General features: G+C 27.9%; 1 protein-coding gene and 1 long non-coding RNA gene across 4 annotated transcripts; both read right to left on the bottom strand.

Annotated features, from left to right (window-relative positions):
• Positions 1 to 76385: 76385 nt before the first annotated feature.
• On the bottom strand, positions 76386 to 194684 carry dpr18 (defective proboscis extension response 18). 3 transcript variants are annotated; one of them, XM_088184263.1, is made up of 9 exons: positions 194514 to 194684; positions 183343 to 183376; positions 174564 to 174823; positions 118213 to 118434; positions 106792 to 106952; positions 106113 to 106326; positions 88088 to 88538; positions 83934 to 84037; positions 76386 to 77060 (listed from the first exon to the last, which is right to left on the bottom strand). In XM_088184263.1, the coding sequence occupies exons 3-9, from the start codon at positions 174622 to 174624 to the stop codon at positions 76918 to 76920; spliced, it is 1356 nt and encodes a 451-aa protein (XP_088040389.1). In that variant the 5' UTR covers positions 174625 to 174823; positions 183343 to 183376; positions 194514 to 194684; the 3' UTR covers positions 76386 to 76917. The 3 variants fall into 3 exon arrangements, with proteins under 3 accessions (XP_088040389.1, XP_088040390.1, XP_088040391.1); XM_088184264.1 differs by lacking the exon at positions 183343 to 183376 and having other exon boundaries at positions 194566 to 194684; XM_088184265.1 differs by lacking the exon at positions 183343 to 183376 and having other exon boundaries at positions 194514 to 194638.
• Positions 134072 to 134348, bottom strand: LOC148235692 (uncharacterized). The gene is made up of 2 exons (XR_015809300.1): positions 134213 to 134348; positions 134072 to 134132 (listed from the first exon to the last, which is right to left on the bottom strand). It is a non-coding gene; the product is annotated as an uncharacterized LOC148235692 (long non-coding RNA).
• Positions 194685 to 288358: the final 93674 nt, after the last annotated feature.

Below are 288358 nucleotides of genomic sequence, written 5' to 3'. Positions count from 1 at the left end.
AAAATCTATCTTCTTTTGTAACAATAATTTTAGAACAACATCGTTTTTATTAAAATATCGTCTTCGATTAAATTATCGATCGGTTCTGAATTCATTCCAAATTTTTATACCAGGGTCCAGAGTACCACTCGACAATTTATTCTAATAAAATATATTACTCATTATTTTTTGTGAAAAACGAGTGCATAGAAAATTGTAAATCTGTATTTTTAAAATGCGGTATATTAAAAAAAAAACATTAATATGATGGATGATTGTGATATTTTAATTTTAATTATTGAACAATTATTATTATTTTAAAAATAAAAATTAATTATTTTTGAGGTATAAAGATGATGTAATGACGTAAACACTGTATAACCCATTTAGTCCCAGACAATTTAGCATAACATATGCGACATTTTTTTTCGTTTAATTTATTTTATTTTATGTTTTTTTAACTCTTTTAGTGTACTTTAAATAATGTGAGGTAATAAAAATCAATAATATTTAATTTTTAGAACAATAAAATAAGTATGATTTTATTATTTAATTAATTTAATAAAATGCTTGTCGACGAATTTTAAATATTACTTATTTTAATTTATTCGTCTACTAGAGGCTTGGGCAAATTTTTTTGGTAAAGGGCCACATTATGAATTAAAAATGAACAACGTGCAGCCAGTGAAATATTATTATTAAATATACATTATTTATTATCATGAAAAATAAGTTTCAATATAAAAAAATAGTTTTTCTCTAAAAATCAATAATTAATGAGGCGAATGAAACTGTTTAATATCTTTAAACATTTTTTTACTTTCGGTGTTATTTTGTAGTTAAGATTCTTAAAATTGCTTGTAAATTTTTATTGATAAAACTTGATTGTGAAGAGTTTTTATTGAGATTCATGATTGAAAATATTTGTTCTCATATGTATTATAAAATAACCAAAATTTAAAGCTAAATCTTTAAGTTGCTCGAATTTGTCAGAATTAAGTATTTTAAATTGCCAGATTTCTTTATGACGCGATGATGCAATTTCCTTAAATCAGTATCACATTGTAAATCAATAATCTGAAGTTGTAGCTTCCCTGGTATACTATTAATATTTATTGAAATTGTCTAAATCTTCGTAAAAATTCGTCACTCAAAGCGTTGCTAATTTCACAATATTTTTCTGGTTTCTTCAACAACTTAATTGTTAGAATGTGGTCTATCTTTTTAATTATTAAATGTTTAAGGAACAAGTTGAGTTGTAATTGAAATCCATTTGACCATAGCATAGGCATATAAATTTTTCCCTTGTAACACAGAGTTAAAAGTATTTAAGTGTGTCACGATATCCAGAGCAAATACAAAATCACAAAGCAAGTTATTATCAGTTGATTTGGAAAATTATATATTATTATTGATTTTTTTAAATATAATAATATCATCTTTTAGATCCCATACGATTTTTTTAAATACGTTTTTTATTTATCACCAATGTTTAATAAAGCATATTTTTTGACTATTTTATTAAAAATTTGTCTAAAAGGTGATACAAATGTACAAATAGTAGAAAGAATTTCGTGTATGTAATACCTGCTTTTGTTTTCACTTCGCCAGTCATCCTTATCATAAAAAAGTTGCGGTCATTTCCATGTTACGTAACATATATACTAAGTACCGTTATATTTGGATTTTTATATTGACACGTCGCGCATACACAAACATATAGAATAAGTTAAATTTTAAAAATTTGCATCTAAATATCGGCTGGTGTGGTTTTTGGCATTTGTAGGTTGAGCACGATATTCCGGCCCTCTTGTATTAAAAATAATACTGGCGGCCCTCGACTTTCGCACATAATTGGTTCCTGAAAATGTGTGTGAATGTTGAATGTTCGAAAGTAGAGGAAAGTAAAAAAATTGAAATTGTGTGTATTTTAAAATATTTATTTATCAAGATGTTTGAGAGGCGTTTAAGAAACATGTTTAAGTGGGGTTTGTGGGTGTTTTATTTGAAAAATTATCACTATTCTTTTTCTTTTCTTCATATAGTATTTTATAACATGCTATGTATTTATTGATCGCCATATGTACTTGTGATATGCGTTCTCCATTGAGCTCACAATCTTCTATAATATTTAAAAATTTGTCAATATGCATGAAGGCTTCATTCATATTTTTCATTGTTAAAGAGTTTTCCAAAATAAACCTGTCTCATTTACATTAAATATTTGGCTAGAGCAATATTCTCCATCTTCAATAATTTTGGATAATTAGGAAATATATTATTTTGCAGCATCTTTACCCGCATCAGCCGATTCTCCAGTAAATTTATTATTATGAAAAGAATACCTCATTTTAAAATTGTAACCGTTACTTGCTTGAAAAACTGTGTTAATTTTTTTTAATCTATCCCTCAATCTTTTTGCAAACTAAGAGTTTTTGCTTGAATAATTAAAATACTCAGAGGGGCATCTTTTTAATGTTGGACATCGATCCATGATAATAAAGATTTTTCCATTTTATCTATGTTTTTTTGCCGTGTTTTTTTGGAAACATATCTTTAAAGATTGTGGAAATATACAATTTTGAACGTACTACTTAATTATATTTTTTTTTGCAGAATTGAACATATTGTATACCTGTTTGTATCATACGAACGTCCGACTGAAGCAAAAGATTCACTGCTATCAGAACGTCTAATAATTTCCATCTTTGTCTCGAATTGTGTGAGTCCTTGATTTATTTTTGTTCATATCAACACTAAAGTTTTTCCGTTTCTCACTCATGTTTATAATTAAAAAAAAAATTAAATTAAAATTAAATTAAATTAAAATTTTTTAAATGTGCGTTCGAAAGTTGAGGGCCGCCTGTAATATTATTCTACTTTAATATCGTACCTCGATAAAACTATTCAAGTTAATCCTACAATGAACTATTTTATTCTATGTTTTAGCTTTTAAAAAATATGGGCATTGTCGTTTTCGTAGTTTTGAGCTACAAAGATGTCGTTTTTAACAAATTAGATGTACGGATTTAAAAAAAAAATTTTTTTTTGGTACTACCGGTATTTTATTTTGTAATACCGGTAGTCTATCAAATGTTGTACCATTTATGATTACAGTAAAACATTGATTTACGAGTTTTTTGCGATACAAGCAATTGTTTTTTAAATTTACTTGACATATAAAAAAAGTATTGCGTAATTTAAAAGTAAATCATTAATGTAGGTAGTATGTATTTACTATTTCAATTGCCATTAATCCATTGAAGTGGATTAATGAATGGAGAAAATTGATTTACCATACAAATAATTTGAGTTACGAGCTCTGTCATGGAGTCAAGGCATCACTTTATCTGATTTTTGTATCTTTCAGTGCCAAATGTAATACAATATTCGCACGACTCCTAGCTTTTAATTACATTCAAATTGCTAAATTTTATTCGCTGCAAATTTTTACTTATAGAAACTTTGAGTTTGTTGCACTATTCAGCAGATTATTTTATAGCTAACTGTATTAAACCTAACGATATTTTAATGTTTTAGAATAAGTAACTGAAAATGTGACGATGTCGTCGCAATTGTGTTTACATAAATAAATAAAATTGTATCTTAAAAGTACGGATTGAAAAAATAATCCAATATTTAAGTAAAAACGTATTTAAATATTGAATGGCATTTAAGCAGACGGCAGATGGACTTGATACTTTTTCGTAGACATGAATAATTCAACATGAGCGGAACTCGCGAAACGTATGTTTATTCAAGCGCAAAAGTCAAAAGCAAAGAAGAGTTGAGCGAGTACTTCAAAACACTTACATTAAATATAATAAATACGATTTCACATAGATGGGCCTCTTTTAATTTTTGTTTTTCGTGTATATGTTAAGTTTATATTTAAATATTATACAATTAAGGTAATACGATTACCATGAAGGGCGCAGGCTTTTTTTTAGGATGAAGAATCGCTATATATTTAATGGCATTGTGTTCCTTGAATAATCACTGTATTCTCGAACATGCATATATTATTTTAGAATGGTTTACATAATTTATATATAAGGGTAAAAATCAGGGGCGTATATTCAGGGTGTGCTAGGTGTGTGGCGCACACCCGCAAAACCATCTAAAATATAAATTTAGAAATGTAGAAAGTCAAGGGCATAAAGCGACATCATTTTGCATACAGTAGTATGCAAAATAATAAAATTTTAATATGCAGTGTATAGTATACATTGGTATTTGTCATTCGCTCTGAACGTTTACGCGCGAGCAATCGGCTTGTAATAACACATGTGGCGCGCCGACTTTAAGAGCGGCCGCTGACTAAAGTAAATTGTTCCGAGATTTAACGGCTGAAGTCGATCTGTCGGCTGGCAGCGCTCAGTAGTAAAATTGGTCTCGAATTTGGTGCACGTACTTCAAAAACTCTTGCGTCCGTCGCTGCTTTTTTATTACATTATATCACAATAACAGGTCACTCATTTTTTATATTTTGCCGTAAAATAGTTTATTATCTTATTTACATATGATCAATATTTAACTTTCTATTCTAGATTATATTTTTTTATTTACCCCAATAATGATGAAGAATACTGTTGAAGATATTCTGAATAATCCATTTTCAAAAAGAAGTTATGAAATTAAATTGAAGATAATCAAAATTGGCAAACCACGTCCACCTCTTCCCAATTTATTTATGAAGCATAAAGACAATAAATGTGAATATACAAGATATTTTTCATTTTCATCATATGAACGAACTGAGTTGTTAACAGGCTGCGAACTTTGATCTAGATTGTTCTGTTGGCCATGTTTATTGTTTTCCAAAGAAAGAAACGTGTGGAATAAAAGTGGATTTGCTGACCTTAGTCATCTGATAACGGCACTGAAAAAACACAAAAGAGCGCAGTCACACGTTCAATCATTTTTTTCTCTCAAAATGTTTGGAAAACAACGAATTGAAGTCATGATTGACGCTCAACGTAAAGCTTATATAAGTCAACATAATGAACAAGTTAATAAAAATAGAGAAATATTAAAACTTATGATTGACGCAGTAGTATATCTTGGAAAACAAGAACAACCTTTTCGAGGCCACGATGAGTCCTGTAATTCACTAAACAAAGGAAATAACCTTGAATTTTTAAATGCACTTCGAGAATACGATTCTGTTTTGGATACTCATTTAAATACTGCAACGGTGCTTCGTGGTACTTCCCCATCCATACAGAATGACATAATTAAAGCAATTGGTGATGTTATTAAAGATCATATTAAGGAAGAAGTAAATTCAGCAAATTTTGTCGCTATTATTCTTGACGAAACTTCAGATATATTGACGAACTCACAGCTCTCAACAGTTTTGCGTTTTGTTTATGAAGGTAAAGTTTACGAGTGGTTTATTGGCTTTACAGACGTAAGCTCTGATAAAACAGCCGATGGCTTATTTTGCCACGTTGTAAATATAATTGAAGAATTTCAAATTCAAGAAAAATTAGTTGGACAGACTTATGATGGGGCGAGTGTAATGAGTGGGCATATTAATGGTTTGCAAGCCAAAGTACTCGAAGTTTATCCATTGGCCATTTTTACACACTGCTATGCTCATATGTTGAATTTAACATTACAACAAGGTCTTTCCAATATAAAAGTGTGCAAATCATTCTTTCAAACTTTAAATGGATTGTCTGCATTCTTTTCGAAATCTTCCAAACGAATAAATGCTTTACAAGAGTTTGTAGCTAGAGGACTTCCTTCTGTTACACCTACAAGATGGAATTATACATCACGGTTAAGTAACACAGTGCAAAAATACAGAAATGAATTTACGTACTTTTTTCGAGACGTCGTGAAAAATTGTGAACTATGGGACCCCGACACTGTAATAAAAGCACGAGGTTTTCTTAGCTTTTTGGAAGATTTTGAAACAAGAAAACTTCTCCACATATTTTCAAACCTTTTTGGAAAAACTGATGTGTTATACAACATTTTACAATCCAAATCTTTTGACATATTATATTGCTGTAAAAAAGTTACCGAAATTTTGCAACAACTCAGACATAAACAGGATTAATAATTATAAAACATTATGGGATTCTTTTGTAACGGAAGAAAATTATCCAAGACTGAGTAATGATTTGCTTGTTGAAGAAAAGCACGCGTTTAGCCAACTATTTAATACAATAGTTGATAATATATGTAAGCAAATTAAATACCGTTTTTCTTCAATGTCCAAATTGGAATATTTTCACCTTCTGGAGAAAGAAAAATATGAGCAATATAAAGGAAAATTTCCAAATGAATTACTTACCAAACTGCAACAATTCTATGGAACATTATTTGATTATATAAGATTAAAAAATGAGCTTGCTGTTCTTTATCATTTACCTGAATTTGCAGAGAAATCTGTTCATGAGCTTGTACAATTTATGAACACAAATAATCTTGAGTCAGGTTTTCAGGAAATAGATAAATTAGGCAAACTAATATTAACTCTTCCAAGCAGTAGTGCTTCAGCAGAACGTTCATTTTCTGCTCTGAAACGAATTAATAATTGTTATCGAAGTACCCAAGGCCAAGAAAGGCTATGTGGTCTTAGCTTGATTTCAATAGAAAAAGGGATCCTTATGGATATTAAAAAGAAGAGCACTTTTTATGACAGCGTGATAGAAAAATTTATGATCAAAAAAGAATATTAGATTTTATATATAAATAATGATAAGTTTATGTCTATTTCTTTATTTTTATTTGGGAAAAAGCTTGGCTAATAAAAATGAAAAATATAGGATTTTTTTAAATTTTTATAGCACACCCAATATTAACACCCACCGTACGCCACTGGTAAAAATATATTTTTTTCCTAATTTTTTTTAAACTTCAATTAAAATATATACTTTCGTATTTAATCGCGAAGAAGTGTCCTAGTAAGATAAAACCTTGCATCTGTTTCGATCTGCTGTGAGTGCAGGCTGAATTTACAGTGCTTTTTAAACGCTACATCTTCAGTACAATAATGTTTATCAAAATATATACACCGAGCACACCGGCACCGAAAACATTGAGAATGAAATTGTGTGACATTTCATGACACTGAAAGGCAATCGGTTATCAAAAGTCCACTGCCATAAAAAAAATGCGATCCTCTCACTGGTCGAGGGAATCCGAAATCTTATTATAAAAGAAAAGGTGCAAAAAAGGTTTATCAGATAACTGTACACGAACGAATAAAATATTATCCATTTTTATTTTCTACAAAATTCCTACAAGGTATGCTAAAATATGATTCGCTTAACTCATTTAGACGAGTATACTTGGAAAGGCACCTTTTTAATCTGCTGGTTAAAAATATTTTATTTCAAATTTCTTTCGACTTTCGATTACTTAAATAACTCGAGAATTACTGAGTAACCAACGCAACGTCCAACATTTTTATTACTAACAACCCATGACGAACGTTGTTGAAGGCTTTCGCAGAATCTGTATATACGACGTCTATTTGTATCTCTCTATTAAGAGATTTCAAGGTTACGGGTGGGACGAAATCATCTTATTGGTCCAAATGTGATTAAAGAATATCTATGGATAATTATGATTTAATTAATCACTCAGTTTCATATTAGGTTGCTAAATATGAACTGATATATTATTAATATGTAAATTAATGGAATGTGTGTGTAAAATAATGGAGCAAACTGAGAGTGAGACAAGAATCAATCTAAAGTTTATGTATGGCATCCAAGTTCTACTGTACATAAAATACACATTCACATACACAAATATTATTCTATTTTTACATACAGTTGCGTATCGGTGTAGCACTCGTAATATCCTTAAGTTAAGCGCCTCCACCATCCCCCTTGAGATTTGGAACTGAAACATGGCTGAGAATCACATGCCATAAAGCAAATGAGGGGGCGTAATGCCTATCTGGCCTCGATAAATCGCTACAGAAATGCTTGGATGAAGCACCTAGGTATAGACAATAGTCCAACAAGGCAAACGTATGCTATATCAAATGAGCTAAACCTTCTTCTCGTCTCGTCACATAAAATGCACCAGCTCTATATATATCACCCCTTCGCCTGTGATCCGCCGGGCGAAATAACTTAATATGTTAGGATCTTGCAGTCTGCATGGAAATTGAGTTATTTTGAGTCTAACATGCGAATTTAGATTGCTTCAAAGGAACTTCTTCGTACTTGCGCACAGTGGCTTAGAATATCAATCTAAGGGAAAGCGAATATTAGCTTAAAAAGTACTAATTACATTGTAAAACATTTTTTTTGTCAATTTATAAAAATATTATCTTTTTATTAAAATATTAAAATCATATTTTATTAAATTTGTATTTATGCTTATAATTATAAAAATTTATTCTTAATAAAGTTCAGAAGTACTTGACGTGATTATTAATACAAAAAATACTGTCGTGTGATTTTCGCGGAAAGCAGACTATTTGTGAATAATTTTATTCCCCGGAGATTCTTTTAAACATTAGCTGATGGGGCGATAATTAATCGTACTATAGTTTGTATATTTATGCTATTGTATACGTGAAATCATTTTTTCGTGACTGTATTATTTAGGTAGTGGCTGGACCTGAGTTTGACTTGAAGAGGGAAGCGGTTGTTTTATCGATTTAATGGGAAAAAAGTGTTTGAACCGCTTAATAAAAAAATCTCTTAACATATAGTAAGAAGATACGCGCCATAAATTAAAAAGGATTAAAATATCCGTTGCCTTGCGCTTAATAAGAGATAACCTGTGCATTTGTGCTTACCTTCAAAACAGCTGTATTGAAATCTGTTTTAGGGGCCAATGGCAATTTATTTTTCAAAAACTCATTTTTTTTTGTTATTGGACATTTCACAAAAAAGAGAATGACAAAAAAATCCTTGGACGACACAATGAATATAAATACTAGGTAACCAAAAATCACTTCCTTTCATCACTTTCTGTTTGAGGACTTCTTCTCAGATATTTTTTTTTGACACTACTGGCAATCACGATTCAAAGCATCAAATCATCAAGAGCCCTTCAACTTGATCTACAACCATGAGAAGACCATCTCAACTTCAGACCAGCGAAGATCGCGGTAGCCGCCGCTTCTCTCTTCGCATCCACTAGTCCAGCTTGACAACCAGAATCCAAAGCAAACCAACTTCGGAAATTCCGGCAGCTTGTGAATGCATCCACTGATAACGGTAACCGGATTATTTCACAAACAAAAATTTAAAAATTCCACACAGCGAAAATGATGAATATAAGTAATTGTTTAACTGGCAAATATATTTTAATTTTAATTCTAACTGCTTCATATTTTCCCTATTTTAAAGTAAAAAATTGTGTAAATATAGAAAATATAATTGTATCATATCAATGTAAAGTACTAATATTGTTGTAAAATATATTTAAAACACTGTGTGGACCACACAAAAACCCTCGTTTCTGGAATATCCTATTCTGAAACTTGCGTAAAATCTCTGACCATAAAATTAATAACACACAAGGATTCTCCGGTGCATTGTCCCGAAACGGTCCCGAGAAACAATATATCACCGGAAGACAAATAGCACCGTAAGACAATATCATTCCCGTTGCGAAATTCGACCTCGATGATCTCCATCAACTAAATGCCACTTACTAAAGGCGTATACTTATTTTGTTGTTCTAAGAAGCGAGTGAAACGATTGGCTGGACGATCGCTGCATGATTTTGTGATTGGTAAGCAAGCTTTGCAGACCTGAATACATAAGGCTGGTAACCAAGGATGATCAGGCACACACTCGAAGAGACAAGCACTGCACTGCAGCAGAGAGAGATTAACCTTCCCAATATAGTCGTTGTCACACCAATCGGAACTCCACGGAAATCATCCCTGAGCCAACTTCTTCACCACCGCTCGAAGAAAAACATCTCGCCCATCATAGTCTGTCGCAATATGTAATATAAAAAAATATATAGATGCAAATTAATAAAAATATGCAACGGAGCAACCTGTATTCGTGGTACATATTCATCAAATACAAATAATCGCGTCTCACTGTCGGTTATCGGCATCAAAACAAAATCAATCAAACGGGATCACAGATGCGTTGCCATTGTCGGATACGGCCGTGACAGATAAGTGATTTATTACCATATTAAAATATCATTTTAACCCTTAACATCCCCAAGGAATCGTTATTGTCCAACTGTTGTGTCGTATTAATCGCGCCATAGTGTCAAATGCGACACTCAGGTGCCCCCGAACCGTCATTGTATTATAACCAGGGATTATATTACGTTGAATACATATTATAACTAAAGGTTAAGTAATTAAAATTAATCCTTAATCTTTATTATTGGATAATAATAAACTCATACAATTAAAACACAGGAAACATATTTATCGAAAGGAAAATATATAAATAAACATTCATAGCATTAAATTATATTTTTACCTAAACCTTTTTTTATAAACAATTCCATGTTTGATTTTTTATAGGTATGACAAATATTTAGATAGAATTATTACCATATATGAAATTTAACATTATTATTTTAACCTACAACAACATGCATATACTAACCAAAGACAATCGTAATATGTAAATCTACGTTGAATTTCAGCATTTGATATGAGTTTCTGTAATGTTTATTCAGAACTAGCAGCGTTCATGTTAAAAATTAACTAAATAAAATAATATAATTTTTATTTTATAAGTAAAATTGCGTATTTTGTTAGATGAGAATATATAAGTATTTTTAAAAAGGTATATATTTAGGAGCTTAAGAAACAACATAGAGATACCATTAACTTATAGTTTATGTACCACATTAGGATATAGATCGATAAACTTAAAATTAATAATATTAATGTATGTTTGTATTAATTAAAATTATACAAAAAAAAAACATAAAATATTCTTATTAGGAAAAAAATTGTTAACTATGTAAAAATGTCGATCGTATACGATTCACTAATGTTTGATCAAAAATGTATACTAGTTTTCAAAGGTACGTATTTTAATCTTATTACTACCAAACTCACTGTTTAATATGTATTTTTATCTCACGTGTAAGAAGATGTAGAATTTTCTAGTCAGACTTTCATATAAAATAATTCTTTTGTTTTTTTATGATTTATTTATAAATATTTTTTGTTTTGTATTGTATCCATGTGCAACGTACAGTCGTGTGTGTAGGTCGAGTTTCAGTTAGTTAGGACGGTGTGAAAGTTTAAAGCTGAATTGTAGCAGTTAATCTGGGTCGGCATGCAGAAAATAAATGACTCGCCAATCGACCAGTTATGGAGGTTCATAGTTCGTGAATAGTATAATCAAATGTTTTTGTGTCAGACGCTCAGTTTGTAAATAAACAATCGAATGTTTAATATCAATGAAACGTTTTATACCAGCTTTATATAATACTTTTGCTTACATCATTGCATCTGATGTTCTTTGTCTTTAGTGACACATACATATTTCAACTTACAGATAATGTGTACGATTTTATTTTATATATGCTAATATATTTGGACCACAATAATAATTTACGGAGCTGTACACATCGATGGTAAAATGTTTTAAATCACAAATCCTAATCCTTCTTATTAGAAGAGCTTTTTTTATGATTAGACGCTGAATTATATTTTGGCGAATTGTCGCTCTGCAATTGGTCACCCAGCGCCTCTTAATTAGTGTACCTAATATTTTATCTGGATTATTGAACATTCTTAATTTTTTTTATATACGTTATGTGTCGTTGGTGCTGTGTTACTGTGTTGTTATAGTCTTTAAGTCGTTTTGGCGATTTTTTGCGTTTCAAGTAAAAGCATTTCATGTTGCTTAATTAAGGGCGAAACTTAAATTTATTTTAAGAAGTTATCAATTGATGACTTATACTATTAATCATAATCATAAATTCGACCAGTTCAATTTGTGTTAAAACACTTACACAAATACGTTTTTTTTAAGTCTGAAATTTTTAAAAGTATCTTTCAGCACATGCATAATTATATTACCAGAATATTTTTGATGAGTAGCACTATCTTCATTTTGAGGTTTAGAGGGCGTAGCCCTAGGGGTGGTTGACCTCGCGGCCAATGAGACTCTTCAAATTACAATATTGACTATGGACAATTACGGCGTGACGTTTCTCGCAATGAAGGTGTGCAGGTGATGATGTCTCAGGACTTTGTGGCTGCGTGAGGCGAGTGATTCGGGAGTTCCAGGAGTGATTGTTTGGGCTGTTGGTGAGGGCGCGTGGCTTTGTTCCTCTGGATGGCTGCTGGTAGATCTTGGCTTTCTGGTTGTCTGCGTCACTGGCTCTGCTCGTGCCTCAGCCGTCTCGTATCTCGGACCGTCTGCCCTCTCCTCGTCGGAGTCCGGGCTTATATCCTTTAAGGAGATGCACGCTAGCTGGCCAATCAAGATTGTGCATCGATCTTCTAGCCAATCGCTGCAGTGGCTTCTTAGAATTCGAGAAATCGGATGTGTATTTCGAAAGACAGTTTTTTGCTTGGCTCCAGACTTTAGAATTCTTTGGAAAGGGTTTGCATTGTGGTGATTGATTGCGTCCGTGTCGTTTTGTCACAAAAGGGATTCTCGTGTGTGGTCAAAAGAAATCCCTATTGTGCCCTAATGTTTGTCTCATTGTTAATGAATAAACGTTTTTGTTCACGGGTATTAATAATGAGACAATCGCCCTTCTAAATGTGCCTATATGTGTGGTCGCCACAGAGGCGACCACACATATAATTGTTAATTTATAAAAAAATATATTGATTTTAAAAAACATATGTAAAATACGCAATGAATATATATGACAAGTTGTAGCGGCAAACAACTTCTTGGAACCAGATTAAAACTACTTTTTACGAGAAAGTCAGTTAATTAAATAATACACCGTACCTTTAGCTCACTTATTTTATTGTCTAATTTAAATAGAATAAATATCTTACTATTCATTAAACCGTATTTCGTTTATATTCATCACCATTACCCTCGGCTAGAACTTTACGCGTCATTTGCCTAAATTCTCAGCGATTTTTCCTCTCTCAATTTTCTCGGTTAACGCTTTTGGCCAGTGAGAGCCTTTCGAATTATTTTTCGATATGGGATCGCATCTCTTCAGTTTTCATTAAAGCGCAAGTTTCCCAAGTGGGACGTTAACGATTCCTTCGGGGCCGTTACGCGTCCAATACACTGATTACACGCCACGGACACGTGCCTCAGCCATTTTGAAAACATATTAATTGCCCATATTCACCTCTTCGAATATGCCTTAAAATGTCTTCTTTGTTCGACGACGCCAAATCCCAAATAGCTCGATAAATTATTTTGCCCTTGGTTCCAATTAATACGGCCAGCGTTTACCAAGCGATATTATTATATTAAAATATACAGAGTGGCGCAAACGACTTACTTATTTCTCAAGTTGATATTATGTTGTGCACATGCGTTGTGATCTCTTGGATTTATCTCAGTTACTCTCAACTCACTGAAATGGCGAAACTTAAGTTTTAAAATAATTATGTTTCTTACAAATGATTTCTTAAGACTATGCTTTACATAGATCGTTGATTTAACAATCGTACACTAACTGATCATAACAAGTATTGATCTGTAGTAGATATGCAGATGTCAAAGCAGCTCAAATACAATTCACAGTTCTCAATTCTATTATAAAAAAATACGCTAGAAGATGAACTTCTGCTTTGGATTTAATTGACATATATTTCAATATTTATTACTGTCCAGTTTATTAGTATTTAGTTTGTCTATATATATTCTTGTTTTATCTTTGTATATAAATATAATCTATTTTTCAGGGCCGGTACGAGGATGAGGCGAGCGAGCACGAGGAGCGATGGAAAGGACGCCGAATTGTGAAGGTCAGTGAATTAAAAAATTTTGTATTGGCTATCTTTTGTGACTGTGCTTAGCGGCATGTTTGAGAAGCAGGTTACAAAAGGCGTCAAGTATCTTTTGCGATCTGCATTTAAGAGTATCGCAAATTTTAAAACAACGGCTTTGAACCCATCCGCCTTTTTCCGTGAATCCAACGGAAACCCTACTTTTTCACTTGAAAGTTATTTGAATACACATATAATTTAAAATCATCCCTTTCCACACTAATTCAAATAACAAAAAGGTTGCAAAATTTTATTTACTTTCCTTTTGACACCCTCACTGATCGGTGGTTCGCGTAACAGGAGTATCAAGTGTATATATTAAACTGAGGTGTATATTTCGTCAAGTTTATATTATTTTATTTTTCGAGCAAAATAATTAATTTACATAATCAATTGCTAGTCCACATAATGGATGTAACACAGCGATTCTCAACCTGTGGGGCGCGCGCCCCTTGGGGGGGCGCGAGTATATTTAAAAACAAAATTAAAACTTTGTTGAAGGTCAAATAAAAGAAATTGTATAATTAAAAAATGTATATATATATATATATATATATATATATATATATATATATATATATATATATATATATATATATATATATATATATATATATATATATATATATATATATATATATATATATATATATTTAAAATAAGAATACACTTTATAATTACATATTACCAATAAATAATTTATTATTTAAGTTTATTAGTATGAAACAAATACCAGTTAAATATTATATGTTATTTTATTAATTAATGACTTCCTTGAGCCTGTTTCTCATTGCAAAGTTTTTGAAATGAAGGAGTAATACCAGATATGGATACCCTTAGTTCTTTTTCTATATTTAGCTGTGATCTGTATTTTGTTTTCAACGAAACCACCGCAGAAAATCCGGTTTCGCAAAGATAAGATGTTGAAAACGGTAAAAGTATTTGGAAAGCTCTTCGTTTTAATGTCGCAAACTCGTCATCCAAACCAGCCCAAAATTCAAAAATCGATTTCTTAATAAATTGTCTTTTGATTTCACTGTTTGTTGTAAAATCAATAAAAGTTTCCTCTTCAGAAGTCGAGAGACCTTGTGGAACATTGTGATATGGGTCCCTAACCCACTCGTAACTTGCTAGAAATTTTTCTTCAGCAAAAAAGTATTTTTTTTAATTTTTTGCTAGCATGCTTAGATGTTTGTTTATAGTTAATAAAATCACGTTTATATATACTTCTTCGGTTTTGTATGTCTTTACAAATTCATTTATATTCGGAAACATTTCCAATTTCTTTTCTTTTAAATTTCTAAGCCACAAATCCAATTTTCTACAAAAAGCATTGACTTTATCATTTGTTTCCAAAATATATGTATTTGTTCCCTGAAGTTGAAGATTCAAGACATTTAACTTCTCAAACATATCGACTAAATAACCCAATTTCATAATAAATACAGTATCTCGAAACATCACGGCTTTTAGTCGATTTTCTTCTTCCAGAAAAATACAGATTTCTTCTCTTAATTCAAAAACACGTTTCAAAAACTTCCCACGTGATAACCATCTAGCTTCGCAAGAAAAAAGTAATGCTGTATGTACTGATCCCATATCTTTACAAAGTTCAGAAAACATTCTTGATTTTAAAGGTCTCGTTTTTATATAATTTACAACAGTTACAACTGTAGATAACACGATATTTAAACCAGTACTCATTTCTTTCGAAGCCAGTGCCTCTCTGTGGATCATGCAATGTGTCCAGATACACTGTGAAGATTTTTGTTTTACTAGTGTTTGCCTGCTTTGAAATCTTCCAGACATTGACCGAGCACCATCGGTGCACATTCCAACACAATTTTCCCATTCAATATTTGCCTCGTTTATAAAATTATCCAAGATGGTGAATAAAGTAGTTGATGTTGCCCTTTGCTGTATCAATTTGCAAAAAAGTAATTCTTCTACAGCTGATACACAATCACAAAAACGTACATAGGCTATCAAATTAGCATCTTTATTGTTATCAGTTGCTTCATCAAGTTGAATTGAAAACAATTTTTCACCCAATTTTGCAAAAAGCTGGTGCTGTACATCTTCAGCCATGTCACCAATACGACGAGCAACTGTATCATTGGAAAGTGGAATAGATTTAAATTTATTGAAAAATTTTCCCTGAACATGGTTTCTACAATTTCAATTGCAGCTGGCAAAATTAGCTCTTCACCATTAGTGTGAGGTTTCTTGCATCTGGCTATTTGATACGAAACTTTGTAAGAAGCAAGTAATTTTCGATAGATCAAAAAAGGGGGGGGGGGGAGCGAGAATATTTACGTTGGTAAACTGGGTCGCAATAACAGAAAGGTTGAGAAGCGCTGATGTAACAGCAATTGTACATATATCAACCGAAGTGTTTTGCTTTGACTTCTGAAGATACGTTTTCAGAAAATTATTATATGAAATATTTTATTTTATATATATATCTATTGAATGTAAAAAAATAGATCGGGGTCCCTCAGGTGACAAAATGTCTAGTCCTTAAAGATTTTAAAACATAGTAAATCAAGAAAAAAATCTATATTAAACTGCACTTTTTATTTCATAAATGTTTAGAATTATGTTTAAGATTAAAGGTTTAGTTTTGAATTAGTATAGTCGACCCCTCTGTATTACACTAAATTTAAAAATTCTAGTTATTCATGCAGATACCTTTATTATTGAACCCAATATAAATGCCCTTAAAAATAATTACATTATTCAGATAGTATACGCAAAATATTTGTCACAATATGTATTCATATAAACTTCATTTGACGATTTTTATATTTAGAAAAATTCTGGGTAGATTCAATTAAATCTTCAAGGTGATTCATCGACACCGTATTTAATTCAGAAATATTTTAATATTACACACATTCAAGGGATGATTGATCGTATAATAAATTTGTGTGGAAAAGCTTAGAAATCAATTTGTATGAAAATATATTTTAATATATTCTACATTTTGTTACAATTACTAAAAAAAAGTTGATAATAATCGATGTGAGACCCCAAAAAAATATTGTCGTTTCATTTATTATTAATAAATGTGTTGTAAAATGAGATATAATCATACAGCATATTTTCTGTTCAGTCGCTTTCTTCTTTTTGTAGCTAGTACTCTGGTATTAAATACGGCCTTGAGAAATTGAACATGTTTATTATTTATGACCTAATTTGGTTAACGATTTTATTTTGAAGGATTGCGGAATCAGTCTCGCTGTTGTTCTGAAACGTTTTTTAAATCTGATTTTTAAGATGTCATCATTTCCTGATCTTTAAAAATGCACAACAGTCACCCATATTCATATTGTAGATAAAGAAATATATACACTGGCTAAATTATTTTAATAATTGTCCCTTGAAACTTACCTAATATTTCTATAACCTAATTTTTTGTTGAAGTACATTTCATCTATCTAATTGCTTGGAAAAATCTAAGCTTAAAATTTCCCTCATGATAATGTAATGTACAATATTTAAATCAGCAATAATGTAAAACCATATTATTCTTCTTTCTATCTGATAATATAACCAATTGGTATATATAGGTAATTTATTAAAATAATCGATTTTTATGAATATGTGATTACGTGAATGTAGTAATGAAATAATAATAACGATGAGTTATGAAGCAAAACATGTGTGTTATTTAAAAAAAACACTACACGAAACGAAAAATCAGATCCTTTAAAACTACTGCTAGTTTAGATCGATTATTTTCCTTAAGAAATTTTGGGAGCTTAAATTTTTTAAACATAAAGCCAAACTTTTTGCATTTAGGCAAATTTTAAGCTCAATAAAGGTATTTTCTTTATTAAAAATTTTTGATGAAAATATATTTTATGTACATTACCCATTTATAATAAAAATTATAGTTAAACATTTCAAAGTTGTATTTATAGATATTTTTTAATAGTAAAATATAATCTCGAATGCGCATTTACAAATTAGTTATTTATATATTTTTTTAATTACTTAAAATAATTGTAATGTGTTATGCCTGCACTATACTCTCTGGAAGTTGTCCGAACTGAAGTTACAACTGAAGTCGGCCGAGATCTACGACTTCGAGTAAGCGACCACACTGTCGCAAATTCCATATGCCGTCCGGACGGCGGCTTTGTCACGTACAGCCGGCATATTTGCGCGCGATCGAAAAAAGTGCCAAATAATCGCAATTTTTAAATTGTCATATTAATAATATCATGCTACTGATATATATAAAAGTTTGTCTGGGCACTCACCAATACAACATCAATGAAAACTTTTCGGTTGTAAATATTCAGTTTACGCAAAATTTTTGTCGGCTTTTGCAAAATGCAATAAGGCATAAAAATGATACTTCAGAAAACAAGCACTACATTTGTGACTATTCTAGAATTTGTTGCCATCGATTCTAAATAAGAATTCATTATAGTGTGACATTTATATAAATCGATCTAGAAAAATACATAAGGATATTCGAAACGATTTTTTTAACAAAATGAAGTACTACTTATTATTTGATTTTATATGAAAAAAATATAATAACGATATCTGTTAGAAGAATATACTATCAAAAATATAATTAATTCCTTTTGGTGCCCTAAAATATTTAAAAATGTCAGTAAGAGTCTGTTGAAGTCCCCGACAAACATGTGGTATTATAACTTGACCACTTGACTACGATGCAGCGCTCGACATGCGTGTTAACCATAGAACGCCTACGCGCATACTAAATTTGAACCGATTTACTTGTTCTATCTCAGCTTGCAAAACACCATATCATTATCTCTTTCACTCTCGTCACTTAATACGCGATAGAGCGAAAGGGAAAGTATCCCACCACTCGCGCTCGAAAGAGCAGCTCCAATTTCGGTCCTTTTGACTCGTAAAATAATGCCGAAAATGTTCGGAAGCGCTCGAAGTTGGCCAAGTCGACTGAATAACCCCCACTTTACCTTCCGTTCTCGGTAGCCTCGGATAACTTTCGAGAGATTTTAGAGCGGGTAGAACCGAACTCGTCCGAAGTAACCCACTATATTCTTCGTCCTCGGGCAACCTTGGCTAACTTCCAGAGAGTGTAGTGCAGGCATTACAAATCATCGGTGAATTATGGTCGGTGGACATTCCTAGAACCAGTTTAAGACTAAACAAAATAATGCACTCTACAAATATGTTGCAGATTGAAATAAATGCTAAAATAAGATCATTATTTCTGATAAACACATATTGAAATTCTCTGCAAAAATACAAAATATTCCAATTTTTTTTATCACATTTTGTACATATGCATGGCACGTTGGCTTTAGCTTTTAAATCATGCACATATATTTACAAAATATATTCAAATAAATTTATTCAATTCAGAGCGCTATTCAAAGTAAAAAAAATCGAAAACCTAAACGGTCGGTTGTTATAATCTGAAACTTTTGAGCCATCGCGAAGTCTAAAATTAAAGCAATCTCCGAGACGGATTCTCGTTGAGTCTGCGTTTCGAATTTTCCATGTTAATTCGCGCATAATGGCGTCGTTGGTCCGTCGCAGACCGAATGTTTGCCGAATGGAATAAATTAATTCCAAAAAGCAAAAACAAATAAGCACGCGCGCGCGAATAAATAAACAATTACACGTGTGCTTAGAGACGTTTTGTTGTGTATTTGATTGTGCTGCGTTGTGTTCAATTAAATTTCTCATTATGTGCTAGCGGCGTATGCTAGATATACACACCCACACAATGTATACCTTATATCTGGCATTGGCAACCTACGGCCCGCGAAAATCTTTTGTCTTGCCATCGAATTATATTCATTTTCACAACAATACGAAAAGTCATATTATATTTAATATAGCAAAAAAAGCACTGAACACGATGTTAAATACACGGATTACGGAGCATATTATCCGGGAGCACAGACCCCCGGCGACGCGTCTTTTAAGAGCCGTTAATCAGCAAGGCGAATCCATCTAGTCTTTCATATAGAACTATTTTATATTTTATAAGCTTTCTCTTGTATACTTATAAATACTTTCTTAATATTCTTAATAAGGTTTTAACTTAAAAAATATATTAAATATAATATTTCAAAATAAACTTTTAATCGAAAAATAACATAGCTTCATAAAAAATCAAAATATATAATATATATTGACTGACTCAAATACTCGACCTTAAAAGGCTATTGATGCAGTGAAGCATATGATTTATATTTTTTATATATACCATTTGATCATTAGGGTATTGTTGCCATATGTTTATTAAATATAGGGAATTAAAATTAGAAAGTGAGTCTGAAAAGGTTTGCAACCTCTAGTTATATAGCTAGCTATACTATCATGCGTTGTATAGCTAACGTACACATCTTTTCCGCGTTTAAGAGCCAAACAAACATAATAAGAGTTAATAGGTTTTCAAAAACAGAGCTTTCAAAGTCGACATTAATCATAGTTTGACAAATTGTTAGCAATTGATATTTAAAGGCAGCTAAATGCTGTTTTATATTTTTTAACAACCATAACACAACATTTAAAATATGTTGAATTATAATTATTGTATTGAAGTGATGCTAAATTGTAAATTAAAAAATATGATACATTTTGTAGGAACAAACGATGCTTTTTTTAATCAAATTATGTGCAGATGTACTTGAAATGGATTAAAGTTATTTAGTTAGTTTGCTGCAAACTTTATTTTCTCCAAGCTGTCACAAAGTATTTTAATATAGTGCAGACTATTTTTCAAACATAGTGTACTGAACTCTTGTAGATGGATAGTATTATGAAAAAAAAATATGGTGTCTTATTATTAAATATAATCTTAGCGTAGCTTTAAATTGAAATACAGATATAGTAAAAAAAATACTTTCTTTATTAATTAAAAAAAATGATTTTTAACGCACGATAATTTAAAGTTATACTTACAAATTTTAAGTGAAATATTTGTAGTCGTATAATGTGCCGTAATTGTAAGATTTTAATCAGAGGTCACACAAAAAACTTGTGCCTTAGGAAACATATTTGATGCAGTGCATCTAAAATGTGCATTGGAATATATGCTCGATTTTTAGCAGAAGAATTTACAGAGATAAAAATATTATTGTATGTATGTCACATGCTATGAATTATTTGTTGATTAAATTTATTATAATACAATAGCAAGTCTTCTATGGTTCACATTTTTGTATTACGCGGTTGGTTTAAATAATCTTTAATTAACCGCACTTCACAGTTATGGGTAATGACGTGTTGATAAAACAATATAAAGGAGCGTTAATGAGGTGTGGAGCAGTAAACGTGAAATATAAATAATTTATAGTTTATAACGAAATTTTATGCAAAGTTTGATATAATGCGTTTATAATACGAATTTAATGAAAATGTAAATATTCCACTCAATTTACTCGGGCCATAGCCACTTCATGACGACGACCTCTTATATTTAATTGAGAATAAGTTTCTACTGCCCATTTCATCTCCTGTCTTGTTTACTATCGATTTGCGGAGGGTTTACGTAATTCTTCCGCCACCGTTCTACCGAAATATCCGGTTACGGAAAAAACAATTTCTTTGTAAAGCGGAGCTAATGGTGTTACTTAATTAAAAACGTACACAAATAATAGCTTTAGAGTCTATAAATATAGTTACGTTTCAATGTGGTAGACTCAATATTTTTTGTAGTGATCGGTGTTGAAATAGAGAGTAATAAAGTCGGGATTTTTAAATGGCGTTCACACAATACATTATCTTTTATAAATGCGCCTTATCCGTTTTTATACCTTAAAAATATTCTGGCTACGTTTATATTGTTTAGAGCCGGCGTAAATAAGCATGTTTATCAGCAAAGGTACATTCGAAACTACTGTACTTAGTTATAGTCAAAGATAATTTTAGAGACAACTTTTATCTCGCCCTCTAGTCTAAACAACACAGAAAGGTTATCCGAAGAGAGAGCGTGGATGCATTGTATATCTAAAAGCATTATTTTTAAATAACGCAATTTCTAAAATTAACAAAATTATTTCAGAAGGTTCAAAATCGTGTCTGTGTTGTGTAAATAGTTAAAAAGTATCGTTTTGCATTGATTTGCGTCGGAATGATAATTTGTCTAGCGTTGAGATCCCTGATTAAAGTCACTGAAATTTCATGTACAAACACAGCATCGAGATCGCAATGGGTTAATCCTGTGTAACTTTACTCTGCGACAATTAATAATATACAGTGAAATCTCAGTATAACGAAGCTCAAAGAACCGAAGAAAAAAATTCGTTGTATTGAATGTAAGGAAGATGATATATTTTTATTTTATTTTAATTACCATATTACTTTAGTATTAAAAGACTGATAGATCGTTTTTGCTGTGATGAACGCAAAAAAATTTGTAGAAAAAATGTTTTATAAAAAAAGTTGAGGGTCGGCTCAACACTTTAAATGTCACTTGTGAATTCATCCGGCACACGAACTGAATTCGGAGAAATATTGTAACGTCATTCTTAAATTCTGATCAAAATATTTCGTTATACTGAGATCAGTCTTCGTTACAATGAAAACATTTTCAGGGACAAATTGAAGATTCGTTGTACTGGGAACTTCGTTATTTTGGTATTCGTAACAAAGAGATTTTACTGTATTATTTTTATATATAATTTAGATAGTGACGGTGTTTAGGTTTATTGTGTAAATGTTTATGCGCGCTTGTTTTATTGCCTTTTTATTACAAATATTGCGATTCCTTTGTCTGATCCTTTTTGAGACAGACAAAGTAAAGGATGTGAATATTAACGTGTGGTTTTAGATAAATTTCGGCGACTACGATAATATCAAATTTGTATTAATCAATAATTTTAGCTCTCCAGTTATATCTAATTTTATGTCATTGTTTGTATTCAATTTTTACTTTTCTTATTCGTGACGTCATATGATATTTACCATTTTGATCATTCAACTAAAGTCTATTTATCTCAATTTATTTTATTACATATTTGCGGTTCATTTCTAAAACAATTATCGGCATTTGAGTAAAGATACCTTTTTATATTTTATAAATATACATTTTTTTTGATAATTCACCGTGACAATGCACCGGCTCATACCACAGAGTTAATTTTTGCAACCATTAAATATTTTTTTTAAGCATTTAAAGGTTAATAAAAGTCAATTAAAATCATCTTAAAAATAATATAATGTATTTTAAATAAAATATTGTATAGGATTAAAATATATTCATTGCTACTATTATTATTATTATTATGTTTATGTAGAATGTTGAGAAGGGATTATATCTTAATTTGGTATTCGACATTGGGACATTTTTAGAAATACCCTCGGGGCCGGTAACCATTCTCAAAATCATAAATCGGGTTTCACAGTTATGACCGCGTTAAGACCTACAATAAATAAAGGCCCTCGAGTGTATTCTGGTGAGGGGGAAAATTTTTCATGCTAAATACTCTCAGTTTGTGCTCGTTTTGCTCAGGAAAATTTAATAATTCAAGGCACTTAATAAGACCTTCACTGGTTGCGGGTTACAGTTTTCTATTGCCTCTTAATTTAATTCATAGTTTAATTATCCCTATAAACATATACTGCTCTTATATTAAAATTTAAAATTATATCACATATATATAAATTGTAATACATACTTAGCGGGTACCAATTAATTATTTTTTTACTTTTATTTAGCAAATACTGTTCTTGGAATTGTTTTTAAGGTATTTGCATCATATAAGTAATTGACTCTTTAATATTTTTAAGCCCTTTTACAATTTGGCAAAATAAATTTCTGTTTTCAGTTTTACGCCCACTTCCGCGCTTTCTCAGAATATTTTTTTCGCATCTGTATATCGAATAAAAATACATCGACATTCACAATTACTATTTTTATTTTTTGTTTATATAAAGGTACGTATTTTTTAAATGGGATTACGCGGTTTTCGGGTTCTCGATTGTAATCAAGCTCGTCAATTTAACGTCAAAGTGAGCTTGGTCCATTTTTCGCATCCGCTAAAAAACCTCGGGATATTAAAAACGTTTTCCATTATAATATTTTGCTAAAAACGCAGTATTAGGAACATAATTAAAAAAAAGGAAATTTGTTTGTAACAACCCATTTGCATGTTTAAGATTGCTTATGGCAAAATATACACAATAATAAATTTGATACAAAAGCTATCTTAGATATTGATATAAGCACATTTTATATTTAAATATAAAAGCACATATTTTATGTATGGTTTTATATTTTATTTTATTTAAATATAAATTGTGTTAGTAGTGTATACAAATAAATAAAATAGTGCTGTAAAAATACTGTTAAAAAAATTATCATCTAGGATTTTACTGTATTCGTAAAAATGGCTTCTCTTTAAAATGTCATTTTTGCGTTAATGTTTAATTTTATTAAATTATGTTTTAATATACGTATATAACATTGATCATTTTATTTATTTAGTAGAGTTTAAGATTTGACAAAATATACCATTTATGCATTACTTTAAATTTCACAATGAACGTCATATTTATGACTTAAAATTGTTTACCTTTATTAAAAGTATGATGCATTTAATTAAATATTTCCTACCTGAGAGCCATAATTTTATTATTATTTGTTTCATAAATTTAAAAGAAAATTTATAGTTCAAAATAAGTCGCATCGTAAAATACCTTGTAGAAATTCGTTTAGGTTTTGGCTAGATAAACCCTGAGCACGTGCGTTAAGCCCCAAACTTGATTTGTGTCCTTACTGTGTCATTAGGAAACTTCTGCGACTCCAGCGCATACTCACAACGATGTGTGTTACGGGAAAAACTCAATTTACAAGTGACCTGCGTCCCCTGATAAGAGACCTCTATAAAGCTAATTGACAGTAACACGCTTTAATGTTTTGTTCCTGAAATACACTTAGCAAATTTAAAAAGTATAGTGCGCTAAGTGATGACCTGAATTCGGTCATTGCTATTTTAAAATATTGAATTCTTTAATGAAGCAATTTTTTAAATAAACATTTATCATGTAAAAATTATTATTTATGTGCACAGTTTTGATATTGAATTTATATGAATATTATTTGTACACTGTTTTATATTATTTATTCAATAACAAAGTGGTAATAAATATGGTATTCGAAAAATTAATTTGATATATTTATGTGTAGGGAATCATACACGCGGCTAAACTTTCGAAAGCCGAAAAGTTTATAGTGAATTATATTTCATATACGTACCATTCCAAACGCGAAACTCAAATTTTAGTCAAACATTACTAGTGTTTATTCAAGCTTTGGTTATTTAGGTCAGCGTCCAAATTTTAACGACTGAACTATTTGCATTATTATTCAATTAAACCCCATACTGTATAATATTAAGTACAAACATTGTACATATAATTACACTGTCTATTACACCAAGACAAAAAATTATATTGGAGTACCTCATATACAATAAGTATATATTATAACAATATTTTAAAATTTAGTACAGTAGCGTATATTCAGAATTAAATTTACAAACCATATGCTGTCTGATAAGCAATTTGTAAAATGAGAGCCACTAGTTATTCTTATAACAAATTTAAATAAGAGTTGTTATTACATTAAATATTTATTCCTAATTATTAAAATTAATGATTTAGGCATCTTTCTTTTAAAGAGCACTGACACTTATTATTAATACTTAAATTAGCTTACTATTTTTATGTGCAATGCGCATTGCTATTAAGCTATAAGTTCCTGCACATATATTTACAAACAAATATATTACCAACGCAAAGTTTTCACCCAGGCTTTACCCGCATGTAACCAGAGCAAAATTATTCGAACTGGTGTTTTCGAAAATACGTACTAAGAACACCCGTGTAACAGTGTAAAAGGATGTTCGTAATATATCACGAGGAATTACTAGTAAACCCAATACATTCCGAGCGAAGCCATCTGAACAAACGTCGGGATTATCATCCGGACAACGAGAGTAGATAACCATCAATTTTCAACAGATAGAGGTCGGGAATATTTGAATACTTACCCGGGAAAATCGGGAAAGTCGTAATGCTCGGTCTGAAAGCTCATCGTTTATCTCACCTTAGACGAGATTCGATTAAATCATTTAAACCTTATTTATTATTCGCTTAGAAATGCGAGTTGTAAGTTTTAAATGAATAGTTTATAGTTTAAGAATTGTTAGCATACTGAAAAAATATGATAATCTATATTATAATTTATTAATTCGATTTAGCAGGGAATTATTTTAATAAATATCTGCATTTAAATAAATATTTTGTTTCATAAAACTGTGCATTACAATAATATAAAAATGAGCATTAAATAAATATAAATTTATTTAATTAAAAATATTAGTAAAATAGTATTCACATTATTTAAAATGTAAATTCACTCTAACAGTTGCGAAACGTCTATTTGCTGTTAAAACCAAACTTAAAACTAATATTAGTTTTTTAAAAGTGGACGGGAATGCACAGTTTATATATTTAAATGGACATATTATTTGTTTTAGGTCATTTTATATTTTTTTAAAAGTTCAAATAAAGCATCTGCTATTTAAATGATGCGCATTTTATTTTATATATTGTTTATTTAAATTGTCTTCAAAATGTATAATATAGATCCTGAAGGCATTGCGCAAAGTTTTGTTATGCAGTTTAATCAAAAATAAATGTAAGTTTATGTGTGCGATAAAAAAATACTTTTGCTTGAATATTTTATTAAAATATGATCTACATTTTTATAACTTCATATACTTTTTTTGTGGGAACTAAACAGATTACCAGTAATATAATTGTTTTAATCATGTCGCGCCGTGTCGTTAGATGGATGAATGTTATGGAACAGTGAGGGTAAGAATGCTCCGTGAATAACACGACTGTATGATCCTATAATCTTAGCGACTTTAAATATTTCGTATTTATAGTTAAAACGTAATGACATGAATAATGCGTTACACATGTATATAATAACATATAATTTGATTATTGCATTAAATGTGTATAAAGTGATAATTTAATTAATGTTTTATATGTATTTATAATGTGTTATGGTGACAAGATCTAGAGTATGATGCAATTTTTGTATAAATCAATCAATTTTGTGTCAAAAATATACATACACATTACATTTAATCAAAAAATCATGAGCGTTTCAAACCCAAAAATAAGCTAAAATATTCACAAAGATTTTCTGAAATAATTATTTAAATCGGATTTGCTTTGAAATTCGGTAATTATAATGTTGTGTACATGAAACTTAAATATTGTGTATTTTTGTCCGTTTATCTTAAAATTTTTGTCGATCGTGATTTATTGTCACTTAATAAGAAAGGAGTTTGCTAAAATTTCTCACGTTTTACGAAACGATGCAAAAAATTAATGTAAAGTAGTCAATACTTACATGTAAATAAAGCTGTAATATTTTGCATCTAACAGAAATTAATCCTGATAGTAAATATGTTTCACTGACATTATTAATATTTAAATTAAAACGCAAAATTTTTAATCTTGATTCTTGATACTGGACAATAAGACAAATATTTGTTTTAATATCAGCAGCAAAACATACCTTAAACATTACTTAACCTTCATCCGTCCCTCAAATCGACTGTACACTAAAGTCCCTCGGGTCTTTTTCGACCCAGGTAGAAATTTTTGACTTAAAAGAAACAAAATGCAAATTAATTAAATTAATTTTATTAGTAACGGTAATATTGACTGTTTACGAATAATAAAGAGCGATTTATGGGTTAATTATTTGTTTATTACATTTATTACATACATTATAGGAAAGTGCCTTACAAATAAATCTTTTACAATATTTACATTCTAATGCATGTTTATTGTCCGATTTTGGGCAAATGTGACATTTACCTTTTTTTTGAACACGTATTCTTGCTGTTGGTACTTCTAAAGGAGATGTAGTTGTGCATTTTTGTTCTAATATAAATTGTTGTCTTTTATCAATAATTTGCCCACGGTTTCAATGAAAATTCTCCTTTGATAATTTTTTTTTATATTCCAATCTGGATAAACTCATGTAAATATAATAAATGCATTTGATATAGATATATCTAATATATTGGCAAAAAAGTAATTGGTCGTCTATTTGTTTTTCTTCGAGTACTGTAATTGGCTATTTTTGCCTAAGGTATCAACTCCTCCTTTCGTTGCATTATAATCTAATATAATGTTTGGTTTATTTTCAGAACCACCTGACAATTCCTTCCTTATGTGAAGAGTGCTCTGAAGAACATCACATTTCTTTTTTTTAGGAATGTATGACACTAAAGATGTATTCTTTGTAAATGCAAATTTTGAAGTAAAAATTGCTTTGCCTTTTACTTCGAGCAATACGGGTGGAATTGACGTTTTATTTTTTTGAATAGTGCCAATCATAGTATTTTTTTTTATAAGTAACATTTGACCTTGTTCATAAGAAGTGAAAAAGTTGTCAACTGTTACATTTCTCCCATCAAGTTGTTGACACAAATCTAAAACCGCTCGCCTTCCTTGATTCCTTTCAGGTGCTTCACCAGCTACTTTTCCAGTGTATATATCTATATTCCAAACATAACTATTTTTGCTAGCACCCAAAATGTAATCCCATATTTAGCCGGCTTTTTTGGCATGTATTGTCGAAACGGAATTGTATGAAATCAATTGCTCATCGATTATTACATTTTCGCCCAGATTATAAAGGTATGGTAGTATTTCAACCCATTTATTCTAAAGTTCTCGAATTGGGGCTAATTTGTCAGTATTTCTTCTAGCAGCTCGTGTACTACGATCATCAAATCGAATGACTCGATATAATTTTGAATCGTTTTAGTGACATAGTAGCCCTGAATATATGTCGACCCTTTGTTTCGTGCCATAAATTTTCCAAATCCTCGTTATTCAATTTATATATACCAGCTAACAACAAAAGTCCAATATATGCATCCAATTTGACAATATCAATATTTTGCAATCCTCTTTATACACGATTTCTTCCAAAATGGTATTTTGAATAATAATAGTTTTTATAGAATTTGTAAACAATAATTGAAATGCAGAGTTCTGTTGATATGCGAGAAACAGCATACCTTGTGATTCCAGGGGTAGTTCTAATCATGTTTGATGATGATTGACGGCTATGTTGAAGGCTTTGATCGCCATTTAATACCTTTTTCTTTAGAAAGATATGATGTAGATCCAGGAGGTACATCATCTATGTCACTATCAGAAGTTTCAGTCAATTCTTCAATATGATCTGACGTCTCTGAGCAGGTATCATTTTCCGATGAAAATTCAAGTTTAATCACTTCAAAAGAGTATTTCTTAGAAGGTGATAAACAATAAACATCTGTTTGCGCCGGGAATTCCAATAATTTGACCTAAAATAGACTTGGGTCATTTTCGACCCGAGGGACTTGAGTGTTACTTTTTTTACAAGAGATAATCCAGGTAACATATTTATTTTTTCTTTTCAAAAATTAGTTTATTATCTTAACAAAATCAAAGTCACGAAATTACAGATATGTAGTATTAATATTTTAAGATATATTTGCAAAACAAAATCGCTTCGGGTCGAAAAAGACCCGAGGGACGGATGAAGGTTAAGGGTGAGTGTACAAAGTTATTTTCCGCTGGCCTACATACTAAATTGCTGACATTTTTATGCATAAATCAATGCATAAATTTTGCATGTTGCCGTTATTGTTATACTGGCGAAAAATTGTAAAAGTAAAAAGGCCATCAAGAAAAAAATATCTTGACGGCACTAGTCTAAAGCTCATCGTGCAAAAAGTAGAGGTGCTTTTTTTACATGGCACAGAGAGTTAGTACAGCTGAAGATTGTTATAAACGCATTTGAAGTTATGTTTTTTAATTAATTAGGCTTGATAAAAACAAAGTGTTTCTTTCTTTTCTTCTTTATGGGACTTTTTAATTGGCAGACCTAATATAGGTAGAAAAAACATAGTTAAAGTTAGCTTAATTATGTATAGAGAGTCATTCATAGCACTGATCTGCTTTTTTTTTAGAACCATAAAGAGCATGGTATGCTAAGCTACCACTTGACTCAAGTTTTTATGTCTTAGATCCTAATTTAAAAGGATAAGTTAGAAAACGAGTTTTCAAGTGTTACTAAGCCAGAGAAGTATTGATAATGCAACGATTACATGGCATTCAGGTCTCCGGTATGGGCGGAAAATAGAACTGTCCTCAATGAAATCTTAGACAAAGAAAAAGTGTTAGGTTAGGTTATGTTAGGTTGCAAGTTGCCTCCTAAAGAATGCGTTAAAGCGGATACCGAATGGCATTAGTTTCGAAAAGGGTAGGGAAAGTAGTGAACAACAATCTTACACTTATTTAAAAAAATATCATTACGTGTAAAAAATAGTTTTTGTTTTGAAACATTTTCGCCATCCTTGAACTTTGTCCCCAAAATGTACAGCCATGTACAGCTGCTTAAAAGCATATTATAAACATCACACATATCACTTTATGAATCATAAGTGTAATTTTATAAAATAATCAAGCTACTTACTTTGCTTTTATTTTTAATTTTTCCAAGTAATTTAAAATTAATTTGGCTTAAATTTAATATTAAAATTTTAATAAATAACAACGCAATCTTAAGCGTGATCAAGATTTATTATTAAGTGTAATAATTAGCATTTAAAATGCAAGGTTGCTCTTAGAGCTTAACTCAAAGTGCTTAACCTCGTCTGTAAGCTTGACTAATGATCGGAGCTTCGATCCGCGCGGTTTTCGGTTTGTCAAACTTTGACGATTTTTGTCACGGCGCCAAAATCTCGCCCCACGAACAATTAAAACATTCTGTAAGTTCGCCACGCGAAATCACTGCTTTTGACAAGATGATTAATAGTCGTCTAAATGAGAAACCCGTTGACCCCGCGAACGATTTATTTGCGCGAGAGAAAATAAATTGTCAAACTGCTGGTATAGGTGTGTGGTTTCAACAGCTTGTGTTGTAAGTGTATCGAGGTGTCTACAGGGTGGTATTAATTTGCGTGATTAAATCGAAAAACATTAAAATAAATCTAAATACATTAGTCTGAAATTTTAATTTTAACGATATATATATATAAACATAGAAAAATGTTAATTAAACATAATAACTAAAAACTGAGACGATAAAAATATATAAATTTATATGGTAATGATTTTTATCCATAATAAAAGGAAAGCGTACAATTACAAAAGTATTATGCGATAAAAAGGCCTTGGACTTATAAGGATTCAAGCAATAAAACATTGAGATTTAATTTGCTCACAATAAGATACAGAATACAAAAAAATCTTTGTTTATTACGAAAATGCCTTGCAGCCTCAACAAAAATACAAAAATGCCTCATTGAAACGTGTTTTATCTATGAGTAAAACTTGAAAAAAAATAGGATCTTGAGATTTTTAAGAATCAACCTTAATATGTGTATTATATAAATCACTGGATTAAAGCAGGAGAGAAATTATTAAAAGTATCGCAAATTTTATGAAATATTTTTATATAATCCCAGATTATATTGGAATCTTGAAAAAAATATCGAAAGAACTCAAGAACATGTCAGTTAAAGTAAATGTTTAAAAAAACAGATTAAAAATATATTTCGCAAGCCAATGATAATGAATATGGATTTAAAATAATTATATTAAGTTCTTCTTCAAACTTACGAAAATGACTTATAGTTCAAAAACATGGATCCTCAATCCAGACACAAAAGCGTACTGAATGCTTAATGACACTTTTCAAAACACATTATAAGTGTCAGTGGTAATGAATGACTAAATTAGGTAAACATGTAGCTCTAATGAATGAAAACTGGCTACGACATTGTCACAGACCTTGACCTTGGTGATAATAGGTTGAATCTTGTACAGGTGATTTTACTTAAATTAAAATGAAGAAATATCGTGAAATAAGTTAATGTTTGTAACCAATCTGTGTATCGAGTTAATTTTCAATATATCGTGACGAGTATGTCTACCAGAAGGGATTTAGTAAAAAAAAATGCTGACGCGTTTATTGGAGACCGTTTGACGTATGCCTTGCAGTGTTTGAACGAAATTGACTTTGGTTGATCAAAGTATATATTGCAGAACATAGAGGACATAAATTACTCGAACAATGATTCATCGCCATCTTTTCGGCGGATTATGCGAGCGTACGAAAAAAATACAAAATAAATGTGGAGAAAATCGGAAAAGCTGGGCTTTTTCTCTTATCGACATGATTGAAAATGTATTGCATTTTCCTTGTTGCGAGCGTATGGTTTTGCGGGTTAAATAATATATGGCTAATAAATTAACTGACTATCGTGACTAGAGAAAAAAAATATGTACATTGATAATAAGAAATATTATTTATTTTATCGAAGTAAAATTAGGTATATAGTATTTCTTACATATAAATCAGTAGTAATACATTATAGTATCACGTTGTAAAATAAATCATCAATCTAAATAATGAACACCCAAGCCAAAGAGCCACTTTCATAAATATATAATATCTAAACGATACACGGCATGCTAGTTTCAGATTATTCATATAAACGAAAGCTTTTATCATAATTAAAGTTATTTATGTATACTACAGGTTGTTAGTAAAAAGATCCTTACATAGCTCAGCAAAAAATAAAGATCTAAATATTTTAGTGCGGGCAATATTTTGAGTAAGGGTACAAGGCTAAAAAAATTAGAAGTGATATAAATGTGAGCTATACAATTATTATTTGCTTCTTTTAATATTGATACCAGTATTAAATTATTTGGTACTTAAAAATTAAATTACACTATCAGTTTTTTTTTAATTAATTTATTAAAATTTACTAAATTTGGTGTAAAAAATTAATATTTATTAGTTAGAAAGAAAAAATGTTCATTTTATAAATTTAATATGCTGATTTTGTATACCTTTTTTTTTGGTAAATATCATGCTTTGCTTTTCCCTAAGTAAACAAAAAAGATTAAATACATTTTCGCCAAGAGAGTGGGCACTTAAAGTCTTACTAGAAAGTTGCTAAATGTTTTTCGGAAATCAAACGCATGACCGCTTTCGTTTTGCTTTAAATCGATAAGCGTTTCAATTTAAAAATGTTTAGTTTAAAGACACGGTGAAAGGGTTTTATAAAGTTCTCAGTTACAAAATCGCAATTTTAAAGAGTTTTCAGTTATAAATGAACTTAATTAAATTTTTGTTTTATTATAAATAAATGGACCGTGATCTGATAAATTAACCATGAGCCAAATAAATAATAATATTAATTTTAATCTCCGTTTTTGTTAAATAAACTTTTAGTGTAATGTTGTATTTAACTCATATATTTTATTATAGAAAATACACATTAAAGATTATAACAGTATTTGTAGTAATTAAGATAAAATGTAGATACATTAAATGGACCGAATTGTTAAACATTTTGAATATGAAAGAATTACATCGTCTATTTCTGGGGACGGAAAACTTTTTGTAAAAAGGACTTGATTCTATATATTTTAATCTTAGCGAATCAGAAATCAAAATTGAAGTGAAATGCTGGCTTTGAAATTTTATTATCTATTTAAATTGTGGCGACTGTCGACCACCACGAATAGTAACGGACAAAAAAAGGGCAATTGTCTCATTGTTAATGCCCGTAACCAAGAATGTTCACTGTTAATAATGAGACAAACATCATGGCACAAGAGATATTTCTTTTGACCACACAACACGGGTCGTTAAGAGTATCCCTTTTGTGACTAAACGGTGCGGATGCAATTAATCATCACAACAGCAAACCCTTTCCGTAGAATTCGAAAGTCGGAGCAAGCAAAAACTCGCTTCCAAATATGCAACATCCGATTTCTCGAATTCTACGAAGCGACTCCAACGATTGGCTAAGAGATCGACGCACAAGCGTGATTGGCCAGCAAGGGTGCATCCCCTAAAAGAATATAAGCCCGGACTCCGACGAGGAGACGGCAGTTGATCCGCAGTTGGTACACATGACCTTGGTAGAGGGCCCAAGGACAATCCACGAGAGTGAAGCGAGAGACGAGACGCTGAAGCACGAGACAAGAGAGCGGAATCTGCGGCAGTCGAGCTACCAGCAGCCTTCCTGAGGAACCAGCCACGCGCCTCCACCTGACACTCCTGGCACCTGTCGCATGCAGCTTGAGCCATCCTGAGCATCATCAACTGCACGAACTCCGACATCACGAGAAACGTCACGCCGTATTCGTCCATTAACAAACTTGTAAATATAAAATAATAAATAGTCTAATAGGATTCGACCAGGAGTCTCATTGACCCTCAACCACCCCAAGGGTTACGCACCCTAAAAAATCTATTGTGGTTTATTATGTTATATTCTGCCATATATTGCAATTCGTTTAAAATACGTGTCTCTGTAATATCCTTTACTTATAAAAATAATGTAATTTTTTTTTTATGTAATATTTCATCAAACTAGGGTTTAAAGTTCGTTACTTCTTATAGGCGAAATTTATTATAAAATGTTGTTGCTTACCTAAAATTATTTATTTATTTTTTGGTAAATTAAAATAATAATTCTTAAGCACTAAAAGTTTCCAATTGTTCATTCAAATGGATTTTAAAAATCAAAATGTACTTGCATAAATTTAAAAAAACGCTGCTAGAACTGCAGTTTTAGAAATATATCTGCTGACAATTTTTATGAGAGTAGGGTTTTACATTTTAAACACCATGAAAAAATTATCAAGCAGACATAAATGACTTAATCAACGCCAGTTGTCAAAATAAAAAGTTTTATATACGAGCACTGTTTATCTTTGTAGTGAAAAATCATATAATATTTGCAGCAAAGGCTAATTTTCAAAGTAATTCAAAATTCCATAATATCAGATAAGGGCGGGTTTTTTCGTTAATTTTTTCTTTTAAGTTTAAAAATCTAAATAAAAGTTTACCATGACTGAGCTAATGATGTAGCTGCTGTATGGTAAAGCAACTTAGGACATTCTGTTTTCATTTCTAAGAAAAAAGTCATGGAATAGACTACGTTTAATTCACTGCTAACACAACTTGTTCAATAACACACGATCAATTGAGATAGACCTACAACTTACCTGCTGGTATTTAATGCATTAAATAATTAAAAGCTTTGAATCCCTTGCGTTTTTTTCAACTAAAGCATGGACTGTTTTGCAGATTGTACATTATAAACGTTTTTTAAACTTAATTTAAAATATTTTTGTATGTAGTTCTTCTATGCAGACTATTCATAAAAGCAAATTCTTTAGCCACACAACATAGCATTGTCTTTAAAAAAAACCAGCAGCAATTAAGCAGAATCTGTAAGGTCAGTGATTTATAAGGTGTATGCCACGGCACACTGAAGCAGCGTGACATTCTTACAAAAGCACCGCTCTTAAAAGCTTAAAATTTTTGTTTTTAATTTAATATTGAGCAAATAAATAACTAACTTAGTATCTAATTATTTGCAAAAGACTTTAAAAAATTGTTAATTTTCTTACTATTTTTACCTAGTCGTTAACTTATATATAATATTCGCTATTTTTTTCTTGTAATACTTGTTAAAAAGCGCGTTTTGGGGAAAACCTACATTTATCAAGGGCTTTGAGAGTCATAAAATTTTGGAAACCACGTTGTAAGGCCAAAAACGTTTTTTTGAAATTATTTGTTTTTGCTATTAAATTGCCTTTTGATGTTACTCACAATGTGCTCAACACTTCTAGCAAATGTTTCACCGAAAGCTTTATTTTAAATAATGATATAAAGCTGAAACAATCATATACGACTTTAATATTTTATCATGAGTAAATGGCTTTACTTAATTAGTTAATAAATAAGCTACTTATTAACAAACTTTAAAATATGTGTTTTTACTATGGGGCAAAACAACGGAAACTTTATAAAATGCAGATTATTGTCAGCTCTCGCGAACTTACAATTTAAGTATGAATGATATTTTATTACATTTTGTTTATGAATCACCTAATTGTACAGGCAAAATTTGCTCTTTTCATATTTTTAAAAGTGAAAAATATTTTGAATTACGTAATCAAATAATTTGGTCTGTGTGATTTGTAGCAAAATTGAATTGTACTTTTAAAAAAAATCTGTCAGTGGCGTAGCTAAGGTATGTGCCGCCCAGGGCGATCCTTAAAATTGTCCCCCCCCCCCATATATTTTTTGCAGGGTCATAAAATCAGCATTTCTTAAAATAATAAATTGGTTATTATTAAGCTCTTGTTATTCGTGGATTTATATATGTTTTAGTGCATTCAGGGTTAAAGAACCACACTAGACGATCCCATCGCGAATATGCCGCCCCCAAGTAAGTGCCGCCCGGGGCGGCCCGCCCCCTCCGCCCCCCCATAGCTACGCCACTGAAATCTGTTCATATCTCTTGCTAGAGAAAAATATATCGATCAATGGATAATAAGCGATCAAGGCTCTAACGATCATAAATCATTGACGGTAAATAATAACAATATACTTAAATGCCGTTATTTGTGTACAACCGTCCTCCGAGTATGACTTTTTTACCATTTTTTTTTGTTCAATGGTAAATGTTTGAGGATGCCGAAATAAAATGTATCATAAAACTTACATTGTAAATCAATACTATCGGATTTTTGAATAGGGATTTTCTGTCCCTTTTTGATACATCACTCTCACTATTTTGTATATTAAAAATTGTGTGCGATATATATGTATATCATATGGAGAAATCAAGTATTATATTAAAATTGGAATACCTGGATACCCGTCAAAAATAACAGGGTACTTGATTATTTTTAAAATGCGCGGGTAACCAAGTACCCGGTCAGAAGCCCTACTCATCTCTTAAGAGAATCTAAATCACTTTGTATGAAAAAGAAGTTCGCAATAAATCGAATTTAAGCAATTTAATTTTTTTTGTGTTTAGAATAAAGCCAGAATTTGTAACTGGCATATGTATGTCATTAATTAATAACGTGAAGAGCAGATGGCCCAGGTTGATCGCCATAGGTTACAAACTGTCTACGATCGATAATATTCTATGACATTATTTCTCACAATACATTTTCAGACACATTGGCACGTCCCTAATTTTAATTTCACTATATATTAATATTTAAATAATTCAAACCATACCTAATTATTTTTTTAGTTTATGGATGTGGTGTATCGTTATGTTATTTATAATGAAACCGCAGTCTTGCAGATTAAATAAAACGTTCGCATGACCCTAAGGATTAGGAATTATAAGGGGTTTCGCACAAGCGTATACATATCCTTATATTTATATTGGAGTAAATTATTATTTTTAATATATATATTTAAACTTTCGCTTTTGCAATTTGTCAGGATTTAGAGCTAAATGTTAATCCTCCTAGACGACGAAGTATGGGAAGTGCATATAAAGACAGAGATTAACTCTGCTACCTACGTTCTATCTTGAGATTATAATCCATCCATATACTATATGTATATCTTATAGGATATACCAGAAGAATAAAATGTGTATTTATTTAGTCTTTAGGGTTTTAAAACTGTTCTCGGCGCTACAAACTTTTAGCGCATGTGAGCCAGATTAAGAAGACCGAGTGTTCCGCTACTTCCGTTTTCTACGGACTATAGAGATTTATTAGCGGATCGCGACTGTGTAAATTGCGGCTGCAAAATCTTTCTCTCGAAAGACTCGTTATTCGTTTTTCAACACGCGAATAGGTCGTTTCGCGAATTGGTTATCGATAAAGTATTATCGCTGTCGAAATAAATATATGTTACCGTTAAAAAAGTGTGCCGTTTTTAAATCCGAAGGGATCGTTTCAAACGATCGCCTAAAGTTTGAGTTAATAGTATTTTTCATTTATTTATGTACACAGACATGGTCCAAATCGAAACTTCAAGATTTTCCCTGGGCAATATCACTTTACAAAGCTATATCTGCTTTCGCTACGATCTCGAAATCGCAAAGCTCACTTGACGTTGCTTTGCTCTACCTTCCTGTTTCTTATAAAGCTCACTGACTAATGATGCGTCACGACACGACAAGGATGATGATTTCAAACATTGAGAAGAGACATTTAAAAAAAACGATGCTTTTATTATTTATTTATTTATATTTATTATGTTACGCTAATAATGAAACAAGGTTGATTCAAGGGTAAATGCTTTCTCTCAATGCTAAGTCTTTATAATTGATTTTCCATTATCTACTTCCAAATAAACACGTCTGTTCTTTGTTTTACACAAAACAAACAATGAAACGTGTGAATTCTTCGATGGATTCGCGTGTCTTTGAAAAACTTTTCCATAATACAAGTTTTACACAAATTGTTTTAAACCGGGACAGCTTCTATTGGTTGCGACCACATTAGGGGAAACTTTTGACAAAAAGCATTGCATTGAATAAAAGAAAAATAAGAGAAAAGTATACAGTATGTTCGTGACGCAAACTGCGTGTGAAGGTTTGAATGAATAAACGTTTGCTTATTTAGGACCTGGAGAGTTTTTCTAACTTTCACACGAGACCCAAAGATGTTTTCACAGAGCTTTTCGGCGGTGGGAAAAATACCGTTTCCTGTTAAGCGGCACGAATCCATATTAGAGTTTCCAATACAAATATTTGATATTTGGATATGCTCTTTGTTTAAGTATTTACTTCGTTATCGATTAATTGATTTTTTGAATTTGTGATTTGTAATTAATCTGACAAATAGTTATTTCAATTGTCGATGTAAAACTGACAAAATTGCTGTAAATCAATTATGGCTAACTCGTTTTGCGAATCCCCTCAATAATGGAGTGTCACTTTGTATTATATACAACAATAGTGCTCAACATATTAGAATATTGATCAATAACATGAAACTCAGTACGATAAGAAAGGATACAAAAATATAGCGAAAAAAATATGTGAATTTTCCGTCTTAGTATAAGAGACTCACCTTTGGCACGAAACCAATCTTGCTTGAAGTCTATAAATATGTAATATAGTTGTTTATTATATTCTAATGCTTTCTTCATGGTTTGTTTTATGAGATATATGTGATCTATGATGGATCTATTCAGTCTAAAACCATTTTTCTTATATTTTCCTAATCTGATATATAGAAATTGGCTACATTTAAAGGGTACCCGACAAAGCCGCGCCGGACAATCCCGCGCCGACTAAGCCGCCCCGACATAGCCGCGCAAGACAATCCCGACATTGCCGCGACGATAAAGCCGCGCCGACATTGCCGCGCAAATCAAAATTATAAAATTAAATAAAATGAAAGAAAATGATTTTTTTAATTCTAATTATTTTGTTTTGTGGACAGCTCTATCACTAGTGATTCGCTTTTTAAACAGTTAGTCATAGATTGGATGATGCTGGACAGTTACAAAATATACCGAAATTAAAATAAATCAATACAATATCATTAAAAAAAGGTTAGGTTGTTTGGTTCTACAGTAAAAGTCGGCGCGAGCGGTAGCGAGACGCCTCCCTTTTCCTATATATATATTTGTAATTATTAATAAACAAAAACCATGTTATAAAATGAATTTTGTAACATGGTTTTTATTTATGTTCCAGGTGCTTTATTATTCTTCAACCTCTCAAGTGCAATTTGAATTAAATAAATGTGGTTCTTTAATTTTATCTTAAGCTGTATAGTACGTCTTCTGCATCGTGTTTTAAAAGTACCTTAAAATATTTTTTTCGCCATACCATTATTTCATTTTAAAGTTTGATCTTTTAACGCTCAATATGTTTTTTTGCGTACTTCATATATTTCATATTTTGTGCGGTTTATCCCATGACATGCTGTTATTGTTTATATATGAGCCGTTGATTTTGAAAGTGGGGCATGATACACAAAATTGATTTTGATTCTGAATTCTTGGATTGAACGCCCTTTGGAAAAAAATATATTTCTCCAAATGCCAAGACCTTGTATACATAAAGTAATTCTTTAATCAATATTTGGAAAAAGCACTTATTATAAGCATTTTATATAACGAATCAAAACATATAGGATAAGAATGATAAATAATCTAGATTCGGATTTAGTAAAACACTAGTTGTATCAATAAACTAAAACTAGTCAATGAAAAAAATAAAAAATAAATTATTTTTAATAACAAACTACAAAAAATCAACAACAGTTTGCAATCTAATAAAATTTTAGGGAAAAGTACTGTATAGGAGATAGATTCTAATATGAGAGAGAGAGAGGGAGAGCAATATCTTGAAATGCAGGTTCCACCTCCAAGTGTCAATTATACTAAACGAATTGATTTTGGATTTGATTTTATAAATGGCTAATTATTGGGTTAAATATAAATATATTTTACAATATAATATTTTATTGATTTTAGATATTGATTTATTTACCGGATTTAATATATATTTCGATAATAAATTTAACAGATTTTCGTGTACATTTGAGTTTAGTTTCTAATATGAGATATCTATTTGGATCTTAATTTCAGTATAAATTGAAAGATCTGATTTTAAGAGACCCAAATATTCAGACATTATCTGTGATATAAACAATTTTTCGTACATGGATCCTATCTTTTGGAAATAAAATGGTATGAATATTTTATGTCACTTGCTGTAAAGCTGTGAAAAAAAAGGAAATGTGATATTTAAAGGTTGAAAAAGTTTTTGGTGTTCCAAAGGGAGCAATTGAAAGAAGCGTGAAGGATTACTAAAATGCCGAAGGCTTTTTCAATTAAAAATCATATGAAACAAAGAATGTGGTTAAAAGGATTCTTCAGGAGAAATCCTAGTTTGTCTATGAGAACTTTACAAGGAATATCAGCAGAGATTTTCTCAATGGTATTTGTTTTTGCGATATTTTTGAACCAAAAATGGATAAAATTAAATGTTAAACATACAGACCACTTACCATGAATAAAACTCGATTTAATGTTGTGCAACATAAGCATAATCAAGTAAGCCTTAAGGGTAAAATACAAATCTGTATGTACCATATTTAAAGAAGGCAAATTAATAACTATTGTTACAGCAATGAATGCTTGTGGGGTTTTTATGCCTCCTCTTATTGTCTCCCAATACAAAAATATGGCAAAAGGGTTAACCTTTTAAACGCCAGCGACTTTTTAGTGCCACCTGTTATTTCTCTTCAGTATCTATTTTTTAAAGTTAATATAAAATACTTGCTTTACTTATAATTAAGCTAGTACAATAATCTTGAATACAGAAAGAAAAACTTGTTTTAAAAAATAATTTGTTTAAAAAAAATAATCAATAAGTGACTCAATGGATCGTCCTTCAGAATGAATCCAAGTATTTCATAAATCTTACTAAGCCTTCAGATCTAGTTGATTTAGTTTTGTTGATTTTAGACAGGTATTATTCGCATTCGAGAAATATAGATGGTATTGAATTATCTCGGCAATTTAGCAATAGTTTATTCGCCACTACACTCGACTTTATGTCATCTTTAAAGACAAATTATGTACAGGGCAATAAAAATTGGTTAGAAATTAACACAGGTCGTTTTTTATAAGCAACATTGTATTTAAATTACTTCGAGAAGCCTACAATAAAGCATCTAAAATGTTCTAAAATTTGCCATCGAGTGGGAGCTGCATACATTTTTTTGTATTTGTGTCTATGTCATCTAAATAAAAAGAAATAATAGTTGCAAACTATAATTGCTTTATTTAATTTAATATGATAATGTATATCTTAGACTATTAAATTACTTAACTATATAAAATAATTAATTGTTACAATGAACGTGTGGTACTAGTAAAGTTTTATTTATATTCATACAGAAAAATGTAATAAAAAAATAATTTAGATTCACTGCTCAGTATCATTAAAACTGTACTTGCTCACAAACGAATGATCTGGTATATGTATTTTCACATGATCAGAAATTCACAGTATTGTGGCTTCACATAGTTCAACATTTAAAACAAATTAAATCAAACCCAAACCTGTTCTAATGACTATAGCTAATTTTAGAGCTTTCATTTGGGTTTTAACAGCAAATGAAAGTTTCGCAATTGGTAAATTTATTTTTATAGTTATTTTAGAGAAGCTAATTGTTTCAATAGCGCTTATTTATTATATTTTTGTTAGGAAAAAATATATCTACCGGTGAAAAAAAATAAAAAAACGACATTGAAAATATAACTTAAACGGTAATACATTTTCACTGCTACAAATTCATTCCAAAGATATAGTTTAAAAAACATATGTAAATGCATAGTTGTAGCACTAAAGTAAATGCGTTTACTGATGCGTATATTTGTCGATTTATTGTCGCTTTGGAAATATTCTGATTACGCCTAAAGAGTGAGGATGAATGGATCTGAATCCTAGTCCGAAATTTCGCATGGTAAAATAGCAAATGGTTTTCTCTGAAAGGACATATATTGAAGCGTAGTAATCCACCTCGCAATTCCGAAAATAATTAAAATTAAAATGCGAATTTTTATTGTTGATAATTTTCATACAGCTTAGGTTTCATCCAGCTTCAAAAAATGTAGCTTTTCACATATTTTTATATAAATGCAATACTTCTGTAAACTTTTTTGTTGTTATTTTAAAAGAAATCATGTCTTTAAATTGATATGTAAAAATATTTTTTAAATTATGGTTACGGTAGGAAACAATCAAATATATTTTTAATTTTTGCAGAGACTGAACTCAAATTTAATATTGGGTTCCTTTTATCCTCACACATTATAAAATAATAAACACATATTTTTTTCTCTGAAGCTACAAAAATGCAATATAAACTGAAACAGGATATTATTGTGAATAAATATTATTAATAATAATATCCAAAACATTTATATATTATACACTTACATTTTAAACAATGTGCTGCGTATCCAAAGAAGGATTAATTAAATCCAACAAAGGCTTGATAAAGTATATGTTGCAAATGTTTACACGGGATAGAGCAGTTTGTTTGGAAAGTTTTCGTTTTTGATGCCGACATACATTATTATGTATCTCACTAATGAGATGGGTTTAGGTTTTAGCACAGCAGCGGCAATTTAACTAAACACCATAACGTATACATTGTTTGCTCTCGCACTATCGCGTCGGTTTAATTTAATATTTAATATTTTAATCCTAGATTCAATTTGGCACAAAACCGCAAAAGTCGTTATCGATTCGACGCACACTTTGCGCCAATGCAGTCGATTTTTTGTTGGACGATCGAGTTGTTAATTTTAAATAATTTTAAACCCATAATCAAGTTTAACCCCCCGTTAGCCGCAATGATCAGTCAACCACTGTGGGCTGTGCACCAGAGAGATCATAGCGCAATAAATAAACTAATATAAAGCAGCAAAACATTTTTTAATTTAATAAGATTAAATCAACTTATATATATGGATTTTTAGAAAGTATTTTACAAAGTTTGTCATGGGTTATTAGTAGAATAATTGCGTGACCTTGTTTGCACCTATGATTTAACTCATTTATTCTAGATTTATTTGATTGATCATTCGTAACCAATGGCAGGCAATTGTCGAATTCACTTCTTAATGGTTTAACCTGTGCTTTTTGCTCTTCACAGTATATATTCATAAAAAGGGTCCCAAATCTCATATTGACAATTACAGGCCAATAGCTTTAATCTCATCACCTGCAAAATTATTTGAAATTGTTTTGCATAAATACATTTTTAATCATTGCAGGTGTATGCTTCTCGACCAACAACATGGTTTCCGTAAATCTCGATCCACTGTCACTAATCTAATGGTTTTGTCTAACTATGTTTCAAAATCATTGGACTCTGGTGTACAAGTGGACGTCATATACACAGACTTTGAAAAAGCATTTAATAAAGTTAACCATGCTTTACTTGTAAAAAAGTTATCTAATTTTGGGTTTTCTGAAGATCTCATAAATCTATTCTCAAATTACTTGACCAATAGATATCAATTCGTCAAGTATAATAACTCTTTTTCAGAACGATATAAGACCCCTACTGGAGTACCTCAAGGATCCAATTTGGGTCCATTGTTGTTTTTATTGTTCATTAATGACATAGAAACAGCAATAGAGCATTCAGATTTTTTATTATATGCAGATGACTTGAAAATTTACAAGAAAATGCATTCGATTTCTGATTCCCTCGACCTACAGGAGGATCTCAACTCTATATGGAAATGGGCTTGCTATAACCAATTGCCTTTCAGTGTAAAGAAATGTCACACAATTTCATTTTCAAGGTCGTTAACGCCGGAAAAATATTCATACCATCTAGGTGGATATTTTCTGGAAAGGTTTTCTTCAACTAAGGATTTAGGAGTGACTTTCGAAGAACGTTGGAAATTTAGCCAGCACATTGCAGAGACTCATAGCAAATCCTTAAAAATGCTCGGTTTTATCTTGAGAAATGCGCGTTACTTTAGGAATACTTTAGTATTGCGCACTCTTTATGATACTCTAGTCCGCAGCATACTAGAAACTAGCTCCATCATTTGGATCCCAGGCGTAATGAGTCAATGTAATGAATTGAAGCTGGAAAAAGTACAACGTAAATTTCTTCGATATTTATACTTGAAGGAATACGGGTATTATCCGTTCTTGTTTCCCAGTGCTTTTATTTTGGGAGCCCTGGGATACGTTTCTTTGTCGACTCGCAGAAGTGTTTATGTAATTAAACACTTATGGAAATTGCTCAAGGGCATCGTAGACAATCCTTCAGTGCTCGAGCAGCTTCAAATGTGGGCTCCTGAAGGTGGATATAGTTCTCGGTCGCGTCCACTATTCTTGCCTGTTAAGTGTAGAACTGGAGCACTTGCCAACTCTTCTCTGGCCAAGGGCATTTATCTGCTCAATTCTGTCCATAGTAATATTGACATTTTCTCTTGCACTTATGGAGTTTTGGTTCAATTCGTATGGGACAATGCACACCTGTTGAGGTGATTTGTGTCTGTTGTTTTATCTTGTTTATATTTGTATGTATTATGATGTATTAGTACTTTTGACTATCGTGACGCATTAGGTTTGCCTGTCAGGTCACGATGGTTATAATTTTAATAAATAAATAAATATTAAAAACATAAGTATGGCCGTTACAAATTTTTTTGCGTCCTTTCTGATGCTCGTTAGAGCCGCAATAGCCGACTCGCCTATGACTGTCACCATCTGGATCCTTATTACGCTGACATTACATAACATATTTATTGTCATTTGGTCCGGTTCGTATTATTTAATTTAATATATAATGATTTTTCAGTTTCCTACTATTTTTTTTGAGATCATGAGCCTAGATTTTTAACTGTCTTGTTTACTTTGAAGAGGCAACGTTTTTTAAGTCTACTGCGGTTTCTACTCTTCGGGTTTTTTTATATCATATTTTGTTTAAATGACAATTTCTTTTAAATGTCGTTAAAAAAAATCATGTAACGTATCATTATAGGTATATTTTAAATTAAAGAATCAAATTAAAATTGCAAGCTTAACACTATTGGGCTTTTGGTAAGATAAATGTTGTACGTTTGAATTAAAAATATTGTGTGCTTTTGTACCCAATGGAAGGTTCATTTTATTGTAATGTTAATTTAAAATAATTGTCAAACACCAAAACTAAAAATGATTATAATGTTTAAACGTTGCTACCGACGAAACCGCAGTAAATTAAACCGGTAAATATGTGTTAATTCCGCACGGCGGCGAGGGATTCTGGCAAAACTCATTCATTTTCCGGTTTTAAAACCGGTGCAAAATTTATGTATCACATACATAGGCATTTTAATAGTACGCAGACGGAAATGCAGCTGGCTCGCGTGGGTTTTCATCAGAATTTAATGCTTTTTCCGCTGCAATCGACGCATTTCCCGTATTCAGATTGTTGAAATTAACGTGCGAGCACTATTAACTGACTTTCATTGCTATTGTTTGGTACTATATTTTATTATAAACATAATACTAAAAATAGGCAATATCAGGTAATCGTAATTGACTCATTCATATTCATAATCATATTTTGATTTTTAAACGATAATTTCAACTATAAAGCCAGAGAAGACCATTTAATTAAAGCCTTACATTAAGACAGATACTTTTAAACATATCTTGACAGCTATTGAGCATTTAATCTATGGTTTTAGTTTAAAGCCACAGTCATCAGATTTAAAATAATAAATCGACCGGCGACTATGGTATTAAATAAAATCAGAGAAACCAAAATTAATCTGTTTACATTATAAATACAAAGTATTTTAGTAAACGCAATATTACATTTACATTAATTTATTACTTTTAATTAAATAGTCAGAAAAAATATTATTCGAGAAAGTTTGATTGCATTTTTGAACATATTTGTATAGCGGAGATCAAAAATTATTTACTGTATTAAAAACTACTTTATTGAAGCTTGTTATGGATTCGAATAAGCATATGGATTTTTTGATTTATTAATCTTTATTAATAATGAACGAACCCATCTAATAAAGTCTCCCGGGTAACCTTTTATAATGTAAATCATTGCGGTCGTACGTCTCGAATAATTGAGTTAATATCGAGTTAATTCTAATTCAATTTTTACATATTATTATGATTTATTGCCAGCGTAAAATATAATAAAATATAAATATAAAATTTATTAGATCAATGGATTAAAAAAACATTAACTTTTTAGCTAAAATATTTTTTTCGAAATTTATGTTTTTTTAATACAAAAACATATTATTATATAATTTGTAATGATTACGTGCAACAAATTAAAAAAATAAACTAGTCGTAAATAAATCAAATGTGATGAGCATTTAAGTGTTGGATTGAAAAAGTAACATGAAAAAGGTAGCAGAGAAACTGTCCCAAATAAATTTCTTTAATTGTAAATCATACCTTTTTGTTTACATTATTCATTTAAAAATAAAACGAGTTAAAAATATTTGATATTTTACGACTTAAATAAAAGTATTTAACGCTTATGGTTCAAACGTTTTCTAACAATTTTATTTGTTTTGAAATAAAGTTGTCTCTCATATTTTTGTATGCCAAAGCATCTTTGTTCGATTGTCACTTTCTACTTAGTAAATATGTAGACACTGTATAAATGGCAAAGAAATAAGCTTATGCCTGTATAAAAGAACAGCTTATAAAATGGTAGTTCTAGAGCGATTTTATATATTAAATTAGGCTTCTAAATTAATGGTTGCTAATTGATGGTCCATCTTCTACTGATGTTATGCAGAAAAAATTGCTCTAGAACTACCATTTTATAAGCTGTATTAGATAATTAGTTGCAACTTGTTGAAATTCAAACGCAAAGGTCATATAAGTCTAGAAGACTCCACGATTCATTATTGATCGTGGCAACACAGAGTGAACGAGCATTACACCTCTCTTAGGCTGGTAATGTGTGAAAAATCAAATTAACAACAATCGTTTGAGGCTTCTGACAACATATAAATAATTTTTACTTGAGCTCAGCAATTTGAACACACGATGGTGCAAAGCAAAATAAAAAAGCAGCCGCTTCCCTCTTCACGTCAATTCTTGTCCAGCTTAACGTCTTGAATGTAGAGTTCATAGCGCTTTACAGACGACTGGATTCTTTGGACGCAGATAAAATGAGAGGACTTTGCGCATATGTTACCATATTAATACAGCTTCACGTGAAGGTTGGGAAGTTATTAGTGATATTTTAACAATATTTTTTAGCAATAAACATATTTAGATCTTTAGATATTGTGAAAGTGTAATATATGAGTAGTTTTGTTAGATTCTCAGATTGCTATTTTGAAAGTGATATTGCAGAGCAGACAAGCAAGTGCGCTTTAAAGTATTAAGTTTACTAATATTTAGATTATGTAAAATATTTAATTCTGCAGTGGTTTCATATAATATAATATCATATTTCATAACGCAATTATAAATCTCTGTTTGACATTAATCTTGGTCACGTACGGAAGTTTATTATGAAATATGGATGGTAATAATAGTTATATAAATATTTGCACTATTTTATATATATTTATAGGTAGAATATTATTATTAAAATTAAAGCTTTCTTCAAAATATGACTTTCTTGTCACTTTAACTAGGTGTGAAAAAATCTTTTTACTAAATTAATTTGACCTACAATACTCAAACATTTTTTGCGAATTAAATATTTTCACACGTTACTGTGCATCTATATATATTTATATATTTACCGTAAAAGCTAATTGCTCTACCTCATAATTTATTAAATTTTGCCTAAGGCTTTCTAATATATATAAACACTATATAAAACTGTTCATTAATCATCTTGGATAATCTGTTGTGTCGACAGCGTTGCATTGAAATAATATTACACAAATAAATCATTATGTCGAACAGGGTTAAAGTGGGATACGGTTAACAAAATTTAATTCGATAACCCTTAACTTATCCTCGTTCGAGCACGTCAGTTCCCAGTAACTAGACAAATGCGTTGTCTGGCGGTAAGTAAATTTATATTGACATAGGCCAGGTCACATTTGATTGGGGTTTAGGGTCTTAAAGTGCGAGAGAAGTTTCCGGCAATATTGATCAATTTCATTACCATGTACTGCATATATGTACATACTACCTGCTATGAACATATGCTGTTTATATTACAACATATCATATTTACATTATGTCGATAAGCCATGAATATTTGGAAGGATAAGATAGATTACTTTTACTTTTTGAATATTGCTAATGTCACTCAATGAAAAAGTCTAGAGAGTCTGTAATTATTGTTCAAAAAAAGGTGCTCTTAAATATTGCTTAAAAAATATATACTGGACATTTGCGTTGTGTCAGTGATTCAATCTGTCATGTTGCATGTCATTTTATCATGTGAACACTTATGAGCACAATCATGACAATTTATTGGATAGAAATATTAAAGTTTGTACGCAAACGCATAAGAAAAGGTCCATTGTATAATAAATACATTTAATATTTTTTTAACAAGAATAAAAAATGTTCCTCGATTGCTTTTCCCCTAAATTTGCATACCGTTTAAATTAGATGGCAAAGGCATACGCGGTGTACAAAAATATTCATTTTTTTCCTTCGTGCATATTTTTCTTGCCAAAAAATGTAAGTATACAGAATTTCACATTTTTTTGATACGAATTGCCGTAAATATTTGTTCGCTCGCTTATTAAAACCGTAGTATCAAAGTGAATCAGCAAATCTTAACATTTTTTTCTTGGCTTGGAAATCTTTAAGCACTTGTCTAATACATTAATTAGTATGTAGGTCACGAATAAAAATTTACATTTTAATCTTAATAATATAACACAGCTACCAATAAAAAGTAATACATCATATTAAATTAAATATTTTATTATTCTCACAATATTGCTAAAATACTTAATTTTTCATTTTTTATATTAGGGATAGAAATATTTCTTATCTTTTAATTATTGGAATTTATTATAAAGAGATAAATCTATTTTAAGATTAGCCGGAAACTCACTTATAAAAGTCAATTTTTATATATTAAAAAAATGCAGATCAATGAAAATTATTTAATCAGCGTTAAAATATAAAATTAATGAATTTTGCTGACTTATGAATATATAATATGGGAAAGAATCTGAAATGATTTGATATTTTTTTTTGTGTCAAAATTATTGTTGTTTATTATATTTTTATTACTTATAGGAATAGACTGTAATTTAATTGAATATTATATATTAAATTTGACTGTATAATAGTTTTTTTAATGGTCAAAGATTTGTTTTAAAATTATTACAAAAAAACAGTAAAATTTTTTTACAATACTTTGCAGTTTTTCATGCTAATAAAACTAAAACTTATCCAGTACTCGAAAAAATAAACCTAAATATATATTACCACCGATTTGTTAAAATATAAATCACATTTTCATTAGCACTGTTTCTTGGACATTAGATTTGTTTTAATAACTACCTTTTTTAAGTAATAAAATTTTTATGTTTAGTGTCTTTAGATTAGATTTATGTCAAAAATAATATTATTTTTGTTTATAATTAATATTGTGCTAATATTTAAATTGCATTCACGTTTAGTTTGTGCATTTATATTAATGTATATGCGAAGTCTTTTAGTGTCTAGTGTTGACGTGAAGAGTGAAGCAGCTGCTTTTTAGATCACTTCTGGCTATCGTTCGTCGGCGGCTCATTTTGTTCTAGTTTTGTACAAACCTTGTGAGTACAATTTAAAAAGATTGCCAGAGAAGTTTGTGGAAGTGATCGTTGGCTGCTTTCTCATATTTATTCATATGGCCTTTATATATAGTAAAATACTTTATTTTTTCCCTTTTTAGTGCGACGTCCAATTATAAAATAGTGACCGTCGGGTAGTTTTTTAAAGCAAATTGATTAAAAATCTAGAGCAGATTACAAGCAGCTGTTTTAGATGGCAATTAAAAACGCACAGATTATGCCTTTTTAATGCGTTTGGAGCAATACTTTTAATTATACTTATTTAAGACGAATACTTTGACATTATATATAAAAATGTTTCTCATGGTAGTGTCCCATTTTTAGTTTATTTTGTCTTAGACGCTTAAAACCCGTCTTTGTATATCATAAGTGTATACTGTAACTAGCTTTATCACAGTTTATCTTTAATTTTATAGCATACTATTTGGATTCGCGACTGTAAATTATTCTATAAGCTTTTTGACCGTTTTTTAACCTTATATTAAATGGTTTAATTTACGTAATTCACATATTTAAAGTTCTGAATAATTTTATAAATAATGATTTTATATAAAAGCATTTTTAAACACCTGCTCATACTTCGTTGTTAAGATAAGTGTTTGCATGCATGGAATCATTATTTTGCTCTTTAATTTTTTAAAGTATTTTTCGCTGTTATTATCTCTTATTTTTTATCACAAATCTGACAGGTTTTCTTAATGCGTCATGATGGCCATTATACAATCAAATATTTATGAAAACAGTTATGATTCAAATCTAAAATAAATGAACACCATCCCACATTTATTTTTCCAGCTCCTCATAGCTATCGCCAAAAATATCCTTTGGCAAGCTTGTTAAGAACTAAATGGCTCGTGTAAAAGGAGTGTTCTCAAGTGCTGACGTCCTGGCAGCAAAGGGAAAAATAAAGGACGTGATTGCGACTCTCTAGGGCGCAAACTTATAAGGCCGAAAGCCAAATATAATGGTATATTTTATTTTGAAAAATCGTATACATAAAATGCATGATCTTAACTTCATTTAGATTCAGAAAATTATGGTACAGGATTATTTTTTTCGATCAAAAATATTTTTATTTCATCTTGATGCTAAAAAAACACTTTGCTACTTCATTGTAATTAAATAAATCACCATATTTGGCATTAATTGATTTAAGAAAGCTTTTAAGCTTGCGATGAGATAATTAACTTTTTTAATGTAATTTACTGTGGTTATTACAGTGTACATTACAGCATTTAATTGAATAATATTATTTCACAATGACTTTTGATGTATTTTTATTCTTAAATATATTGTTAATACGATCCATTAATCCAGTATTGCAGCCGATCATATTTTTGGCGCAGTCTGTAGTAAGTGATTTTTACTTCTGTAGTAAGTGACTATCAGATAAATTTGTATCGCTGAAATTTTCACTTCTTCTTTAATAAGTGCCAGAAAACATATTTTAATATATGCGCAAAATCAGTAAAAAGTCGACCTACCTTGATAATAATTTAGGTAACACAGTAACATTTTTAATTAAATTTTTTAAAAATATTTTGCTGATTTGGTAAACTTTTGTGAACTTTTTTTTCGCCATTCTCCTTGAAGTTCTTCAAATTTTTCACAATGTTAACCAATAAAATATCATTTTAAATTACAACTTTTTAATACATATATTAAATATTCCGAGTTACTTATTGCTGCATGAATGTCATTATTAAAAAGCAAAAAGAGCAGAGGACCCAGATAAGATCCCTGTGGCTTTCCAAAATGAGCGAAATATTCATGAGAATGACGAATGAATGCCAAAGCTCAAATACTGACAGCAGCGATCTAAGTGACTCGAAAAAAGCTTAGAAGACAAAGAGCAGGAAAAGTAAAGGAAAAATATCCGAGAAGCAGATTATGAATTTGGACCTGTATTTGGATGGCCTATGTATAATAGAAAATATACTATAAATCGATATATTTTACTCGCAAAAATTCACGTGGGTTTTTATATTGAAGAATGACGTCACTACCACACCATTTTTAAACACGTGTATTTAAGCTCTGAGGAATACGAAAAATCTCAAACTTTCACAGCAAAAATACCCAGAATCATAATTTACATAATCGACATCTCGGTTGGCTTGGGATTCCGTGTATGTATATTCTAAAAATAAATATATTTTACGTTAAAAATATATATTTTCGATCGACGAATGGAGGAAAATTAAAGAACGTTCGCCCAGTTCACGAGCGATGAAACGGAGGTGAGATAAGGGGTGAGCCAAAGAAATGGAATAAAAACGAGCTATTGATCATATCGGTAGAACTCGTCCTTGGAACGAGCCTTGCTAAATGGAAATTCGTAAATCAACGCACGTATAATTAGTACAAATGAGTTTGGTCATATAACGAAGAAAATTTCATTAAATTTTTATTGGCATTTATTGAATAGTCAGCTATTGTGTAGAAGTAAAAAATGTGTAATTAAATTTTGTACAATTTAAATCAAGTGTTAAATTTATCTAGGAGCACACACGGAGCAAAAGTTTTAGAGACGTAGTGCATTGAACATTAGATTGAATGATTTTTTTACAACTCTTAAACATGTATTTCAATCCCATTTTTGCCACCATTGGACTTTGAATAAACACTGTGCCATATTGATTCGCGAGTTATAATTACTTAACCAATAAATTGAGCTGCAAAAATAAAATAAATAAATAATTGTAAATATATACTAATGAATTGTATTATTTAAATTTTATTAGAGTAGGGTATTGAAAAATAAACTTAAACTAATTGCTTATGTCTGTTTATTATTAATAACATAAATAGTTATTCGTATAAAATATTTAAGAGCAATATTAGATACACTAATAAATTTTAAACATTACTAGTAATAAATAGTACAAACAGAATAGAAGAAAAGTAGGTTTACATAAATAATAATTTTAAATAAAACATATGTATGTCTTATAAAATACAACAATAATATTTTCACACGTTTTAAAATATTAGGTTATCAATTTTTATTTTACAAAATTATATTTTTGTGCTAAATGGATATCAAAAAAATCTGTCACTTGATTTATTATGGTGATTAATACATTCCGTTACTTTCTAAGTATAAATGATATTAGTATATAATACACTAGTGATATTTAATATTATTTATGCCAGTTATATTTAAATAAAATTCATTCAAAGGTATATTATTGAAATCGAATGACTCTTTAAAAATGTTTCTTCGTTCCGCTTTCGTTGTAAAACTTCTCGACTATAGCCTTTGGAAACGCAGGACCCTTGTCAATTTTCCCTTCGGGTATTCGAGAGCAACTAACGGTTCATTAGCTTCGCTCTAACCGTTCCAGTTAAATTTACGCGTTAAACGAACGCACGACAAACGATTCGAATTGCTGAAACGATATACCGAAGAACATAGTTTTTAGAGGAAAGGAACACGTCACGAACGTTTCGGATCCTCTGTCGTGTATAGTGAAATTGAAAGCGGCACTACCGTTGACATTTTTTCCGTTTCTATATTCTTCCAGGTATTTTTCTATGTCATCAATCATTCAACCTTTTTGGACCATACAAAGTGCGACGGTAACCCAGACAGACTTGAGGCTTTTATTTATGTTATGTTCTATTTTTATTTCTTTGATAAAAGTTAAGAGATTAATTATTTTATTTATTTAATTGACAATGAATTTATATTATTAAATAATTATTAGGCAATTAAAACAATTACAAAAAAAATATTTCAATAGCAAATACTAGTTTTTGTATCATTATTTATATATACATTACTTATTATTTACAAAGCTATTGATTAAAATATCCCTATGCGTGTGGATGTCGCATTGCGTGCCGTAAATCAACATTTCGATGGTTTAATTACCGAGCAGTTAATAACATATCGAAACTTTGTTGAATATCACATATATTAAGACGTGACGTTCGTTTTCGATTTAATAGTACGCTAAGTCGAGTTTTCGTTCAAAACACCAGGAGAATTTCTAATTATTTTTTCCCTGCAACGTATTATTAAAGTAATTGGAAATATTATATAACACCCTTTAAAATCGTATTCTTTTTTTGTTCGAAGGGAATAATGTCGTTGTGGAAAAGTTGCATGTAAAAGCATATACGTGTTAAAAGTTAAAAGCTCCACTGTATCGCATTTTATTATCACACAAAGTGAAGCTCGTACTATTTTTAATAAAAAGTGTTAACACCTAATTTATTACACAATATTATAATATTTTTTAAAATATATTATTTAATTTATTTAATTGCAGAGAGAAGAGATATTTTATTTTATATTAAAATTAGTATAATACATCAATTTTAATCAAAAATGTATTTAATCATAAAATACATAATATTATTATTACAGTTATATTTCATAAAATTCTTGTAGAATAATTTAAGATTGCCATATGTTGTATTTGTAGCATTTTTGTATGCATAAAATAACATATTAAATCATATTTACTTTATTTCTTAACAGAAGGCGTATTTAGATTATAAAACTACGTATTCGTGGTTAAAATTTATTATTAAAAACTGTATAACATATATAATACAATTATTCTAGTGTTTTTTCTAATCTGAAAAACTTTTTTAAAATGCATTATTAAGTTATAGTCTTGAGATGATTCGGGGATTTTATCTTTGTTTCATATTGTAAATTAAAAGATGAGTTATCGCGATGCAAAATCCATGTTGTTGTGTTTTTCATATTGACTTACACAAAAAGTGTATTTTTAAAAGTTTCAATTTTTCATCCACCGGACGACTTAATGTTATGAATTTTAATTACCTATATTATTGCTTATGGGTTTTGTTTGCCATGTCTGAAGGAAGACATTCTTTCAAGCAAGTCAGAGAATTGCTACAAACGATAAAGTAGAAATAAATATATAATTATACTTACGATCGATCACCACAGATTAGGTTTCCTTATTGCACGTGATGATTACTTGAAATCGAGCTAGGTAAAAATAATGGGCTACTAGAACTCATAGAGCATATCTTATATCTATATAAAGAAATTACAGGTATGTTTTAGGCCGCCGATGTATTTCGTTCATTAATTTTTCATGACCCTTGATAGAAAACACATTTGTAAGGGAAAAAATACAATTTTAATAAACGTTTTACAAACAGTCATAAGTGGAATTTGTGTAACCGAAACTTCAAATATAAAATATGCATTCTCCGAAACATTTATTTACTTCCTAAGTGCCAGTCGAGTTTATAACGATTTCGAAGAAATTTTGAAGGCTTGAAAAGACCTAATTTTAATTAAAATTCAATCCCAAAATTAATTTCTGGTAATCGAGTTACTCAATTGATGTATTTAATAATTGTGTTTCTTTGTTGTATGTATACTTTTTTGATTAGTTGTAGCTTAAATTTTATTGATTATTTAAAAGCATTATCAATGAAATCATTATTGTATTTATTTATATTTCTGTGTTTCACAAATTGGTGAAAATATTTTTTTTAATAAAAACAGTAAAAGTTAATTGAGTAACACTAGTGTTCAATTTTTATTGTGAAAAAAGTCACTTTCTTCTGTGCAAATTAAATATATTTTAGTTTTTGAAGAGACTAGTTTTGCGCTTTTTACAGAAAAATTTTGTGTTATACCTAATAGTGATACATTTTTAGGACAAAAGTCCAACAATCTTAAAATGAAATCATTTTTATATTAATTACTTTTACAGACATTTAATATAAAATATTTTCTTGAACAGATAATTTTTCTACAACAAATACTTTCAAATGCAAATTTAATATTTACAAGTGCAATTAAATGCTTGCAATAATATATATTTTACGAAAAATATAGCCGCGCAGTAAAAAAAATCACTGTTTATTTTTGGCATACAAATCAAATAAAACAGTTTTGAAATAATAAAAAAAATATTTGTACTGAGCTGAGATAATTTTGGATCAAACTAATTTATTATATTAGGAACATGTTTTTCTTAATTAATAAATTATTTAGCACATGTTTATTGTAAATATTGCACAGTCAACAACCACATAAAAAGTGAGACTCCAGACTAAAATTAGTGACATTTATTTTATAAATTATTCACTCCTATTACAACTAACGATTAATCAATGTCACTATGCACGATCAAGCTCGATCTAATTTAAACCAATTATCACAATATTCATCTGTGAGATTAGAAAAATCTAAGAAAACTTGAACTGTGCATATCGACTGAAATTATATTAATATAATAATTATTACTTTCGATCACCCAGACATTGAGTACATTAAAACAACAATAAGCCTAAATCCAAATGGGATTCGAATCCAGGTCCTTCAGGTAATAAGTCACTGACTTATACTACTAACCTATAATCTGACTTTAGAGATGAAAAACCCTAAGAATCATTAGGATATATATAAAAATTCAATGAAAAATTAATTTTCAATGAATATATAATTTATAATTATTAAAAATTTGACGATTTTAATTATCAGATTATTTGAAAAATTTAGTATTACATAAAATCTTTAAGGAAGTACTAAAGTTAATTGTTTATTACCTTATATTAATAAAGCTTAGATTGCTATTGTTTACTGCACTTAAAATTACCTTTAAAGTCAGTAAAGTAATTTGACTTATCTCTTGATTTACGCGGTTAAGAAAAATCAGTTCTTTTTAATACTCCAGAGCAAACATATTTGCTTCCATACATGCATGTGTTAATAGCTTACTTTCACTTCTTACACTTGACCTACATATGGAACCTCTTCCACTGCCCATGCAGTGTGTCTTAAGTTGCTTTTTGAGTGCACCCGTGTTGCTGAATATTTTATTCGTGTCCTTTATAGGTTAAAAAAATGTTTAAAATATTTTATTACAAATTTCGTTCTATGCTTCGATTTAAGCGATATTCTCTGGAACGTGTTTATCGCTTAAATCGATAGGTAAGTGTAATTGGTTTTTAATGAAAGATCAACACAATATAAATCTTATATATCCAGTAAAAATGTAGGAATAGCACAAGATAATAATAACTAATACCATTGATTAACATGCTTGGGTTTATTGAGTCCTTGTGATGTGTCATAGTATATATTACAATTATTTGTACTGAATAATAAGCTGCTGTTAAAATTAACTAAATTAACCTGTGCTTGTTTATGACATTGCTGCTATGAATTATCATTATGGTGTTTAGAATGTTGTAGATTAAACAGCCAACTACTTTAATAAAATAATAACAATTTTGATCGATAAACCACATAAACATTCTTAAGTTACTAATTATTAAAAATCGATATATGTTGTATAAATCAAAAATAAATTTGTGTGCAATTTAATCTATATTAACGCAAAGGTGTTATTAAATATTATATAATAAATTATTATATTATTTTTAATAAATGTCGATCCAAAATTTGGGGGAACGACGTTCTGTATGTATATATTTAGCAAATTTTTTAATCTTATTTTTATTTAATATGACGTCCAATAATTTTTTTAATAAAAACATTTTTGTTACCCCACAAATTTTCGCACGCGAATGGATCCGAGCGGATCCTTTTTGCGTTGCAGCATCGGCGGATTATTTCCATAAGGTTGATTTATTGTTAAATTGAAATTGTCAAAATGATAAAGGGGATGATTTCGCTGTAGCAGCAGGCAGGGGCGAACTCGGGCGTTTTATTTTATTTTATTCCATATTTTATCGTCTCCGTCGTCAATTTATAACCGGTTATCAAACGCACATTATTTGGGTCCTAACAGTAGGAGGTGAGAAGTAGATGGAGAGAAAGATGGATATAGAGATAGATAGAGAAAGTAGTTTATATTGCCGGCGATTTGATTAGATTAAGCGGAGCTTCGAGCTTTACCCGAGGCGGGGCGTTGTTTGGTCAAAGTTTTGAGAAACTTTGCTCTGCAGCGCTGGGTACAAGGCGGATCGGGCCAAAGTTTAGCAAATTGAGTTATGATTTTTTTCTATTTCTCACCTACTACCGACTCCCACATGTCGCCCAATAATTTCGATCCAATTTGGAAGTTTTGCAATTACACACGACTGTAGTCGATTGTTCGTTGTGCTATATACATATAAATATAGTACAATAATCCACTAATACCATTTACTAAAATTTAGTTTTTAATGTAATAAATCAAATCTTCTACATTTTGATATACCGACTTAGCAAAGATAGCTCAGGGCAAATTTTAAGTGTCAATATTATAAAAATAATAATAAAAAGCCTTTAAAATTAGATTTTTTTACACATTGATCAAACTGAAATTTGCATTCATTACTTAACAAACACATTGCTTATATTTTGGGTATTTTTTCACCATTTCAAAAACCGCTAAAATTAACCTAGTCAAGATCATTTAGTAAAATAAATCATAATTTAATTTTTTGCCTTTCAAAAATCATTTATATCTTAACATTTTTACGGAACATATATGTGTCAATTTTAATATGATATAGAAAAAGCTTTCGACATGATATGGCTCGATAGTTTGATTTATAAAATATTCAAATGTAAGACTCATAACTATCTGCTATGCTTATTCGCTAATTCCTGAGAAGTAGAAACTATATTGTCTTACTAAATAATGAACACTCGATACGCGTAAAATTTCAGCTAAAGTTCCTCAGCGAAATTTGCTTGGGACGTTTTTTTATCTTATATACGAAGGATATCTAAAAATTAAAAATAATACGCTGATGATATAGATTTTAATAAATATTTGGGGTCTTTACCATTAGCATACGAAAGGTAGAAAAATGTGTTGTACTAAGCTATCTGACCACCAAGTCGTATTTTAATATTTAGCTCTTGTATGAAAAAACCATATTTTTTATTATAAAATAGCAAGAACAAATATTTTTTTCACAAATTTTTAACGCTTGTAAGAAATATTATTGCTATAAAAACATAAATTAAAAACCACACATACATCTCCATATTGTCATATTTCAAACCTATACTTAAAAAAATCGTTATATATTTTTATATTGAAAATTAAATTAAGAACATAATATGTGCTCGATATAATTATTTAATTATACGCAAATGATCATCTATTGCGACATTGTCATCTTTGCACCACACAAAGTTATTTATTATTGTTATTGAAGCGAACTCTTGATTTTCTCCCTTGTTTCTAAAGCAAAAGATTTATCTGTTTCTTGTCCCTTGAGTCACTGATTGGCTGATTGTTGAAAGAGAACGTGCCTGTAATAGCTTTGACTACTGTTCTCAACTATCTACATTTTGTTTTAATAAATCTGTTTCCCTATTCCAATATAAATAATATTTTTCTTCGATTTCTTTCAATTCCCTTAAATTTTAATTTTTGTTTAGTTTTTTTCCTTAAACATTTTGTATATATTATAGCTATTATAAATATTGTAAACATAATATGGTTATAAATCAGTACATATATTGTATAGAATATGAATTGTCATCGTTCAATAATAGGAAATTATTTAATTAAAATTGATTTGTAATTATAATGAATATACATTTTAGAATGATTAATTAAACTGTTTACACAGGTAGTCAATTATTAAATTAGCTATCTAAATCATGAGTTATTTTGACGTAAATAGCACTATTTTAAGATACAACAATTCAAAATATCATGAGGTGTAATTATCTTTATATTTCTTCTCTGCAGAGTCGAGAATTTTTTTTATCACACGATAAATAATTTATATGTTACATACGCGAATTAATCTAGGCGCATGTTTTATTTATATCGCACACGATAAACAAAGGGGCTCGTTTCCTTTGCGCAAATGAGGCCGGGGTTAAATTACAAAGGGCCGGACCTTCCGAAGGTATAATTAGGTTAAATTAATTTTCTATAAAATATCAATTGATAACACGGAACTTTTCCCTTATTATGTAAGAGTCGTTAGATATCAAACTTGTTGAAGTCATTAAAGAAAAATATATAATTATATATTTCACTTACGAGTAACACTTTTGTCAAATAATAATATTGTATACAGTAAAAACAAGTTGTACAATTTATAAAATATTAAAATAATTTATTTAATTTAAGATTTTATAAATAATAATTTTAAATGAAGTATATTATTAATATATATTATACATACTTCAGATTGAAGTTGATTTTTTAGTACCGAGACAAAACTATTGTATTCCCGGATAATTGTAAAATTCGAGATCATATATTATTATATATTATAATTTTAATAAAGTACAGAAAAAATATTTTATTTAATATTTTATGCATAAAAAACAGAAAACGTGTAAATTGACTTTAGACAAATCAGTCTAATAAGGCACTCAAGAAAGATTTAACATGGATTTATATTAATATATTATATGTACACGAGAAGAGCTCTTCTGCATGAAGATGCTACGTCACAGATTTGTTACGTAGTTTATAAACCTGTTAACATTTTTAAAAAGCATTCAACCATGTAAAATATGATTATCTTATAGAAGGCCTATGTTCTATTGGGCTAGATGACAGAGATGTGAAACTTCTCAGAAATATTTCAATACAGAGAGATGTCAGACAGGGATGTGTTCTTTCTGCTACTCCGATACCATCTTTAAAGAATCTGTCCAGGTATAAAATAATAAGCCAAGAATCGGGAAGGACACTTGGATAATATTAGGCCAAGAATTACTCACGAGATTTCCAAAAATAGGATTAAATTAAAACAAAGCTTAAACATAAACTTATAGAGATAAAATATGAAAACAAGTACAGCAAGACATAATACACAAAGAGGGTAATTTAAATGAGCAATATTTAAAATAATTGTTCAATTTAAAAAAACTGCTTGTGCATCACCGATGGACAGATTGATAACACACCATGAAAAACTTTTTGCAAGAAATACTTTTTAATGAAAAAAATCCGTAATATCACCCTACGTAAATTTACAAACAAATTGTTTTATTGAGCAAAGTATTTATTTTAATGCATGTATTTTAAAAAGTGACTGGATTATTGCGCAAATGAAAATTGCACACCAAAAAATTCCAGACAGCAAAAAATCTGAATATATATAATTGTTTGATTAAACAATATTATTAACTTTTAGTTCTAACTGCTTTATAAATAACATGTAAATTACTAATATATTTATTAAATATTTTAAATTAAAATCATTTTCACACCTGTGATATCAATAGACACTATATTTTTTTTATGTATTGACGTCTTATTAAATATACATATATATATGTATGTGTATATTGATCATCTATGATTGAAATTTTCGTTTTCGCAATAATCATCGAACCATCTTAAAATAATTTCCTGTTAAATCGCACCCAAACATATATAAGCATAACAATAACCGCTTGCTACGATAGTTCTCAGTAATGACTATTCTACAACTGTGGCTTAAACCTATTATTGCTTAGTATAAGACAAAAAGAGGTAGAATTTAAGAACATAAACTTCTGGGATTTGGATGACACGGAAAATTGATATTAATGAGTCACCCCTTTCTTCTGGGAATCGGTGACATCTATATTAATAATTGAATAATATAATGTTTAATACAATTTCTAATTGATAGATATCATAAAAGCGCATTTTTTATAAAAAAATATTTGAATGCCGCTGCTGGGGCTCGAGCCCGCAACCGCATAGTTACTAGTCTGAGACGTTACGGACTACCCTATATACTCTAATATCCAATCACTATGAATGTTATAAGATAAAATAATTCATAATAACTTGTTCATTGCAATAATCAGCTGCTTATTAGGTTAAACAAATAAAGTCTTCCATGTGCAAAAAAAAAATGAAAATCAGATTTAATATTTTTTGTTCTGTACGATATTTTAGAATGATTTCTTAACTAAACCAATTATTAAAAAAATCCAATGGCACTTAAAATATATTTAAATTAAAGCATCGTTATATTCTGTGCAATCAGATTGATTGATTATTATATTACAATTATATCTCACTGGCCTAGAAAAATTATCTGGGCCGTTTTTGATATCTAACGACACACATAGTGCTTCCGTTATAAAATTATCGGTCCATCTCATCAATTTTCCATTCAAGTTTGTTTAAATGCCCCCACGCCCGTTTTGTGTATCTTTGATGAGAGTAATTTACCAAAACCAATTTCTGCTTTGGGTCGTGGACAAAATTTTGCGAGCACGTTCGTCCACACAGTGTAATTTTTCTTTTGATTTAAATTTTAGCATTGGTGAAAGCGAGAGAGGAGATGCTGAAAAATCTTTTTCAATAAAGCGCTAGTTTGTCCGTGACGCTTTCAGGGCATCGCCCAAGTTTTCATCGGTTACAAATGAGGCAAAAGTTTCTCTTCCGTGGCATTGAAAGTTTTTTTTCAAGGCTGATTGAACGTCTATCAACGTGTCATGTACATACGTGTTATTTAGTTGTTTTGTTTTAAAATACATATGTTGAGATCAATTAAATATTTACTTAGCTAGCAACATAAATGTATCCGTTTTTACAGCATTGTGCTTATAGTGTGTGCTTAAAATGCTCACGTCAATTTTTAGTTTCTTTGGAAAAAAAAACTTCTGGATACATTTTTATTATTAAACCAATGACATAAATTTAAAGTGAAAAGAACTTATGTTAATAATAAAAAAAATAGTCACCGATAAAAATATCGTTTTAATAAGCTTTTGAGTCTGAATATATATGAATAAACTATTTGATACATATGAAGGCAAAAAACTTGTTTTTCAATCGAACGTATTATAAACGTAAACGTATTTATCAATATTCTGTTTTTAGAACACGAATTTTTTATTAATTCAATAGTATATAAATAAATTATTATTTCCAACGTTTACGATCAAATATATGAGGTCAACGAAATTGTTATGTATCGACCGAATATGTATTTTTTAATATTGTATTTTATACATTGAATACTTATTAAATGTAATTGTATTCGTGAATCATTGACAATTTATACATGACGCTAAACCGTATAAAATACGCTTGTACTGAACGCAGATTAACTGTGAGGTTATTAGTGAGAGGAGCAGGCGTATTTTCAATAGTTTCGTAAGGGGATTGGCAGTCAGATAATTCTGCTTAGATAATTAGAGTTGTTTTTAAGCAAATACGTTAACATAAAATTAGTGACAAAGCCAGTATGTAAGCAAAGCGTGTACTGAACAATCAACTTATTGACCAATATCAAGTGTATATAATTAAAATTAAAATTACATTTGTGATTATCTTGCAACCGAAAATTTAGATTTTATCTAAGTTGACTTTTATTAAAAATCTGTTCTAAAAATTTAAAAAAAAATGAGCTTCTAGCGTGAGATTTAAATGCATTCATTACATAATTTATTTGTAATGTGTGCAATACGTTTAAAAATAGCTTAATTAGCACATTTACATATATTATTTAATTTAATCAAATTAGGCATTGTTCTGCTTTAATTTTGATTGTTTAACTCTAAACAAAAGTACTGAGGTTCAATATTTCAAAGAAATTGGGGTTTCTTTATACAAATAAAAGCCAGAACATGTAGAATATTCATTAAATTGTGTGATATTAAATATTAATTTTGATGCATAATATGCGAGTTATATCATATTCATGTTATAGGCTTATTAAAACGAATTGTTTAACCTTTCATATGATTATTTAAATATGATTATTCATATTATAGTAACACATACTCATTCAAAAAATATTAATAATACACATATATACATTTAATTTTCTTTAATAACTATAATAATATATTTTCATTATATATAATAATGATCCCTAACATTTTATGTGTTATTTTGTAAACATATTATAAATAAATTTATCACTAAATCATGTATATACAAATATATACAGTTTTTTCAAACTTTACGAATTGAGCCAATGTTTTAAACCAAACCATCAAAAATTTAATATACAACATGCTAAAACGAGCTTTTAGAATCTTTAAAAATAACTGTCAAATGAACCCTCAAATACTTCTCTTTAAAGCCCTTAAGTAATTGGCAAAATTAGGATTTTATATTCAATAATCATTTCATTTAAATTTATAATCCTATTTATTATATAAATAGGAATAAAATTATATTTTATGGAGTCTCATTATAATTTAATTATCTTACCTAAGGAATCGTCATGTAAATGATACATTTATTCATTTAAATATATTATTTTATTTTCATTTAAATTGGATTTAATCTCTATATACTCTGGGCACGGCTTTTTTTAAGCTTATTATGGCAAAATATAGATTAATAATATATAAAGAATTTTTACGTCTTTATAAGGTTAAGCTACTGTCCCTAAGACACTTAATACAACTTTAATCTATTTTTCATACAACTCTAGAATCAAGACATGATCTAGTTCTAGATAAACTATTAAGAATAAATTAATAATTCTTAAGATTAGTGAATAAGAATGATTTAAATGAATTGATAGTGCAGTCTCGAGATATGTAGTATGTATTGTACTTATTGATTAAAATATATCATCACTTCAATTACAAACGATGAGAAAAATATATAGAAACATTAAAAACGAAGATAGTTAGACTTTTAATTTGTTTACAAATTTACAAATATTGTTTTTCAGTAGCCCAAACTTTTTTTATTGATTTAGGAATCTTGAAATTATTTTCTTTGTAGATAAAATGCATTTTCTAGCAAAACTTTGTCTACCATTCGAAAGATGTTTAAAAGGTCAGATAGCTCTTAATATTGGCGAGCCTAATACTTTATTACTTTAAGCAATGATTGATAGAAGATCTTTGGTTGTTTTGACAGGTATACTTCTCAAAATCGTAGGTACTTGAAATCTCAAGTGCGTGTCTTAAAGGTAGTTCTTAATGGAAGGCCAAAGTCCGTACTAAGAAAAAACATTTTATATTTTAAGCGTCCGTACTCATTATATTTTTACCTGTTCGATTGAGGTTGTTATATATTGTATATCTTATTTGATTGTTCTAGTATTCTTTGGGGTATACTTCCAACTAGGGCTTTCATAAAATCGCCTGAAAAATAAAAGCAGGTTTTTTTTTACAAATCAAAAACCGGAAAACCGGTTTTAACCATCCTCGGAAAATTAAGATGTTTTTTATATTTAAATTTTTTTTTTTAAAATAAATATGTAAATATTTGTTTACGATTATGCAAAACAATATGATTTTATTGCTTATAAAATATGTTATGAAATGCATAAAAAAAATATGTATTATATTTGAGAATATGGTGATACGAACACTGCTCACACGAACATTGGTTAAATGGCAACTGCTCACAGGGCTTAAGGAAAGTTTTTAAAGAATTTTTTTTCAATATACGTTCACTGCGTAAAAAATATTAAGACATTGTTAAGAAACTAACTGATTTTGTTAATTTTAAAAAATATAAAAAAAATATTTATTATTTTGTATCCATTTATTTATATTTACAGATACTTTTTATGTCTATTTAAATGTGTATTATTTTTATTTTATCGTATACTGATTTTAAGAAAATACGTACATTATTATGTAGATAAAAAAATATAATAAAAAAATAGTGTATGAATATTTATTAATTTGTTATTGGGTCGTGTTATTTTAAAATTGAATTACCTGATAAACATGATTTTTTTATTATAACAACAATTTAAATATTAATATTAAATATATACTTAATATGTAAGATTAAATTAATTTATAAATATAACAACGATAAATATATAATTATATAGTAATATTTTAATATCAGCTATTTGGGATATTTTGGATTTTCAATGTTAATAGATACAAATTTTTAAAGATTAATTTAATATGTACTTTATTTTAAATTAATTTAATATATCTTTAGGTTTTTTTTTTACGATGAAATATTTGCTCTGTTGTTTATTTATTTATTTATAAATTTCATAAAATTATTTATTTACTTACGTATTATTTATTTATATACAGAAATACAGAAATTGCGCTAAAACATAAAAAACATTTTTATATATAATTTAAATACATTGAATTAATTGCTTTTATTTTTTTTATGATCAGCTATTAAATAAGAATGTTTATATATATCACAGTTAATTGGTATATTTTACCAAACAAATCAGCAGCTTTAATAAGGTTTTCAAACTTGAAGTTATCCATATGATTCTGGTTTTGTAATTACAAAATATATAAATGCCACATTATTATTTAATCTAGAGTTTTAAAACCAGATCAATTTATTAAAAAAAGTAGTGTATAAATATTTATTATTAACTTATGTTAATTTTTTAAAAACTTACCTCAAATTTTGTGAGCCATAACTGTATGAGCAGTAGCCTTGTGAGAGACTGATCAATTGTGAGCAATTTTAGTGTGAACAATAGTCCACGTCAGCAATCTTCCTATGACCAATGTGAGCAATGATCACCGAATAATCTTTGCTTTATTATTAAAAGTAATTAATGTATATATTATAATATATACATTAATTATTGTTTATTTTAATTGCATAGTAGATGTATAAAATATATTATAAATCGTAAATAATATATTATAATAGATCAAAATAAAATTTAATTACCACGAAAAAAATTAAATTGAAAATTAAATAAAATATCTTACGAGCCTTTCCAGTGTATAGCTTCTGCCGCAGTTATATGTATGTCCAAAAAACTTATGATATCTTCACGGACGCGGAGGAATAACTCTAATATACCAACTTCTTGCATACTTCATGATGTGCGTCAAAAATGTCGACTTGTTCATTCGACCGTTGGTTGAGCACTCTCTGCTCTTCCGGAAGGTTAACTCGATTTGCTCTGAAGTACGGACGCGGCGGAAAGACTAAAACTTTCATTACTAAATATTGTTATTTTTCGTGTTTTTGCCTTTGAGGCAGTGCGAGAGGGAACGCCAAATTTCTTTTGCTCCTCGCATAATATTTCGTTTGTAAGTTTTGCTCGGGCGACTCCGGAACTACGTCCCTCGAGAGCTTAAAACTCCGTGTGAGAAAAATATTCAGCAAGACGCTTATTTTATAATATTTCTTCTCGTTCGTAAGCTAAGTTGCACTGTGAAAAAGCAAAAATATAAAGCTCTGAAAAGAGATTAAGATTTAAAAACAGCCATTTAGGTTAAAAATATATGTTTTACTTGATTGATTATAAATTATTATATTTTTTAAACTTTGGTTTGTTTGTGTCATACATTTTCAATATTGCAAAAAGACCACATTACCTAAGAAATAAACTCGCAAAATACAAGTTAGGAGATGTATACTTGTATGTATATTACTTGGAATATGCTGCTGTGCACCAGCAAGTTTTGCCGGATACGGAGAGCCATTAAATGCTATTGAGTTATAATGCGATATCGGAACCATTTTGGAAATATATTGATCTTCGTGTAAATGCCACTATAAATATTTCAAAACAGACATTGTGCAAATCTATTGAAAGCATAATATGTAATATTAATAATTGTTTGCGAACATGAAATGCATAAATCTATTCAATATAATAAATACACATATTAATATATGTTTAAAGTGAATGTGTATTTTTCAGTAGTTATAATATTATTTTACTTAACTGGTTGACGCTAGTAAAATTATATGGTTTACAAAATATCTATAAACTCAATTTGTCGCGTCAGTGTTTCCAAGAGTGCCGCCTTATTTAGTAAATAAATCGGCCTCAACATAATTTTTTTTACTATATCTCTCTGAAGGTGAATTTTTATTTTATAATCAGATGCGTAATTACAAAGTATTACACTAAAAATAAACTTAGGACCACTGCTTTTATTAAAATCATTTACCTGGGTGCTTCATTAGGGTTCTTTCAATCTTTTCTGTCACCCCTAGGATGTATGGAAAGCAATAGAAATCAGAGAATTCTAGCCAAGAATAACGGAAATATGTTATTTTTTTACATTTTCGAAAAGTGAAACGATTTTTTTGCACGCTTATATGTTTTATTATAGTTGGCAAATTGTAAGTTGTTATTGAATTAAAAAAAAAGTAATCTTAGGTTATTTAAAAATATATAAAATTAAATAATATACTGTGTATAATAATATACAATATAAAGGCTTATTGTTTTAGAAAGGTTCAACACCAACAGAGGTTTTTATGAGATGAATAACGTGTTCAGTTTAATAATTCACCTTTATTATAAATTTAAGGTAAGAATAAGAGCTGTAGTGAACGTCGTAAAAGTTTCACTACAATAAATTATTTTTTAATTAATTAAATAATTGTTTTATAAATTAGTTTATAATTAATTTATAAAACATATTGAAATCTAAAGAACCACCAATAATAAATTTATTCAATTAGTAAAACTTTGAGCATCTTATATCAACTACCATTTAATACCTTAACCGAATAATTAGGTACCAGGAGGTTATCTGTGATATTAGGTATTATTAAGAGTATTATGTTTATTTATCAGAAACATAATCAAATAAAGATTTATTGTGACTGCTGCTATAAAAAACATACAAAAATCCTGCTATTTTATTCAATGAACATAAAAATATAGTATTACACTTAATGTAATATAAAAAAAATAATTAAATAAAAAATACATGCAATCTCTATATTACACATTTACTTAAAGGAATGTTTTCAAAAATCTATGTACCGTTGCGTTGGTCAGATTAAGCAGAGCGAAAGTCATATATGGTGTGCTTTAAAACAAAGTTTGTCAAAGCAAATCTTTTGGTATGTACATAGTTTGTGTGACATAGAACCTGATGTAGTTAAATGGAGATTTATTTTATTTAATAAATAATAATAATTAAACCCTAGGGGATGTTCTTACGAAAGAGAGTAATTATTATCAATTCGCAAAGGCACCATAATCCTTTTTAAGGATTATCATTTTATTAAGCACAAATTATAAAATTATGGTTTTATAAAACTGTAAAGATCAAAGTAAATTTTATTTTAATAACTAAATATTCGCCATCGAATTTTAACTTATTTAATAACAAAACATTATATACTTATAATTAAATCTAGCCTTTTCTAATGTACCATATAGTTTAATTTTTAAATTAAGAACTATTAAAAATATAATCATTTATGATTTAGAGCAAAACTAGAATCTCTGCTTTAATCTGATATTATATAACCGAAATATTACCACAATATAATGTGAGATTTTGCTGTTGTCAAAGATGATTAACATATAACATTTTCATTTGTGTGTGTGTCGTGATTTTAATCAAAGACTAATATTAGAAGTATTAAGATTAGAGACATTTTTAACCATGATATTAAGATGAAAGGCGTCATTTTAGCTGAAAAACACGCACAATCAGCAGATATGCTATTATTAAATCTTACTTGTAAAGATTTTTGTCTTTCTTTTGATTAGTCAAAAGACAGCAAATTTATCTACTTGTTTAGTAATTGCATTATATATATCAAGCACTTTTATATCTGACTAAATATTTTTTAAACAGAAGCTATTTTTAGGTGTCACACAATTCAGTGAAGTAGGCAATACTTGTCCAGCAATCTTTTTTAGCAATTAAGCTTCGAAGTGATTTTGCTGTAGACTTTACAGAAGCATTAGGCTTGCAGCTAATTAGTTTTAAACTTTGACAATAGAAATAAGTATTATTTTACTTATTATAAAAAAATATTATTGAATCAAAAAACAGATTATTGACGAAGCTATATATTATCGTGGTTTAAATTTTTATTTATTAAATTTGGGTATTAAAACACATTATTACTACTATATTTTGTGATAATCCAATACCATTTAATAGTCCCTTGTCTCCGGCAGCGTTGGGGCAATACCAAAACGATCTAAAAGAAAAATAAACACACAACCCAAAAGAGTTATTTAGTGTACCGAATTCGTTCTTTTTTAACATTTTATTTCACCCGCACTAAACATACAACCGGATATTTTTATTTTTATTTTCTCTGAGAGAAAACAAGCGACGGAGTCGCCCTAAGTGTTCGACACTAATATATTTTTCCTCGGGTGATTTATATCGGAACACACCGATTGATTTAATGCCCAGGGCTGGAATAAGAAAAAAAGCATAACACTAGCAGTGGAAATACGATTCGCATTTCGCAACAATCGCTCTTATCTGGGACCGACGTCCCGCGGGACACCTTTCGGTTCGCCATTCCCGAAAAGGCGAAAGTCGTCGCTGCTGTGACTAAAAAGGTTCAAAAACACGTACACCGACAGCAAGAGATAAATCTAAAGTGTTGTATCAAAGGTTAAGAGTGAACGAACGCATGTACGCATGTAACGCTACACACGTTTAATGTAATTATGTATTAAGCTTGAACGAGTCATTTTTATATTTAATGTGAAATGTCACATAAAATATTAATAAAAACAGGTTTTCGAAAATAAGGAACCTTTTACAAACATTTGTTTTCCAAACGTGTTTTTTTTTATTTCATTATAAAGAAAAAATGACTCTTACTGCTTATTTATATTGCTGGAAAATATTTTAAAATTAAATTAATTCATTTTAGTTATATTGCTTGGAGGTTAAACATTCCAAATGTTAACGTATTTTTTAATATGAATTTAAAAATAATTTCTGTTTAGAATTTTTTATTTTCGGATTATCAGTGTCGAGAATATTTTGTGTCCGAAAATTTCCGATCTGGAAAAATTGCATAAAAGGATTGAAAAATATGTTAAAGCAATAAAAAATAGTATGGCATAAAATAGTTTTCCAGGATGTGAGTTAATCTATCGCGATTTCTATAGTGCTTTTGTACTTGGAGTATCAGTGGGTTTAACAGGAGATTTCAATGCTAGATACATGCATTGGAATTGTTTCGGCGCAAATCGATCTAGGAGCAATGAAATAAATAAGTATGTTTCTATATTTATTTAATTTAATTATTTTATGAAACTAATACTCACAGTAGTAAGTAAAACCAAATAATTCTATATTTTGTTTTCGGATTTTTAAACCTGGGTAGTATGCTTGTATGAAAAATAAATACCAGAAGTTTATTTTCATTATGTATAATTTACCACAGCAGATAAATAGCGTTAAGTTGTATTCCGTAGACTAAGCGCTTGTGTAGACGTTAAGATAGTTGTGATTAGCTCTAAATGATCTGGTAATATCTCTCGTGTGGATTTGAGTTTCTCTCGGTTTGCTTCAAATGCTATATTTCTGTTTGAGTTCATCTCTGAACATATTTTGTATTAAGTCGGTTTAATTGTCTCTTGATGTGACAAAGTATCGCATTTTATATATCTCTAATGAATCACAGATACGGATGTTGGTTGGCCAATTGCATTGCACTAAATATGTTTCCGTCTTAAACTTTAAGTTTTTTGGTATGAAAAAGTAAAAAAGAGATACGAATGACACTTCACATTGCTACTAAGATTTGATAAACGTTATGCCAATAAAAAACAACAATCCTCGCATTCAATTTTGATGTAGCTAAATGAAAAATAATTTAGTATAATAATAAATATACATGCACGTATATGTTATAGTAAAATCTTTTTATTATTGTCTTAATTGTAGTTATGAGGTCTATTTCTTGATTAAGTTTTTATTACTTAAACGTGTTTATATTATTAAATTATTAAAAAATTATATATAATAAAAAAAAACACTGCGTTTGCGCTTATAACTCCGCCTACGTTCAATAAAGAAACTCGATTGCATAGTGTTACACATGTGTAACAAACGCCGAGCCATTTTGTTTTCAGATTATTCCGATAGATGTCTCTGTGCGTGTGATAATTCCGTTTTAAAAAAAATCGTTGGGTGCAGATGTGGCACATTTTTAGAATATTCAACATTTGTTTTCATTGGTGCAAATGGATATAAAACGAAATAAAATTAATTTAAATACTCCAAAAATGTTAGTCTACTATTGTTTATTTATTTTTAATATCTATTTTTTGTGATAATTGCATATAATAGAGACTGTTCAATATTGACTAAGAGGAACAGATGCAAAATGCCGAAAAGCAATGGAGTTTCACAAACAATGTGAGAAAAATGTAGTGTGGTCTTATGTTTTAATAAGAAGAAAATTTGCTTTATTAATTTCCACTTGTAAATATTTTTTGTATGTTCTTAATTTTAATATATTTTGCTCGCGTTCTGAATGATGTTGCATATTTACAACAAGCATTTTTTATAAATATAATCCACAAATACGCCTACATATTTTTTAAATTAGTTTTGCCGTCATTTTTAACCTAATATTAGTAGAAAAATAATTTATTTTTAAATTTGGAAAAATTATGCATTTAAAGGCTATAGTATAAGTGAAAAGTAAAATTTCAAAGATCGTTTATATTAGAGATAATAAAATAATGGTTTTTGTGTAGGTAAGACGCATTGTCTATTGCGATTTATACGCCCAAATTGAGTAGTTTTTCTGTTTTTTTACAAATGGTTAGTAGGACGTTTGATATTTTAATTATTACGGAATTACTTAGCATTTAGTATTTCCCTAAATTAATAAACATTTTATTAAAAAAATTTTTATTACGTTGTTATAAGCTTAAACTGATCGGTTGAATGACATTAACAAAAGTTAAAGGTGTAGCTGGTTGGACCCCCTCTGCATTTAATTTTCTTTAAATTATCATTGCAACGCATATTAAGATATCTGGCCATCTTAATATTAGTGTTTTGTATTATAATATAATTTTTCTAAAATATTATTTTAATAAATTTTTAGCATATTTAATAAATAAATGATTATATTCTTTGAATTGATTTTTCCTCTTATGTTTGCAAGTGAATGTCTTAATTATAAGGAAAACATATAACGTAAATTGTAATGTTTTGGTTAATAGCAAGGTACATAAGTTACCTATCTAGTTTTGAAAATATTTGGTTTAACTTTATTGCATGCTTTGTTTTCGTCAAGTTTATATTTAGATTAGAATCTTAATGCTTGTTTATATAATGAGAGACAATTACTGTAGTTCTGTATTTACACAAATAATATATAAATACAGGAGTTTTACTTGAGTAAACATCAGATTCCTGTTGCCGAGCTTTAAATGCTTCTTTGTATTGTACAAATGCTGCTATAATTATTTTAATTAAAATAGCACATTTTCTCTAGTCGCATAAAAGTGTGAATTAAACGTGTAGTTTTAGTTAATTTCTAATTGTATCACATAATACATATTAATCGCTTAAATCTGTATTTTGTAACTTGGCTAATTTATAAATAATAATCAGATTTGTGAACAAAGGCCATTTATAATATTATTTTTTAATTGCATATGTATCTTTTTAGTTTTGTAAAGTTAAATTAAATACATAACTTTGAAATGGTTTTTTAATACATAAACGCTATAGAAATTATATATGCCAAGATATAAAATATTTTTAGTATATCTCAACTGGAAATTTATTGACCATTTGCTGCACGCATGACCCTACGTAAGTTAAATAATTCAAATTTATATCGCACGGATTTGTAAATATCTCCTTATTATGCCTATATAAGTTCCTAAAATGTCTAGAGAAAAAAAAAAAATTTTTATTTAATGTATTATATATTATAAATTTATATTATTATATAATATAATACATACGAAAAGATATTGCGATTTGAATATTAAAATTCAAGGAGAATATAAATCTCCATATTTGAGTATCATACATATATATACATAAACACTTATTTTTATATTATTCATATGCCTTAATGCCGTATATTATATAAATGCTTTTATATTTTAATATAATTCCGAGTCCTTTATAACCATATTTTTGTGGAAAAATAAGCACTGGAAGTATGTTGTAATATATAACTGAATGTAATGAAAAGGCTAAGGTGAATTTTCCCTGCGGGACACCAGGAAATTTCAGGTGGTCCAGTAGGTCTCTTTTTAAATTTTCTTTTGTTGTTTTTTGGTGCTGGCTGTTGAAAAGCTGTCTGAGAAAGTTCTGGTGTCTAGCATTGAATTCAATCTGAGCTTTGAAACTAAGTATGCGATCTATTATGTTCTGTGTTCGTATAATACACGGTGAAACACTTTTTGTTTTCTTGTGTGTGTTTGATCACGAGTGGTGGCTTGTAATAATAAACAAGCTTATAAAGTGAAAAGTGCCATTTGATTTTCTTTATGACCTCTAATCATATTTTTGTTAAAGTATTGATAGTATCCATGCAAAGTATCGTTGAACTATAAAACACGTTAAAAAACTATTTTCAAGAGTTTGTCTTTGGGCCGATGGAAAGTGATTTTTGACGACGTATTAAATTCATTTCTGTTAGTGCTATGTGATTTATGGTCTCCAGACAATAAAGGAAAAAATAAGCGCTTTTCACGATATTGGAATGTGGCTTTGAAAATAAGTTATTATTTTCCCACAATATGACGCTTATATTTATAAGAAGGACATCAAATGAAGCTTGTGTTATATAGTAGATATATTAAGTACATAATATATTAAAATCTGTGTTTAGGGGCGAAGCGAATGATATAGGATGTCTCAAAATTAACGCAAGATTTGAATTAAATAAAAAATACATTTTTCAGACTTTAGATTGTTATTTTTTTACTGAATCTAAAGTACATAGAATAGGATTATTTATAATTATTATTTATTTTTACTTACCCTAAACTCTCAGCTGTCAATATTACTGCACAAATGACGGCAAATTCAAATCTTGCGTTAATTTTAAGACACCTTTATATGGTCTCTTGGACATTTGGCCGAATGATTTTTTGATTAGTAAATACATTTTTGATTTAAAAAAATGGATAAGTAAAATAAAAATAATTATAAGCATTACAAATATTTATTGTATTTATTTTATTTAATATATAAAATATATAAAAAATGTGAGGATAAGAAATAAATTATTAAAAGGGTTAAAAAAAAAAGAGAACAATGATTTAAAGATTGTAGGCAATTAAAAAATAAATTTTGATGTACTCATTATATTTCTCAGTGACATACTTTAGTCTTGCTAAAGATTTGTTACTTCTTCTTCGGTTTCTTTAATTCTACACTTGCTATTATTTGCTTAATAGTAAACTCCAAATCAGCTCTTTTTTTACTTTTGAAACCAAACGGAAAACAGCGGGATGATTGTTTGCTATTTATTATTGAAGATCTTGTGAACTTCTGTCTGATTTTTTTTTAATCAAATTGATTTTATTTTATTTTTAAGTTAAATTAATTATTTTCTTATTAACACTTGACTATTTTTCAAATACTTCTACACATGTAAGAGCTATATCTTTGTTATTAAACAAATCATACTTCTCTACTCATGCATTAATTTCTTAACGGCATTCGAATCAAAGCAAAGTTTTTTCATTTTTTTTTATATGTTTGAGGTACGATTTTATTTTGCACAATAAGACTACAGAAACTTAAGAAAATCCATTTGGACCGCAATTGCATATTTTGTAGCAATTGTATATATCATTTGTATTAAATTATTTGCTTAAGGGGTGGTCAGCCATAACGACTCAGTGGCTGTAAATAATCATGTTGTTTTTCTTTGTAAATAAGTACTTTCCACACGTCTCTATGACTACTATGACTAAGTATTGTCGTTATAGAGTATTTTTTATGAATGAGTTTTAAAATGTATATAAATATCTTATATCTATTATTGTTTTACCCACTAATATAATATTTGATTTATGTATAGCTTTTGTTCGTATTAAAATTTATGCTTCTTTTAAGACGTTTGGTCATTGTTTGTAATAAAATAACAAGAAAAAAATATATGCATCATCGATATATATATATGTATATCTATTTAAATTTAAATACTAATATTTACCCTGAATTATTTAGCAGTTCTATGTAATTTAGGTATGTATTTGAATTATTTTAGTACATACTATACCATCGCCAATATGTGTTTATAATAATATATATATATATATATATATATATATATATATATATATATATATATATATATATATATATATATATTTAAATGCATACCATAATTAAAATGACGTTAAAATGCTGTGTAAAATAAATTCTTAAATAAAAATATATCACGTATTTCAAGCTAGAACATATCTGCCACACAACTCATAGCAGTGAACTAGCATCTCTGTTTTGATTCAATTGATAGATTTATATGTATCACGTGAAGATTACAAAAATATTAATATTCAAAAGGATTTATATTATCTGATCTGAATAAGATTGTAATTATGATTGTATGTAGTTATTATATAGAGTATTTAAAGTAAAATTACAAGAATCGAAAAAAGTTAAATTTTATATTTGGTTGTGAATTTGACGGAATGTTTGCTCTAAATTAATTCGTAGATTATTAAAATAGAGTTATTTTATTTTATGCGTAACGTTTTTGTGTAACTTAAATCAAAATCTTATTATTATTGTAATATGTATGTTATATAAAAAGGGTAAATCGTGTCAAAAAGCAAACCACGCAATAATTCATATTTATTTATTCATTGAAGTGTCACACAAAATTTCAATATTATTATCGATATATACATGGCGATTTGTATTTCTGATAACGTATATTAAATATATATGTATGTATATTTATGGACATTTTTTATTTATAAATTCAACACATTCGATAAAGATCCTCAAATATGAAAATTAAATATCATATACATTACATATATTTACAGAGTCAAACTCGTATAAATGTATTTACAGTTAAAATTTATTTCTCTCATATAACAGATTATATTTTTCCATTAATTACTAAACAATGTGATTTAGGAATTAACACCTAAAATAAAAATGATGTGTATGTTCACCTTAAGAATATGTTTTTTTAAATATTTTTCGTTTTGTATTATTTAAGATTTTTTCTTGTTTAAAACACTTTAGAACATTTGTTTTTTTATTAAGTTATTTTAAATAGTACATATCACGGTTCGCTGACGGAAAATTTATATAAATATACTTTGGTCCTATTTTCCGTTTACACACTTATGTATCAGTATTTTTTTATATGTTGCCCAGTGTTTGTATAGAGCTCTTCATCACTCCGTACAACAATGGAACAATGAAACACAGCGATGTAATGTGTTGTGCCATGGTTCTGGATCCTTGATTCCACGTGTCGTGATGAACGGCAGCTTGAGTTTCACCTGAGGATAAATAAAATAAGGCTTACATTACATGTTTATTCAATTTAATATAAATGATAAAGCGAAAACCCTTTAAGAGGTTTATATAAATACCTCAATAAAATTTGAAACAAAGTATCATTGCAAATATTATTTTCATTTTAAATTTTAAATATGTAGGCTCATTAATCACGTATTCTTGGATTTTTAAGTTCAAAGTAAAAAAATATAGCGGTATAGAAACAGAAGGAACGTTAAACTGACGAAGAATTGGTGTTTTTTGTTTTTGCGATTCTTTACACATATTTACAAATATATAAACTGTTTATTTTGTCAGATAAATTTTGTCAGCGGCGTGGATGACGTTCGGACGGCGGCTGCTGTCACGTACAACCAGCATATTTGCGCGCGATCGAAGAAAGTGCCAAATAATCGCAATTTTTAAACTGTCATGTTATTAAAATTACGCTATTGATAATTATAAAAATTTATATAGGCACTCACTAATACAATATCAATGAAAACTTTTCGGTCGTAAATATTCAATTTACGCAAAATCTTTGTCGGCTTTTGTAAAATGCCATAAGGCATAAAAACGATACTTCAGAATACGAACACCATATGTGTGGCTATCCTTGAATTTGTCCCTATCGATTCTAAATAAGAATTCGTTATGGTGTGACATTTATATAAACCGATCTTAGAAAAGATTTTCTTTAAACAAATCAAGTACCGTTAATTATTTTTTATATGAAAAAAATATAATAACGATATCTGTTAGAAGAATATACTATTAAAAATATAATTAATCCCTTTTGGTGCCCTAAAATATTCAAAGATGTCAGTGAGAGTCTGTTGAAGATCGAGTTTCATAAAACATGTTACCATGCGTCCCACTGTAGCATGTGGTATTATAACTTGACCACGTGACCACGATGCAGCGCTCGTCACGCGTGTTATCCATAGGACGCCTACGCGCATACTGAAATTGAACCGATTTACTCGTTCTAACTCAGTTTGCGACGCACCATATCATTATCTCTCTCATTCTCGTCGCTTAACACGCGAGAGAACGAAAGAGAAAGAGCAGCTCCGACTTTAGTCTCTTTGCCGATAATGTTTGGAAGCGCTTAAAGCTGGCCAAGTTGACTAAATTACCCCTACTTTACTTCCCGTTCTCAGTAACCTCGGACAACTTCCGAGAGATATTAGAGCAGGCAGAACCGAATTTGACCGAAGTAATCCACTATATTCTCCGTCCTTCGCCAACCTTGGCCCATCTTCTAGAGCAGTGGTTCTTAACCGGGGGTGCGGGAAGATATATTGGAGGTGCGGGAGAAGCCCGTAACAATATAAATTATTAAATATCATTTATTAAATTTTTGATAATAAAATATTTGAAAACTACAGTATTTACCACAATAACGCGAAAGTCGGGACCACGTTATTGGGGTATTGAAGCTCGTACAAAAACTGGGATTATGGGTTTTTCGCAAAAAAAAAATACGTAAATGAAATATGTCGTTGCTATGCATGCGATCACCGACACATACATAGGCAGTCGTTGATCATTGTTACACCGGGCGCGTATTGGCAAAATGTGCCGATCACTAGCACACACGAGGACATAATAAGTGCGAACGAGTTAGGTAGATCTCTCCAACAAAAGATAGTGATGCTGGGGGACCATCAGTAGCTCCAGACCGGGAAACCAACCGCGGTCGTCCATCGGGGCGACCCAGGTTGATACTGGAAGCGGACCATCGGCCCTGTCGATGAGAAACATGTGCTCAAGTGCTAGGGTCGCTATAAGCCGAATTTGGCTTACACACGACATGAGGAAGCGGGTGAGAGCACCCGGGGACTGTCGTTTCCCTTTCTTACTCTCTACCTAAGTCTACTATTGTTTCTGTGTCATCGGCAGTTTGTCGAGAAACCTCTTGAAACAAACACGTTCACGCATTTAAACATCCGATTATGAACATTACTACCTATTTAATACATTATTTATTGGTCAGCGACTCAAGCCGAATAGGATACATTGATAATACAAACGTAAGAATTTTTCTCACTAATTTGAAATAATATTTTGGTTTTTTTTTTAAACGTTATTTCTAAATAATTTAATTGATTATAGTGAACCCTACTATGTAAAAAAAATGCCAATAGAACGACAAGTATACTAGTTATGGATTCACTTGTAAAACAGAAAAAGATGGTACGCAGGCATAATAATTTTAAATCCTAAGAAGTTTAATTCATAAGCCTCACAAAAGTTAATATAATTAATATGCATGTTTGCAAAAAAATACAATAATTTTAGATTTTTTTAATATTTTAATAAAATTACTAAAATGTTAAACTTATAGCATTTTTAATTTAGAAATATATTGCGTATTATATTAAATAATAATTTAAATCATAAGTAATAAAAAATTAGTTTTTAATTTTTACTTATAGAAAAAAATGTTATTGTCTTAATAAATCAAATATAAGTCTTTTTAATGCATCTATACTATAAAAAATAAAATAAATGTCGGTCACAAGAACTTCTCGCAAACAGGGAACGGTAGCGACTTGATATTTGCACATATTAGTCTTAGGTCAACAGTGCTATTTTAAACTTTTGTTATACTGAATAAATATTGAGCTTAAATCTATTCCGGGCGAAGCTGGGTAAATAAAGCTTAATACATATAAAATTTGAGGCAAGCAAAAAGTAATTTTGATATTAAAAAAAAATGACGTTTTAAAAAAAACTTCATTGTCATTAAAAAAAAAATTGAAAACTGGCCAAATATTACTATTTTGCGATTATAACTGTTGTAGTTTAAATATCTAGATAAATCAAAAAGATCATAAATAAGTACATCTACAATTAAAATAAGCCAAACAGATTATTGTGTTAAAAATAGAGAATTTTTTGTTATGAGGGTGAAAAACGAATTTATAAGAATTAATATATATAACCATCATTAGTGATGAAATACTTAAGAAAAAGTCTTTTAAATAATTTTCCAACTGTTTTCCAATTCGATTCAGATTAAAAAAAATCATATTATTTTCAAGCAGTAAAATAAAAAATTTAGTATGTTATTAATTTAAAGACGACAAATATTAAAATATGTTTTTATATGAGATGAATCATATGTAATTTAAATCTAGAATACCTAGTCACTAAACTTGAGTTTTTCTAAAAGTTTGAAAGAAAAACTTTATACTACAATACCATACACATTTGTCCCTTGAGGTTACTAAGTTCTGATCCTGATTTATATTTATGGGGATATTGTCAGATAAAGATGTGGATATTTATGCCACGCAATAATAACTATTAATGAAGCAATACTCTGGACCGTATTAATAATGGTAATGAACGACATTTTGTTCAAACGCATGACTCGAGTTAATAAAAATTCTATACTAAGACTATATATTAGGTTTTAGCCAAGAGTAATCTTATATGTGTAGGTATATATTACAATTTTATACAAATAAGAGCCTAAGGTAATAAAAACTGTTAGATATATTTTATTATCATTATCTTAATAATCATTTTTCATCCTTGACGACTTATCGTAAACCTTGGCTAAGTGAATAGAAAATTTTCATCATCGACGAAAGTATTTATATTTAAAACACATTCTCCTAAACTGTAAGAAAATTCTGCAAGGCAAGGGGATTAGGAAAATGATACTTGGCGATGCCGAAAGGTAATCATTTGTCGGTCAACCGCCTATTTGTGCAAACATAAATATTTTTGGAGTCATTAATGGTCGTTAATAAAAAGCAAAAAATGCAGAGGATCAAAATTGAATCCTTGTGGTACTCCAGACGAGCGAAATACTCATTGAGATGACTTTAGTAACTAGATAAATAGTTAACAAAATAGTTTAAAAAACGAATTTATTTAAATTTTGAAGAATTAGCTTATCAAATGCTTTTTGCAAGTATATATAGATTACATTAACCTGGCTTTTAGAATGGAATGATTCTTAACCTCTTATGCCTTTGAAAGGCGCAAGAGGTTAGTGATCATGGAACGACGCGGACGAAACCCAAATAATTATTATTGATTATTTAATTAGAAAATATGGTACCAATAATTTAATAATAATTACTTTAATTATATTAGGCTCAAAAATAAAAAGTAAAACATCTGTATACAATGATGTGTTTTAACTAATTAAAGGTGTTTTCCAGTAGAATTTTAACTAGATACTTATTTATCACTGTATTCATGTTTTTAAAATTTAATTAAGCTGTGTACCGTATTTGTTCACATTTTTTTATATATTTAGGAAGACCACAAGTAGTTTTAAATAATTTATGCATTTAATCAGACAAGCTAAATTTATCAGCACGTCACCAAGTTATCGTCTCAGGAGATTTTTCAACACGTGTTATATTTCACAATAAATGTTTATCCATAATAAATTTGCAGTTCTCCTCAAAATATCAAAATACCAAAAATTAAACATTAAAAAAATGTTGCGCCATATTTGACAATTCTATGTATAAATACAAACAAATTAAAATAAAAATATTCACATTTCACAAATAAAAAAAATAAAAATACATAAAGTTGCACGGTCGGTTCAGTAACCACATTTTTTTAATCTCCATTACCTGGTTTGTCTGACTAAAAAAATGGAAAAAATTAAAAATATCCCAACAGTATCGATTCCGGCAACGGTTACACGGAAAAGAATGTGCTTTTTTCCAACGAAAAATGTTTTACGCCCTCCATTATCCTCGCTTCCCTTTCTCTTTCCATCTCTTTCCCTTTGGCCAGCTAATTCTGTTTGTACGTCGCTCTCACCTCACGTTCCCGATATAAAAATCTCAAGTGTCTTTTACGTGAAGTAACACGTTACACGGACGAACCGTAACTCGCTTTTTAAATTATTTTTTTCGCCGCACGCTCACAAAGACCCTGCCATTAAGGCGGAGCGTCTTTAAAGTATCTAGAATATACACGACTTAATAATAAAGTTCATAGAAAAAATATGCCTTTTACATGAAAAATAATAATTTTAAATCAAACCTACGGATTTCACTTTTTAGTCCAGCATTATTTTGTACATATAAAACTATATAAGTTAAAATAAATATAAGGTATAGTAATTAATTTTTTTAAGTATTCAATTTAAAAGTAATTTTATGTTGAAAGTATTTGTATTTTCATTGTATGGGTGAAATATAACTTGTTTAAGCATACGATGTAATTGGAGAGGATTTGGCTAATTAACACATAATTCCGTTCTAGCGATTTTAATTGTTAAGGTTTAAACCACCTATCATAAATAAAATGTAATTTTAACGATCATTCCGTGTCAAAATTAAGACTCACATAGTATTTTTCACAATAACGAAAAATATATCTCATGACTAAACCAATGCTGTTTTAATTTAAAATATTTCACAGATCAGCTAAAAGCACTATTATCCCAAAACATTAATCACTCATAAGTATTGTAAAAAAAACTACACTTAATTTGAAAAATTATGTGCACTGGACAATACGTACTACCCTGAGCATAATACTATTATTCTTCTACCATTAGGTTACCGATCGCCGGAGTAAACACATTTTGCGGGGATATTTAAGAAGCGATACAATTGTCCTGCAAACATCTTCATCAGCGATTGTTCGAGCTGTCTCGAATGAGCTTATAAAAAATGTACAGGGACACATCATGGGAGATGCCATGGAGTCACAGCAGCAAAAATGAGTAAAGGCACATCAGTGGATCGTCTAGAATCATCACACGAAATCACACGATGTCTTCGATATAAACATATACATCTGGTATATATTCATGGTATGTCAAAAGTGTTTTTAAAATTGGCATAAGTAACATCTTTTCAATACATTTTTTTTTAATATTATTTTAGAAAATATTACATAAGTGGAGGAATGTAACAAAGTTTTAAACTTTGTCTCGCTTATAAAACTATTTTGGTTTAGAATACATATAATAAATATTGTATTATACAACACTGCATGCTCTGGCGTGACCATAGGGACAATTTGGATTATGCAAACGTTGTAAAACTGACGTCTGAAACTCCAGAGCTTGATTGATTACCCAGAATTATAGCGATAAGCGTCGTTAACTTTAAAACCTCGTTTAAAGTTTGCGTGGTAAATTATTTATGATGCTGTGTTATGAAATATAACACTGCGGTGACAAGAAGAATACTTTCTAAATTCACGTTCAACGTTAAACGTTTCTGAAATTTAAGATAGCATCTTAGATATTGTATGATCGTTAAATATTGATAATTTTAATAATTTATTGCCATTTAAATAAATTAATTTACAGCTGAGATTGTATTACTTGAAATATAAATGACTCTTTCGAGATTTATCTAATAGCTCTAATGGTCCATTTTTAAAAATTGGAAATTTTACTGTAAAACATATTTTTGTAAGATATTAAAATACTAGGTCTAAAATGTGAATATAATTAGAATTATTTTTTTATAATATATAAAACAATATGGTCTCATCTATTTAAAATAAAGATGTAAAGAAACTCTTAAGCTCATGATGAAAAAACTTTGTAAGCTGAAAAAAGTTGCGTTGACATAAAAATTGCAAAAACAATGAACTGTGCAAACATACCAATTTTATGCTTTACGACAAATGTACAGAAATTCTTAATAATATTTTTCGTCATATATATACTTTTATTGTAATGTAAATTATTATTTAATTTTATTTAGTCAAGACAAATAATGCTTTAATAAGAACAATTTAAAAACATATTTTTTATATAGATAGCTTTAGAGATAATTAATGATTTAATTAAATCATATTTTAGAAATAAAATAATTTAAAAAAATAAAAAGGCTTGTGATTGAAATAAAATGGTTAATCTTACTTACCACTTAAAACTTGAACATGCACCACAACCGTTGATGTGTTCAAAATAGAACACGAATAGGCCCCACTGTCCTTCTGCTCAGCCTGTCGCAGTCGAAACGTCGAACTGTCGGGTCAAAAATACACAGATTAGGTCATTTAACGACAAAGCTTTCGATTAGATTTCGATTTTGGTCGATTTAACCGTTCGCTTAACCGACGTTTTAGCAAACTGCTTAACCGACCGCAGTACCACGTAACATTAAGCTATTGGTGCTAATTGAATTTTCCAATAATTGCCGGTGTGTATCACTGTATATATTGTATAACGTTATATAGAAAACTAGATTACATCCTTGTAATAGGATATGTGCGAATTTCGGGGTGGCATTAGCGAAATTAACTTTGTAACGATTATAGTTAGTTGTTTAATGGTTTTTAAGCTGCGTTAGAAATATAATTTCATATGACTTTTGCTAATAATCTTTTGTGTGCTTGCTATAAATATTAATTTAATTTATAAGTGACTTATGTCTAGAAAATTTAGATTCAAATCTCATATGGAATCTAGTGCTACTTAATTTTTTTCGTGTCTGAAACATTAAAATTATTGATTATTATATAATTTCAATTCTAAGCAGTTTCCTATATTTTCCTAAGCTCACGAATAAATTTTATGATAAATGATTTATATAAAATCATTGTATAGAAAGTTTATTTTATAGATCTTGCTACTCCGTACTATCATTTACTTTGATTAATGCAACACTACCTAGACAAAAAAATTCAAAAGAGGGCTATCATAATATTTTATATATTAAAAAAATGACCGAGAGGAGAAAAAATGTAATATCTTCAACTTAAAATTAAATTTTTAAGCAATAAACATCACAAATAATCTTATATAAACAATCTTGAATTCATAAGTATATTTTCAGTATAAAAAAATAATTATACCAGCTCTTCCAAGTACTTTTTTATTATCAAAAAAAAAATTGTAATGCCAAGAAAAAAGTATGGTCGCTGCTTAATAATATCTAAATTTAATCATGTTTGACGTTTATCGATCTATGAATTTTAAAAACAATAAAAATACAAAAGTTTAATTTATCCTCATTATTTTATTTTTATTTACTAAAAGGTTAGAAGGTTATGCTTTTTGAAACTCTATAAAATAGGCACAAAACTTTTATAGTGTTGACACAAAAAAATTTACATTAAAAATATATATTCATAATTCTTTTTTTTTAAATAAATAAAAAAATAGTTCCAAATAATATATGATTATATATTTGCACAATAATAAAATAAGTATCACAAGAAATTAAACTGTATTATTTTATTTGTATTTTATGTAAGTCAGTGCCATAAAATTTTTCAGTGCCAAAAAATACAATCAAGAAATACTAAATAGGTAGTGAGACACTAGACTGACTTAAATGACTGAAAGTATATTTTAAACAATAACTAATTTTTTTCTTTATGATATACTATTTAATTATAAACTAATAAAACAGCTTACAATCAATAAATTTTACTATGTACGACGTATCCATTTATTTAAATTATTTACTAAAATATTAATTTGTAAGATATGGTAAATCTAGGAAAACCTAATATGTGATAATCGATCGCCATATGTGAGATAATAAAAGGTTTACTGCTTTACTTTTTTTCCTTGTTGCAGGTTTTACTGTGATCGGCCCTGATAAATAGGTATCCTGAAAGTTCTTTGATTTTATTTTGGAAAAAATCACAGTATTTTCATCCACATTCATAAAACAAATTATTCTTTTACTAATTGAAATCCATGTATTATTAATATTATTCTAAACATTTCCAATGCGTCTCTTAAAAACAATTAGACCCACATAATTTATATGAGACACCTTCATATTTTGCTTTAAAATAAGTTTGTGTTTGTTTGCTTTTATTTAAAAGCCATTTTTAGGTAATTTTAGTTATATTGAACTATTCATAAAACACAAAAAAACCACAAAGCCACCTACTTTTGATGGATTAATTTTAGTTTTATTTTTTCAATATATTATATTCGAATTTCGTCGCTTGTTATTTAAAAAGCATATTAACCCTATAATTAGTAACGGCAAAGAGATGTTCCGTGTGTAAACTCACACCCTGCTAAAAGTAAAAACGGCATCATTTATGTATTGACAAATTTAAGGGTAGGCAAAGTTATATCCTTAAGGAAGTATTTACATATTTACAGAAGGTTATAATGTAAAATTTAATATTTTATGTCATCTTTATTTTACATAAAATAAAAATTATTTTTATGTGTTTTTTAATACATATACATAATACCATTTAGGTGGTTTCAAGTAAAAGTATAACTGGTTATCGAACAAGTGGTTTTGTGATAAAAACACGAAACGTCCATTGTTTGTTTTTATCGAAAAATGTCTTGTTTTTAGACAAACGGAAATTTTTTAAAGCACGTTTTGATGGACAACGACATAAGGAAAATATTTAAAGCAATAAAAATTATCGATTAAAGCTATAAACCTAATTTAAAAAAATGTGTACAAATACAGTCTTCAATTATAATTTTAATTCTGATCTTCTGGGTACAAAAGTGATTAAAAACCGGTCCAGTCATATGATTCAAATCCAGGTCTCTTAGGTATTGGTCATTATTGTATTTGGAAAGGATGCTTAAGAAAGATACTCATATTAATAAAAATAATTATTACTGAACCTCCTTGATTATATAGATATTTAGTGTATTCATTAAATATATACATGTCAAATAAATTATATACATGTCTGATGAAAGTATTTTTTATATATTATTTTTTTTATAGGATATTACGTTTAATAAAATTATTGTTTGATTTTTCTTTTTATATGTTATATCTATTCGGTTTCGGTAGGACTGTATTTTTATATTACATTAGCTCGGACGACTTGCTATCTGATTATACGGAAGAAACAAGCTATTTTCATCTAGAAAATACATAAATTGATTACACCATCTTTGGTATAACGCTCAATAGAAACAACTTTTCTTTTACTCTTAATTTATTATTTTGTTTTGATGTTGATATTTAACGATAAATGGCAATCGATTTTTTTAATAAATTAATACATCAAAGTATTTAATAAAAAAATAATAAATTATACACAAAGGGGATTGATTTCAAGACCTCTGATATTTTTATTATTGCTGTTGGGTTAAATAAATATAGGACATAATAAAATTATAATTATTTTAAATAAACAGGATTGTTAATTATGTGGAACTGAGAATAATGTCTAAATAATATTTAAGGATAAACTAAGGATTACTATTAATAATAATAACACTTAATGCTAGAAGATTTGTCGGTAAATATAATATTTATATACATATGCTTGGAAAATAGTACTAATCTAGACGAAGATTTTATTGAATTCTACAAATGTTTAGAAGTACAGAAGTCTGTTCTGTACAGAAAGTCTTAATGTACGAAAAAATTATTGAATAAACACCTTTCAAAACTTTGCGAAGCTCAATAATCTACAAATATTACTTAGGTATTAAACTTAAAATGCCCTCGATCAACAAATTCGATCCTTATATTGTAGATAAAATTTTACTGAAATAAATAAAACTACTACTATTAGTCTTTTTTTAGTACGAAATTTTAGTAAGAATATTTATTAAAACCCAATGTCAATATTGTAGATGCAGTTCTGAATATTTTTTAGAATTTCAGCTATAATTTGTGTATCTATAAATTATATTATTTAAAAATAAATAAAAATTTAAAGCACTTTTTCATGTTGATAATATTGTTTTTTGCATAACAGTCTATCAATTTATATTTACACTAAAAAAATTAAAATAATGATATTTGACTTGATTTAAATCGTTTTGTACCACTGTGTCTAATGAACTATATTTTTGTGGTATTTACTCATAAGAAAAAAATTGTTAAATTCCTACTCTTTGCGATAATAAAAACACTTAAACTTGAGAATGAACAAGAGGATTTAAAGGTTTGGACCGAAACAATAGATAATCTCAACTATAAAACACCAAGGACTGTTGATGTATTGTAAATAATGGAATAAATATGTCATTTTAGATAATACAAGTAAATAAAATATGATCTATTTATTCGCTGTTATTTCCTATTTATTTGCTAGTCAAACAATCAAAGGTTCATATTACCTCATATTTCTCGAAATTATTCTATGCGTCAGCAGCTTGCCGTCTTTGTGCCACGTAATCCCGAATATGTTGTTATTCTCGACCGGCTTCTCTTTTGTCACATCCTTGGCCTGTGTAATATTATTATTATTATTGTTATTGTCGGTGACAATCGTCGGTTGTTTTCCGGTTCCGTTCGTTGTCGCCATAGTGGCAACTGCGGTCGACGCGGTGTAGTTGCTTCCCGTTTCATTTCCAGATGTCGTCGCGGCCGGAGTGACGGTCGTAGGGGTCGTGACTTGGTTTGGCAACAACTGTTTGAGCACTAGAGGAGTTGGTGCGGTGCCAGAGGTCGTCAACGATCCGGTGAAGGCTCTGGACACTCTGCACGAAAGCTCTACGGAGCTTCCAGCCTTGTAGTACCTGTCTCGCACTTCGTGTCCTTGCTCGTCGACGATCTTCAAAATTGGCGCTGTTGAAGAAATATTTATTTTTTAGTAAATATTGTGAGTATTTACATTTATTATAAAAATAAATAAATTTTATTACTACTTTTATTATTAAATATTGCTTATATTTTACACTACTTTTTAAACTATAACTTTTAAAATTAAATGCAATTTTTTTTTTTTAGTTGTAATATTTAAGAAAATAAATTAGCACTTTATAATCACTAATTAATTAGTAAAAAAATATACACTCTAATCAATTTGTTTGTAAAAGCATTGCCCCATACAAACAAACAACTAAATTATGTCGATAATTATCTCCTTCAAGTTTTGTTAAAAAATATGAGATGATATAGGCTTTGCAATGGTGGAGCAAATTGGTTGCTATCATATTAAAAAGTTAAGAGAAAACCTTGTATTTATTTCGAGCATGGCTAGTGCCTGTTTGTATCTATTATTATTCTTTTTTTAGTCTAAGGATATTTTATACTCTAAACTAACATGGCAGTAGAGATAAAATACAAATGATTTATGAGTTTTAACTCACAACTAATGCGACAAAATCAATTGAAACTATTTTTTATACGGAGAAATTCCAAGAAGCATAAAAGTGTAAAATAAAATACTATTTTTTTTTTATAAAAATTTCGACATAGGATATTTTTTAGAACATATTTTAAAAAATAAGTTTAATAATATTAAAGATCAACGGTACAAAATATATAACAAAGTCAGTTTACAGGTATTTAAAAATGGTAACTCACAATCTAGGCAATCATCAATGATTCTAGAACTAATATAAGATATAGAAAAAGCTTTCGACACGGTATAAAATGAAATTTACAAACTATACAAACATAAGACCCCCGACTATATACTTCACCTAATATTTTTACAATTGAAAGAAACTTGGTTGTTTTTCTAAAGAATGAACACTCATATGCTACCGTATATATTCTAGCTGGAATTTGTCGTGTCGTTTCTATTTATCTTGTACATATAAGAACCATATTTCAATATTAAGAAAATATATATTTATCTATGTACGCTAACAATACAGGTATTTTAACGAGTGCTTGCGGTCTAATAAATTACAAAAATCTTTTAAAAACTTAGATAAACATTTCAAGAGGTGGAAAATTAAAATCAGCTAAAATTATATTTACGATACAAATTTTGCGACCGCCTCTCTAAAGTAATTTAGAATAAAAATACAGCGTTAAATATCTGGACTACAACTTTATTGGCTTGCTCCAATCGCGGCCCTGAAACCGATTTTGGCAAGAAAGAGCACAATAAATATAATCTCAATATATAAACAATTTATAAGACCCGTTTTAATATAAGCTTTCCTGATTTGGAGTAATACTAACAAAAAATTTTTTATTGCAAGTCATCTAAAATAAAGCTCTAAATATAATATATAATACACATGTTTATATTTATCTTTAATAACTTCCTAATAGCCTACAAATAACAACCATAATATTACATTGTCATTTTCATACCAAAAATATTAAAAAAAAAAATTTTGCGTACCAACATCAATCTCATGTATCAAAACAATAAAAACAACCTTAAATTTTTATATAAGCACGAAATGCCAAAAAAAAATTGCTTTAAAGCTTGAAAAACATTTTTTAATGGTTTCAGGTCTTTAGTTAAATATTCTTAAGTGAGCCCTGATTTTTTTATTTTATTAAAATTGTAAAAGATTTTTGAGTTTTTTGCCTAAACTGTAATTAAATTACATAGTATCTTATAATGAAATTGTAAAGAAAAAAATAGTTGTATAATATACATAAAATATATTTCATATAATAGTATGTTTATAAATTTAATTTTTGTATTAAAATAAACGTATTAAAAAAAAAAAAATAAGGTACGCTTGTTTAAATTGCGTAATAAATTGTTATAGAAGCATAAATATATTTTGAACTATTTAAATAGCGAAAATAGTGGTTTCATAAATTCTAGAATAATAAAAGCCTTATTTTTTAATCGAATCCACTTGAAATAAAAATACCTAAAAATATTACAAGACTATGCGATGAAGCAATTACTACAATACCACCCATTCCTTAAAATTTATAATAAAAATATATTTTTAATTTAGTATATATATTATAAAAAAAATAAATGGGTTTTTTATTATCTTTGATCTTAGTTTGCGTTTTATTAAACCTATTGTGTATAATTAAAATGTATATGTATTATTAAATAACACAAATTTTATTGGCATAATCAATATTTCTTCTTTATTTTTTTGATATCAAAAATATGTGTGAATAGCTATATTCAATGGTTTCTTTGTATAACGTGCAAGACATTGTTTCCCTTAAAACTACCTACCCGGGTATCACAATTTAGTATTTAAACAATAAATAAGTTATCGTCAAATCATTGATCGTCGGCTCTTAAAAATGAATATTTACATAATACATAAGTATCTGCTTTCAAGTAGACATTATTTTAAGGTAACCTAAGACATATCAAAACCTCAAAGGTATTACAAATAAATTTTCTCATTCTACATTCTATAAAAAATTGGTTTATTGTTTTATCTCATATATCAGACTTATTTAAATAATAAAATACAAACATCCGTATGTACCTTTTTATGTTTGGATATTTTTTATTAATATTTTATAGCTAAAGGGTTCGATTTGTACTGCTTTTTATGTGTACACGTCTCTCTTATTGTATCGAACATTAAGCTTCTTAACACAATGTTTCTTTCCTTAGAGGCGCGTGCATTTTCATGGGTATGAGAAACGTTTGTGAGTTTTAAATATAATGTGAAATTTTTAACTGTTATATTATTATTTTATTAATTGTAGTTTTTTATTGATACGATCGATTTTAAAGACTCAATTGCACAACATAAAAAAAAGTTGTTGAAGTTAACAAATTTAAAGTTAGCAAAAAAAAGTCAGAACGAAGTGAAAATAATATTTAAAACCAAAAAAGTTTAAGGTCCGGTATACGCACACTCGCTAGCTTTGGTACCTCACGACAGTGAAGTACCGACAGCTAATATTATATTTTCCAATAACATTAAGCACTTTTGCGTGGACTTTGCACTATTTAAACCTACGTTAAAAAATTGAGAGGTTCTTAATAACAATGATTACATTGTGATGCTGTTCTTTGTATACTGTTACACCATATTTAATATTAAATTATTTTATTAAAACAAGTATATTGTAAGATCTTTTAAAAATTGGGTTAATAAAAATAAAGCAGAATGGCGAGTTACGATATAAGCAGGAATGTTCTACATTTACTGCTCGTAACAATGGCGCTTTACGGTAAATAAGTAAAATATAACTATTAAATTCTATGAATACATTACACGGTTTGTTCGCCGAGTTAATAATAATTGTGAAACGGCGCTGTCGCGAAACTTTTACGCAGCGTTAAACTTCGGCAGCGTTAAATTTTTAACTGAAAACTCAGTTTGTCTTAACAAACTCAAACAAATTTAATACAATTTACACGGTTCCCACTGGAGGTGTTGTTGCATTATGAATAAAGCACAAACGGAGAATCGAGTACAGCAGATCTTCGTTTGGATGTTGATGTAGCTTTTTGTACATATTTATTACCGCTCTTTAAACTTAATAATTTCTCGTACACTGACTCGTTTGTAATATTGTTACTACTTTAAATGGTAATGAAACTACGTGGCGTAAGACTTTGTAACGTAAATTCTATGTACTTTATCATATCACAGCTTGTTATAACATATATTAAAGAATACTGAAATGCATTTACATACTATTAAAGTTATGCAGCAAATAAATTACAACGCTAAAACTGTTTTAAGTAAGATAATATATTTCACTGTTAGCTACCAAATTTATATTTTTAGATACAATAAACAATAAAGCCGAAAAAACAGCACGTCGGCATATTTATGACTCAGGTGCGTAAGCAACTGCAAGTCAAAACCGAATATTATTTAGCACTTGGGGTCGGTAAACAAGGAAATTTATCACTTGCCAGACAACCTCAGATTATATGTAAAAAATATTCGAGTTTTGAGGCCAAAGAGGTGGAATTTTTTAGCCAGATAGATACTGGCAAAGATGTTAATGGGTAATAGTGTCGTATTGCAAATGCGACTCATGGACGTCAAAGAACCTGAAATGTGCTGGTGTGGTAGCTGGAATTGTCGTCATGATTGGCTTTGTTCGTGTATGTCCGATTCTCTTTATGATGACCAAATGTCACATATTTTATATTGATCGTCCAAGACGGCTCTGGCGAATCGTAGACAAGGAAGTTTACGGATCAATTGCATCACTTATTAAAAACACCTTCAAAGTGCGTTTACGCTTTAAGAGCGCAATTCTTTGGCCAGCGGTTATTAGATATATTAAATAATAAGTTTTATAAGCTTAAATGTATTTTTAGACAAGCCTTTTCTCATAAAAAATGTTGTTTTTTGGTTATGATAATAGTGGTTAAATTGTAATATTTATTACTACTAAGATATTTTTCCGTTGTGATGATTAACAAGTTAATAATGTTGTAGTGTGGAAGATTTTCGTTGTTCAAGTGGGCGCTATGGTGATCACTGAATTATGTAAATTTGCGCAGGTGGTTAAAAACCTTTACAGTGTGTGAGTGGCTTTCGATTTTCTATATAACCTGTTTTCCTTTCATTAACGCAATATTTTTACATCCTAAATTATTTTAAGCTAAAATTGTAACTAGCTATTACTAAAATATAATTTAATTTAGGCGTGTAAATGTGAGCTATATTTATGTATTATTTTTACTTTAAAATTTATTATAATAAGAATTTAAACATAAGCTACATGAAAGAGTTTTACGTTAGATTTTATATTGCTTTAATACATGACCTTTGCGTGAATTACAATAGAAAAATAGAGAAACGTTAAATTTTTTATAAATTATTTTTAAAAACCTCAAAGGCTCGTTGCTTTGATTTTAAAGTTTTTTGCTAACTTTAATTATGCCTACATTTTACTGCAAATATTTAGTGTTTTTATTTTCAATTTGTATAAAAACATGTTATTTGAAAGGGTCATGTATACAAGAGATATTTTCCCAATAAAGATACAATACTAGTCAAATATTGAAATCCTTATATTTATGTTACGGTATACGTAATATTATGATTATAGATTGCCAGAAAATGTATTAATATAACAATAATATATTTTAAGCAGAATAAGTAACAACAATTATTAGTGAATAATACGGGTGTTTCATGCCGAATAAAGAGTTTCATATAATTTAACTCATAAAAAATCTCAATAAATACAATAAAATATCATTGATGTATGAAATACATAAATTAATAATTAAATTAATAATCAAATTTAATATTTTACATATATTTTCAAGTCTTAAAATATTCCTATTAATAAATTAAATATATTTTCAAATATTTATGATGTAAAAAGTATCAGTGATTTTAGTAATAAAATAATATTACACTATTTGAAACACTTCCTTTTTACAATTTAAAGGATTACCGCACTTTTTAATCATAAAAGAGCCAGCTCAACTTACGATAAAAGCATTTTTAAAAGTTGTAAAAATAAGTTTCTTCGATTAACATGAAACACAGTGGGAGATCACTTAACGCATTAAGGTGCGCGCCATGAATAATATAGGATAAAATAAGATGGAAAATAGACAACGCGCGCAACCGTTTCTAATTTACCTAATCGTTCAACAGAAATATATTTTAAATAAATTCGCCACGTTTCTATAAAATTAGTCGTCCAATTAAAAAAGGGCAGAATACAACATGAATTTAAATACTGGTACCCTGACAATTGGGAATTAATTTTACTATGCCATTTTGTCTCGAAGTTTCATCTCAGATGACTTTATTTAAGACAGTTAGTCTAAGGCTTTGTCTAACACATACTTGAACATCAATAAAAGTGAAGTTAGTTAAGAAACCTTTAACTTGGACCGTAACCAAAAAGAGGCCGATTCAACTTCAGACCTGATTTGAGTTTTAGTCTGTTTGTATCCCAAAACTGACTTGTAACTGTACATTTTTTTATTAAATTAATAATTATTAAAATATACATTTCTATCGCTCTTTTTTGATACCAAATATGCAGGACTTAAGCGAATTTAAATAATAGAAGATTATGAATAGATAAATAAACCTCTAATGATTATATTCTTAATAATCACTTAGTTGTATTTTCCAGATATGATATATATTAAAAAAATACAACAGGGCTTATGTAGAATTCAATCCTAGTATTTTCCTGTGTTAATGATATACTTTTACTGCAATTTTATTTACTGATAACCTATTAAGTTTGAGTGCTACAATCTTGAATTTACAATAATAAGCCTGTAAGGTTACAAACTAAGATTTACAATAATGATATAACAATATTTTATTTCCAGTCAAGAGCAATAGAAAAATAGACTGGAATATATTTTGTAAGACTAGAAGTATAATTATATTTTATTTTTTGAGTAATAGTAATTTCAATAAGTGTGAGTTTTTGGTGAGATTGATTAGAAAAAACATTAAATTAAAATAAAATAATACATTATACTATGAGTAATAAATGATATTTAGACAAAAATCATCTATATTAAAATATCTTAAGACATATTTTGTATTGTCTCTAATGAGGAATATTTCATCGTATATCGTATATTATATCGGTCCATATAAAATGTGTCATAAAATACAAAGTGACACTACATTGTTGATGGGTTCACATTTTACATCACAAACCCCAGCATTTTTTATGCCTTATAAATATAGAACATGTGAGAGTAAAAATTTACATTCTCATTAAACAATATGTTACGATCCTTAGTAGAAATTTCTCTATTAAATAACTCAAGAGAGGAACAGTCTTCTATATAATACAAATATTAGCAACGACTTGTTTTCGCGTAATACATTTAGTAACTTATTAATTAAGAAGGCTAACAGAAAAAACTGCAATTTATTTATCAACAGAAAAAAACATCAATGGACAATAATTTTTAAGTTACTACTTAATTAATTTAGAAAAAAAGTTTTATATAAAAATTGTTTGTGTTGTTGTAAATATTATGCTATAAAAGTAAAGAAATTTAGGCCCATGAAGGTTATACGTATTCGTCAGATTTATATTATTTTTTTGACCAAAATATGATAAGTCATGATTTATTGTTCGAGTTTTAATTAAAGCGCCATCAAAAGAAACCCTAAAGTACAAAAGTGGAAAGATATATCGCGCGTCTTAATCGCGGGGATTTGAAATGTACGCAAAATTCCCCCCGCAAGGGTTACAGGGATTTTTACTTAAAAAGTTGCCTGATCCCGGTTTATCCCGCAATCCCGCCGCCGAGTTTTACCGACCACCGTAGTCTTAAAAATGTATACAGCGATAATACATAGCTCTATGTATTTATTAGGTATAATAAAAGTTATAAAAAAGTATACGTTCGATGAGTAATGAATATTTATTATCGGCGATATTTATTGCTTGTTTATATTGAAGGCTATAAACGTTTGTTTTATGCCTTAATCCCTCATCGTTTTTCGCGCTGTCGAAGTGAAAATATTTTTTGATGATATGCATAAATTTATACATATTATTTTTGTATTAAATATTGAGCTTTCATAATTACATAATTAAAAAAAAAATATTGTAAGTTTACAATAATAACAGGTTATTGACTATCGAAGTATAACGAAGTATAGCGAAAGGAAACTTTATTGTACCACTTTACTGTGTTTCTAAGACAATTTACATTAGAGAGCATCATGTCTGTTTTGTCAACGCTGCCCTAATTTTCATTGTATGAAACAGGGGTGGGTAATTGTTTTAAAAGGCGGGCTGGATTGATTATTTTATGGACCTTCGCGGGCCTTGATCAGAAAATAATCGGAAGGTAGTTAAATTAGTAACGCACTAATTTTTTTACGGAGAGGGCAAATTAAATAATGAAAAATCAATATATTTAATTAGGGAAAATATCTCAAAAGCACAAAATTGAATTAAACAATAATACTTTTTATGAATAATTAAATATGCGACACAAATAACGTTGTAAGTCTAAATTGAGATTTTAATTAAATATCGTTAAATGAGCGATTCTGCGATATCAACCAGCTTCTTCAAAATATAAAAAAAAAACTAATCGTACACACTGGTACTTCGAACCATACATAATTCATTTTTAATTGATTTTTGCTTATTTAAACCTTTTATTTAAAGCTGCATAAAAAGATAAAATTAACATTGTTTTATATTTGTTTTCAAGAATAATATCACATAGTAATTTAATTAATTTTAATTGAATTTTTAGTAGAGCTTAATCGACGTCGAATAAAAATGGTGGATTAACCAATAATAACTTATTTTTAATTTATTTAAAATCTTGTAATTAGCGGCATAATATCATAATTTTAAACTATAATTTAAAAAATCTAAGATGATTTTTTTATATCGGGAAAGTTTTCAATCTGTTAGATTTTTAGAAAAAAAGTAACAATTTGCACATAAATGCTTTTTATAAAATTAAAAACTTATATAGCTATTTTTTTACCTTATTTTTATTATTATATTCCTATAAATAATTTTAACTTAGATAAACGATATTAATTTTAGAAAATTAATATCGTTTATCTAAGTGGACTGTTTGAGTTTAGGAAATAGGATGAATATTTATATTTCTATAAAATAGGATGATATCCTCTTTTAATTTCCATACTCGGCTTTGTATTTGAGTAATATGAAATGTCTGTATGTTCAGATTCAATATCATCCAAAAATGATACGAATTTGTGATGATTGGCTTTTTTAAGGTTCACAAAAGCAGTCAGAACTTTCACTAGATGCTTCAATTATTTTTTACATAAAACCTTCTGGATGCTTTGCAAAAACATAATTTTTTTATTTGGATCAAGACAATTATTATCTTCAAGCAATACTCTTCTGAAGTTCATTGCTCATTAGGTTCTGTATTTTTAAATTATTTTTAATTTATCATATACTTCTTCAATAAATATTGAAAGCTAATCAGTAACCCTGATATTAGTGCTTATATTTAAAGCTAATGCCTAATCATCTACTTAATATAATTTTTACATATATCATTGATACGTCTAAAAATAGATTTTTCAGATAAGCTTAGACAATCGAAAAGGGTATTTTTGCCGAAAGATAATAACTTGCCCGTATCAATCACAATAAATTCACCTCTGATATTGATTGATTAGCCTCCGATTTTTTTTGTAAATTAAGATAACTAGCTTTAGTTACGTCAATGCGTTCTTTCTGTAAATTATTTACCACTTGAAATTTTTTTACTTGAAATTTGTCTCTTCGCTTAATATTTTTTAAATAGATAAGTGTTAAATAGATACGGTCTTTATACATTGCAAACATTAAACATTATTGCTGTACGAAATATATAAATATTTTTTATTCTTAATTATAAATATGTTAAAATTATTGTCAGAAATGGACCAATTGAAGTAGAAAAACGTGATTCAATATGTAATATTGAAAATTACGACACTCTAAATCACGTTTTTCTTCTTTGATTGGTCCATTTCTGAAAATAATTTTCTGAGTAAATACGGAAATCCATTTGAAAGGTATGATTGTTATGAATTGACTGACGACTGCTATTCGCATCAAATGACTCATACATATCGCTATAATGAAATCTAAAAGAACCATTTTTGCCTATAATATTGTTAGTATATTTAATATAAGATGTTTTTACTTAAGGTTGAAGGGAGGAAATATCCTAATTATAAACCATGACAATGCAACGTAATGGTATGTAAAATTAACGCGCGAATATTTTTATCAGGTTTATTTTACAATTTATTTTAACTAATAAAAATTATTATATAAATTAAAATATAATTGTTCGATAGTATTAGTCAATTAATTCTAAATATCATCGGATAAATTCACCATTGATATATTATAAAACTGACACAATAGATGCTTTAGTTTTAATCAATCACCAGATACCTTTTTAAAATTTACTTTTTAATTGTAAATATCTTAGCTAAGTCTTCTAGTATATATTGACTATTAAAATTTTTTTTTTGCAAAATATTATTTATTTTATTTTTTAACAGTCACTAATTTGGAACCAGATAACGGACCAAATTGGCTAAGAAACTTAGCCGTGATATTCAAGGACAAATAAAAAAAATAATATCTAATTGAAACTAACTGAAATTACAGTAGATGCCATGTTCTGAAAAACCGTTTAAAAAACTATATATTATGTATAATTTTTTTTTAAAAAAAAAAACATTTTTTTTTAATATTTATTAAACTTTAACTTCTTTGAATACCTCCTTATTTTTAAAGGGTTAGCGCTATTTAAAATATTTTTGGAAAAATTAGAAATTCATATTCACAAATAAAATACTTTTTTACAATTTTATTGTTACACCCCTGCTCTAAGGGCCCATACGCACTGTCGGCTAGCCGCCCGGCGACTGCACTTTATATGGGTGCATACGCACGCAGGCGCCGAGTCGCCGGAGCGTCAGGCGCGATCCTGCGCAGAGGTGATGCACAGGCGACTTGCCTGTCGCGGCAACCTATAAAAGCATGGGTTTAGATGAGTGCATTCGCACGAGGAGCGACTTTCGAGGCGACTTATACATCATTCACAAAAAATGGCTTCGACACAGAAACGCTCATCATAGAAATTGAATCCCGAATCGTTTACAATAATTTTATATGAATATTGATAACGAAAAAAAAATATTGTTAAATAATATGTATAATTATTTTATATTATTTCTTGCTTCTCGATTTAAATTAATTTTATTAACATAATACAGATACATTTATACTTGCATTTGGGAAACAAAAAGCGTTTCATACGGGGAAATTCAATATTATATTGAAATTAAAATAATATTTTTTTTCTCTTTAAAATTAATATTGCAATTTCTTCGCGAATGCACTACCCGACCTCGAGTCGCTCGGCTTAGCCGCCTAGTCTAGCTACCTGCGTTTTTGAGCCGGCGCACATAAGGCCAATTAACTAAATTACGGCGCCAAAAATACGAAAAAGTATTCTCTTCAAATTAATCACAAATATTTTTAAAACGTTCTTTATTAACCAGTCCGCAATGCTCCGTATTTTTTTTTTGTTAGTGCAACACCCACGTGCTGGCACGTGCCTGCAAAGTTAGGTTATCTTCCGCACGGCCAATATCGGTCAGTTGCGCCTGAATTGTCGACGGAGTAACTACGCTCGTCCTATTTTCCTAAATTTGAAATCACAAGGTTTTAAACATGGATATTGAAGCTTCAGGTATATACTTTAATATTAAATTATTGTTAACGTAACAGTTATACGTAGTATAGATATAATATATGTTTTATGAAATACAATTTTTGTTTAAATAAAATATTGAAATGTTAACTTAAGCTAGAGTTATAAAAAAAGTTCCAAAAAGTACACTAATTTTTTTTTACTAGTTCGAAGAAATATCTCATAGTTAATATAAAAAAGTAAAATTCAAGTCCCCCTCCTTCCCCCTTTGTTAAATCGAGCTTATTATTTTTAGGTAGTCGTGGCGATCCTGCTCTTAAGGAAGTGAAGATTAAGAGAAAAGAACTATTTTTAGTGTTAAAAAATGAACAGTTTTACAAATTATCGTCATTAAAGTGTAATGAACAATTATTACGGTATATTTTGGATAAGTTTGGTGCTAGTGAACTTTCTGAAAATTGTACAAAACAAATAAAACTTATAATCAAAATGTTTATCACAAAGCTTTTGACGAAATGGCGTGGTTGTAATTACATGTACGAGCGTTTTAACAACAAGCACATGAAATGGCTTGATGAAGACTTAAAACTCCCGGAGATACTTGTACAACCATCACAGCTTCCGTCATCAGCATCAAATCGTTCAGAGCAAAAGAGGCGCGGCAGACCAAAAAAATTGTTCGAAGAGAGTTCTCAGCGCAGTAAGCAACGACACGTTGAATTAATTATATCAAATCACAGTTCAGAAAAACTGTGCTTGGCTGCAGGTTCTAGCTTGGTGAAATCAGGCAAGAGAACTGCAGCCCAACTTGTAAAATTAGCTATCCAATCTACGCCCAGAAGACTAAAAAAAATGAAAGTGGTGCATGATACATCATCATCTGCTACTACTATAAGACCGTACAGTCCTGAAGAAGCTTTAGGTCTTATAGTGGATCTTGGGTTGACAAAAGAAGGATATATGACAATGCGATTTGGAGCAAAAGAAAGAGGGGCTGATATTTATCCCTCATATCATGCAATAGTAGAGGCAAAGAAAAAATGTTATCCTTCAAATATTAAGGTTACAGAAAATGAGGCTGTAGTACCCCTGCTGGATCTTCTGACGCATACTACACAACGTCTGGCACAAGTACAAGCTGATGTGATTCTGCAGAATATTTCGGAGGACTGTGATACAATCGAAATGTATTAAAAATGGGGTCTAGATGGCAGTGGTGGACACAGTATATATAAACAAAATTTCGCAAACAATTCAAAATATGCGGATTCCAACATAATTTTATGTACGATTGTGCCACTACAAATGTGTGAACCTAACAAAAGCAATAAAAAAATATATTGGAAAAACCCGACACCATCATCGACAAGGTATTGCCGTCCAATTAGCTTCAAAATAAAAAGAGAAAATGTCCAAAATGTGAAATATGAATACAACCAAGTACAAACACAAATATTGCAATTAGAACCCACAGTAATTGTTCTAGGGACTAAGGCAATAAAATTCATACATATTCCAATATGTACGATGCTTGATGGAAAAACTGTAAACATATTAACTGATACTTCAAGTTCACAAGCGTGCAATATTTGTAAGGCTACTCCTAAAGATCTAAATGATCTAGATATACAAAAGAACAGAGTCTGTGATGAAGACACCTTTAAATATGGCATTTCTGTACTACATGCACATCTTAGATGTTATGAATATTTACTGCATATTGCATATAAATTAGAATTACAGCAGTGGCAAGCAAGAGGGGAATTTGCAAAAGAAAAAGTAAGGGATAGAAAAAGTATAATAGTGACTGAATTTTATCAAGAAATGGGCCTCGTTGTTGATCAACCAAAACAAGGTGGAGGCAATAGCAATGACGGTAACACAGCACGAATCTTTTTCAAGAATCCTTTGCTTGTTTCAAAAATAACTGGAATCGACAAAGAATTAATAGAAAGATTCTCAAACATACTTTCCATCATTTCTTGTGGGCACTACGTCAAAGAAGAACTATTTAAAAAGTATTGCTTTGAAACAGCACAAATAGCCATTTCACTTTATGGTTGGTACAAAATGAGTGCTAGTGTTCACAAACTCTTAATACATGGAGCTGATATTATAAAATCTTTACCCTTGCCAATAGGCCAACTGTCAGAAGATGCAATTGAGTCAGCCCATAAAGACTATAAAAAATTAAGACAATATCACTCCAGAAAAACTTCAAGAATCAACACCAATAGTGACATATTTAACTGGATGCTAGTAGCATCGGACCCTATTGTGACAAATAAACGAAAAAAACCTAAAAAACAAAAAACACAATTCAATGAAGTTGTATTAAGCATGCTAAGACTGCCTACTTTCTGTGGTGGTGATGAAGTTGAGAGTAATAGTGATCAGGAGTCTGATGATGATGATAAAGATGATTATGTGGATGTAAAATAATATTTTAATCAAAATTGTAAATTATGTACCTATCTCATTATATCAAAATACAGATATAATTTAATATGAAACTGTTTTTTTTTTAAATTAGAAAACTATGAGTACCTGACCTCAACTAACTATTTTTTTGAAAGATAATTATTAAGTAGTCTCCTCATAAGCACTTCTGATCAGAATATCAAATAAAATCATGTTTTATATTTTTGTCGTCGTAAATTGATGATTCGGCCTTATGTGCGGCGGTCCCTAGTCGCCGGCGGCTAGCCGACAGTGCGTATGGGCCCTAAACGGTAGCAATTGACGCAATGCAGTGCACGCAAAAAACGAAAGACTGAAATAAATGCTATATTTTTCATATATATTTTACCTTAAATTTTAATAATAATATTAATAAGGCAAACTGATTTTTTAAGCTTATTTAGGAAAACACCTCCCGTCAGATTATTTAAAAAACATGCGATTTTACGAGCGCATATGAACTTCGCGCTAGTGACCTAATTTGGCTGTCCTTAATAAGATGTGAATATCGTGGAAAGGGTTAAGCATGTCATTAACGTTATGGTATATATTTTTATTTAAAAAATATCTAAATGGTTTTTGTATGAAAAAATATACAAAAACCTTTAAAAGAGAATTGCAAAATGCACCAATGAGACGGGTCATGTTAACTATAACGAGACTTGCTTGTAACGATATGTGTAGCTACATGTACCATTATCACTGTACATAATATGCTTCGTTAGCGATTCGGTTCATTTTATTAATGTTAAAACACAATTGAACAAACTGAATATAAGACACAGACTACTACTATACCAGGGTATCGCAATTAATCAACCGTTTCATAGCAGATCTCGCCTTGTATAGGCTTAGGTGTGCAAACAATCCTTTTAGCGCTTCGTAATAAATGATCTTGCCTTCAACCGTAGTCCATTGTGTTCATCCATAAAACGATTCAATTGCCGTACGGATTGTCTTCTTCCGGAAGAAAAAAATGTTGATTTAGTAGCTCCGGAGAAGAACGATAGAAAAAAATGTAATCGTGAAGCACAAGTTTTAATTAACTAATCGGCTAATCTCTGCGGTGATCAATAATTGTCCTAATCTTTACGACGAAAAATCTTTAATAAATTGTAGGGTATAAAATATGCGCTAATATTAAATAAAATTAACTCAAAGAGCTAGAAATTTGGTTACAATTGATACCTACGAGTGTGTATTAAAATAATACTAAGCTGCAGTGTAAAAAAATTAAATCGAAGGAAAGCGAAACTTGCTAATATTGCTTTTACTACTTAAAACTGGAGAAATCAGTTTATCAAGTAATATTAAATTCATTGTCAAAGCCTCGAAAGAAGTTAGACCATATCTGAAACATCAGTGCTTTCATCCAAAGCATATGTATGTTTTTAGAACAGATTATTTCTGATATTATCAGTGTTAAGAAATTATATTTGCTACCATGTAACTAGCCTTTACTAATAAGTGTTTTTAAAAAACAGTTATTGTTGAAATGTAATATTTTTTCAGTTCTATAATTATTGTCTACAGCATATTTTTTCAGCTTAAAAAATTAGGTGTCATAATATATTGGAAAAAAAAAATATTTTTTTCAACATAAAATATTTTTACCTCTTTTAAATTTTTTTTTATAAAGAGATTATGTTAAAACTATGTTATGAAATATTAAAAAAAAATTTTTGTAATTTTATTTGTTAGTTACGTAAATTATAGGTGGGTACATATTTTAATTTTTTTTCAATAAAAAGTTGATTTGATAATTTAGTTTAGCTCCAAAGCTGGAGATCATTCGTTTGAATTCGATTGTAAATGAAACTTTTGCAGTAGAAGTTAAGCTTAAGTAACTTTCTATGAAGGTGAATTAATTTTAATTGATAAAAAAAATATGAGTTAAAAAATATAAGTTATTAACTAATTGAGTTTGTGATTATATTGATGCTATTACAGCATTGTCATTATAAAATGTTTTAATTACTAAAAAAAAAAAATTAAGTTAGCTTCTTTAGATGAGACTGATATTTTGTTTAGAAGGGTATAACTCGAGCAATTTATAGTTATTTTCTAATATTTAAATAAATTTGAGACATTATTATAAAATTACTAATCATCTTTGATAATGTTATATTATTTTGGCAACATTTTTAGAATAGTTAATAATGTAAAAAAATATACTGTGCATAATATGGGTTAGCGATAAACAAAACAGAACTTTTTTGGTATTGATTCAATTAAAACTTTGCTTTAGTAAGTCACTAAAGTTTTAAACGAATTCCACCAGACATATAACATATTTTTTTTATAAACACAATAATGACTAAATTGTTTTTTTTTATCTTAGCTGTCATACAACATCCAGCCACAACAACATACATCGTTTATATACAAATTTCCACAAAATCATAACGGCGAAAAAAACGATTGTAGTTTAATTTTGTCAATCAACAAAATATCATATTTTCCTTTAACAAGCAAAGTGATTCCCTAACTAAAGCTAGTTTTTATATGGCGTAAGTAATACTAAAACTCCGTGGGCAACAATGATCTAGAAAACTTTATGATTTAGAACTTCAGGGTGCAAAAAGAAAAGAAAAATGGTTGTCAGCAAACAATCTCCACAAGTAATTAAAATCAGTATGAAAAGACAAGGAGTCAAAGATCGTATCTGCTTTAATGATTTTCAACATTTTTAAGTCATCAACATATATACCCCCATATATAGGTACTATATATTAGAAATAGATTTTTGAGAATATTAATAACTATAGTGAAATGAGCTTCTTATCACAGTATCTTAGAATACTTAGCACTAATATTATCGATATCTAGAAACAAATACAATTTTATATAAATATAATTCCAATAACTAGTTTATAATAATTAAATAATTTAAATAAAAATATGTTACTGAAAATATATGACAATTTTCGATGCTTAGAAGCAGCCCACCTTCACAAAAAATCTAGATTGCTCTAAAAAGACATCGAGTCAGATATCATTTGGATGTTTTCAAGTTATCAGTTGACCAGAAAAAGTTTAGCGTTTATATTGGACATGCTAATGATGTATTATATATGAATAATAAAAAAATTGGCAATTATAGATTGAATCCTACAGAAATCCAGAAAAAGTGAAATACTTCATCGATAGGCGGCAAACATATCTCATTAACTAAATTAGGTTATCATAAAATTCAAGTCTTAAGAGTTTTTACATTACAATTTTATTAAAAAGCTTGTCAAAAACTTTTTTAAAATCCATATAGGTAATATCAGCTTGAATTTAGTCTTCATCATTTAGAAGGATACAAATTTGTGAGACGTGGGGTTTTGACCCATATGAGGTGCAAAGTTATATGTAAAGTAGTTTGCTTTATTTTAATAGCATTATCAAAGTACATGCATAGCTCATTAAGACCCAAATAATAATTTTAATCTCTGCTTGAGTTGCAGTTATCTCGTAAAATCAATAATTATTTTATATCGTGTTCAGATGATATTAATAATCCTGGATGCTAAAAAGAGTTATTTAGAGAGACTTAAACTCTTTTGAAACCTTTCACTTTAACTAAAACCTGTAAGCTAAAAATAGTTGTAGGGTTTAAATCAAAGATTTTAGACTCTTATCTCAACTTTTACAATCAAACGATTCATCGAATACACACACATATTTACAACACTAATTTAAATGCATGCTAATATATCTTGATTATTTTATGAAAAAAATGCTTGATTTTAAATTCACGATATAGTTATAAAATAACATAACTTGACTAAATTTCTAAATAGGACAAGATCTCGTTATATCCGCGCGTCTAGCTACATTTAAACTAAATCTAAGGTTAACAGTTAAAAATAGCCTCTTACCTAACACCGTAACGTTCGTTAATAGCACCCTGGGGGGATGTGTTGATACTTGGCACATATAAAGCCCGGCGTCTTCTTTTTGCACTGGGTTTATACTCAAACGCCAATTGTTGGGATATTGAAACTTAACGGCGACTCTGGCGTCTCCACTGTAAGTTGTGGCACCGACGGTTAACAGGTGCACTTTGTCGGCACTGCGCCTTAACCACATCACCTAAAAAAATAAAGTAAGTTAACTAACAATAAATTGTATAAATTTTACACGTGCCATAGTTGGCACGTGTAGAATTACGTGTTTTGAATGATCACGCGTTCGGGGTGAATGATCTAGAGACAAAGCGAATAATATTTTAAGCATGCTAAATTTATTCCTATAGGCCACTCTATATTATATGATATTCTTTACTCTATGGTTTCGCTTGTTAAAATATAGTAGTTCAGGAACTTCCTTAACAAACTTACATATAGTGTTGGGTGTATATATACAGTGTCTAATATTTATTTTTTCCAGTTCCTGGCCAAAGCCATTTATCTGGGTATCTAATAATTTGTTATTACTTTTATTTATTTATTTTTTAGGGGAAAAAAAAGTAAGAAAAAAAAAAAAAAAATTTTTGTTTCTTATTAGGGTGTATATATATATATATATATATGCATTGCTTAAATGAAATGAGATTACCGTTTTGTCTCGCAGCATCCCCACTCGGCAGTTGAGCAGTGCTTCTGATGCGAGATGAGTGCGAACAAAGAGAACTCCTGATTCTCCTTCGGGTTCGTCAAAGTAGGGACCCCAATGATGTTCATGATGATGTTTTGGTTGATGCCGAAATGGATGGAGATCTAAAAAAATATTTGTCTTTAAAATACATAGTATAAAATTATATAAACTATTACACAATAATAACTACAAAACTGTGTTTTAAATGTTTGCTATTGTAAGATTAAAAATAAATATTAAATATTTAATTTAATTTCTTATATACTTAGGGTAATTGGTTTTTAATGATTTATACAAGGCAATTAAATATTGTAGTGTTCTTAGTATTTTCTAATATACATGACACATAAGTGCTATGTAAATTGATAATTTGGGCTATTAGTACCATTAAATATATATTTAATATAAATTATACACAACAAATTCTTAAAGATAATGAATATTCAAGTATGTTAGTCATTTTATTTATTTTAGAAACACAAATATATCAATATGTAGCAAGAAATTTATACAAATAAACAACCAAATAAAACTGTAGCAGATTATATTTATAATAAATAAAAGTGTTTTAATATTAAATAAATATAGTCTTAATGTATATTAATACTGGCATAAAAATGTAAACCATTTTATTACTCCATCAAAAAGTAATTATTATAAATAATTCTACATATCCTAATATAATGGTTATGTTACTTCTCATGTTATCTTATGAAAAAGTACAGAATAGCATCATATCAGCTGAAATATTGCAGACTATTAAATTAAATTTAACTATAATAAATTTCCATATGTAAAAATTAATTATTTATCTAGTATTCACTATATTTATTTTCGATTATCATCTTTTAAAGTTTGTAGAGAATTTGCTATCGAATAAAATATGTATATCAATTAAAGATTTTTAAAACAAATTTAATAAGAAGACGTCAAAATTTTACAGAAAAGAAATTAAAAAATATTACATAATCCTAAGAGAAAGGATGAAGTTTAATTATTATAATTTACAATAACATATTTTTTTCTTGGTATACTTACCATATAATACTACTAGGGTTTATCGATTTTTATTTGTTTATTTGTAAATTGTTTTAAAATATCTTAGAAAATAAGCGTATTTATTGTATTAAGAAAAAGCTTTACGAACTTATGTCTAAAGCTAACTTTTGATTTTACACAGAAAGTAGCTAACTTTCTGTGTAAAATTAAAATATATCGAAAAACAAATAACGCGGGCAATGTGTTAAAATAAGCCACGAAAAATAAATGTATATTTATACAACTAGTAAGATAATAAGCGACTGACTAATAACCGAAATATTAGAGCGCAATGTGTGATGTGATTTTCAGAAATATATCTACTTCAGATGCCTTATATTTTGGACCTAAAAAAATATAAATGAAAGCTGAAAGATAGCCTAAAATAAATAACTATAAGTAGGCGATATATCAGCACAAAAGGATTCTATAGTAGCGATAAGACATGGGCTTAAATTCCATGTGATCTCTATTATATTTTAATTTCTGTCGTGTCTGAGAGATCGGAATTAGTAATTATTATATAATTAAAATTGCGATCAATAATTACAGAGTATTCTCATATTTCTCATATATATGAAAATCGTAATCATTAATTAAAATCAGCTAAGTCGTACTTATGGGGATAAATATCTCAAATAATAAGCTACTTCCGTATATAGAATATATTATATATATACATATGTATATGTATAAAAAATAGTTCTCCACGGAAAAAATAATTTTATATTAATTAGGGTTTTTTTTCAGAACCACCTGTAAACCATAAAATATTTTTTAACGCGATTAACCATTTTTTTTATTTAGCATAATAATAATATACATAATAATATTTATTATGTATTATATAAAATCAAGTTCTTTATTTCATATTTAATGTTATTTGTATATATATATTATTTAATTCAAACAAAATACAATTTATTTTAATATGTATAACTTAAATATGATATTTGCTCTATTAAATACATAAATTATTTAACAATTTATTATCGTTTATAAACTATTAAAATATAATTATATTTATACTTTAACAAATACATATAAGTTTAAGCAAACACTGTAGGAATTATATTCATATTATGTTACAATAATTGAAACCTTAACTACATGTGTATAACTAAATATACGTTTATGTTATTTGAATTAAATACACATAATACACGAAATTACATATAATAATATTCAGTGGAAATTTAGTTGTGAAAATTTGATATTCATGGTTCAATGGGTTATCTTTTTTATATTCCATTTAAATTATTAATGAAAATAAAACAATTTTTTATATATATTATACATTTCTATACATAAACATACCATATGTACACTAACCTATTTTTTAAAAGTCGGATATAATTCATTCTACTATATTTTTTTCATTGAGTATAAATTTTAAAAACTACAGTTTCTTTAAGCATAAAACTTACTATAACATTATAAAAAATCTATATGTTAGTCTAAGCTTAAATTAACTTTCATATGTAATAGCTTTTGGTAAGAAAAAATATTTAGTACTAAAATAAAAATTGAACCCAAAAAAAATATTTTTGGCAATGAAAGAAAATTACAGTATATTATATGATGTTAAACTATTTGAGGCTTAGGAATTTAAAAATATATTTGTGGTACAAAATATTATAGAAACCTAATCATAGTGATAGTTATTAACTAATGATTTAATGAAATTTAAAATTTTAATTTTAAAAAGTAAAAATTTGTTCATTACAATAATGGATAATAAAAGTAGCGTAAATATTCGATTTATTCGTATAAAAACTATACTTATTTGTATAAAAATAGATCATTATGAATTAATTAACATATAATAACAATACGAGTATTTAATTAAATATTATTTGAATTATAAAACAGCTTTATGTCAACTTAATAAAATAAATATTTTTAACTCTCGTTTGTAATTCTTTTTGATATAATTTTTGATAAGGTCGACAATATAAATTACTTCAGATTTTTTCCTAACGATGAAAACGTGAAAGGTTCCTCGTATATTTTGTCGCGTTTAATTAAAGCCGGTTTAAAACATCAGTTAAATTAAACTGGATAATATAAGTCGCGAGAATTCACGGTTAAATTAAAATCATTTCAACGGGCAGGTACAAATATAATTATTTTTCAAAGCTACTAATTCCTAGTACTTTAATTAATATATTTGCTATTGAAGTGTTGCTGCGAGACTTATGTATTATATATATATAGGTATATAAAGCTATGGATTTCATTTATTCGAGTGCCAACAAAGGGATTAATCAAATAGGTCTTTTCTAAAGTCCAATAAGGCTCGTCCTCGAGAGCTAAGGTTAATTATCGTTTTCCAATCTGTCTTTTGCCTTTAATCACATCTTGCCACTAATAGAATTTGAAAAGCGTGCTGAAATAAATTAAAAATGATTTTTTTATAATAAAAAATGTATTATTTATTCTTTCGATATATTTTGGTATGCATAAAAAAATATTGCATAATTCAAAGTGTGACTTCGCAACAGAAGCTCGTAACAGGTATATTACGAGTCGTAAACTTTGTCGCTTTGAAACTATGTGCCTGTAGTATATTTGGAAAACATGTACAATATAAAAAGGCAAATATAGAAGACTAACAAAAAAATAAAGAGGAACCTTGTTTATAGCTTATTCGAGAGCGAAGTTAAAGTAAATTAACATTTTAACCCTTGACTGAATATTGTTAAGAATAATTTTGACAATAGCAGTTGTACAAGGTATTTATTTTATACTGTGTATATATTATGATAATAAGTTATTCTTAGATATTTGAAAATACAAGTAGTTTTTCTTTAACAATAATAATATTATTTTTATTTGCTCAAAATCACAAGCATGAAAAGTCAAAACCTTTTATGCAAATTAGTTTTAAGGTAACAATGCGTAGATTAGTAAAAGAGAAAATTCTCATACAGTACAATTTGGCTTATTATGATCAGAAGAACCTCTAAGGAGATGTAAAAAATATCTCCGCTTCTGTACCTTTTTTCACCCTTAGCACTGCTTCGAAAGGATTAAATGGACGTGCGTTGTTCTTAAACTTTTGCGTCTCTCGGTGTTACATTATTTATATTTTATATACACGTAATGTAATATATAACTTTGCTTAAAATTCCCCGACCTCAACCCTCGACTGAGAAATCTTAAAACGAAAGTTTAAGCACCACAGATTTATATACCCTTTTTGGTGTTTAGAGTATATACTATATATAATATATGAACGCGAACGTGAGAATAAACTTCGTGAAAGCCATTATTTATATATTTTAAAATAGTTTTTAAAAACTAATGTATATTTATATACTTTACAATGTTTGAACATTAAAAAAGTTAGAATAGTTTTTTTGAAAGCTTATATTAAGTTGGAACCACTAATATTAATAATAAATATCTGTCTGACTAAATGTAAAACACAGAAAAATTTCAGTTTTAAATTCTTCAAAATACTTTAATTTGCATAATACAATTATTAGAAATTATTTTTAGGTACAAAAGTAATTAGCTGCTTCAAAATAAATATTGTATTAACAAAACAGATTGGGCAAAAAAATCCATACAAAATGAATAATTATTTACTTGACTCATTGAAAAAAACTTATAATAATGAATAATTATACATATGTTCCTTAAATATTATTTTATCAACTTTAAATTATAAAATATTTAAATAAAAAATCTAATTCTTACTTTATTGACTTTAAAAATTTTTTTTATAAATATTTCCTAAAATATTAATATATTAACTTAAAAGACAATATCATTTTTAGCTTTAATTATGCAGTATTATATTTTTATGAATTATTCAACCATTAAAAATACCTAATGTAAAGCTTTCGTTGATTTATAATTGACCTTAACCCAATGCTTTACAACGGCGTAAAAACAATTAAAAACTACATTGTAAGTAGTGAGTTATAAGACTGAAAGCAGTATATATTAAATTACTAAATATTATTTTAACTTACTTAATACGACCCTGCTTAGTTTTATTTTCATTATTTATCACAATAATAATCTGTGAGATAAAGAAAATCTAGGAAAACCTGATATGTGACGATCAATCGGAATTATTATTAATTAATTATATCTGATTTTTCAGATCTTTGACTTATACTACTAGTCTATTTTGTTGATAAATATATGTAAGATTCTTAAAAATTACAAGTATTTTCTTTACAAAATTTTATTTAAATCATAAAGAACAAATATTATATGAACTTAGTACTAAATTGAATTATAGTTTAAACGTCTGATTTATGTACAATTTGGTAAATATAATGATTTAATAGACAATAAAAATAAATACTGCATTATTAAAGCTTAAACTGATATTGTCATGAAAAAAATTCAAAGTTAATATTGATATTCTAGGAAATATTTTATGAAATAGTAATAAAAATTGCTTTCACAGTCAATTATGTAAAAAACAGATTTTTTAATAAAATATCTTACATTTTATGCTATAAATTCTCTAAAAATATTTAATTTAAGTGATGTTACGATTTTTTACAAAAAAATATAAAAATAATTTTGACAGGTAAATATTTTTATTTCAATGATTTATAAAAGCGTAAGTTTTCATTAATGGTATTCTAAAAAAATTCGCAAAGTTTATGAATAATCAATTAAATATATTGTAAAAATTGTATAAGCTTATAAAATCTTATGTAGTAAAAAAAAAGTAAATCTTATATATAAATATAGGCTTATGAAACCTTTCATATATTAGTTTATTTTCTAAAATAATCATTATGTACATATATTAATAAAATAATATTAAACTGTGCTATTATATCTTTTAAACTGAGGTGTCACATATCTTAATAAAGACTTATAAGGGGATGATGGAAGTAGGTAATAAATAAAGATTAACTGAAATATATTATACGTTACTGGGATAATCAATTATTAAGAATACACCTAGTCATATTATATATGAAGCATAATTGCAAATATATAGTAAAAATGAGCTAGTTCAAGAAATGTAATTAATAGATAACCGATTAAAGCTAACGTGAACCCAGAAAGCATTTGAGAGAAGTTTGATCACATTGGAATTAAATTTAATATGTTACAGTAAATGTTAATTACTAGTAAAGGTAAATTTTCACTAAAGCTTTAATTAAACCTAAGAAAAATAAATTTATTTTTGCTTATAAAAGTTATTTTATTTAAGAAAAATATAAAAATTTTACAATATAAGATTGTCCATTACTTTGAGAATCAAGGCTCGTTAATCATGTATCGTTTTGTGAATATGAGTCGAAGGTAAAAAAATAAACTCTATTGCCAAAGGAGCAATGTTGTTTAAGATTTGTAGTAACAGGAACGTATGGCGAAAATCTAATATATCAATACATCAAATAGAGGAATTTATATCAAACTATTTTATCCATTGAGTGTGTTTCCTTGTACGAACAAACCCTCCACATTACATTATATATCGAACATTGCAAAATTTATAAAGAATATGCGGTATGCATTGCTGGCATTGAATTTATATCAAAAATATTTCATCACGCCAAAATATGTGAGAATGGCATTAAGGGCTCGTATCTCTCAAGTGCCGCGGGGTTATTTTTTATTATATCGATTTATTTTCCTTTTTTAGCACTCCATACACACATGCATGCCATGTAAGGGTAGCCGTCTCTCCATCTATAGTTCAACGTTCAAAGAAAAAAAGTGATAGGTGAGATAGAAGCAGCACGCAAAGAGATTCCATGGGAGGAAATTGGAAGTTGATTTACGGGTGGAGTGCTGGTCCTAAATAAAAACCGGTCTTTTATTTCATCCCCTTTGGAATGAATGAGGAACATAAACATCCAAAATTGGGTTGAAGAAAAGGATACAAGACCCTTCATGTAAATAAGCTTTGAGGTGAAACTGACGAGTTGTGATATCGCTCATTATGTACAAAAATCTCAGAGGAAAACAATTGTATGCCTTATATTTAGAAAGATTTTTGTACTGCCATGAGATAATACAAACAGCTGAATAAGTGCGGATGTAAATTTCTGAAGTGGTATCATTGATAATAAATATCGATCATTTAAAATTAAACTAGGTTTTTTATCAATCAGTAAATTTTGACAACGTCGTCATTGTAAAGAACGTGTAATCTTGAGATTCTTGATACTTATTCGCACTAACCTTTTATTACACAGAAGATATTTGGGCATTAACCCTATTTACTGTTATATATAGAATCTTTAGAAGCTGTTAAAGGATGTTTTCAATACGAAATATCATATGTTTAAGGATTAGAGAGACATGACAAATTAATTTAATAAGACTGTCTTTCACAACTTAACAACGCTTTAACCACTGTTTTATAATTAAAATATATTATATTTAACTCTTTCGTACAATCATTATATATTTTAAACATATTTTAACTAAAAAAATAGCTTAAAAAATTACCATAACAAGATAAGAATAAGTCTAAGTTAATAAGTTATAAAATTATATGAAATATAAAATAATAAATGTGATATTTAAAAGGAATAAAAATTATGCTATTCCGTGGATTTTACTTTACGTCACTGTACTAAGCTGTTCTTTTATTCATATACTTTCAGGTAAAATAAACTTAATGCCATTATGCTTCCAACTTAATATAACTGTGAAGATTTTACATATTTAAAATACGTAATTTGACAGCTTTATTGTATATCAATGAACCAATAAAAAATTACCTTTGTATAATAACCAGATAAATCCATAATATTTTACTTATAAAAGTAAGCAGTTTTAATACTTCTTGTAAAGATTATTAATTATTAAGATAATTTAAAATTAAAATGATTTTAATCGATACGGTAAAGAAAAAAACATATATCCATATAATCTAATGAATTTATGTAAAGGGTGATTTATTTTTTTTAAATGCTCATATAGAAACTATTAAGATCCTATTTCGTTTTACTTACCTAAAAAACGCTTTAATTAAGTAATTAAAAATATAAAACATAAGTAATTTGGTATACCTTAGATTTTAATATCGCGTAATATTATATGTTTATTTAATATAGGGCTACAATATTTGATAGCAAGTGGAAATTAAATAAATGATTTAATTACACCATAATTCATTTTGACCTTTTGACATATAACGTCGTTCTTGAAACATGTTTCGCGTGTAAATTAAAATTACTTTACCAAGAACAGAATTATGCGAATTATAAAATGATAAAGCGTTTTTCTTTATATCAAACAAATTTGGATTGATAATTGCAGTAATATTAAAAATTGATAAAAAATAACAAGTATATTTTTAAAAAACATTAATCAAATATATATGTTGTATAATATAGAACTGAAAAATATTTGTAATAAAATGAAACAATACATATTTATCATTTCATGTGTTTTCTTAAAGCTTTTTTACTAAATTTATAATTAAAGCTCATAAAGCTTTCAAATATTTAATGCAAAGTTGAAAGCTCTTTCTGTATTTTTGCAAACAAAATATGTATTTATTATATATCGTATTATATTTTTATTATTAACAAAATATTAGTTTATTGCAATTTTTAAGTAGTAGAATAAAAAAGCACTTATTTTTGTGACTATTTTGCTCTTTGTCTTACTCATATTAAATATTTCATTGTGTAAAAAGAATTCTTAGAGCGTTTAAAATAAAATAGCTTAATTAGTTCTCAAGCAATCGAAAAAATAAAAATAGGAATTTAAAGATTGTTTCACTGCTCTAATCGGATGTCTAGCTGAAAAATTTAATACCAGCAAAAAATTAATAAAAAATATGTTTAGTTAAATAGGAAAGATAAAAAGTTTCAAGTAAACTTTTTGTTCTGTTTTTAGAATTCTTTAAAATTTAAAATAAAATTTTGCGTAAACTTTCAATACATTTATAAATATATAGTCCTAGACTTTAAAAATAATTTACGTATCCTGATATCATAATTGATTATTAAAATGTTTTTCGATGTCAAAGCTTAAGTGTTCAAAAATAAGATATGCAATTTATTGAAAGGGAATATATAATTGCACAATAAATTTAATATTTTTCTATATAAATTTAATACTTTGTACTATAAATTTATTACTTTGCACCATAAAAATAAAGCATACTATAAAAATAGTCCAGAAGCGTCATTTCTGCTTTTTATAGGGGGAAGGGAAAAAATTAGCTAGTCTGTGCTAATTTTTTTGATATTTCTATTTCATAAGGATAAAATTACAGAGGGACAAAATTTTTATATGCCTCCTACCCAAATGACGTCGTTTGTCATAAAGTATATATAATACAATTTCATGTCTTTCATACAAAATTATCCTTACCCCAAATAACGTCCTTAGTGTCCCTATATATTTTTTAGTTTATTTGGTTCACTTAGGTTTTGGTTTAAACAGAATTTTTTTTTTAACATTTTAACATTAAAGACAAATTAAATTAAATTAAATTAAACACAACAGAAATAAAAGTAGAGCGTATGCTAAAGTATTTATAGTGCACAGTATTATATTTATATTAAAAATATAAAATTATTAAAAAAAATTACAGTTTAATAAATTAACATCCTGTAATAATAATAAACGATTCTTGTTGAGAAATCTAATGATAACAGATTTTTTTACTGTATTATACAAAAAATTTTGTTTAATAGCTAATTTTGATGTGAAAATGATAAGCAAACTTTTGTGTAAATTAAATAATAATTGAATAATAATGGTAATGTTAGTTAATTTTGATATTGTATGATTTCTAATTTAATTATCATTTTTTTGTGTTTTAAATAATACAATTATTGTTTTAGACCATTGTGACGCATTGGGGTAACATGTTAGGTTACGATGGTCTCAATTTCATCTAAATAAATAAATACTATATAACATCTTTGCCTCAAAAAAATCTCTGCTAAAAACTCCTCACGCTTCTATTACTAACTTATAATTTAGCTTTAATTTTTAAAGTACGCCGTATATTATTATGATTTTATAAGCAAGTCTTGCATTGACTGTTAATACCTGAGTACGTGTCCTTTGTTATATATATATATGTATTGGTGCAAATCTGGACATTTCGATATATAAAAAAAAATTAACAACAAAATTTATGATGGCAGACTTTTTACCAATTAAAAAAAATATTTAAATTTGCATGTTGAATGATTTTTTTTATTAAAATTGCATATACTGCTACTTAAAATATGTTTAATGTGGTAATTGATTCATTAGATATCAATAAATGACAGCGAAGGTTTGAAAAGTTTTGAACGAGAAGTTACGATAGCAATAATAGTACTGGATGTAGGAGAGCAGCAAATATATACTATAATATCCTGCCGGCATAGATAAGAGCAAATCATATTTCAACTATTCAAAAAATCTAAGTCAGTTCGATTCAGCAGTGCATAGATACATAAAAATGATTGGGAAAGTTTAGAGACAGGGCTTATTTAGATTCATATCTGGATTTTGAAACTGGTCGTCTTTTATCGAATTGAGAAATGAGTATTTTACGAAAAAAATATTTGTAATAAATAGTAGTTATTCAAAAGTCAAGTAGCAAAGGCTTAGTTAGTTTACTGTAAAAAAAGTTATTTTTTGTATTTGGCGGGATTACAAAGGGATTGTAAATTACGAGACTTTTAGACTAGTTTTATTGTGGTAGCTGGGTAACAAAATTTAAATAGTATTTTAAGAAATTAGAAATTCGAAAATTTATTCGAGATAAAATTAAATAACTTGTCTAGATGGTTTTATCTTGTCTACCTTTTATCCAGACTTTGATTTCGATCGATGCAATATTTTCTAGATAGAAAAAATAAATAAAATGCATACAGTGTGAAGAGAATATTTTTGGAATAATTTGTTTAAAAGCTAACATTTTATTTAAATAAAATTGAAAAATTGACAAAGGGATAAAATAGTGTTGAATTTTTAAAATAAAATTAAAATTTCAATGATGCAAGTTCTTGCTTCATTAAAAAAAAATATTTTAAGAAAACATAATTTATTAAAATTTATTAAAAAAAAATTGTATCATCAAAACTTAAGTATACAAAAAATAAATGAGAAAATATCCTAAACACTAACTTGAATAGCAGCACAAAATACTCTTTTTAAATAATCCTAAAGCTCTGAATTAAAAGCTTTTCTCGACCCTAAAATACAATTTGTCGATAAAAAAATTCTGTATAGAAGCAGGAGGTGTTTGAAGTACATCTATTTGGTTGTTTCGCATAGGGTATAAAATAAATATGCACAAGATTATGCACCGTGCAAGATTTTTCTCTGAGAGTCACATCAGAATACATTACTTAAGAGAATATATACAGTAGCTGTGTGATTTATCGTTACCGTCTTTTTCCTCCTGGTTTTCGTTCGTCGTGGTGAACACCGAGAAGTCTTTAGAGGCAAGCGACTCTCTGAGGTGCTTGGTGATGTTTCTGAATATCTCTTTTGAAAGCTCGAGAGCTGCTTCCCTGGCCGCCTCCTTTGGGTCTTTGGTCGATGTGACCTCCTTAATGCGGGTAGTTTGCGTGGAAACTTCGATAGCACTTCCATCTGTAGTCTGTGTACCTGTAAACAACGAGATATGCTTTATAAAGTTGCAGTGTATCGAGGGTTTTCCAAACTTTTAAAGTAGGTAATATTGATTTATATCATAAATATAATATTATTCCTAATAACATATTTAACAAAACAAGATAAGGGCAGGTTATGTGACATATTTATAACAGTATGTGACCATATTGTTATCAGTGCCGTTTATTATAAATAAGAATTTGAAAATATTTTCTATAATAGAGATACAAAAGTTTATCCATATACACTATACACTTTAATGAAAACCCCAGTTTATTGATGGTTTTGTATTATAGAAAAAAAGCCATCAAATTCCACTAAGATTTACTACGAAGGCTATCTTATCATTTTGCCCCATTTTCTCCCTTTCTTATCGCCTAGCGTAGAAAAAGCTTTTATATTGCTTGTGTAACTTTTTTTATCAAGTTATATTATATAAATATATAATTTTCTTTCACCAACAAAGGAAATATTCCATTATTATAAACCACAACACAGATTTAATAACGCAGAATATTATACTAATTTGCGGTAAAATTAATTCAATAGTCCGCCTCGTGCGATAATATCTTTCCATAATTTTCTATACATACATATTGGTAATAAATGTATTAATATAGTTTTAATATCTGTAATGGCAGACCGGTTATTGCGACCCAAGGCACTATTTCAATTTTATGTTCTCTGTACAATATTTATCTAGTAGGATTCTCGTAATAAACTCTGCTCATTGTCCAAGGACATATTTATGTACAATATCACTTTACTCTTAATAAATTAAGTTTTTTATATAAGCTTTTAAATACCGGATTAAAATCGTGAATAAACGTGTTTTTAAAGCATTTAAACAATCGTTTCATTTACATTGAAAGGAGATCTTTACAATAGAATTTAATAATGTTTTCTTTCATTTATTCTGTTAAATGTAAATAAAATTTATGTTCTCGTATTCGTTGAGATCAATGGGTTTTATAAGGTGAATTTTAATTAATGATATTATATTTAAATACCGTAAGAAATGATAAAATAAATTCCGTAGCTACTTATATTGCTAAAAATGTTTAGTTTAATTAAATATTATTTAGAAAAAATCTTTATTATAGTGCGTAGTTAAAATTTATTTATTATGTATTAAAAAATCTCAATTTTTGATGCTTTAGAAATATTTATCATTGTAAAATTTAATACAAATTTGTATCAAATAATTTCTTTATAAAATTTTCTCTTCTGAGAGGCATTTCTCTGAAATTATGAAATTATTCAGGAGCTATTTATACAATAGAAACCCATCTTCATAAGAAATTTTATAATTCTTTTTGAATAAAAGCAATATGTTTAATGAATTTTATTATTTTTAAAGCAACACTGTATATTAAAAGTCAAGCTAAAAGATACTGTCTAAATTGTTTGAATAAAATAAATAGCATTAGACTAATTTCTTTAATTAGTGGATTGTTTTAAATATTAATTATTACAAAGAGATATTTTAAAAACTTATTACAAAAACAAATAATTTACTTAATAAAAATAAAATGCTATGCATAATTTTTAGTTTTATCTAGTTACAAGCAAATTTAAATTATTATGATATTTTTAAAAAAGCAGGGCTTACGATTTAAGGTCTCTTAGATCTAAACTGGTAATCCAAAACACGATATTAATATTACCAAAATTGTGCAATTATTAAAATCCAGCCCCAGCTGCAAATTATAAATTAATAATTCTCAGACTATGTCTAATTGATCCTTATCTAACGTTTTAGACTTATGCCTGCCAGACTAGATTAAACAATAAATTAAATAAATACTAAAATAAAACATTAATCCAAAATCTGTACATTGCAGTTAGTTGTAAAAGACCCGATAAAAGGGAATTGAAAACCAAAATATTTTCACCCATACATTTCTAAAGAAATGAAGCAGCCTTTTCAAAATAAATGTATGACAATATAACACTAGTGATACTAAGATAAATTAACGGTAAAACGGGATGAAATAAAAATGTCAGTAATAGGTGGCGGTGTCAAACGATGAAGAATTTTTACAGGTTTTTTGATGGAGGTAGGACGAATGGAAAAGAAAAATAATGTAGAAGCAATGAAGTTATTATTTGCTCTACATCCAGTGCATTCTTTACTGTAAGCGTAACTTTTAAGGTAACCGATTATGGGTGTTTGTCTGATAAGTACAAAGGATACGTACAACAAAATTTAATAATGCATGGAGTGTATTAAAGCTTATGAAATTATGGTTTAAAAATTTTTTCATGTTATAATAATTGATAATAAAGATGCAAAGAAAAACATTCCAAAGAGACTGTATTACAAGTAGTAATAAATGATTGGTTATTCACCAAGAATAAAAACAAAATCATTAGAGCAGCTTTCTTGGATTTCAAGAGAGCTTTTGACACAACAGAGAAGTATAATGTTAAAGAAATTAGAGGCTATATATATAAGTGGAATAATTTACAGATGGTTTGATATTTATATAAAAAAGAAAAAGCAAAAAGGAAAAATTAATTATGCTCAATCAAAAAAGAAAATATTATCTTACAGTGTATCAAATTAAGACCATTATTGTTTATAATATATAATAATAATCTAATTATTAATATATAACAATGTAAGATACACATTTTTGCAGACGAAACTTTATTTAATTGCATGTGTGATAATATAAAATAAGTCATAGATAGCTTTAATAAAGATTTAAGTATATTAGAGAGATGAAAAAACATAATGTACTAAAACTGAATTAGAATGTTTATTAATTATAACCCTTTGAGTAGTGAGTTAACTTATACACATTTGTTAATTTGTTAGTATACATCTGGTAGTGAGTTAATTTTACTATTTATTTTGGCATAATTATTTTTGTTGTAATTTATTTATTATTATTTTATATCGCATTTCTAGAAAATTATAGAAAAAAAATCAATATTTAACAACGTTTTGTAGCTTAGATTTATTTTATAACTTTTTTGTACTAGTATGTTTTAATAATTTATTTTAACGCTTTTCTATTAGTGAATTTCGTTAATATATTTTACATATATTTTTATAATATTCAGTGGAATTTCTTAAAATTAATTTAGGGGCTCTCAATATTTTTTTATAAAATTCATATTAAATATTTTGTGTTATGCTTATTTATTTCGTACTCTATTAACTTGTATTATTTTATTTAAAAGTAATTTACATGAAATCAAACTTAAAAAAATAATATATAAATATAATGTTTTTTATTTCTTATTGTTTTAGTTATACTTCAAAACAGTGAAAAATCGATCGCCGTATATGTACGGCGATACCGCTTAAATGATTGAGGTTATATTAAATAATAATGGTGAAATAAATTACAGATATTTTTAATAAGAATAGTTGATAATATAATATAATATAATATATAATATTTAGGAGTTTTTGTAATAGATAAAATAAAGTTTATAAAACAATATAATTACATAAATAAGAAAATGGTAATGAAATATAATAATTATCTAGGATGAGAAATATGTTAAATATAAATACAAATACTATTGAAGCTTTCTAAAGAAGCATTATCAAAACTCCTACAATCCTTATTTAAATATTTTTTTATATAAAAACAAAGATTCCAGTTTCTCCAAATTATCGAATCAAATAATAGTAAGGTAATTGATCTTTTCCGTGATCTTATATAATTTAGAACGCCGTCAAAAAAAACACTTACATCAGTATTAAGCTCGAACGTCATTTTGGAGCTTTTGCTGAATTAACACAGACAACCTTCAAGGTTAAAGAAAATCAACTGCTTTCATATAGACAAGCAGTCAATTTAAACATTAAAAGATATTTTTACTTAATTTTAAGAACTGCACAATTTACAAAAATATATTTCAAAACTAACGCGTGTGCTATGTTCATTATAATATATTATATGCAAATTTTGCTTGATATCTAAATTTGTTCAGATTTTCTGAACTAACTTAGTTATACTAAAATTTCACTCAGGTGTTTTAAAGGCTCTCAAATCAGCATTTATTCAGTAAGTCAACTAATTAATTCACTATTAAATCATAGTTTGCCTTTGTTTAAAAATTCAGGTCACTGCAGTCTTATCGTATTATATCACGTATGTATTATATACCTAAGTTTTTTTTGGTATATACTCAAACACAATTCTTGATTGATCGATTGCCAACACGAGCGCTACTAAAGCTTTCGATATTGCCACGTGCTCTATTTGTGGAAAGTTGAAAATTTGCGATCTTTACTGTCCAAATAAAGTCCTGGCATGGTTTCAGCATTGTCAACGTTGATTTATCGTCGGTCAATGACAGGCAATTAGTGAGATTTGTTTGGGGATATCCGGTCAAGCACAAAAGCTCGCAGAAGCGTGTAAGAGAAGCAGCGTTCCACTAGAACCAATCGATTCAAAACACCATTTCTAATGTATTATATGTACGTATGTATATATATATTGATAAAAAGAGATAATATACTTTTAAATAACTATAATTTTGCAGTCTGAAAGCTTTCGTTTGCAATGTAACAGACATTTTCAGGTAATGCTGAAATAAGCGTTTTTATACTATATTTATTTTATAATTACTATTTTTAATTACAAAGTCAACAAGAGTCAATAAAACATACGCTATTCTGATCATTTCTGTTGGACCTATTCTGACCACTAAACTTAACTCAAATCCGTCAAATAATTTTTATGCGTTACGTAACTTAATGTAACGTTAGTGTAACGGGGATTTTATGATACAAAAGAGCTTTATGCCAAATATTAGATAAATCTACAATGAACTGATCTGATTGGTAAAGTATTACTCTTTCTATTTTACATTACAAAAAAGCTCGATACATTAAATATATCTATCTAATATTTATAGATTTTTCAATTTTTAGAAAATTAAATGAACTTTCTCACCTAAATTAAAAAAAAGTGTTTTATAAAATGGGTTTATTAAAAGCCAAAAATACGGCTAATATACATGATAATATTAAATTGCAAACTACGTTAATTTTGAAAACTTTTCACTTTGCGTCAGGACCAATTTCGCACTCGCGTTACGCGACTTTTATGGCAAAACTCGATACAATGAAGGTTTTTAGTGACCTTAATTTGCGTAAATTTTACAAAACACTTTGTCGAACGTAATTAAAAAATAACCTTACTTATTATTACGCCCATAAATCGGACATTTTATACGGCCGCACATTAAATTAGACTGCCACCAAAAGATCAGCGTTAATATTATATTATACTATACATAGATAGGTATGTATAATAATTTTGGCACTATAGTATACCTATTTATCGCACATTTTATGGTGCCATCCGATTCGGTTATTGTTATGGCTCGTGCAGAAAGTCACCGAGGGGCTAAAATGGACACTTTTAGATTTATCGGTCAGTTATTATGTAGGGAACATTGATTCACTAGCTGAAAGTGTTGAGCGATATTATGTCAGTTAGTGTGAAACTGGGTCAGTTTTGCATAAAACTCGCGCTGACAGTTACAAAAATAATAATTCACTTTCGGAGAATATACGGCTTGGGTTACAATATTTTTTGCGAACACATTTACGAAAACAACGAGAAACTAATTTAAAAATAATTTTATAATTTTAAGTATATATCATAAATTAAAAAAGCATAGAAAAAATATATTAGCAACTCTTTCTAGGATATGCGTTTCTGTATTTAACAGAGCGTATTTCTGTTTGTCTGTTTTCAATTCCAAATTGCGAGCTTATTTCTAGAGGAGGTTTTGCTTGCATAAATAAATGTATATCCTTGGTATATTTAATTTTAATACTTTAGTGAATAAAGTAATTCATTTTTAATTTATTTAAATTAACGATATAAATACTACGACTACTAACTAATATTATATAAATAAAAAGCAGCCCCGAGGGAATATTTTCAAGCGATTGACTTAAAATATCAATAAGCTTACAGAAATAAATAGCTAAATTTATAAAATAAATCTTAATCCAAAATTTCAACCTCAACTATATAATATTTTCCTTTTACAATTTTTATTTTTAATTTTCCACAAACGTCAATTTATTTAAAAAATATTTTCAAGCAAATAATGACCAAAGTAAGGAAAACTAATATTATAAAAAAATATGCATATCAATTATGAAAATATTTGCTAACCATTTCTGATTTTGTAACCATATTTGAATACGGGTTAGGTTATGTCACAATTAAAACAATAGGCAATTAAACACGTACTTATTATAAAATAAAACACCACCATAAATGTCAACAACTTTTAAAGCATGCAAATGTATGACAGCAAATTAAACGTCTTACACCGAATCATATATAAAATAAATGTCAAACTCGAAATTCTGTTGTATCTAATGCATTGTAATGTTACTCAAAAGTTGATATACGCATTCGCAAATCAGTCGTTTCGTCATTATATAAAACCAAATTTAAGAAATATATACAAAATCATTGTGAATAGAACATTATAAACAAATCTTTATACACAAGGATTAGCACTTATATCATTTCATTGATAGATCATAGTATGTCAAAATCAAGTAAGTGTTTATAAAATATTTCTTATAGAATATTTAAAAAATATATAAAAAAATCATTAACCAATTTTTTCCGCAACCAGAAATTTAACTATAGACAACTACCAAATATAAATACTTTTATTAATTTTATAAATAAAATTAAAACTTTTATATGGCAAAGTATATATAAAACATTGACAAAAAGTTTAGGAAAAATATAGGCAACATGCAATGGTTTGATGGGCATTTCAATAACTTGATTTAAAATAAATATATCTGTCACCACAAATGAAAGCTAGAACATACTATGTACAAAGTATTATCTAAGCCCAGAAAAATTTTTAGCTAGAAATACTGTAACTGCTTATCGAAGAAAAATGAAATTAGATAGCAATAATAAATTGTTTCCCTATAATAATAATAATATAAACAAATAATAAAACTACAGATAAAAAAATAGCTAAAATATTCAATAAGCATCTCATTTTAATTGGAACATTTCTATTGGAGCATTTACAAATAAACTTTATTGATATCAATACTATTAGAAATCTGGCTTAAGTAAATTGATCTATTTATTTTTACCAAATTAAATTGGAACAGTCAGCTCATTCCTTAGTAAAATTATTTATTAAATATTTAAAAAAGGTTTTCTTAGATTGCCTAAAAACTGATAAAACAACTCCTTTATGCAAAGTTAATGATAAAATGATTACTAACAATTATCGCACTATATCTGTTTTACCAGTTCAATAAAAAAAATTAAATCAATATAACATATTTTTTTTTTATTATCTTTACAATGTGGATTTAGAAACAAATCCAATACAAAATATAAAGCTATTGATTAAATTAAGGAAATACAACAAAACTTAAGCGATTAAAATAAAGCTTCAGCATTATTTATAGACCTAAAAAAAGCTTTTAACACAGTAGGAGAGATATTACGAGAGAAATTAAATCATAATGAAATAGTAGGACCAACGCTAAATTTATTAAAATGCTATTTAAACAACAGAGAAGTAGTTATAATAAATGGTATACAAAGCAAATGTGAGGTGGTGAAGTGTGGAATTCCACAGGGTCCTGTTTTGCGATATTTATAATTAATTATATACATAAATAATTTAACCCTATGTAAACTTGCAGGAAGGATTCAACTGTATGTTGATGATACAACACTCATTTATATAGCTAAAACAAACATTGCTAATATAGCTAAAACAATCAAAGACAGAAAAAAATGCAATGTGATTCGATCCATATTAGGGAATATATGAGATTAAACAAATTAACAATTAATGAAAATAAAATGAAGTATATGATATTTAATGGTTACTTTGATATTACAATCACAGTCCATGATTCTCTTCTTACAAAAAAGTGAATAAATAAAATTTTAGGTCTATTTTTAGATGAAAAATTTAATTTTTATAACTATATTGATTATATATTAAAAAAATATTACTAACGTCAAAATTTTTATATAGGTTTTAAAACTTATTATCGTATAAAACTAGATTAAACATTTATTATGCACATATGTATGTCTTTCGTTTGGGGATTTAGAAATAAATCTAAATTAAAATCACATTAGGTTTTTTAAAATAGTGCTATAAGAAAATTGTAAATTTGCCTCTCGATGCTCATATAAAAAACATATACATGAAAACTAAAGTTTTGTCTATAAATATTCTATCAAAATATAAACCAATATTAAAAATAATGCTAAAGCGAAAATCGATTATAAATACTTAATTTAATTTAAGAAAATCGCTACATAATTATGAAATTAGATCCGCAGATGATTTACACATACCTCAAGCATTTTCTGTTTAGTTTGGCACAAATGTTTTAAAATATATTAGATTTAAAACTAATTGTTTTACTAAAAGCACCTTGACATAATTGCAAAGAATTAAAAAATATGTTTTTTGAATCAATACAACAAGAACTAACAATAAAATTAAGTTAATAAATAATACATATATGATTGTCATTTTTCTTTTACTATGTTTCGTATTTTTTTTATCTGTTCTTTTTAAATTTAATAATAAATATTGTAAGTGTACTTAATATATTTTTATAAACATATAAGTATTATATTAATAACTTTAATGTATTAAATTGTAACCGCAGAATGAGTTATTTCTTACTCATGCGGAATTACGTGAATAAATATATCAAAAAATAAAGTATACGAGAAAAAGCCAGAACAGTAATTTATTATGAATACGCTGTATGTGTATAATACAAATATACATACGAATTTATTATTAAAAACTGCATTTTTAAAATTATTAAATCATCTAAAAATATTTTAAATGACGACGTACGATTGTATAAATATCGCATGCCGAGCGAAGAATGATCTAAAGTTGTATTTACTCTGGCTTGATCGCTCTCAACGTGAAAATGGATAACGACAGCGGAGATTCTATATTGGAATGACAGTGATTGAATCCAATTAATTCAAAGCTAAGAGTTTATATATGCGTAGTGCAAATCTTTCACCGAAAGCTATATATTGATTCAGAATCAATTGCAAAATCTAATTGAAATAATAATTAAGGTATAAAAAGAAGCGGTGCTTTCACTGTTTGAATGTTTATTATAATTAATATATTAATAATTTAATCAATAAACATATAAAATACTAAGTATAATTACTTTTTTATACAGAAAAGTTTAGTATAAAAAACATACAACAAAAATAATTATCTCAACTTAGTTCCTTGTAGCTATCGACAAAACATTATTGAGAAGATGTATAGCTTAAGTTATGAATACGGGACGTAATCGCGACACTAACTAAGACGCTACAACTGAAAATCGATAAATAATCGACACCGCTTTTCAGCAACTAAGTACACACTATGTCAAAAACATTGTAAATGGATACATATACGATTATGTAGAGGTATCTAATATTCTTTTTATTAGTCATCCTTATCAAAAAAAAATTCTTCGCTTTGCTATAATATATAAAAATGCAGCTCAATTTTTTGCAATAATATATATCGTATCGCACAAAACATAAACCAGCAATAAATTATTAAAGTGACACGCGCTCCGCATAAAGAAACCGAGCGCTGTTGATACCTCATCGTCAACTGTAGCAATATTTATTTATGCTGAAAGTCACTCCAAAGTCCTAAACAGTATTTTAGATCATCGCCATAGAATACGTTTCGCTATGGCCATATAAATGTATGACTTTGATAAAGAACAGCAAGAGAAAATCACATAAATTTGTAATAATAAGAAAAATACTTGTCGGTGCGATGAGTACCAAAGTTCACATACTGATCTCTTAAAATAAATAGTTAACAAGATCGAATGTCTTTCAAAAGTCGATATAGACTTTTAAAAGCCATTCAATCAACTTCCAGTGATACAATAAGTAAATGATTATGTAACGATGCAGAAGAAACCACGTTGTTGCTAGACTAAAGCATGTGGACTTTGCTTATTTATTTATTAAAATCATGACCACTGTGAACTGATAGATTAACCTAATGCATCACGATGGACAAAAGTATTTTAAAATACAAGCAAATATATACATACATACAAGCACATTTATGCACACATAGAAATACGAAAACAAGATAAAATAACAGACACAAATCACCTCAACAGGTGTGTATTTTCTTATATGAATTGAACCAAAACCTCGTATGTGCACGATAAAATATCAATATCTAGATGCACAGTATTGAGCAGACAAATGGCCTTTGCCAGAGAAGAGTAAAAAGTGCTTTAGTACTAGACTTTACTGGCAAGAACAGTGGACGCGACGAGGACTATCACCACCTTCCGGAGCCCACATTTGGAGCTGCTGGAGCACCGAAGGATTGTCTATGATGCCTTTGAGAAATTTCCAGAAGTGTTTAATTATATAAACACTTTTGCGAGTTGCCAACGAAACGTATCTTAGTGCTCCCAAAATAAAAGTATTCCTTCAAGTATAAATAATGAAAGAATTTACGCTGTACTTTTTTCAGCTTTAATTCATTACATTGACTCATTACGCACGGAATCCAAATAAAAGAGCTAGTTTCTAGACTGAAGAATCATAAAGGGTGTCATACTAAAGTATTCATGAAGAAGCACGCATTTCTTAAGATAAAACAAAGCATTTTTAGCGATCTCCTGTGAGTCTGTAATATGCTAGCACACCGAAATTCTTAGTAAAATAAGACCTGTCTAGAATATATCCACCGAAATGGTAGGAATATTCCACCGGGATCAACGACCTTAAAAAGGAAATTGTATGACATTTTTTTACATTGAAAGGCAATTAGTTATAGCAAGTTCACTTTCATAAAGAATTGAGATCCTCCTGCAAGTCGAGAGAATCCGAAATCGACATTTTGCATTTTTTTTAAAATTCATCAGCATATAATAAAATATTAAACAATGCATTGCTGTTTCCATGTCATTAATAAACAATAAAAACAGCAATGGACCCTGGTTGGATCCTTGAGGTACTCCAAAAGAAATCTTATATCGTTCTAAAAATGAATTTTCATACTTGAACTGATATATATTGGTCAAGTAATTTGAGAATAGGTTAAGGCGACATTCAGAAATCCCGGAATTATATCATTTTTTTACAATAATGCCTGTTCAAAATCTGTGTATATATCGTTCACTTGTACATTAGAGTCCAATCATCTTGAAATAAAGTTAGAAAAAACTATAAGATTAGTGACAGTGGATAGAGATTGACGGAAACCATGTTGCTGCTCCAGAAGCATACACCTGCAATGATTAAAAATGTATTTATGTAATATAATTTCAAATAATTTTTCAGGTGCTGAAAGCAACGCTATTTGCCTGTTTTTATTAATCTGAGACTTGTCACATTTGACTAATAAATATATTTGAGAAAAAATATATCAAGTTGTATGTTGCTTGATAGCTTATTTTTCGACTCCCGATGTTGGGATCATCTTCTTCAAAATATGTATAAAGTACAACTATTAATATAATATAAAATACATTGTTTTTATTATAATAGTGGGTTTAATGTAAAAAGCAACCCAATTTAATTAACACTTACGAAGACAGCGAAGGTATGGTACAATTTAATTTTCTTGACCCCTCATACGCGCAAATTAATTAACAAGGCGATAAAACTTTATTCTCGCGCCGAGTATAATCTCCACCAAAGCGCGCCGAATAAATTAGGCATTTCATAGTGTGTTGTAAACGATATTTTATGGGGGTTTTAAAGCAATTCACTTTTCCAGCTCCGAGCACCAAAAAAGTAATGGAAATGTGCGAAACTCTCCGTCGTCGGCGACAATTTGCAAATTTAATTCTCGCCGTTTAGAAGTCTGATATCGTGCGGATTTCCGGCTATGCACACTTTATGATAAGGGCGTATATCATTTTTGGGCAGCTTGCGTGTATATTTAAAGTATAGAGCGTTTAATCGCGAAACTCTGGGTATAAATCATGACGATGGAAGTTTCCGCGTTCGTAGTTTAAGTTCCAGAGTGCCAAATGTGACCTAATTTGCCGGAGATTTAGGCAAACGCTACGATTTATCACTTCAATTATTTTTATGCGCTAAATTACGCATGTACAGCGCAGAATTTACATATTTGAAAAAAAATATTTTACACGTAATAAATTTCATTAAATAGGAAGATCTGTAAGTTGCTCTAATTATGGTTTTCTTATTATGTTAGATATGCATTGATTTATTTTCCTCCCATTTGTACTTTTTTAATACAAACTCGATAGATAAAAACGTATACCTAGAATTTATTTCTATTAGTCATTAGTGGTCTAGCAACGAGACACGTATTTAAAATAATTATACAAATTATATGTAATTCAAACATTGCTTTATGACAGTAGAAAAATCTCAGAAATAACAGAAATACTCGTTTAAGAATCGTCAAGGCAATTAAAAACGTCTTAACAAAAAAAGAGTTGAACGAATAAATTGTGAACAAGAAATTTAAATTATAATAAAATAGAGCCGTTAATTAATAAAATTAATTTTTTAATACAATTATCTCAAAGATGAGTCATACAAAATTTTTCAAATATTAAAAACAGAACAAATAGAATATAAAGTCTTTAATGAAAAATGGAAAACATACACACAATGTAGAAATATGGCAGTCAAAGTATTAAAAATGGCTAAAAAGAAATGGTATGAAAAATTGATAGATGAAATACAAAATGATCCAAATAAGATGTGGAAATCAATAAAACAATTAATTAATCCAACTCAGCAAAACGACATAATAAAAATGGAAATTAATGGAAATATATATCAAGATCCTTATATAATAGCAGAAAAAATGAATACATATTACATTGAGAGCATAGAAGAAATTGTGAATTCAATACCAAGGATTAGTAATTTAGTACAATATAATAATAAAGCAATAATTGTAAAATTTAGTAAATTTAAATCAGTATCATTAGATGAAATTCATAACATAATATGTAAATTTAAAAAAGGAACTAGTACTGATGAACTAGATATAAATATAATTAAAGAAACTAGAATACTAGATATAAATATAAATAATAGGAACTAAATTAAATTATTTAATAAATAAAGCACTCTCCTTAGGAGAAATGCCTAAAAATTTAAAGATTGCTACTATTGTACCTATACCTAAAATAAAAAATAGTAAAAAAGTTGAAGAAATGAGACCAATCAACATGCTACCGTGTATAGAAAAAATAATAGAAGAAGTAGTAATCAAACAATTAAAGGAATTTATTACTTCTCAAAACATAATATGTGAACAACAATCGGGATTCAGAGAAAAGCATTCCACTGAAACTGCATTACAAGTAGTGATAAATGATTGGCTGTTGGCTAAGGATACAAACAAAATCATTGGAGCAGTTTTCTTGGATTTCAAGAGAGCCTTCGAAACAATAGACAGAAAAATAATGTTAAAGAAATTGGAGAGTATAGGTATAAGTGATATAGTTTTAAGATGGTTTAATAATTACTTATATAAAAGAAAACAAAAAGTTAAAATAAATAATGTATATTCTGAAGAGAAATTAGTGTCTTATGGAGTACCACAAGGGTCTAAATTAGGACCATTGTTATTTGTTTTGTATATTAATGATATAGTTAATAACGTAAAAAAATGTAAAATTCATCTATTTGCGGATGACTAGAGATACGTGTTTTTAGCATCTATTTTCGAAAAAAATAGCATTTTGATGTTACAATTTAGCGTTTTGGAGCAAATAAAGTAACAATTTTTAGCATCTATTTAGCGTTTATTATTTTAATTAATTTATTTTAAACATAATTTAATATAAAATATGCAATTCAGTAGTAGAAAACATTAAAAAATAAGTAAATAGATGAGAATTTCTTTATTAATATAAAAGACATTAAAATTTATTAAAATATAGCATAGAACATGTCTCAATGGATGATTCCTTAAGTCTAGTACGACGATCAGTGACAACTAAATTATAAGTGCTAAAGTAGCGTTCTGCATCTACACTGTTTGCAGGACACCAAATTGATTGTATGGTCGCATTACCAAATTCCACATGTTTTATTTTTGTGGCAAGTAAGAGTTGGAGTGTGTCTGTTTTTACTCCACTTTTAATACTAGATACTAAATTATTAAAAAAATGTGAATAACCCTCTAAACATTGGATCGTTGTTAATATCGAAAATAGAGGTAAATTCATAAATAATAATAGTACTTCGTCGCTTTGGAAATTGCATTTACTTCCAGCTACAGATGGATTGAACAGTTGGTTTAATGATTCATAAAAAAGATTAGTCTCATTTATAGATAAATGAGACTCGAGTTTCAATAGAGCTTTACCGGAAGCTTCCTTGAGCATATTTATTAAATCTTTTTTTGTATTTTCATTACTTTCAAGAAGTAAGTTTTGTGTTTCGATAGGAAAAATGCCACCCATATTGTAATTTAAGGAATCTTTTATCCCCATAATTTCTTCCCACAATAAATGAGAAAAGGGGTACAAAGATCCTTCCAGTTTGTTCATTAAATTGGTAAATTTATCGCATATTTCGCTAACATATTTACATTCAATTTTTAATCTAATTGTATCGGACTCATATAATTCAATGATTTTTTCTTTTGTAACATTTCTTAATTCCGAGCTTTTAAAAAAATTAATTAAGGCATCAAAATAAGTGTCCAAATATCTAACTGATTTGAACCATGATTTCCAGCGAGTTATGACTGGACTTGGAAATAGCACCGCTGGAAGATCTGGGTATGATATTTGCAAAAATGCAATATAATTTGATTTCATTTTTCTGGAATGCAAAAATGCTATTTTTAGTTTACTAATGTATTCATTCAGCAATTTCAACTCTTTCATGAATGTATTTCCCACCAAACTAATTTTGTGAGCCCAGCATTGAAAATGAAGCATTTTATTGCCAATTAAAACATTGAGGCTTTTATAACAAGCTGTCATATATGGCGCTGAATCTGATACAAATCCTACAATATCAGAATACGAAATTTCATACTCTTTAAGAGTATCTACTATTGTTTGCGAGCACGTCGTAGCATTAGCTGTATCTAAAAAATTACATGATGCTAAATACACATTTTGTTCACTTGCAGGTAACACTGTTTTAAATAAAACTGCAAACACACATCGTCCCATTTTATCAGAAGTTTCATCCACTATTATTACAAGAGGTTTGTTTTTTATTTCTTCTAATATTTCTTTCTTCATATCTGCTCCACATATTGGAACATATGTTCTCCGTAAATGATCTGCACACGGTAATTCACCAGATCCCTGGACATATTGACTAAAATATTGTCGCACTGCAGGATGGTCTAACTTTGCTAGCGGTATGTTAGCTTTAAGACACATGCTAACGGTATTTTTTATAAATGCAGATTTTTCTTGCCTTTTGACTACAATGTTTGGAATTGTTGATTGACGAGTATGACTTGTGGAAGGTTTTGAAACTCTTTTTTTATGGCTATTTGATTGTAAATGTTTGGTTAAATTATCTTTCTTTTTCCAATCTAACTGACAATTACAATGCCGGCACATTAAATTATTGTCATCATTTATATAAAAACCATCTTTTTTGTATGCTGCAGCTCTTTCTTTAATATCAACATTTGCTCGACCCATATTGTTGAAACTGAAAAAATACATATAATATTAATATTTAATAAACGTTGTAATAAGTAAAATAAAATAATCTTTGACATGTAAACTCACCAAGAGATTGTGACGAATAATTCATTAATTTGTGGAAGAAAACAGTTCTGAACGTATGCTCGCGTGCATATGTCAACAACACATAACCTCAAAAGATGCGAATGTCAATGTAGCGTCATAGACCACAGACAATAAGTTAAGCAGCTTAACTTATTGTCTGTGGTCTATGACTAGAGTTCGGGCAGACTGACCATAGACATTGAGAATCGATATTTGGAATAATTATTTTGCGATTTTAATTTTTTCACGTCTATTCACATATTTCAACAATTTCGCAACAATTTCGCATATATCACGTTTATCGCTTTTATTTCGCATTTATCGCAAAACGCGATAATCACGTATCTCTACGGATGACACATTAATGTATTGCATAGGTGATAACATTAAAGAAATTGTAAATAATTTAAATAATGAATTAAGTATATTAGAAATATGGTTAAAGAATAATGTACTTAAATTAAATGAGAATAAAACTAAATGTATGTTTATTAATTATAAAAATGTTTTAGATAATAGTAACAAAATAGTAATAAATAACTCTAGTATAGAAATAGTGGATAATATAAAATATTTAGGAGTAATTGTTGATACAAAATTAAATTTTAAAGAACATTGTAATTACATATTAAAAAAAATTGGTAGAAAAATAGGTTTATTATCTAGATTAAGAAATATATTAAGTATAAATACAAAAAAAATAATTTACAATAGTATAATATTGCCCCATTTTAATTATTGTGCAACACTATAAAATATGTTAAATAAATTAGATAAACAAATGTTGCAAAAATTACAAAATAGAGCAATGAGAGTAATTTTAAATAAAAATAGATTAACTAATTGTAAAAGTATGATTGATAGATTAGAATGGTTGAATGTTCAAGAAATATTGAGTATGAATGTTTTAGTATTTATATATAAGTTAGAAAATAATATGTTACCACACTATTTTAATAAGTATTTAATAAGAAATAAAGATGTACATAAATATAATACTAGAAATAGAGAAAATTTAAAGATAATTAAGTATAAGAAAACGAGTACGGCTAGGGGAATTATGTACGGAGGTTTTGATTTATATAAACGTCTTTCAAGAGAAATCCGAAACAGCAAAAATATAACGGGTTTCATAAATGAAATAAAAAAACACCTTCGTACATATAGAAATAAATTATAATATTAAGTCTTTATTATCGAATATTTTTATTTTTTCTTTCTGTTATGTATTTTTTATATATTTTTATATATGTTTACTAAATTTGTTAGATGTAAAGATTAGCTATTAAGCTAAATAAATTAATAAAATAAAATAAATAAATAATAAAGATAATTTTGATTTAAAATCATTATCTGTTGCAAGAAGAAAAAGCAATAAAATTAATAATAATATATAAAGATAAAAAATCATTAAAAATAAGAACTGTTCTTTCTTACGTCTAAGCTAACATAGCCATATTTCATTGGACGACATATTTTGGAGCGATTTCGATGCCGTGTTTGGACTTGGGCAAGAGTAACTCTCAAAAGTATAAAGCCTCTGTCATTAGATCATCTTTAAATGTTTTTTAATTATCAGAAACATACTTTTATAATTCAATAAATTATTATATACAACATTTAATTGTATTTCATTACGTTTCAAAATTAAATAATGCATAACATTACTATAAAATATGATTTTTTAAATGACTTTTTGAATGTCAATCAGAAATACTAAACTATATTTGTCCATTACATATTTTAAAGTAAATCATTCTAAAAATCATCTTACGATAATTCAGAATATTACGGTCGAACATCTCTTTGATTGTGTTTATTTTTGTCGAGATGTGAGGTAAATGTTGATACATTTTTCAGCTCTTTCGTTGTGCATAATACATATGGCACTGGCTGTACATTTTTCGGCGCTTCGGATTATGAAAGATAAATTCCTGCCATTAATAATTTTCCGATAATAAATTATATATTGGATATTTTATCGCTTCGCCGCACACGCGTTCGAGCGCGGTTTGACTTTTTATTTTCCGATAATATTTCAGGTTCTTTTACACCTGTAAACAGGCATAAATATTTATGTCTGTTATTAGTTACAAATTTATTTCGAAAAACGTACGAGTTTTCACCGTTAGCTAAAGCGAATTTTCGATATTCAAAACCGGGTTTTCTTTGATTACGTTTATAAAAAAAATCGTATTACTTTATTACCTAATATAATTTATCACAAAGTAATTTGCGTATCACACCTGGTACGAATTTTTCTGAAAAATTATTGCTAAAAAAATTTGATGAATCTTTTACAACTTTTTTCTATCACATCTTTCTTGGGAAATACAATAAACAAGTCATTTGATTATCAAATTGCAAATACTAAATTTTTTATTAAAATAATGTTGCCTTATATATTAAAGTAAAAATATACTTTTAGGTCACAAATGGACCGTGTTCGATAGATTGTTACCGATTCGTAATTTCATTAATTATGAATAAGTGCGACACATCAAACACATTACAGTGTCAGGGTAAATAGAAGCTCAGAAGTAATTCGCTAATGGCGCATTTTGAATGTATGTATGTACATTACATATAAGCGCAAGGTAAATAATCGAAAGCGTAAAACAAATATCGCTAAATGATATACTCGAAACTCAAAGTGTAAAGTAAAACAGAGGCACTATTTAATAAAATCAAACTATAGGTAATGTTTACATAATACCTAAGGGTATAACATTGATTCTGATGTATTTTATATGCTAACATTTTAAAGTAATTTTATGTAAAATATGTGACATATATGAAAATACAATAAAAACCGATTAAAAAGTGAGATATTAGAATTTTTTTGCGTAAGGCAAATAATAGTTTGTATAATTCAATAAAATTGTCACGAATTTATTTGCTTGAAATTATCATAAAGCCAAAATATATATGTTTTTTTGAAATAATATTACGACCTAATTATTCATTATTAAACAGGTTTTCTATTCATTAGAGCTGCTCGCATTAAACATATAAAATAATAAATAAAAACTTAGAATTCAGACACACACTTTGAAAGACTTTAACCTTAATTTAATATTTACTTTAAAAGATGGTTAACCATCAGCTCTTTTAAAACTGTACCTTTCGCGACTACTACTCTAACTATCTGTTACACAACTACGACACTGAGAACTCAAATTATTGATAATTGTTTTGCATATATTAAATGATAAGTAAAATATTTGATATATAAATTTTCTTAGCGTCTAATTGTGTATGTTTATTCCCAAACACGAAAAATATTTTATTATAATTAAATTTATAAAATTAAAGGAGGTATTTATATTATATATTAATGATGATCCACAAATATTCCAGTAACAAATTATTTTTTTATACATATACCCCTCGACTTTCGAACGTTCGACTTTCGCACAATTTGCTGTTTCGCACATTTAAGAAAACACAATTTTTTTAATTTTTTTTAAAAAAAAAAAAAAACGTTTTGATAGCGGTGAATCTTTTGCTTTAATCGGACGTTCATATGATACAAATAGGTCTACGATATGTTCAATTTAGCAAAATAAAAATGTAATTAAAGAATACGTTCAAAATTGTGGATAATAAAGATATATTTCCACAACTTTTAATGATATGTTTCCAAAAAAACACAGAAAAAAAAACATGGATGAAATGAAAAATTTTTGTCATTGTAGATCGATGACCAACATCAAAAAGATGTCCCTCTGAGTATTTCAATTATTTAAGCAAAAGCTCTTAGTTTGCACAAAGCTTGTAAGGATAGATTAAAAAATATTTTAACACGGTTTTTCAAGCAAGTAACGGTTGTTTTTACAATTTTAAAATGAGGTATTCTTTTCATAATATTAAATTCACTGGAGAATCGGCTGATGCAAATAAAGATGCTGCAAAAGAATTTATTTCCTAAATATCCAAAACTATTAAAGATGTAGAATATTCCTCTAGCCAAATATTTAATGTAGATGAGACAGGTTTATTTTGGAAAACTCTTTAACAATGAAAAATATGAATAAAGCCTTCACGCACCTTGACAACTTTTTAAACATTATAAAAATTGTGATCCAAATGAAGAACGCATATCTCAAGTGCGTGGGGCGATCAATAAAAACATTGCATGTTATAAAATACTATATGAAGAAAAGAAAAAGAATAGTGGAAAACAGTTAACTCTTGATAACTTTTCAAAGGAAACGTCCGCAAACTTCACTTAAACGCGTCTCTTAAACGCCTCTTAAACATTTTATATTTACTTAATAAATAAATATTTTAAAATACACATAATCTTTATTTTTTTTACTTCCCTCGACTTTCGTACATTCAACATTCGCACACATTTTCAGGAACCAATTATGTACGAAAGTCGAGGGCCGCCTGTACGTACTTATTATTTTTGTGTGTGCATATATATGTATTATAAAATTTTAGACATTAATAATAAATGTAAGTCAGTTGTTTTGTTGATACTTTTTGCGACACAGGAAATATAAAAAGACGCATAGTCTAGAAGTTGCATTTGTATTTTTAAAACAATTAAACAAAGCTGTAATATTATTCATATTATTTTTGCAGGAATATAAACATCAGTACTTTGCTATCTATATGCGCGTATACTATTTGCAAATATGCACAAAGAATTCTGTTTGTCAGAAATTTAAAATACTATAATACATAAGAAAATAAAAACAATGTGATACCATTTTATCTTCGTCGTTTGTAACAATTTTAGAGTAAGAAATAAACATTTCTATATAAAATAATAAGTATACTACTGTGGGATTTATACAAAATAAAATAAATTTAACAAAAGTGTTTTACAAACAAACCTTCAGCAAAAAATATTATGTTAAAAAAAGCAAAGAACAGGATGTAAACATTAACGTCGAGAGACTTATTATTTACTTCACCAAATATTTTTAAATATTTTGGTGAAAGAGTGGCAATGTGACAGATTAGGTTACTGCAAAAATATTTTATTGAAAGCTTGTTACGATATAAATAAAATATTATGATAGGAGAGATCGGCGGACGAGGCGCCGCCGGTCGTTGTACTACGCCGCCGTCACGTCATCGTTACCAGAGTACTGCTTTGTTTTTTGCCACATTAAGTAAATCGGATTTGCGATAATTTATTGTTAGCAAAGAGGGACCACAATGGTTTCGTTTTTAATGTGTTTTATAATAGTTATCTTTTTTCCCATTGATTTAAATTTTTGTAATGTGTAAGAAAAATTAAAGAATGCTTATTTATGGGTGACGCATTAACAATATTTACTTTGACATAAACTTATGCATTTCGGGAGCCATTAAAAATGATTTTTGACAAGTTTTGAGTTAAGAAGTTAAATTGAAAGCCTGAAAAAATGCCATTATCTGGACCTAGACAATTGAATTTGTATGAGTTTACAAGGCTTAACAGCTAATAGTGGCAATTCATAATCAGAAAAAAGAAACTGCTGCTTTTTTTTGTGTATGGTAACGACTAACAAATATACAACAAACAATGTTGTTAATTTAAAGTAGAAAATGGGTCGGGCATTTTAAAGAATGAATTGAAAAGCCATTTGTTGTAACTTTTTAATTCATTCTAAAATTAAGAAAAATATTGACGTTTCTAGAATTCATATTAAAAAATATATACTTATTAAAAAATATATAAACATAGTTATAAATAAAAACTAAAATAAAATGATTAAAATATTTTTATCTATATTTTTTAAACCTTTTTAGTTGAATATAAAAAACTGAATTTTTACTTTGTTTTAAATATATAAAATACTTTATTATTATGTATTATAAGAGCTTTTTCCACGATGAATTTTAATATAGCTTTACGTTGCTCAAACCATCCAACTTACATTATAATACCACAAAATTAATAAAAAGTTGTAGTGCATTATGAAACTTTTTCCAGCTTATTTTTTTGCAATGGTTTAAAATAAATTTTTCGTTAAGATGCCATATATTGCATTTTATAACACACAATACAAAAGACATGTTTTGTTCATTTTGTCTGCACTGAATTACATAATTTAGATATACATAAATACAATATAACTCAGCGACAAAGAATCTAGAGCACAGAAATTAAAAACTTCTCTCTGATATATTAAATTAAAGTTGAGCTACGACTTGGTCGTTTAACTATTAGTACGATGCAATAATAAAAATAAAAATATACTAATACAATAATATATTTATACTGCAAAATATTACTTATGTACCTCATATTTTTTGTTACTCAATCCTAACTGGAATAGTTAAAAATGTAAATGCACTGTACTAGTGTTATTCTTTGCCATTGTTTTCTAATAAATCAAATAAACAGCTGCATAAAACCTTTTTAGGATTTAATTTGCTTTGTAGTTAATGTGTTTTTATATTAATAAATTCTATTTGAAAAAGTTGTCAATTAACTAGAAATCTAGATGTCACGCACTAATTTGTTTTTAAGATTTTATTATATTTGCTCAAGACCATCTAAAATATATTTATCTAGCTAAATATTATTTATTAGGTTCTGCAACGTCATAATTCATAGCATGATTTTTTCATAGGACATGTTTTAAATTATATTAATAACATATTAAAGCTTTGTAAATCTGATCAAGTTATGGTATGGTATACATTCATACAAATACAATTTTGTTCATTCTTATCATGGCAATTGAACGCGGCTAAATTAGAGACAAAGCAATCTGCAAACACGTTGTTTAAAATAAAAGTTAGGCACCCACCGGGTAGTCCGAGGGTTTTTTTTCTTTGTCTTTCACTCGCAGTGTAACTTTTTAGATTGAATGCGAATATTGAATAAAGTATTCCGTTGTGACGATAAAATTTTATTACGAGGCGCGTAAGGGCACCTTGAGGATGTGCTGTGATGGATTTTGTTTTTGGCACGCAGACAAATAAACAGAGTGTACCATCAAATGTATGAATAAAGTAATTGAAATTATTTTCAAATGTTGGACCTCATAATAAAAATTCCATGTTATAATATTTTTGTCGTCATATATAAAAATAAAACACTGTGTTTCAGCGTGCTTGTATGATGTCACGAGTAGCGGAACTATGTCGTACAAAAGAGAGGGAAGGGGAGGGGAAGTACGTATTTCAGAATACTGAAAAACTTTTTGTTATCACTAAGCACTAAATGCATATTATTTAAAATGTTTTGTTGTCATTGCAGAGCGACCAGAATGGTGTCGCTTATAGAGATGCACCCGACAGTGATATATTTCATAAAATACAAATAAATGGATTTTAAATAATGTATTAGATTTAAAAGAAACGCTCACATTAATGTATAAAAAATAACCTTAATTATTATATATCAAATGGACCTTGAACCCTGAATATAATATATGCTATGTGTGGATCATTACTTATTGTGATATTTTATCATTGTCAAAACTCTTTTCTCCATGGCATCCATTTGCCTCTTCTCGAGCGCAACACAAAAAGTCATGGCCATAATTTTACGCCCACACTTTACGGTTAAAGCCAATATGTTATATTTTTATTGCAAGTTGTGGCATGCTGGATATTTTTCTCTAAGATTATATAATATTTGTAATCGTGGTTTGTTATTGAAGCATTCAGTCCGAAACACTAGCTTTTTTAATACACATTAAAAATATTAGCCATTAGTATGCAATATTAAAATAATAATAACTTACTTTATATTAATAAAAATGCTAAGAACTTAATAATGGCCCTAAAAGCATAATGAAAGTGTAGACGTTTCACATTATTAGAAAATAATCCTTTAATCTTTAGGTTTCTAAGATATTGGGTATGAGACGTTCGTGATTTTTAATTAAATAATTGCCACGAAAATTAGATGTTATTATCAATATATAAAACGCAATAATCATGTCATTACGTTTAAACTATAAATAAAAAAATAATTAAATTAGTCGCTAAAAATAAAGGATCATACAGTCGTATTATTCACGGAGCGTCCTTACTTCGCACGCTGTTTCATAACATTCGTCCATCTGAGACACGGAGCTACAAAGCAAATCTATTGATTAAAAAAATATTCTGTCTGCAAAGAACAAATGGAATAAAAAGTCAATTTCTGTTTGCCTAAAGCTTTTAAGATCTTATTTTTTACATATACTATGCATTTTTTTTCAAATAAATGTTGTTTGTTATATGTTACATTAAGCGAGTATTACCAGTGAAGCTATATTTTCACTAGCATTTTAGTGAAACCATATCTAAATAAATTTCCAGCGGTAGATATACATATATTTCTATTATTGTAAATACATTTTTAACTGATAGGCGCTAGTAAAATTATATGCTTTTCTATAAAACTTAATTTGATAGTTTTAAAACCACGCCCAACCCAAACAAATTCAGCAGTTAGTTTTAAAACCAGATCATATGCTCCATGTATAAATACAGTATTTTTGATATTGATCAGTGCAAATATAAATCAATTTTTTTATTACATTTCAACTAAACTAGTAATACACATTCACTGTAACAATTAAGTAAAACCCAGACTTGACCTTAACGAAAACATTTACGAACTTTTAATAAGTGGAGTAAGGATTGGTTCACTATTTCAATGGTCATTATTAAATAATCCAATATCACACACTTTATAGACAATTTAGCAGGTAATGTTCACAATAAGTTTCTCGACAGAAGTCAAACAATTACTGCTATACGACTGAAATGTGTCAAGAAAGTTGTATTTAAATAACAGCAGAGAGTTTAATTAATTGTTAAATCATATCCAAATTTGTACCTGTTATTAATTTACCTGCAAATTATATTTTTAAACAAGTTAACGAATTATTTAAGATTTTTTTATTAATTATTTAAGATTATTGTACTAGCTAATATTTTATATTTATTTGGAAAAAGAGAAATGGTGACTCACTAAAAAGTCATATGCTGTAAATAGAATCCGTCAGATATATATTTGTACTAGTGAAAATATATTTCGATTTAATTACACTCAAATATCAGTGTGAAAATATAATTTTACTGGTAATACAAATTCACATTACAATCAATGTAACATACTGTGTATTTATAAAATTTGGTACTGTATATTTGGTTATGCAAAGCACAGTATTTAAATTGCTACTTTTATTACCAAAAATCAATACACTATTACTACTGTTAATATTTTTTATATTCAAATTTAGTAAAACATTTTCGTAAAAGGGTTTAAGATATTATTTAATTTCATAAATCGCTATAAGAAAAAAATTGCATATTTAAACTATTATTTTTATATTAAACTATACTACCATTAATAGCAAATATATTATTAAAATATAGCTATGCATCTAAAGGCACGTTTTTAACATTTATATATTAAACTTGTAATTTATAAGATATTTTTATGATTTTTTCGTCATATTTCACTAAATTTATTTCAGTTCGTGACTGTAGCGATTTCGTTTCATTTCCATTTTACGTGTTTCTTGTGTCTCATTGCTGTCAAATTTTGACAGAACTTTAATTGAAATTTAAATATGAATCATATTTATTTTAATATTTTTATTCACTAAAAAAGCTATTTCCTTAAGAAATATACCTATTAAATATACGAATTATAATTACCCCAGAATAATTTAAATTGATATCTAATTAAAAAATTTGAAAGTCATAAAGGTTTTTTAAAAATAAAATTATAATATAGCATTGAGTAACCTTGAAAATTACCTGTCAATGAAATTTGTTTATATTATTTATTTTAGAAACACACGATATAATCGTACAATAAACACCTGCAGAACATTTAGAATTGTTATATAATCGTTTTTTAATTATATACATTGAAAATCTTAATAACAGAATTGATCCATACACGTTTAAGCTTGTAAACATTATTTACAAATAATTACTAAAAATGTTTTAAACAGTTTTAAGTTCATATTGCAAACATTTTAAAGCCCTCGCATAAATCCAGAAGACGTCGTTCTAAGCACACTTGGCTTATTTATTTCTGAGTGGGTATAAACAACACTAAGGGGGCATAAAATATTTGTAAAGTTTACGACACTGGTGTTAAAAAGTAAGAAAGGCAGTTCAGTGTACAAGTTTGATTATGGTCAACATTGACAATTTAAAACCTTTGCTTAAGCCCAATATATAACAATAAAAAACCCAAGGATTTTAAATTAAAATATTATTGTATTATTATTTGAAATGTTACAGCGACTTGCGGATCAGCAAGTATATAAAATAAGATATCCTAGATTACACGCAACCATCCATGATTGATGTACGCCTCAATATTTGATACCCCGGGTCGGTTGGTTAGATAGTTCTATATTTAATGTTTCGAACTTCAATTTAACCCACATCATCGTTTTTTGCAGTAAACAGTATACTCGTCTGTCTATCTATGAAAACCCAGGATTTGCCAGAAATGATTGATATTGAACGGATTGAATTTTTTTTAGCCATTTTACCGTTCAATGTGCGATGCGAGATTGTCTTTTTCGTATTTCTATGCGATCATCCACCGCTGTGTAACAAAATACGTTTTTTTTATTATTGTTCAGCATCAAGCGTATCTATCTACACTTCAATCTCACTGAGAGTGTTGACATTTATATACATACATCGCATAGTACAATACATACGTTTAAGAATGCGCGCAGGATGCTTGAATGTAATATGATACATAGCATATGTGCATACTTGAGCAAGATGGTTTACAATATATTTATTGGAAGTTAATATTGGTTGGATATTTCAAGGCATCATAATGGACTAATACGCTAGTGGCATAAATTTTTAGAACGTTTGTTATATTCTCAATTGCTTAGTTATATATTAAAATTTAACCCTAATACGTCACTATGGTCGAAAGACTATATTTACAAAAGATATTATGATAAAATAATATATAGTAAGAAAGAAAAAAATATAAATGTGAAAATTCAATAACATGAAAAGGAGCAGCGAGACTGACTTCGCAACCCTTTAAAATTAATTTAAGTCCACAAGAACGTCCTGTCTTTATTTAAGATCTCAAAACCTCATTTAAGATCTTAGCGCTTAGTGTTTTCTTGTTCATTAAAAAAACTATATTTAAAAAAAAAACGAAGCAAACGAATTTTTCAACAATGAGTCACCCCTTATCTCGCCGTTTTTGGAAATTTAGTTAATTTAATACTTGTTTATAATTATTTATATATATGTTTCATACCAAAAAAAAAGCAAATGTAAATAATCAATGGTCGAAATAGTGTTTGGCCTAGACTGGTGGCCCTGAGGTACACCGTGAAATATTATTTTCTCTTTCGAGATAAGCATAATTTATTTTAGTGATTTAGCTAAATTTATATTTTTCAAATAATTATCAAATTATGGTAAAACTATTTTACTTGAACATCAAATCACTAATTTCTTTAAAATTATTATTATTTTTTAGGTAATAATACTGCGACTGGTCTGTATTTATTTAAGCATATTTTTTACATTTCTAAAGATCAGAAAAATATATAAAATACCTGTTAAAGGAGCAGCACGACTATATCGCAAATTTTAAAAATTAAATTCAAAACCAAATCAAACCCAGAGATAGCTACTGAGTAGAAGACGAAAAAGTTTCTTTGAAAACAGAACAGAAATCAGCAATATTTTGTGAACCATTTAAAGATTTTTTATCAAAGTTCATAATTTTTGACGTTGACTAAGTAATTTCAGAACTTTTGTAATAATTCCGTTTATAAAAAAATCATTAGAGATCAAAAGCTTAACGTGCTTTATTCTTGTTTCAGCCAAGACTTGATTAGCTGAAACAAGAATGAAAAGTAAGAGCACCCTCTTTTTTGCATTTAGCAAATATAAGTTTATTCATTAGCGAAAAAAACATATACCTTACTAACGTATTATTAAATGTAAAAAATCGAATTCACACATAAAATTAGCTACCACCAGGGTTGTAGCAATTAGTGACTAAGTAACCTTCAGAGGCATATTTACGTGATTTAACGAGCAAGAAACATGTATGATTAACTCATAATAAATATTTTTTTATAATTTTTCAGACTTACATGCGATAGAAATGCTCTACAATAATAAATATTATTATCGGCTGTTTAGGATTCGAAACAAATGCTACGTAAATGCAGGCGCGTACGGTGAGATACGTTCCCTTTCGCTCGCTCGCGTCTTAAGTAACGATTGTGCGTGAGAGATAAAGGCGTGTATTACAAGCGTTCCGCACGCCCATTTCTTCTCACTCACTCTCGTCACTTCACAGGCGAGCGAGCGAAAGGAAATGTATTTCACCGTACGCGCTTGCCTAAATGTAATATTAAACCTAGTACTAGGTACATATTACACATATGTGCACGAAAAATGATGTGCATATTGTTTTATTAATTTATTTAGCTATATGCTTATTCACTAAACAAATATAATTATAATATACATTTAAAATACAACATTAAAAAATGTTTTATTATTTTAATTAATATTTAATTGCTTAAAATAAACCTGCTACATTTTTATTTTGGCGGATTGTCTAATAATTAGAATTAGTTCAAACCTCCATACAATATTTCCTTGGCCGTACCCGTTTTATAATACATAACTATCCTTAAACTGTTTATATTTCTAGTATTAAATAAATTAATATCCTTATTTTTAATCAAATACATAATAAAATACAATGGTCCTAATTTGGACCCCAATGGTAAACCATGAGATATTATGTTAAGTATCGACTGCAAACAGATGTATTTTACATTTTTTTATAATAATAATTATGTCATTGTTTTATAATATAATCAACAACTGTCCTAATTTGGACTTCTGTGGTATACTTTTAAGGTGTTGCCTTGCACTAAATGAGGAATTAGGGGCAAGATCGCAATTTAAATCAACATATTTTTTTAGCTACTTTACCAAGTGTTTCATTGAATAAACAACAAGATTTAGAATCATACTAATCATACTAGAATGCAAATATTTTTTATTTCATTGACCTAGAATCAAAAGTAGTGTAGACATTTGGCAGTGCGGTCCAAGAATCATAAAAAAAGTGGTAAACTACTGGAACACAATCGCGCGTAGTAACAACATATCATGCATGTTTCATGAGCAAATTTGGTAGAAATCACCACTACAAAAATAAAGCTGGCAACAAATATTTACATACTCCCGATGAAAGTGTATTTGATGAGGCTGTAGTAAGTCACTGTCATAAAGATGAATGAGTTACGTCAAAATGTATTAAGGCGGAGAGAGAAAGAGAGTTGTGGAGTGGAAGTGTATAGCGAAAAAAAATAAACGGTCCGAATGTAAATTTTGTGGTTTAATATGAAGAAAAAAGGAGGCTCTCGTTTCTGAGGTCGTTAGGGCAATCTCGAAAAATAAATAGGCCGCAGACAATATAAACTTAAGCCGGCGGAATGGAGGACGAAAGTTATGTGCCCGCACAGTAAAGTATGTAAATGTTCAGTTTCTAGTTACGAATAAACTCTGTTAATATTTTATGCAGGATTTAATGGCTATAGAGATGTATATGATTCTTGTCAAGGTATTAAATAATGATAAACGAATGTTTTAATATTTATTTTATTAATTTATTTATACAGCTTTCTTGAATACGCGAATGAAAGCAATACTATCTAAATATTTATTATCTGTATAAGAATAATTTTATTTTATCTCTAGTTGACATTAATAAGTCAATGATCTCTATTGTACTATTAGCACTTTATTTAATTATATTAAAGAATATTTAATATCACATTGTATTAATTTTATGCTTATGCGTTTTTGTATAAGTAAAAAATCTGTCGTGTTGTTTTTAAAGCTCTTTTAACACGCTTAAATACCAGCAACCATTTGCAATAATATGTAAAAGCTCTTTTATGAACCTTTGCCGCGGGATAAAGAAGGCTTTTCTATGAATTTTGTGTAGCTGAGTATGAAATAAACGAAACTCCTTTGATATATTTGGTTTCAGTAAATAACCGCATAAAATAAGACAAAAGAAAAATACTGAGAATAAAACAGACACTGGATGCCTTAACAAAAATAAGCTTTTGCGATTGTTTAATATGTACTTAAAAAGTTATTGTGATATTTGACATATTTTTTCGAACATTAAAAATAGATAAATGGAAATCAGTCAAAAATTGCTTTACGGTTTCAAGCAAAACACATGTTTTAATTTCTAGGAAGTTGAACTTAAACTGAAAATATATTGTATGATGTTAAGTCGCTGAAAAATTTATAACTTAGATTTATTTAAACATAACAAAATTTTAAACCATAAAAAAATATTAGTTTACTGAAAAAATCATGATACAATTTATTAAATCTCATTTATTACAATTTGTAAAAATAATAAATTTTAATACAAATATCGATAGAGTCTGATACTCAATTAAATCAGATTATATTGAATTTAATATAAAATAATTGTTAATGTATATTTGCATATTTAAATTCCATTATTTAATCAATGTTTGTTTATTACTTCTGATAATAAATAAACTTTCTAGTAAAAGTACTTTCTTGGTAACTTTAACGGACAATTGTGAATTAAAATTAAAATAATAACTTACATGCCGGTTAAAAACAAATATTTTAATGAAGCTTCTCAGTTGTTACGGCTGAGTACATATAAGTAATTTCAGAGGTTTTCAAAAGTTCTAAAACATTTTAATTGAGAGTCTAACTTTAAATTTTGTGTTCTTGCACAAAATTACTTTTGATTCTGAAACCTTGAATTGTAGGCACATTAGAAAAAAAATGTATTTATTCAAATGCCAAGACCTTGTATATAGAAAGTATTTTTAAATCAATATTCGGAAAAAAACCCTTTATACTTAAAACTTTGAAGGAACAAAAATAAATATGCAAATTTCTATAGCGAATCTAAACATATGGAATAAGAGTGACAAATAATCTAGATTCGCATGAAATAAAACACTAGTTATATCAACAAACTAAAACTAGTAAATAAAAAAATTACATTTTAATAAAAAAAACAACAGATTGCAATGAAATAATTAAGCCGTTTATTTTGAAAATGGGGCAAGTCCATTTTGTTAAAGCTAATTTTAATTAGAAATTATCATATCTATAAATAACAATGTAAATTTTTTCCTAGTTTTTTATTTAAGTAAATGATATTAATTGTTTGTTGATTTTGAAAGTGAGGCAAGTCCACTCAAAATAAAATAATTTTGATAAAAACTTAAAAGCGTGCTATGTTAGTTAGTTTTCATTGTTATGGAGGAGCTAAATATCATTTTTATCATTCTATAAGTATTGTGAAACTAAAAGTTGAAGAAGGGTGGAAAATATTTTTATAATTATGATCATTATATTCATTGGTATTGTATTGATTATTATTTTGTAGAAATAAGGCCCATGCATATTAGTAAGAAAGAAAGAATCGTCACATCAGAAAAAAAGCAGCTTGGAGCTAAATCAATACAGATCAAAGAATTTAACAAAAAGAAGAAGAGATTCATAATCAGATGAGAAAATTTCTAGGTATAACAAGGAGAACGATAATACGTACATTAAAAAAGAAAGAAAAGCTAAGCGAAATAGTGGTAAAAAATATTGTACTGAAACAGAATAAAATGTTCCTGAAAAAAAAAATATTAATAAAAACTGTCACTGTGCAATGTTGCATGAATTGAATTAATTCTAAAGAAAGAAATATTTTTTTTTTTAATTTTAGAGACTTGCAGACTTTAATAAGAAAAATATTATTCTAAATGGTTTTAGACAGAAGTGTAATAAGAGAAGAATGCGGTCGAGAAATTACAGGGGAACGCAAAGTACTTGCAGTTATAAATATTATTTAGATACCAAAAAAGCAAAATTTTTGGATGCAAAAGATTTTTTTAAGACAAATTTTGGTATAACAAGGAGAACGATAATACGTACATTAAAAAAGAAAGAAAAGCTAAATGAAATAGTGGTAAAAAATATTGTACTGAAACAGAAAAAATTGTTCCTGAAAAAAAATTTTTAATAAAAACTGTCACTGTTCAAAGTTGCATGAATTGAATTAATTCTAAAGAAAGAAATATTTTATTTTTATTTTAGAGACTTGCAGACTTCAATAAGCAAAGCTTTAGACAGAAGTGTGATAAGAGAAGAATGCGGTCGAGAAATTACAGGGGAACGCAAAGTACTTGCAGTTATAAATATTATTTAGATACCAACGAAGCAAAAATTTTAGTATGCAAAAGATTTTTTTTATACACATTTTATATATCTAGAGAAAGAGTTAACCGTGCTCTCAATGCAACAACATTTTAAAGAAAATTTTTATGGTAGAATAAAAGGTTCCTCCTGGAAAACCAATGAGTAAGAAGTAAAACGCGTGAAGGAACACATTAAGAGTTTTCCTTAATCAGAAAGCCATTTTACAAAGTCTTACAATCCAAATAGAAAGTAATTAAACTTTGAATTGAATATAATAAGAATCTAAAAATTAAACTTTAAGAAATGTAACGAAAAAATATGTTATGTTAAGGAAAAAATTTATATAAATATTTTTAATAAAGAATTTAATTTGCACTTTCATCATTCACATTAAGACACGTGCCAAAAGTGGGATTAGCTCAATATGTAAATTAAAACGTCACGGAATATTGACAAAAAACAAATCTGATAAAACAACATGAACTTCATTTAAAAGATGCCGAGCTAGTTAGAAAAGCCTTACAAGAAGGTAAAGAACTAGCCTAAAAAACCCTAGGAAACTATTTTGCTTTTACATTTGATTTGCAAAAAGCACTACTATACCCTAAGCTGACAGTTTATGTTTCAGTAAACAATTTAAAATAAATCTATTATTGCTAACTAATATTCTTAAATCAGTTCAAACATAAACTAATAAATATCCAACAATAATTTGGACTTGCCCCACTTTCAAAATTAACGGCCCAATTATAACCAAAAAAATTGATTTTAATTTAATTGTATAATATTTATACAATATATAAGATACTTATAAAGCATATTAATCATCCTGTATGTAACATACATTTAATTGAGGCTTTGAAAACAGAGAAATTATTTCCGTGCGTACGCTACGTACATACATATATAATTATGGAGCGGCACGACACACAATGAAATATTTATTTGCGGAGGCCGCTCGTCTTAATTAACCGGAAATGGAAGATTTCGTTGTAATGGATGGGTATTGTTTAATTATTAAAACTGTAACGCAAATGATCAATTAACTATTCGGCTTATATCTACTTACAGATGTGTTCGTGTGACCAACGTGTCGTGTTTTACGCGCGTGGGTGCGGTATATAGTTAATTTACTAATGCCAGATTAAATAACCCTTGTTACAACTAGTGGATTAAATAATATACAATAATAGAAATTAGTTCTGTACTTTGTAAGTATAAGGCACTAAGTACCTTTTTCAATATTTAATGAAGAGAGGAGAAACAATATTTTTAGAAGCAATACCATGATATTCTATTAAGTCATTTAATTATTAAAACACACTATGTAACTCAATTAATAAGTCAGTCAATATGTATGATATAAACACTAGCAAATTTGAAATTAATATTAGCTTTACAAATGCTTTTTGTATAATACATTGTATAATTAAGAACATATTATTACAATATCAGCATTTATTTAGATATAATAATTTATATTAAATATAACACTGAAAATTTCATTAACGAGTCAAGAAAACATTGTTTTATTTTACTTTCAAGTTGAGTGATTTATGTGCTTTAACTTTATTCGAATCGAGTTGAGCTTTACAGTTCATTTTATTTTATTATATACACTCAATAGCCTCCCAGAAATGAAAGACAGGTTTCACTTACTAACAAATAAAATTTATATAAACATAAAATAACCATTTTTAAATACTAAAGTTAGCAATAAAATGGTAATTTAATTAACGTATAAAAAAGTCTCTAAACTAAGAATCCTGAGTTTTCTCGATCGAGATATATATATATGGAAATCGTGAAAAGTTTAAGAACCGGAAAATATTGAAATGAACTTAATTCAAGATTCTATGTAAAATTTCAATTTATATTTAAAAAAAACATTGGAGAGTATAAGCTAATATTGACATTCTAAGAAGTATTCAAGAAGTTATTTTTATTAAAATGCCAACTCTCAAAGATTCTGCGATAATACTCGCATAATTGATTGCTAACTTTTGAACACAAAATCTGAATAAATAATAGCAGCTCTTCGTTATAAGTTATCTTCAAATTTAAAGGAAATCATAATTTTAATAATACTATCTCACATTTCCATTATATTTTTTATAAATGTTACATATGCCAGTAACATATTTTAGATTTTTACTAGAGCGTATGCCTAACCCTTTTTTGTAATACAGTATTTATGTATTGTATATAAAACATATATACATATAAAATATTTATATTATGAAGAGTTTTGTTACGCTAAAATTAAACTTAAACTTATTTTAAGATAGTTAAAAATACATTTAAATCTTGGATTAAGATTAATTTGATTTCTTAGAGCATTTTTTATGTCTTAATATAGTGTGTATTGCGTCAGTTTATCTCCATAGAAAACATACCTTTTTGAAATAAATTGATCATTTAAAGGTGTGTTTGTTATAATGAATGGTCCTGCTCAACATCTGACTTTGAGGACCATTTATTTATTAAATTCGAGTTTATTAAGATCAAATTTTTTGATCTTTTACTGCAGTCAATGAATCATAAGTACATTTTGAACTTCAAAAAGCTTAAAATTAATTTACTATGACCTCAGAAACAAACCTTCAGACTTTTAAAAAAACATTTCTACATCTTAATATCATAGATAAAAATATGGGGTGGAATTACAAAGAGAATCCTCAATGGTGCTTAGATAAAACTGTGGCCTAATAGCGTTGGAATGTTTGCTCACAAACAGGAGCCGAAAATTATCGATAAAATTGTGTTCTCAGGGAAGAACATGGGAGGTGAATGTGGATGAACATTGGTGGAGAAATGTGTGCTAATAGTTCTGCATTGCGAGCAACAATGTGATGCTATAAAAATAGATCGTATATTAAGATGAGAAAAAAGAAGCTAATTATAAATAAAATAAGCGATATTTCTAAAATGTAGGAAATACTGCAAAATTTCGTAGAAAAGTACCATTTGAGTAAGACTGTAGCGAGAGCTGTGAATCTATTCAATGACAATATTATATCCTATTTTCGGTAAAGTCATGAGATAGGTTCCTAGTTCCATAGGTTCTATGAATATAAAAAATATTGATAGCAATAATTCCGATATGAATAGTAATTAATCATTTTTATATGTAAATTTTTGGATTAAATCAAATTAAGCTTTTATTATTTCTTCACATTTCCAAAAATAATTATGTAGTTATCATAAACAAATATAGCGAAAATGAGTGTTTATTTTTAATTACTAAAATTATATTTATCATTTATAATATTAACTACACACTATGAAGACTTTCGTTACCTGAATTATTAATTAACCGCAAAAGTTAAACACCCCCACGGTTGCTAGAATAATTTAACCCTTAATATTTAAACACACTAAAAGATCATCCCATTTCGTTAAAAAGGTGAATATAGCCGAACATCCCAGTATCCCATTGTAGTGGCATAATCTAATCGCCAGCTTAGATACCCGTCTTCTGAAATTACACTAAAATTCATTCGAGCCGACATGATAAGATTAACGGGATTAATTTCAAGAGTCGCGCGAGGCAATTTCTCACTCTAAAGCTAGCTCTGAAATATGCTCTGAATGTATCGAACGAATGAAAAAAATAAAATAACACAAGTCCCTTGGGCGTCCGGCGACGCGGGGCCTTGGGAAATCAGTTACTTTATTTAATGTGTGAACTTTCAACCCGGACTCTAGACGCACGAGCGGGCTTTCGCGCTTAAATATTTATAAACTATTACAATTTTCACAATGCGCTCTTACGCACACGTATGTATGACCTTGTATTATATAAAGAAAGTCAGTTATTATCGGTGGTATAAAAGTTAAATATAACTAATATAATTAATTAAATAACAAAAAAAATAATAAGGATGATGCTTAAATTTTAACGACGAAGATCTGTTCACATTTGTTACCAAAATTAAAAAAAATTGCTTTTAAAATAGTGCAATATATAGATTAAAAAATAATGGTAAATATCATTTAATACGTGTGAGTGTTTCCTTATATATTATAATAAATATTACGTTAGTAATAAAGTTTTATTTTTTATATTATACAAGGTGTGTAATATAAGTGAAAACACAATAAAGTTTATTTTATGATAATATTTTTCAATTCTCTCCTGCTGGTTAAGACATACTAAATACTCTTATAACTTTTAAAAGCTGCTAAAAGGCAAAGAAAATAATGTAGGTCGTCATGTCAAGGCAAAAATTGGAGTTCTTAAGAAAATTATGATACTCAAAAGTAATAAATCTGTAACTAGATTTAAGTGATTTTATTTTAATGAATCAATCAGTTAAATAAACCATATAAAGTATTATTATACGCTTTAAAAAAGACTGCTTTCGCATATAAATTATATTTTAAAATAGCAATGTGAATTTTTTAGAAAGCGCTTCAAATTCAATCAAATACACTTTTTGCGAAAGATCCTCAAAAAGGCATATGAGTTCAATAAGGACATTTGTGTATAAAACAATATACTCTCTAATTTCATAGCATTTATGACAGCATAGATTAAAAAATAATTAAAGCTCTTTAATGTAGTTAAATTAATAAAAAAAAAAATAATGCTAGGTTAAAATAATAAAATTAATATCAGGTCATTTTTAACTTTCAGCGTTCCTTAAAATATTATTAAGGTTTACAATGAGACAATTTTTAAGAAATCGGTATAGGCAGATGATATTGATTTTATAGGCCTTTCATGATTGGCAACTATGGAGGTTTTTTTATAAGTTTTAATACATGCACCGCGGAATTAATATGACTGCATATAAATTGAGGGAACTAAAGTTTATGACAATAACAAAACACATCAAAATCAAAAAAAATCTGTATTAAAATGATTGAAAATAGTTTTATCTGATTTTATATTTCTATTATCTAATTTTAGTTGACATGTTTTTTTCGTGTTCATAGTAATACAATGATAAGACAATCACACTAAGTGACTGAAATCTGACAAGAAAATCCTATTAAAAATTAATTTTAAGCATATTTTCAATGATAGTTTTGGTATGGAAATGAACCATATGAGTTGTATCAGGAGCCTGACGTCGTTAAGTATATTAAAATATAAGTAAAATATAGACACAAAACTCGCAAAGCGATTGTTATCATAAAAACCTGTGTATAATAAAACTGCATGATCTTAATGAAATACAAAAATATGTTTGCTAACTAGTGACACGTGGCACAAAAGCTTTTTCGAGTCTTTAAGAAACACACAGTGAAAATTCCATTATAAAAATAAAGCTCTATGCAATGTTACTAAAATAATTATCAACCTAACATTGTATTTTAGTTGCACTATGTCAAATGGGTATGAAAAATGTATCAAGACTTTCAGAATACGAAGAGCAAAGTTAAGAGAAAATGCTGCAAAGCATGCTTATGTAAAGTTTCTTTCAAATATTTCTAACGATATAAAAATAAAATTAAATTTACTTACAATAAAAAATAAGAGTATAACATGCATTAAATAATATTATATTATATATGCAGACTTATGTTTTATAACTCATGGTAAATACCTACATACCATAATTTTGACGGTGACGATGATATTAATAGTGACATTTACTGATTCACAAAATGACCTTATTGCAAAAAGCAGTACTATATTTTTATGAATAGAAATAGTAATAGAAGTAGTGAAAGTAAGAATGATTGCTGTAGACAGTGAAAAAGTATTTAAGAACATTTCTATTGTAAAACCAAAACCATAATAACCCTTTTTTCAGTATCAATGACTACGACAAGTCAAAACTTTAATTAAAATACAAACATAAAATGTTTAAACACGTCTTACTTTAGAGACATAAATTTGATTAACTGTAGCTCTGGGTCCCTAGCTTAAAAAATAGTTAATACTAATTTCTAGCTTGAATGATTTTAATTATCATTCTAAATTAAATAAACTTATCTTATTAATAATGCATATTAGAATTTTTCATCAGAAGTATATTACAAAAACCAGCCTGGCAGAACTTATCGTATTTGGTTTATGTTTGGTTTATGTTTTGATTATGACTCGTATAATATATAAGAAATTATTTGATCAAAAAATGAAAATTGCTGTTAATTATTGCCTCTCTTCGTACTTATTTTCTCTGAGAAAATTTTCGTTTCTGTGCTTACTTGACCTTCGGAAAGGAAGCGTTTATGTGGGTCTGAAACCCCCATAATTTAGGATTAGCCAGGACTCTTAAGAGTCGCGCGTCTGTGACGCTGCGGATTATTTTCTTCTCGGTATCCCAAAGAAAGGGTTATTTAACTTCTTACATTACCGCAAAAGCCGCCGCGTTTGGTTGTTCCAATATCGCACAGAGAGCTTAGTATACAAAACACAATACGCTGTTGTTTCTGTGTGTCGGTTTTTGCCGATGAATAAGGTTTGTGGGAATATTTCTCTTTTTTTAACCTTTTTATGTTTACTTAAACCGTTGTTTTATCATTATTAATACAGTCTCTCTTGGGTATTGACAAATGTAAATAAAATGTTGCAATGTATGGCAATTTACGTTTTTTTAAGAAATATTTTTTTGTACAAATAACAAAAGGATAAGCAATATTCAATGATAAGAGTTCGAAGTAACTGACACTGCCAATTTATTGTGAATACATACTCTTATACATCTTTGATTTAAATACCTTATTTGGCAGTTTTTTCAAGCTTACAGCTTTGATTTTTTTATATGTAATATTGTTTGTTATGTAATAATATATAAATTACATTCATTGAATTTTAATTTATATTAATGATATTACAAAATCAACTTTAATATTTTAATGTATTTCACAGCATAAAATTGATTGGATCTATATGACAATTATGGCGAAGATGTGTATTAAAAAAGGACTGTCTGATAAATACGAAGAAAATATTCGGGGTCTTCGAATACAGTTTGCGGAAGAGTAGCGTATATATTAAAATTATATATATATATCATAAATAGAGAGGTCAATAATATATATATATAATAATAAAATTACAAAAATATTTATTTTTCATCACGAACATAAGCCCAGAGTGTTAATTCTAAAATTAAGGATGGAAGAAAAACTTTTTTTGATTAGATCTTTACATATTTTTATTTTAGCTCAGAAATATTTTAACATAATATCAATATAAATAAAACAATTACAAGAGTAATTTGTGAATTTTTGTAAAAACTTGTCAACATGGTGTATATATTAAAATGCTTATTTAAGTCTAAAATGTTAATTCAAACAAAAACATTTAATATAAAACCTAAATATATAATCTATAATTAATATTATTTATGAAAATATCAATGATTTTACGTTCCCATATAATATTACAGTATATTTAAATATATATAAGCTAGCAATATTGTATATTTTACAGTGAGTATGTATTAGTGAGTCAGAAAATAAAGAATATTTTATTTTCTACTACCAAAAAAGTAGAAGGACGCGATTTTTTTTCTCTAATTGTTGCGCCAATGATAAATTCACAATTTGTTTAATATATTCTAATGATTTATTAGATTTGCGAGGGTCCTTAGAATTTGTCTAGCCAATAAAAAAAATCCTTTCACATTAAACATATTTCTGCTTTTTGAAGAATCACTAAAGAAGTCATTATTATTTGCCTAGTGAAAGATTCTGGATTTTAAAAATATTTAATTATTGACATAAATGTCTAGTTTCTTTCTTTATATAATTGAATTGCTTGTTGAAATTTCAAGCTCAATTCAGAATATACATTTTCCAATTGTTTGACCAACATTTTAAAGATCCCATCGGCTGTCAATAATACTCGTGAGACGATTGGCAAAAACAGTTGTTGCTACCATACAAAAACAATATATTAAAAACTTTTGTAGATTATCGAAAAAAAACTAGCCCTAATTCGTTTTGTATTCTGCCGATTGCTATGCGTAATTTATTCTTATCAGAGCGGGCTCTTAGATCACCATATCAAAAATAAAACCGCCGGCCGGTTAGAATAGTAAAAAATCGCAAAAAAGTTGTTTTTTGTGATTTTGCGACAAAGTATGCATATTTTTAAACATTCGGCAAGATCACATTCTGAGTGTCTTATTTTATTATTCAAGCTAAAATATGGCAAATTTGTAAGCAATTTTTTGTTATTCCCATATCCCTATTAAAACCTTCCAAGAAGTATGTATATTAGGCATGAACCCACATTTACTTATGCAGTCTTATTTAAAGAGCATCTCATTAAAATATTCGTACAAATTTAATTGTATATAATGAAAAAATCTTTATAATTTTTTTAGAAAGAATTCTTGATCTTAGATTTTTCCCAAAAAATTTTCGAAATAATATTTGCGTAAATAATTCACTACAATATATTAATAAATAAGTGGTAATTCTAGAGTAACATACATGTTTTATTAAAAGACGCCAAGTTTGACTATGCAGTCTAATTGGTCTGAATAAGTATTTTTTTTCATTTGCTGCTCTAAGAGCATTAGCATCTTAAGGACTTTTCTGCATTTAAATTTTATGACTGATACTGACATTTGATTTACAAATGTATTATTTAATATATATCAGATAGATAAACTTAATAAGTAACAAAATCACACTACTCACGAAAGCTCAATGCAGGAAGCTGTATCTTTAGTGGGTCTAAGTTTTACTTCATTATTTAAAAAATTTTTCCATAAACTTATCAATGGCGATGACAAATAAATTATACAATAACTATTTCATATGAAACACCGTAAAGTCCGAATTACATAGAAAAAAAAATATTGTGTCATATATTATATCGAGGAACTAATTGGATATAGTATACTACGAGCTACTACCACTAATGCAAAATATGATTCCACTAAGTGCTGCTTACAATTATTCTGACTAAAATAATAACCACAGGAAGAGGTGTGTTTTATCATACAATAACAGACCACACGTTTCAACAAATAGTCAGTAATTGTTAAAACTTTAATTTGATATTTTAATGTGTCAGAGTTTGCATCTTTGGAATATCATTTGTTCTAGAGCCTAGCGGCGTCAATTCACTAGATTTAAAATTTTAATAAATCAGCCTTACAATTATTTTTTAGAAGAAAAAAATTCAGCTATTAGAAACATAGAACAATCGATCAGAATGACACAGTTATAATCGATTAAAATTAATTATAAACTTAGAACAAAATTTGCATATTTTTAATAACACATTTTGTATTAAATACATAAAAGGGTTAAAAATCACAGCTTAGTAAGTCATCGGTATCTTATACCCATATCGATTTTCGCCATTTTAACCCAAATTTGAGAATATCTGACAGCATTCTTTACTACTATAATGCTCAGCACGATCTTTTTTCAAGGCCACTGGGTTGGACCGCCGCGTGTACATTTTTTTTACACCCCAAATAAGAAAAAAATAGGTCATTTTTGGGTCGTTTTTGACTCGTCCGGATTTTGTGACGGGCGGAATGTCTAAATTATGAACATTTTTTATACGGGTACGTGACCCAGAGGCGTACGCGCCATACTTTCCACCCGGGGCGCAATAAAACCTCGCGAGACCGCTTCGAGACACTTGACACAGCCGCCCATCGAGTCGTGTGTGAGGATCTTTACTTTCGGGGTAGATATAGAAAAATTAGAATAACTCTTTCGTCAAACGCGAACATCTGCCGGATAACATTTGTCACGATTTGTGGGTGTTTGAGGGCAGAGCACGTATCTCAACCTACACGACAGAATCGGATCTGTGGGAAAATTTTTAGCGAATAGAAAAATATGTGGCAATAAAACAAAAAATAAAAATACTATAACCAAGACTAATGCACTTTGAAAAGTTGCGGTACATCTGAAGAGCAGGTATTTATTTATTTAAATTAAATTTAAATTATCAGGTTTCTCAAATATACTCAATTAGTTTTTTTTTATTCTAGTATTACTCTGTATATTTCAATATACAAGTAAAATCTTATTTTTGACCCTTATATATCAATATTTTTTTCACAACCAAACTTATAGCGTGTCAGAAATGGCCATTAATGCGAACCGTGATCTTTAAACACGTCAGCGTGTTTAATGACATTTTGCGCTTAAACCCTTTGACTCTTTCATTGATGTCCACCGGGACTAATGTCGAACATCAGCACTCCTTTTATCCAACACACCTTTCACACGAGCGACATTATCCTGACCCACATAATCCTAAGCTCTCACGCCCTCGCCAATTAAGCTACGCCTTACCTTAATCATCGTATACATTAGTTTATACAAAGTGTGTATTGCTGAATGAGGGTAGATAATATACCATAAAAACATTATTTCATTGACTGACGCAATAATGTCGTACAATGAATGGTTCACTCAATTTTTTACCTATTGATATTAATAACAATACTATAATTAAGTGCTTAATGTCACTCTCAACACATTTTTTTCTGTTCCTAAGATAATAGTTGCGGTTTTAAGCCTTACCCGTTGTAACTGATATGCGTAAGAAGTTAATCAGTACCAATCAGGAATATATATAACAATAATTATGCGTTATTTCAAAAGTCAACTAAAATTATCATATAAAGTACGAAAATATTTCAGTGATGAAAAATTCTTTAGTTCTAGAGCATTTATTATCTCGAAATGTATTTTTGGCAATGGCTTGGTCATTGAAGACCTTTTACTGTAATAATTTATTCAAATACTTAAGCAAGTGATTATCTGTTGGCAAGATGTTTAATAAAAATTCCGGATAAACCACAATTACATAACTTATTCAACGTATGGTAAATCGTGCGATGTATGATCGAAAATTGGTATACGAGAGAATGAGACATTTCTTACAGGCGTCACAGTTTCTGGTACATTTTATCGATTTCTTGCTAATAACCCTTTCCGTTCTAGGTTTCAAGAAATAAATGAAAATTGTACCGAGTACAGACTACACGGGACAAATTCCCGAGAACCGTTCTCGATTCTGGAAAAATTCATAGCAAAAATATATTCATAAAAAAAGTAAAAACCGACCCCAAATAACAAATCTGAATTAAATTATTTTTTGAGATGTCTGTATGTACTGATGTATTTTAAGTATAAGTTCCTTTAGCCTTTTTTTGTACATATAAGAAATAAAAATAGCATTGCCTTCAAAAACACCCACTTTCTAGGAAGTATTATACTTTGACAAAAAACATTATTGTTTGAAGGGACAGGTTTTATTTTTTTGACGCGGCTCCGTTTGTGTTACAATTTATTTGCAAATTATTGTAAACTTAATTGCTTTTTAAATCTTAGTCATGAGAGGAAATATTCAAGGAATGTAAATTAGTAGGAGTAAATTTAGGTATTCGATCTGAATTTTCAGATTGACGAAAAAAGTAGAAACAATTATATAAATTTAATGTTTTTATAAATTGTATTATGAGTAATTTTCCAACAGAATTTTTTATAAATAATGCATTCGGTTTCATAAAATATTACATTTATAATCAAAAATTGAAATTACAAATATTTTACTTTTATAGTTGCTAAATATCTATAATGTATCTTATTAAAATAAATAAATTAAAAATAGTTTAAATGACGTCCCTGATCCTAAAACAAAATTTATCAGGTTATACCTACAAAGCAATCTAAAAAAACAGTCTCAAATCTATCCCAAAAATATTTTTTTAAATATTTCATTTCAGTAAAATCATATTATAGTACATTTTCACCAGTAGATGTATTTTTACCAGTGAAAATATAATTTAACTGGTGCTAGTAAAATTATATGATTTTAAGTTTTTCATATGTAGTAATAAATATATACGTTTATATACTTATCATTATTTATTTACATGCGATTTATAAATGTGTATTTTTTGGTGAAATTATATAAGACCAAATACATTTTCACCGATAGATGCATATAATTTGCTCTAAAATGTCTATAAAAATAAATATAGCAGTTGAACCATGCTTAATAAAAGTTCTAAAACTATTTATAGTTTCAGAAATTTATTTATAAGTTCAAAATACAACCTAAGCCAACTCATTGCCATGGAAAAAATAAGTGGAAGAATAAGTACAGATAGACTTAGCATCTCACATATTGCTGAATAGTTTGTCTGGAATTAGATATTAAACTATGTTTTAAAAATATAGTAGCTATTTATACCGATATTTCAGTTAAATTTAAATATGAAATAAAGAATTACAAATATGTTGTTAAGGCATTTAATCGATTTTTTCGTATTATATGAAAAGGGGAAAATTTGTTTTTGTACGTCACAAAAAACACAACTTTGTTAGCAGAACTTTACGATTGCAATATAGAGGAAACAAAAGGAAAGGTCATAATGGTTTTGAATTACAACGAAACAGAAAAAAAGTAGAAAATAAAAGCACCCAATATTATTCTTGCTTGAGGCTTACAATAAAATGGCTAGTTATGATTTTTTTAAAAGCAAAATATATCTAATTCGAATAGCCTTAATTTTTAGACATAAAAAATCTAAATAAAATATAACAGTGGCAAGGATATTGTAATTACTGATTTTTATTATATTAAAGTATGTATTCAAAACCTATATGACGCTTATAAAAAATATGTTATTTGTACATATATAAAAAACTAAGATCGAGCCATTTCTATATTTGCACATAACACTTGAGTTAAGGATAAAAAAATCGAATAAAAAATATCGTCGAAATGTGATTGAATGCTATAAGTTATACCTTATACAACAACTTAATAAAAAAATCAAGTATTTGTAAACAAAAATAAAAACAACAACTTTAATTGGCATAAGTACTTGTGAAAATCAAAATGGTTTCATAAAACTATTTTTTTCACGTTTATTGGAATAATATCTAAGAAGCAATGTTTTAAGTAGGAGTAAATACAGAATAATGCTTATTTTAGCAGACGGATCTAAAAACGGTATTTACGAACAATTTAAAGAAACAACACAGGCATTAGGGATTAAAAGGTTAGTGGTAAATGTGAAAAGTGCGATGTTAAATGGCACTAAAACATAGCATTCTTAACAATCACAAATCTACAGTTATGTATTAGGCAATATCATCAATTAGAAAACCAAAAAAAAAGAGACTTTAAAATTTTATCGCAATACTCAGATCAGATTTATTAGGAAGATATTATGTGTTATATTTAACTTATAAAATTAATTGGTAATGGCACGTGGCAGATTCTGAGATTAAGAGATAAATTAACTCAAAACTAAAAGATCAAATGTACCTCGTCGTTAATTTAATTTTTTTTATGACAGGCTACAATCATATTAAGTGTTTGTTTTCATGTAAGTATTTATTATGTATAGAATACTAAAGTAGCGAAATAAAAACAAGATTGAAAGAACACTAAAGAGTGCTCAAACTAAAACGACTTTTATCCTCGACTATATTTTAACGTCCCTGGGTCACGAACAAAGTTTAACTTGAAACAACTGGCAATTATTCATAAAAGCAAAACAAACAACAATATATTATCACTATTTGGTGTATTTTCAACCGAAACAGTAAATCTATATTGAATTATTCAATACATAAAACACATTATTTCTATTCTTGTCGATAATGTGGAGGTCAAGCGTTCTAGATAGAGTTGTATTTTTTTTTATTGTTGTGGATTGCTCTTTTCCGTTCACGCACAGAAAAATACAAACTGTAGTTTGTACAAAAAAAGTTAATAAAAATATATTGCAGCGATTACTTATAATTTATATATATTTATTTTTCTATAAGGTTTTCTATAAAGATTTTATTTATATAGTATGTGCTCGAAAACTATAATTATTAATTAGAAAATACATTAAATTAAGTCAAAAAAACATTGAAATGCATTTTTATTTTTTAAATAAATAAAAATAAATATTTATGCTAATCCTTATCACTACAATATTTTAAAATTATTAAAAATATTTCTCTAATTACTACTAAAATGCTTAAATTATGTTTACTCCATTGTAACACATTAGGCTAACGTCTTTATTGTTACAACGGACGATTTATAATAAATAGATATCTTAAGGAGGTAAAAAAATTGTGATATTTCTATACTACATATAAAATAGTAAAAGCATTGGTGGGAAAAAAGCGGCTCATGGGCCGCATCCGGCCCGTTAGCTGAATTTATTCGATGAGATTCTGCTCAAATTAATCTAATAATTAAAATTATAATTTTAAATAAAACAAAGTTAATCGAGATACATTAATATATAAAAATTATTAAATTCCGTAACGTTACGAGGTTATGTTACGTTAAAATATTTTATATCCTTAACCTTGCTCAGTAAAAACATATTTGACCTAGCTCAATAAAAACATTTTATATACTAACAATATTTTAAAGCTGTTCGAATGTAGAGCTTTTGGTTACGTGCATCATAATTGTGGCTTAAGCCGCATGAAAAAAAATTGTTTTTTTAGATTCCATTATAGCGATATGTATGGAAGTCTGTCGATGCAAATAGCAGTCGTCAGGCAATGCATAATAATCATACATTTCCGATGGATTTATGTATTTATTGAAAATATATTTTCAGAAATAGATCCATCGAAAAAAATAATATCGTAAAATAGTATCGTAAGTGTCGTAATTTTCAAAATGTGTGAAAAGAAAAATGTTTGTTTTCTTTCTACAGTATTAATGCTTTACGTTTGGAATATAAAGAATGTGTGTAGCTGTTTTTAAATAGTATACATTAAAAAGACAGCTTCAATCAAAACGTCAGAAAAAATACCAAAAAAATGTCAAGCGCAGAGATGAAAATAAATAATATTGACAAAATTATGGCTAGTAACTTTATTTACCATAAAACTGCAAAGACTAATATGTGAATTCATTAAAAATTGCATCTTTGATACAGGAGATTCATCATATCACGACAAAAATAATATTTTCGAATGCATAAGCTTATCTACATTACAAGACGTATTAATGATATTGTACAAATCTTAATTACGAAAAAATGCTAAAAAGTGCGGTTATTACGCATTATTTTTGATCATAATAATAAAGAATAAGCAAGCTTAGTAGCAATGAAAAATACTACTAGGAGTAAAAACTACTTATTTGAAGTTTATAAATGTGTTCCTGATTTATGTATAGACTATTATATATTTTTATAATAACTAAAGCAAATATTGGGTAAAATAATCGGTGATTAATTCTAATCAATCGATCCAAATAAACAAATTAAATGCTGTTGTAAACTTTTGTATAATTTTTAGATATTGAATCTACATATCTATATATGTAGATTCTACATATCTATATATTCTGTGATGTATTTTAGGCCGATTCTATTATTAAAAAAATAATAAAAAATAAATGAAACTGACACCATGGCTACAAGATTTTTGATTTTCGATTATTATTCTAAATTATTTTAATAAATTAAATTTTAAATTACAAGCAAAAACATAATTGTACTTAAAATATTAAATTTTAATAATGCATTTATAGCCAAATATTTACTTTTTTCTAAGAAACATAGAAAAGGAAAATTCTATCACTTTCTCGTTACAGAAAAAATGTGATAGAAATTTCAATACCCAGATGCGGAATTTTACCGCTGATTTTAAAGAAAATACAAAATATTTTATATTGGTTAAATTAACATTTTCATATGACGTGGTCAAAGTTCAATAAATAATTTTATTAAAATTAATAAAATAACAATGCGAGAATCTTTTGAAAATCAAATAAAAATTATAAGCACTTTTAGATTTTTATGCGGCTTTAAATGATTTAAAAAAAATATAAAATCAAACAAATAGTTTACTGATAATAACTAACATTTCATTTTGTGAATTTTTTTTTAACATTGTACTTTTATTGTGTTACTAAACCACTATGACGAATTGAGTTTAACATTGTACTTTTATTGTGTTACTAAACCACTATGACGAATTGGGAAAACCTAATATATCATAGTAGCTAAATATGTCCTGTTATTTGATCGTTTTTTTATGTATGTTATAGACTAATTATTGAGCTCCTTTGTTATTTAAATTAAGCTTTTTATATAGAGACGGAACATGAGGGTCTAAATCTATTTTTTATAAATTTTCGTAGCATGTGTTTTTATTATTTGTTAGAGAAGCATTTTCTAAAATCCCTAATAAAATTAAAACAAACTTGTCTGTGGCGCTAATTATAATATAATTATCATGATTACAAAAAAAAAATATTTTTAATATTAAATATTTTTATATGATAATTTTTATGTAATTTTAAAAATAATTTACCCAACCGCCTCCAATTATTTTCTGACTAGCTTTGCCCCAAAACGGTCCAAGAAATAATCAATCCGACACGCCCTATTAAACAATTTCCCACTCCTGATTAATTATATTAAATAAAAATATTTGTATTTATATTATTTGCTATATAACGCCCTATTCTCAAGATGCTAATTTAATTGAAAATCTATAGATGTTTGCTAATCAAATTAAATAATACCTGACATGTTAATTTTACCATCACACTTATACTTATTATTAATATAATATTGAGCTCAATAAAATGCAATTAGTACTTATGTGGCTTATACTACTTATTTATTATGAAAGTCAAATTAGAGATTCTGGTTATATTACTTATTATTTCATATATTTTTTAGGATGATCTCACTATCTTAGTATGCCATTCGCTGAGCTCTCTAATAGCTCCCTTAGCAGCAACATTGGCAATCGTCAAATAATCCCTAACGACAAATCCAATGTAATCCTGATTGACTCACTGTTACCAATGGGTACAGAAACTACATGGAGAGTATCTCGTAAAATATATTATTCTTAAGCTACTTAATATCAACATGGCCGACAGGTGATTACGAGCAAACGTTCCGCACGTGTGAATTTTATATTGAGGTTTTTAGTACGGCCTTTTGTCACGCACTATGTATATAAATTATTCCTTTAGAATAATATGAATTTCATTAAATATTTTATTCGAAGAGATTTTCTTATCGCGCAACAATAACTTGTTTTGATGTGCCATTTTGGCCAAATTAAATAATGGCGCACCGAATACAAACAAACGGCGAAAGGCGCGACATAAAATTTCGTATTGTCTTGTCGTTATTTTTGTATTGTTTTCGAGAGAATGGATGCGAAGAAAAAATAAAAACCAATTTTTATCTGCCATAGCCATGATATACACCATAATTGATTCGCCTCTATAGTATGTTTATCTAGAAGGTATATAAAGTGTGATTTTTTTATCTTCAAGATAATATACAAAATATAAAATAATAAGTGGATAAATTCTAGTTAACTTATATGTATTTAGCATATGTTTTAATACGGGTCACAGAATTTCCAAGTAAAGTTTCTATGGGAGTGTAAATTCTAGGAATTAATTAGTCTATTTTGCACAATTCCACGTAAATATGATTACACATAAATGCATGAAGTATTTAACGACGTGGTGGTGTCAATTAATGAGAAACATCAAAATAAATTACATATAATAATAAAACTATCGTATAAGTTCATTACAGATCAATTTGAAAATATTAAAAAAATATGCTACCTCTTCTGAATAATTTTCTTTAAGGTAAAAAAAATAAGCAAATAAATTATCTTATTAATATAAATGTGAAAAAAGTCTTTAGCACAAATATTTATTAAATAAAATATTTGTATTTATATACCAAAGATGGAGTAATCATTTACGTACATATATAAGCATACATATAAATTTAGAAGTTTGATTAACATTCCGATAATATAAATTATGTATATTCGCGTTTAAGAACTTCTCGCTATAAATTTTACTGATAAGGCGACGACAATAATATTATTTCAACTCTCACAACTATATAATTTTGTTCATAATATTTGTTAAAAATTTAGCTGATAGCAAATCAAACTGAAAATAAATTCTAAAAAAATAATATAATATAGTAACTATTATTAAATAATATATTATTTTTACAAAGTTTGAGCTTTTTAATTGCAATACATACATGCTGCCATAGCATTTGAAATTGATATATATATATATTTAAAATATATGTTAGTATTTAAATTATAACGATAAATACTAATTTAGCAGCGAATCCATGAGGTGTACAATTAAATACTTAACCGAGTCTGTGCATTCACTGCACGTATGATTTTAACCCGCTTAGGTGTACTCGAATAAACACAAACAAGGAACACGTGGTTGCATACAAACATTTTAATTTATTTTCTCTCTATCGAAAGCAGTTCGAATCGTAGCGAACTTAGTTGTTTGTGTTTAAAACGTGTGAATGCACCAAATTCGCCCAACTCAATCCATGCTCGAATCCAATTAGTACTGTTTAATCAAGTCTGCTTCAACTTGGATACAATTAACAAGCTATCAATCAAGGGGCTTTATAAATCTAATTGTTTTTGATTCGTAATATTATATTTATATTAATAATAAATTAATATTTTCTAAATAAATTTGACAAATAATATATTTTAAATGGAATCTCTCTAAAATTAAAAATATTTGTCTACAATTTTTATAATCAGAATTTCAGTTTTTTACAACAAATATTAATTAGTTTTATGACAGCTTTTTAATTTTATTTAATTATTTATGTCAAATAAACATAAAAATAAACACTAGACATAAATTATTATTATAGTTGGAGTTAAAGTAATTTTTTAGTGCTATGTTGATTAATTTACAATATAATCATATTTCTCATTAAAACTGTATTTATTTACACATTAAATGACTTTTATTAAGTGTTTATTTTTACATTTTATTTGTTTTAATTGTAAATATAGTCAAATTTACACTATTTATCACATAAATATGTGCGTAATCTAGACAGTACGTGCGTTTTTTTAATTAACTACAAAGTAATTGAAGTTAATTAAATAAACGTAATATGAATTAGTATATTAATCTGTACATATATTTAAGTGTATATTATTTTTGTAGTTAAAAAATCGTATTAAAATCAAGTTCAACTCTTATAGAACTGGGGTAACGGTTAACCATTTATGCAGTATCGCCGTACATGTACGGCGGTCGAACTTTCATTGTTTTAAAATATCCCAAATAATATTTAAATACGTATATAACTGAAAAATAATAAAATTAAAAAAATTTAATGTAAATGATTTCAATAGAAATATAATATAAATAACGAAAAAAATATAATTTGTATTAATTTTATAAAAAAATTTTGAGGGCTTCTGAATTTCAATGAAAAATACCACAATAACTAAATAATATATTAAATATATATATATATATATATTAAATTAACTTATTTTTAAAAATAAATTATTAAAAACATAATATTACAAAAAAGTAGTAAAAAAATCAAAGCAATAAAACGATAAAAATCGCTAATTTTTTTCTAATTATCTATAAACGCAATACAATTTTTGGCAAATCACATCAGGTGCTAATGTTGGTGAGCCAATTGCATCACTTGCATATTTTTCCAACGAATCTAATCAAATATATCCGCGCTTTGAATTAATGAAACTGCAAGGTCAATAGAATCGAAGGTCGATAACGCAAGGAGAAGATTGAAATGACGGTTTTTATGCAAATAGACGCATTGTCTATTCATATTTTGTACCCACAAAAGAGTTGCTTTTATGGTGCCGGGTGGAAGCTGACAGAAAGTAGTATCTGGGAAAATTATGATATTAAGTATTATTTTATTTTTCGAAATGCGCTGCTATTACCTTTCCATTTTTCATAAGTTTAACCTAAGCGTTTTTTCTGTCATTAGTGATTTGCTAACATAATAAGGTTTATTGCCATAATTATTTTATTATTTATTACTACTACTTTTGAAGCATAATTATATATTAAAATTTAAATGTTGTAAGTTACGCGTTAATTATAAATCTGTTATTCGTTATCTTAACACGTGTACTTTTTGTGTAGTTAATAACAATTTAATTAGGATCGTTTATAATTAAATAGACTGTGTATAATTTTACATTTAAATAATGTTATTAAATCTGTAAAAAATATTAATTAAAATTAACGGAAGCGCAATACTCTATATATAGACATACATTAAGCATTTATAATAACGATTTTTATATTAAAATTTAAAGCCCAAATTTTACCGTACAGTATTATATTATACACGATAGTATAAATGTAATATAAAATTATTTTTGCATGTCATGTTTTGAAAAGAATTTTTTTTTATTCTATTCACAAAAATAACGTTGTAAATTTGGTGGGTTTAAATATAAATTTCTTTGTGCATTGTTATTATATATTTTTTAATATAATAATTGCTCTTTATTTCTAATTAATATATGCTCAAAAAAAAAATGACCACTCAAAGTCGAGCATCGAACTCATCAATAATCTGGCAATCGCAGCGGGAAATTTGTCACTATTTTTTCGCAGCGTTTTCCTTAATAAACGCTGAAGGTAACTTTATCAAGACTAACTGATCAATTGTGTTTTTGCACGGCAAGACTTTCCACGGCATGATGGTGATTGATGAATAGTAAGAAAAACGGCTCAGAGAGAGAAGACGTTTTCAGAATGAAAAGTTGGCTTTCGCTCGGCCGGAAAGTGACTCGCGAAAAGCTTGAGACGTAACGTTATTTTTTTGCCGTAATTATTTGATCGTGAGCTTAATTCTTTGGCTTATCATTTATGATGTAAAAAATAATGGATTAATTAGTTACATTATATAATATTTCGGGGCGAACCTTAATTTATTACCGCTGCCTACTCCGTAGAGAAAAATAACCTTTTTAACAGCGGATATTAGTTTTAAAGTTTTTTAATTAATTACTAGTTATATATTATGACGAGAAAAGCATATTTTTATTAACCAAGAAATTTTTACATCAACCTAAAAATAATAAAAAAATAATAATTTTATCTGTAAATAATAAGATCAATCAATAGTGTATTAAAGTAAGATTTGTTCCATAAATAAAATATAAAAAATATAATTAGGGTTATACTGAGTCATTCATAAGCTACTTTTTTTAATAAACATAAATACAGTTTTCTTGCCAAAAATCAGAAATATACTAAAACTGTAAGAATAAGGGATGGAATCGCAGCTATCTATGAATACACGCCAAGACGATACAAATACATTTTTTTTCTGAATTCTGAGTGTATCAAATCAAATGTATATTAGGTCATTAATCAATAATAACAACTACACACATTTTATTTGTAAAGAGCAAGTAATTAGATCTAATTTGACATGATACATCACATCTATGTAAATGTTTCATTGTAACGTAATGTCAAGAATTTTTTTGATTACTTAATTTATCTAATATACCAAAATAATATAAAAAAATAAAGTGTAACTTGTTCTATTTATATATTAAAATCCGCGGTTTCACAATGCATTAGTTAAAGTTAAGTAAAATTTCGCATACATTACGTACATTATACGCGAAATATTTATAAGCGGGAAATGCTCAAGATTAAGCTGAAGCTTAAGAATTTCCATAATGAGATGAAAATTAGTGAGCAGGAAAATCTCGTTTTACATTTCTACCGCCGCCAGCGCAATATATTCATTGTGATTTGAAATTTGATGAAAAAAAAGCAGACCTCTAAGTACCTACACTTTTTCCATACCTGCTTGTGCCACACAGCGTGAATAAACGCAAATACAATTTTAATATTAAATTTCACCGTATACTCGTATTAATTTTGCTTTACAGCCAAAATATAGGTATATTAATAACACAGGGTGTGTAAAAAGGCTTCCTTCGTCGTTTTCTCCATAATTGAGAATTATTATCTATTATATATGAACATACATATGTATTATTGTATTTGAGTCGCTCATAAGCAAAAGTTAAAAATTTGCAATTTTACCATAAAGTATGTATCATATATATAAAAATCTTATTAGAAAGCATCGATTGTTTTGTTGTAAAAAGAGACAATTTTAAAGAGCTATTTATTTGATGATATTCGTTACTGATTTTTCCTGTAACAAATCGTTATTTAGAATATTTTAATTAAAAAAACAAGTGCATCAACTAAAAAAAAAATGCTTTTGATAACATATTTTAAAAGACAGTTCCTTAATTTAACATAAGTTTAAGATTTATCAAAAGATGTACTCGCAACAAAAATTTATATGTGTTTGAACTTTTTTACTGTATTTAATTAATGGAATTTACAAATGTAATATGTAATTCCTAATCAAATGTAATTTTGTCGGATTCGTTAACTAAACCAGATTTCTATCTATAATTAGATGGAAGGATATACGCATATCATAAAAAAGGATCAGTTCTACTCGCGATAAAAGCATTTCCAATCTGCTTTATCGGCCAAAATTAATTTATATTCATAGAAATTCGCCATTATTTTTTAACTCGTTACGGCTGAGAGTATACATACTGAGACAAAGCGTATTTATTAAATTAAGCGAAGAAAACAAATGATCGCGTATATGCAGATCCCAATAACTTCTGGATCTTGGAACAGATTTACTTTTTATTGCTCATTTTATAATAAAAAATTAGTGTTGTATGACAACAATCATTGTATCTAAAGGTAATATAGTAAATCCTATTTTAAAGCTAAAAAAAATATTTTTTGTTGATGGTGGGATTGCAAAAATATTGTGAATTACGAAACTCTTAAGTTTGGCCAAACCATAACAACAACCTTTCATTTGCAATGCAGTAAATTTAAAATGCAGACAATTGTAAATTAAACTTAACAAAATGTTTTAAATCAAAGCTTTCAAAATTGTATGCTAATGGAATTTAAAAAAATTCAAGAGGTGGGAGAAAATAACATGTTAAAAAAAATGGAATTTTAAAATTAAAACACATAAATAAACATTCAAAAGTTATATTTTTGTGATAAAATCATAACATGTTTTGAAGACTTCGAAGACATGGTATTAAACAGAGTCAAATTTATTATTAAGCGGAAGACATAATAATCCTTTCGGAAAAAAATTTATATTTTAAAATGCCATAGTTTGTAAAGCGATCTAAATATATTTATAATTAACATTTGCTACCAAATATATTTTTTAAAACACTAACTGTTTTAAACTAAATATTTGTAACGAAATTTAAGGTTGGTTTGTATTATATAAAAGCATTGTACTAATATAAATTATTTTAAATAATCTAGCATAAAGTATTTCCCACAACTTAGTAACAATTATTATATTAAACAAAGTTGCTAAGTCTCTAAAAAACATAACAAACAAATTAAAGACAGTTGGATGTTTTGAATCAAGAATTTGCTACATATGCTTTTTGGAAATGACCGATTATTTACCATCATATAAAAATACTATTATATAAATAATATAAAAATATGTGAAAGTCGATACAGTTAGTATTACTAAAGCTACACTGTCAACAATGTATTGGGGAGAGATATTTCGCCAGTCGAAGCCTCGCTGATCGACGTACTGCTAGCAGCAGCTAACCTTTGTCTCGTTATTAACTTATTATCACACATTCCTGTTTTTTCTGATTTTTTAAATATTAATGCGGTTACTTTACTTGCAACTCAAACAAAAACTCGTTTGTAGTTAATGAAGCAGAATTTTAATTTCATATAACAAAGGGTTCAATTCTGCATAATTCGGATCAAAATATAAAAAAGTGAATTAATCTTTTAAGTGCTTTTCTTTTAATTTTTTGAATAAAAAGTTGGGTCTATTATTAGTGGACTTTTTATAGAAATATAATTTATAATATAAATCGTCGTCCTTTGCATTTATCATTTTCCTTAATCATATATGAACAATACCCATTTATTTTAGAGTAGTTCGAGACATAAGGCAGTGCATATTTGTTTAATGATATGCTTAGTTCACGATTTTAAACTATTCTATTATTAGGAATTTTCAATATTTGTTTTTAATTATAAGTCGGAACACATATAAAAACAAACACATATAGTCACAGAAACATAAGCTTCTTAACAATTTATAAAATTCATTCAAAGCACATCCAAGACAAAGGAGAACCATTGTTGAAATAAGCTTCACGTCTATTGTACATACATATATACACTTACATACATATACATATACCTAGTTTGTATGTAGGCCAAAAATGACGCAGCATCCGGATGAATTGCGAAAATATGTAGGGTTATAACCTCCAACATGCCATTTTTTCCAACTTATGAATAACATTTTATTTTTTCATATATATAAAAAAATGTTTAGGTACTCACCTATGTGCGTAGGTATAACCAAGCAGAAGGCTGCGAAGCCCAGCAGCTTGCCTGGATTCATATTACCGCAGCTACATGGCCGAGCACGACCCTTGAATAAATCGTCAAGTGAACCAACCACAAAACAATGCTTAAAATGTGTGTATTTTTAAAACGTCCACAAATCACTTTCGAGTCGCTTTTTTATGGTTCGAAAAAATGACAATAAGCAACTTTGTCACGCACTTCTGTTAAAATTAAATAAAAATCACTTTTTCACTCTGAAAGTAAGATAAAATATTTATTTTTAATTTCTTGCACAATTTAAATCATATTTATGCATATATTATTATTCACAATATTTTTATTTTAATGCTGTTTACTTAGTTATATACAGAAAAGGCATTTATACTATTTATTTATTTTACTGAAACCACACTGAACTTTACCATTTTTTATATTTTTATAAAATATTTAAAACAAGGCGACAAAATATTTTTTCTTAATTTTTTCTCGGAATTATTCTAAAAATAATTATTTCATTTCATTTCATTATTAAAATACAGTTTATTATGAAATTTATTAATTTATATAAAATGACATTGGACTATTTTATATTCTCATATTATTATTTTTATTTATTAATTATATTTTAAAATGTACGAAACACAATGACCGACGTTTTTTGTTTAATATATATTTATAACAATATATATTTTTATATTGACCGGTACAATAAGCGAGTGGTATAGTCAGTGATTAATATCTGAAAGACATGGGTTCAAATTCTATGTGAATCTTTGTGTTTTTCAATTTTTATCGTATTAAATATTATTATATGTATAAATACAATAGATCAAATAACACAAAATAGGTCTAAATTGCTTAAATCTCTCGGATATACAGTGATATTTAAATAAAATAAAACTTGTTTGTACATATGAGGTATTTAAATATCTACTTCTGCTACTTATGCTAACAAATAAAATAATAAATATATTATTATAAAATAAATAAAAAATCGTAGCACTAGTTAAATTATTACATATTTTATTTAATAGTATATATTTAAATGCAGAATGTGTGTTGTATTTTAAAGTAAAAGTTATTTTATGTACATGCTCTGTAGTATGCTACTTAAAAAAAAGGAGTATTAATAAATATCAAACTATCAATAGTCACCTAAATATTTTTATTTTATAGATTAACTCAACTTTAAAATGCCATTCTTTAATATTTATTTAAAGCAGTGGTGACTACTTCATTATGTTTAAAATTTAATCGGAATTTATGGTAAAAAGTCTTTTTAATCGTCAACAAAGTTGAAGTGGGAAATTTGCGTTTATGATTTAGGCTTTTTAGATATCTGAATGAAATATTGAATTTAATTAAACAATAGTTTAATTTAAGCATTAGGGTATAAATATTTTTACAATGTAATATACTTAAATTATAATATTTATATATGAGATTTTTGTTTTTAAAGAAAATGATTTGAACCTGCTTAGAAAATCGCAATTAAATCTGTATTGCAATTTTGAAATTTAAAAAGAAGGTCAATCAGAGACTGAGAGAGTACGCAATCTGCATCATGTCGCTTGGCAAACATTGTTTCTGCCATTTAAATGTATTTATTAATATTTTATTTTGATATTTTACTGGTACTTGATTATTTCAAAATCCGTATATTATTTTTTTATCGAATCTGGTTGAATCCTAGTATTTTTTGTTTATTAATTTTTTTTTGAATTTAGCGACACCAAAAAAGTTTCTTTTGACCTTCGAGAGGGTCATGATCTATAATTTGCGCACCACTGCTTTAACGTGAAATTTAAAATTAAAATTTCACTAAATTATATTATGTACTTCAGAAGTTATAATAATTTATTATTCATACTGTAGTAATTTTTCCTGCATTCCTGGCACAAAATATAAAATAGCAATAAACTAAAATTATTTAGTTAAAAAATAAATTGCAAGTAAAAGAGTATACTAGCTAAAAATAAGCTTTTAAACCTGATGCTCAAGGTTTCGAAGCGCGAAGCCCGAATTTAATGAGTGGCAGGTAACAGACTGCATTAAGCACCTAGCTAAAATAACACTTTAAAACTTAGCACACAGTTATTTATATATGCATTTAATTATTTTTATTGTATTATTATTTAACGCTCTTACTAATATAATGCATAAAATTTTAATAATTTTTAGCAGAAGCAAAAACACAACATTCTTAATAAATGATTACAACAAATTAAATTTAATTAAATAAATCAGGCTTGATTTGGTTTTTATATGTTATATCTAAAACTAGGTTTAATTTACATGTGATGGTAAGAGCTGTATATGATGACCAAATGGCAAAAGTAAGAAGACTTTTTGACATCGGCTCATCCATAACTCAAAAACCATGCTAAAATAACTTACTTTGGATTTTATCTAAAAAAAATTGATTGGCAAGCAGCCACTGAGCTCAAATATTCCGACAAAAAAGTCTAACTGGACCGTATGGTCGAGAATATAGAAGCATGGTCGACTTAAGTGTATTTATAATAAAATAAACTATGAACCTGAACACCAATACAATTTAGGGTTATACTTTAAAGCGAGAAGTGCAAGCGAAAGTCTAGCTGCCCCTTGCAAAAATGCGTTAAAGCGGATACCTTTGTTTGTATTGACTATTATTGTTTTTTTAAAAATAACCACACTCATTAAAAAAAGTTTTTTAATAATATTATATTCTCTTATATACAAACACATAGGAATTTTTCAAATTTTATTTATGTATCCAAGTATCAAATGATGAAGTTACTTTGTGGTTTTATCTGGAAGATTGCAACGAACGGTCAGATAAAAGGATATTTTATTATTTGAATAACGTAATGTTTTATGTTAATAGTAAATATTATTATATAATCGTTAAATAAAGAGTAAAATATACAATCCATAATCAATACTTTGATCACAAAATGGGGTTATTCAATATATATAAAAACATATTTACATTAAATGAAAATGGAAAACTCTGGCTTTGTTCAAATACACCTAAGGCTATCTAAAATTGACTGTCGTTGCTACCTAACGTATTGCTTTTGACTAACATTGGGTTATAATAATATATAATATAAAATATTTTTTAATAAAAACACAACTAATATTTTAATAATATAAGAATATATTACCTTTAAAAAATATCAATAGATTACTAACTCAACTGACAACAGAGCTGATATATTAAATTTAAACTGTTGATTATCACTAACAAATTTAATAAAAAGAAACGGTTTTTTATGCATTAAAAGATCTTAATGCATAAAAAATATTATTTATTTTAATGTAACGATTACTAAAATATTGGACTATTGGAAACAATGCATATTTTTATTTTCTAAATCTAGTACAATATTTTTGCAGACTCAATATTAATTGCATTAAGATCAATTGTGTTTTAATATGTCGTAAAAGCTAATCTTAAATTAAGATGCTCAAAGGCATCATTGAACATGTATCCCTAAAAATTAACATACAAAGTATATGGTATCCTTTCACGCTTTCCTAATTACCTATTAGTTTTCCTAATATCTATTTCATGTAATAAATAGTTTCTCTCCTGCGTATTTGCTCTATGTATAAAACTTGTCCATACAAGCGAAAGGTATGCAGATAAAAAGAGATACTCTCGCATACCTTCCTTTGTGGATCCCCCGTGAGTATTTCGTACGCCACGTCATATATACGAAGAAGGGTTCGGGTAGACCATTTAACCTTAAAAAGGTCGCAATGCTATCGCGAAAGTTCCCACACACAAGCAAAGTGTTATTGCATATTTCGACATTATCGTAGCAACCGCTGTATCGCGAAAATCGTTATCGACGCGACTCGGGACTTTGAGGGTTAAAAAATATATAATATAGTATATATATTTAGGTAGCAAGTACCTTTTACGGCTAACGATTATAATGACTCAGGAAAAGGAAAATTCGGTAGAATGGGAAAATTTTTGAAAATTTGATTTCAAATCAGACCCTCGGAATTCGAAAATAACAAACGAGGACCCTTTACGGATACTTCTGTTCGACGATTGGCGAATTTGGCAAATTTGAACTCAAATCCGCAAACTGATAAGATTTAATATAATTAGCGGGTTAATTTCAGTTGAAAGGTTAACTGATTATAACGTTAAAACGACCTTCGTAAAATTTTATATTTAATTTGTTTTATTGAAATTATATAATACATGGATTATTTACTATTGCTTATACATGCTGTTTCAATTAACATTAATGTAACTTTTACATTATTAATCTAATAATTTAATAATAAAAAATAATTTAAAAAAAGAGTATAAATATTTTTTCAAGAAATATTAATACTATTTATTTTGCAAATTTTTTTTTTTATATACAAATATATTAGAATATATTTTTTTATTTTGTAATGTGACAACCCTGGCTTAGAAAGAAAAAAATATTGCGTTTTCCCTGAAAAACGCAATATTTTTTGTGTACGTCTTGAAAATACACCATCAATATATTTTCAAAAAAAAATATTTTTTCTAAAAAATTTCCGGCTTGTAGTGCACCGCCGTACAAATACTTCACGGCGTTTAAAAGGTTAAAAAGATTTTAATTTAGTTAAACTCAATTCATTCAAATATTTCATATTTGAGATATTAATTATAACACTAATAAACGAGCTCAAGGAGCAAATTTATAAACGCATATCCAGAAACAGCCGCATATCCAGAAACAGCATAGTTTATAATGGCAATGTTTTGTTAGGTTAATTGTATTCTAAATTTTTTGAGCGCAAAGCGCAGATTTATGAGCGCAAAGTACGATTTATGAGAAACTAAGTTGATACAATCTCTAGTATAATGTTAAATATAATAAAAGCTTAATTTATCTAGTAAATTCAAATGGGGTTAAATTGTATTTGCATAGATAATATTGACAGTTAAGTAAGGTTAGATCAGGTTATGCTAAATATCAAAATTCAAATATTTTAAATACACGTAGTAAAAAAAGCATGAGCAAAAATTAAATTTCTAGTCCGGCTTAGACAAAATATATTGAGCATTATTTATATTGTAAAAGGAAACAAAAAATCGTAAATTTATTAGTGCATTAGTAAAAAAAAATGTTTACCGCAAATTTTCGAGCGTGAAGCGTGTATTTATGGGCGCATAGTTTCCGGCACAGATTTAATTGACCGTAATTTTGAGCTTATTTAATTTTAACAAGACAATATAATAAGATAAAACCTAATCTTGACAGTGGCTGTTGCGCCAGAAACGCTTGTTTTATTGCGCTTTGCACTCATCATTTTGCGCTTCACACCAATGGTTAACATTTTTTTAAATTACAACACTTTGTGAAATGTAAAAGTTCTTGTTCGTTTTATTTGCAATATGTATAAAATAACTGTCACAAATTCAGTGATATTTATTTTAGGTCATCCCTCATTTTGCTAAGCCCAAGATAAATGTTAGTAAACATATCTACAGTTATTTTGATAAAAAAGGATGATAAAATTCTGTTTGCGCTTATAAGATACTAAGGCAATATATGTTATGTATTAATCGTTAGACAAAAAAACGACTTTATTGTGTATATAAGTGATCAATATACGCACCTGTGTGCAAATTATCGTCGTCGTTCGACGAAGTCTTATAATAATTCTTTTTTACCATTGATCTTTTTTATCCTTACAGGTACACCTATTTATATATAGACCATTATGAATCTATCAAATGGAATAGTGTGCCTACGTAATAATAGATTACACCGTATGTACGACAAAGCATATTTTTGTTATGCAAGTATTGCTAAATTTTATAAAAATATTTATCTAACTAAAATTAAATACTTAAAACGAATTCTGCTCCTTTAATCAACAAAGTTAATAAGCCTGACGTTTAATATTGCGTTATTATATTGGTCTAATAAAATAATTATTAATCCTAATTAACCAGAATTGCACACTTATTTTTTTTAAGCCGCATAAAAGGGCATACGTAATGGGAATGGCACACGGTGGAATTTCGACGACGGCGGAATTTTCGCTTACTCTTTTTTTTTTCATAAATATTTCCAGGGGTACAAACAGCCATTAAATTTAATAATCTCAACGCCGTGAATGGGAAAATGTCTTCGGATATAATTAATATAGTGAGTGCGAGACATATTTGTGGGGCGGCGAAGGGAGCCGGAAAATTGAAACACAAAAGGCGCCTAGATGATGGACGATAATATTATTTAAAACAACGCGAGACTATATACATATATTGTATGTATATATATAGGAATACTCGCGAAACACAAAAGTGCGAATAATAAAATTAATGGTGAAAAAAATATCTCTCCGAGGCGGGCGAGTAAAAAACAAAACGAGGAAGGAAATAACCTTTTGCGAGAGATGGCGCAAAGGAAGATGTAATAGGATCAATAACCGTGACGTGTAGGTACATTAAATGTGTATAGATAAAATTGTAGTGTCTTACTTCAGTGCTTCTATGAAAAATAATTTCACTAGAAAAATATATATTGTAAACACAAGCAGTGTATTCAATATTCCTAGAGCATTTTATTATTTTATGTATATTGCCTCGTACTAACTTAAGGAGACTAATGTTATTATTTTAAAATATATTTAAAATAAAACTTAACTATTTATATTTTCTACGTCCTATTATTATTTTGGAAAATTTTCTTAGTTTAACGCCTAGAAAAACTGATAGACGGATGTCGAAGTGACTGTGTGATACCATTTTGACCTAAAAAACAAGCTATCCAAGTAAAGGTAGAACGTTTTAGATGTATCTGATATTGTATGAGATTAAACATTTACTTTTAAATCTGCTAAATATAAAAATTCCTATTTTACTAACTTTTATGTCTATTTTTTAAATATGTCTTTTTGTACTAAAAATCTTTATTGTCACTTAAAATATTTAATTTAATACATAAAACTATTATTGTTTTAAATTTTAAATACAACACTTGATAATTTTATTTAAATTCCAGAAATTTAATATTTTGGAAGTTATACTCCTGCCATGGTCACGAAAGTTCAGCTACAGTTGTTGAAATTTTGTGACCTTAGCAAAAGTATCACTGCCGAAATATTAAACAGTATGTTTTATGGCGATAAATTCCAGTATTAAAATGATAGTAGTAGAATTACTCAAAAACAAACTATATAATATTTTGTATAATATATACAAGCAAAATATAAGAAACTTTGTATGTATATTATGTTGGCTTAGGACTTTCAGGCTTAGGCTTAGCAATTTTGCTAATTTAATTTCAGATTGGTTGTCAGTTATTTTTAGGTACATAAATTTTTAATTATTTAAAATAACTCATTGTTATCTAAAACGTGCTTAAGTCAACATATACATACGAAATATTTAAGAAACTATTAAGTTTATGTCATGTGTTTACTAATACTTTAATTCTTTCAAAACGATAAGAAATTTTGATAATTAAAGTAATAAAAGAACATATTTTTATATAACCTTATTTGCCTAAATTATGAATTAGAAAAAAAGTGTTCTTAGGTAACTAACAAAGTTTCATTTATCAAATTTAATAAAAAGGTTATTGTGATATTTTATTTGATTGGCAAAAAATATATTTCTTAGATTGATCTGTAAACTAAATGATCATGTTTAATATTTATTTACTTTCATAAGTAATCGACTACAAGTTTTAAATGTTTTACATATTTAACAATTAAAAACATAATTCGTATTTAAAAAGTGACAAATTATTACTTCTTAAATATTTTTATTAATCAAATGACAATTAATTACTTTTTTAGATTAAAAAAAACAACTACTTTTAAATATACTTTTATTATTAATCAAATAAACTTTATGTGTAAGATTTTATCTAAAACCTAATTATTTATATTTATTGTGAAACTAAGACGGCATTAAAAAAAATTTGTTACAAGGATGTGTGAAAAATAATAGAAATAATTTTTTTTTGTTTGTGAGCCTTAAATGTAATTGATAATTTATTTAGGACGAAACATTTAATAAAAGATAAGAGCAAAGCAAATATAATATTGTACAAACTAATATTAAAATGCAACAACAAAAACAGATTTGAGTAAATACTCTTTAGCTGTCTTATATAATTAGCATGGAACGCTAATGGTTGACGCAGTAATAATTATTTTATATTATTTTTTATCCTACGCGTAAATAAACATCGCTGTTTGCTTGCAAACACATTAAAAAGCCTTATTTAATTTAATATTATCCTTCTGAATTTAAAAAAACTAGTTTTGGAACTGGTTTTTTAATAAATTTTGTAGATTTTAGAACGAAACTGCGATTCAAAAGCATTTATTCAATATCGAATTGAAATATTTGAATAGAACGTATAATTTAATAGCAGATAAAAGCAAAACAAATATTGTACAAATTAATAATAAAATGCAGCAACAAATACAAATTTACTCAAATCATTTTTAGCTCATTTATTGCCTTGTCTTAAATAATTAGCATGGAACGCTAATGGTTTACGAGATAGTAATTTTTTAAATTCAAAATTATTTTTAATCTACGAGCAAATAAACATTCATTTAAAATCCCACTTTAATTAAATAATATCATTGTCAACTCAAAAAAATGGTTTATTCAAACTACTTTTGAAACTGCTATTTTTAATAAATAATATTTATTTTAGAAGGAAACTACGATTTTTATTATTAAATTTCAATTTCAAGATCACTGCACAATATTTTTTTAATTCGGTTTGTATATAAATGAACGTATTAATTTAATAAATACCTATTTTCACCGTTAAATTACGAAGAACCCGCACCTGCAACAAAATATATTTATTTTAATCACTTTTATTTTAGTTTTGGTATAATACATTCAATTAAAACTTTTAATGCATATCTAAATTTAAAGTACCAAAGGCAACTGATATTAAAATTCATAAATATTTTTCCTTGGATCAAACCAAAGTAATATTTTCATTAACCTAAAACTATTTATTTATTAAATATATTTTTAAATACTGTCAGATTAATTATCTGGTTAAATTTAGTATAAAAATAATTAGCAATGTAATAAATATAAACAGCGATATTAGCTTATTAACTGATTTCTTAAATACAATCAATTTTACGTTACACAGTTACAAATACAATAAATAAATAATATTTCTCGCCAGACACATATGGCTTAACTTAAAAAGCTATTTAAGTATATAAAAAAACAGTTAATGAATATATACTTAATGTGTTAAATTGTACGTTTCGCATTTTCAATAATTAAAACATTCTAACGTAATCGTAAAATATTGTTTTTTGTATAAACTGTAGCCAACTTAAATAAAATTAAAAACTGATTTATAGACTATTAAAAAACGACAATGACTCACTTTAAATTATAAATTTCCGTTGAAATCTCACACAGATACACTAACACAAACAATCAACACAATTATAGATTTTCTTTGTTGTTGTCAAGGTAGTAACAAATGAAAACGGATTGATAATTTATTTAAAACACTTTTTCATATGCTTTTATAATTAGAGAATTTTTAATTAATGCTTAATAAACCATTAAACATAGCAAAATATTTTAATAAGAATCATATCAAATGATTTTTAATTTGCTTGCAACTTGATATTAAACCGTGATCTAAAAAATAAATATTCTAAAACGAAATAAAATACTTTAATTAAAAACTACAAATATAATTCAGTAAGATTTCAAGCAGTATTGTTTTTAGTTTTACTACTTAGCTTTCATATAATCATAACCATTAAAAAATAATATAAATATAGTATATATATTGACTACGTCACTACTATAGAATTATTTATGTTTTTTCCAATAATAAAATCTAGCGTTTTTCCTGCTTCTCTCATAATTTATTATTCAAAAGCTTAAATATAATCCAAAACAAGAAGAATCATACAGATTGAAGCATATACACAACACACGTAACACAATGTTACATAATTAATGTTCGTGACAAAAGTTGGAAGATTACCGTGATATACCACAATAGATAAGCATCTATAAAGACCATCAATTATGTACAAACAATATGTTGTTGTTTCGAAGTTGCGTTTCTTTTGCGACAAAACGACGTCTTAATGCGTCCAGATTTTCTCGGATGAGTTACAATACGAGGGCTGATCAAAAAGTTACCGAACTTTTACATCGTTGCGTTGTGCGCTTTATGACTATTACCCATTTATTGTTACGCTTAAAGGCATCATGAAAAACTGGCGGTATAAGTCAGTAGCAAGTATATAAAAGACCTAGGTTCAAATCCTATAATTCATATAAAAATTAGTGATTATTAAATAATATTATTTTCGATAATTTTTTCTAGATTTTCATATCCTCACGGATAAATAATTTAAATAAAATTAAAATAGACCATGCACAGTAACATACGTATATTGATTGTTAGCTGTGATAATAGTTTGTAATAAATAAAATAAATGTCACTATTAAAATTTTGTGACCCACTACTTACTAGTTGTTGATTGTGTTGACACTGTTGTATAGCATAATGTTTATAAAAATAAAAATATATTTAAAATAATATAAAAAGCGACCAAATAATATTCAATAATATTTAGATTATTCTCTGCACAAAATTTCTCCAGATGGAAAAGCAGCTTTAACTGTCGTGTGTATGAAGCGTGGTTATCGTCTTGACTTTCCACTTGCTCCTTTAATTCGTTCAGATTAACTCGTTTATTTTAACTAGCCTGCGGCTCCACGCTTACTAAGCGAGAGTGTTTGTATAATATTACACTGAGAGTGTAAAATCATTTTTTTTATTATTTTATTTTTCGTTGAAAAAAAAACGGATCAAAAGTTACCTTAGCAAACTCGTATAAGTTGTTTTAAATAAAAAACGGAACTTTTTAATTATCTTTGACGGTTAATACAACACGGCAGGTCGGTAATAAATTAATCTCGTTACCGAAAAGGTCTTAAAAACTATATTTACTTTGAGATTAATTAGTAAAGTTATTACCGAAAATATATACAATAAATTTATGCCTAAATGTATAAAAATATGTAAGGAATAAGATAAAATTAAATTGTTTGTTGATAAATTGTAAGAGTTTTAATATAAGAAATAAACTTTTTATATTATTTAAAATTACTTTGTTATACAAGGATTATTTTAAACGTAAATATACGAAACTAATAAAATAGCAACGATTTTTTATTAATCCTAATTTAAGCAATAAATTAGTAACAGAATATATTTTAAATAAAATAATATACTTTTTATAATAATCATATTTATATTATTTTACAAGAGATATTCAGATTTTTTTCGCAATTATTACGTAAATATATTAGTGTTACTTATTATATATAAAAACACCTAATTAAAAAATTAAAAAGAATCTACATCTACATAGTACATATAAAACTTAAGCAAAAAATGTTTAAAAAATAGTGAACCTAATAAATTATTAGTAAACATACGCTCGATATTTTTTTTTAAGTTTATTATTGATTCAAAGTAACTAAAAGAAATTTTATGAACCTGTTAATCGGGCGGGACGTTTTATTACATTCAACAAAAAATAAAATCGTTACGGACATGACGCAATAGTTTTTGATATGTCTCTTCGGGTGGAACAATTTATTTCGTCACAGTGATGCATGAGTCATCATACTACACGTTTATATTTTATTTATCTGTTCCACTGACGTCAGCAGATGTAAATGTGAGTTTTTTACCAAGTATATGTATCAAGAAACAAAAAACGAAAACGTGTTTTAACTTCATCAGAGTCAGAATTGGATAGTGATTATTAATATGCTACCAAAGGTGCGTACTGTGCGCTACTACTCCTTTCGTTCGCTCGCGTCACTTGACAAGCGAGAGAGCGAAAGAGAAAGCATCTCACCGTACGCGCCAGTACCGATGTAAGTGATATTAGTAAAATTAGTAAAAAAAAATTTAAGTACTTCTGGTTATTTTTAATAAATATCTGAGCTATGATTTTGATTTGAAAATATAATGGTACACAATTCAAAAAATATCAATAATGAGTTTTGTTATATTTTATAAAAAAGCTATTTTTACAATATCTGGGATTGTATCAAAAAGATGAACTTAAGCTTGTCAAGAAATATAAGCTTGTTTCAATTAAGTAATGATAATTTTTTAAATTGCAGGTATGATATATAATAGTACGTCTCTTATAAATTTAATTAAATAAAAGATTCAAACTTTTATTAATAACCAGACTTAAACTTTTATTTTATTATTGACTTTAAAAATAGGTTTAATCCATATTTTTGTTTAAATATTCGCATTGTATTTTTTTCTAGAAAGCCATGTCTAATACTTGACGTAACCAATAACTTGAAACTTATGCTCAAAAAGTCATAAGTTACAAACTTATTTCTTATATATTTCGTAATCAGAATTGTTTGATAATAAATTTATTTTTCAAAATATGTAATATTATTTTTGACAAATTAAACTGTGGCAACTCTGTATTTGAAACAATTTTTTTAAATTTTGTATATTAAGAACGTCAAGACCACATATTTGACTGTAAAACGTGTTAAAAGCGCAACGAATCAAAGTATTTTATGATTTGCCGAACAAGTGTATTTGTCACGACAACGTGGATGATGATCGAAAAACGTTGATCAAAGATTTGGACGCATTTCAAATGAACCACAAATATCAGTATGTATATTTACAAATATGGACAAGTGCCGACAATAAGTCAAATGTGCTTCCTCGACTACAAGTGTTTTTGGTAGCTTTGCCAAATCTCCAGCTGAAAGTTTTAGCGGATTTGAAAAATACGTTCTTATTAGAAAAGTAACAGACAATAATATACCTTTTCTATAAACACATAAATAGCATGCATAAGACACTACAGTTTAAAGACCAGAGTTCGACCTGTTTTTATAGATACTATTAGATTTTACGAAATCTTTAGAATTACATTGTTTTAAATTTTGTTCATTAAATAAATATTAACTGGATAGTGTCTTTTTACTATGAAAATATTAAGCAGCATATTTTTTATTATACAATAATTACTATTTTTATAAAATTCCTATGTTAAAGATAGGATACAACTAACACACTATTGAATTCGCAATTCAATGTCCTTTTTATGTATAAAAATATAAATATTTTGAGTGGGTGAAGCTAAAAATATATAGAAAAAATCATGTCAGTATTTTTATTAAATTACTTTAGCATACAATTTATCCTATATTTAGAAAAATCTATTGATAGCGTCTCTTTCAATTTATAAATACAACGTTTATATGGAATCTAAAAGATGCCCACAGACCTTGTATCGCGAATTACTTATCAAATTATCCACCGAGTCTTTTCCCCGTAAATGTTAATTGTTTTGATTCAGAGACGATTAACCGAAAACTTTTCTTCGGTTTTTGTTAGCAGTAGTCTTCCGAAATCAGAGTCAACATCGCTCGTTGCGGATTCGGTTGGGTTAGGGTTAACTTTGGCCCAAGAACTTGCTGATTAGCTGGCCGAATGGTTTACGTTTCAAATTGCCGTGGAAACTCGGCGTTTGTCCAATTAGACCTTAGTCCCTAATCTTCGCCCGCGAAATGCTAATTTCCTTTGCCGCAAGTAAACTTTTTTGAGTTTCAAAAATTATTATTTGGTAAAAATAGATATCTCCATATGAATAAGAATTTAATAAGTCATATGTTTAGTCCTTCACAAAAAATATTTTTAATACACCAAAATGGTTAAATTTAAAAGGATATTCATAAGTAGAACTAATTTTAACAATAACCGTAATTTATATTTATTACGATTTTATAACCCGTAACATACATACGCCATGTAATTTGTATATGTGATATAATATAACAAGTAATATGTAATTCGTTAGTATTATTTCATATCTCGACCTTAAAAACTGAAAACATAACTTTATGTAAATGGACTGACTGTATACAAAATTTTCAGAATCATGTCTGTAGCAATATAAGAAGAAAAAAATAGAGCAAGAGAATATGTATTTAAGCCATATTTTATAAACTATGCATAAACGCTAAATGTCATTAATCATTAATCCTATTAAGAGTTTAACCGCAAAAAAGTTATGTTTAATTATATAGTAACATATTTTTTAAATATCATATAATAAATAAGAATGATGTTATTTTAGACTTGCAATAAAATATCTTAATGATCTATATTTTATAATAAATATTTTTAAGGTCTTTTAAAATATTTTATATATGTATAATAATGAATCACATTTATTAGATCAATTTTCTTGGTTTGACAGATAAACGATCTGGGATCAATCACTCAAATTCACGAATGGTAAAATTTCAAAAGAAAACATCTCGTCAATGTAATCGTTTAATCTTTTTGGAGTTTATTGAATTAAAATATAAAAATTACTATCAAACGGAATAAATCTGTTTGTGATGTAAGAACATTGTCGCTGCATAGCATTTGCTTTAAACATGACTCGAATTTATTTATTTTTAACACATGATTATATTGTCTAAAGCGTGTTATTTATGTATGTGCAAAAACGAAAGACATTACGGAAGAGAAATATGATTTTTATTAAGATGAGCTCCTACGTGCGGCTTACGAAAGGGGTCGTTAGAGATTTAATCTCGATATATCCATTCGAAAGAATGGGATGCGATGGAGAAATAAATATGAATAAATGTTTAAAGATGTTCCTTCTTGCGTATATTCAAATATACGCGTATCTTATGTAGATTACTTATACATTATAGATATAAAATACTAACGGAATGTATATAAAATATAAATTATTATCAGAGTGTCACTGAAAAATATATTATCATTTGCGAGCTTAAGTGAACCTAATCCATGTTGGTCGTTTGCTATCTCACGGTAATAATCGATTATTTGCCATACGAGTTTTCTCTCATTTTCCTGATTGCCTTGAATATATACGAAGAAGTAATATAGTTTAGCGAAATTCTTCGGGGCCTGCAAATTACACCATCGCCCCAATTTCGCAAAACCCTAATGCTGTGTGCAATATCGTGGTTCTCAAATATACATGTTAACCAAAATATATATTTGGAAAATAAAATATATGTGTTTTGCTAGAAATATATTTTATTATTATTGTAATAAATATTTTTATATATTAAAATACCTGGTCAAATAAAAAAAATGTTTACTGCTATCTTACCCTTAGAAAGTATTTGTTTAAATAATTAGTTTTTAAGTAAAAAAAGTACACTAATTTGTTTAATATAATATATTATATTTTGGGTTTTATTTAATTTTAATGATTAACATTAACATTAGCATTTAATTCAAAATTAGGAATAATTAAATAATAATTGGGATATCCTTAATATATGGTTTATTACTTTTGATAGTTGCTAAAAGGCAAATAAGATAGTTTGAAAGCAAGTGGACGATCTTGATGCACTACCAGTCTAATAAATGCAAATAAATCTTAAGCAAAACAAAGCTGAGCTTTTTCAATAAATGCATGAGATAATTTAATACGTATAGAAATACAAAGTAGTGTTTGAGAACTAAAACAAGGTAGTACACGTAATTTGAAAAGAAGAATGCATTATTTCACTGTTGAGTCTTGGACATTTAAAATAACCCAAGTATAAAAATAAAGCTTAGATGTAGTATAATATTATACATAAGAATTTCATTTTAGTTCGGATCAAATCTTTAATGTGATTTCGAAAATATATTAAATATTTTGTGATTGATATAGAAATATTTTTGCATAATATAAATACATATACTATGTAAAATACTTTGCTTTTAGTTTATATGTAGATTTAAATTTATTTATTCAACTGTATTGTGTTACAGTTAAGCTATTTTTTTATGGAAATTTTAATTGTTATTTTGATATTTAAATACAGATTGTAAATAATAAATAATTTAACAACAATGAATACTATACATATGTTATAGTTTCCATTCAAGCTATTGTGTTTGGAAATTCTCTACAATTGGCCAATTACACCCAAGTTGATTAAACTTGAATAGCCAATGGCGAGTAGTGAAGATAATTGCAATTTTCACAATATAGAGAGCTATGCAGTGTTTACTTATTCCAGTGAACATATATTTTAATAAAAAATATATAGATGGATATAAAAACACCTGCTGCCTGCTTTAATAATTAATTCAGGATTTTATATGTGCTTATTTAAAAACGAAAAAAATATTCCGAGTCGTTCTTTTTAATTCAATTAATTTGAATAATAAATGTATTTAACTTTAAACACCTGAGAATAAACAACAAGGTTTATGGCAAATATTAACTAAAGTTATGTAAATAATGCATTTATATAATAGTATATATATGTATATTATATACTAGCGAATTAAAAATATAAAAATACGCAATATTGTATTCTGGAATATGTTTTTAAAACATATATCACACCTCTTAATGATTTTTTATTTTCTAAATATACTATAAACTAAACTCAGTAAATCAATACAATCTTTTTTAGGCTTAGTAAATAAGACGTAAATATATAGGTATTCTAAATATAGATAAAAATATTCTTTTGTTAAAAATATTAATTATCAATACATTTTTATTCGTTTGTTAAACTGAAAAATAATTATAATTCAAAATCTAATAAATCAATAGTAGCTTAATATGTGTTTTTAATTTAGTTAATCTCCGAATAAAATCATCTCAATACATTATTGATTATTCGTTAAAGTAAAAAGTATTTAAAATATATATTTTATTTATATGTTCTATATTTAATATACACATTTAGTTATAAAGTATTATTAAAATCTGTAAAAATTGAACAATCATTTTTTATAAGCAATAATTTTTTTTTTTATAAATATCGATATACACTCAAAGCTTATATTTATTAAACACATCAAATAACTTCGGTCTTTAGAGCTTACTGCCATTGCAGCTTTCAAACTTATATTTGATAAAAGTAAAAATAAAGATGTTCGTCCCATAAAACCGGTACAAACATAAGCTTACTTGTGTCAATAAAAATCAATATTATGATTTTTATTAAATTCAAGTAAAAATGAAGTCACAAAAATTAACTAAAAACACTGCCTGTATTGTATAAATCTTATCTCTAAAATACGATTTATGCAATTGAATTTTAAGCTGGTAATTAGTTTTTAACTCTATAGAGTTAAATTTTCAGTTCAGCAAATTTATTTCTACTTGATTTCTTATAACTGAAATATTAAATAAATTAAAGTATAATTAACCCTTTGGCTACCGAAATCCGATATATCGGCTTTCGCTACACTAGCGAGAACTGCCGGATCCGACGGCTCCGAAATCGTAGTATCCAATACATTTTCAACCGTCTGTAGGGTAATTGCTTCAGGGGTTTATAACATTTTTTTCAAATATATGTTATAAATATATTATAATCATTATTTTTATACATACACACACACACACACATATATATATATATATATATATATATATATATATATATATATATATATATATATATATATATATATATATATATATATATATATATATATATATATATATATATATGTATATATATATATGTATATATATATATATGTATATATATATATATATATATATATATATATATATATATATATATATATATATATATATATATATATATATATATATATATATATATATATTCAACAGTCTGTAGGGTATTTTTACTTAAACCATTATTTAAAAATATTATATTTTATTAATTTACGAAAAGTTTTATTTACATTATAAAAATAAATAACATATTATATACCATTGTTATTGATTCCTGGTTGGAGTTCGGCCGCTCAGATCTCGTATTTTTTAATACGTCATGCGATAATGACTCTTATTACAGCGCAAATAAGAACTAAAATAACACACAATCGCATATTCATCATTAATTAGGTCAAGTTCACTGCAGACAGCGTCGCACGCCGCGACAGCATGTTTACAAACTAAAATACACATTTTGACTTTTTAATTATTTAATAAAAAGTCCCGGCAGTTCTGGAACATTTTTCCAAAAATGCCCGGCATCCAAAGGGTTAATAACAGTATTTTCGTAATAATTTTTTATAAATTATCAAAACTAATATAAAAAAAATTTGGTAAATTTTTTTTTTTAAATATTTTAATAATACTTATTATAAGAATTTTTTTAAACTTTTTGAGTAATTTTATTAATTTAACGTTTTTAATATAAAGTTAATTATGAAAAAAAAAAATGGTAAAAAAATGCATTTTGTCTAATTGTATTAATTTGTTTAATTCAGTGATTTTAAATCAACTACAAAAGTTGGGTACAATTTTTATTTCTTGTATTCTATATTTCGGCCGTGATTTTCCGGCCATAATCACGAATTATTCGCAACTCTATATAGAAGTAAGCAAAAATCGCGATGAAGCCCGAGATTTCAATAATAATTATACTCGCGAAATATATATATAAATATATATATATATATATATATATATATATATATATATATATATATATATATATATATATAAAAATATATATATATATATATATATATATATATATATATATATATATATATATATATATATATATATATTTCGCCAAACATATTTATGGCATCATCAGAAGATTTTGAGAATCCAAGGAAAAACGCGATCTATAACACGTATGTAATTCTGATAATTTTTAGATGTATTTATCTCGTATAAAAATAAAAAAATTATAATATAAACAGTTATATTCTATTTATAAAATAATATAAACAGTCGAATATTTTTTTTGATACGCTCCTATTCGCTGAGCACATAGGGCAATAGTGTTCAATCTTACTAGTGTTTTTGACATAAAAACTTAGTGAAAGTGCTTATTAAACAACTCTATCTATGCGAAGAGAAAAAAAGCGTATATAAAATAAATCAAAATTTTCTGATGATGCCAAAATATATTTGGCGAAATATAGAGAGTGAAAATCTAAGGAAAAACGCAATCTAAAACACGTATTTAATTTTAATATTTTTTTTGTATATATATATATATATATATATATATATATATATATATATATATATATATATATATATATATATATATAAACACAAAAGACTTATAAAAAAGCACTGAATTTAATTGATTAGATAATAAATTACCGAAAGAGGTGGAATTTAATGATTCCAACCCTCGAACGTTTCCTGAAATTAAAGAGCTGCGTAGGTATAGCTTTAAATTATCTTGGTATAGGAATCAAATAAACGGAAGCCTATAATAATATTTTTTTGACTCCAGTGAAAGTTTAAATTGAAACACAATTAGAGGAATGCTAAGAAAATATTAATTATTTTTCTTATTATTTTTAAATTAATGACACAAAAGTATATGAAAATCTTACTAGAAAAATGATGACATGTTTAATTTTTTTACTGCTAATGATATTTAGAAAGAAAATATTTTTCACCAATTTTTATAGTATTTTATTTGAAGCTTTAAAAAATAATTTTATAATAAAAGACAACTATGCTTCGACTTTTATTATGTAATAAAAAAATATTATTTTATAAAATGATTGCATAGTAGTGTTACATTTTTTATGAAAATATATTTAGAAGATTTTTAATGGAAGACAAATAAAAAGTGACACAAAAATAAAAATAAAGTACCAGAATCGTTATATATATGAAACAATGTCATATACTTTTTAAACATACATTATTTGTAATTATTTTAATAACGTATATTATATGAGGTTTGAAAAATATAATTTTTTATATATTAACCTAAATGATGGATGATATAAATTAATATTAAATGTGAATAGTATGAAAAAATCATTATTATTCTTAAAAATATACGTGTAATACAAAAATAATATTCTGGATATATGTCTATTAAAACTTCTAAATTTAATTATAAAACTTGTCACTTATAATTAAATAAAATCGTATATTTTTCTGATAGAATAATTATATTACCTATTCTGTATATAACAATTGTAACTTTAACTGTTAATTACATAATACACACTGTTTTAGAACAAACTGCGAAGCTTTTTCCGCGCGCGCACTAAACTTTTTGCCGACGGCGAGCGGCGCCGAGCTTTCGGCGTAGACACGCCTTGCTACGACGAGCTTTGCGCTTCCACTGACTACGGCTGCGACTGTGGTACCGGTTGGCTACGGCGTCTGCGTCGGATCGTAGACGACGCATATGACTCAATCATACGACGGACAGTGCACGCCGTGAATATTTTATATAGAATTTCACACGAGTCACGTAAAAAGGATCAATTGTAATAATATTATTATACTATATTAAAGAATATATATATCTTTATATTTAACTAGTTTTTTATGTTTTTAAAATTATTTATTTGTAAATTTAAAAAAAGGTTTATTTAAATTAGTATGTGCCGTTTTGATATATGCCCTTTTTTAATTTTCTGGTAGCTTAAATATTCATCGAGCTTGATGGAAAAAAGATTTAATTGGTTTTGAAAGAGTGAAAATATAGTATTTTTTCACACGCATGTCAATACTGTAAAACTCTTAATAAGTTACAGTCTATAGATGTGATCTAGGACAATAAATTTGTATACTTTTTTATTTAAAAAAAACTGTTTTTTCTTGGAAAGAAGTATAACTATAGATAAACACCCTAAGCAACAAAATTTTACCTTCAGTATTTAAAAAATGCATTGAAATGCACAAAGGCTTTTAGAGTATAGAACTGACCTCTAAGTGTTGATTGATTTTTCAGTTTGTGTGATTGTGTGCAGTACTTAGTAGAATCGATAGTACGGTTTTTTAGTAGCAGATTATTGTAAATGATACATTACATTACAATCCCAAATCATTCTTTAAGTGCAATTAAGTCTCTCATACGCCCTATATTGCCTTACGCTACTGATACCATAATCTCTTTCAAGTAGCGAAGTTGCACCAAATTTATATTGGTCAATGGTAATTTTTAATATTATATTTATATTAACAATTGTGCAATATGAATACAATATAATAAAAAAACATGAACATAAGTAATTAAAATTCACGGCAAATAACTGTACCGATCTTAAAAATAGTAAGTAAAGAGCGAAAAACATTAATATGTTTGCTTCTGCCTTTAAAATAATATTTTCTACAGCATTTTGTGTTTAAATTTAAGCTTAATGTTATTTTTGTCGTAGCTTTTAATACAAAATAATATTAGGTTAATGCGGTTACGCAAAAATAATATTCTTATTGTAAAAATAGCAATGTTGTTTATTTTTTACAATATGTTTGCATTTTCTAATGCTTTTAAAAGATTACAATAAAACCATATATTTTGAATTATTTTTATGGCTTTATTTTGAATGAATTCAGTTCATAGACGTTAGTCAGATTCATTTGTTTGTTTAATAATATTTAATTTTAAGTGATAAACGTACTGTTTCTATAAAATTTAGTTTAATAGAGTTTAACGCTAGATTAATATTCTATAATTTATTTTAATTGTTTAATTTTCCGAATATTTGTTTTTCTCAATTGATTTGTTAGTGTGCGTACATAAACAAACGCGTTTTTTATAAGTAAGACCGGTTCAAGAAATCTTCCTGAAAATTACACACGGTAATATTTTATTCATACTTATGGAAATAACATAGATTCTTCTTTATGGTTCAAGCATATCATGTAAAGTATTAAATTTGTATAGTTTATAAACCGAATTGACTTGATATTCTAGATCGTATCCAATATTTTCATCTACATATTACATTTATATTTATATGTATTAAATAAAGTAGCGCATGTATACTTTATCAAACTATTTATTTAAACTCGCAATTATTTTATTTTAAGATTATTTTAAGCGCACTAGAATTGTTTCATGCTATTTTACTGAGTACCAATAATAAATTAATTGGCATAGTAAGTATTTTTTCCAAGCATAATAATTATATAAATTTTTTCAGTTTATAAAATAGTAATTAAATACACAAAAAATAGGCAAACGTTTTATGTTTTTTAGATGTTTTAATTTTTTAATATTTTGTCTAAAGATTTGTGTTTTTCTAAAAATTGTATTGATACTGTAAATTTACCATTATTGTTTTCTGTGAATGTTTTTATTTTGCTTATAGTTCATGTTACTTTAATATGTTTTATTAACCCTTTGGACGCGGTAATTAAGATAAATTATAAAATTGTTTCTTTTTTAAAATTCAAATTTTACCTTGATACTGTGTTAAAATGTTCTAATTTTTTAATTTTGATTTATTTAAAATGATGTTTTATATTTATTCACAAAAAACTTTTTTTTACTGATTTTTGCGTCAAAAGATAAAAAGGCAATTGGGCGACTTTAGTTGATTTTTGCGTCCAAAGGGTTAATGTAAGCTTTATTAAAAAAATTTCCAAATATGTGTCTTTAAATAATATAAATAATTTTACAGATATATTAAATGTTACTGGTTTAAAACCATTTTTATGTTTACAATTAGTTATTAGCTAAATTCAATAAAAAAATAGGAATATAAAACCTATCACTTGTGGTTATAAATTGAGGTAAAAAACCTTTTACAATTTAGGCAAAAAAAATAAAAATACAGGAAACAATCAAACATATATTTTGTGATAATTTGAGTACATGTCATTAAAAAACTGTAATTATTTGTATGTTGTCTTTAGCCTCTAACGCAATATGTACTTGAAATTTTGTGTCTATGCTTAAATTTAATGCTGTATTTTTTGTAGTGGTTCGTAAGATATTTTTGTAATATTTGAAAGTTAATATGCATTTTTTTAATATTAATACAAAAAGGAGTATTATTTATTATTAGTATAGCTTTGTTTTAAATGACTTGTAATTTATAAAAAAAAATGGTATTACAGGTGTTACTCTACACCATACAGGCAAGGGTTTAAATATGGTTTAATTAATTATTTATAGATTTAAATTTTATTTTTCATAAATAATGCGCTTTTCTAAATACCGGTCTAAGGGCCACAATGGCGGCAATACCTTTAAATCAAAATTTAAAAATAAGTATATTAAATTTAAGCTTGAATTTTAAGTGTAAGCACATGTTTTTAACGCTTGTATTTAATTTGACGTTATTGAAGAGGTGGTGGCAAAGTTTGTTTACGTTTTGTAAAGATAATTGCTTCTGTTTTAATTTTCCACTTTTTAAAATATTTATTATGAACATTAAAAGATTTTTGTAATTTATTCATGATTGGTTTAAGACCATAAGCATTAGTTAAAATATCTGTATCATCAGCGTACATAAATTAACACATTTTTATTTCCAGGATATCATTTATAAACAAGATAAAGAAGAACGGCCCGAGCAAACTTCCCTGCGGAACTTCGGCTGGAATTTTACGCGGGATCAAGTGTTCATTAGCTAGTGAAACAACACAGCTTCTACTTTTCAGGTATGAGCGTAATAATCGTAGTAAATATTTGGGGGTTTTGTTTTCGCCTAATTTATTAATCAAACTGTCATGCCTTTCTGCGTCGAAAGCGTTTTATAAATCTTACAATAAAAGTCCGATTGAGTAATTATTACAGCATCTAGCTTTTGCTTATTCAAAGTTTTTAAAAAGCCGCAAAAATTCTTTGGCAAGGCACGTAGGACTTATTAAATAGTGTTTAGTTCTCGACAAATCTGTCGCGACTTGTTGTTTTGTGCAAGACGCTTTGTTTATCATTTAATCTATAAAACGGCACTATATTTATGTTCATTGGTTTGGTTTTTCAGTATTAAAAACGCATAGATTAAAACGTTTTTATTTTTTTGTTGCTAATAACACAACATTTTCTTTAAAATAAAATAAATAACCAAGCGGCTAACGCAAAAAAAAAGATGTTACAAAATAGTAATTACACTAGCCAACCCATATTTCGTTGTTTAAATTTGTCTTACCCATTTCTGGTTTACTTATTTCACTAATATCAGTAAATTTGTAAAAATATTGACTTAGATCTGGGCTGAAGCAAAAAAGCAAAATAAACTTTTACAAGACGCTTGTCATGATAGTTTTTAGTAATACTTGATATTTTAGCTCAAATATTATTCTTTATCTTGTTAACTTTAACTGATGACTTTCGTAACTTGATCTTACTTATCTCTTGAGATTTAGGTGTTGTTATATCCGACGAACGGAAAGATAAAATAAATGTTGAATTTCTGTAAATTAAACGTTACCTTAAAATTGTTGCAGTGGCTCAGGTAATATGCGCAAAGGTCACATTCTGTTAGATCCTTATCTCTGGAGTGTCAACAAGAGCTGACCATAAAAAAAGTTTTTATCATATCAAGATACCTTGAGATTTGCAATATTAACATTTTAGTCTTAAGGCAAATGGTTCTATGAACATTTGAGAAGGTTCGAGAGAATTTCGAATTACTACGATTCTTCTTAGTACTAACTTGAACATTGTTAAGCCATTGCTTATATTTAAACAGAGCATCGTATTTAGATTTTACTAAGCAGCGAATTTTTAATTGAGAGAATAGATTTCATACATAGTTTAGAGTTGATAAACTTAAATTAAACTCTAAAATTTTGATTTGCTTAATTGCTGAAATCTTGTATAAACAATTTTCTAAATAAGCTCTGTAATTATATGTATAGTATATTTTTTTATCAAATAAAAGTGTGGTTCTTAAAGCACTTTTGCAATTAGGTATTGTAATAATTTCATTCACAGTTTATTTAAAAAAAACTTGTGCTACTATATCTGAAGTGGGGTCCTACAAAAAAATTTTGCTTAAGTCCACCGTCCATGTTTTGTTTGTCTAATGTCAAACTTTTTCATGATGGGTTACTAAAATTACAAAACAAATTAATATATTAAAAAATAAAGCCAGTAAACCTAGTTTTTTAAAACAGTAGAACCTCTATATATGAGCATTATATGTTTTGGAAAAGTGTTCGTCTATTAAAACTATTTTTTATATGAAAAATACAAACAATAATTGCGTGTTTAGTGATGAGAGTGGGTGAGAAGAAGTGGGCGTGCGGAATGCATGAAATGCACGCCTTTATCTTTCACTCACTCTCGTCAATTAGCACGCAAGCGAGCGAAAAGGAATGTAACTCACCGTACGCGTCTGAATTATAATCGAGCACTGACCATAACAACATACATTTTGGACACGTGCTGCTATGTTACCAAATTACAAATCCATCAACCCAATACCCACTTGTCTTGTAAAACATGTAACTTGCAATTCTAGGGTCCATTGTTATTATGTTCCAAAAGTGTAACCACAAAACAATTCAAAAACCGTGCTTATTAATCTAGTAAATTTTATTAGAAAACGAAATTTATGTCTTAAGCTTTTATTAATTGCTTTATAATGTCAAATTTTATATGAAATAGTAATATGGTGATTTTTTAAATTCAATGTTAATGGATCTTATTTTATGTTTTCAATACAGTGTCTTTTCAAAGGTCAATCTATTTTAATAATTTTTCTTTTTGGTTGTGCTATCCCAAATACATAACTGTATTTTTAGTAACGTTTGTCATCTTTAAGTTTTAATCATCTTTGAAAAATAAAAATGAACAAATCAAAATGATTCTCTATTACAGTAAAAACTTTGTTTCAGAAGTAATAATTTCAAGCTAAAGCTTGTAATATATATTAAGACGAAACTTTTACTAATATTACAAAAAAAATCTATGACATTTCAATGTGAGTGGTTATTTTTTTTCAATAAATTCTATTAAAGCTTTAGAAAGAACATGAACATTTTTTTATGTAGTATAGTTGTTTTACAGATGTGAATTAAAAAGCTGATTATAAATAATTAGCATTTATTTTCTCCATTACTTAAATAAAATCTCTGTCCAGTTATATTGCATTAATGATAATTTTACATACTAAAACGGAATCACTTACGTTGCCATCTATACTATCATATACAACATAAAAAACTGTCACAAAATTTTCTTCCAAACGGTGAATAGAAGCGACATGTTATTCTAAGACAACTGTGCTATTTTTAATTTTAAACTTTTAAGTTAAAAGTTGAGCTGAACAGTGACGTGCTGACGATTATGTGTTACTGCATTACACGAAGGCATGAAAATAAAAATGATATATATAGCCAAATATTTAAATACATTTTTAATAACAGGATGAATAAAATTAATTAAAGTAAATAGTAAATGAGTTTGAAATTATCTCAGATGAAGCTGGGTAATAAAGTATGTATGTATGTACATATATACATTTAATCATTGCTAAATATATAGACACAAAGTGATTTATTTGATTTGCTTCCAAAATTCTATAGTAAATACTTTTAAGTATACGTCAATGTGTATTTGCCAAAATGTTATCATAAGATAAAATACGAATTTTACTTTTGAAAATAACTTGATATAAAATTTTTAAATATACATTTTTATTATAAAATTAAAACATAAAATACACATAAAACATATTTGTGTTTCATATAGTCACCGCTTTTTTATTATATTGCTTAATCCTTAGGTCTAATCGTGTCCTATTTTATTCACCATTCATGTCCTTGTGGCTTATGAACTATATCAATTTTGCTGCACTAAAGTTTGTGTAACTGTATTTGTCATAACTAAGCTTTAGATAGACATGAAAAGCTTAGCCATTGACGTCCCTATTCGCCGCTTTCATTGCAGGATAATGATAGCTCTAAGTGTAATTTGGTTAACTCTATAATATTGAACTTTACGGCACCAGAAACTGTGTATACGTTAGTTTATTGAAATCGAGTTATATATAGTAAAATCGGTTTTTAAATAGACAAATTTTTAATTTGTTTTACAATACTATTATATGTTTTGACAGATCCATAAACAAAACAATTAAAGGTGCTATTTTGCGAGCTACGTTTTTATAATTACTTGTATTTTATTATATATAAAATTTCCATTTAAAACGTACATGTCATACGTGTTTTTAAGCGCGTGTCCTGATTCCGTGGATCTAAATGGTCTTTAAAGCGAAATAGTCATCCAAGCTTCGAGGCGTATTAGTTTGATTTTGACGTGCGAGTAAGCCATATAAATGCGGGCGTACTTCTCGGCGGCTGTTAGGTTAGCGGACACTGATCGCGGAACCTCAGACGCATGTGTGCCGTGTCTCGTTACTACTGTTGTTATGTATGAGTCATATTTTATTAACACTGTGATACTGTCGCTAGTACTAGCACCGGATCTCTCAGGTCCTAAAAGAATTATCATTTACAAAAAAAACTAAAACACTTTTTTATATTTAATATTTACTAGTATTTTAACATTAATACAATATTTATGAATCATCAAACTTCAATATTAAAACTATATATTGAATTGTAAAATTTAATACGATTGCCTACTAGAGATAAACCAAAATTTAAAATATATTTTCTCCCCCGTGTATAAAAATCTTTTTGTATCATTATTATTACTTTTGTAAAACATTTTTGGGTACACTAAGGAAAAAATAAAGGGATATTTTTTATCACAGCCTAAAGCTATTTCTGTTTCTCTTCGTAACTTATTTTAGTAAATATATAAAAAAATATTTATTATTATAAAAGTAATATTTGTACAAGGAAAATTTTATTATAAAATATCATATTGTTTTAAAAAAATAATACTTTCGTAATTAAAAATTACATTAACGTATAATTAATGGTATATTAAAAATAAACACAATTTAATTGCCTTATTTTCTATTTTCAACAGCTGAAAAAGCTGCATAGATCAAACATGATTTTATGAAGGTATAAAAATATTTCGCCTCTTTTGCATATGTATATTGAACAAGAATATACGGATTACAAAAGCGTCGAGGACTGCAGGGTTGAGTAGTTTTCAATAACAAATATAATAAAAGGTCGTCGATATTGTTCTAGAGGCAGAAGGATGGTCATACACATTCAAAACTATTTATAAATTTGTCGATTATTGTTTTGCTATATATAGATCGAAAAAAGATTGATCACGATCTTAGTCAATGAGAAAACGCACGACGAATATGATTATTATTTATTTTCCTCTCATTCCTGAGGTCGAATGTTACATTGTTTTCCAGAAAGTGGCATGTACCGCTTAGCATAAAAACGAGCGTAGTTTTTCAATGTTCTTGGGCTGATTTCCAAATGTATAAAAGTTTAGTATCTCAAGTTCTCGTGGATATCTCATGCGTATAAAATGTTTCAGTTATTTTTTTCATTCAGCCTTGATTGTTGTGAATAATAATATGGTTCGTTTATCGGTTATTTATTATGGGTAATTTACTTATTTTATGATTAGGTTATAAATATGTAGTTTGTTAAGCAGTGTTATGTAGTAGAAATAAAGTGATTGGTTGTGGGTATATACAAAATTATAAATATAAAATCGATATTGTATTGTTAGAATTACTTATGAAACTGTTTTGTATGCACTAAATTCAGAGAAATGTTATATACTTATTAAGTCTTTTTTATAATGGAATTGTCAAGCTGGAACATAATTTTTATATTAAAATTCACTGAACAATCTACAATAATACGATGCTGCTGATAAAGGAACAACTTTATCAATTCCCAATACACTGATATATTAAACTTTTTTCCTGGAAATTAACAATGTCATTTCTTGATAAGAAAATTCATGTTACTCGGAGGTGACAAATTATTATATAAATTATTTCTTATTACCTTGGAAAAGATGATTATTTTTTAAATGGTATTGTAAACGTCCATTGTTTAAGCAAAAAAAACTTTAGTGATTTTTGCTTCTGGGTTTTCTCATAGTGCGCGTAGAAATCTATAGTGTGGAGTGTTAATTTATAAAGCGCATTTGTGCAAAAAAAAGTTTACAATACCATAACTGCACAATATTTAAAAAAAAATTAAACATTCCGTACTCCAGCAATGTCCTTAATTAGGAATTAAAAACTCCTTAATACGGGTTTTATAAAAATTAAAAACATAATGACACAAAATAAATAAAATTTAAGGTTTGAGCATCAATAAATAAAAGTTTAAAAAATTAAATACTTTATATATAATTTTATGAAAATTTTTGCTATAATTCATTAAATATGATATTTTTTACTTACTATTTTGCTTGAAATGACTAAGTACTAATAATATACAATTTGAAAGAAGCAGAAACTTTACACCCTAGCGACTTAAATAACATTAACTGCTGCTCTTTAGAGCATTTATTCATTGTACTATATTAAATGAATATAGTTTAACATTTTTTTGTTGGATTATTAATTTATTTACTTATTTTTTCACAATTACAGGAATTAAATCATACTTTTTAATTATAAAAAGGTCAATTTTCCTTACGATAAAGCGTGGGAACCATCTAAGAAAAAATGTTTTTTTCCTTATATTGTGACAGCACCGTGAGAAACCTTTTAACAACTCACGTCACAAAGTACACGCTATAAATATAAAATTATTTTTATATCCGCTGTTTTATAAAAAATATAACACATTCGTTAGGGTTTACCCTAAATATTGCTGTTAATAATACGTTTACTGAGCAATACTAATTTGTTTTAAAATACCCGCTACCGTTCTGTAATTGCTCTCGTTAAAGAGAGGCGGAAAATAAAATTTAAAATTTCATGGATATAAATATGGAAACGCGAGCAAAGGAGAATCACTTTTCCTTAGACACTTTGTCTGAGGAATTTTTTTCAGAGAAATAGGATCTTGAAGAGTTTTCCAACCTAGATTTCTTTCTTCACATCCACATATCTATATAGAAGTCTAGAATCTAGAGTTCAATGCACTATAGGGACATATTTATTATGTATTTACATATTTTGTCTTAAAAAAAAGTAAGCCGTGTGATTTAAAGGTTATTGTTAGTCTAAAAAAATTGCGTAAGACACATTATGCTGTGCAAATTAATATACTACAGCTAATCAAAGCTTATACTAATAACTATTAATTTTATTTTGTAACCCCTGACAAATCATTTTTTAGGAGCACTCAATTGTATTTAAAGTAATGAATGAAATTACTTGATTATACATTTAAAAATTACATAACGTTAAGACGCCAAAACCGTATTGATTGACAAACAATGTGTTAGTTTAAAATATATATTAGAAGTTGTCCTTGCTTCTTGTCAATTGGTTTTTAATACACCTGCAGCTGGAGTTTTATTTACGTCCACGTAATCTCTACATAATATTGCAATTTAGTACAAGCACTTTATCTAAGCTGTTTCTTAAAAGCTTTATAAATGATACATTTTTGTGTATTTGATATTCTCGGAAAAAATTTGGAACAAATATATTTTTAGCGCAACATTGTGTATAGTATCATTGCTATGTGAATTTTATTTATAGTTTGTCTGTTTTTAAGTATTCTTCGTATTTAAAACGTAGCTTCAGCTCTAGCTAAAAAAACAATGGAGGTTTCGATCCGTCTGTACCCAAATCGTTTATTTGTCGATGTGCTTTTTTTCTTTTTTTTTCGTTCATCTGTACATTTTTAGATTACTGCTTATATTCTTTAATTGCATTATACTAATAAATAAAAATCTATATTGTTTTTTATTTTAGTTCTAATTTATACACAGAGCTTTTTGTATTTTTATTCACCAATGATTTAATTCTGTGCATCGCCCATAAATTACATCACATCTGTTCCTACGCGTTAGCAGTCAGTATCCCGTCACGTTTTAACGTACTTTATCATATTAGGTTCGACATATACATACCCACACATCTGCCTGTATTATACATATGTTGATACATACTTTTCTGTTGTCGTACCTTCCGAAAATAAATTCCGACAACCCTATTTAACCCATTGGGGACACCCGCGCCCGCATGTGTGTATGTCCTCCGCTACAAAGTTGACCTTCCGGGTCGTTTCAATACAATTTTGATAAAATATCTTATATCATAAATTTGCGGGACATGGTTTCCGACGTATCTTCACTAACCAGCACTTTGGCATAAATTATGCATGCGTAATAAATAATTGCAAATTACCATAATGTATCACGCACGACGGAGTCCCGCAGATTATACTACATATAATAATAAGTGTATGGTGGTCCCCGGAATGTAATAATATATCGTACGAATTTGTGTTTCGACCTATGAATTATCCATGTAAATTTTACGTTTTCGGCACACGTGTGACGGCGTGTGGCACAGTTTTATAAAGCTGCTAGTATAAGCGAGTATGTTTAAATGTTAGGAACGAAATGGAAAAGGTCTAAGGAAGAAGACATGGTTTAAATAGTAAAGGAAAGTACAGAGACTCCTAGTTTTATTTCGTAAAGTGCAGGAAATGTCTTAAGATTATTTTGTACTCTGTGGCTCGCACCACATCTTAGTTTTCCAGAGCTTTTTCGTGTAATCTTGCGTTTACCGTTCGTAATATCACCGATTCGAACCTTTTTAATAATTGATAAATTCTTTACAGTATAAATAAGTTCATCCAAAGTCATTTTGAGAATAGTTTTTAAAGCTCTGAATATTGCTTGTAATAGCAAGTAATAGAAATACAATTGTTTTAAATCCAAATATAATTCATTTTGCATAAATGTGTATAAGTTGGATTGAACCTCAATGAAATATTTTTATTTTACTTCAATATTTCATTCCTATTAAAGTGCTGTCAGGATAAACTCCTTGCTACCCTTAACTTGTCGCTTAAAACTTCATCGTTTCCTGACTTGCAGAGATTACAGTAATACATTTGATACTTTAGTCGGCAAACGTCTCATATGCATAGACTAGCTAGTCAAAACGTCGTGGATGTATCAGTCGTCTCGAATGTCCTTTAATTAACTCCTGACTGCTCAAGCCCGAATTCAATTAACAATTACACTTTATCGTCCTGTATTGACGTATGGGTTTTTATCATTATCTCTAGATTCTTAAATTATTGTTTTAATACGTGCACTTTGTATCAACATGGGTTTCACGGTACGCGACAATTAAGCGACGCACATTGTGGCGAAACGATGAATATCATCTCATAATAAAATTTTGTCGAATGTACTGCAGGATTTAAATAAGTTGTGAAATTTATTCTATTCATAACATTCCATATATTTAAGGAAAAAATTATCGTTTTTGTAGATTTTTCCGTTGATTTATTATAACTTGTCAAAGTTGTATCTTTTTCTATCAAAGAGGGAGCAAATTTATAGTGACGATTTAAGTGCAACTTTGAAATTATATTTTACGTATTTTTAATATTTATTTTATTATGTAATAAATATGTTATATTTTTTTATTAAATAATAATAATTTAATTTGATTCTACTTAGTTGAAATATTATTTGTTATAATGGATGGATCTATTTTGATTGGTTACGGGGCATCAAGTTACTAAGGAATTTTCGGCTTCGTTATTTATACCAGAAAATTAGCAATAACAGCTTTTGCTAATTTACATTTTTACAAGACCAAACTAATAACATATTTAAGCTAGTCAAAGGGCAAATTTTATGGCGTAACTCTTATCTGGTTAATAATGTATTTTTTGGTTAGCAAAGCAAAAATAAAGTTAATTAAGAAGAGCTTCCAAAAAATGTATGCATATTTTTTTAACATCTGGTACGGACCCAATTTTCTTATGCGGCGGTAAAAAAATTCAGTGATTTTAAAATATAATATTTAATTTTTTCCAAAAAAAGCTTTAAATTTTTATTAAAAAAACTGCTGAATTCTTATATTTAATAAAATTATAAACTCCCTATAGTTTTTTTATATTGTTGTAAAATAGATCTAATTTATTTTTAAAGTGTCTTAAAAAATGTTTGTCACAGCATTAAATAGCTGTGAAAAGACCACTCAATAAGCATAACACTAAAATTGGTATTTTTACTCGTTAAAAGCATCACAAAAGTAATTGCTATAATTACGAATTGTAAAACAAGTTTATTTGTCACGACGACGCTACACAAACGTACGTGACGATTGATTTTTTTGACGAATTGGGACTACTTGAAAATGTCTATGCAAATACAACAAAAAAAAACAATACAATTTCCGTTGTTAGTAAGAACCTAAATTAGAAATCCCAGTTGCTTTTTTTAAAATACGTTGCTAATTTTTAGCAATTTAAATAACGATCAATATACAAAATAACATTTTTATAGTAATAAAAAACAGACAACATTATAGTCTGTTTCCGCCCCAAATAGTCAAATTTACTTTAATATTTAGTACGAAATAGTAAATAAAGTTGAATTTAAATCACTTTACAATCTTTAGCTTTTATTTAATGTTTCGTCTGTATGGTGACTTAATATTATTGCAATATATTAAAATATGCGTTGTATATATTTGTATTCTGAAAACTAAAACCAAAACAAATAAGAGCTATTTTGATAAAATATCCTTTAGTAGTTATATTATGTTCTTTAAATAATTTGCTAACATTCACAGCAACTTAAAAAGTTAAACATTAGAAAGCTCAAAAGACAAAGGTATCAATTTTTTTGATATTGACATTTGCTAACGAGAAAATTAATAACGCCTATAGAATATTTTGTTTTGTGATTTTTAAAAATATTTAACTTAAGAGAACTTTAAGAGAATAACGCGCACAATAGAAAGGCGTTGACAGCCCTTGTTCCCCGTTTTATAGCGTATAAAATGAGCCCATACACGTTTATATTATACAAAAATATACATAATATTATAACTATACTAACGGGCCTGAAATGTGGTCATTGTTTGGGCAGAAATTAATTTATTACACAATACGTTTGGGGGAGTGAAGCACATAAAACATTTACGATCGCGACGAAAGGTAATTGTGCAAAACAGTATGAAAAAAATATTTGTTTAAAACGTACACGCGTTACCCTCTCGAAAAAATTTGTGCAAAAAAATTCGTTATTTGAATAAAAAAAAATAATATTATAAGCAATTGTACTATCATAATATATAAATATATACATAATTAGTGATTTTAACAGATTTATACTTTAAATAATTATATTTATATATTTTGTTCTTAATTATAATTTTTAATTATTTCCAGTAGTCGATATAAGCTTTGTATTTACTTTTATTGTATTATATTATCATGTATCTATTTTTAATGAATGTTAGCTCAAGAATACGTAAGGTTTATCCGAAAACCTTTTGTATGAAAACAATAACTATTTTTAACAGCTTATCACGCGCAAATATAAGAATTTCTTGAAGAATAACAATGTCACATCTTTTGCTGAATTTTGCCAAAAGCAAAACGTGTCATGTTATTTTTACTAGAATCAATTTTCTGCCAAAGAAATAGTCTATAATTAGTTAACCGAAACAATTCTAGGAATATGTTAATTTAACACGTATAGCTTAATCCAAACTAACAGTGATGTATATTATAACGGTTGTTCTAAGAATTTTGATAATAGATTTTAGATTAATTTTAATTACTTTTACCACTGTGCAATTGTTTTAGCTTTAATAATAAAAAAATTAAAACCTAATAGTAAATTAATATGTATGATTGGGTCTTAACTTTATACATTATAAAAGTGAAAAAATGATTCCTTAACAACTAAATTTTATATTATATGCGACTCTCACTAAAAGCATGCGATATGAGACGTTTATGAAGAACTATAGACGTATTTTTATTAGCACGGTGTATTTTTTAAGAACTGTGATCATTGTTTTGTTTCTTAACAATTATCTTACGATATTTACATAAATTGTGATATAAGCATTTAAAATAAATACCCAAAAAATATAATTATTTTTTATTTTATGTTACATTTAAGGAGTTCTTTTGTAACTACTTTTGAAATTTTCTGTGTTTTTCAATATTCATTTATTTTTTTAAAAACTTTTGCAATCAAAAATGTTTGTGAATGCACAAATAATATTTTATAGTCTGATTTACGGACTTTGATTTTTTCTGGTTCTTTACTACTTTTTGGTAGTTGTTGATTGTGTTTACATGGTTGTAGCACACATTGCAAATAAAGATTTACATTAAAAAAATTATAATCAAAAAAACAATTTTCTGATATAATAATTGTAAAAGATTATTATTTGTAGATATTTAAAAAAAAAAAATATTCTTATAATATAAACGTTATAGGATTATTTTTTTTAATTGTGATCTCAATTATTAGGTATATTTGTACATATGTGTGTATCACACTAAACCAACACAGGGAAAAAATGCGAACAAACGTATTCACGGCAATTAAGCCCAAACGCGTAATTTGTCCTTATTTTTCGCGTGCAATAAAACGTAATTTATGAATTTAGAAATTAGGAGTCCCTAGACGGTTGCTTATTTTTTATCACTTCTTATTCTCGCAATTTTCTCCAAATGCTTCGGATACATTTTGTGAACGTGTGTATGTGTATCTTAGCCCATTGAAACATTTCGTTTTCCGAAACACATTTCCACAACGAATAAACGAATGTTTTCCTTATAAAAACATATATTTTCCGCGTGTTTATGGCATTGCCTCGCTAATGGCGTCGTGGAAAAAACCGTGTATACGCAAAACGCGTTTAATATAATATATAGAGCCTACACAACGAGTGTAATTTGCACCGTAAATTCATAATGAAGCGAACACTCGTTATTTCGTAAAAAAAAAATTATTCTAAAAAACGGATCTGAAAAAATAGTTTGTTATGTGAATCATTGTTTTCGTTTCTTAAAATAATTTTTTTTTTTTTATAAACTAGATAATAATATATATTATAATAGTAATTGTATAACGAAAATAAAATATTTTGAAAAATTTAAGAACACTAAAAAATAGAAAGTGTCTCAGTGCATGTTGCTGGGGGCTCGTCCGGCCAAGGACAAAACTGCCCAATTGGATTTTCATCATTGTGACTAAAGTATTTTACAGAATAAACCATCTTAACTAAAGATTTTTTTGTTGTAATTTATATGGTTTAGTTTAAAACGAAATAATTATCTTCATCTGTCGTTTTTTATTTCAAAATAACAATAACTCTATAATTTTTTTTAAATATTCTAATAAATATTTGTCCTACAATTTTCTCTCAAAATAAAAAGAAAACGGGAATCAGTATCGGCCGAATTATTTTGCTGTTAGCATACCATGAAATTATTTGTTTGCATACACCCGCCTAAAGTTTTTTTAACTGATGTTAATTTGAGTCAAACGATCTTTAAAAAAAAATTGTTATTCACAAACTCTTTAACGAGTTTTTTAATATTATTAGCATTACTTTATTATAAATATTCAGGTCTAGCAATCACTTCTTTGTCAGCATGATAGACAAAGAGCGGTTATATTTTTCTGAGCAAACGTCAATTAAAACGTTATCAATTATTATTTTTAATCAAATGCACTAGAAATTACGTGACAAATGCGTATAAATGCAGTAATAATATGCACAGAAGCTTTATATCGACAATTATTATCGATTTTGAATCTATCTTATGTTGTCATATCCGTTAACATGTGTTTTAATAAATTTATTAGACAATAACAAAAATCTGGTTCCACCCCAAGCAATTCACGATTAATGAATAGAAGGTGGTTTAGAAATTTGGCTTAGAGTTTTCTTGGCATTGACCAAAAAATCAAGGAGTAGAATTATTTTTTTCTGTATAAAACATTTATTATAAAAATTAAACAATATCTCTAGTTTGTAGTATTTAATTGAAGATCTTGGAGATGCAGTTTTTTGAGCTTTTGTATTTCGATTAAAGGTACAAGATGACATTTTTAAGTCATTTTTACTCATAAGTAGAGTTATCAAATTTACACTTTAAGCCATCGATATATTAAAATGTGACTGAATAATTATTTATATAATATAATATATTAAAATTTTATTTTTTGTAGTTAACGCGTTTTTTTTTATTAAATATCAGTTAAAGGGCCGAAATAGCAGAAAAATGATATGTTACTGCCCAGTTAACTTTGGAGAAAATGTGGCAAAGTTTGTTTACGTTTCGTAAATATAACTGCCTCTTGTATTCTAGTTGATTTTATTTTTTTATTATTTAAAAAAAAATTATCTTAGTAATTTATACACGTATGGTCTAAGACTGATTGGACTTTTTAAAAAAGCTCGTTCGTATATAAGATGAAGAGAAAGCTTTTTTTATATAACATTAAAAGACCCGAGCTCTTTTTTTATTTTAAAATTAACGTTTTTAAGCTCCGTCAAACTGGTTAATTGTGTAGTGATTTTTGTGAAAGCTAAACTATTCATTAATTATTTTATTCCTCAGAGATTTCCTAGAGTCATAAAAATTATTTTTTTATGTTATATAAGCCATAAAACATTGGATAATCATAGTTAACCGTTAAATTTTAATGTTTAACATTATAACGCGTATTTTTTTAGATGGAATCAACCCCCGTCGTTTTATTACGTTTTTTCGTGCCATAATATTAAATTACACATTTCCATGTACGTTCGTTCCCTCGTTAATCGCTCTTTTATAGTTCTTGTTTCCCGGTGGCCAACATGGCATGAGATTGGATAATTAGCGGCATATCAGCAACTTTATTATTGTTGTCATCATCATCAACGGGAGAGAACAAATAGCCAGATATTATATGCGTGGTTGAATTCCTTTATCAACCCCCTTAAGCGGGGTTTACGGTATTAGATACTCGCACGCAACGAAATATTGAGGGAAGAAACTTAATGATATAATTAAATACATTCGTTGAAATCGTTTTTAGTTTAAAAAAGCTATTGCTCAAGCGTGTTTTTATGTCCATTGTTGCAGATGCAACAAGCTGACAATTATTTGATGAATATTTTACAGCCTTTAAATTAAACTAGACGGCATTCCATATTTTTTTTATATACACCAGCAGCTGTGTAAGCTCTATACTGTTTTTTATATACATACATATATGTTGAAAATATTTTTATGCTTCTAAAAAAGTACGCAATTACAAAAGCTGCGAAATTTCTTTACGTGAAGTGATGAAAACTCAGTCCAACGAGTGCGAAACAACAAGGCACCCGTTTTATGGTAACAGGTTATTTTCATCTTTTGTGGGAAAAGCCGCGATACTTAAAGTTTTGGCGCTTTGTTCTTTGGGCGCGAAACAAAAAAGCACTTAAAAGAGCAAACGAGAGAGAGAGAGAAAAGCAAAAGAAGAATAGCCACCACATAAATCTTATCGCGCTAGGCGGTAGTTTTAAAATTTATCTCTTAGTCCTCTACGCGGTTGGAATTATTCATCTCGGGACTGTCAAAACATTCACGAGTAAAGCAAAAGTGTCGGATTGACGGTTGTAAAAAATATATTGTGTAATATATTTTTTTAAATAAAATCTTATCAAGATGATCCATTTAGAAATCTTTATAGATAAATAGATCTTATCATATAATTTTAATTAAATTTGCATGTATGCAAATGCACTATGATTACTTTTTACATTCATATTATAGAGAAATATTGGATTTATTTGAAACGTGTATAAAACGAAATACTGTCAGGTAACATGCATTTTCAATGATCCAAATATAGTTTTTAATAATTTTATACGGTTCTATTAAGTCATGGTAGTGATTTATGTGCAATTGCTTTTATTGACAGATTTCACTGTATTGTAATTTTATTAACGACAAAAACCGCTAATAACACAACCGGTACAACAATCATAATTGTTTGGGTAAATCAACAACAGTGAGTTAATATTTTGATTGAATTTTAAACTAACACCCACTGCCACCAAAATTACAAACAAACCACAATATCGACATATATTATAACTAAATATGTATATTCCTAGAGAAATACATATATGTATGTACATAGCTGTTTGCAAATAATTATATATAATTAGGTATAAATTTGTGTGAAAATGGTTCGTTAAGAATCTCCTAAATAGCAAACTATTTTGTATGCGAATCACAAAATATTGTGTACGTAAATAAACTAGTAATAAAAAAATCCAGATTAAATTACAAGATCTTATTTACATTTTCTTGCAATAAATCAATATTAATATGTCTTATCTGTAAAGTTAACGTCTATAGAGTTGGCGAATCCAAAAAAAATAATTGCTCTTTATAGTAGTACTTAAATATTTTCAATTTTTAATTGTATTAGTAATTATTTTCTACGGCTGATTTGCATACTTATTTTTAAATTTACAAATATTTCTTTGCGTTGAGTAAAATTTTCCTCTCGACGTTTCGCCAAAAATGCATTACGGCATTCTGAAGAGTATAACTTATGTGCATTTTATTTAACACTGCACAATTTAATTTACTCACCGCGTTTCGAAAAAAATGTTCTTAATAAATATCTATGGTTTTACGAAACAGTGGTGAGGTGTGTCATAGAATTGATGATCGATTTATAAGTTTTTATTGTGTTCTTGCATTAATTGCATTGCATTGGTGCAAGTTTGGTTAAGTTCTCGTTTATTCAATTAAAAAATATTATGAATCTTGTACCTACTTATGTATTAGTGTGATTATTTTTATGTATGACAAAGTTCTAAAGGGACAAATTAGTATTATTGTATAATAATTTTCGAGCCACATATAGTTTGAGTAAATACTATAAATACGTAATATTCTTGTCGGTAGAATCTATTAGTTTTCAAAGATCAAAAATAACTCTGAATTTCGAATATCGTAGCCAAATCAGGGTTTACGTGAAAAGGGAAGCGACTGCTTTTTCAATATTTCAGGTCTGTAGTATTCAAATTATTTTAATATTGTACACCCAAATCAGAAAAAAATATTGAATACGTATTTTAGATTCACTAAATATGTCAGTGAATATGTATCGAACAGGCCTTAATATAATATATGCCGTGAAGCCATACAACTATTTTTAAAAAAAAAGAGTTGTGGTGATCTCTAGTGTGTTTAATATTTTTTTTTAGTTAAAAGCACATCAGTAAAATTGTATTGTTTTAGTTTGGAAAAATAAAAAAATCTTTTTTAATAAAAATAAGCACTATTTTGATAAAAAGCTTTAATAAATTAAACTATGTACTAATTTATTATTTAAGTTTTTATTAAAAACACGGGAATTTTCAAATGACAGTTTAGAGCAGTGGTTTCCAAACTTTAATATTTTGATCGCACACCCTTGAAGATTATCCACACAAATATTTGTACAAAAGCACTTTTCGGCATCGTAAGGACAAATATAATTTTTGTTTATTGCGCTTTTAACGCGTAGATGCAACAATATTTTTTCTTGCGGTCAATGTTTACTGCCATTAAGCGCTTTGTACTTATTAATTAGCGAAAATAAGTGATTTAGTACAATTCTATTTCAACTTATATACGATTGAAAATTGAGGAGTCCAACGTTCCTTTCAGTTATTGGTTCTCTTATCAATAATTTAAGGTAAAACCAGACTTTTTGTTCTTGTAATATATTAAGTTTATCCATAAGTCACATTTTTTAATGTACGGGTTAAATGGTTAAAAATTAAAACGTGTACTACTTTTACTAAATTATATATTCACTATCTTTTTCCACAATAGTTTTACACATGTTGCTCGTTTTTTTATATCAGATTAAAAAAAATGTTTTTGTGGAAGCAATAAACACTTTAATGTCGTTTTTGTATCCGTTTTTAACTTATATAATTTTTATCCAAAAACTGTTTCAGAAATCTAAATATATGATAACCGTTTAAAGCAATGTCTAAAGAATACGGTGGATGAAAAAAAAATAATTTACAAAAAATCCATTAAATGTTTCTATAGTTTTCTGGGATATGCGAGAACGAGCGCTGTCTTGGTGTAAAATTACCCTTGTTTTATTTATGAGGTAATACAATAACTCCTAATGAATTATGCCCTTTATATCCCCCCCAAATGCATAACATTATCTTATTGTTGTGTTTTCGGAGATGGTATTGGGGTTTAATTGCCATCCAACCACTGTCTTTTATGTTACGTGTTAAAGTTAATGATCCACTTCTCATCTTCAGTAACAATTTAAATAACTCTTTCTGTTCCAGATTCATTTTTTATTGGCATATTAAAATACACTGCGCGATATTTTTCTCATAAATTGTATATTTTGAAAAGTTAACTTATGTAGACAACACGTTAAGCTTTTGTAATAACTTTTGTATCTTTAACGACAGCCCTAATATCCTCACTAACAACCTCTAAGGACTACCTGCCCTTACGTAAATATTTATTGTCAAAATACCCGAAACAAAATTTTAAGAACTATATTTAACACTTTCTAAATTTATTGTCATCCCTGCCCATTGCATTACAGATGTTTTTAACTGCTATTGTCGTGTAATAAAAATTATCCTAATAAAAAATAGCATCATTAATACGACTATTGATAACAAACATTAAAAAAACAGTGAAATTATTTTTAATTTTTAAAAATACTTATACATATCATATGTTTAAACTATTTAATTGCTTACTATTGTTTTTATTGCGAGTCCTGGAACTTTTTTACCGTCGATAAATTCGTGCAAATTTTTGTGTTGAACCTGTTCAAAATTCGCAGAGATAAACTATTTTGTTTTCTGGATTTCTGGTTTGTATTATACAATATTTTTTAAAGATATTCATAACTATATTTATAATAAAATTTTGAATAATATTAAGTATAAGGTATATTGTGCAAGGCTTCTGAAAATAAATATTGAATCTGAAAGCCTTAAAATCGAGTTGTATACAACTACTTTTTATATTAGTATTTATTTAAAAAGTTCAATACAACAAAATCGTAGCATAATAACTGAATTTTGCACTCGCTGGTTATTGGTAAAGTTGATTCAAGTATTTATATCCATTTTAAGTTTTCTTATAAAATAACTAAATACTCTTATTTCACTGTTATTAAATTTAAAATAAAAAATAAGTCGATCTTTAGAATGAAATTATATCATTAAAAACTAATAAAAGTAACTGAGAAGTTTTATTGGATACGCCTGAGTGATATGCATTTAAATAATTTAGTCACATTTAAAATCGATACTATTGGCAACGTCCTCATTATTTTCAAAGGTGTATGGTTGAGGTAGTTAACCACCAACCCTTGCATTTGATTTAGTAAGGTGTATGGTTTTATTGCATGTGCTTTGAAACTGTTAATGGATACCGTTTAATTTACGAACACCAGGTTACACAAATGGTTTGTTTACGCCAACGAGAAAACGACTTTTTTTCTTAGATGATACAAGGCACAAAAATTAATCTGTTTTATGACACCCATTTAGCTAATCATTTCGTTGCAGCGATTAAGGTTGATTTTGATATCACTAATAAATATTAATATATTAGTCCTTAATTATATATGATAGCACAAGTGATACAACAATACTCTATAGTCAGCGCTAAATTCTTAGCAGAATGTTTCGAGTAATATGTCTTTTAAAGTATATGTAGCATAAAACCTGAACAAACTTAATTTAAGAGTTTACCCACTTTTTAGATCTTAGCTTTTACAATAGTTCTAGAAACAATTTTTCTTTTTAGTATAGATGATACACAATCGGTACATATTAAACATAATAGTCAATAGTCATCGGCAAATTGTATAAGCAGAAGTAAATAAATGATTTAAATGCATAATACCAAAGAACACCAAGCTTCTGAATTAATATTATTATTTTCTTATAATGTTATTAAAAACATCTTGAATTTATGTTTTTTTGCGATTATATATGTTATTTTGCTAGTTTTAAAGCTAAAAAGTGTACCTTAATACTTGAATCGACTTCATTTATAGCCAGCGAGTGCAAACTATTCTTATTTTGCTACGATTTTGTTAAATGAAACTTTTATGATACTAATGCAACAGTTTATAGTTAAAATATTACATACAACTTTTCTAAAATAAATTTATACCAGACTACGTAAACATAAGTAACCCATGGTTTTTTTTAGTATGCACCAGTTGTGACTTATCTGATTTTAAGACATTTACTTTTAATATTTTCTTTTAAAGCTTCGCACAATATACCTTATACTTTATATATTAAAAAAATGTATTGTATCATCTCTTGAAGATTTTGTATTTGACAAACCAGAAAATATATATAAAAAAAGCTTATCTTTACGAATTTTTGGCAGGTTTGACACAAAAAATTACACGTATCTTATCGACGTGCAAAACGTTCCAGGACATAAAAAAAAAACAAAGACAGAATTGGTGTTTTGTTAGTGCTCTGCTGGTGGACCGGGGTGGTCGAGTTGCTTTTTGACGGTATTAAAAAAGGGGCAAACAAAAGGGCAGACGTCGAATGGCGCGTTTGAAAAAAGAGCCAGAGAATAAAGCAAAAACCAGCGGTGCCCAAATTAGGGCGGCGCCGAGGGTGATTCTGACTAATGGGTCGTTCGTTTTTTCCTTATACTATCTGGCGATCTTCGCTCACCACCTTGTCCTACGTTGTTTGTTACGGTATACAAATTGTGTTTGTAATGCTTCTTGTCCATATTTTTTGCCTTTCATCCATGTACGTATCTTATAAAAGAGGTAGACTAAGTAATTGTTATAAATGTTCCGTTTATTTTATATTTTTAAATACTATATTATTAATATGTATATTGTTCTAAATCTGAATCCATTTAGAACAAAATACGACATTGATACATACACACATAACACTGGTATGACATACACTGGCAAACGGTATGACGCACTACAGTAAAAAAATTACTACTACAAACCAGATTGAATTAAATATATATAAATATATATACATTTTTTTATATTTAATACGTTTAAAGTATAAAAAAGCAATTTACCAAGGAATAAATAGCATATCAAAATAACAATATACGCATATAAAAATTTGCAAAACGGAAAAATTAGCCCGATGACGAGAAAAAATTTAAAGAGCACCGAGATTCTATTGTATTATAAAAAAAATCAGAAACGTATTAAATTTAAAAAAGCTTACCTTTAACACACGTAAGCTAACAAATATGAGAACAAGGTAAAACTGATCCTATTTATATTTTCGTATTAGCCAAATATATTTGATTAAATATTTTTTCAAAAGTCTTTCTAATTTTTTTATCAACAATTTATTCTTATTTTTGATAAAATTACATCTTATTGCAATTTTTCAATGGGAAAAAATACGAAAATAACAAACAAAAATATTTTAAAGTAAGGAATCAATTAGTGGCTTATCACCGTGTCGCAGACAACACGCAAAAATCCATTAGCATCACACGAAGTAGCAAAAGACCAGCGACGGTGCATGAAAAGCAAAATAATAACACAAACTCAATAAACTGTTGCGATTTATGCACAACACCAGTCAAAAGACACGCCTCACGCACATCTGAAGTCCCGTGAACTGCACCTACGAACCTAGCAGCCGTCTAAAAGAACGTCGCATTTCTACTAATCCTTCTAACGATGATTCGGTGTAGCTGTGCTTGATGTCAGTTAAGCTAAACTTTCATTATTTAATTTCAGAAGTGAAAAAATAGTTTTGTGGTCAATATAAGTTTTTCAGATACGGTAGTACTCTGGCTAACATATCCTAAGTTAATGGGGAAAGACCAACGTCACTTGCAATCCTTGATCTGTTGATGATTAATGGTGAAACTATACTTCGTTTCATTTAACAGAGTCACTTTGAGACTTATCTCGTATTACACAACAGTATTTCATTAATATTTCGACACTTCGAGCGCACTAATATCTTAAAATTATCATCACTATACATACGTAAATGTTTGATAAATTATTATTTTAATAACTAATAACTTTCACTTATTCAATATAAAAAATATATTAACTCTAATTTCTCTAAATTTGTTTAAAATATAGAAAGGTGTATATAAGTATATTAAACGAATTGTCGCATCTTGTACTTTAAAGAAAATTATTGGAGCGTACATATATTTTTCACTTATGAATAACGAGGAAATGGATGGTCCTCTGTGACTCTGTTAAATGAAACGGAGTATAGACTATTTATTTTTGTTTCATATAAATCGCATTATACATTTTTGTGCGTATTGTATATTCCTTATGTTGATTTGAGTGATCGTTTCGAAACAGATAATATATACTCTTTTTCGACATATTTTTAGATATGCATAACCGTTTTTTGTCTTTTCGTCAACGAAAGCTCTGATTCTTAGTAAATCCATTAGTTTTATGTCTCTCAAATTAATTTTGACGCAATGATTATAGCTAGGTCCGACTTATAGCTAAATTAGATTAATATTTAGTAGGGATATAGAAATAATAAATTATATTCTAAGCAGAGAGAGAAGGAAAAAGCCTGGATTTATATGATGTTATGTTGAAAAAATATTAGTAAAGACTTCTTATTTGCTCATTGTAATGGGATAAAATATTTTGGAATTAATAAACTAATAAATTTTAATAAACCACTATTGATATTAAAAATAAAAAATATGTAGATTATCTATGATAAGAAATATACTAATCATAAATAATTTAACAGATTTAATAAAGTATTTAGATTAACTTATTGTAAATTAATATTAAGTTAGATATGTATTTAAAATTAAAAGTATTGTGTGCACGATTGTACTGATTAGATATATAATGTATTGTATTAGTAAAATCGCTTTAAAAGTAATTAATATTAAAAATAACCTTTTATTTAACATGGAAAATTTATTAAAGACAATATACTTATAATGTTAGATTAAATTGTTATGGTACCTCTTAAATAAATTCTATTTAATATTTTATACTGTCTAGAATGATAAATATATTAAATGTAAATACGAAAAAATCTACTCTCGTAATATATTACCTCGTTTTACCTATTGAGAAATGATATTAAAAATGTTCACTGAAGCAGAAAAATATTATTACAAAAGTTGCAGAGCAAAGAGGATAATGTTAAATAAAAATAGACTAGCTAGATATATTAGTATGCTTTAACGATTATATTTATTAAATGTCTGATAAATATATACTAATAATAATTTTTATATAAAATTTTATGATATTTTAAGAAATAGTTAATAATAAATAGAAACAGACATATATATCTAATACAAAATATAAATATAATTAGATTGTTTCTTGTTATAGTAAATATAAGGAAATTTCATAAAGGAGTCAGTCTGAATAATATTATCTCTTACCTAATCCGAGTGAATAGTAAATACCTTTATATTCGCAGAATATTTTTGTGTATTTCCATAATTTACAATATTATCTTAAAATAAATATAAATAAAAACCTATTTATACTGTTACGTTTAAATACTACTGAATATAAAATTAGCGCTATTAAACAACAGTTTTTTTTGTAGGAAATTATAATTCAGGATTTGTACATTTTTATTTTAATTTAAATGATTATTTTAATTTCTTGTATAAATCTTTATATTACATAAATTAAAATAAATACATACCTATGTATATAATTTAGTTTTTATGTTGAAATATCCTAATAAAAATGCGTAAAAGGGCTGCAACATAAATATTTGTATATACCATTTCGGTAAGTAGGACAAAAGTATCAACGTGCAGAGAAAAAGGTTTAAGCTTTCGAAAGTGGTAAAGATTTATGGCTTTCATGGTAATTTTTACAAGCTTTTTTAAATCGCGCTTACTTACGAATATTTTTATCTAATATATACATAGATAGTAAAAAATAAATTATTTGTGAAAAATATGTTTTAAATATTAAAATTATTATATTTTGCAACAATCTTTGTCATTTAGTTTAATATCGTTTCTTATTATAGTTTTAACTTTGATTAGTCAATATAGCAACAACAATGTTAACAGCTTTAATATTTTTGAACAAACATATTAGTATCTATAAAGTAGCTTATTTACTGCATTTAAAATAAATTGATTCTATTTTATATTGAACCAAAATAGCGCCACGCAATACATGACAGTGAAATCAGCAATTTATCGAAGCATACGTAAAGAATTAGCGACAGTTATGTTGTAAAAAAGAGACAATTGTTATATGTGTTTTTATACCTTTCTACCTTTTTTCTTTGTTCTGCTTCTTAAGACATCATTATTTTCTATTATTTAAAAAAGCAGTCCTATTCATAAAAACGGTGTAAAATTTTGCATAAATACCTATAGGACAGTCACAGTGTTCAGCTCATGTTAAATTGTTTCAAATAATAATCCAAATATATATTTACAATAACTTTCGGCAACTTTTGTTTTATTAAAATAGCATGAATTTAGTCCCGCTCATTTCACTCTCACTAACCTCTTGACAAGAAAACGTTAATAATTTACATATTATCAATATGTAATAAAAATTGTTTCACTATTTTCAACGGAAGAACATTTGAAAATGTCGTGAATTTAGCACACATACATTAGATTTAAATAATATTTTTCATATAAATAAAGTTGAAATCATCGACATTATACTTTTAGAAAGTCAACTACAACAACAACAGCAAAGGTGACCTTCGTGTCGCCCTCGCATTAAAATAAATCGAACGAGAGATAGATATTTTAAAAATAAACAAACAACTTGCATTAAAATAATTCGAATTAGAGATAAATTATTTAAAACTAGACAAATGCAATCGGAGGTGAATGACATTTGTTATTTTTAATGAAGCATAACCTTGAATTGTCTGGATGCATCTAGAAATATTTAAAAAAATACCAGTAGCTACGCGACCATGGTCGTAAACGGGCGAATAAATTCTTTTGTTACATTTTTCTCCAATAAGTGTTCTTTATAATAATATCCGTTTCGATGTTTTTAATTATAAAGTCATGGTGTAATTTAGTGTATGTGTTAGAATTAAGCAGTGTATAATTCAAATTAGTGTTTATAATAGTGTTTATAGCTATACTTGGGCCTATGCAAGGCCGTTGCAGCGTCGCGGGGCCGGGGTCCATAACCGACGCCGACCGCGACGCCCCGCGCCCCCGCGCCCCCGCGCCCCCGCTACTCGTCTGACAAGGTAATGTCTCTTCTTTCAATTTTTTGTCTTTCGAATATAGTTAACCCTTTGTGCTCGTTACACTCTTACGTCGACAAAACTTTCGATGCATTTGTTGAAGCTAATTTTGCCATTTTAAATTTATTAATGGTAAAAAAACTTCTATTAAACACATTTTACTAATATTCAATTTCACAACATATGCAAATAACTCAATAATAAGTTTATTGTAAAATTTTTCATCGGAACATGCCCGGATCGAGCAGTGTTTAGACCTCATAACGCTTACTTGACATTTTTACGTCGTCAATTATTCCTTTTAAACTGATTTTTTCCTTCAATGGGTATCTATATTTTTATGATATGGGATGAAACGGGATTATATGCTTTAATTGTGCATAATTGTTACTTAATATTGTGTGTCTGTTATCAAATAAAAATGATTTTAGTATAACGGAAAAAGAGAGCGAGATGCAAGCAGAGCTCGCTATCTCGCTCGCACTATTCAAATCAGCGATTGACAACTATCGACATTTTTAGCCGCAACTCAAATAATAATATTAGTCTCTACACATTTGACGTATTTTAGAGCTAGTAAATTACTAAAATATGTAAAACAGAATTAGTAATCTGTGTTTTAATTATTTATAAATACATATATTGATTTACTTTTATAAATTATCCATATAATTACGAATGACGATATAATAATGGATGTTCAAAGAAATGACGATGAATTTGATATAAACCGTGTTATTATTACTGTGACAGTAATAGTAGTAGGAATGAAATCTAACCACTTAAAAGGAAATGGATTATGCCAATATTTTATGCAAATAATAAATACGAATCTTATTAAAATCTTAAATAATATGACAATAAATTGGTATGGTGCACCAAGTAAATATTGTTAACCTAATATAATACCTCTGCACCAAAAGATCCAAATAACTGTCCAGATACTCAGAGAACAAAAACTATAGAATAATATATTGATTTATAAAAACAATAATCAATTTACTAAGAAAGATTTGCATAATAGTTTGTTATTATTATTTGTAAGCTAATAAAAATATTGTTTCTAAAACAAGTTTATATAGTCCCCTTTTAAAATTGTGAATTCTAAAATTTTTTTAATATATTTTTCATTTTAATTTTCAATATGATTTATTTTATACACTTTCTCGATTAATAGTGCAGCAAGGACATTTAGTACATCAGAGGAAATCAAATTTCTCATATGTATTTAATGCGATTTAACGACCTGAACGAACGTTCAACATCAGCTTTAGACACGTTCATGCTAAAACTATTTCTACCAATTTTAAATCTTGTACAAGTTTCAAGTTTTAGAATAATCTTTTTATGTAATCATTTTTTATGATCAATTTAATTATTTTTTAAAAACGGTTTTATTAAATTCCTAAATATTTTGGTATGTCCAAATATGGTTTTAATTTCAAATATCATTAGGGAATAAAAGTATTTTCATAGTTTTGTAATAATAAATTACATTTTTTGTCTTTCACTGAAATTAATGTATAATTGTCAATTGGAGTTTGGTAAGTCTTTTTAAGAGATTTGATCTTTCCATTGAGCAATGTTTCAAAATGTTGTAGTGCTTGTTCAGCTGTTATGTAAGTGTAATTATTTGATTGCAAAACATTTAATTATTCGATTTTAGTGATTATTTTTAATATTTCTCTTAAAATTCACAAGATTTTATGTCTATTTTTATCATCCAAATTATAATGCCTAGAAATACTGGGGCGATATTCAACGTTAGTTATGGATAAAAATAATATTTTGTGAAATATTGTAAATCTTATAGTAATATTTATAGTAATCTTCTCGCATTATTGCTTTAAGATTCGATTTCGATTTCCGAAAGATATTTAAAATACAGAATTTTTTGAGCGTCGAGGCGTATCAAAGTCCAGTGTATCTAGTCCGGTTTTGTGCTGCGTTATATACACCGTCATACGCGTAAGCTGTACTCACGAAGATTTTATTTTCGTCACTTTCGCAGTTAAATAATTTCTATGCAAATCCGCACTAAACAAAGACCGATACGGATCCAATCTGTATGTATATGAAATTCGTTCCAAACATTTCTAGCTATTATTAAGAGTTTTAAAATGGCATTGAAAGTCTTATTGTTTAATCTCACCTATGCGACCGTTATGTATTGTTACGTGATTTTGGCCTGTCTTTCTCGTTATAGTTTTTTTTTAAATATTAAATAAACATTTAAAAAATGCTATAAAAACGCGATTTAAGTGAAACTAAAAGAGCGAATATAATTTTTACGACACGCTGTCGTGAACAATTAATCTGTTTACTAATTTAAACACCCAAATTGATTAAAAACCAAAATGCGTGTCATTTAATGAAATGCTATGAATTTTAATGAAATGACCACTGACTTGCCAATTTTTTCCCTTACCTGGAAAAAGCTAAAACGACCCCTGGAATTAAGACACATGAAAGTCCATCCAAACTTGCAATTAGTTAAACTACGCCTAGGATTTATCGAGCTAGAAATAGTGTAAGCAGCCGCTTTCCACAAAATCCGAAAACCAGAGTTCAATCTGGATTTTGGAGGAAAATTAAGTGGATTTGTGGATGTGCTCATTTAGCAAAATTATTTCGTTGACTATGTTTATTATTTTCTCAAGAGCTGAATGTCTCGAATAAATTTGGATATAATGATTTAAGCAATTTAAGTCAAGCTCTTAAAAGGCACGAATGCTCTCAACCTCACATATGCGCTACTATACAATTAAAAAGATTTGATAAAGAAAATTGTATCAAAGATTTTTTCAGTGTTCAATTTAAGGCAAATGTTGAATTATATAATAAGGAAGTTACTGTGAACAGATATATTATTATCAAATTAATTGACGTGATTTGCTTTTTATCTAAACAAGAACTTTCTTTTCGAGGACACTCTAAAAATAATAATATTGTAAATGGAGGCAACTATGTTAAATTATTGTATTTTCTAAGCGATTCAGACACATTATTAAAAAACTTGAGAATAGATTGTCAGCTCTTGCATTAATATCAATCGAAAAAAAAACTTTTAGACAAATTAAAGAAAGACAATATAATATATGATGCGGTTATTGCTGACTTTTGTATGAAGGAGCGCCGAATACAATTAGTTTTCAAAAAATAAATACATAATAAGAAAATAAATTTATAAATATAGTTTTTGTTCTCATCCCCCCTAACCGCATGCCCTGTTTCAAAGTCACCGCATGCCACTGATTTATATATGGATTTTGAGAAGGTTTTTCATGTGTTATTTATACAAGAATTTTCAGAACTTTCGCTTTGACGATCTCAGTTATTCTGGTCCTCTTTAGTTCGTAGCATTATTTTTCTCAATTATTTTTTTTAATTAGACCCAAGGCATTGTAAAAAACACGTTATGTTTTGAATAATAAATATATAATATTACTAACCATAATACGATCTGCTATTCAAATAAAATCAATATTATATCCATATTCATTTTATTTGTATAAAACTTCAATATGGTTTATCTGCCTACGCGCGAATAAAAACACACATACACACGAGCATATTTTTGTGCTTTCATCCGACACTTTTCACATGCGATATGTGTGTAAGTGGAATAAACAGTTTCCTATATTTGGAGTTTTTGTACCATTTGTATAGTGGGAGCCCTACCGCATGTGAAGGTTCAAAACCAACAGAATATAACCATATTGAATACTTTGTATGTTTTTTCTCAGATCCAGTTCTTTGGTTTAGAGCTTTGAAGCACTTTTCTCGGCAAACAGATGACGGGATTCTATAAAGATTTTCTTCTTGGTGGATATTGAATATGCCTAATACGCATATAGTCATATCTTGTATACATGCATTGTACGTATATAATTCTTTAAAGTGTGCTCGCGTTTTTTTGTTCCTAGTAATATAAATTAATATTTTCCGATACCGACTTTTTTTAAATATGTATATTCTGGATTTGACAGCTTAACGACATCGTGTATTTAAAACAATAATCTATATATAACACTATATTATTATGACAAAAAAATACACCTAATTAATTTTGCTTAATATATTCATGTATAAGCTCCCTAAATATATAATATTCACAAAATTGGATTATTCGATCACATATTTTATTCAGATTACCTAAGCCATGTTTTCCTGTAACGCATTATATGTTGATGTCTTAGAATTTAAGTAAGCTTATATACATTTCATTTGTAAATATATTAATATGCCAAGGAACAGTGTACATTTAAAACGGAGTGCATTTAAAATATTGACTATGAAAGAGTTTAAATGCTAAGATTGTCTGTAAAATTCTCCTTACAAGGGGGAAGTATATTATATTGTTAACAGCGATCGATTCTGCACGACCGCCACATCGGTAGTAAGTAGTGAAATCAGTTAAAGTTGGCATGTTAATGCTTGTACTTTAACAATTACAGTATCGTACTAGTTGAGCGGATGCAAACGACAAAGTTTTGCATAACTCGTGAAATTGGATAATTCCCGACAGAAGTAGAATTCGTTTCATGAGAATGTGGTGTAGTTATATATGATTCAGTGGGAAAGCTGCAAAGCGTTTGCAGTCTCTGCTGTTTAGCGATAGCGATTTGTTTCTGGAATTAACCGCTCGATAAGAACTATTATTGTGTCAAGTTATGCACGACGTTCAATAATGCAATGCCATCGGTAATATTTTTGGTATATATGATATTAAATATATATACAGACATATTGCACTAATATACAAGTGATATTTGGAAAGTTAAGATACAAGTCTAGAAAATATTTTTAGACATTTTCTAATACCTTCAGAAAAATCTTGTATACACTTTATGTATACGATAAACAAAAAAAATATATTTTATGTCTGTCTAAAAATCGACTCTTAGTATCAAGCCAATTTTGACTTTGTTCATTTTATACTTATATTGGTAAATGTCTATTAATCAAAAAATTGTACTCCATCACCATTTTACATAATCAACGCAATTTTTTTAGATTAAAAAATATAAACTGGTGCTCTACTGGTATCTCAATGTTTTTAATTTTATAAGACATAAAAAATATATATTGCTTCTTTTCGTTGTGAGATTTAGAGTGCCCTAGAGCAACGGTCGGCAACCCAAATGTATTAGCGTGTCACAAAACATGACTCCCTTGAGGTTCAATTTTGGAAGCTAACACCTCAATATTTGGTTCATAGTTTGATGTTTTAAATTTTATGCACATTTCCGATGTTTACTCACAGTATTACGTTGTACTGAAAACACTCAGAAGAGCAAATGCAACTTTTTTCATACAATGAAATCTGTCTGGGAGTTTATTCCACGTTTTAGTTATCATTTTTATTTGTCTTCGTTTTTTATAATTTCATCTCTGGCATTTTTTAAGTTCATTTTTCAAATTATAGAATTGTTAAATTAGATCACCTCTAAACGTTCAAAAGTTCTAGTGTTTTTGTAAATCGTTAAATCCGTTCATAATATACTTTTAAAAAGTTGATATATAATCCATTATATCAGTTATTACAAAGCCATTACTTAGTGTTTATCAAATATTTTATATTTGAAAAATAAAAAATTTTTTTAATTCAACGTCTTTCTTAAAAGACTCAATTTTTTCAACGAAAGAAGCCAGTGTTATTATAATTGTAATATAGTTTACTTTTTGATTTGAAGATTTTGGTTCAAACAATTTAAATGCTCTGCTAAAAACAATAAATTAAAAATCCATATGTCATTATCTAAATCAAAACATTCTTCACCCATTTCCTTAAATAATATTTTTACTTCATTTAAAAGATTAACAAATCTGTTGATGATTTTTCCTCTCCATAACCACCAAACGTTAATATATATTATAAGAGTAGATCTCCTTATTCTGATGTGAGTCAATCACAGTGAATAACTTACAAACTCCCACGCATTTGGAAAAATCATTGATATACTAGGTAAATCTAAAAAAAAAATTTTGAATTTTTAAAAATTTTTGAATTTTTTTAAAGTACTGAAAATTTTATTAAACCGTCATTTTCAAGGCGTGCTACCAAAATCATTTGGTGTGGCACCTTGTGGAACACGTAGCAAAGGTTGTGAGTCGTGATTTCGTCCCTTATTCTTTTTCGTCGAGGCCAGGACGTCCGCTAAAAAAATGCTCTTCTCTCACAGACATCCAGCTTCTCAACAGAAACAAGAAATAAAATACTGATACAATTTAAAAATCACCGTCCATGTTTTCTGCTTAAATTAACAAAAAAATATTTTTAATTTTACTTTACTCTTAATAAAAAATTTGATATGTAAGACTAAGAGTGTAATATTATTTACATTTATAGCGACAGATAATAAGTGGCGAGATGTTTTCTCCGAGCGGTGGTAGTGAAGCTGGCGCAGGGTTGACGCCCGTGGGAGGTCCTCGGAAGTCTAGTAGGTGGCGTGGCAGTGAGTTTACAGCGAAAGTTGACCCCTCTTTACTACGATAGTGCTTGGTATAGAAGTGTTTCTCTCTGAATGTAAGCGCCCATGACAGTGCGTTGTACGCGGGCGGCGAGTGCTGCTTGTAACTGCCTTCTTCTTATCGGAGTCCGGACTAAAGTATTCAGGGTTGCAAAACTTGCTGACTAATCGCATTTATGCAGCGATCATCCAGCATATCGCTGCAGTCGCTTCTTAGAATGGCAAAATGGGTATACTTCTTTAAAAAGCAACGTTTGCTTGATAGTCATTATCCAAGGTCATATTGCATTGCAGTAGGAATGTTGTGAATCCGGTGATTTATTACATTTGCGACCGTTTCGCAACAAAGAAATATTCTCTAAATAACAAAAAATATTTACTGTAAGAACAAAACTATTGTTACTGTACGAGGGCTATGTGGTCCAAAATCCTTTACGCTATTGTGTGGTTACCTTATTAATAAATTATCATTTGGTCATAGTGAATTAACGCAAGTTTTGAGACAAAGACCCTTTCAAACGTGTTCATAAGTGGTCGCTACACTTTAGTCAGTAAAAAACTTTTTATTGTAAAACAATATTTTGGAGTGTTAATCAGAAATCATTGTCCCTTTTTTCACTACCTGCTCTGAATACGGCTGTTAGTCTTAATCAATTTTTATTTATTAAATTTAAGGTTTTTAAACATTTAAAAAAAATTAAAATAAACTTGTGCAAAAAAATATAATTTTTAAGTTTTTTTAAATATTTTTAAATTTTCATTTAACATTTTTATGGATAAATTTTTAAAAATTCTACTCGAGAATAAAACCGGTTTTACCCAATTTATAAATTCATTTTTATAAATAGAAAATTTTAATACAAAATAAATTGAAAGCTTCTTTTAAAAACATATATTTTTAGATAATTCACGGATTTAAGTGGTCCAGTTAATTAATCAAACATTATCATTGTTTGAAATTTTAGGAATAGAAATTATTTTTTTTGTCGGAATTTATTTTTTTGTTTATTTTTATTATTTGCATTCTAAAATTGTTTATTTTTATTAGAAGCGTTGAAGTAGTGCGTATTTAATAAATAAATTTATATTGGTGAGGGTCTCGCTTGCGTCCCTTATTTCTTACCCGTTGTGTCCAGAATGTAGCAACTCGAAACGCTCCTCTTACGCCAGGCATTTAACTTTTTAACAAGCAGTCAAGTAATGATGATCATATTGTAATAAATAAAGTAATTTCTATTTGCACCGCGATTTTTTATTTTGTTTGCCGTACATATCGCTACAGTAATACTAATATTTTTATATTTATTTTTATTTTACATACAAACATTTAATTTTTTTAACTATATTGCATAGAGCCTCAGATTTATAACCAAAATCGTATTTATATTTCAAAATAAATATCGTACAATTTCACGCCGATTTTCTTTTGCAAAACTCTGCGTATCGATAGTCTCCCAAAGGCTTACCTCAAATCTGACTGGTTTACCAGACCTCGGGAAAATGTATAAATAAAACCAACGTTTATACTACAAATGCGAATGCGTTACGAATAAACACTTCACATTCGATATATATATATACCTACATTCCAGACGCTTATGAATTATTCAACGCTTGATAAGCTGCGTTAAGTTTTTATAGCACACAACATTTCAATTGCACAGTCAATTCCAGACGAACAATAGCTCCTCGCTCCGATTCACTTCTTAACACTAAACCTAAATCAATAGAGATTGAAAATGAGCGAAGTGCCTTATTTATCCATATATAATATATGTTAGAGCGCTTTGCATTATCGAGTGTGCGACGACAGCCACTCTAAGTGGGAAACATTAATAAAACATGATATGAAAACGTGATGGTCTCAGCGTTTTTATTTTCTATTTGCTACCAGGCGATGACGTAGATAAATCGACATATGTCAATTGTACTACATATATTAAATTCTTATTTAAATAATATTAATCAAATAGTTTATTTTGAAGTATCTGGTCAAAATAATGCAGCTTCGATAAAGTTAAAAGCGATTATAAAAAAAGTGATTATAAATATGAAGCTGTTGTAATAACCATATACGTTATTGAATGTAATTTCAATTAAACTTTTAATATAACATTAATATAATTAACGCATATATCAAAAGTAAATTTCTCAATATTTTTTCTATTATCTTTTTGAGACATGACGCATTAAGGTTAACTCACATTTTTAACTTTATACAAATGGCATCTTTAAAAATCCTAACATAAATTATGACATTAAAATTGTATTTATCAGGCAATAAAAAAAACACAGATTGGTATTTTGTGAACCATTAATTTGATAAACTTTCGTTGGTATTTAGATTTACTTATTATATGTTTTTAAATCTAATTAATTTTCTTTCTAATCAGACGATTTTCACGATTGTTCTTTGCCGAAGTATATAATATTTGCTTTGAATGTTTGAACCATGTGTTCTTCACTATGAGTTTTTCTTCTTGGCAAACTTATATTAACCACTCTCCTCGTACGTTTCTCTTTACAAAGTCCATACTTTTCAGTGATATTGAATAAGTCAGAACATTTCAAACCTTTGCATTAAAGTTTATTTTACACATACGATTCCTTGATTTTTAAAATATAAAATTGATATTTTAGTATTGTATATTTTCATGTTTGTAGCTATAGTTTTTATCTGCAAGCCGCATTAAATTATTTTTTTATTTTATAAATTACCTAAAATTTGTTAATTTTAATGAAACTCATATCAATCTGTCTAGAACGTCTTATAATAACCTCAGAATGGTCTGGTTTAAAAATATTTATTATTGTCGGATCCGACTGTAAGTTTCAACGGATAATAAAACTTGATTGGGACCGTTTTGGGTGCGCGGACCCTCGAAGGAGCCCTTCGGAAAATTGGACCTTCATTAAGTACGCCATGCATATAAATCAAGTAGAGCGAATCCTGAGAATTTCTATTGGAAAATATTCAGACATGCCTAGTTTGTTTATTTCTCGTTCCGACGAAAGCGTTTTCAGTTTACCTTGAGGGATGGTCGCCGAAGCGAATGGAAGGGCTTAAATACCACCCTTGATGGAATGACATTTTATACCCTACCATTGGAAATAATTTAACTCTGTACTATAAGATTCAGACGACGGTCCTCAGATCAATTGGAAATAATTGTAATAAATTTGATCAATCACATATACCTTCAGTATTTAATTTACATATGTGTTTTATTTTATTTTGTAGACGTATAGGTAGACGTAATAATATAGTTTATCGATTGATTGTCATAAATATTTATTATAATAATTATTATTAAATAAAGGCATCATACAAAATAATAAAGCATAAGTAATATGATGTGCAGTATATATTATGTTTATGTTTATTTATAATAATCCGTTAAAAGGTATCTTGAGGCCATACTAGATTTCTCTAAATTCAAGAGCTTTCCATTTCTTCCTGTAGCATATTTTCCTTGCCTGAATTCTATAAATAGGTGGTTATGTTGTATATTATATAATTATGTTTTGTATTATGAGGTGTATCTGATCTAGGGTAGATATGTTCGACCTAAAACCGCATTGACTCTCACTCAGGATCTTTTAACTATATTTGCCACATTTAGAATCATTTTGTTTTTAATCATCTCTAAATATACTGCTGGTAAAATATTAGAAAAGCTGCTGGTCATCTCAAATCATGAGATTCTGACTGCTTTCTGACGACTGCGTGGCTCTAAACCGAATTCGACGACTGTATCTTAAATGGCCTTGGCTGACAAAAGCCTTAAAGTTAAATTATTTTAATGTGTAAGGTTTTCTTTTTTAATACTTTACAATTGCAAAACATGAGTTTCTCTATATATTTGCACATTGTTACAACCAACTGGAGCTAATGGGGTGTAAATAAAGTTTGCACAAATTTTAATTTGTTTTAGTATAGATTTTTATCATCTGTTTGTTTGGTACAATTATATTTAAGAACTACATGGCAGCTCCTAAAAGTTTAAAAGTAGCTCTTATTTCTTCTATGCAGATGAATGCTACCTGCACTAAATTGACAACATTTTAGTTGTTGCATGTCGACTCGAGTTCAAAGGATTGCATTGGACTCTGTAGCGCCTACTGCTTTTCTGGATGCTGGGATATGTTTCGGAAGCCTTCGGAAGAAAAGATTAAATGTGCATTTAAGATTTTCTTCTGAACAGCCGTTTCTAATCTGCTTTAACGGACAATGGTAATTTTTTTTAAAATAAAACTAGCCACCCTTCTGTAATTGGTCGTCACACTAAAAAAAAGCGAAAAATATAACCTCAGCAATAAGCTGTTGAAAGTCAAATATAATTCAGTTGTAGCATTTATTTATTTTTATTTAGCAACGCGGACAATTTTTTTGCTCTTAGACGTGTCTGAGAAAAGACTTTCTCAAAGATTTATTTTAATTACACTCAGACTTGAACATTCATTTCGGAGTTCAAAGCATCGGAAATTGAAGAGCTCACTACCCTAAACTTCAACTAAGAAAATACTGATTAAATTTTAGACCACTTAAGATAGCAAAAATCGCCGCTTCTCTCTTCGCATCCACTAGTCCAAAATCCAGGTTAAACCTACTTCAGATACGCATGGAGTCTGGCATATTTCAATTGTTGCATAAAAAGAATAACACAGAACCGATTATTTCTTAAAAAATTTTAACCCGCTGACTTTGGAAAATATTTATAAAGCATTTTATATTAATATAATTGTTTTAAAACACTGATATTTATATTTCAACAAAGTGGTTTATTACATATACTACGTTTATACATTTTATCAAGGTGTTTTGTAATAATTGCTAGAATGATTTTACAAGTTATATTGCACATACTTTTTTCCATAATCAATTTGCTTTAAATTAAAAACAACATTAAATACTATTATTAGCAATAATTTAGTAAAACACAAGATATCTATTTGCACGTCCTAGCTCAAGTACTTTTTACGATATTTCTCGGTGGAATTAGAAAAACATTTAAATCTAACCGATGATAGTTTATCTTAATTTTAATAATATAATATTTACTAGAAAAACTACTTAGATTATTAATAAATTTAAACCTAGGTTTATCAGGTAATATTCATCGACATCAATAGTTGATGCAATACAATACAATATAATCATTACAATTACAATATGAATTTTGGAAGTGTAAGAGAATAATCGTATATATTAAAAATTCTGACATGCGGTGATTGTGAGTCACGGTCCTCATTAATAAGAGAACAACTAGAAAAGGATATCAAATTTTTAATAGTATATATATCTAAGCTTAGTAAATCTGAAATTTATGCACACAACGCAAGTACAACCATTGAAATATGCCCCTCGTGTAAATCGCAAGCGCCGTAAAAGTGAGCGGGCACGCCCAAATATGAGAAAGAGCTCCTTTGAGTGTACCCATTTTGTTGAGATTGACAGCCGTGAATAATCCGATAGATGGCCTGAAAATGTTTATCACCACTGAAGTAGAGAATAACCGTTTTTAGCGCCTCCAGACGCGTTTAAGTCAAATTTTGTCAAAGCCTCTAGCGAAATAGTATCACCTTTCGCATTAACATTTTCTCCTTCGTCTGTATTACCCCCTGTTCTTCTCTTTCTACCCTGCTTGGCATATTTAAAAGAATAGGGTATGTTTCAGTCTTTTGAACGTCAGATGCATGTTCAGTAATCAAGAATTGAGAACGTTAAATATATGGAATACTCATTTTTATATCTTTATATGTTATGATTCCTGGAAAAATACATAGCTCCTGAGTAGGGCATCCAAATAAACGGTCAAATTAATTAACTGCTTCTCGGGTATTTTCCCATAAATTGTTCGGGTACCCGGTTCAGTTCCGGGTATTTTTTGGGTATTAATATATACTTATACAAAGGAATAGTTAATATTATACGTATATTATAAACTAAAACATTTAATTTTCGTAATTTGCTCAAATAGTATTTATTTTTTGAATAAATATAAAATTAAAATTATTTTATTTAATTGAAATATTCAGTTACAAGCATATCGTTCGAATAAATTATAAATAATGATAGATATAGAAAAAAATCATTATAAATTTATATTTCACTACATATATTGATTTTAAATATTTTTTTAAAGTCAAGATATGTATGTGGCAAAATTCCAAAATTAAATTTATTAAATAGATTATTTATTATGATTTTGCTATTTTTACTAAAAATTGATATTTTTAAAATAGCTATGCATCCAACGGACAAATATGTCATTAAACTTTAATTTTTTATGAAAAATTGTTATCAAATTATTAAAAATATTAATTACCTTATCGTTTAATGAAATTTAATAATGACTGTTGACAATGAAAATTTTATAAATATAATTTTATGATTTAAATTAAATCTTGTTAAATATTTTTTATTCAATAATAAATTTATAAATTAAAAGAGTAGGGGTGTATAGGTGTGTTTTTATTTAAATGAAACTTTAAAATTTACGTTAATAGAAATCAGACGGAATTGTTTACAATTTTGCTAACAAAAAAATTCTTGATTTGAGAACTGTATTTGGGAAACAAAATTCAAGGTTCAATTAAAATATAAGTAAGGAGAGGGCAAGGGGCTTTAAAACTTTAATCGTGAAATTAAAATTAAAATACAAAACTATTATGGTTATTAAATATATCTGTTTTAAAATATTTGTAGAATAACAAATACACAATATGATGACCTGTGTTACACCTCAAAATAAACTAATGTACTTTTTATATAGTTTTATTTAAGAAAGATTTAGTTTTAGTCATAATAAATATTTTTTATAGTCCACAGTCAAGATTTAATTTTGTCATGAAACCAAAGCAATATAGAAAACACCGCGAATAAATATTTCAGAATCGCTCAATTTTAATATATAAATTTGCTTATCGTAAAAACACGTAAAACGGCTCACCCGTCCCAATTTATTGTTAACAACAAAAATATGTTCCTACTATAAATCAAAGATTAACAGAAACTTTATGAAGTGCAGAGCATTGTCCACTCTCTGGGATTATAGACATGAAAGCATCATAAAATATTAAATCAATAATTTATAATCTTCTATATATTAATCACCCAATTGTAAATGTAGAATTTGCTATTTTCATGTTTGCAGAATTCAAGAAAAAATGTTTTCTTACTTCTAAATTGATTATAAATATTGATTATTAATCAAATAATTTATTCTGTATAATGTGAATATATAAAAAAATTGGTATGAACCGATAGATAAAAAGCGAGCAAGACTCATAAATCACTAACGGTGAATAATAACAATATGCGTATATGTTTTTGTGTACGACCGTCCCCCGATTATGCCATTTGGATTTAATGCAAATACTTGCATTTAAATTTTTTTGTTAAGTGGTAACCGTTTGCATCATAAGATTCCCTATCGAGCTCGACGGTTTACCGTTACATTCTAATTAGAATCCACTATTATTTGCCTCTCAGCCATACATCGAGGGGGTGTTACCCTGCGCTTCTAAAGAAATATTCACCATTTTATTTTTATTATATAATAATGCTCTTTTCTTATAATTAATACAAATATGTTATTGCTTTTGGAAACAGCAATAGTAGGAACACATTTAATAATGACTTCAATAATTAAATTTATTTAAAAAAACTTTGAAATTCTGTGCAAAATTAAAAAAATCAGATACATAAGTAGCAAAATTATAGAATGAAGTTAGTGGTATTGTAGGTTAATCAAATTTATTCATTTAACAATTCAGAATTGACGTCGATCCCCTAGAAATAAAAGTAGGAGGGGTGTCGCACGCAACGAAGAAAGAGATAAAGCATGATATTTCTTATAATGGTACTTCGTCCAGACGACATGATAATCTTATGAAGCTAACCGTTTGAGGATGCCGAAACGAAATATATCATAAAACTCACATTGTGAAACAATACTTTCGGATAATTAAATAGGAATGTTCTGTTCCTTTTCGATACACCGCTCTCACTACCCACTAAATCTTTAAATGGGTTTTGCGAAATTGAAAAATAGCCGTTAAATGGTGATATATTTATTTTATATGCAAAAGTTGTTATAATAAAATTGAAATAGTACCCGTTAATAACAACAGGTTTTGGTTCTACCCGAGTCGAAAGCCCTACCCCTGAGATCCCTAGAAATTATGTAATATATTGTTAATGAATATTTAAAAATAAATTTTAGTAAATAACATTGCATTTCGTATCTTTTATACCTATAATTAATTAAGAAATAAATTATTTAATAAAATAAAAATATAACTAAGCAAAAAAATTTCTAGCTAGACATAAAAGAGTTTTTTTACTATTAAAAACTCTCGGTTATTTTTATGTACAGAAATAAATTTTTTTTCGATGTTTTGAATTAAAATATATTAAAAAAAATATTTAAGCTGATTTTATTAAAACTTAATAAACATATTTAAATTAAAGCCCACATACAAGCGCATTCATATATATATATATATACAAAATCACACATACATCATTCAAAATTACAATAGATTCAACACTGCACTTGTAATTTATAAGCAAAAGGTAAAAAGTAACTCTAATACATACAGAAATATTCTACGACTCGTTATACTTTCCTAATGCATCAAAGCTTTCAAAAATGATTGATTTGACAAACGCGTGCCGCAACGACAAAATGCTTTTAATTTTCCATTTCCTTATACGATAAAAGCTTTTACACTCAGTTAAAATCATCAAACGAAAACACTGATTTGCATATGTTTATTTTTATAATAAATATGTAGTGCCTCTTATGAATATTCATAGAGATTATTTGTAAATTTTGAAAAGTTAGTCCGTAAAAATAATTTTAAGCTCGTACAAACATAATCAAGTTTTATAAAAACAAATTCGATAAGTAAAAATAGGTCGATCATAATTTTTTACTTATAAAATATAGGGTTAAACTGTTCTTAGGTTTCTATTTTTGTTACAAAAGTAATGAATATATGTATATCTTTTGCTTTTATCCGTTATGAAGTTTAATATTTTTATATATAAATTAACGTGAACAACAATTATTTTATCGTCTTTTGCAGTGTAAATATAATAAATAGCATGATCTGTAAATGACATGTAAAACGTAAAAGTAAAGTAAAGTAATACATTTTCCAACCGATTAGTTACTGGAGATTTATATTATATCTGAAGTTTAATTGCATAGTGAATATATTATGGTTTATTAAAAAATATGTGTGATCATATTATTAGGTAAAAAGTATCTGTTCAAAATAATGTAGCTTGGATAAAGTTAAAAGCTCTTAGTAATTAAAAATATGGATCTGCTGAGTTTACCCTTGATGGTTAAGGTCGTAATAGCCACATGTGTTCATGTATGTATTTTTAATTAAACTTTTCATACAACATTAATATTTTCAACGCATATATCAAAAATGGATTTGAATGCAAATTGATGGAGCGTATCACATTTGACACAGCGTGACAGCAAAGCGTCCTGTTACAAAGCAAATTAAAAAAAACACCCTCACAATTTATACAAACATACACACGTAGTGTCGGGTGGTTAATCCTGTATGACGTCACAGTAAAAATACACAATGTTCTGGGCTGGGCTTAATTTGAAACCTTTGAGTTTTTCGTTTGTGAAACAACGGTGACCGCAGCGTTAATTATATATGTATGACATATTATGTGTTTTTTTAAATAAAACATAATAATGATATTATAAATACTGAAAGAGAAAAAGTAAGACTGATGTTATGGTAAATTGTTGTTAACCATACCTCTACCAAAAGTTGATTCCCAAGTGATATTTGTATATTCTACAATAAATTTTTTTCAATATTTTTTATTGTATGCGATTCAGTTATATTATGTGTCATTGGATACGATGCACACTGTAGTAGCATGTCATAGCAAGTTTTTCTTTAAATATTTCCTATTTACAATAAATTATTAATAATTAATATAATAATGTAACAGTGAATTTGGCATGTAGAAAAACTCTTTAAAATTTAATTATCATATTAAGTATAGAATATATTTAATATGATAATTTCTTAGGCTCTTACTGTTAAAAATCTTAAACTTTGTTTTAAAGAGTGGCCGTTAAAGCCTCCAATCTGAATATTTGAATAATTTAATCCGTTAGCCATTGTACCGCTGCTGAATTCACACATTTGTCTAAAAGAAATTACCCGTGTTTTAATATTTAAAATCTGTAAATTCAGCAGCGATACGTCTGAAAAATTTTGACAACCAGTTCTACGAACCTAAATATTTAACAACCGTTTCGCGAGAACTGGGAAAACTGGCTTTAGAACACCGCTGCATATATATGCTTATACTGCTACTTCAAAATTGTTATAAATTTAAATTGTGTTATGTAATTTGACATTGATAAACAGTTACACACACACATCAAACAAGTTTGTTTGTAAAGTTTATGTAGCACCACAGTGGATTATCTTTGACCGAAAGCAACGCGCCTCTGTATACCTTATCCAACAATAAAAACTTGCTCGGCAGATGGTGGTTCCGGCTTATGTACGTGTACGTTACAAAATTCTGGCCAGCGGCCAAGTAACGTCCCGGCGAGGCCACGTCGGTCGTACGCCCGCGGAAAATTCGCTAATGTATCGTGAAAAAGTTTTCCTCCGCCGGCGGCAATTAACGGCGCGTGAAGCTTTTCCCGAAAAGCGCGTGATTTTGGGATCGAGATAAGAACCGATTCCTTTCGGTATCGAAGGGTTCGATTGTCGTCGTTTGTTACTACCCTTTATCCATTGACTGATATATTGTTTTCCTTCGGACAATCAGTGGTTCGGAACCAATGGTTAAAGGAAAGGAATTAGGGAATTAACACAGATAAAGTAAAACAAACAATTCTAAAAATCCCATAAAACATAGTTTCGGTTCAGCTTAATAAAAAAAAATAGGAATATTTAATTTATTATTTCTGTAGTCATTGATCTTTTTTTTGTATTTGTTCAAGCTTCTATGAGAGGACACATAAAAGGTTTAACACTTTCACACTAAAGGGTAGATCACCAAAGAGATTTTTTCGACAAACGAATTTTAAAATGATTTAATTATACTGGGCTCAACTGCACTCTACTGCAATAATACCTTGAAAATATACATATAATTTTTCTGAAACTTCAGCAATTAAAAATTAATATCTGTCAGCTATAATTGTTGCGTCAGTGACTATAAATTACATAAATATTAGAGGATAAGTTTCGCAAAACCAAAAAAAGAGCACAACTGGGCTGTAAATAATGCAGCTATGAAATTAGGATTTTCAAAATATTTGAGTATTGAATAAAAACTGGAATAAGTATTAGAATATTCGAATATATTTTTAATTTTTTTCTTAGATTTCTCAATCTGGCTTATAGAGCTTGTCGATTTTTAATATTTTTGAGAATGAACAAATATTTTGGGAATAGTTACTAAAATATTAAAATAATATATATTTTAATATTAAGATTGGAGACTCATGACAATAAAATTAATAAATAAGTAGTTTGCCATCTAGGACATTATTTATGCTGCGCTATTATACAAGTCTTTAAACCTTCATTCGCTTGACTTAACTTGATTTCTATTTGAGTGAATTTATGTTACTGGACATTAAGTTGGTATCGCACATCAATCATAATGACTAACAAGTATATTAGATGAAGCTGTCTAATAGTGTGAAATATATCTATCTAAGCTCACTAAATTCAAATTAATATCCTGAACTATATATGAATAGATAATACATTTAATGAGCTAACTATTGCTGTAAATATATTTTTATATCATAATATATTTTTATATATTATATTAATTATAGCAAAAGTTAATAACTATTCAATTATGTAACCATAATTAATATTTCTCATTATTAACGATATGAATAACATAATATTTATTTTTAGTTAAAAAATATGTACATAGATAATAAAGTTTGTTAACAGAAAAATACTTGTACGCAGTTAGGTTTAACATCGATTTTCTTATTATTATTTTGTAAAACATTTATTTTAATACGATACCTAATTTTACAAACATTTTATAATATAAAATAGACGCTACTGGTATATAAGCATTTTCATGTTTACAATTTTTTTTATTAGCTACAATTATATAAAAATAAGAGGAGAGAATAAGACGTACGTAATTAAATTTTAGGAAAACAACTCAAAAACATATAATAATTTACGAAAAAAAAAGTACTTATTTTAGTAGATTTAGTTATTTTTCATAATGAATTATCTACTTGTTTTATTTTTTAAGATTTACGTGACCAAGTTTCGTTTCTAATAATCTTAATCGTAAATAAAATCAGTCAGTTTATTTATGTTTTTAATAGCAGAGATTTTTTTTGCTGCTTTCTTATCTTATAATCGATGTCGTGAATTAAATATAAATATATGTATTTATATTTATACGCTTGGGTGCTAATGGTATTTTAACTTTTATATGTTAAGGTATAGTTCTAGACAAAATTTAAAAATACTCTTCAAGCCCTTTTAATTTGCGTTCTTATAGTCAAATACCTTAATCTTGGATGCATTGTATTTATAATATCTAAGCATTGCCCTTTATCTCAAATTAACGGCGTCATAATTTAGTGATTATCAAAAGTTTAAATCGTCTAAATAGCGTTGTCCCGGATCAATTGGCGCCGAATCAATTCCAATGCATGTATGCATATATGTATCTAGTGTTATTATTTTTGGTTGAAATTAGCTTTATTCTAAGTTCAAATGCAGCATCGAGATCGCAAAGAATAAACTTAAATCATGTATACCCTGCTATAATTAATATTATCCTATTTTTATTATTGAAGATTTCTGGGTTGATTGTGTGTGTTTTTTTCACAAATATCGCGACGCTTTTGCCAGGTTTCTTTGGAGACAGTAAAATTCAGGGGTATTAATGTAGCAATGCAGTTTTAGAATAGGTTTCGGTGACATTGTAAGTTTAAACTCACTTATCAATAGTTCCAGTTTTATATACGATTTCATGGGAGTTTTACGTCCATATTTTGATTCCTAACTTAGTAGCGGATTTCCAAGATTAAAACTATAATTGTGGCTACCTAGGAAGTCCTTAGACGCTTGCTGAGGCGTTTTCATCAGAGCAGCTCATGCTGTGACAAATGTTTTTTCAAACGCTGGTTTTGTTGACTTCAGAGCAAAAAAACTGACCATGTTTGAGATTAAACGTCGGCTTTGTGCGTTTTAGGTTTCAGAATGGCTTAGGCGCAAAAATATTAGCCTTGATGTTTGTTTTTGATCAATTTTGAAGGTACTTTTTCTGACGCAGGCATTATTTGTAGTTGGCCGAATCTCTGTAGTTGTCCTTTATAACAGATAGATTTTGCTGGTGTCTTCTGATTCTTCTTGTAGCAGCCGATTGTGGCGTGGCGCGTATGGCGAGATAAAGGCGTGCGGAGCGCATGTAACGCACGCCCTTAGCTCTCACTCACTCTCGTCTCTTTACACGCGAGGGAGCGAAATGGAAAGTATCTTACGGTACGCGCCTGATTGTTATGCTTGACCTTTGCATAGTATCAGATGCTTCTTATAACGATTGAAGATCAGATACAGCCCCAGAATAACATTTTGTCCTAACCTTTCAAAGCTGTATTTAAGATCTGGATGCTCAGATTATTTGATGATTAACAATAAAGACCAAGCACAAGAAAATGGAAGCGAATTAGTGAAATTATTTAATAAATTATTACATCGTATTAATTTATCTAAAGTAATAATAATATTAAACATAAAACCTTGAACAGGCACGTTCAAAGTTGTTTAAAACCTAACACTCACTTTATAGGAAAAAAAAGGATTAAAAAACTCATACTTCAAAGCAGTTTATTATTATTTAAAAATATCTATATAAAGCAATTACTTCAAAGCTCAACTGAACATCTCCAATTAATTGAAGTGCCAATTTCCATCATTCGCCCCCCTGAAATTTATTACGTCGTAATAATTTCGCACAGAGGTCCGCGTTAATTAAAATCACACACATACCAGGGCCGCTTTCCGGCAGACAGGGGGCGTCCGAATTCCGGGGAAGAATTCTCTAAGCCGATTTGTCGAATTGATATACATACATAATTCGCCAGGCGATAATTAATTGCGAGACCCGCAAATTGCGCAAGGCACGTAACACATTACACGGGCCGCTTAAAATTTAATTGGGCCGTGTTTGTGTAGGCGAAATTGAGCTGTCCGGCCCCGGGCCGAGACACGACATCGATCCGAAGTAATTATAAAGAATGGAAGAGGAACCTGCCCGATAATAGACACTTTCCGTTCTTCTTCTTGAATGCGCTCTGGAAATGTAAGATATCGCTTTATTCAATTGGTGACATTGAAAATAAGGACGTGTTCAAAGTTCTTAACGGCGAAGGTATTATTTATTATTTTATTTACTTTTCATATCCAAGTATTAATAACGACAAAGTATTGATTCAATGTGTAATTTTATTTTTATTTACCATAGCATTCTAAACGTAATGTTGGTCAATCAAATCGAGAGTTATTCACATACTGTCATGGTTGTTAATTATGCTAAAAATCATTTTAACAAAATATTATTTCTAATATAGTTAAGGAACCGGGTACTTGGGTACTCACACGTTTCAAATAGCCTCATATTTTTAACAGGTATCTGGTTATTTTAATTTAAGAATTTATAAATATATAAAAAAATGGTATTTTTACCTTAAAAGTTGCCAAAACGAGTAGAGCTTATATGAATTAAAAATGTAAAGAATAACAAATTTTTATTTTTATGTAACATTTGCCAATTCCATATAATGTACATAAAACTATTACCATTAGTCATCCCACTATAGTCCATCCAAGATGTTAACGCTCATCATCGTTGTATTGGAAATAAGGGTGGGTGTACGCATGCATGCATACATATACAGTTTTCCGCGAATTTGTTTACACCGATACTAAATCAGGGTTGTTTTAAAGGTAGTGTGATTATAGGTTGTCAATTTAATTAAAAATTATAATGGATTATAATTTAATTACAAATTATTTTCATGTTGTTTAATTTTCTAATCAATAAAACAATTCCTGCAATATTCTATTGGTATTTTAAAAAATATTATTTTGAACAGATATTCAACTTGGAGAGTGAGACCAAAACTGCTTTTATGTTTTTGAGTTAAATATGTGAATAAAGAAACAAAATAAGTAAGAAAGTGATATTTTACATTTTTCTCAACAAATTAAATTTAAAAAGGAAAAAATATTTAAACGTGTAATTTCACATGGTCACCCTATTTAATTTCTTTCCAATATTATATTAATGAACGTTCACATCTTGGACGGACTGTACTTAAAGCTAGAGTCTAGTATTATCTCAACACAGAAAAAAAATCGATACAACTTGAAAACTGTGATGCAATACTACAGCGAAAACAGACACGTATACATGTATTAATTATTGCAAATATTGTTTCAATACATTTCAAAGCTGCTGCAATTTTATGTGATTATAAAATAAATTATTACAAAATAATGTTAAGTTCACTAAAATAAGATACACAAGTAGAAAAAAATAACGTTGCTCGGTGGCAAAATGATTTGTTAAGGATATATTAAAATGCTGTAGGTATTTTTTTCAGAGACATATTTCCTTTGCATGTTTGTTTTTGAGTTGGAAGTTTTATTACCGCCCTAATAGAAGGAGAGATGAAAAATAAAATAAAAATAAGGTAGAATCAAAATGTAAAAAAATGAAATGGTGTAATCCGCAAGGTATTGAAATTATAATTCAAGCCCGTGGGTTTTATTCTTGAAGCAAAATTAAATTTTAAATAATGAATAATTTAATAAATAATAAATTTAATACGTCTTTAATAAAACGTGATTTGGGATATATAGTAAATTATATAGTAATATATATATATATAGGTATTAAGATAATTTTTAAAAACTGCTCCCGATTTTTAAAACACATGTTATTAACTCCTAAACATTCGTTGCAGTTTAGTGTTATATTTGGTGGTATTATAACTTTTATATATATGATATTTTTTATGGTAACTTGTGTGTTTATTTAGCATTGGCTTTACAAAGAGTAAAATGGCAAAATCTAAAGTAAAAATAAATGTAAATAACATAGCAAAAACCAATTAAAATGTTATATGATAGTCAGGGAATTTTCGACATCCTATTCGTTGACACAAATTTACACTTACTTACAAATGCACCAATAATTCACTATTAAGTTTAAGTTTATAAATCATAATATATTTTTTTCCATACTAATTAGCTTATGTAACATCGTATTATTAAGTGTAAATACTATTTTAATAAAATATAGGGAAAATAACTCAACGTTACCAACCATCGCAACCATTTAAAACATTTTAAGTCTAAACTTCCACATACATCCGATATTGGAACATAGAATACATGTAGCTTTTCCGAAAAAAATAAAACCAACAACCTCAAACTGTTTTAAAATTCAAATGCACTCCGTCGCAACGGTAATGGTGGATCCGAACCGACGTTGCTATCCAAACAACCATAAAAATGTTGGGGGCGTTGTGAAATTCTCGTTTTAGGATATTCGTTATTGTCGAATATATCGGAAAACCATTGTGCCCGTGCGATAAAGAGAACCATCGTCCGCGCGGAAGCTCGCGAACCTTGTGGTCACTGGTGATTTGGAAAATGTTTATTTTTTTCGGTTAAGAATTAAAATGAAACCAAATTTACACTTCTATCTTTCGGTATGTGCACGAAGTTGAATGCAATGACGTTGTTGTTGTAAAAATTTTTTTTTTTTTTTTTAAATAATTAAAATATTATTAATAGCTATTATTCTCACATTTAAAAATAAATAAGCAACATATCTAAGAAAATTATTAGAGTTTTATAAAAAGTATTTTAAGACTTTTTGTAAGCATGTCAACAAATAAATATATACATATTTTTCATTTAATATTTTAATATTAAAAAAAGTATAGTAAAAAAATATTTTAATATGGCAACTGAATTTATGACTCTCACATTACTGCTACGAATTTATAAATAATTTTGAAAGCACCTGCGAAAATAGATGGTTATTAATATTTTTATTAGATAGCATAATAATACACATATTTGTCGGTTTTATACGTTGTATAATAATATCCCCCAAAATAATATTAAATATATTTATTTTCTTATAAAAATACAAAGAACTTAGCAATTATATAAAAGCAACTTGTCCCTTTAAACATATTTAATTTGTCGATACTGCAATTTTTTTAATAAAAATTGATTAAAAATATAATAGCATTTTAAATAAGAATTCACAGTGTTATTACAAACGATAAATAATTTATGCAACATAACATTATATATTAAAATAATAATTATAAAACGGCAAATGTATTTATACATTATACAAAAATACGACAGCTGACAAAATATCACGCCTGCCGTTGAAAGATGTAAATTAAAGTGTTATGGATGCGTCACTCAAGAATTCAGATTGACTCGTGTGATATATGCCCAAATTTATCACATATTTGTATGTACATACATACGGTTGTATGTATGTATATGTGTATGATAAAGCATTAATCATTCGTCTTAATGTTATTCCAATTACGTAATAGCAATGCGGGTTGTTATTAAGCGGGGTATGATTAGTTGCATTGATACTGAGACCACCATTGTGATGCTGCAAGCAAATGGACCATTAATGTATCAATATGTTTAAGATTAAATATATTTGTCTTAATTGAAGATAAGCTAACGGACTAGGTTTGCTTATCTAATAAACTAAAAGTCATAAATTAAAGACTGCAAATATAACTTAAAATAATTTTATTGCGTAATTGGTATTGTTTTTTTGTTTATTTAAGAAACTTTCGAAACTAGTGTTACGCATCTTACAATTTTTTAGTTAACTTTAAAATATATGATTACCTTAGAGAGAGACGGTATGGTACCGATTGCAAAAAAAATGCTCCCGTTTGCAGTATTACTAGACTTTTAGTGTTTTTGTGGAATGCTAATATGCTCTATAAAATAATAACATTTCTTCATTTTAAATTTTACAATTATTTTTTGGTAAAATTGCTTTATAAATTACCTTAAATTTATCATTTAATGGAAAATTATTAAAAAAAATGTTTGTGCTTTTCTCTATTTTTTTACGTAAATATTTGAGTTGCGTCGCACATGAGTGAATAACATATAACGTGAATGATATATTGTTTTTAATAAATCTAAAAAAATCGCACTCTAATGCCTACACTACACTCTGGAAGTTGGCCAAGGTTGGTCAAGGACGGAGAATATAGTGGGTTATTTCGGTCGAGTTCAGTTCTGTCTGCTCTAAAATCAAATCAAAGTGGGGGTAATTCAGTCGATTTGGTCAGCTTCGAGCGCCTCTGAACATTATCGGCATATTTTCCGAGTCAAAGTGACCGAAGTTGGAGCTGTTCTTTCGAGCGCGAGTGGTGAGATACTTCCCATTTCGCTCTCTCGCGTGTTAAGTGACGAGAGTGAGAGAGATAATAATATGGTGCTTCGCAAACTGAGATAGAACAAGTAACTCGCTTCAATTTCAGTATGCGTGTAGGCGTCCTATGGTTAACACGCATGACGAGCGCTGCATCGTGGTCACGTGGTCAAGTTCTAATACCACATGCTACAGTGGGACGCATGTTAACATGTTTTATGAAACTCGATCTTCAACAGACTCTTACTGAAATCTTTAGGGCATAAAAAGGGATTATTTATATTTTTGATAGTATATTCTTCTAACAGATATCGTTATTATATTTTTTTTCATATAAAATTAAATAATTAGTGGTACTTGATTTTGTTAAAAAAATTATTTTCCAATATCCTAGATCGGTTTATATAAATGTCACACCATAACGAATTCTTATTTAGAATCGATGGCGACAAACTATAGGATAGTCACACATGTAGTGTTCATATTCTGAAGTATCATTTTTGTGCGTTATGGCATTTTGAAAAAGCCGACAAAGATTTTGCGTAAATTGAATATTTACGACCGAAATTTTCTTATTGATATTGTGTTGGTGAGTGCCCACACAAACTTTGATAATTATCAGTAGCATAATTTTAATAATATGACAATTGCGATTAATACAAAATTGCGATTATTTGGCACTTTTTTTGATCGCGCGCAAATATGCCGGCTGTACGTGACAGTATCCGCCGTCCGAACGTCATTCACGCCGCGAAGCGAGCGGGCATATGTGATCCGTGACAGTGTGGGCGCTTACTCGAAATCGTAGATTTCGGCTGACTTCAGTTGTAGCTTCGGTTCGGACAACTTCCACAGAGTCTAGTGGAGGCATAAGGATTTATAGTCTAGCTAAATACAGAACAAACTTAAACATTTTTTTATTTTAGCCATTGATTTGCTATGTTTGTATTCGTAGAATTAAAATATATAATAAAAAATAATATGTTTATTACTGGGGTATGATCTAATAAACGGTAAAGTTTTAAAAGAATTACCGGCTAAAGTCATAAGACTAATTATGTAAATGAAATGATTTTTTAATTCAGTTGAAATTATAATTATAACAAAATAAGTAAATTACTAACTATTTAAAAAATATTAAATATATAAATATACTATATATACATATATTAAAAAAACAATTTTTGTGCATGTGTATTTTGATTAAAGGTAGTAGATATTGTTAAGCTAGTTAGCAAATTTACAATTTAAGCCATAGATATGTAACTCTCAAAGACTAGAATGTATATGTTCATGCAACTTTAAAAAATAACAACAATATTGATGTGTCGTGGCAAAATATAGAATAATAGAATATTTATTTGCACTTAACCACAGTTAGAACTAGTCGAATATGTGTGTTTTTAACTTTTTAGATACGCGTCTTTTTTAACTAATGTTTTAAATGACTGTACATAAGATCGGTTAAAATATTTGAAATGAAACGCATTGAAAACTTTACATCTTAACGCTTTAAAAAATATATATATTTATAATCTCCTGTTGTCACATGACAAGCGTAAGCCCAATGAGTTAGTTACAACGGTGTAAATCTGTCCTGTAATTATATTTAATTACATTAGACAATTTAGTCTAATGTAATTAAATATACATTTAATCACATTATGTATTTACATATATTTTTGGGTCAAGTTGTATATCTTGCGATACTGTACGTCTTAAAAGAGATATTTGTCCAATGTCTTGATTAATTGGACTAGTGAGCATTGTGATTACGTGATAGTACAGACGACATTTTGTGTAAGTGCTAGTTAGAAAAGGATAATCTCCCCTGAAATAATGATACGAATAATAATAAATTAAGTAGATAGTAAATTATAGTGAATGCAATAGTATTATATATGAAAACATTAGATTTTAAACGACAATATGCGCAGGTAATATTCATTTATGCTCTTCGATTGAAAGCTCTCTCTCTCGCGCGCTAAAGAGCTTTAAAGCTCTCGTTGGAGAGAGACAGAATATTCAATGAGCCAGTGCACGGTCTGCAAGATATCTTTGTTCGCTTTTATCGAACCAGTACTTTACAATAAGTCCTTTATTATTTTCATGCTTAGAGATCGGAATTGAATCGACGTTCGTAGAAAGAGACTTTCAAAGAGAAAATCTGCTCGAATTACGCCGGGGAGATTTTTAACTTATGTTTTATTAAATTGTCGCATTATTCGCTACACGTTTAGGATTCAGTCTTCGAAATGCCTTCCGGTAAATAGTTTGTTCTGGGATACAATCGCATTACCGTTGGAAGTACTGTTCCTAGTGGAAAGTCTTGGTCAAACAAGATGGAGCAATATACGTTTTGAATTAAGTAAGAAAAGTTTCAATATAAATAAATAGCATCGTGGTTTTTCGTTACAGCACTATGGCATGGGAAATCAACGGAAATTTTTACAATCTAAAATTCATTCCGTCGCTTGTGTCTAAAGGTGAGACCCTATCAAGGGCTGACTACTCAAGGGACTCTGATTTTGTACAAAACAAACCCAAAGCCCAAAACAAATTTGAATAATTTGCTTACATTGTGGTTTTTCTATTGAATAATTTATAAAATCGTATTATAATTTATTATAACTGAATTTATAAAATGAAAGTGTTTAATTAGATAATATGAAATGTTTGACACAGAGTTACCAAAATGAATAATCAGATAACTTGTTTACTATTCATAATTTAAATAATTTTCACCAATATTTACATATTATTATTAATATTAAAATATATTTATATTAAATTTGAAATCATATTAGTGATACTAACTGCTTATTTTAAGGAAAATAATGCGGTAACATGCCTTGAAATGAAGAACCATTAAATATTATGATTAATCTGTTATAATACATATTTTATTTAAATACTTTATATTTATTTTAAAATATATATTTACCAACGACTTATGATGAAAAAATAGAGTATACTGTTGTGTGTATATACAGTGTTTATCCAACCACAATATTCCCAGGAATTTAAGGCAAATGTTCTAAAATCAGACGTAGAGAATGAAAATAAATTATCCAGCAGACGGATCGTGAGACATCCGACCTTCCAAAAGTTCGCTTTCGTTTCTGTTTAAAACGAGATAAGGCAAATTGCGGTCGAGTTCGGACAAAAGTCAGGGTCAGTGCCGTGCCGGCGAGAGACAAAAAAACCACCACATTCAAATTAGGCAAAAGGGCACACACAAATGACGAGATAACTCGTGATCGCCGACGGGCAAAATCCGACGGCTCGTTTCGTCGCGTAATTGCCCGGGGCGAATCGACGATTTGTCGCAAAGGGGCGAACCGTCCTGACCCCCAAATTTGTCGTGCTTTTCTCTAATTAGTTTACTACCGCTGGCGGAAAAGAGATTGGCCACTGTTTTTAATATTTATGAGCGCGGATTAATTTGAATACGGACGAGACTTTTTAGCCTTTGAAAGGCTTTAATCTTGCGGATGATGGGGTTACGCCGACGGACGAGAGCTATTTAATCAACGTTATTTATTTTTGCGAAACGTGTGCCGTTGCTCTCTTTAGATTTTCGCTTTTTTATTATTCGCAACTCGTGAACGGTCTTTGAGAAAAAAATACACTTAAAAAGGTTGGAAAGGAATAGTATGAAAATAAAATACAAGCTTCATCTCACAGGATTTTTCCTATTTATTAGCTATAATGATTTTTTTAAACAAGTAGTAATCGAAATATAAAAAATAAGTAAATTTATAAATGTTTCTTTATCAAGTAATTTAAAGTAATTATTAAATCAAAAATGAACAGATAAGATACTTTTAATATTAAAATACTTAAAAGGCGTTAGGTGGAATACTATAATTTTATTTACATTGCTAATAATAAATATTTTTTCAATAATTAATTATATAAAATATACTGCTTATATATATGGAAAAACAGGACTTTTTTCTTTATAATTTGGCTTATGATTGTATAAATTTGTGTGGCTTGGTTCATTTCTGTCTTCTTGTTAGATCATCCACGCTAGAGAGATGAATGGCCTCAGCGTTGATGTGATCTTTTAGACTCGGTTAATGTGATTAGGCATATTTCTGGATGACTTCTGATATTGTCTTATTTCAAGGTCTCGATCATAATCAAATAATTTTATTACCAAAATACGTTACCAGCACAATATTTTGGACCTTTTTTATTGTACAATATTTGTGATTTGCGGGTTTAGTATAACTCCAGATCTAGATACCGTGGGTCAAGATCTGTTTGTATTGGAATAATTTGTTTACGGTGATTTTCTTACTTTTTTTATGACGTGGCATCTCCATTGTAATAGATGTAATATAAATAGATAAGTAAACAGAATGAGTGTAAGTTATTGTGTACCTCAATGGACAAATCATTTACATAAGTATCTGGAAATTACAATAGTGTTGAGAATAAATGATTTGTTTTCTGCGAGACATATTTTAATTTATTTGACTCAGAATAGGCATCTTTTTGATTAATTTTAAAATATATATCTAATAAGTAAGATTCTTGAGTTAGGATTTAATTCATTACGCCTATATTTCATATCTTTAAAATTTTTTTTTTTTAAACTATAAATTGTAATAATAATAACAAATAAAATTGTAAGCAAAATGTTTTTATATAAAAATTCTTGAAATTGACAACAAAGTTAGATAAAATCGTCTAACATCTAAACTTTAAAATATTAAATTAGAAACCTATTAATTTTATTATTATTATTAGAAAAAATCAGGGAGCTGGATTTTAAATATCTCATTAATCATCTTTTTAAAGTACTCAAAATATTTTATAATCAATTTTCAATGAAAAACCAGAAAAGAAATTAAAAATTGTTTTAACTATTTAGAAAGATAACTACAAAAAGGTAAATGTAATATCTTTAACAATGGTAATTATTCTACAAAAAAAATTGTTTGTTTTGCAAATCATTGCTTTTGTATGTAAAAAAATTGTCATTTCTTACCGTTTTATCTATAAATATTAAAAAAAATATTTTTCCTAAAATTTATTGATTTAATAAGAAAGTATGTCTTAGAAAATACCACTCGAGATAAAAAGTTTTTATATCAAAATAGCAAAAATCAAGAAATTATTAAAATTTATATATTTTTTAAATGTACAAATACTGTTCTTATAAATACATTAAAACTGTACTATTACTTCTGTAAATAAATTAACTATTTATTAGGCTATTGCTTAGAAGCTACAATATATACTTAAGTAATTTATTTTTTAAATAATTCCTAATTACCAATTTATTTTCTTTAAAGCTCACAAAAAAATAAGCTTTTACCCTTTATTTTTTAAAATTGACTATTTATAATTTTTTATTGTTTTTACTGTGTATATTTATAAACATAAAATAATATAAAATCACACAGTAGAGTATTTTAAGTACGTTTTGATTTAATTAAAACAAATCGACTTAGTACTCATTGAATTATATTCAAGTGCTCCTAAAATAAATTTATATTATTATTTGGAAAGAAATATTTAGAAATTTAAATTGAGTAAGTCACATATAGAGTAATTACAGAATAAAAATATAACATTAAATAATATATTATACAGTTGAACCTTTTTGAAAATAACAGAACAGCCATATTTAATACATATTTTCGCTTTCAGTATTATACGGGTTGAATTTAACTTGGTGCCGAATTTTCTATCGTTTTCGGCTTATCGAATCGGATTAATCTCAGTGACCCGTTTTTTGTTGATTATTTGTATTTTAGGATTAGCAAGGTACTACTGAAAATGAATATATAGATAATTGCAATTTCAATGTTTTTTATTAACGTTTTGCGGCGAATAGTTTACTATAATATTAGCAATGTTTCTCGCAGCCTTTATCGCTATTTTTACGACGTATCCTTTGCTGAAACCAATTTTTTCGTCCCTTTATATAAAAAGTATAAGATACATTTTTAGTTTTGGCTTACAAAAAATGGTATGAGTATAAAGTTTAGGGCGTAGGGTGGCAATTTCTCTTCGTATATTCTGCTAGCGTTTTTAATCAACAACTTGCTCATAAAGCGCGCCTATTGGGACACATTTTTTCAGGACATGAGCCATGATGAATATTTATGATGTAAACGAATTAGGCATAAATCACTTGCCCCACAGCAAAGGCAAAGTTATAGTTATATTTAATTATACGGGTGCATTTCTATAGTTCCATATCGATTCTGTTGCTCTAATAGAATTCTGTGGATTCTGCTAACTTCGAGGCTGTATTGAATTAGTTGCTGTTGTTATTACCATACGTTGGCATGTTAGTGTGTGCTCTCGAATCGTCCCTTTGGATATAATAAGCCCAAGCAAATTGTATTTCGGATACTAATTTCTGAATTGTTTTGCTCGTCCGAGACGAATTAGGAGTCTAGCGTCGGAAGACGAGAGAATTGAAATACGAAGATAAAACTAGTAGAGTGTGCCTAAAGCACTATTGTCTATTTTGAAAGCGTATATCTCTTAGCAAAAGGAGATTCCTCCCTTGAAATAACGCGATTATGATGCAATAATGGTATATTAAAATTCAATTTAATTAATGTTTATTAATGCCATTTAATATTATGGTTTTGTAAAATACTAAATTAAATATATTGCACTTTTATTGTAGCATATAAGTGCAAAGAAACCTGTAATATGTAGCGTTAATTATATTTTAAAAAGCATTTGCCTCTTTTTAATCAAACAATTATATTTCCTTAAAAGTATTTACTAATAATCTAAATAAACGCTAACAAAGAGCGTCTTTAAATAGGATTTCAAGTGATCAAGAAGTGCCTTTTGTAGAGTTTCTCAAGAATCAATATTAGGCTCTTATTTTTAATTATACATATATAAGAATAATACAGTTTATAAAATACACGCTAACGACAACGAGTAAGAGTACATAAAGTAAATTTAAATACGCTAAATTTGACAATGTACTAAAATATAATTTAAAATAACTTATAAAAAACATACTCAACTTAAGAAATATGAAATTGCTTATTGACGATAATATAATCTTTATTGTGTATTAATATTTGCAAATAAAAATTGTTCTAAATATTTATAATAATACATTCTGCACTACAGAATGATTGAAAGAGTAATAAATTTACTTAGAAAAAATAAATCAATAGTTGTTTAATATAAATATAATAAATATACATTTTAAAAATTATATATATAACCTATATTCACTATCCTAGTACCCTATTATAAATTGCAAACATTACAATTATTTGTCAACTATGTAAAATTTATCATTTTTGAAATTGTTTAATGAAATATCTACACAGTTATAGTAAAATATTTGTGAGTAAAAAGCTTTTTCTGTTTTAAATTCCTCTTTACATTTAATTTAATTAAATAAATATACCAAATATATTTTCTGAAAATGTTAAGTAAAAGTATTTTTCGATTATATTGTGTAATATTTTAATATAAATTTGTTATGGGGTTGAGAAATGCAAATTATCTTTAATTAATTAAATAACTTAACAAAGATTATCCTTGACCCCCGTATATAAGATTAATATTTAAATCAAAAAGTCATTTCTGAACTTCACCTTTCGTATATAATTTATTAATTAAAATTTTACCTTTCATAAAATTTCAATGTACGTATGTTTTTGTGTACTAGAAGTTAACATTCTCAAATAATAATATGGTTTACTTTCGCCAGTTTACAACACTTGACAATGATATTGTTCACATTCAAATAATTCTAATTAATTTTGTAAATTATAGATGTAGATAATAAATTTAAAACAAATCAACTTTTATCTCAATCTGAATTTCGGGGGTGTTTATTGTGATAAAATACAAAGCAGTTAGTTTAAAACTAATATTATGCAACAATTAAAGTCATGTTTACGTAAAATTGTATGAATATGGTAATATATACGTTAAGTACACGTGTCTGTTTCTAAACAAATTATATGTTTTAAAGCGGGTTGAACTCTTGATTTCGGACGTCGAGCTGGACCAGGGTTGACGTGAAGAGGGAAGCAGATGTTTTATTTATATTCTCAATCTGTAAATGGTTTGAATCCAAGCTGAAGAGCTCTGGTAAAAAATATTTATTTGAGGGCTATATATTCCTTTTTATTTATATGACCAGCTTAAAGGAGGTTTAGTGCTCACCCATTTTTTTCTAATTTGATTTTTTACGACAAGCACACAAAAGTGTATTTGTCGTAAAAAAGCAATTTTTATCGAAACATTTTAGAAGGGCTGGTAAATATTTTAAACAAACGCGAGATCTGGCGGCTTTGCGATATGACATTTTGAATTCTAAATTTCTGTTTTTTATTGAATGATAATAGCACTTGCAGATTTTTTTAATGGCTGTTTTAATGCTTTTAATTTATTTGTATTAATTAATTGATTTGTCTATTGTCACGTACGGTGTGCCGCGGTCAGCATAAAATCATATTGCTTCTTAATTATGGCCCATTGCAAGACAAATCTTAACTTTTTAGTTACTTTATAGCAAACGTTTGATATATTTTGAAAGAATATGATGTATGCTTTAGACAGGAACTCTAAATCGGTCACTACTTATTATTTCATAATTAAAATTAAAATTTATAAATTAAATTAGAACAACACTTATGAATCACAAATTGTTTATCAAAAATATAAAACAATTTATTATCGATAAAGATGTTCCTTTTTGATGTCTTTATATTTTGATTTAATAAATGTATGTTATATTAATAAAATAAAATTGAAAATTTACGCATGTATAGAGACGTAAATTATTTAATGTAAACGTACAAATCATTTTTTAATCTAGCTATTTCAACGCACACTTTAACCGAAAAGTATCGAGGCGGTTTTTCCGTTAAAAGCTCGCGTCAATCATTCGAATGTTTTCTTGCACGCTTTTAAAGTAATATAATGAGCCCATATACGTCTTGTATCGACCGATTTCGTTTCAGTGCTTTAGAAAAAAATATATATATTGACGGCGATAAATAAATTCGGTTACACTGCTTTCGCCACCGAAGCGCTAAACCGATTAAAATACAGCGTCAATTTTGCCCCAAGTCAACAATATAAATTGTATCTAATATAAATTAATTAAATTAAAATTGTCATATTGTTAAATTTTTTTTAGTCGGTTAAAAACCAGCCGGGTAAGTAAAAAAACTGTTATTTAATTATGCAGAAAAAATATTTACAACGGTATTTTCGTTCGTAATTGAATTGAATTACTTCGTCAAGTTTTAAAGTTACTTTTAAACAAGACTGACAATGATGGACGTTTTTATTAACAGATTAGATCTTTATATAATTTTTTTATTTGGTACGATTATTTTATTATGTAAGAAAAAAAGTACATTACCATTATTACATTCCACTTACACTAAAAATAATAAGGGTAGTAATTTGGTTATATTTTGGTGTTTAATTTAATTAGGCAGTCGGTTATTTTTATAAACGGTTAATATTAATTTGTTATCTAATGGAGCGATCAATGATAAGATTAAAATATCCTACTATTAAGTTTTCAAATATTTATTAATAATTATATATTATAAAGTATCAATAATGTAAGCGTTTATAAATGTTAAAATAATGAAATATTTTCTTTAACTTAAGCGAGAAAAAAGCATGATAAAACCAATAACTATAATATTTGTGATTTTTGCGCTGGTTGATGTTTTACAAGCGTGCGTGCAAATTAAAGAGATGGGCGGATTAGGATGACTTCTAAATAGACCTATTTAAGGAATAGTTAGTGTGTGTTCAATATTTCAAGCAGCAGGTACTAATTTATTTAGTTTTCAGTAATAACATTGCAAAATCTACAACACTGCAAATAACAAAATATTATTACAAAAGACACAATATTAACACAATCTGTTTCCGCTACTAAGCATTTCAATTACTAAAATATCCCTTTTTTCCATTTTCATTTGGAATATACATTTTCATTAGGAATTCAAGAACTTCCACTATATATTTTTCACTTTGTATACATGGGAGTTCAGCTGAACTCAAGTCGAGTACCGACTAAGACCGAGAAAGCAGCTGCTTCCTATTTACGTCAAATCTGGTTTAGATTCAAAGTCTGAAGTTTAATAATTTAACCCAAACTTTGGAGATAATTGGAGACTATGTGACGCAGATAACATGTACATATATTTTTGCACGAATCATTAGTGGTTTCAAAACTGTGGCGAATGTAATATTTATTACTAATAAAAGAAATTGTATTTTATGAAAATAAATGTAAAGCATATTACTTTAAAAATTGTTCTCTTTTTTCATATGTATTCACCAAAAAAAACATATTTATTAAATTTAGTTACTTTTTTAATATTTTTATGTATTATTTATTAAATAAAAATTATTTCTGTAAACTTTTTGTAATAAAGTAATAGTTGATTGCATAAAAACCAGGCCTTTAAATATCTCTATTTAGAAAAAAAATTGTTAAAAATGGTAGCGAGTACATAAAACGTAATATTTTTTTACCCTTTTTACGTAGATAGATTTGTCTTTGTTTTTCCAAAAAATATTTTTCAATTTCTATCTTTTCTAAATAATATTGCTGAAACACCAAACTTAAATAAATAAACAGATGCGTAAATTTCTGCTAAGATTAAGATTCTTGCGCTAATTTATTTAAAAGTAAATATCAAATTCAAAACCAAATAGTTTATTGTAAGTTAAATAATATCTTATTATTTAATAAATATTTTTTTTTAATAATGCTAATTAAAATATAAAAATGCACTAAGTTGTATCTGTATTTATTCGGGGGAGGGGGAGGGGTTACTAATGGTATTATAAAGCATCAACCGTCAATAGTATGGTTAGACACAATATAAAAGACGGTTGATCACCCATAATTGCACAATAACCAAATATATTTTAATTTATTTTTTTATTGATAAGATTTGAGACTCGTTTAAAAAACTCGTTGTTTGACGTAAAATAATCTTTAAGTTGGTTTTCACAAAATAATAGGTCAACTAATTTAACTAGCTCTTAATTATTTTTTGCTTCTGTTCATCCAAGCTTTCTGAAAAGACAAATATAAAGGACGTGGCACGTGGTCACATTATGAATCACTTTCGAACACGCTCACTGATTGTGTTTTAAACACTCCCTAAATAGCTAATTTCTCAAACTTACTGTTGGATTCACTAGTGAAGACTCGCGGATTCTCTGTAAGAAACTTTTTGTTGACAGATGAGGAACCAAAGTCACTCGATTTTCACAACTGCGAGGCTCTGTGACTCTTCGACACCGCCACCAAATTTTCTGTAAACATTAAAGACTTAAATTATATTTTGTACAATGAACTGCTATAAAATATATATTTTTGCTTCCAAATGGCTTTTGATTTTTCTCGAATAAGCAGAGTAGCTTAATTTTTATTAATAACAGAGATCTAAGAAATAAAAGCTGATACACCGCATCAGAGATGATTTTTTTAAGTAAACTCAAAAAACAGTATACCGTTCACCATTTGTACAGTTGTTACATATAAAATTATTTCAGAGCATTATCAAATTATTTCGTAGACGGTGCTGTTGCTTGGGAGATATTCAGTGACGTCTTTACACGTCATCAATCAACGTCGAAATCTCATTTAGCTGCATGACGTCACACCACCGCAAGCTCATCCGTTAGGTTATCTCGTTAAGGGCGTCAAAAATTTTATTCACATCATGAAAAAATGTGATGTTTCGAATCGTATGCAACCGCGAGTGAAAATATAGTATTATAACATTAATTAGCCTTGTGGGATTTTATTTGACTGATTCAAGTTTAACATTCAGCTAAATGATGTCGATGAATCATTTAGTAGTATAACACAAACGACCTTAAATTTAGAACGTCCTGTCTATTAATAACGCTTAGGGACTGTGATTTATTTAGGTAGATCTTACGAATGCCAAATGGCACTTGTGAATACAATATCCATACTTTACGTATGCAGAATAAATTATTTTTAAATATAATTTATCTAAATTTGGATTAAGTCTTGTACTTTTTATCTCTCAGAATAGTGTATTATAAATGATTTTCTATAGTTAGAATTTTACCCATTATAAAAGAAATGTGTTTTAAGAAGATTTTTAAATTACACAATATTGCATTATTGTCTTTACATAAACTGATAAAACAAAATAAAAGTTAAAGGAATATATCCATATTTTCTTCATGGTAAATATTATATTTCGTGAAAATGCACAATTTTTCCTATAAAGTTTTTGTGCTAATTAAATCGATTATTGACGTCACCGTAATTTTTATTTATTGAAATTCCTAACAATGCAATAAACTAATTTATGAAATAATAATATTTTAATTATATTGAATTGATAAAAAAAAATATAAATTTATGTATATCATTACACCCAGATAAAATGTGAAAGCCATTTAGTTAGTATCTTTACTTAAAAACTAAAAACCACCTTGTCGATATTTAAGATCTCCGATACTTTAAACGACCACGAACGTTCTCCGACTCACACATCGCAACACATCTCGTTCCGGTAACTCTCGCTCATCTTCCATGAGGAAAAGAGACAAGGATTTTCCCGCTTTTCTCGGGAAAAAGAACAAGAAATTGGAAATTCAGCTCGCGTGCATCGTGGGGTGTCGTTTTGCGGTGGGCGCTGCACGCCATAAAAGTAACACCGATAACCGTTTGCGTCCAGCAGTACCTAGGTATAATATTTTATTATAATACTACATTTTCCGTTTTTACACTCAAAGGCTTGAAGGTAATAAATATCACCTGTGTGTAACGCGACATTAAGCCGAGCAAATCGGATACGGTCTTTAGTAGTGTTTTTGTTTCCTTGGTAAAGTATTACAAATCCCTTTTATTTTTTACGTATTATCATAAGATAATGTACATTGAGCATGTTAAGTTACAGTTTATTATAATATAACCTAAAATATTTGTATATTTTGCAATAGTATATAATATTTATTGCATTTTAATAAGTTCACATGAACTGCTTACCATATAATATTTTTGGGCCTTGCTGCTAAATGGGTGTGACTTGGTAGTCAATATAGATGCTGGAAAAGCTGGTAGCAGTTTATTTTATATATTTTATAACATATATAAATTACTTCATAATAGAGAAACAAAATCAGGCGGCCAAGTAAAAATGGCAGGTTTTGGAAGTCCCAAATCTTTGTCGGCGTGTCGAGTTGTATTATTGTCGGCTGTGATTTTAGTGGAGCAGCTGGGAACTGCCATTATCAACATAAAACTAATCATGTCTTGTAACGCTCTCTGAATGACCCGCTGATCTTTTTATAATACTGATTTAAGACAGGTCTAGCAAATCACAGATAAAGAAGCTATAAAACAATTGTTGTTTTTTTAATACTTTAAATATGTTTGTCTTAAAAAAAGGAATGGTCCTAATAGTCACTTCAACATATTTTCTCTCGTTTTAATTTTATATTGTTATTCAAAATTTTATAGTTTACTTAGGTTATTTTTTTCATTTAATGTTTTTGACGAAAATATATTTTTTTTCTTGATAAATTAATTTTTCAATATATGAATTTTAATAATTTAATTTTAACTTGTATTTATAGATATTTTTAAGTAGTAAAATATAATCTTAAATGCGCATTCAAGTCCAAAGTATTGACAGAAAATATTATTATCAGCTATTAAGATAAACAAAACTGTGTTATTAATCTAATTTATTTAGAAAGTTGATAGTTAGATGAAAAAACAAGATCTTCTAATATAACCTAACCTAACCCAAACTAGTAATTTGGAAAGTAGTATTGCAAAGTTGGATAAAGAATGAGTTTTAATCTTTGATATTTAAACATAACCTAATATACGTCGAAGTTTGTGCAAGTAAGGAAGCAGTGTGTTCTCTAGTTGCACACGGTAAGGTTGGTGCGAGCGAATGAAAATTATACTTTTTTGACTATTTTTTTTTAAATATCGTCAATATGCTAAAAAAATTAAAATCTTAAGAATCTAAAATAATAAAACCTTTTTTATATGTTTCTTTATATCTATTATTTCATTTTTCAAGCAAAATTCTTTTTTTAATTGAAATTAAATTAAAGTAAATTTTAATATCACTGTATATTTGAGATAAATATTAACTGTGATATATTTTCCTCAAAACTTTATTAGATTTTCTTGACATGTGTTCTTGACACTAGATATACAAAAAAACATATACGAGTCTCACTATAAAGTCACAAAAACAGTGGGAATATTATTGTAGATTTTGTTTATCAATGTAAGCTTATAACATTGGTTTACATTAATAAATATTTAAATTGTGTATAAAACAGCAAAGATAATTATAATTAAAATTTATAAGTAATCAAAAAATAAGTTTACCAAAGTTTAAGAAAATAAATTACAAAAGCTTAATATTAAAATTAAAATAATTAGTATTTCTTACGAAGCCCAATGATGGTAATAAAATACAAACAACTTATAATATTTACCTCAAATTTCTTGAATGAATCACTAATAATTGTTTCTTTATATAAACCGTAACGTTTATCTATATCTACATTTATTAGAAGTTTTCCCATATATTTTTATATTTCAGGAAAATAAGGACCCAATTTACAATATGAGTTTTTTTCAGATTATTAAGACTTATTTTTTTTATGTATGTTTTAAAGGTTAAATTAAATAATATAAATATTATTACAAAAATGCCTTTAAAAACTGTTAAATTGAGTCTTTATATATATATTGCTGTGCTTTCTTTGACTGTTAAACGTTTACTGTAACATAAATTCTTCCGTTAACCCAAATAGTAAACTGCAGTTTTATCGCGCGTTAAAACTCCATCATTCACCACCCACACATAAATACTCAAAATAGCAATAGAATAACTTTGAAAACAATTTTCTTGTGATCCCTTTAGACGGTTAACTGTTTAACAGGGCAATTTTCATAAATAAACAATATCCACACTATCACCGCCCGGATCCATTAGGGACAAAAGCAAACCGCGCTTTTGATTAGCGCCCGATACGCAACAGGGAGCTCGGCTAATGTACAAGTTGCCGACACGACAACTTTCGCATTTAGCCAAGATCAAAACAAGATTGGCAAACTAGTCACGCGTAGCACCAACGACGTATTAATTTTGCGATGGAAATAAAATCTACGGAGCCCTGTAATCTGCCGAAGTAATTTTAAGTCGTTAAAATCGAGATTGATATCGTGGTTGGTTTTTCAAATACTGGTTTTACTCACTTGGGTTCTTTTGTAGTAGTTGGAATTATAATCAGAAATTTCTCACGTAGTAATGAATGGGATATAAGGTTAGTAAAAATTAAAACGATTTTTACTAGGTCACACTGCTGTTAAAGTTTGTGGTCATGCGACACTCTAAAGTCTTTAGTCACTGCCATATGTGTTTAAACTTATTATACTGGCAACTTCACTTAGAAATCTATTCAGCTAACATGTTTTTGCTATTTATTTATTTAAATTAAATTAAATTAAGATTTACGTGATATAACATGTTATCCAAATGCATCACGATAGTTGAAAACAATACATTGTAATATTTCATTACAAAAAAAATATTATTAAAATAATACATAGAAAGAAGCAAATGAAAAAAAATCATCAAATATTAAAAATATATAATACAACCCGGACCAGCTCTTATTATCTGACATTAAAGAGACTAATGTGCAATGCCAGCGTATTAAGGAACCGGATATAAAGACGTTCTGGAACCCAAAAAATAGCTGGATTGTAGACAGCATCCTCTAGTAGTTTCAAGAAATGCTTGGTGAAATATTATTTTTTAAATACACTAGTAAAAATATTAGGTACGTGTATTTGAAAAATAAAATAAAAATCATACTATACTCTATTTGCGTAACACAGTCAGTTCGAGAATTATCAATTACATCATTATTTATAATTGATAAAAATGTAGCAAATTTCGTTTTACACTAAAGCACACGATACGGATATACGTTCAATAAACTTATCTTTACTAAATTGATAAATTTAAAAAATAAAGTAATAATTTTAATTTTTATAAATTTGTTTAAAATATAAACTGAAGTAATGATAAGTATATCGAACTTATATCCGTATCGTCTTTTTTAGAGCTAATAGTAAACCTAAGCTTGCCATCTCTTTCTCAATTATGAATAATGATGAAATGGATAGCTTTCGAACTGACTGTGTTAACGCAAATATAGTATAGATCATAGCATAAATGATTAAACCTCTTAATAGTCATGCTTTGTAAGATTATTTTCTTTAAATCAATCTATTATATAATATCAAAAAGAGTATGGCAAAATGGTATTTTACGTTGATACAAATCTTCTTATATATCTTATATATAATTGTTCTAAGCCGCTTCCGGACGCGCATATGTTAAAATAAAACATTATTCGTTTAATTTTCTATTCTGTAAATTGTATCTCTTTGTATGAACGGTGTATTATAATAAAAGTAAACAAAGGAAATATATTTAATTATAATTAATACAAATAAAAATAGAGTTTGCATGGTGATTTTCGAACCTCCGCTAATGAATTCTTTTGTTGTCGACCAATGAAAAATAGGCATTTAAATATAAAACAAGATGGCTGACAGTAACGTGACAACAGTTGTAAATAATTTTGCTACGCAACAGTAATTTTCATTATTTTGGCCTGTGCGTAGTTCGATTTGACGGAATATAAATATTCGGATTGCAAATTAACCAGGTATGAAAATGAAATATATACCTAATGTGTGTATGGATTATAAGAATACATTGATTTAACTAGATAAACAATCATAAAACAATCTACGTAACGAAATCTTTAAATTTTGAATTTCCGTCGACGGATTCCGAGGCCAAAAAGTGAGTTTTTTCTTTTACAATACATAAAAATTATCATTGCTTCTGATTTCATGCACATGTTGCAAGTAAACTATGTACGTTTTAAACGTCAACGTGTAATATAACTTTAGTATGTATGAGAATTGAAAGCTAATGTGGATCAGAAAGAAAACAGAAAACAATATTTCAAAAAAACATGCCCTCAAATACCTAAAATACGCTACAACACAATCAATGACTTATAATTGCTCACATTGCACTAACTATAGGTTATCGATTGGATTGCAGTGTTAGTAAAGTGTAACAAAATATTTTTTTAATATGAGCATATTTTTGAGCGGATGTGTAACCGATGCTATTTATTATTATAATTTATTTAAACTTTAATCCTACTTTTTAATGATACAAAATGTTACGTTTTAATATTATTTTTTATGTTGAAAATATTTTTTTGTTTTAATTATATTTAGCTAAATTGCAAACCTATTTTAAAACGTAATACAGTGAAATCTCTTTGTAACGAATACCGAAATAACAAAATTACCAGTATAACGAATCTTCAATTTGTCCCCGAAAACTTTCATACAAAATTTTTTCATTGTAGCGAAGACTGATCTCAGTATAATAAAGTATTTTTATCTGAATTTAAGAATGACGTCACAACTTTACACAAAAATTTTTCGAATTCAGTTTAACCTTGACTTGGCGTGTGTCGGATGTGCTTTAAGGTCGGCGAAACACATTAAATCATTTTTTTATTTCATTTTATTATGCTCATTACAGTATCCCTAAAAAAAGACAAAAAACGATATGTCAATCTTATAACCGGTTATATTGATACTGTAGTAATACGATTATATCAATAAAATCAAAATATATCATCTTCTTTACATTCAATGTAACGAATTTTCAGTTTTACGAAATTTTTTCTTCAGTCCCATCAGCTTCGCTATACTGAGATTTCACTGTACAATGTTTAGTTTAATTAGGATCTAGCTAATTTTTAAGCCCAATCTTAAATGATATACAATATTTAGTTTTATCATTAAATATTTAAATTGCAAAACTAACATTAAATAATATTAAATGTTTTCTACTGAAAATATTTACCAAAGTTGTAGACCTATTTGCAAATAAATTGAAAATTTTATGTAGTTTTTTTATAGATTAAACCATTTTTACTATCATTTAACTAGTCCAGACTTTCAGGTTAAAGGCTTAGACTTCAAACCTTTGCAGCCAAACAGCCTTCCAATTTCAATTATCGAATTTGGTCAAGTACCTAGTGAACATCTCAGAGCAGTCAAGAGTAAATTTAAGTCTTGAAACGACTTGAATTGTATGAACATATATCATACATTGCTAGCAAACACTACTATTTCTATTGTTGATAATTCATATTTATATTAACGTTACTAGTTTTTTCGGTGTTTTGTTTCTGCCAGTTGACATTATATGTTCGCAATAATAATTATTCAGTCGACACTTAAGATAATTATAGATACAAGATCACACGTTTTTAAGCTATTTTCTTTAAGAGTTAAATGTGTATTTATCGACTGGAGTTAAGCAATATTAAAGCAAATTAATTAAACATATAAAAACGAAAATTGGCACAAGATGAATTGCAGTTTCAATTACGGTTGACCTACGCTAATAGAAGCGATTCGGGTGCGTGTGTCTAAAGCAATTACTCATCCTTTCGCCGGGAATAAGTGTTCTTGTTGTTCGCGTTCAACGCTCAAACCCACAGGGGGGTTTTGATTAAATTCTAACCCTGAAAACGCCGCGGTCTGATCATTTTTACCCCAAGTATCCACTAAGAGCTTCTGGTGTATTAGTCGCGCACTATTAACCGCCGGCGCTCTTTTGTCGCTAAGTATTCTCGGCCCTATTGACGCGACTAATGGAGGCCGAAACTTAACTTTGCCAAATTGAATCCCGTCAAATGGACCTCAACCGACGGAGAGATATGATAGGGCTAAAACAAATTGGGGCCTAAGATTTTTTCCAATGATAAATCGACACAGAACGTATCGAAACGCCTACAAAACTGCCATCATAAAAACATACTGCAGTAATTACCCTTAGATCAGCGCAAAAGATCAGTAGCAATGGGCATTGGGCATATTAATTTAAACCACATGAGCTCAGTTTTTAAACAGTTTTGTTGCGGATATTCGTTAAGTAAGGATACAAAGCTAGTAAAATAGAAACGATTTTTAGCATGGTTGGCAGCACGGTCTTAGTACAGGCTAGTTAATTTTAAGTGACCCTTTTCTTTTATACAAAAAATAAACACTGCTTATGACGTGAGTTTAAACAGTAGGAAGTGACGTGCATAAAATAATTGAAAGGCAATCCGTTGTACACGATAGCCTATTTTTATTAAATCGTTTTCATATGCTTTCGCTTCTCATATGAGATGAATTTCATGCTCAATAAACGCATTAAGGTCCTTTGCAGCTATGCTAAAAATAAACACATTCTATAATCCTTGAAAGTAATTAAAAAAAATCAAAAAGATCACCAAAAAATATGCAAGACTCGGAAATATTCAAGATTTTGCCATACAATACATTTTTGAAGAGAATTTATTAAATAGTTCGGGTATTTGAACATCTCTAATCATTACCTAGATCAGCTTGTAAATAAAAGCATGTTTATATATGTATCGTTGATTTGCAACAGATTTTTCCGATACCAATTTCCGGGAAATAATTCCATTTTAGCAATTAAAGCAAAAAGTCATTAAAAAACATATCACGTCAAGCACTTAAGGGCGATTTTGAGTAGAGCACTAGTCAAATGCACAATATAGCGCCTCATACAAAGCCGAGAGAGCAGAATTTACGATAACGTACTTACCTACTCGGCTTCAGTCTATACTTAAAAATAAGTAATTAAATAAATTAAAGTCTAAGCAACTTACAAATAAATATTGGCATATATTTAGATCACTTACACCTCGTCATTCGCAATTATGCAATTTTATTTATATTAAATTGCTTCATTATTGCCGGGCTATAAATATCTTCTGACACCAATATAAAATTATATATATAAAGAGATCTTACAATTTAAATTCAATCAAATAATTTTAAATATATTTTCGGGTGTTCTTTAAGTATTAGGATTTGGAATTTTAATTAACATATTTCGCATGAGCTAGTAAAAATATTCATTACAAATATTATGATTGACAAAATGAAGCCAAAGGTGCGAGACAAAATCTCTCTTGTTCTTTATTACGTATCTCATCGCAAATGTGCTCTTCATATAAATTATTTTTATTAAAGGCTCTTACGGAGTCGCTGGCGCTTAATGGCATTTTCATAGTGAAAGTAAGCACGGCACGGCAAATATTATTGTTATTATGTTAGGCTTTATCCGCAATTTAATTCACAGGTAAGACTTGATGGTACACATTAAACGGCTACGCTTTCATCCACTGTTGTACGTGGAACGTGACTAGATTTTTTAAGCAGCAAAAAGTTAACACGGTCAAAAAATTAAACTAAAAAATTAAATCGAAATTCTGGCGAATCTGTATGTGATTCAGCTATGGAATTAAGAGAAAAACAAAACAAAATAATATATAAGCTAAGTTATTTAGTGCAAAACGTGTGGGCGTCTGTATAAATTTTGATAAATGACCTTTGCCCGAACACAATTTTCCGGGAATCGTCACGTGTATATTTTTTGTTTACACTCCACCCTTTTAACGACAGTGTGAATTTAATTTCCTAAGAATATCCTTAATACGTAGGGCCACGGCTGCGTCATAAATTTCCCTTATAAACCATAAATGAAACAACGTTCGTAAATCTAATAAATCATGAAAATCTCCACTTACTCTTCTTTTCAGATGTACGTTTTACCGCGTGCTTTACAGTAAATTAAATTATAGTGTTTTTTACGCTTCATCCAAATATAAAGATATTTTTCATATTTTTTTAAGTTAAAATTTATTTTTGCTCTATCTCGTTTCATCTGTCAAGGCGGCCTTGAAAAAGTTTGGCCTTAATATATACATATATATGTATTATATATATTATACATATACAACAATTTACGGACCAACAAAAACTGTTTTATTTTATCTTTTTATTTTGACCGAAACCCTAGTTTTTTTTTAAAAAACATGGTGTCTGAACGAATAAACTACATTAGTGATCATTACATAAATTTAATTTTAATCCATCATGACATATTGGGTTCTTAGGGATATTCCCAATCTCACGGATTAATTTCGTAACAATAAAATCCAGCTTAATCGTACATAGTGACTTTTATGGATTATTAGTTATTATAATAATTTATATTTATTAAAATAAAACAGATCTGGTATAGGTGCTAATTGTGTTTACATCGTTAAAAATCATCTAAAAATATAAAATTTAGGTTGAATAAATACTAAAAAAATAACGTAAAATTAAAACCCTTTGTAACAGGTTTATTATAACTTTTTAATTTAATTTTCTGTAATAACTCAAATATTTACCATTAAACATTTATCGTTTTAAATAATATTCAATAGTTTGAAAATCACTGGTTAGCACAGAGTTTCAACCGTAGTAAAGCATGGATTTTCACACATCTGATGTCCTTTTCTATCTATTTTTACTTCGCTGACTAGACTTGGCTATTATTTTTCTCGTAGGTGAACCGCAGACATCCAGTAAGATATTATTTGACGCCATTTTTCTCCGATTCGCTGCATTTTCCATGCATCCTTATCCTCGTATGCATCATTTTCTAATATAATGGTATATAAAAATTTATTCAACAAAATAATCTTATATAAATAACTATATTACGATGCATTTTTTAATGTCTTTACACTTATTTACATTTATAGATATACTAAAATAGAGAAAAGCGTAGGAGTTTTAATTAATTGTAATGCGTCAACTAATTTTAATTACATGGCTAAAAATAATATTACCATTACTTAGAACTTTACTTGTTAAAATATTGACTAATACTCAATTAAAAAGCAGTATTTAAAACGCTAACACTATGAATTAAATGGCATACAAAATGGGGTATTCGTAATATTCGGGTTTTGTAAAAGCATACTGATGAATTAAATATGTGTTTTTCAAATAAATACGCTGATATAATAATTTATATTTTAATTTATTAGGAATTAAAAAATAATTCATTCAGACAAACAATTCAATTAACAATGATCACTGAGTCATTATGGCTGATCACCCTTAAGGGTAATGCCGCCAAAATCAAAAATTATAATACATAATGTTTGCTAAAGAATAATTTTAGAATAAATATACGTGCATCGCTTAATTAAATTAACATTTAAAAGCGTAATAAAGAGGGTGGATCTATTTGTTTTAAAACTGATTAAGATATCAAACAATCCCTGCACTTAATATTGTTAATATTAGGAGGCAGTGCTGAATGCAAAAGAGTTTAAGTTAATCGGACAGCTAATTCTTTACAGTGGCAAGTGCTTCTTGACATGCTTGAGTGTTTATCAAAGTGAATCTCTTATCTTAGATATGCAATGCATCTAGGCTCTGTCCTCGGATTTTCTTCTTAAGTTTTTTACACTAATAAAGATGTGTAAAGATTTTTTCTCAAACTATTTAATGACTTGAGGGCCCATGTGAGTCCATAAAATCTACTTATCATTAGTTTAATAAATAACACAGTTCTCTAGGCTGTGAGTTGACTTTTAATTTGGTTATTTTAACAAGAGATTTCAACGCCAGACACGTGCATTGGAATCATTCCCGTGGTAATCGATATGATGCAACGCTTTAGAACTACTTGCATGACACATGCGATATTAAAATTTCCAAAATCAGCAGCGCATTACCTTACCAACCGCATGATATTATCCATAAAATGGTCTTTGATTATAGAAATGCTGATTGAAAGGGTTTCAAGAGTATTGTCGAGTCTTATATAGTGGTTGCGCGACAGAATTATCCCCTAACAGACACTATTACTATCTACGATGATAATAATTATTTAACAAGCAAAAATATCATTAGTACCGACGCGTAAAAATTTTTATAATTGTATTTAACATACTTATTAAATTATTTAAATTGAGAAAACAGTAACAAAGACTAGATCTTCGCAAAAAACAAACTTTAATGAATAAACTAACTGATGATATTTGCGATAAAATTTAGAGCATCAAAAACGAAACGTTAAAACTCGAAATGTATTATACGAATGCAAATGTTTATTTTACCGTCGTTTTACCAAACAACTATTAAATCATTCATTAATTCAGTGCTTCATTTGAATCCCCTGATCCATAGCTGGTGAAATTTTCTTGCAAGCTCAGATTTCCTCACTTGATCCGGATTAAAATATGCATTTCCATCATACATTAACAATTTGCATACACTGATTGTAACACAAGCTTTAAACTTGTGCATGCAAAATACTATAGAGCATCGTTTTCAGAATACAAATTCCATAAATACGTAACAAAATTGCTCTTCATACAAGATTCTTATTTAGATCATTATTACATTATAACGCAGCCACATTTCACAATACGTAATATGTGGTGTATGTATGTATGAATCACGCACGTGATTCAAATAAGCAAGCACCTTATCAAAATTTGATCTTAAACCTTGTGTATTCTCGCTTTCGCTCTCTGTATACGAGAGGGGACGTATAAACGCGGGGATTATAACGAAGTGTTGCCGTGAATAATTTAAGGTTTAAAATCCCACCTGCAAAAAGTCACTTTGTTCGTGTGGCACCAGAGTAAAATATTTAAATCTCTTTCAGACACGCGGCCGAGATTTATTTTCAGGAGGAGAATCTTACTTTTCAGAAGGATAAAAAATAGTATACTGCGCCAACATACGCGCGTCCAAAAGAAAAACTTTGTTTGGAATAAACGTAAATATGGAGCGACGGATTTGGATCGCTTTCGTCATATGAATAAGGAGAATGGAAATGAAAACGTATCAGATAAAAACCGCCTTTTCAGAAAAAAGTTTTATTTTGGAAATATTATATAGGAATTGATTTTAAATAAATTTATTTAATAACATAAATGGCTACAAACATTAGATTAATTATTTTATTATTAACTACAAATGTTATCTAAGCAGTATAATTAACGTCATCAATAAATTTAATATTTTTTTCTTTGACATAATCTTAAATACTTAAACATAGTATTCAAAAACAGATATTAAATAAAACATTTGCTGCACATTTGGAATAAATGATTTTTCCCCAAAACAATGGCAGAATTTTTACTAAATAAACGATTTATAAAAAATAAAGAAATGCCACTAATCAATAGGATATTATCTTTTAAAGCTTAAAAGTATGCGTACTTCTGAAATAATAAAAACAGATATAATAAAAACTAAAACGTAATTATTAGCTTTAAGCAAAAATATTTAGTATTAATTTATGCAGCATAGTTTTTTTATTTTAAAATATTTTGAAAATTTATTTATCACTTCATACTATTATTGTTCAATATTTTTTTTAATGTTTCTTTCTTAGTATTTTTCTGTCCTTTATTTTTATTTTTTATAGACGCCATGTTTTGGTCACTCTAATTTCAGATATGCTTTAATGGGGCATGGCTAAAAAATCATTTGCATGAAAGTAAAAAAGGTCTGAATTTGTTAACAAAAGTCGAATTATTTTACAACACGACAATGCGCGTTTTCTCTGAAATGTAGAAACTTGACTACCAGGTTTTATCTAATCCACATTTTTCATCAGACCATGCTTCTTCTGACAATGTTTTTTTTTCGATCGATTTAACTCTTTCTGGACAGAAAAATAAATCAAACCGCAGACGATAATTGAACATGGCTATCGAAAAATTTTAAATTAATATAAAGCCTTAAACATTTTATTATAATAAATTAAAAATTGAACGAAAATTTAAAAAAAGAGATATATCCTATTGGGAAAATCAAATTTAATTGTCATGAGACAGTAATTAATGAAAACATTAAAAAAATAATTTTTTGCATTACAAAATACCAATTATAATATATAAAATGTTATAATTATTAGGTAATCCCGGAATTAATGTCGTTTTTTTAATAGGCAACTTTGGCTTAGTATTTTTGGGTCCAATGAGCAGTAAAGACGTTGTAATTTTTTTCTTCTCTGTGATCCTTTGCCGTTCTTTTAAACAAAAAAAATCTTTTCTACCCCATTTACAAACAATGGCAGAGACGTGTCCTTCGGAAACACATTTAAGAAACTGTATGCTGTTTTCGTTTCATTAAAAAAAAACTGCGACAGAAGCAACAGAATGCATTTATAACATTTACGGTGATATACTGGACAAAAGAAAGTGCCAACGTTGGTTCAAAAAATTTCGAACGGGCAATCTCGATTTGAAGAACGAGCCTCGAATTGGACGGTCTAGTCTAGTAGATGAAGCAGCTCTAAAGGCGGAAATCGAAGCAAATCTGATTATGACCATTGATGAATTATCGAAGAAGGTCGGCACATCACGGTCGAACACCCATCGTTATCTTGAGAAACTGGGAAAAGTTCAAAAATAAGGTATCTGGGTTCCTTACGCGCTCACCGACGCAACAAAGCTCAACGCCTCAGCACATGCAAAATACTGCAAGAAAAGCAACATTTTACCCCGTTTCTCCATGACCTTATCACCAGAGACGAAAAATGGGTTCTTTATCATGATATAAAAAAATAGAAACAATGGTTAAATCGAGGTCAAACCTCATTTCCAACACCAAAACCAGGACTACATCCTCGGAAAGCATTATTGTGTGTGTGGTGGGATTCGAAAGGTGTAATTTATTATGATGTTTCAAAACAAGGGCAAACTGTTACTGCAGCCTTCTATTGTGAACTGATGGACAAATTAAATACGACGTTACAAAAAATTAGACCTGCTCTTGTGAATAAAAGTAATGTCATTCTTCAACATGATAACGCCCAGCCGCATGTTGCCGATATTACCTGTAAAAAAATCCAGGACCTTAGCTGGGATGTTTTATTGCATCTACCCTATTCTCTGGACTTGTCACCGAGCGACTTTCTCCTATTTCGCTCTTTAGAAACGCAATTAGGGAACAAAAAATTCGACAATTCGACAAAAACTGAAATCGGGTCTTTCGGAGTTCTTCGAATCTAAACCAAAATCCTTTTATGAGAAAGGAATTTTAGATCTAGTAACAAGATGGCAAAGAGTCGTAGATAACACTAGAAATTACTTTGTATTAAAAAAATATTAAATAATTTAAAAAAAAAATAAGTTTGAGTTTTAATATAAAAACGACATTAATTCCGGGATTACCTAATAGTTTAAAATTTTTAGAAATATATACATATTTTAATAAATGCTTACAACTTGTATTTAAATTTTTTTTGATTAAACCTCAATAAATATTAGTAATTTTATCAATATATTATAATATATAAATATATTAAATTTAAAGAAAAGCTAACGATTTATAATATATTTTTGTAAAATATGTATATTTTTATGAAAATTAAAAAATTAATTAAAATATAATACAGGTAATTTATTATCTATTAGGTTTTTCAATAAAATAAATGCGGTTTTTGACCTTCAAATTTAAATACATTTAATAAGTGAAATTTAAGGAAAATAATTTACCCTTTCATTTAATTACATTAATTGAATTTTAATTATTATACTTGCGTTACTATATTTTTTTATTGTTATATAACATTTGTAAGATTTTACCAGACAACTCTTAAAATATTTTAATTTAACAAATTTATTAAAACTAAAATATATTTCAAAGTAAAGACATTTAACTTTTCCGGTCAATATATCATTAGATAAAGTAAATGAAACGTAATGCACTTCATTACAAATTTTAAGGCTTAAAGCTCAGTTAAGTAGCGCTTAATTAACCTTCTACCACTTGACCATCGACTAGATAGTTACTAGTTCTACGATATTTAGATTGTAATTAACATTTAAACTTTATATTCTAAATTATGATACATGAACAATACGTAAAAAATATTAGAATCGAGATAAAAATATTATAATGTAAACATGACATGAAGCCAAAAATCAAGTTTATGATTTTTCCCTAACCAATTTCCACGTTTTATATTCGAATAAAAAAACATACGTACCTACACGCTTCGGCTCTATTTATTGCGACGTTTTATTCTGCGCTCAACCCTGAAATAAAGACACTTTTGTGACGCTTCACCATCCGTTTATTACATATGGGATGGGTATAACCTGTCAACGGATAATTTTCCAGGGTCCTTCGAATAAAAACACCATAAATATCCAAATAATTTATGCCTTATATATTCGAAAAGATATGCTGCTATCCGCAGCAGAAGATTTTCGACAACTCTTGGCGAGCAAAGAAAAACTATATCTATTTATATTTATATATAGTAATTTATGACCGACGTCGTAGGATCTGCCGCAAATATTTCATTAGTAAATTTTCGCATTATAAAGAAAATTTTAATCCTTTTCTGATAGCCATAAATCAAGCTTATGTGAGGAGGCAAATCGACGCGGAAAAATACGGTCAGATTTAATAAATTAATAATCGATCGCTCATGGAACTTTGCTTTATAGACAAAAAAATTTTTCATTCTTAATTTAGAGCGATCATACATAAAACCTGTTACCTGATGAAATTCCGTGTATGCGTGTATAGTGTAATTATAAATAAATCTAAATGCGGGACATATATTAATACACCATTGATTTAACAACGATTATATGCCTCCAAAAAATATATAGGCTTTCAAAATAGTTTTGTTTAAAACATATTTTCAAGGACTCTTACGTTTTTTTTATTATTGATATAGATGATAAAATATGCTGTTGATTATATGGTCCGAGAAAAATCAAGTCAGTCTTAGAGTCTTGTTTTTTGTTTTAGAGAGGCTAAATTTTGAAGTAATTTTAAAATAAAATATCAGTACATGTAATACAATTAAATTTTATACTAATTATCAGCTACGTTATATTCAAAGTATTTAGATTTTATATATTTCGCATTACAGATGTTTTTTTATATTTCTACAGAAGCTAGCTTTGTTAAAAAATAATAAATTAATTTCTAAGATAATATTTGCAGTATATACACTTTTATTAAAATATTATTAACCTAAGCTAATAATTACATTTAAATATCAAAGTTCATTTTAGAATATTTTCGATCGTATTAGTAAAATCTCGAAATAAACTTAATGCAGAAACTTAGTTATTAAATAAGCTTAACATTTAATTTATTTTGCATATAATAAAATGTTTTGTATTTCCAAGAAATATATTTTTAGAAACCATTGAACCTTTACAAAATTAATTTTTGATTCGTTTTATAGAGTGTCAAAAGTTATTCACAATAAATGTCTTATTTGAGATTAAGCTGATTATTAATAGCTCAAAGTTTATAAAATACTAATTAATAATTTCTATTTAATGAATAAAGTTAATAATGAGTTTTATGATATTTTTTAACGGCGCTGTAAAAACTAATTTCAGCTGAGTTTTCTAGCATATAGTATGTATTTATTTATATATTTATTTAATTATATTAAGATCATCGTGACATATAGTTATACATCGTTATATATAATATACATATACATTATGTATACATACTGTATATGTATGTATGCACTTCGCCAAAGTTTGCGATAAGGCGTCAAGGATGCTCGGCTTAGTTATGCGGAGCGCGTGTCATGTAGATAATTTGCTGCCGATTCACGTTTTGTACGATACGCTAGTTCGTAGCGTTCTTGAATATGGCTCTATTGCCTTGAATCCGAGTGAAACGAAGTACTCTTTTTTGTTAAGCAAAATTTAGAAATATCTCTACAATAGGAATTACGGGTATGCGTATTTGTACCTTAGTAGCTTTTTCTAGGAGCGTTCTCAAACAATTCATTTTATTTTGACCTAACGTGTACTCAATAAAAAAAATTTTGAATTTTAAAGGGACAACATCGATAATTTTCGGCAACTTTCTAGAGAGTCGCGATTGCTTCCGTTATTCTTGATTGTAGCGATCAAAACTTAAGCGCTTAAAATGCTTCTCAGAGTTTTCAAAATACAATGATATTTTTAGCAATATATATATCAGGAGCTTAAAAAATATAAATGATATGGGACCTATTTTTTTTTGGGTGTGCACGATAATATTTTTTAAATGCTTTATATGATTCGTATTGTTTGTATAATGGCTGTCATGATACACTAGAAAAATTTATCAAGCCATATTGTTAATAATGAAATAAAAAATGTGAACAAATATTTTCTTAAATTATTTATATAAAAAATAACATCGAACCTATATGAAATATGATCATGTACTGTTTATGTGACTGACATTATTATTTATCTTACTAAATTAACAATATTTTTTAAATATTGTTACAAAATTTGGCTCTTTTCAAAATCCTAATTTTCCAATATGACCTTTGTGTAAGGTAAGATCAATACGATTTTTTTTAATCATTTTTGAATCCATTTGTATCTTATATCAACCGATCAAATTTATTAATAAAAATATGAAAATACTACGTTGTGCCATAAAAAATATTGTTTATTAAAAAAGTATAATTTAAATATACTAAAACTTTTTATTTTTAAATTTTATTCTAACAAATAAAGCCAGAATGTCTTTAACGGCTCGTTGAACTTTTGAGCTCAAAAGGTACCATTGTATTTTATTATAAAATAAAATGTCGCACCTCATTTAGCCACGCAGCGAGAAGATCTAAGGTTTCCTACAAAAGATTATAATTTATATAAATGAAACGTAGCGTCTTAATTAGCCAAGTAGCAGGAAATTTGATGTTTTTTTTTCATTCAAAGCTGACTTAAGACTTTATATCGTTTTTCAAAAATTAATTATATTCACTTAAAAAAATTATTTAATAACAATACTTTGCCTCTCGCAATTTAAATAAAATTGTGAAGATAATATTGTGTTAATCTATTGTTTTTATTTACAGTAAACAATTAAAAATACATAAATGAGTAAAACTAAATCTAAATATATTTTAATATATTTATTTTACTGAAACAGTAAAATAATCTTATTTCAATCACTTTTTTTACCATTATTTCTATATATTATATGTCTAGTAAAAATTAATTACAAGAGATTTACAGAAATAGGCGAAAATACTTTACGAAGGGGATGATTGAAAAAGTTTGAAAAGAAATATCAAGAGTCACCTACTAGTAATATAAAATAAATACATATACATATGAATTTATTTTAAACAATAAAAAAAAACTATAAGGTGTTTTAATAAAAATAAAATATTAAAGATATTTAACATCAATAATATATGGTCCCACCTCGTAAAAATGCTAGTCGCAGTATTTTTGTGTCGCACCGTATGTTGTACATTTTTTCCGGTTTGAAGCGAAAGAAAAATCTGTCGTAATTGATGGATAAAGTTTCCAGCATCCCGGCCTATACGGGTTAACTCATTGGCCATAAACAAAAATTATTACCCTTCCATATTGTGTACCACGTTGTAAGAAAAAAAAGTCCCGAAATTGTTATTTATCGATTTTAATAACGTTACACAACATTGCTATGAAAATAAATAATAACTAAAAAAATGCGTTTTATAGTATTTCAAGTAGTATATTGCGATGTACGCTATGCTTTTTATTATATGAATGTTGTTGTAAGTCAAAATCGCACAGGGAATAATCTCTTTATTTTCCAGACGCCTTTGATATGTGAGCTTTCCGGAGCTTTCACCGGCTTGCAGCTGAAGAAAACAGCTGAAATAAATTTTTACCACACACGATACGGATTAAGTGCTTTTGCAGTCTTTATTTTTGTATTATGTAGTATACGAATATTTTTTAAATATAAATTCACCAACATTACACTCAAATGACAAAGTCTGAACTTCAAAAAGCAAGACATTTGTGTGATAACAATTCTCAGAAATTTTCCTGATTCTTATAATTAATAAAAAAAATATTATTTCAGTTTTTATATTAAAACGCCATGTTTTTATCTGTATATCTGAGTCTAAGATCAGCAGCTGATTTTAACACTCGAAACCTTTGGGTCTGCTTTATTCGTTTACACCCATTTTGATAGTCAGTAATTGTTTATTGAAGGACATTTCTGAATGCTTATTACATGATAAAATTTGTTAAACATTAATCACATCTAAAGATTTCCTTTTTGTATTTTTTTCGATGAGTTATTTTTTCTCGAATCTCTTGAATGAGTTATTCTTCTCTTCGCTTTAGCATAAACCTCACCATTCAATAACATAATCCTGTGTATAACGTCATATACATAAACATAACTTATCGATTAAATTCGACAGCAGTTTATTCTAATACATGTCTGATATATGTCAGATTCCTTGCATTTAAAAATGTCTTTTAAACTGCGTTATATTAAAATAACTATTTTTTTAAATATGTTACACATCTGTTGATTTTTCAATCGACTAAATCCTTCATCTTTCAATCCGCTATATCTTATTTGCATACTTTTTTCATTTTCATTCAACGCTGTGAAAGACGAAAATCTTGGTAGCTAAACCGCAACGAAACTTGCGTGAGATTGCTTTCGGTATTTACATTGAAAAATTGTATTTACATGTTGTTCTCGTTTACATATTATATATGTATATTTTGGCGCATGTTTACTTTTTAAAATGTTCGAATATTATTGTGCGATCGAAATACCCGTATTTGTATATCGAAAGCGTGTTACTTTTTGCAAGCATTACGCTTAATTATGAACGGTTGATAAATTCGCAATGAACGAGGTACAATGAAAATGTTTATTTACACGTTTGCAATCATAATGCAAGGTAATTTGATAATATAATATTTCATAAATGTAATCAACTCGTTTTAAAATAATTTAATTTAATTTTAAAACAATAAACACTGATGTTAAAATGCTTAATTAAAATAAACATGATGGTGACGGGTGGCAATTAGACTTAGATTGGTATACTGCAGTAATATTTATTGAATAATACTTACACATTTATTGAATGTAATGGATGGGATCGGTAAATGATTGGTGTATTCATAGTCAACCCAATAATGTGTTGAAAAAGTAGTTAAAATATACACCACAGTACTTCGTCCCTAGCAATTTTTATTTCAAAAATCATTTTATTCAAAAAAAATTAAAAAAAAAAAAAATTTTTATTTAAGAATTTAAGATAAACAGATAAATTATAATCATAATGCAAGGTATTTTGATAATATAATATTTCATAAATGTAATCAACTCGTTTTAAAATAAATTAAATTGAATTTTAAAACAACAAACACTATGTTCGAATGCTTAATTAAAATAAACATGATGGTGACGGGTGGCAATTAGACTTAGATTGGTTTACTGCAGTAATATTTATTGAATAATACTTACACAGTTATTGAATGTAATGGATGGGATCGGTAAACGATTGGTGTATTCATAGTCAACCCAATAATGTGTTATAAAAGTAGTTAAAATAGACCCCACAGTACTCGTCCCTAGCAATTTTAATGCAGAAATCATTTTATTCAAAAAAATAATTTAAGATATGCAGATAAATTATTATTAATATTCACTGTTAAGAAAATATTAAAAATATTTGTATCACAAGAAAAAAATAATTACCTATTATTTTACAAATGAAGAAAAATTGCAATTTAAGGACAAATGTGCATATACACTTATTTTTTCACAAAATCACATTATTAACATATAAATATAAGTTAATAAATACCAATAAAAACGTTTTTTAAATGTTACATCTGAAATTAAGATTTTGGTCATGACCCAATTAATTATTAAGTATATCAGATTTTTACTGTTTAATTTTTAACTTTTTGGGTTTTAATGCTCTGTGACGATCATTAGCTTATATAATTATGAAAAATAAAAAAGGCCATAAATCCATCCATTAGCTAAACGAACCGCCTTGGCTTTATTCATACCGACTGTACGTGACAATAGATGTATTAAACCATACGAGTTAAAAGCACAATAAACAAAATAGGTTTAAGGCTTACGTTAGGTGTCTGTTCAATTATTACAAAACCTAGTTTAAACAATTTGTCTTAGATTAGGTTTATAGATAAAATTTTGTTGCAGTAATTAATGGTTTTTGGTGGTAATGGATGGTTTTTGAAAGTATGTGTGAGTATTGTAAAATTCTTTATGTTTTACCAGTTTTTAATTTCAGTTAGATAAACAATTTTTAATACCATTGTTAAAATTTCCACTATGTCAATGTTTTTATTGTGTTAATTTGGAACACATGTTTTAATGAAAATTAAAAATAGTTTGTTGGCTTTTAAATTCAGTTCTATGATTTATCATTACAACAACATATTACATTTATTATATATTTTGTTATATATAATAATTTCTGGAGAATTCTTAAGAAAATTAAGAAGTTAAAACCATAATTCATATTTATATAGAAATTAAAAACATTGAGACACCAGAATACTTATTTGAGACTGTATATCTTTTAATAGTGCTAGAACGTGCCTTGTGATATAATGTTTCTTTATAAAGTCAAGAATATAAGTTGTATTATTTTAAAACTAAAGTATAAAAAATTATCAAGGGCAAAACGCTCGTAGACTTTTTTTCTTAAGTCAATTCTTTATACGTAGACTACAAAATAATGTTATGAAAAACGATGTAATGTATTACCATACTAAAAAAATAATTTACAACCTAATGGGCGCAATAAATGTAAACATTGGTAGTAAACGCTCCAAGTATTTTCGAGCTCAGTCACTCAATTTTTAACGCATCCCAGTATGGATTTATTTTATTTAACGATAAAATTAACATACACACAAACTGGACTGGCTGATGTGAACCGTTAAATTGCCCACGTTTTTTATTGCGGCAAAAATCGCTACACTATAAAATAAAATAAAAAACCCCTATGAAATTCTGGGTGCGCGGTATAAGGATAAATCATCTTGGAAGAGCGTATGATAATACAATATAATATGCACACAGTAGGTATTATACGTTTATGAGCAGTAAGAACAAATGGTTAATGTGAATGTGTGCATCGTTTATTTCTGTGATTTATTTTTAATGTGCATTTAAACCTTGTTATATAAGAAACGTAAACCGATTACGCTAAAAAAATATTTTAAAAATGTAACCCTTTAAAAACGTCAAAAAATCAAAGAAAAATAAACGTGTTATTAAATGGATATAGTGATTACGTAAAAAATATTGATTTTTATATACTAGAATAGTTGAAAAATATTTATTGTAACTATAAAGTGGAATTGTAAATGTGTGGTATAACGCGTTTGCCAATATATTGCTTCCGGATTCAGTTGGAATAAAAAGATCTGTTTGTATTATATACGTTCAAAAGATTTTGGAATTCATATATCTGCCAGATTGTAGTTTAATGTATATTCCAGTTCAGGTTGATCAAAATAATTTTAGCAGGCTGTTGAGTAGATTAGAAATGTGTGACTGTAAGTTGAGGAGAGTGAGTTAGTTATTGTCAACCCTTTTATATATTTTTTTTTAAAAACTTAAGGGAATAGTGAAAAATCTTCTTTAAACCAATTAGATTATATGGTCAAACTTCATGCTTCTATGTACAAGTTTAATAGTATTTCTTTACAAAAAACCCATAGTAGTAGTCCGATCATCACAATTGATCACGAATAAGAATACCAACGTTTAGAAAAACAATGCTTATTCTAACGATGAAATATGTATATGCTTTTTGCAAGTGAATTGATCATTGTTCACGTCTGGCTCTTAAGTGTTCTATTTAAACGATTGCCTTCGAGGGTTTATTTATTGAGCGCTATTGTTTAAATGCCGCTGTTAAATTATTTTTAATTGGTAAAATGTAATTTTAATCTTGATTTGTTGTTTGATGGTTATTTTCAATTTTGCTTTCAAAACTAATAAGATTATCTATATATAATATCTAATAATAATAAGCTCTCGTGTTCTAAGAATCCATACGTTATATGTATAAAAGCATATTATGTAATACACATAAGACGCTACAAGTAAAATGAAAACCAGATTATCTGTTATAATATCAAACATGTTTATATAAAAACATTAGTCCGATAAATATTTTAGGTTTAATAAAAAAATATTTACACTTAGAATACAAAAAATATGTATGTTATACGCTGCTTTTACTTGTTGATCAGTTACCTTTTAAGTAAAATGAAAACCACAGAGCTTTTTAACAAGATTGTGAAATACGTCTACGTTCTATATAATTCTTTGCTCTATCTACTGAAGCATTATGTATTTAAGCAGCTGAATCTCTGCGGAGAATCACAAAATGTATGAGAAAATTTTCTAGTTACGTTAGTAGTACGTAAACTGTTTTCACACTTGACTGAATATCTCCGCCGGTTAAATGATATATTTGGATTAACTCGTAAAGCTGCACCATGTAAGATGAGATGGAAATTTTACGGTGACTCCATCTAACAAAAACAAATTTATATTTAGTTACATCTAAATTTAATCATAATATTAAAAATTTAAACATCTAGTGGAACATTATGTATTATTTAATACACATTATAGTGTTTGTCTAACGAAAGACCGTAATTACTATCATCGATATTAATTACGATATTTATGACTTTGCTGAATAACATAATCGCGTTATTTACCACAGCTTAATTCCGATAAGATTATGATTTATGTATCTTTCTGCTAGATTAGCGGTTTGCGGCAAAACAACGCTTTTCTTTTTCCAAGCGAAGACAAAAGGAAACGAGATTGACCTCCTACGAAAACACACACGTGATCTAATAAATTTACGCTGAAAAAGCGATTGCTAATAGAAAAACTATTGGAAATGTACGTGATGAAGGTACAATGAACGAAATATGATAGAGAGTTGATTATTTTTATTGCGTTATGCGATCGTAGACAAGGCGAAAAATTAATGGGGTATGGAATGATACTTGAGGCAAAGTGATACCTTGTTATTTTGCTTCGAAACTGAGATTACATCCATGATCTAGAAGTGAAAAATAAAGACCTATAAAATCAGATAAAATATGCAGTAGGAGTTATGAAATGTGTGCTTTAAAATACTCTATCTTACTTAATATCAATAACAAGTAAAATTGCTTTATACTATGACATATTTTAATAGCTGTCATATATGACATTGCCGTTTTAACTGAAAAGAGCACGTGTTTTATACACTTATTCTTAGCCTTTAAAGGAAGATTTAAAATATTTATTTTTGCTTAAAGAATACGTTTGAAGTCATTGACTATTAATGATTTGTATTATGAAACGTGATAAAATATTATTTTTTATTTTTTAAAGAACACCTAAATTAAGCTCAAAAATTTGCAAAAAATAATTAGGTATAAAAAAAAGTAAAATCGATGCTACACCTCTTTTTTAAGGACTAAAAACATTCATAAGTTAATTTAGAGGCCACGCCTCTTTTATGCATTTTTCAAAATTTTCAGTAAAAATAAAATAAAAATTAAGCTTTAAACTTGAAATTTTTTGAGCCAAAAACTAAGTGACGTTCTATTTACGAAATTATTTTGATTTTTACTTAGAGTAAAACGAAGGTAAAATATGATCTTTCAAATGAGTTTTTAGGCTTTTTTTGAGGCAAGTCTATATTTTTTTTGAGGCCACGCCCTTTTTGTTTTCTTTGTCTTAGCAAGAATCAAGTAAAAATGGGACTACATCTTTTTAAATTTTGCAATTTTAAGGTAAAAAATGCCACGCCCTTTTTTTATATTTTTTTCCGCATTTCAGCAGAAAAACACTTAACATGGACTTCGGACTTTTTTGTGATTTTAAGGCTTAAAACACTAGTAAAATTATTTAGAATTCCAATTTTTTTGTCTTTTTATATAAAAACTCTATACAAATTGTTTTTAGTCCATAAACTTATTTAAAAGCCATTATGCATTTTTTCTGCCTTGAAGTTATAGCAAAAATAAGTTTTTCCCTTTATAATTTTTTTTTTTTTTTAAGAAAACACAAGACAGCGCTCTTTTATTTAATTTTTTAAGCAAAACCTAAGGCCACGCCCTTTTTATGCATTTTTTTTACTTTCAGCCAAAAATAAATGTTATTAAAATATAACCTGTAGGGAATTTTTAGGCATTTAATTTCTTTAAATATTTTTATACAACACTTCAGAAATCTTTATAATTTGTTTAAATTCCACAAATTTATTTAGAAGTCACGCCCCTTTTATATACTTTTTTCGACTTAATTCAAGGATAAAGTAAAAACGAAGCTGCGTATATTTTTAAGATTAAAACAGAGCCATGTTTTTGCTTTGCATTTTTATTTCAAATAAAGTCAAAGTCTTTAAGCTTTTTAAATTAGTTTTTAGGCCTAATTTTTTTGGATTTAAATATATATTTAATATTATAGTAGCCTCTAAATATATTTATTTTTTAATATATTCAGAGGCCACGCCCTTTTTATGCATTTTAAGCCCTAAAATTATTTTTTAAGGGCAATAACTTATTTTTTCCTTATACTGGCAAAAAGCAAAAAAAAAAATGTAAAATAGGCGTGACCTTTTTTTGGCTCAAAAATTTGCAAAATTTGAAGAAATGCAGCTTCACTTTCACTCTATTATTGCTGTAAGCCGATAAAAATGCATATTATATTTAGAAGCCACGCCCTTTTTATGCATTTTTTTGCTCTTTTACATTTTTTTTGCTCTTAGCCAGAATTAAGTAAAAACGAGTTATAGGCTTTAAAAATAGCTTTTAGGCCTAAAACAACAATTTTTGGAGTTAAGTATATTTATTTATTTGGACGCCACGTCTATTTTATGAATTTAATATTACTATTTAGAAATAAACTGGGATTGAGCTATGGCTTTAAAGTTTTGGGCTTAAAACATTTCTAAAAAACTGTTTTTTCATTTTTTTTTTAGTCAAATATATATTGTTTTAGAAGCCACGCCCTAATATGATTTTTTCTTAATCTTTTAACAAGATTAAACATGGCTCGGTCTGAAATTTAAAAAATATTATAAGTTGAACATGAGGCCACGCCCCTTTCGAAAATTTTTCCAGAATGCCAGAATTAATTAGCCAGAATGAGGTGAAATATCTTTCGCCCTTTAAAATTTTACAAATTGTTATGTAAAATCTTTTTTTCTTTCAGCTAAAATAATTAAAGATTGTAGCAGCGCAATAAACATTTATCGTCTTTAATTTTGCAATTTTTGCAGCTATAAACGATGTTACGCTTTTCATGCATTTTCATTTTGTGGTTAAATAAAATAAAAATGAGGCTTAACCTCTTTTTTAAATTTTTAAATAAGTTTGAAGCTGCGTATTTGTTTTTCCTTGTAGTCAGAAGATATTTTTTGTGAAAAACGAAGCTACGAATTTTTTTTTAGCATTTTTTTCATCGTTACAGAGTATACATTTTAGCAAAATTAAATTTTTTTATTATTTTTTTTATATAATAAAACTGGTCTTGCTTATGATCAACAATTAATTTTACTCTGTATTTATTAATTTATATTTTTAAACACTATGTTCTCCATTGGGGTTAGTAATTTTTTTTGTTCTACACTACACAATCACTGATTGTGTAGTGTAGAACAAATAATTTTCATTAAATGATAACTAGACCAGTTTGAAGGGCTTAGTTCTCTTCAGCTGGCTTTACAAGTTGTCTACATTAAGCAGTTTGCTGCCTTGATGTTGACGTATAAAATGAAAATAAATTTGCAACATGACAGCGTCCTTTAAATTTTTTTTTTTAAATTACAGGAAATACTTTTTTGTAATTATTTTTTTCTTTTAACCAGGATAATAAGCCAAATTGATCTTTTCAGTGGTAGAATGAATCATTGATAAAAAAGGTTAAACAAACGATTTTTTTATTTAATTAGACATAAACGAGTAACAGACATAAATTGGTTATTAAACATCACCGTAAAAAAATTGCTGACACCGGTAGTCAAACATTTTTTTAAATTTAAAACTACCAATAAATCATATGTATTGCCTAGAAATATAATATGGTAGTGATAATTTTTAAGCTATAAATTGATTATGTTATGAATTGACGTAGCGGTAAATTGCTGGCGGTGAATTGTGAGCGACTATTTTTTAAGACCCCGTACGGTTATAGCATCCAATTGTCTTAATAAAAGCTTTCATTAAAACCAAAACAATTCTTTCTATAGTTATTTTAATATTTACCATTTGATTCATTACAAATTCTCGTCACCAAATAAAATATAAGACAATAAAAAGTTTTATCTTACAGCAGCTTTTAGGGTGAAGTATTATTTTTATTTTTTGACACTCAACACTTTTATTTTCTTTAGTGCTTTTTTGTCATCAAAATAATTAAATTTTAATTTTAAGTGTTAAATAATATGTTTACATGAAATAAATGATTGCATAATATATTTACAGTATATATGGAGCAAAACATATTACACAGCACAAAACGTCACTACGTCCTACAAACAACTTTACTTTTATGCCACGAACACATAATGAAGTTCTAAATAAACAGAATTGAAAGTGCCATTTGTGTGACAGTGGCTATATTTGATATAGACTATGTTGCAATACAGTTATTGAGGTTTTTAGCATTCAGGCACGACACGTGAATACACATTAAACTTGAGATTTATTATTCCTGACGTTCTATGCAATGCGAAGCAGTTAAACGAGCAAACTTTTCACCATACACGTTTTAGACAATGCGAGAATGTGCAAATGATTAAGGAGTATATTATGAAAACAAGCCTTACGTTTAATAAACCAAATTGAAACATATCTATGTCTACAAAAACATAGGTTTATAACTCATGATACAAAACAATGTCAAAATTAGTTTAATGGTATTTGAATAGTGATAGTAGTTGTAGAACACTTTGAATGAAATGTGTCAGTTAACTATTTATCAAAAGCAAAAAATCACTGGTAAAATGTTTTTACACAAATCATCTAGTTCTGAATAATAATAAAGTACGCCAATTATTTTTTTACGTTTTTGATATGTTTAATTTTCTCTCAGTGATATTTATTTATTTTATCGTATTGATCAATTTATTTTTAAGTCTTGCTGTAAAAGTTAGTGTTTTATATTTAAACGTAATTTTTAAGCTTTTTAATATTTTTATCGGAATTAGCATCTGCCAAATTTATTTTAAGTTATTAAAGCGAGGTTTACTTACTTTAAAATAATAAAATAAGAACTCTTAATTATGTTGTCCCAACCAATGAGATTTATAATTATTAAATTTTTTTTTTCTATTCAATATACTTATGCGGCAAAGAGGGATATAAAGTTCAAGTAGTTTCAGTTCTTAAAATAAGCTTACCTATACAGATTCTTATAAAAGTCTTAAATGGTTTGTTGTATTTTTTCTATCTAAAATATTTAGACGCTTATAGTTATTATTAAAAAAGTTTTTTGTTACAAGAAAACAAATCGATCTACTATGTAGTGTGAATTTTTAAAGGAGTATGAAATGGTTGTGTTATCTGTGAAAAGAAACTTGTGAATATTGTCAATAGCAATAATCCTAAAATTTATTATTAATAAACTCCAGTGGATTGTGGTATGAGATTTGACAGATAATTTTACAATGTTAAAATACGCTTAGTACTGTACTTGACATGTTTATTTATTTAATGTTTATGCGTAAAGTACAAAAGTTTATATATGGTTTTGATGTTCTATTAGTTTAAATATGGGCGTACAATATGTGTATTGTAAATTCGTCTCAAATCGAACTTTGGGTGATTCAAGATGACTACTTCGCCGAACTTACGATCAAAGTGGAAGCGGCTGCTCTGTATGCACTTCTAATGTGTCGATTCAGCGTAATCTCAGCTAAGTGCTGATTCAAATGGTTATAAATACTTTGATAGTATTTTTTTCTAGGGTAGTGTTCCAGCTTACTCATCATTTAACGATCATACAATTTCCGATTTGTTGAAAGCAAGTTAAAACATAAAAAAAAAAAATTTATTTCGTAAATTTTAAGTTAAAACTTAGACTGTGTCTTTGTAAATTTAGAAAAATAATTTTAATCTAAGCACCATTTTCATTAAAATTTATTCACAATTGATTAAGAAGTGGCAAAGAAATAATGTATAAAAATCTGAAGC

This window comes from Plectrocnemia conspersa, unplaced genomic scaffold (assembly GCF_051122295.1).
Source record: "Plectrocnemia conspersa isolate PC_06_02 unplaced genomic scaffold, ASM5112229v1 ptg000004l, whole genome shotgun sequence".
Taxonomy (NCBI): Eukaryota; Metazoa; Arthropoda; class Insecta; order Trichoptera; family Polycentropodidae; genus Plectrocnemia; species Plectrocnemia conspersa.
This window is presented reverse-complemented; position numbering and strand designations above follow the sequence as displayed.

Excerpts from the sequence above, each read along its gene's own strand:
- dpr18 (XM_088184263.1), bottom strand. The coding sequence starts at position 174,624 with ATGAATCCAGGCAAGCTGCTGGGCTTCGCAGCCTTCTGCTTGGTTATA. Across the intron at positions 118,435-174,563 it reads GGTTATACCTACGCACATAG|GTACACAGACTACAGATGGA; the intron begins GTGAGTACCTAA and ends CGTTGTTTACAG. Across the intron at positions 106,327-106,791 it reads GGATGCTGCGAGACAAAACG|GTGATGTGGTTAAGGCGCAG; the intron begins GTAATCTCATTT and ends TTATTTTTTTAG.